The sequence below is a fragment of the Adiantum capillus-veneris genome, chromosome 18 (assembly GCF_014529385.1).
Source record: "Adiantum capillus-veneris isolate H3 chromosome 18, ASM1452938v2, whole genome shotgun sequence".
NCBI lineage: Eukaryota > Viridiplantae > Streptophyta > Polypodiopsida > Polypodiales > Pteridaceae > Adiantum > Adiantum capillus-veneris.
In genome coordinates, this window is record NC_140948.1 from 146,857,617 (window position 1) to 147,145,974 (window position 288,358).

General features: G+C 43.8%; 3 protein-coding genes and 3 pseudogenes across 8 annotated transcripts; 1 reads left to right on the forward strand and 5 right to left on the reverse strand.

Annotated features, from left to right (window-relative positions):
• Nucleotides 1–20,316: 20,316 nt before the first annotated feature.
• Nucleotides 20,317–21,250, reverse strand: LOC147436593 (uncharacterized; annotated as a pseudogene).
• Nucleotides 21,251–29,110: 7,860 nt separating this feature from the next.
• Nucleotides 29,111–31,343, reverse strand: LOC147436594 (uncharacterized). Its single transcript, XM_086488190.1, has 2 exons — nt 31,177–31,343; nt 29,111–30,750 (listed from the first exon to the last, which is right to left on the reverse strand). Exons 1-2 carry the CDS (start codon nt 31,276–31,278, stop codon nt 29,326–29,328), a joined length of 1,527 nt encoding a protein of 508 aa, XP_086344316.1. The 5' UTR covers nt 31,279–31,343; the 3' UTR covers nt 29,111–29,325.
• Nucleotides 31,344–32,260: 917 nt separating this feature from the next.
• On the reverse strand, nt 32,261–32,794 carry LOC147436595 (putative mitochondrial saccharopine dehydrogenase-like oxidoreductase At5g39410 pseudogene; annotated as a pseudogene).
• A 5,188-nt stretch (nt 32,795–37,982) lies between these two features.
• On the forward strand, nt 37,983–39,515 carry LOC147436596 (uncharacterized; annotated as a pseudogene).
• A 22,767-nt stretch (nt 39,516–62,282) lies between these two features.
• Nucleotides 62,283–209,909, reverse strand: LOC147436597 (Spc97 / Spc98 family of spindle pole body (SBP) component). Of its 5 annotated transcripts, none has more exons than XM_086489459.1 (14): nt 209,515–209,905; nt 208,245–209,072; nt 198,719–198,889; nt 198,227–198,598; nt 146,219–146,322; nt 144,897–146,138; nt 137,151–137,292; nt 136,850–137,036; nt 130,076–130,239; nt 67,652–67,725; nt 66,074–66,173; nt 62,882–62,943; nt 62,650–62,797; nt 62,283–62,573 (listed from the first exon to the last, which is right to left on the reverse strand). In XM_086489459.1, the coding sequence occupies exons 1-14, from the start codon at nt 209,782–209,784 to the stop codon at nt 62,424–62,426; spliced, it is 4,014 nt and encodes a 1,337-aa protein (XP_086345585.1). In that variant the 5' UTR covers nt 209,785–209,905; the 3' UTR covers nt 62,283–62,423. The 5 variants fall into 5 exon arrangements, 3 of the variants coding, with proteins under 3 accessions (XP_086345585.1, XP_086345586.1, XP_086345587.1); XM_086489460.1 differs by having other exon boundaries at nt 198,230–198,598; nt 209,515–209,904; XM_086489461.1 differs by lacking the exons at nt 62,283–62,573; nt 62,650–62,797; nt 62,882–62,943 and adding an exon at nt 62,965–65,771 and having other exon boundaries at nt 209,515–209,908.
• Nucleotides 209,910–250,381: 40,472 nt separating this feature from the next.
• LOC147436598 (E3 ubiquitin-protein ligase XB3-like) lies at nt 250,382–254,281 on the reverse strand. 2 transcript variants are annotated; one of them, XM_086489464.1, is made up of 9 exons: nt 253,694–254,281; nt 253,496–253,555; nt 253,326–253,397; nt 253,104–253,225; nt 252,867–253,016; nt 252,236–252,346; nt 251,879–252,134; nt 251,000–251,479; nt 250,382–250,911 (listed from the first exon to the last, which is right to left on the reverse strand). In XM_086489464.1, the coding sequence occupies exons 1-8, from the start codon at nt 253,871–253,873 to the stop codon at nt 251,018–251,020; spliced, it is 1,413 nt and encodes a 470-aa protein (XP_086345590.1). In that variant the 5' UTR covers nt 253,874–254,281; the 3' UTR covers nt 250,382–250,911; nt 251,000–251,017. The 2 variants fall into 2 exon arrangements, with proteins under 2 accessions (XP_086345590.1, XP_086345588.1); XM_086489462.1 differs by having other exon boundaries at nt 250,382–251,479; nt 253,694–254,280.
• Between the last annotated feature and the right edge of the window lie 34,077 nt (nt 254,282–288,358).

Consider the following 288,358-nt stretch of genomic DNA (forward strand, 5'->3'; position numbering starts at 1 on the left):
AATGCATTTCTGGCTAGTCGTGGGATAAAACACCAATGTACAGTGCCTTATACACCTTAGCAAAATGGTGTTGCTGAGAGGAAAAACAGGTCACTGATGGAAATGGCACGATGTATGGTCAAAAGTCAAGCTTTGCTGCATTCTTTTTGGCTTGAGGCCATCACGTGTGCCACTTATATACTTAACAGGTGTCCTACAAAAGCTTTGCAGTCGATTACTCCATATGAAGCATGGCATGATAGAAAGCCTTCTATTGAGCACATGTGTGTTTTTGGCTATTTGGCATATGCTTTGGTGCCACAAACACAAAAGAAAAAATTAGATGATATGGCTATCAAATGTATTTTTGTTGGTTATAGTGTTGAAAACAAAGATTACAGGTTATATCATCCGCAAACAAATTGTATTCTGGTTTCACGGGATGTGGTGTTTGTGGAAGATTCGGTTCAGCCCTTGATGTCATTTACTAGAGACAATAATGTAAGCTCACATGACATTTATGACACTTTGTTGCCTCTTGTGAGTGGTGGAAATACAAATGTAAGTTCCAATGAAGCAAATGTAAAGCCTATGGGGGTTTCTAAAAAAGTTACAGATCAGCCTATTACTGATGCAGATGTACATGATGTACTTGATGAGGAAAGGACTGAAATGAGAAGGTAGAGGTATGCCAAAATGGCTGGTGCACACTTTGTGTGACAGTAAATTGGATGCACCTTTGTCTACTCGTACTCATTCAGGCTCTCGCCACGCATCTTATGCATCAGATTGTTATGCTTTGGCTATGTCTAGCTTACATGATGTTGAGGAGCCTCTGCCTGTTGATGAAGCACAGAATTCAGAAAATTGGATGGCTACTATGCAATGAGAATATGATGTACTTATAGAAAATGACACATGGACTTTATGTGATTTGCCTCCTGGCAAGAAGTCCATTGGTACGAAGTGGGTTTACAAGTTGAAACGCAAGTCAGATGGTGGGAGCGATCGCCATAAGGCTCGACTTGTTGCAAAGGGTTATGCAGAGCAAAAGGGCATAGATTATGAAGAGAATTTTGCTCCCACTTCTTGTATGATTACTGTGCGTTTTCTATGTGCATTGGTAGCTCATTTTGGTTGGGATGTACATCAATCAGACATTGTTACTGCTTTCTTGAATGGTGACATATTTGAGGAAATTTATGTAACGCAGCCTCGCGGTTTTGTCATAAAAGGATGTAAGAAGGCGGATGTAAGAAGGCTTTGTATGCGGTTGAAGCAATCTCCTCGTGCTTGGTATGAGAAAGCTGGCACTCATTTGGTTAAACGAGGCTTTCGTAACAGTCAACAGAAAGAACATTGTATGTAAAGAGTGAGGGTGACATACTTATCATTGTCGTTTTTTATGTCGATGATTTGCTGATCACTGGACCAAATGAGAGACATATTGCTGAATTTAAGGCTGATTTGAATGCTACTTTCAAGATGAAAGATTTGGGGCTGTTGCGTCATTACTTGGGTATACAGTTTAAGCAGTGTGATGGAGGTATTGCCTTGTGTCAGAAAAGTTACATAGAGACATTGCAATGTAATTTTGAACTTGAGGATTGCAAACCTATTGCCACTCCCATGGAAACAAGTTTGAAGTTGAGTCTACATGATGCTCGCGATCCTGGTGATGTCACTCTTTACCAAACTGCTGTTGGCTGCCTCATTTATGTATGCAACCTACGAGGCCAGATATTCAGTTTGCAGTCTCACAGGTCAGCAGATTTATGCATAGCCCAGGGTTTAAGCATTGGCAGGCTATCAAGAGGATTTTCCGTTACGATAGTGGCACTTTACATCTTGGCTTGTTTTATCCCAAGGGGGGATCGTTGTCTCCAGACTTACATGCTTTTTTGGACTCAGATTGGGCTGGTTGTTTTGACATGCGAGTGTCCACAAGTGGTTTTTGTTTCATGCTTGGTAGTTCATGTATATCATGGTTGAGCAAGAAGCAACCTACTGTGGCCACTTCGAGTTGTGAGGATGAGTATAGGGCAGTCTTCGCAGCTACGGTTGAGTGTGTATTGGTCAGACGCCTTATGGCAGATTTGGGTGTTGGACAGGACAGTGCCAACACTATCTACACTGATAGTCAGAGGGCATTGGCATTTGCGAGGAACCTAATTTTTCATGCTCGCACAAAGCACATTGAGGTGCATTACCACTATGTTAGGGAGAGGCTCTCAATAGGAAAGATCAGCTTGGCTTATGTGCCAACACAGGACAACCTTGCAGATCTTTTCACAAAGGCATTGTCTCGTGAGAAGCTTGAAGCTTTCCGCAAAGGTTTGGGCTTACTCCCCTTTATGGACTGATCATGTCCTCAGGGCATGGCACTTCCCTTTACTCATGTGCCAGCTCTTGTTCACCACATCAGTCTAGGGGGGATTTGTTACCATATACATGTGGTAGTGATGTGTGTGAACACATCACTAGGACCGCCGGGGTATTTTTTCCCTCTTTAGAAGGTTTTTCCCGTCGAGCATTCTATATACGCCCATCACTTTAGGGCTATCTATCTTTCCATTGCATACTAAGTAACACACTCTCCATTGTGTGCCTTGAGCTTCCTTCGTCTTCTCCAAGCTGTGTGTGTTTCTTTGCAACCCTAATTGCAACAGTCGGTCCTCCACCCCATTGAAAGGAGGGGGGTTCACTGTCCAGATGCACAATCCATTTGCAGCACTGCAAGAAAAGAAATCCCCTGACTTCGAACCCCCGGATTCTCCTGAGACCAAGGAGAGGGGTGGGGTGGGGTGGGGGAATGATTTGGATGCTGAAGAATTAGTTCCTCTTTCGCAATGAACCCCTCATTAATGATGGAGTCTCTCACTATCCAATCTTGCACCATAAAGGGGTTGAAAACCCGTAAGAAGAGTACCCTATTCTGGGAGGAAATATAAAAGGAGAAGGCATTCAACTGCTGGGCCATCCAGGAATACCCCTTAGATTCCCATAGCAAGAGAAACCTGGTGCTAGGAAAGAAACTAGTATTCTATGGAGAAGGAAGTAACGGTTTCAGTGGCGTCCTCAGCATTGTGGACAGAGAATTGGAGCCGAAGTTGGTTTTAAACCACCCATCCAGTAGAATCCTGGGGATTAGAATTAGATGGGAAGGGCATCCCTTCACCATTGTGAATGTGTACGGCCCTTTCAATGCAAAAGACAGAGCTAAAATATGGATGCATCTTAGAGATACTCCTATTGAAGGTGAGTGGTTGTTGGTTGGCGACTTCAATATGGTAGAAAAGAGCAGGGATAGAACAGGATCCTCCAGTATGCTGGCTGGCTCGAAAAGGTCTAAATGGAGAATTTTGTGTGAAAAATGGACGATGATCGACTTATGGGAAGTCTGCCCATGGAACAGCACGCTTGGCTTCACCTACACAAGCCTCCAGTATGCCCGCACTGCCTCCAGGCTAGACATATGCTATTGCTCACACCAAGCTGTCTGGATACTATCGTTGATGGAGATGGAGGTAGTCCCTTCAAAAAGTCTTTCAGATCACATACCTCTACACATATATTTTAAGAAGAATATAGGGGAGGGGCGGACCCCAAGAGGTGGGAAAAAACTGTTAGTAACACGGGCACACCTATTCAAAGACCCTCTTTTCAAGAATCTAACTAAGAAAGCACTGGGAAAGCTCAAAAAAGATGTCGAACTCAACAAACACAATGCGTGGGACATCTTTGCTTGGAGCATTCAAAAAGAAATCAAAACCTCGGGCCCTCGAATCAAGAAAGCTTGGCTATTTGTACTGCCTTACTTCTAGGCTCTCTATCAAGCGTGTTACGCATATTCTCAACAATAGATCGACCGATAGCTTGAGCAAATGTTGCCAAGTCACCTAGGTGAGCAGGCACCGCGGGTGGAGGTGCTCCAGAGACTACATGTGGAGTAGGTATTGGCATTGGGCTTGACGCATAGGAAGCCCTTGGGTTCCACGTTGGGTACGATGTTGTGCCATGTGGTGGTCCAGAGATCATATGTGTGTCCCTAGGCATAGCAGACGTCGGATGTGACATGCTAATGCTAGCCGGTATAGTCCCATGGAAATAAGAACTTGGGTGTTGTGGTTGTGGAGCATAGGTAGTTGAAACAATGGGAGGGGTAGGGACTACATGAGTACGAGGACCCATGGGTGTATACGATTCCCACTTGTCATATGAGTACTGTGTGTTTTCTATGTGCATTGGTAGCTCATTTTGGTTGGGATGTACATTAATCAGACATTGTTACTGCTTTCTTGAATGGTGACATATTTGAGGAAATTTATATAACGCAGCTTCGCGGTTTTGTCATACAAGGACAAGAGGGAAAAGTGTGCAGATGTAAGAAGGCTTTGTATGGGTTGAAGCAATCTCCTCGTGCTTGGTATGAGAAAGCTGGCACTCATTTGGTTAAACCAGGCTTTCGTAACAGTCCAACACAAAGCACATTGTATGTAAAGCGTGAGGGTGATGTACTTCTCATTGAGGTTCTTTATGTCGATGATTCTCTGATCACTGGACCAAATGAGAGACATATTGCTGAATTTAAGGCTGATTTGAATGCTACTTTCAAGATGAAAGATTTGGGGCTGTTGCATCATTACTTGGGTATACAATTTAAGCAGTGTGATGGAGGTATTTCCTTGTGTCAGAAAAGTTACATAGAGGCATTGCAATGTAAGTTTGGACTTGAGGATTGCAAACCTATTGCCACTCCCATGGAAACAGGTTTGAAGTTGAGTCTACATGATGCTGGCGATCTTGGTGATGTCACTCTTTACCAAACTGCTGTTGGCTGCCTCATTTATGTATGCAACCTACGAGGCCAGATATTCAGTTTGCAGTCTCACAGCTCAGTAGATTTATGCATAGCCCAAGGTCTAAGCATTGGCAGGCTATCAAGAGGATTTTCCGTTACGATAGTGGCACTTTACATCTTGGCTTGTTTTATCCCAAGGGGGGATCGTTGTCTCCAGACTTACATGCTTTTTTGGACTCAGATTGGGCTGGTTGTTTTGACATGCGAGTGTCCACAAGTGGTTTTTGTTTCATGCTTGGTAGTTCATGTATATCATGGTTGAGCAAGAAGCAACCTACTGTGGCCACTTCGAGTTGTGAGGATGAGTATAGGGCAGTCTTCGCAGCTACGGTTGAGTGTGTATTGGTCAGACGCCTTATGGCAGATTTGGGTGTTGGACAGGACAGTGCCAACACTATCTACACTGACAGTCAGAGGGCATTGGCATTTGCGAGGAACCTAATTTTTCATGCTCCCACAAAGCACATTGAGGTGCATTACCACTATGTCAGGGAGAGGCTCTCAGCAGGAGAGATCAGCTTGGCTTATGTGCCAACACAGGACAACCTTGCAGATCTTTTCACAAAGGCATTGTGTCGTGAGAAGCTTGAAGCTTTCCGCAAAGCTTTGGGCTTACTCCCCTTTGTGGATAGATCATGTCCTCAGGGCATGGCACTTCGCTTTACTCATGTGCCAGCTCTTGTTCACCGCATCACTCCAGGGGGGATTTGTTACCATATACATGTGGTAGTGATGTGTGTGAACACACTAGGACCGCCGGGGCATTTTTTCCCTCTTTAGGAGGTTTTTCCCCCCGAGCATTGTATATACGCCCATCGCTCTAGGGCTATCTATCTTTCCATTGGATACTATGTAACACACTCTCTATTGTGTGCCTTGAGCTTCCTTCATCTTCTCCAAGGTGTGTGCGTTTCTCTGCAACCCTAATTCCAATAGTCCGTCCTCCACCCCGTTGAAAGGAGGGGGGTTCAGTGTCCGACTGCACAATCCATTTGCAGCACTGCAAGAAAAGAAATCCGCTGACTTCGAACCCCCGGATTCTCTTGAGACCAAGGAGAGGGGTGGGGGAAATGATTTGGATGCTGAAGAATTAGTTCCTCTTTTGCAATGAACCCCTCATTAATGATGGAGTCTCTCACTATCCAATCTTGGAACGTAAACGGGTTGAAAACCCGTAAGAAGAGTACCCTATCCTGGGAGGAAATATAAAAGGAGAAGGCAGTCAACTGTTGGGCCATCCACGAACACCACTTAGATGCCCATAGCAAGAGAAAGCTGGCGCTAGGAAAGAAACTAGTATTCTATGGAGAAGGAAGTTAACGGTTTCAGTGGCGTCCTTAGCATTGTGGACAGAGAATTGGAGCCGAAGTTGGTTCTAAACCACCCATCCAATAGAATTCTAGGGATTAGAATCAAATAGGAAGGGCATCCCTTCACCATTGTGAATGTGTACGGCCCTTGCAATGCAAAAGACAAAGCTAAACTATAGATGCATCTTACAGATACTCCTATTGAAGGTGAGTGGTTGTTGGTTGGCGAGTTCAATATGGTAGAAAAGAGCAAGGATAGAATAGGATCCTCCAGTATGCTGGCTGGCTCGAAAAGGTCCAAATGGAAAATTTTGTGTGAAAAATGGGCGATGATCGACTTATGGGAAGTCGGCCCATGGAACAGCACGCCTGGCTTCACCTACACAAGCCTCCAGTATGCTCGCACTGCCTCTAGGGTAGACAGATGCTATTGCTCACACCAAGCTGTCTGGATACTGTTGTTGATGGAGATGGAGGTAGTCCTTTCAAAAAGTCTTTCGGGTCACATACTTCTACACATATATTTTAAGAAGAATACAGAGGAGGAGCAGACCCGAAGAGGTGGGAAAAAACTGTTAGTAACAGGGGCACACCTATTCAAAGACCCTCTTTTCAGGAATCTAACGAAGAAAGCACTGGGAAAGCTCAAAAAATATGTCGACCTCAACAAACACAATGCGTGGGACCTCTTTGCTTGGAGCATCCAAAAAGCAATCAAAACCTCGGGCCCTCAAATCAAGAAAGTTAGGGAGGTACACCTTCTGCATATTACAATGGAGGTACAATTGCTTACCTCCAAAAAAGCCAATGGGCGTGCTACTAAGGATGAGCACAAACAATGGCTCGAAGGCAAATCTAACCTTGCTAATGAGCAGTTAGAAGATATCAGAAAGGCAAGGCTTCTCTCTAGGGAGACTTTCCTTCAACTTGAAGCCTCTGATCAAGCTCCGTTTTTTAGGGCTTTAAAAATCAAGAAGAGCCGAGGCCACGTCCGCTCGCTCTATGATGAGAAAGGGACAACAGTTCAAAACTAGGGTGAGATGGCTGGTCTGATGCTGAGCTATCTTAGTCAAATCATTGGACGACCAGAGATCCAGTCCCAAGAAGTGGAAGAAGCCAGAGGGACCTTACTTCAGAGTGTCAAGAAGAAGATTCCCCAGTCAGAAGCTAATTTCTTGGAAAGGGCATTTTCTGAAGACGAATGTTCACTAGCATTGCAAGCCCTTGGCAAGGAAAAGTCCCCTGGTTGGGATGGGATGACGATGGAATCCTATACATAATTTTGGGACGATCTCAAGGTCCCAATCACAAGGTTGGCCAATAAATCCATTGTCGAAGGGTTGTTGGAGATAAGTGTAAAGAGAGGGCTTATCAAACCCATCCCAAAACAGATCTGTTGTTCTCAACTGAAACATTGGTTCCCTATAACGATGATGTCGGTGGCCTATAAAATTTTTGCTAAAGCTGTAGCCCTCAGACTAGCCCCCTTACTAACCAAGATCATCTCTCCCCATCAACATGGGTCATCAAAGGAAGGTCCATTTACGATAACATCTTGGCAGTAATGGTGGGCATCGCGTACGCAATTGTCACAAAGCAAGAGTATATTGTGCTACAGTTAGACCTGGATAAGGCTTATGATGGAATAACATGGACATATATAGAAGCTGTCATGGAAGCTCTGGGCTTTGGGCCTCGCCTATGTCATCTGGTAAGTGTACTGGGAGCTAGAAGTCAGTCAGAGCTCCTATTCAACGATAGAATTGTGGGCTCTTTTGAGGTCAAAAGGTATATTAAGCAGGTATGCCCTCTGGCCCCCCTGCTTTTCACCATAGGATCACATCCTTTAATCATGACGCTCGAAGCTAGTGTGGAACGAGGAGAGTTGGAAGGCCTGGCTTTACCAGGAAATAGCCAAATCCTAGCAAAACGTTTTGCAGATGATTCTCTCCTCTTCTTGAAGGCGTGCCCCCAGGTCATCAGGAAAGCTCTGGAGATTGTACAAATATTCTCAGTAGCTTCGGGGTCCCATTGTAATATAGAGAATTCAAGGCTGATCTCCCTATCAAAAAATGACTCATTTGACACAAAATGGAATATCTGCAGACATATGGGAGCCCCCTTGGGGGTGGACGTAACTCACAAGCAAAGATTTGAGTGCGTGCTTGAAAAAATTAAAAAAAAATGAGTAGGTGGGAGTATGCTCTTCTCCCATTCCCAAGTCGGATAAAAGTGGTAAATGCCTTTATGATTCCTTATATTGCCTTCACTAGCCCACTTCTCAAGATGGCTAAGTGTCACTGGAAAAACAACACGAAATCCTTCAGGCCATGGCAATGGGCCCGTTGGGAATCAGTTGCTCGGCCGGGGAATCTAGGAGGCCTCAAAATTCTGAACCCTGTGGCCCGTGCAGAAGCTTGTTGCACCAAATTTTTTGTTTCCCTGGCTAAACAAGATCAAGTATGGGCTGTCAAGATCAAAGATATGATAGAAGCAGCTAAACTTGGCTCAAAAGGTGGCAAGTGGAGAGGGATGGAGGTTCATTGGTCCCCTTGGCTTTCCAAAGTGGTAGATTCACCACAAATTCCCTATTGGATAGAGACAGCCAGGAAGCTGAATAATAAGGTTTGAATCGACTGGGGCACTTCTAGGACAGTGACAACAAGAGTTGGAAAACCATTGACCTTCTGGTTACCCAGTACCAAATGAATAGCTTGGAGGTCTTGCTGGTCCACAAAGTGATGAAAGAGCTTGACAATATACTGATGCCTATCTGTGATTCGAAGTTTGACTGGAATGCTTGGAAATGGCCCGGAAGCAGTCTCTTATGGAAACCCCATCCTAAAGACATTTATCATACAATGATGCATAAGAAGAATTGGTCTAGCCCCCTTAACAAGATATGGAAAGAACAATGGCCGGAGGAAAGGTGGAATCAAGTAATGGATAACATCTAGAAGCCAAAGGTTCCGCAGCACATGAAGGTAATTTGGGGTGCTCTAGCGACGGGGGGTGAAGATTTAGGAAAGAGGGATTGGGTCAAATTGATGCTTGGGGTGCAGGTTGGCTAGTGAAGATCTGGCCCACCTCTTCATGGATTGCCCAACTATCAAAGGCCTTGTAGGGAAAATATGCAAGTGGGTCCAAAGAACATGGAAAATTGGTTTTTACAAGACTGATCTATTTCTTGGAGGGAAGAATTCAGGTGGTCCTGCCCTCCTCATCAACACTCAAATCGTCAGGTACTTCTTCTTACATAATGTATGGCAGACAAGGAACCTCCGTGTGTTTGAAAAGTAGGTCTTGAGGTGACAAGGTTTGCAGAAATTATACAAGAAAGCAAAGTGCTAATATGGACGCTCGGGTGCAAGCAACACTTGGAGGATTGGTCCAGGACTACTTGTGCATTGTTGTCAGCAGAGGGGATGCCTAGGACAGGGGAAAATCTTGGCCACCGGTAATCAAAAGATCTCATAAGAACATGATAATGGACCTTATGTATCAAGGATAAGGGGGCAAGTTGGTAGGGATTGGTGTCCTGATAGTCGATGTAATAATGGTCCCTGGATGATGTCATGGCTCAACATGAGCATGACAAGACCTTGTAATTATTTGGGTTGATTAATATAATTCACTCACAATTGTGAGTTTTGAAAAAAAAAAGAACACCTTCGTTGATTCTTCACAAAAACTTCGTTTTTGTGAAGACTTTTGTTCACTTATGAAGCTTCTTCCTTGAAGAAAAAAGAATTTTAGATGAAAACAGTGAAAAGAAAGGGTGAAACTACTTCCTTGAAGTTTGAAGCTTTCCTTTCCTTTTAGCTTTCTCTGTCAACTCAAGTATGATATCTCTCCTTGTTATATACAACAAGACTCAATAGCTTGGATAGAAGGGTGTTGGCCTCTTACCCTTCATGCAAGGGTTTAAAGAGCCTTCCTACGTGTGCATTCGATGGCGCCAACGGAGCCTCGATGCCGTAGAGTTGCCGATTGAGTTTGCCTTGGTTGTGCGCTGTGGAGGAAATGAGTGGAGCGGCTGTGGCTCGTTGTTTGTGTTCCCATGCTGCACACAAAAATCTGTGTCTGTCTTCTCTTTTGCTGCGATGTGGGCCGTCGTCTTCACCACTTGTTGCTTGCGGATCGTGGTAGAGGAGATGTGCGTCGCATGCATATGCAATCTACTTTTCCCCTTTCTCAAAATAGCTATGATACCACTGAAAGGATGAGAGTAATGTTGTGTGCTAGTCTCCACCCAACCATGCTATCGTATAGCCTCCCTCTATCGTACACAATGTCCGACCGTGTCGGTGGCCTTGCGTGTAGGATCCGTAATCTTACATACTTGAAGTTCGAACGATGGATGTTGGATCACGGATTCAAAACATGCCACTCAAATCACTGCGGCTACACAAAGAATTTGGGAGAGGAGAAGTTCATCATCCTAATGTTGTATGTTGATAACATGCTGATTGCAAGTGCTAACATGCAGGATATCAAAGACCTAAAAGAGGAGCTGTCTATCATGAAAGAGTTAGGTGGTGCAAAGCGGATACTTGGCATCAAGATATCAAGGGACATGACAAAGAAGGCACTAAAGTCATCTCAAGAGGATTACATCAAGAAGGTAATAGAAAGGTTTGCAATGCAAGATTAAAAATCAGTTTCTACACCTTTGGCTAGTCACTTTAAACTTACCAAGGATATGTGTCCAAAGACACAAGAGGAGATAGCCTATATGTCTAAAGTTCCATATGCTGCAGTGGTAGGTTTTCTAATGTATGCTATGGTCTGAACAAGGCCAAATATTGCACATGCAGTGGGAGTTGTGAGTATGTTCATGGGCAATCCAGATAAAGAGCAATGGCAAGCTGTGAAGTGGATACTTAGGTACCTAAAAGGGACAACAAAAAATGATTTGTATTTTGGAGGCATCGATATTTTCTTGTAAGATGCAAATATGGAAAGGGACAAAGATACTCGAAAGAGCACTACTAGCTAGTCTTCACAATTGGAGGCACATTAGTAAGTTGGGCTTGATTAAAGCTGTAGAAAGTGGTCTCACTTTCTACCACGGAAGCAAAATATGTAGCAATAACAGTGGCAAGCAAAGAGATTTTGTGGCTTCACAAATTCTTGGAGGAGCTTGGATACAAGCAAAACAATTGTGTCTTGTACAATGACAGTCAAAGCACCATTCATCTTGCAAAGAATTCATCCATTCACTCAAGGACAAAGCACATTGAGGTGAGATATCACTTCATACACACTCTTTTGGAAGAGGGACAACTAAAGCTAGGAAAGGTGCACATAAGTGAAAGTCCTTCACACATGTTTACAAAAGTGTTACCATATACATGTGGTAGTGATGTGTGTGAACACACTAGGACTGCTAGGGAATTTTTTTCCCTCTTTAGGAGGTTTTTTCCCCCGAGCATTGTATATACGCCCAACACTCTAGGGCTATCTATCTTTCCATTGCACACTAAGTAACACACTTTCTATTGTGTGCCTTGAGCTTCCTTCATCTTCTCCAATCCGTGTGCGTTTCTCTACAACCCTAATTCCAACAATTGGTATCAGAGCAGGTTACGTCCTCCCAGGCTTAGTCTTCAGCTGCTCCAGCAGACGCCTGCTCACTTTCCCCGATTACAGTGAGGTTTGGCAAGCGTTCGTAGGTCGAAAAATATTTCGGGTGAGCTCATAGAGCTCAGTCTACTCAGATTTTTGATTTGGGCTCATTTCAGGCTCCGTTTCCACTACAGGCAGTGCTACACATGCTATTTTGTCATTTTGTGTAGAGTTTCTGTGAGTGCTGTTTTCTGCATAACAGGTGCCTTATAGTCTTCTACGGTTTGTGCTATATAGCATGTGTTGTTCCCGCTCTGTTTCTCCTATTTCAGGGCAATTTTCACATCAGGTGCAACATTTACCATGGCTGACAACAACAACACAGATATGTTCAAGATGTTTGCTGCTGAGGACAAGTTGGATGGGGACAATTACCCTATGTGGGCTTCTATGATGCAACACGTTCTTGTGTCAAAGGGAATCTGGAATATTGTGTAGGGCATTGATGTATGTCCTGGTTCTGAGGGTGTAGGCGATGTTGAGGATGTTGCAGGTCTTGCTGCAAGGATTGCTACTATTAGAGTTGTTTTGCCTATGGCAGGACAAGCTTGTTGGGATGTAAAGGATGTGTAGGCTCATGCATTGATTGCATAGTCTGTAAAGTGCACCATTGTTCCTCACATCCGTTCAGCAAAATCTGCAAAACAGGCTTGGGATATTTTGGCTGGTGTTTATGCAAGTCTCAATGAGGCTAAAATTGCTTTGCTGCATAAAGAGCTAGAGTCGAAGATAATGCATGAGAAAGATGATATGGACACTTTTCTTGCTGGTGTCAAGGATATCAATGAGCAACTTATTTCTGCAGGTGAAGTCATTTCATACAGTTCCCTTGTGCAGACTGTTCTTGATGCCTTACCAGATTCCTACAAGACTTTTGCTAGTACTTGGAGACTGATGACCCAAGGAAATCCTGAAGTTGTCAAGTTTGATGCATTATGCACATTGCTGTTGCAAGACTCACTTTCCAGAAAAAACAGGACTAGGGAGCGTGCAGTTGAACATGCTTTTATTGCTTCTCAAAGAAAGGGTGGTAACACTAATGCAGCCACTTCTTATGGTTCTGCTGCGAGTGGAAAAACTTCTGTTCCTAATGCTTCTGCTGGCAGCAATTCGTCTGGAAATTCTGGTGATAAGGGCACAAAGAAGATGCGTTGCCATTATTGTAAAGCTAATGATCACTTGATCAACTCGTGTCCTAAGTTGAAGGCCAAAGAGGCTAAGAAGAAAGAGGGCGGTTCCATTGCGAATGCTGGTTCCACTACAAATGCAGCCATTGTTGAGTCTTCTGTGAAAGCAGGCTGTGTTGCTGATGTTGATAGAGAATGTGCTTACTGCTAGTTTGCTGCATTTGCAAAAATCTGATATGGTTGCTTCTTTGCCGCCTCTTGAAGCACCTGTCAAACATGCTTGTGAAGGCTGTATTGTGGGTAAGATGCAGCGTTCTAAGTTTCCAAAGGATGGTTCAGTTCGGGCCACATGCAAGTTGCAGCTTGTGCATAGTGATGTTTGTGGGCCCATGCAAACTCCGTCCTTGGGCAATTACCTGTACTTCGTGACTTTCATTGATGATTACTCCAGGCATGCATGGTATTTCCGCTTAAAGCGAAGTCCGAAGTTTTTATGTGCTTCAAGCAATTTTTGGCTATGGTTGAAAATGTATCAAAATGTACTGTGGGCACCCTCCGTTCCGATCGAGGGGGGGAGTATATGTCTCATGAATTCAATGCATTTTTGGCTAGTCGTGGGATAAAACACCAATGTACAGTGCCTTATACACCTCAGCAAAATGGTGTTACGGAGAGGAAAAATAGGTGACTTACGAAAATGGCACGATGTATGGTCAAAACTCAAGCTTTTCCGGATTCCTTTTGTCTTGAGGCCATCATGTGTGCCACTTATGTACTAAACAGGTGTCCTATGAAAGCTTTGCAGCCTATTACTCCATATGAAGCATGGCATGATAGAAAGCCTTCTATTGAGCACATGCTTGTTTTTGACTGTTTGGCATATGCTTTGGTGCCACAAACACAGCAAAGGTACAGGTTGTATCATCCGAAAATAAAATCTATTCTAGTTTCACAGGATGTAGTGTTTGTGGAAGATTCTGTTCAGCCCTTGCTGTCCTGTACTAGACAGTAATGTAAGCTCACAGGACATTTATGACATTTTGTTGCCTCTTTTCAGTGGTGGAAATACGAATGTAAGTTCCAATGAGGCAAATGTACAGCCTATGGGGGTTTCTGAAAATGTTACAGATTAGCCTATTACTAATGCAGATGTACATGATGTACTTGATGAGGAAAGGGCTGAAAATGAGCAGGCTAGAGGTATGCCAAAATGGCTGGTGCACACTTTGTCTGACAGTAAATTGGATGCACCTTTGTCTAGTCGTACTCGTTCAGGCTCTCGCCATGCATCTTATGCATCAGATTGTTATGCTTTGGCTGTGTCTAGCGTACATGATGTTGAGGAGCCTCTATCTTTTGATGAAGCACAGAATTCATAAAATTGGATGGCTGCCATGCAATCAGAATATGATGCACTTATAGAAAATGACACATGAACTTTATGTGATTTGCCTCTTAGAAAAAAGGCCATTGGTACGAAGTGGGTTTACAAGTTGAAATGCAAGCCGGAGGGTGAGATCGATCGCCATAAGGCTTGTCTTGTTGCAAAGGGTTATGCACAACAAAAAGGCATAGATTATGAAGAGATCTTTGCTCCCACTTGTCGTATGACTACTGTGCGTTGTCTATGTGCATTGGCATCTCATTTTGGTTGGGATGTACATCAATCAGACATTGTTATTGCTTTCTTGAACGGTGACATATTTCAAGAAGTTTATGAAACGCAGCGTCGCGGTTTTGTCATAAAAGGACATGAGGACAAAGTGTGCAGATGTAAGAAGGCTTTTCATGGGTTGAAGCAATCTCCTCGTTCTTGGTATGAGAAAGCTAACACTCATTTGGTCAAACAAGGCTTTCGTAACAGTCCAACAGAAAGCATTGTATGTAAAGCGTGAGGGTGATGTACTTCTCATGTGGTTCTTTATGTCGATGATTGCTGATCACTAGACCAAATGAGAGACATATTACTGAATTTAAGGCTGATTTGAATGCTACTTTCAAGATGAAATATTTGGGGCTGTTGCATCATTACTTGGGTATACAGTTTAAGCAGTGTGATGGTGGTATTGCCTTGTGTCAGAAAAGTTACATAGAGACCTTGCTATGTAAGTTTGGACTTGAGGATTGAAAACCTATTGCCACTCCCATGGAAACAGGTTTGAAGTTGATACATGATGCTGGCGATCCTGCTGATGTCACTCTTTACCAAACTGTTGTTGGCTGCCTCATTTATGTATGCAACACGATGCCGGATATTCAGTTTGCAGTCTCATAGGTCAACAGATTTATGCATAGCCCAGGGTCTAAGCATTGGCAGGCTGTCAAGAGGATTTTCCGCTACCTTAGTGACACTTTACATCTTGGCTTGTTTTATCCCAAGGGGGGATCATTGCCGCCACACTTACATGCTTTTTCAGACTCAGATTTGGCTGGTTGTTTTGACACACGAGTGTCCACAAGTGGTTTTTGTTTCATGCTTGGTAGTTCATGTATATCATGGTTGAGCAAGAAGCAACCTACTGTGGCCATTTTAAGTTGTGAGGTTGAGTACAGGGAAATCTTCACAGCTACGGTTGAGTGTGTATGGCTCAGATGCCTTATGGCTGATTTGGGTGTTGGACAGGACACTGCCAACACTATCTACACTGACAGTTAGAGCGCATTGGCAGTTACGAGGAACCCAGTTTTTCATGCTTGCACAAAGCATATTGAGGTGCATTACCACTATGTCACGGAGAGGCTCTCAGCAGGAGAGATCAGTTTGGCTTATGTGCCAACACAGGACAACCTTGCAGATCTTTTCACAAAGGCCTTGTCTCATGAGAAGCTTGAAGCTTTCCACAAAGCTTTGGGCTTACTCCCCTTTGTGGACTGATCATGTCCTCAGGGCATGGCACTTCCCTTTACTCATGTGCCAGCTCTCGTTCACCGCATCATTCCAGGGGGGATTTGTTACCATATACATGTGGTATTGATGTGTGTGAACACATTAGGACCGCCGGGGCATTTTTTCCCTCTTTAGGAGGTTTTTTTCTCCCGAGCATTGTATATACGCCCATCACTCTAGGGCTATCTATCTTTTCATTGCACACTAAGTAACACACTCTCTATTGTGTGCCTGGAGCTTCCTTCATCTTCTCCAAGCTGTGTGCGTTTCTCTGCAACCCTAATTCCAACAAAAAGCAGTCAAGAAGGAGAAGTCGAGGTTTTTCTCATTTTCAATCGACATTCAAGGATAAGAAACCAAGATGGAAAGCAGTCACACGTTCGGTGTGGAGATCACTCTGCAAGTGGGAGATTGTTAAATATGGAGCCTGGTTTACCCCTTATAATTTTTTGTATTAAAAAAGCAAATTTGTAAGAGCCCCGTTATGAGGAGAAGCCATCGAGTGTGAAGAAAAATCACCCACCAAAAAAAAAAAATCACGCCCAATTTGTCGGAATATTCCTTTTCTTCGGAATATTATGGTTGAACGACGATCGGAAAATAGTCGAAAAATGACCGGCCGGTTGGCCGGTGGCCGATTTCAAGGCGGATTCGTCTTCTCAAGGGCGGCCACATATGGGCGCATTGGAGAGTCCAAATTAAACTTGTTTACACAAGGGTGGCTACACATGTCTATCTCTCATGAGAGAGGGTAGCCCTTTTGGCCTATAAAAGGAGGTCTCTTCTACACACAAAAGGCATTGTGGTGCATTGTGAAGTTGATGTAACAAGGTGTGTATGAGGTGGTGAGAGTGAAGAAAAATGAGAGCAATGGTATAATCCCTTTGTAACCTACTTCTTATTTAAAGTACTAAAGCCATTGAGTGGCTGCTTTCCCGTGGATGTAGCCCACATTGGGTGAACCATGTATATCATGCTCTCTCTCTCTCTCTCTCTCTCTCTCTCTCTCTCTCTCTCTCTCTCTCTCTCTCTCTCTAATCTCTCATGTGTGAAAGTTATCTCTCTCCGTTAAGTAAACTACTCTAATATCTACTTGGCTACGTCCTATTTTCTAACACGACCCTAGTACCGGTTCCCTTCCTCTGCGGCAATTGCAAGGTATGGGAAGCTAGTAGTGAAGCGAATGACCTGCACTTAGGGCTCCGCATAGAGAGAGAGAGAGAGAGAGAGAGAGAGAGAGAGAGAGAGAGAGAGAGAGAGAGAGAGAGAGAGAGAGAAGGATGGTCTATGTAAGAGAAAGAGAGAGGAGCCATTTGTTACGACAAGCTTTGCATAGGGGCGATGGCGAGCGGCAGATCGGGGAGGCTTTGACAGAAGGGATGATGGCGGCAGCTCACATACATTTGCCTTTGAATTCACATATTCGTTGGGAATCTGGTGTGCAAATTAATAGGATTTTACAGAATGGACCCAGCAGTAGGTAGGATTTCAAATAGCAATGTGTTTAATTGTAACAAAGCTTTAACCATGATTTCAAGTGGGAAAGAGTGGTGGAGGTCATCTTTCATGAATTTGAGGGAAAAGGTTTGAACCTTGAGAGAAATTTATTTGATAATATGAGGAGAGCATAAGGAGAGCGAATTGAGCGTCCACCACCTTCCCTTGCCCACCTTTCCTTCCCTGCTTTTAAGCGAGATACATACTGGCAACGATGTAATAAAATTCATTAGGCGAGAACTTTTGAAGGGATCTTTTGCAACTCCCCGTGATTCCCCCACTTTCATTCCTCTGCACCTTGCACGCAGTCTGACCTTCCCTCTCTCCTCCCCTCACAAACTATTGCCATAGGCAGAGAGTCTCTCACCATCGCGACCCGTGGCTTGCCTCAGTCTTCTGGAGAGAGAGAGAGAGAGAGAGAGAGAGAGAGAGAGAGAGAGAGAGAGAGAGAGAGAGAGAGAGAGAGAGAGAGAATAGACTGTGCCCCCTCCTCCCTGCACATTGACAGCCACTGACCTCAATCTCATTGTGAATTCTCTCGACACATAGTCTGCATCGAAGCTTACCTTAAGCTGACTTTATGCGTGGAGATATCTACATGTGTGTGTGTGTGTGTGTGTGTGTGAGAGAGAGAGAGAGAGAGAGAGAGAGAGAGAGAGAGAGAGAGAGAGAGACGATGTGCATGGGAGTGTGTTCCTTGAGAAGCATCTCCTTGAATTAATTGTTTATTAACATTGTTTGGCTTTCTAAAAGAAGCCTTAGATGAGTGTTGGGTTAAGCATACTTTCAATGTTTTTAGTGATGATTGAGACTTACCTTAAAAGTTATTTCAAATTTAAAATAGTAAACAGATGTTCCCCTTCATTTTCACATCCTACCATGTATTTACTTTTCTTGCATTCTATTATTTTAGATATAACAGAATGTTATAGTGAAGCTTCACCTTGGATAATTTTAGTAGATTCTACACACAGACACATTGATGCATTCTTTTTGGTTTTCTAAAAGAAACCCCTTAGTGTTGTGTTGGGCTAGGAAGACTTTCATTGTTTTGAGTGCATTAATGGAGACTTACGTTTCATTTCACATCCTGACATGTCTTTACTTTTTTTGCATTCTATTGTTTTAGAATGCTAAAGTGAAGTCTCACCTTGCATAAGTTTTAGTAAATTTTTACACACACACACATACATGTGTTTTTTTTTTCATTTTATATTGTTTTAGAATGCTAAAGTGAAGCTTCACCTTGCATAATTCTAATAAATTATATACACACACATATATTAATTAGTTCTTTTGATTTCACCTTTCATTTCACAACTCACATATATAGATTAGTTCTTTTTATTTCACCTTTCATTTCACAACTCACATGGCTTTACATTTCTTACATTTTATAGCTTGATTCTAGTCAATGTTAACGTGCGAGAAAGTCTCTTTTATTAAGCGGTTGCTGATTGAGTTTTTTTCTCACAAAGAAGAAAACCGAAAATACTAGCAAAAATTTTGAGTTTTGCAAAATTTTTGGATGACTTTCTCATATATTTGATCGGTTTTTCTTCCGTTTACCATGGTTTGCAGCTAGCTAGTCTCAATTTTCAATCGGCTCAAGACTAAGCTGAGACAATCCTTTCCCAAACATCACGTGGCAGTAGGAGAATCCTTTGGCTACCTCCCGACCAGTGTGGTTTGCAACCAAGACACTCATTGCGCTGAGAGAGACTACGCATCGTGCACGCAGAGAGAGAGAGAGAGAGAGAGAGAGAGAGAGAGAGAGAGAAGAAATCAAAGGCTCCCGACTAAGCTAGGTTTTCTAATATGCCACCGTGAGTCTTGACCTTATTCACCTCATATGTTTCCTTCATTCACTAACCTTTCCATAGCGTTGCTTTCTTTTTGGAGCTAACTAAAATCCTCAAAACACATATTGCATTCTCCCTCCGATACGCTTACTTACTACTACATTTTTATTAGGTGGAATTGGTGGAATCTACATAGATTTTCCCTCATGTCCCCTCTTTTGCTAAGGAAAAGAGCAAGCCTCCCCCCACGGGATGAAGTGGCACGGGGTCTTAAATGACCCCAAGCGGTGGGATCTATGGAGAGGGTTGAGGGGGGGGGGGGGGGGATCTTGAGAACGATGGACGATGGACAAAAAGTCAACCCGAGGATGCCAGTGGGATTTGAACCTAGACAGCTAGGTTCAAATCCCACTGGACAACCAGAGGATGCCAGTGGGATTTGAAGCGGTGGGATCTATGGAGAGGGTTGAGGGGGGGGGGGGATCTTGAGAACGATGGACGATGGACAAAAAGTCAACCCGAGGATGCCAGTGGGATTTGAACCTAGAGAGAGGCTCACACCCTATCCACGTGCATGCGAGCGTTTGGTTGTCCAAGATGGGAAAACAAGAACATATAACTCAGCTCACATGGGATGTTCAGAGTGTGGCAGAGGTAGTAGCCGTACAACAACCATCATATGCTTTGGTTGAAAGTGAGGCTCAAGAGAAGATTACAGGTGATGGTGGATGAGGGTCTTAATGCCATGCCCTGCCCTTGTTGACATGCATGAGGCCCATCCTCCCCATTCCCTTGCAGTATGAGTGTGTGTGTGTGTGTGTGAGAGAGAGAGAGAGAGAGAGAGAGAGAGAGAGAGAGAGAGAGAGGGAGAGAGAGAGAGTTTGGGAACTCTCTCTCTCTCTCTGGTGCTCTTACACTTGAAGCTCATCCCCCTTTGTCGTCACAAAGTGTCCCCTCGCACGATCTGCTACGCAAGGCTTGGTATTGTAGATCATGTAAGAGAGAGACAACTTAGCACAACATCAGAAGCAGAGAGAGAGAGAGAGAGAGAGAGAGAGAGAGAGAGATTTTTCTCTTGAATGCAAACTTGAAAGCAAGCATCTTGCAAGATTGCTAGATTCTTACTAAATGAATGAGTTCAAGATTGAACCCCCCACATATTATAGTTGTACAAATTCTTCTATTGGTGGTTGGGAATATTTCCTAGGGAATCTCCAAGGATTTACTAAAGACTTTTCAAGGCTAAATCCTTGGAACTTGAAAGGATTGAAAGCAATGCATCATTCCTGGCTTTCTAAAAGAAGCATTAAAAGAGAAGAGAGTTAGGCATACATTTGAATTGGCTTTGTCTATGTTTTACATACATTTGTAATTTTATTGTTTTCTGGACCTATCAGCTACCTTTTTCACGTTGATAGGTCCAATGAAGGAAAGAAAGTAGTATGTGATGCGTGTGCAAGAAATATCCACTTTATTCTTATAAGTTACTAGTGTGGCTGCGGCCTTCGGCCGCCTCTCTCTCTCATGCGGGCGCTCTTCATGACCAACTCTCCCTGAGACCCCCAACCTCAAAGCAGTCCCATTTCTTTAGGTTGAAGGATAACACATACACAGTGGTAGGTGCAATCAGAAGCTGCTCTTTGGCTGGTTGCTTTTTCTTTTTAGTTGCTTCTACCTCCTTTGCCGGAATGCTTCTCAGCAACTCTGAGGATGGTTGTGCATTTCCCAATGGCCAATCATGATTCTCCTTTGCCAAGCTTACCAGATCTACCATTGTCCGCCCATCTGCACTTACCCTTCTTAAATGAAAGCATCCCTTAAAATCTCTTTCATAGAACCCCAAGGGACCCCCGGAAATGTATGAATCGAAAGTGCTCCTTCACAACATAATCATAGAAGAGTTGTCCTCTTTGTCGAAGACGTACTGCCAGGGCCTGCTGCTCTTGGCTTGAGAAGAGAGACCATGGACAAACAGAGTGATTTGAAGGGCACTTCACCATCAAACTCTTAGTTTTATACTTCGTGGTGCAGGAGTGGAAGCTCTCTCCATTGAAAAGCTCCAATGTACTCACGGGGGGAGAGCGTTGTAAGCACGATTGGAATGACTTTGGGCTACAGATAAAATATTGCCAATGCATGCTTGATGAAAAAGACGACATTGCCGAAATCGATATGTGATATGTCCAAGATGCAGCTCCTTGATGGTCAAACAACAAAGACATTCCGGCCCAGTTCAGCGGACTCAACATATCAGCAGCTCACGTCAACTGGCCTCTAGCATCGCTTGGTGTGAAATGGAGCATCTTTGCCTTTGTTTCTAACCTTCCGTCAAGCAACATCCAATAGTTGTGAGGCTTGGGACTGCCGGCTGGCTAATTGGGGTTTGGGAGAGAGAGAGAGAGAGAGAGAGAGAGAGAGAGAGAGAGAGAGAGAGAGAGAGAGAGAGAGAGAGAGAGAGAGATGGTATAGCTCATGCAGTACACCTGAGCAAGTACTGTAGCATCCATATGCACGATGAGAGCATCAATACAGGCATTATGGTGCTGGCAAGCCCAAGTTATCAAGAGTTTTTCGTTGATGAAAATTTCCTACATATCAGCAAGGTTGTGGAGGTGGCAGCTGCAAGGTGAGACTCGAGACTTGAGACTGTGGTTGTGCTAAGAGCCAACAGTGCCACGAACGAAGATGGTGGCAAAACTTGCAAAAAAGGGAGGCATTTCTGAGTGCGAGAGCAGGAAGGGCAGGTCTTTTCAGGGCTCAAGAGGTGTAGTCCAAGTGTGGGAGTTGCAGCTAGTGATCGCTACAACAGGGTGGATGCAGCAGAGAGGCGCGTGCCAGCTACATGAAGCAAAGGGCAAAGGGTAGTAATAGGCAGAGGGAGCAGGCACACCTCATGCAAGTGGCCAGGGCCACTTGAGGTAGTGCTCTCCCTCACTTCAAGGACGTCAACCCCTCTCTCTCTCTCTCTCTCTCTCTCTCTCTCTCTCTCTATTTGCGGACAAGCACTCACCAGGCAGCACTTTTCATGTCACTGCTCCTCACTATGGGCAAGCACTCCCCATATCACTGCTCCCAACTCTGCACTGGCTGCCCTTGCTGAGCGCTAAATCTGCACTCGCCCGCCTGTCAGGTGGAGCGTCAATCGAAATATTCCAAGGGAGCGAGCGGATTGCAAGAGAAGGTCGAAGGCCTCAAAATTGCAGGCACAGGCATTTGCAGCCACATGTAACCCAACCCTTGTCTTTTTAATATAGTATATAGATAGGGATATCTTTTTAGCTCTCTAAAATAAGCCTTGGAGGAGAGTTGAGTTAGGCATACTTTCAATGTTTTAAGTGATGATTGACTTAACTTAAATGTTATTTGAGTTTTAAAGTATTAAATAAATCGTTTTATTTCACTTTTTATTTTTTATCTTTACATGTTTTTACTTTTCTTGCATTTTATTGTTTTATAATACTAAAGTGAAGCTTCATCTTGCATAATTTTAGTAAATTCTATACATACATACACACATATATTTTTTATTTTTCTTTTTCTTTCACAACCTCACACGGGCTTGAGTTTTCTTGCATTTTGTAGCTTAATTCTAATCAAGTCTCTTTCATTAAGCGGTCACCGATTGAGTTCTCTCCTCGAAAAGAAGAAAACAAAAAATACGAGCATAAATTTTGAAATTTATAGTATTTCTTACATATTTCACCTATTTTTCTTTCCTTTACCACGGTTTGCATCTAACTAGTTTTGCATCTAACTAGTTTTGATTTTCAACCAGCTCAACGCTAGGCTAAGGCAATCCTTTTCCAAATGCTAAATCCAGTTACTTAACCAATGATTTTATCACTTTTTTATTATTTTAGAAAGCCACTGTGACCCTTTCACTTCTTATTTTACATTTCATTTCACACGCTTGACTCTTATGTATTCGAAAAAGTCATTTTTATTTAGCGATTGTCGATAAAATTTCCTCCTCATCACTAAGAACCGAACCGAAAATACTACCATATATTTGCAAGATTTTTGTACTATTTTCTCATATATTTCACCGGTTTCTTCCCTTTCCCATGGTTTGCAACCGACTAGTTTTGATTTTCAACCAGCTCAAAGCTAAGCTGAGGCAATCTTTTATCGAATACCCATTCGAATTAAGTGAACCTAATGACTTTATCACTTTCTTATTTTTTTAGAAAGCCATGATGACCCTTTCACTTGTTCATTTTATTCAAATCTTGGGCACATACTCCATTGAAAGAACTAAAAGAACTAAGGTATGTCCCTCAATCGAATTTTTCATTTCTTTTTACAGGAATCAGCGAAGATCCTTTTGCAAAAGTTTGATTGGAAGCTAAAGTAAGTGAAAAGGAGAGGGCGGGGAGGGGGCACGTGGATGAGGTAGAGAGGGAGAGAGAGGGAGATTAGGCGGCAATTATGCTTAAAGATAATGAAGCAATTCATATGATATAAAATTTTTCGGGTGTTTTGGGAATTTTGGAAAATTGGAAGGGCATTTTGGGCACGTGGTGAAGAGAAAGAGAGAGGAGGGGGCGAGGGGGGAGAGATTTTTACTGGATTGTGTTGGCTCAGCGGCAGCTGCATAGCAGCCATGAATGCGCATCGCCCTGTGTGCTCACTGGCAAGTCCCCGCATGGAGGCGCAATATATGGAGACAAGTGGAGCACTGTCCCAGTGGCCAAGCTCCGATCTGCCATTGTAGTGATGGAAACTTCATCTCTGTGTGTGTGTGTGTGTGTGTGTGTGTGTGTGTGTGTGTGTGTGTGTGTGTGTGTGTGTGTGTACAGACGAGCAGATTGAGGTAGTTGCAGGTGGTTTGTAGCCATGGATGCGGTGCTCGTCAGAATGATGACGAGAAGGTGCTCTCTGAGGGTGCTTTTGATGATTGTGCTAAAGCGAGAAGCGAAACGGGACAGAGTTTGTCGCTCGACAGGCCAAGCTTGAATGGGGTAGACGCGAGGCAGGGTGTGCAAGGGGCAAAAGAGTTCATGCGCGTGAACTAGGTTGCAATGCGTTTTCCTTGTCAGTTTTCAAGATTCGAGCGGAATCTTGATTGCTAATTAATTGTGTTTTGCATTTGGACCCAGGTATGTCCCAGTACAACTACCTAGATTACAGGCCTAGAAACGGGCCAAAAGTGAAGTACAACTACTTAGATTAAAAGCCTAGAAACGGGCCAGGTAGGTGGGCCCAATTTTGACACCATTTGTATTAGCTAGAATCTAAGTAGATCCGTGGGCCGATGGGAAAAAGCAAGCAAAAGATTTGACTTTTGCAAATGGTTAATTCGCTTTTGAGATTGTGAACTAATCTATTGATTTACACGAGGTGAAAAGACAAATGGATGCCATTTCCAATTGAATGGAAGGTATTGGGGGGGAGAGAGAGAGAGAGAGAGAGGTCAAATATTGTTTGACGTGCCTTGTTAAACAAAATTTTTGTAGGTGTCTTTGAAAAAAAAAAGGACGATACAGCAACTTGGGGGCGGGGGAGGAGGGAGGGAGGAGAGAGAGAGGGGTGTGGCGAAGATTTTTTGACGTCCTCTTTTAAACAAAATTTTTGTAAGTGTCTTTGAACGAAACAAGGTAGAGAGGCACGAATGCCTGCAAATTTAAAGGGGGAATGAGATTTTTTTGGAAAGTAAGTTTAAATGATTGTCTACAATCACATGAAATTTTTACCATTTTTTAAAATAAAATTATATTATCCATTAAAAATATATAATCACAAATGGTTTATATATTAAAAAATACCACATTTAAATAATAAGCTGAAAGATGCACATTGCACATTAAAATTTGAAAATAAAATAAAAATAAAAATAAAAATGTATATTATATTATTCATCATACATACACAAGTTAGATTCACAAGAGTCGACAACAAAAACCTATGACTCTTTCTTCCACCTCTCTCTTCTTTCACAAGGGACGGAGGTAGTTCTATAAAACTTCTTCTGTATGATTTTGAGGTCAATGAACTGTACTGTAGTGGTAGTGTTGTTCAATACGTAGATGCTAGATTCAATTCAATCACACCGAAGGGTTACTAATTTTTTTGTGGGTCCAAAGAAGTGTAATTTTTTTTTGTGCCAATGGACAACCATTCCTTTTTTAATGTCTTTCATCGGCTCTTGTGAACCCAACCATAATCTCGAATGGTTTATATATTAAAAAAGGGTCCACTTAAATACTAAGGTAACAGGTGCACATTACACATTATTTCTTGAAAACGAAATAAAATTTAAAAATTTAAAATAGAAGCAATAAAATCAAAACACACTAAAAACTAAAAAAAAAAGAATATACTAATGCTTTCGTTAAAAAAGATAGATTTAATAAGCCTAAAGAATAATAAATCAATCAAATAATTTAATAAAATGAATCTTTGTGGAGTCTTTAAATAAAAGGACTCTTTACAAGTGAGTGTATATAAAATTATTAAAACAATATTTCACATGATGGATCAAACTCTTATAAATACTCTTTAGTCCTTTGTTCTAAAACACACTAAGATAAAACGCCCAGTTTAAGAACCTCTAAGTCAATGTTGGGTGCGTTTTTTGATTGTGACAGAGTTTTGACTTCTCTCTAGTGCAGAATGTAGATGGCAAATTTGAGGAGCTATCATGTCTTTGGCAATGCGTGCGGCAGTTTAATAGTTTCCCTTTGTTTAAAAGAGGGCTTCCAACAACAAGATTGATAAGGATGATATCACGGACAAGAGCGCCACATAAGATCTAGCCCATGCATTAGCCAATGAGAAAGCGAAATGCAATCATGTAAACATCCCACCACACCCACTTGCTTGTACAATAATTGATGCTCTCTAAATCCATTATTTAGCCCACATCTGTTTCTCTTCATGGAGTCACCCCATTACTGGCCACTAGACTATGAGTCAAACTCCTATGAATACTCTTTCATCCTTTGTTCTTTAAAGTCTTTTTAAGGATGCCAAAAAAATTGAAAGCAACATTGGGAAATAGCATTTGGAATTGAAAGGAAATGCTTTTTTTCTTTTCAATTCTTAAAGGGACATATGGCTTTCAATGGGAAATAGCATTTGAAAGAAAATGCTTTCTTTCTCTAAATTTTTAAATGGACACATGCCAAGCAAACATGACTTTCACCCATATGGATACTAAGGCTTTTAGAAGGCCAAAAAAAGACAATATAGCACGTGTGGAGAGAGAGAGAGAGAGAGAGAGAGAGAGAGAGAGAGAGAGAGGGGTCAACATGAGCACCAAAACACACAGAGGGTCTCTCTCTCTCTCTCTCTCTCTCTCTCTCTCGCGTTTCTCTGCAAGAGATGCACACTAGGTGACTGCGGGGGGAGGGGATGGTTCATGTTGCGAGGCCTACAAGAAGCAATGGGGGTCTGCACGGATGTACGATGCTAGTGTGGTAGTTGAGTTTCCTCTATGATGCTTCTCGAGAATGAAGTTCCACTGCCATCTCTCTATTTCGTAGTGTCTATCTGCAGCCAGAGTAAGAAGGGACCTTCGGCTTTTGTTTTAGAGAGCATGCATGGAGAGACAACGAGACAAAGAATAAATTTTTTGCACGATGCCTGAGTGACAACCGACGAAGACGATGCATTTGTGAGAACCTCAAGGAGCATCTTGTCTGTGTCGTAGGCCGACCAAAAGACATTGCATGGCACAACCATGACACAACAATCTCCCTTGAGGTTGAGGCCGAATTGGGGACGAAATGCAAACCAAAGGGAAGTGGGGGCGGGAGGGGGGCGGGGGGAGCCTCAGCACTAAAGGGCACGGGAGCAAAGAGATGGGATCTACGGCTGAGGATGCGCGCACGAATCTCAAGGAGATTGGAGGGCTCAAACGTGGGGTGCTGCTCGCACGATTTGAACCCTGGTGGGTGCTGGGCAAGGCGCATGGCTTTTCCAACCCCCCGTGCGCATATGTTGACCATGGTGGGCAACAAACACATGATAAGTCAACGTGGACAGGTGTGCCCATGTCCAAGTTTACTTTTCGACGTCCTAGTTTACTTCTGTTGCATCCTACGGCCCTGCGCGCATCTGCTTTTGTGCCCGGGCTTCTCAGCCGTAGATCCCACCTCTGGGGCTTCATTTAATGCCCCATACCCTTTAGTGCTGGGGGGGGGGGGGGGGGGGGGGGGGGGGAGAGAGAGAGGGGCCTTACTACTTCAACATGATGGGTTCAAATGAGAGTAATGAAAATTGAAATTGAAAGTGGTTTGTTGTGGTCTTTTTTTTTTTCTTCAAAACTCACAATTGTGAGTGGTTGTTGTACTATAAAGTCAGAAAAAGTAAATCACAAAGCACCCTCAAGCTCATGCCGAGCCTTGAGGGACATAAGGTTACACATCAATCCCTTATATTGCTCAACTTGATAAGATGGTGAGAGTCCCCTAATCCAATCCTCTGAGTTATATCTTTTACTTACCACCCATATTACCTCCTTACTTTCTTGAACAATCTCGAAAAAGCTAGCCACAGAGAGGTCGCTATGGAATACGCAGCAATTCTTGGCCTTCCAAATATTGTTGAAAGAACAATATCTAACAATTTAGAATACAGATAAGCAATGCATAACGTTGAAACTATTTCCCACCTAAAACAAATCCTTCTTGAAAACCCTTATCTTCCACGTTCTTCGTATCCATTTACACACTTTTCCTGCAAAGGCCTCTACTGACCGGGCATTCTATGAACAGGTGGGTGAGGTCTTCACTAGCCAAACTACAACCTAAACATACGTCGGACCTGATACCGTGTGCTTGTATCTTACACCTGTCGGCAAGACCCCCCATAAAACCTTCCACATAAATATCTTCATAAAACTAGGTGGATTGGTTTTGTTGTGGTCTTTGAAATGGAGAGTGCGTGGTGATTCTAAAGCATCTTGTGAAGAATGAGATGGCACGATTTTGGAGTGGGTTGTTAGATGGAATCTAAAGTGGATTTCATCTCAATTAACAAAAATAAAAGAGGCTCACTTAGCTCAGAAGGGAAAACGAAGCGAGGTGGTGGGTGAAGCACTAGGTGGCAAGACACATGCCAATAGGAAGAAAAAAGAACAGAACTAGGTGGAATGGTGAGGTGTAGCTGGCTTGTGTGAGCCTCGACGATGTGGGTGAAAGTTGGGCCCAACTAGGTGGGTTAGCGACGTCTGAAGCAAGGGGCAACCAAGTCCGCAGCCCAAGGGGGAAGGAGGCGGGGGGGCTAGCCTCCCCTTTAAGTGCCACGGGGTCCCAAACCATGGGATTAATGGTCCCAATTGAAAGGCGGGATGACGATCGATCTAGACCATTTATAAATCTAAGCTCGGGATCCTAAGTTCAGATTTCACAAAATTAATCTCGGAAAGTCAGCCACATGGACCTATGAGTCCTCGCTTCCCCAATTGGGTTTCGAACCCTCACCATTAGCTCGAGGAGCACACGCCTTGACCAACATGCCCACGTGCGCCTCATTGAAATAGATGTGATTTCACATCTAATTGAAGGTAAACTCGAGATCTCGACATAAAAACTAAACTCGAGATCTCGAGTTTCGTTTTTGTAAACCTCACACTTAAAACTAAATCCGGGATCTCGAGATTAATTTTCACGCGTCAACGATGAAAATCAGCAAATGCCCTTGATTTCGCACAAGAGCCCTTGATCCCATGGTTTGGACTCCGTGGTACTTAAAGCTGAGGGGGAGCCAAGAAGAAGACATGTGTCCAACTAGTTGGATTGGCAGCATGCAAGGGAGGAGCCAACGATAAGAGTCATTTTTTTTTAATATGGAACTTCTCAGACGAAAGACAACAACCTGGAGTGGGAATGGAATCAACAGTCAAGAGAATCTACGGAGATTCCATCTAATAGAATTGGGAAAGAGCCTTGGCCTCAATCCAACAACATTTATTCCCTTGTTTTGTGGGTACCAGTTCCCCACAACGTCAAAATTTGAAACACAAGACAGAGCAAAAATTTCTCGTAATTAACCCCGTTTGAAAATATGCACGTCACTAGCCACATTACATTAGAATTCCATTACCACTAAGCAAACTACCAGCGACCAGTGTTACAAAAAATTAATATGCCGTGGCTACCTTTACAACTGAATTCAACCCATGTCAACAATAACAGAACCCATGGCTTCAATTTATGGCTATTGGCTATTGGCTCTTTATTTTGAAACATATGGGTCAGATCTCTGGCTGCACGCAGCATTGAAATTTAAATTAACAACCTGTACTGACAGCAGCATACTTTGGTTGAAGATACACCTGCGACTTGATGATTACTGAACCCTCGATCTTAAACCCCGGGAAGACGGTGAATTCAACAATGGGCTGAAAGTGCTCTCCTGATAAGGAGTCAAGAGTATCCATTGTGGCTTCATCGTACTTGGAGCCTGCCTCAGGCCGCAGAATCTCCACCTGATGCGCCATCATGAGGGCCACCACCATGCTTTGCAGATGCCAAACACCCTTGCACGCGTTCAAGAACTCTTTCTTCAGTTGTGCAGACCATTTCTCCTCCTCCCAATCCGCCATTGCCTCCAGGCTCTTTTGCCCCTTCCTGCAGAAACGCTTGAAGTGCGTCTCGTCGCTATCTTCTGTTGCGAACTTTGAGCCTGAACCCGTGCCCATTACACTTTGTGTCCGCGCTAAAATGTTTGATGTTCTGAACAGAACCGAGGCAACGCAGTGATCCAAGCCGTGCTTCATGTCCCATAAGTTCTGGAAAGCAGGCTTACTCAGATAAGGCTGCATCATCTTGAGTAGCATAGCTTGCCTGTCCTGAAAATCTCTGGCGAGCATCAGGTCAGCGTCTTTCTCAACAATCAGCATTCCCGTTAGAAGCCTGATGTCCTCTCTAGCCACCTCTGTAGCTTCTTCCAATGAGCTCAACCCATCTGCAGACCTCGCAAGCCGTGCGCCCCTCTTTCTCAAGCCACTATCTGGCGTCCCCACTTGATCAAGGCGATCTTTCATCTTCTTCCATCCTGAATTATATTCTTCCGCAAGGCTTGCCTGTAAACAATCAACCCTTTCATGCAATCCTTCAAACGCAGTCTGTAATTGCTTGCTTACACCGTCAATGGCACTCAGAAGGCGTTCAAACTGATCTTCCAGTTTTACATTTAACTCTTCTTGGAAACTTACTCTTCTGTCAATGACAAGAAGGGCTTCACCTTCGTCCGTCAAAAAGCGTCTCTGCCCAGATTTTGTTGCAATCTGTGGTCCCGACGAGTACAACCGTGGCCTAGCTGCTTGCTCTGCAGCAAGCCGTTCAAGTTTCTCGGTGAAGTTGGCGATTGGTGTACCTCTTGTAGTAAGATGGCACTCCGTACGCCTGGATTCAGCGTAAGGCAGGAGACGCCGGTCCAGAGACAAACGACTGACCAGACCTTTGGAATCTTGCGCTCGAAGCGCCCTGGGGCCACTATTGGGAAGAACAGTATACACGGGGTCCGAATGTTTGATGTTGCCCTTGCAGTAATCTTTGGCTATCGGCCATGTGTTGGTGGCATCGACATTCTTTGAAACTGCGCTGCGGCGCTGATGAGGTGTCGTGGAAGCACCTTTGTCGCAGCTATTGCCCAAAGATCCAGAAATGGAGAGCCTCCTCATGTTGATTGCCTCAGGTGCAGGCCGTTGATTCTGTATCAAGACAAAAGATACCATATGTAAGAAGGAAGCTTCCGTCAGTCCGCATGGAGTCTCGAAAGAGGGTGAAAGCTGGAGGTCCAGGATGATTACGATAAGGTTTTAAGAAGAAAAGTCCTTTCGCAGGCACAGACTCACAGAGACAAACAGATCCCTTCTGAAGCTCCTCAACATACGAAACGGTTGTGATAGCTGCAAACTGAAGCAAGCATGGCAGCACAGTACTGGCTCTCTCAAGAAACGCAAGAAACGCTAAGGGTGAACTGTGATTAAAATGAGACACTCGTACAAGATGATCCCCAGCTGAACAAGCACTCAAAATTGCAGAAAAAGGCACAGCAGCTAGAATACAAGACTTAAGTTACGGCGGGATCAAAGCATAGGAGCAAATGCGAAAAGAATTGAGCGATGAAGCTCTACCTGAGGCGTAGAAATCGCGATGGAGAGGGAGCGATGGCGGTTATGGCGATCTGCGGCTGGCGAGGAGGGCGCCTCCTGAGAAGAAGGGGAAGGCCTTTCCATGGAATCGGAGCAGCCGCAAGTGAAAACGCTCAGAGGCCAAATTTGAAGCGACCGAATGCCCCCATTGAATACATATATATTTATTCAATTTAAAGCGGCCAATTCAAGCTATCGGTGTTAAGAGCTTTATCTTTGGTTTTGGCATTATTACCGAATTATGGTAATAGTCTGTTAGCGATAATTAAGAGTTAGTGCACGTGGATGTCGAGTTACGAACTTGTTTGCAACTCACAACTCGCAACTGCTGAGTTCCTGAGTAAGGGACTATTGCAGGCTTACAACACTTGGTTCCGAGAATTGATTGGCTAGAAACCACAAAAATTGCGAGCACATACACTTTATTCATAACTCATTCTTTGCCCTATTTGTGGTTCCGATTCCGCTCTCTTCACGCACATGAAGCCGAGCAGCAATTAGTTGGCAACCAGTTTGCAAATTTTTTTTTGGAATTTACTCATGGGAACCAAACGGTTCGCAACTGGTTGGAATTCACTCATGTGAACTGGCTTTAACACTAACGGAAGTGATTGTATGTAGGGTACACGAGCCAATTTAGAGGCATCATAATTGTGTGGGCTTGTTTTTTGTGTAAAGTGCATCATTACTTGGTGAGCCTATTGTGCTCATGTGATTTCTAGAGCTTACAAGAGACCACGTGGCATGATCTGCATCCTTTATCTTGTCCCAAATTGAACGGTAATGAGAATCCAAATTGAATGGAATTGAGAATCCAAATTTTTTGACGTCAATTCTCCACAACAAGTGCTTTTTGATGCTTTTGGATGCGATTCTCAAGCGCAAGCAAACTCGGAGGCTTTTTGTTGGTGCTATATATAAACGATCACGCATAATCAACCCCCCCCCCCCCCCCCCCCCCCCCCCGACCCCCGATCTCAAGGTTCTTTGCATGCATATCCAACAGCGGCGGGAAGGTTTGGATCCTCTGCTTCAACTATAGAATGGGGAGCTCTCGAGCAGCAGTTCACATGGTCCGCCGCACCATAGCAGCAGAGTCTGCACTTGGTAGATACAACGCCCACAGGCTGACGTGCTTGTTCCAATAGAGAAGAGATGGCTTCTTTGCCAGAGCACTAGGAACATGCACCCGGGCCATGGAGTTCTTCGTCTTTGCACGCATCTCACGCAAATCACTTGCATTGCTCACACTTAGCACAACAAATTCCCATGTGCCAAGGTTGTCGACGCCCTTGGTAGATGAAGTGATCTGCAGAAAGCAATCCACAGAAGTGGGCAAACATGGGGCTACCCATTGTTTGAGGTGATGGAGGAGGCCAAACTCTGCCGGAATGGAGTCATATCCACAAGCAGAGACTATCAAAGATCCTCCATCAGAGGCAGCCTGGTGATAAAGAAGCTCCATTCTTTCCATGAACTTTGGCTCGCCTCTGATGTCGAGGTAATCTATGCCAGCTTCAATGCATGTTGCAACAACGGGTAGTTCGTAAAGACAAAAGAGGCCAACACAATTGAGCACAAGCCTTGTGTGTCTACACATGGCTAAAAGGGATTATGGGTCACCTACATCCGCTTCAAGCAGAGGGAATGTAGGTGGATTCTGTAATTGTCAATATTTACTTGGTAAGCCTAATGTGCTCGAGTAGTTTTTTTCCCATGTGAACTCGGTGGTGCTGAACTCAAAGCAATGCCTTCGAGGAGACAACAAGTACATATGGAGCCAAAAGCAACTTGACATTCAATTGCCTCCTCATGAGAATGAAAAAGAAGCAAGAGGTAAGATAAGTTCTTCAAAAGGACATCAAGCACATGAACTTTAGTTGTTCGATGTTTATTTGTTTACTTGGTAAGCCTAATGTGCTTCCCTAGTTTCTTGAGCCTAGACTTAGCTGCTAGGCATGATCTATGCCACTACCCTAGACTCAAATTGACCAGAGGAGCCCCACGTAAGAAAAACTTGCACTGCATTTAATATTAGCCTATCATTGCTTTTTTGTTGAACACGTCTGCATTGAAAAAGTGTTCTAGCTACTTCAAACTTTGTCTAAATTTTGTGCACCTATAGCATGTCTACTTGGATCTCACTCAAATATCCATTATCTCTTTTGCGACCCCTCATGTCAATTGTCACGCTCACTGTGAGTGCATGTTCAACATGAGAGTGAGGTCGGTGGAAAATGGCAGGTAAAAGCCCATTGCTGGTGCTAATGACGCAACGATAGCAGACAACATGAGTACTCGTTTCCTGCTACCTACAGAGTGTCGCGTAGTGTGAGTAGCATCGTAGATCTGGCAAAAGACAAAGGCGGTAGCAGCAAACCTTGGTGGCATGGGGGAAGTAGCTGAAGGAGAACCAAAGATTTACAAAATGAGCTTGACCATAAGGCTAACAAAAGTAAGCATTTAAAATCACTCTTCCTTGGGCTTTCTGAGGGAGAATCAAAGATTTGCAAAATAATCTTGAACATGAGCCTAGTTAAAAAAAGAGGAACAACATAGAAGTATTGGTGATGATAGACATGATAGCATAAGTGAAGGCAAAAATCGCTAAAAGTCGACATGATGAAAACCTATTGTAGCAGAGATAATGAAGCACTTGGAGTAACATGTTGTGCTTGGCAATTCTTTGTTTGATATGCATGCCAATTTTAATGGTGCCCTTCGAAAAGGACAAAGGTGTGTACCTTAGCATGCCCTTAGAATACAAAGTTAATATTGATTAAGCCATTCTACTATAGTGATGGCATTGGAGCTTATGAATTGAAAACTCATCACTACAATAAACCCTACACGTGTATGACGTAGAACATAAAGTCACCTCTGCTTCTTGTTAAGTTAAATCTATCTCCTGCATCTTTTGTATTAAATTTTGTCTGAACGCGTGCTTTGTGTCTGACAAAGAGGGCACATATTCACAACAGTGGACGTTTTGAGTGCACAAGCATGACTCCAGCTCGACAACACAAAACTACCAAAGTAGGTTAAGGACTAGGGTTTAAGCATAACGATTAAGCTACAACCCTTTGCTCGATTTAATTATCCTCTTTATTAGCCCTTTGTCGTATAGTGAGCCCTATGGGACATAAACTTGCTTCTTCCAATGGTGATCAAGTCCCAATCTAAGCCATTATTGTTGTCTATCAATTGGTTCTACTCATCCGCTCATGTTCCACAACAAAAGCCGAGGTGACAATAATCACAACCAACCAAGTAACCAATTGCGCTTCCAAATCTATCAGAACATCAAAGAGTAGTGCCTTGATCTCACTGCTCAAAAAATTGTAGAGAAAGCCGTGAACTTGGACCATTAGAGAAAAATATAGAGCTAATCAATCATCATATATATTCCATAAATGCACATTCAATTCTCTTTTAAAAATTTGCCAGTGCACTTTGTACTTGTTTACTTCAGTGTTAGAAGCTTGATGTCAATTTGCGTATAACTTGTTATGTTCTATAGAAATGTCCACTAAGAAAGACTAGTTTTGCATGAGGATGCACACATGAAATAGCTGAGGCAAAGCACTTTTTAACGGTGTTGGATCCATGTCATTGTGGCATTCACAGCTCGCATGATAGAGTTTGGTAATTTTCCATTAAACAAATATATGTACCGATAAAAGAGGATGGGCATGCATGAGATTTGAAATGTACATGACCTGGAGTTGAAACTCTGTTTTTGACCAATGGTGGGGAGGGGTATTTCTCAGTTGGGGTAAACATACACAGTGGCTGTCCCCTTATGACTAACCCCCTACACACACACACACACACTAATTTATTACTTCATCTCCTTCTCATATACAGTTAAGAACCCAAACGCACTTCCTTACTGTGGCTCCACCCAATCTCTTTGTCTCTCTTCTTCTCTTTGCACAAAGATGCATCGTGCACACAAATCTTTATAACATTTTGAGGAGAGCATTACGTCAAAAATGATGTGGTAGATGTTAACGAAACTAAAGTAGGGGAGCTTGCTAGAGTATGCCTCCTATGAATCAAAGTTTGAGGATTTATGAGATAGGTGGATCATTGAGAGATGGAGAAGAAGGATTGATTTCTGGCTGTTAGGGGGGCGTTGTAGCACGACCTAATCGCAACCCACACAAAATTATCAAATATGTGGATGGTAACCCGGCTAGGGCATGGAAGCAGGAGCATCGGATGAGTAGAAATAGAGGATTCAAGAGAATACCTCACCCATGCAAGTAGAGATTAGCCATGGCAAGATTAACTCTAAACATACTCTAATCACTAATCAATCTACTCCTACACACATCAAGTCCACCGAAGTCCGATTTACCATAGACTAGAAATCCGAAGCACAGTAATGATAAGCACACACTAATTACATTGGTGTTGGCCTCTCCAATCACCACATGCTAATCACGACACTTCATCAATAGCTACACACATGAGGTGAATGGTTCTAGAGTTTCATAAAACCTATCCACACACAAGAAAATAATAGGACACACACACTAATTACAAGATTCAGACCCAACTTAATCAACTTAATTAGTGATGCTAGATATCGCAAATCAAATGCTCGTAGAAGGATAAGAGTGGTGAATAGCAAGAAGTACATACCTCCCTCAAATCTAGAATAATGAGAGTGTAATACTACCTCATGACACAATGAAATGTAGAGAATAAGTAGACTAATGAGAAAATATGAATTAGATTAATCAAGCTTCTCTAACTATAATGGATTAGTCCTAGCCTCTTAAGCATGGGCATTAAGCTCGAGGCTAGGCCATCCATAGAATAAGCACTCAAGAGAGAGAGAGCTCTCAAAAGTGGATCCTCAAGAGTGGATACTCAAGAATGAAGCCTCCTTGCATAAAGGCTTGCTTTTAAAGGCTTTCACTAGACTCCCTTCTACTATAGGTTTAAGCTTGAGCCCTTTAGGCTAGCATATATAACTTTGGAACTCCAAGTGAGCCCAAGGCTTATACAAGGTGAGCTGGAAATATTATGCACAATCGTAGATATCTCTTGCTTGATGCATATTCGGTGTAGCCTGTGTTAGCCACTGGTAACATTCCCCCCTTCCTAATTTGGCGCATGTCCTCGTGTGCCGGTGAAGCAAAACACGGTGACATGGTAGAAAGTAAGTCCATGGAAGAAATGTTGAGCTGCAAAACATAAGAACCAGTAATGAGCATCAAACGCCACCAAGAATAAATAAAACATGAAGCACAATCAACAACCATGCAAAGAAATTTTTTTTGCTTCTAAAAGATGGGTGAATCATAGTCAAAACCTAGACAACATAAAGCAAAAAAGACACCTAAACTATCGTGAAGATTAAACCATTTGAAATTTTAATTTTATGCATGAAACACAAGCAATCAATTATGACCATAGGCTAATGCAAGTTCATAAACTTACTAGCCTAAAAACTATGTGACCAATATTAATAAATCCTTCAAGTCTATCATGTCTACGGGCTATAAAAAAGCTCCTAATCTATTAGTACCTTGTCAAAGCTTTTTGAAGCTCATGGAATTTTTTTTTTTAATCATTCATTGAAAAAAGTAAAACACATCACAAGGCTACCACCCCAAAGCAAGTCTAGGTACGACTCTCGGCTCCTTGAACCCTCAAGAAGGTGTTCCAAAAGCCTACTAGCCTACCAAGGTGACGGCTAATCCCTATCAGCCCAAGGCATCGGTTTAGGGCCTTGACCAAGCGAGCCAAGGTGATTCCCCGCGCGTGCCAAGTGCCAATAAGGCGCTACACCTCACAAAGACACAACATAACATAGAAATTTTCTTTTCATGTGTCTAGTAGCACTTTTGCTACTTTTTCTTGACATTTTTTTGCATCACTGATTCTTTTTTTTTAGCACTTTTTTATTGCTTCCATCATGAGATGCTTATGGCAATTGGACTAAAGGACTCAAGCTTAATCATAGCCCTAGGTTGTGTTTAAAAATGTAGGTGATTCAATTAACTTAAATGAAATTGAGAGTGGAATCAAAGGCGATGCTATTATTTTTAGTGAAAAGTGCCGCCCGTCGCCAGTTATGAACGTGAGTTCGCGCCGGCAGAAGCTGATTTCGCATGGGTTAGGTTGGCGACCTGCATGCGGTGATGCTTTTAATCCAGCGCGTGGCAGTCGCTAGTGACAGGCAGCTAGAGTCCCACAGGCAATAGCGACAGGGGTCGCACTGTTGCGCAGCAAGACGTACCATGGGCGTGGCAGTTGATAGTGGCGGGAGGTAGTATGTGTTTCGCCTGTGGTCACACAGTAGGTGATTATTTACCTGCACACACACAGGGTGACTGAATTTATGTAAAGGAAATTAGTAGAGTATCGTCGCAAGCAGGTAGGTTATTCAGTTCTGTTTCGCCTGTGGTCACACAGTAGGTGATTATTTACCTGCACACACACAGGGTGATTGAATTTATGTAAAGGAAATTAGTAGAGTATCGTCGCAAGCAGGAAGGCAGTCTTCGTGTACAATAGGTTTTCAAATTAAACGTTACTGTATTTGCCTGCAGTCACATCAAGGACAGTTGGAGGTGTTTCACGTAGAGTTACACGGAAACGAAAGACAACATGTGATTCAAACAGCGGGCAGAAATTAGTTGCGGCATCGAGAAAGTGGTCTGAAAGGTATAATTTCATGAAGTAGTAAAATTTCATGCTTGGTTTAATTTGTGAAGCGTGGTGTGGTTCGATTGGTTTGTGTTTATGAGGGTCCAATGTTGTAGGTTACCATGGTGAGGATGAAGAAAGCTGCACTTTCGGTTGGCGATAGCGGGGATGCATCTCCCTCTTTGGTTCGTAGGGGTAGACCTAGGAAGACCGAGGAGGAGCTACTCGCAGCTGAGAGTAGGCGTTCGAAGAGGCTTTTCGAGCTAAGTATCACTATCTCTGTTGGGGGGGCGGACATAGACACTGGCTTGCTTCCTGTGCTGAAAGAATTCCTAGAGAAAGAGACTATTGTTGGAATGTGTTCCATCGAGCGTGGCGGAATGGTATTCCACTTGCACTTCCAAATGGTTGTGCGTATTATTTCCACATCTATTATAGCGGTCAACAAAAAGGTGAAAGCATACTTGGGATGGGATAGAGAATCGCCTGTAGGGGCCATTGTTCTTTGCAGGGCACTAAAGCAAAAGAACATGCACACGTTTCAAGGAATGATTGGTTACTGCTTAAAAGACGTAGGTAAAGATCATTTTGAGAATGTTGGCCACAACATATCTCCTGATGACATCAATAAAGGGATTGAGCTTTACACGCTTCATGGGGCAGACGACCTAAAGAATAAAGTCTGCTTGACAAACACTAATGTGTTTGATAGGGCTTTCATGTATTGGAAATATAGTTTGAATCACCCTTTTGGTCATGACTTCCTCGGTACTTTGCACCGCATGATTAAGAGCGGTAAGTACTATCCGTCGTCTAGTTGGATTACACCTTACCAAGGGCGTGGAATGGAGCAATGTAAAATTGCTGCTGTATGGAAGTGCATGGCATTTCCAAGTACAATAACGTACAACGACATACTCGACATTTTTGTACTCCAAGGTGCCACTCACCCGCGTCTGGATTGGTTCCTGAACAGATGGCAAAACACTGAAAAGTATTCCATTAATTGCTATTATTTGGTGACGGCCTAATTATTTGGTGCTATTATTTCTCTTTATGAACCATAGGGAGCAAGGGGAAAATACGGCAACGAAGGAAGTGGTAAACATATCTGATAGCGACGACGGCGACATTGACGCTGTCATTGGAAGTGCTTCATTCCCCTGCTGAAGAGAACTAAAACTGACGTTATTGCATGCTAGGTATGTTGCTAGAATTTTCTTCTACTGCATTTCCTCTGTTTGTCGATGGCTTCTTATTTTATATGATGGCTCTCGTAGGTGCGCGACATGGAGTCAACAGAACTTGCTCTGGAAGCTGAGAGAACGCAAACGGATCATAGTGAACATGATAATTTAGACGAAGTATTATTCCAAAGACTAGAGGATGTACTTATGTAAATCTCGCGGCAGATCCGTGGTGCCAATGCAGACGACAATGACACTCTCCGTGCCTGCATAGTCAATTGCACACAGAGTGTCAAAGACATGCTACAGGATGTGCAACTTAGTGCTGGTGATGTCTAGGTTGCAGAAATACAACAGCAAATAAACGCTTTGTCGAGGGAAATAGTTTCTGTCAAGTCACAACTGAATAGGTTGAATGCAATAGTTGTCAGGCTAGGAAACATAGCATCTAGAAATTTCCATTTGTAACACATGCAATAGATTTTATAGCAATGGGACATTCGTAATTACCTTTTTTATCTATATTCTCACACTTATTAACACAAGAAGTTATTGTAATTTTTGTGGTTATGAATTTTAAACAAAAATACAGCGTTCATGTCGTTTTGTTTCGAGAAATTAAAATCGCCTCGCGAATCGTTCGTATGGGTTGTTTTCTACTCTTCCTTAAATTTTTCTATGGTCTGCTGCTTGGATTAATGATGAGAATCTTTGAAGATTTGAATTTCTTTTACGCGGAGCGAGTAGGAGAGTAAGTCGAGTATTAAGACTATCACTAAGAGTCTAAGACTAATGAGAAATGAACCTACATTAATCTAAGGTCAAGGCCAATTACCTATGATTAGCACACATAAAACCTAATCTTTTGATGAGTTCATTTTCACAAAGTAAAGTGTTGAAACTTTAGGATGCTGAGCTTTTGAACATGAAAGAACCATAGCATAAAAGCAAAATTTCACTTAAGTAAAGCATAGAGAATGAAGAGATAAACAAAAGAGCAAAATCATGGAAGGATTACACCTATTCATGCTCTTTTGAGCATCCTTGAGCAAGCATCCCCTTTGTAGAAAAGTCTCTTGATCTTTTTATTTACAAAAGAAGCTGATTTGAAGCTAAGTCTAAACACAAGCTACAAAAGCCAATTATTGAAAGCCAAAATGCACACAAAATAACGTTAATGAAAAACCTAAAGCTAGGGTCTTGCATACCCAAATTTGGAAAAGGGAAAAAACCCAAGGGAAAAAATGCCTTTAGTTATGCACATGATGCTCTTTCTAGCAAATTTATGTATACATAACAACCATGAGAGATAAAATGAGCTTCTACATAAGCAAATTTTGCAATTTTTACCATCTCTCATACATAATTCAAAAGTTGATTAGTTTCTAGCTCACTTGAAGTATGGAATTAACAACAAGCCAAGAGCTGAAAATAATGCAACTTTTGAAACGAAGTGGCTCTTCAAAGCTCTTGATCTTCAAAGCTCTTCAAATTTATGTATACATAACAACCATGAGAGATAAAATGAGCTTCTACATAAGCAAATTTTGCAATTTTTACCATCTCTCATACATAATTCAAAAGTTGATTAGTTTTTAGCTCACTTGAAGTATGGAATTAACAACAAGCCAAGAGCTGAAAATAATGCAACTTTTGAAACGAAGTGGCTCTTCAAAGCTGAATTTTACAATTTAAAATCTTTCCAAAAAGTTGGCTAACAACTAGCTCACATGAAATTTTCAATTTTAGAACAATCTATGAGCTAGAGATGACTGCAACTTGATGAACTGAAAATGAATGGCTCTTAATAGCCAAATTTTGTGCTTGAAAGCTCTCAAAAAAGTTGGGTAAAGACTAGCTCAAAATGAAAAAAATTAAATTTTGACTAAGCTCTAACTAGCAAGATTTTGCAATATTTTGCAATGATGACCCCTTCTTGGATCAATGAAAGTTCAACCTTGCCGCACCCTCCAAAACAACTCAAATCATTAGTGCTCTTAGGCATTTGAACATTTAATACAAGCACTAAAACTTTCCTGTTCAATGCTATCACATGGCCATTCAAGAAACCCAATTTAGTACTATGCAATTATTTTTTCATACATATTAAGCACTAAAAAAGTATCGAGCAATGCCAAGTTCACATTCTAGTGCATTCTTCATTCACAAACTCAAAAGGATACTGCTCTCCCATGTTCATCCAAGAAAGCTCGATTTTAGTGCTATGCAAGGTTTTTACATTTAATTCAAGCACTAAAATGTACAAGCAATGTCATTTTCAAGCATAAAGTCCCGACCAAGCAAGCACAACTCATAAATCAATGCGACTCTCGTGCTTGCATGCATATCACAAAGAAAATTTTTTCTTTTTACAACCAAGCTTCCAAATCGAGATGGCACAAAACCGATGCATAAGGCTCATGGTGCATTTAAAGTTCATTCATGTATTGAAGTTCTCAATCAAAGCACACCTGAAACCAATGCCCACTCCCTTGCTCTTAAACTAGCAGATAGGGCATACATAGGAAAGGAGAGAGAGAGTTTTTTGGATGAAGGAAATTTGAACTCTCTCAATTGGTTAATCACAACCGAATATGAACATTCAAAACTCTCAATTTTAGTGCTATGCGAGGTCGTTCGTAGTTAAATCAAGCACTAAAAATGTATAATTAATGCCAAGCCCTAAAATCGATGCTCAAGCACGAAAGCACAATGGCTATTACCACTTTGAAATAATGGTTGAATTCAGCGACCTCAAGATGTCAAAAATTTAAGACTTGAAGAAAGCCCATCCTTTGAGCTAATGCAAATTTTTAGTTGTTGATCGAAGGCTCAGGCTAGGTGACCTTTTTAGGGGCTACGAGTGTTGATTGGGTGGGAATGCCCGCCTAACACCTTTTTATCTTTTCATTTTTCATTTAGAACCTACGATACAAATTATCCCATGAAGACTAACACAGTAGGCGTGCATCAATCTTGTATTTCATCTTTGAATAAGCATTCAAGGGATCTGCACCCAGAGGAACAGAGACCTCATTATAGAACATGCAGCGTCAGTCACAGCAACATTGGCATCGGTGTGTGTTAATGGCAAGTGGACCTACAACAGCGCCGTAGCAAATCTGCAAAATATAGAGTTGTGTGCGTGTGTTGAACAACACCATTAGGTATCGTACGTAGCGGGTGTGAGTGTGTGGTTCCCACTGCAGTTCGGGAATCATTGTGTGTGTTTGAGTATACCATCTTGAGTAGCCAAGGCGGGATGTTAGGGAGCCAATCACAACCCAACCGAGTGCGAGTGGATGTCAGGGGTGCGAGGCGATTCTGGCGAGCAAGGCGGGCCGCGGCATGAGCATCTAGTGGACCACGAGACTAGGCGGCAGAGGTAGGGCAAATGGCTTGGGGATTCCCCATGTGTGTGTGTTTGTCTAACAAAGGCGAGTTGTGCCAAGGCGGGACCAGGGAGTCAGGGAATCCGAGAGAGGCTGGATGAGCAGGCATGAGGCGGGAGCTACGGGCCTGCGTATGTGTGCTTCTGTTGACTTATACTGGCCAGCGCTACAGGTGGTGTTGATTGGCAGCAGAGGTGGCGAGTCATGTGTGTGTCTGGTAGCGAGTCAAGTGGGCAAATAATGTGTGTGTGTGAGTGTGTGGGTCTCAAGCCAGGGAGGCCGCTCGGGGTCGACTGCTAGAGCCAATCCAAAATTGGCATTTGTGTGTGCGTCGTTTTGTTAGCAAGTGGCAAGATGCAACTGTAGTGTGTGCACTGTGTATGTGTGTATGAGAGTTTGGGAGCGCGAATACTGGCGAGCAAGGCGGCAGAAGGGCCAGTTTGTCCTCATTCAAAAAGAACCGAGTGAGAGTTTCCATTTTTTTATTTTTTATTTTTTCTTCCTTAGAGTATGCTCTCATGGACAAAGGCATACAAGGTCATTCAAGAGAAAAGAATTGAAATGAGTCTCAAATAATGCAATGATGGTGTCCTTTCTTGTGCGAATTAAACCCCTAATAAAAAATCCAATTAGTACACTTTCTTGGCATCCAAGTTTTCTTAATGCAATCGATAGTGCATACACGCAATCATTCTTTCAATCCGTAACAATCCTTGGAGAAGGTTGGTTAAGCCCACCTATTGGACATTGCAAATACCTCTATTGCACTGCATAGCATTGGCCATTTTGAACCTGCTTAACAATCATTGCAAAATAAATTTCTCATTTCCAGTTTTCCATATTATCCGAACTTAATTGGCATTGTCATTTAGGTTTGTACGGCTACCCATAATGGATTATAGCATTTGCAAAGGCATAATTCAATGAAATTTTTACCAATTCCCATCAAATTGGCCTACACATCAATGTAATAAAAACATCTTCAATTGTATACAATTGAGTCATACCAAGTCATTTGATAATAGACACCAATATTTTAGGCCTTTCAATCATCGTAATTGGTAATTGCTACCAATTATTCATCCACAAAATTGGATTGTACATGCCATTGATTAGCACACACATTAATGCATTTTTTCCATGTTCATTCAATTGATTCATCATTAGCATGGAAATAGACTAAAAATTTACACAATTGAATACCAATTGAGTGATCTATCCCAATTGCCAAAGCCAATTGTGACACACATATCCCTAAAATCATTGGGCAAGGGCTATTACTGAAACTTTGGTGAACGTAGGTGATTTGGAGGAGCTGGTTGTCGCATTAGTAGATCATGGTTCAGAAGTAAATGTTAGGAAATAAGACGTAGCTAAATAGATAATTGAGTAGATTACTTAATGGAGAGAGACAGATTTATATACACGAGATTATAGAGTAGAGAGAGAGAGAGAGAGTACACACGATATACGTGGTTCACCCAATGTGGGCTACGTCCATGGGAAAGCAGCCACTCAATGGCTTTAGTACTTCAAAACAAGAAGTAGTTTACAAAGGGATTATACCCTTAATGGAGCTCCCGCCTTGCTTCACTCTCACCACCTCACACTCACCTTGTTGCATCAACTTCACACTATGAAATGTGTGTAGAAATGGCCTCCTTTTATAGGCCAAAAGAGCTGCCCTCTCTTATGAGAGACAGCCATGTGTAGCCGCCCTTGTGCGAATAAGTCCAAATCGGACCCTCCAATCCGCCCATGTGTGGCCGCCCTTGAGAAGACAAGTCCACTTTTGAATTCGGCCACCGGCCATTGAATTCGGCCACCGGCCACCGGCCATTGACTTCCGACCACCGGCCACCGGCCATTGACTTCCGACCACCGGCCATCGGCCATTGACTACCGGCCACCGGCCAACCGACCGGTTGTTTTCCCACCACTTTCCGGCCGCCGTCCGGCCATAATATTCCGGCGAAAAAAAGTCTCGGGGGCCTCCGCCCCCGAGGCCTTTAAAGTTGCCCCTGATTCTTGTCCGTGAAAATTTTGGTTTCCGGTGAGTGATTTTCCTTCACGCACGATGGCTTCTCCTCATAATGGGGGCCTTACAAATGTGCGCTTTTACCACAGAAAATTACAAGGGTAAATCAGGCTCCATACTTAACAGTAAATCTTATGTCAAAGAGATTATATTTGAAAGGGAAGTGGCATGTTGATGTAGAATATGGGTGGCGTATCTGAGCCGCCAATGCACAATCAGGTGATTTGTATGGTGCATATCCTAATGTTAAAATAACTATAGGGGATGTACGTGATGAACAAAATTTCTTTGTGCAAAAGCACTCAACTTATCCAGCTATATTAGGACAACCTTACATTACTGCAATGCGAATGGAAAAAAAAGTTTTGGATGATGGATCTACATATGCTAGGATCCAAAGTCGTGATGGTAAGAAAGCGGTACAGTTTGTAACTATTTGTGTAGACCATGCCAGGAACAGGGACACCTTAAGGGATCATCCATTTCCAAAGTTGACAAAAGAATTTAAAGAGAATAGGGGTTTCCAAGATTTTTTTCAAGTGCCATCGTAAAGGGAGACTATGATGGTGCTTTGAGGTCATTGACAACGGACGTTTACAGAGAGGCTTTTTCTTCAATATTTTTTCGTTTGTCTTCAAAGGGTTCATTATCTTACAAGAAATTCAATTATTTATGCAAATGGGAGAAGCAACATGTTTGCAATGCCCAAGGTATGTTTCAAGAATGTGAGATATTAGATCCAAATGAAGTAATTTCAGGGATTTTTGAAGAATATGCATTTGTGGACACAATGGGGAAATTGGATGCAACCAAATGATCAAGCTAGGATTGATATTGTTAAGGTAAACTCTCTTGAAATGTATGAATTCCTTTTGCAATTCAAAGAAGAACTGGATGTAGAGGAGATACATGTAAATACAAAATACAAAATAGTGGCAAAGAAAGTCAGACCTGTGGCTATTCCATTGCCAAAAAGAGTGCGATACAGCCATGGAGAAAGCATCTCGACAACCTATTCTCCAAGATCTAAGTAAAATTGGGCATTCATTTAATTAGGAAAATCTGCAAGAATTGAAGATTGATGATGCAAATTTTCTAAATCAAGAAGAGATAGAATGTTTCCAAGAAATGTTAAAGAAGCACGGGAAGGCATTTGCTTTCCAACCATGTGAGATCGTTGTGTGGATCTTAGTGTTGTAGCTCCCATGGTAATATTCATTGCTCCACACCTAACCTGGAATGTGCAGCCTATTCTTGTTCTAAAAGCTCATCTTCCTAAGTTGGTTTATCTGTTGAATGAGAAGATTAAGATGGGAATTTTGGAGCCCTCTTGTGCCCCTTACTCTAACATGTGGTTTACGGCTCCCAAGAAGAATGGTACATTGAGGTTTATACATGATATGCAGCCATTGAACAACGTAACTATTAGAAATGTAGGGACGGGTCCAGTGGTTGATGATTTTGCAAAAGCTTTTGCAAGTAGAGCCATATATTCCATGGGAGATTTGTATTCAGGATATAATCAATTTCAACTGGCTACAGAAGGCACGGATCTGACAACCATGCGTACTCCTTTGGGATTAGTAAGAATGTGCACATTGCCACAGGGTGCAACTAATTCAATTGCTCACATGCCTTTTATTGATGATGTGCTGATAAAAGGGTGTGAAGAGGGTGAAAAAGATGAATTCAAAGATCAGAAGGGATGCAAAAAGTTTGTGGCTAACCATATTGTTAATTGTGGCAGGATATTATCAAGGCTTGAAGAGGTCAACCTTACACTCTCATGCCAAAATTCTGTTTAGGATCAGAGAAGTTTTAATTGTGGGACACTTATGTGGACCATCTAGTAGAAGACCAAGCCTTGTCAAAGTGGATGCTATTCAAAGGATGAAGCAAACATGAAATTCAATCACAAAAGTGCAAAGAATTTTAGGTGCATGTGTTGTTTACTTGATGTGGTTATCCCATTTTTCACATGTTGCAGAGGTTTTATACCAATTACTCAAGAAGGGGCAAAACTTTGTTTGGAAATAAGAACACTCCAAGCCTGTTCGTAAACTGAAGAAGATGTTACAAGAGGCTCCTACATTAAGAAAAGCAGACTACAAAAGCAAAAAGCCAATTATTCTGACGGTTGACACGAGTCCTACAAGTATTGGGTGGGCTATTGGACAAGATGACAATCAGGGGGAAAGTTATGCTATCAGATTTGGTGCTAAAGTATTAAGTGCTTGGTAGAGAGCATATCCAAAAGTAAAAAGGGAAATTTGTCGGGTGTAGCAACTACCCTAAGGTGCAACAAGGAGTACTTTATTGGTACTTTTGTAATAGTAGAGACAGATTGCTTTGGGACGATCACAAGTTGTTCTACACCAGACATAGCTATGCTACGCTGGATAGAATATATTAAGTCATTAAATCCCGAGTTTCATAATATTGTAGGTAAGGATAATCCAATAGTTGTCCAGGGCCCGATTTGAAGACGAAGAGACTATGATTTTTGAAGCTCAAGATGTGGGATTGAGATTCTTTACCTCTTCAAAATTGCATGTAGTATGTAAAAGCATGGTTTTTGCACATTCTTTTAAGAAAAATATGAAGATGAATGGTTGCTGATTGGAAAATATTTGCGTATACTAAAGAAGCAGGTGGATTGGACTAAACAAGAGTTTAAGAGTATCCAAAAAAAGGCTTATGGGTATTTCTTACATGATGGATTTTTATGGAAGCATCCAAAGAAGCGGAGCTCAAGCGGAGAGGAACCCCTCAGCAAGTTGTTTCTAATAAGGAAACACAACTCGTGCTCAAATAATTCCATGAGTCGCTATGGGCAGGACACAGGGGAGTTTGGGCCACTTTTGCTAAAATCAAAGATTGATATTAGTTATGGAAAGTGAGGTACATCGTGCTTGCCAAGGAAGATTTGACAAACAGGGTTGAAGGGAGTGCTCATTTGAAAAATAAGGAGGCTTTTGATAAACGGCATAGGCTAAGGCCATGTGCTATTTAAGAAGGGGATTGGGTTCTTGTTTATGATAGCAGTTTGGACAACCAGTATACAGCTATGCGGAAGATGGTTAAGCGGTGGTTTGGCTCATTTGTGGTTAAACATGCTTTTCTTAATGCTACCTAGAGGTTATGTGAAATGGACGGTACGGAGCTGAAGATCTCGGTTGTAGATAAGCGTGTCAAACTATATAAAAGGAGGAATGAAGAGTTCCAAATTGAAGCTACAGACTTCAATGTGGATGAGGGTAAAGATTTAGATGATGAAGATGTGACTTTTGAAGAAGATGTTGCCTTGGAGAACCTCTAAAAATTAGCATATACTAGAGGAAGTGCAGGTTCAGAGGGGGTGGATGTCGTGTCCCTTTACGACGGGCACTGAATGAAAGAAGAGGATCTCCCTGCATTTTCAAGGTTTTGCCAAACTTATGATTTAGGTCAAATTCTGCCATGACATCTGGAGATGATTGGAATGTATGCTAATTGTGAGTTTGAGGCCCTCAAATGAGGTTGCTGTTTGCAGACCGAGATGCAGTGATGATTATCAAAAAGTGGTTTCATAGGCCAACATTGCAGTGCTTGAAGTGAGTTACAAACAAATCTAGATGGCTCATCAAACAGAGCCCCCTTGAGAAAGTTATTGCAGTTTAATGTTGGGAGTGATTGTACGGACAGAGCAGATGACGATAGATGGTCAAAGGAGGTTGGAAGTGACAAATGTGTAAAAGCTTGAACTATGGAGCCTATCAGTCTTTTGAGATCGGCAATTGGACTCCTGGATGCCAAGTTATTGCCAATTCAAGTTTCACCGGGGGCCAATTTTGTGCCAGATTGGTTGCCTCCATTGATGTGCCATCCGAAATTTTTTGAAGCTTGACAAGATTCTCAGGGGTAGTGTGCACAATATGGATCTTGCAAAAAGAGACATCTCGCTCATCGAAGTTTGGAGTGTGAAGTTATGGCCTGTTCAAGTTGGTACCTGAGGACGACAGTGTAGTGCTCAATATTTTTTTGGCAGTTTTTGGGCAGTCGGTTTGAGGGCACGGCAAATCCAAAATGCAATGGGGTTTATACAATTTGAAGTCGAGAACCTGATCTATTAGTGAGATTCCATGGCTCGGCAGTTGCACAGCTCTGCACCAAATGACAATGATGTGAAGTTGGGGTTGAAAAAGGGTTTTTTTTTGTGGAATTTTTGAAGTGTTTTTGGAGGGTTGGAGCGCCAAGTTGATTTGGACATGTCACGTGGAAAAACTAAACCCACATGCAAAAATAGGAGCAAGCGGCACATGGTATATATAAAGAATCGTGCCCATTAGGTGGTATCCAAGGAGAGAGTGATGATCTTTTAAGTGTGTGGCTATGGTGTTGTTGATGTTGGCGCTGTGCAAGCTCACAAGCGGGCGACGATGGGTAGCTTTTGGCGAAGCTGACGACGTTGGCCAGTAGGTGGTGGAGGTCGGTAGCGTTGACGGCGGCTATGGCTAGCACTGGCGATCATCGATGTAGCGACAATGATGACATGGCATATTGAAAGTAGGGGACCGGTCCCGCTCCCTCAAAGGGAAAAAACTTTGAGATAGAAGTGCCCCCCCCCCCCCCCCCTCTCAAGATCAAAGCAAAGAGAGTAGTACCCCCCTCCCAAGTTCCAAAAAGGGAAAAAAAAACTCCATGCAAACCTTCTAATTAAGAAGTGGACAATTGTCCGGTGCTCCCTAGTTTACCATATAAGGATAAGGTCTTATAAATAGAAAAAGATAGACCATTTTGGGGTTCTTTTTTTTCGTTCAGTTTTGTTCTGCAGAGCAATTGGTGAGTATCTAGGGAGGTCTAAAGGAGCGTCGGGGCACGAAAGGACTCGACAATGGTTCAATTTCTAGGAGCTTTTTTATCAGAGGGTTGCAATTCAAAAGGTATACCGAAGCAAGCCTACGCAACAAAATTGTAAAAGAGAAATAAAAAATCTAAAGTTGTGTCACCTGTCAGTTGACAACATCTCTTGAGTCTCGATTCTATGTTTCTTACCGCCTTAACAATTAATAGCGTTCTTGATTGCAATCTTTTCTCTTGAACTCTTTTTAATCACCAGTATTACGTGTATTAAACCTTAATTAAGTCTATTTGTACTCATTTATCTTAGTTTGAACGCCTACTAAGCTTTTGTCTATAGCCAGAGGCCTGATGCTTTCCCGATCAACCTTGGAGAACCGCGCTCTCCGACAACATAGATATTGAAGCATACATGCAAAATACGCTCACATGGCTCTAAACAAGGCGCATGTAGGAAGCTCCTAGCTCTCAAAAGGATGTTAAGAAAGTTTCCCAAGTTCATAGATCTTACAACTGTTAACCAAGAAACTTTTAGAATAAGCTCAACCAATTTTCCCACACTGTTTCTCTTAAACATTAATTATCATGAGACGAGCTATCAAAAGAGGAGCAAGTGAGGGCTCAAAAAAATCATTTTCCTGGCCATGTTTTAAAAGGGCAAACCAGTCAGACAACCCGGATTTATTCCAAAAGCTAGGGTATTTTTTGGGGTCTATAACTAAAATGCCCAATTTTACTACCTTGAAAATCAAGCCTTGCAATGGAATTACAACCGGCTTTTTAAAAATTGAATTGAAAGTGTTCTTAGCTGGAGTATTCTTTCAATTTAAGAAGGGGATTGGGTTCTTCTTTATGATAGCAGTTTGGACAACCAGTATACAACTATCCGGAAGATGGTTAAGCGATGGTTTGGCCCATTTGTGGTTAAACATGCTTTTCTTAATGCTACCTAGAGGTTATGTGAAATGGATGGGACAGAGCTGAAGATCCCGATTGAAAAATTGAGGAGAAATTTTGCACTACATTCTTTTAAGACAAATATGAAGATGAATGGTTGTTGATTGGAAAATATTTGAGTACACTTAAGAAGCAGGTGGATTGGACTTAACAAGAGTTTAAACGTATCCAAAAAAAAGCTTATGGGTATTTCTTACATGATGGGTTTTTATGGAAGCATCCAAAGAAGCGGACAGGAACCCCTCAACAAGTTTTTTGTGATAAGGAAACACAACTCTAGTGCTCAAATAATTCCATGAGTCGCTATGGGTAGGACACAGAGGAGTTTGGGCCACTTTTACTAGATTGATATTGGTGGAAGGGTATGTATAAAGGTGTGGTGCACTTTGTTGAAACTTGTACTGTATGTCAAATGTACTCAAGCATAAAGCCTCGTGATGGATTACATTGAACGTATCCATTGTGCATTTCAAACGGGTAGTCAATTTGATTACAATGCCCACATGGTTATGGAAAATGAGGTACATTGTGCTTTCCAAGGAAGATTTGACAAACCGGATTGAAGGGAGGGCTTTGTGAACCAAAGCTACGAGCATGGTATGCAAGTTTTTTCTTGAAGATGTAATATGTAGATATGGTTGTGTTGGAAGAATTATTACAAATAGAGGAGAGCTGGATGCTTATGAAGCCAAAGAATTTTTTGCTCGTATGGGTGTCAAGTTAACACTCACTACTGCATATAATCAAGAAGGAAATGGAAAAAGTGAAAGAGGGCATCCTCCCATTTTCAAGGCATTGGCTAAAGCATGTAAGGGTCGTATTGGTGATTGGACTTGATTACTTCCTTATGCTTTATGGGCGGACTGTACTACACACAACACAATTATATGTTTCATGCCATCATAGCTTATGTATGGATAGAAGCCTATTATGCCCCTAGAAGAGGCAGTGACCACATGGAGTTTATTGCCTTTAGATATAGAAATGAGAAGAGAAGATTTTCTTACTTTAAGGATTCGACAACTAGAGAGGTTGAAGCTACAAAGAAGAACTTGAGGAGTGCTCGTTTGAAAAATAAGGAGACTTTTGATAAACGAAATAGGCTAAGACCATGTGCTATTCAAGAAGGGGATTGGGTTCTTGTTTATGATAGCAGTTTGGACAACCAGTATACAACTATGCGGAAGATGGTTAAGCGGTGGTTTAATCTGTATGTGGTTAAACATGCTACCTAGAGGTTATGTGAAATGGACGGTACGAAGCTGAAGAACCCGGTTGCAGATAAGCGTGTCAAACTATATAAAAGGAGGAATGAAGAGTTTCAAATTGAAGCTAAAGACTTCAATGTGGACGAGGGTAAAGATTTAGATGATGAAGATGTGACTTCTGAAGAAGATGTTGCCTTGGAGAACCTCTAAAAATTGGCACATACCAAAGGATGTGCAGGTTCAGAGGGGGTGGATGTCGTGCCACTTTACGGAGGGCACTCGATGAAAGAAGAGGATATCCCTGCATTTTCAAGGTTTTGCCAAACTTATGATTTAGGCCAGATTTTGCTATGACATCTGGAGATGATTGGAATGTATGCCAATTGTGGTTTTGAGGCCGTCGAATGAGGTTGTTGCTTGCAAACCGAGATGCAGTGATGATTATCAAAAAGTGGTTTCGTAGGCCAACACTGTAGTGCTTGGAGTGATTTACAAACAAGTCTAGACGACTCATCAAACAGAGCCATGGTGAGAAAGTTATTGCAGTTTAAAGTTGGGAGTGCTTCCAGATCTAAGACGGACAAAGCAGATGGTGACAGATGGTCAAAGGCGATTTAAAGTGACAAGTGCATAAAGCTTGAATTATGGAGCCTGTCAGTCTTTTGAGATCGGCAATTGGACTCCTGGATGCCAAGTTATTGCCAATTCAACTTTCATCAGGGGCCAGTTCTGTGCCAGATTGGTCGCCTCCGTTGATGCGCCATCAATTTTTTTTTGAAGCTCAATGAGATTTTCAAGGATAGTGTAGTGCCCGATATTTTTTTGGCGGTAGTGTAGTGCCACGATATTTTTTTGGCGGTTTTTGGGCAGTCGATTTGAGGGCACAACAAATCCAAAATGCAACGGGGTTTATACAATTTGAAGTCAAGAACCTGATCTCTTGGTGAGATTCCACGGCTCGACATTTGGACAATTGTGCACCAGATGGCAATGATGTGAAGTTGGGGTTGAAAAAGGGTTTTCTTTTGGAAATTTTGAAGTGTTTTTGGAGGGCTGGAGGACCAAGTTGATTTGAACACCCCACGTGGAAGACCTGAACCCACATGCAAAAATAGGAGCAAGCGGCGCATGATATATATAAAGAATCGTGGCCATTAGGTGGTATGCAAGGAGAGAGTGATGCTCTCTTAAGTGTGTGGCTATGGTGTTGTTGATGTTGGCGTTGTGTAGGCTCACTAGCGGGAGGCGATGGGTTGCTTTTAGCGGAGCAAACGACGACAGCCAACAGGCGGTCGTGGTTGGCCGCATCGACGACGGCTCTGGCTAGCACTCGCGATCCGTGGTGTAGCGAGAGCGACAATGTGGCATCCCGATGATAAGGGACTGGTCCCGCTCCCTCAAAGGGCAAAAACTTTATGAGGGAAGTGAGCCCCCCCCCCGCCCCCCCTCGTCCCAAATCTCGCTAGTGCTCGTGGCAGGGGAAGGTTCATGTAAGGGCATATGAAGAGAGAGAGAGACCGACGGCAAAGGCAAAGATAGAATCCAAAGTGGCTGGCCGGACAAGGTGATCAAAGGATGGCAAATTAAAGTGGGCAAATGGAGGCAATTAACAATGGACCAAACAGGTGGACGAGGCCACAAGGTGGAACTAAAAATGCAAAAGGGGCACTAGTGACATTGCTAGTGCAAACCCCCCCCCCCCCCCCCCCCCCCCCTTCCTCCTCTCTCGATCAAAGCAAAGAGAGTAGTACCCTCCTCCCAAGCTCCAAAAGGGGGGACAAAAAACTCCATGCAAACCTTCTAATTCAGAAGTGGACAAATGTCATGTGCTCCCTAGTTTACCAAATATTTCTTTCAGTTTTGTTCTTGAGAGCAATTGGTAAGTATCTAAGGAGGCCTAAAGGAGCGTTAGAGGCACGAAAGGACTCGACAATGGTTCAATTACCGGGAGCTTTCTCTTTTGCTACATATCGAAGCAGGCGTATGCAACAAAATTATTAAGAGAAATAAAAAATCTAAAGTTGTATCACCTGTCAGTTGACAGCATCTCTTGAGTCTCGATTCTATGTTTCTTACCGCCTTAACAGTTAATAGCGTTCTAGTCTTTTCTCTTAAACTCTTTCTAATCACCAGTACTACGTGTATTAAACCTTAATTAAATCTATCCGTACTCATTTATCTTAGTTTGAACGTTTGCTAAGCTCTTGTCTACAGCCACACACTCGATGCTTTCTCGACCGAGATTGGAGAACCGTGCTCTCCGACAACGTAGATATTGAAGCATACATACAGAATTTACGTTCACATGGCCCTAAACAAGGCCCATGTAGGAAGCTCCTGGCTCTGAAAAAAGGATGTCAAGAAAGTTTCCAAAAGTTTATAGATCTTACAGCTGTTACTCTAACTTTTAGAATAAACTCAACCAGAAAACATTTTCCCCCCATTGTTTCTCTTAGATATTGATTATCATGAGATGAGCTATCAAAAGAGGAGCAAGTGAGTGCTCAAGAAAATCATTTTCTTGGCCATGTTTTAAAAGGGCAAACCAGTCAGACAACCGGGATTTATGCCAAAGCTAGGGTATTTTTTGGGGTTTATAATTAAAATGCCCAATTTTACTACCTTGAAAATCAAGATGCAACGAAATTACAACCATGATTTTTCATTTTCAACTAAGAAATTTGCACTGCAAATCAGGATATGCAAGCACTAGAGCAAGCTATTGTTTTTTTTTTTTTGCCAAATTCACAATTGTTAGGAGTGAATGTATTAGAAGCCTTGAGGAATCTCTCAATATATCATGAAACTACAAAGCGATTGACAAAGGTGAACCATAACCCATATTCCCTTATACATCATTAAAAGTCATGACTGCGAGGATTACACGATTTCACTCGTCCGAGTTCTTTCTTTTCCCAATGGCCATAATCATTTCCATGCTTTCTGGGATAATCTCCGAGCAAATCATTGTTTTTAGAACTGTTAAGAGAAAGCTATTGTTTATAAAACCCTTTTATATTCCCAATGATGAAGATTTCTAGAACAAGGTTCACATCTTCAATTATCAAGGTATAACATCATTCCCTCCTTATATGTAGGAGGTTCTCTCCATGTGGCTCCACCATCCATGTGACTTGGCACATTCACGTTTCTACACTTTAAATTATGTGAAGTGTAGGCAACCGTGAGGGGCAGGGAAGATCTAGGATATCAAATCATTTGAACAAGCACTTTTTGTAATCACATATCCTTCAAGGTGTCACGATAGGCGAGATGGATAGGGTACTAGGCTCGGAGGAGAAGGACACGGGTTTGACATGGTCACCAAGTAGCTAAGGGACTATAATTTTACTTTTCATTCCATTGTCCCATGTGGCTACCTTGAGAGTCGTTGATCTCTTGATTGACACATGTCACTTATAGTCGAGGGGTCGCCACCTTGCCACAGCCATTCTAGGTATATGTGTCACAAGTCCCCTCAACTCCCTATATACCTACGCTCTTCCCCTTGTGCTTGTGAATTTTGTGTTTGCACCCTCAACCTCCTTGCACCGGCTTCTCTCTCTCTCCTTGCGCTTGGGCAACCTTGCGCAATGCTTTGATCTTCCATCAGCTCAAGCGTTTTATCCACCTTATCCACCTGACCTTGTAGTTCAAGGCTCTACCCCAATGTCCACCCGAGAAGCAACAGGCTGAATCCACTATCTACCCAAGTGCTTCCTCAAGATGGGTATCAACTCATTGAAGTTCAATGGATTTTTTTTGGTGGGGTATAGCTGACTCATGCATAATGTTTCCTATAAGAGCTTACTTAAGCCTTACAAAGGAGCTCCACCAAAATAAGCTTGTCATGCTTGATGAGAAAGGTGCTTGAGAAGCTTCCCATGCATGGAGAGGTAAGGTGCTTAAGGGGCTTAGAGTTAAAAAAAGACCCTACAAAGGAAGGGAAAATCTTCAAAGCTAAGGAAATCTTTGAATTAACCTCCCCTTTCTCAAGGGGACACATGTCAGGCTCTCCCGATGCTTAGCCACATGGAGTGCTTGAATCTTATTGACTGGGCTAAAAAGGGATCCAATGAGGTTTTAGTTCAATTCAACAAATATCTAGATATTTTCAAGCTCTCTTCCCTAAAGGGATAAGGAGGACACTTGTCCAAAGACTACCCATGTTGCTTGAAGTGCATTGTGCATGTGATTGGCTAAACTTAGAGAGGTCCAATGAGCTTCAAGCTTGAGCTACAAGGAGGGATCGACCAAAGCAAGAAAGGGACGTGCTTAGGAGTATACACTCTCTCACGCACTCATTTTTCACACATTCTCACTTGGTGGGAAGTGCAAGAACTCCATCTTCTTGTCCAAGCTTGTTGAGAAGTTGAGAGTCTATATCAACACTCTTGGCTATGGGATGCAAATCCAACCAAGAGCCATGCTTCAATGCTTAAGATTGCCATCTTCTCTATCTTCATTATTATACTATTATGCTATGCTAAACAAAAAGATTGATGACAAGTGAGAAACTAGTTCTTTCTACTATCAATGATTCTTCTTTCTCTTCTCTATCCTCATTTCCCACTAGCTCTCTCTACCTTTGAAGGTATTTAAAGCCTTGGAATTGAGGCCGGGAATGGTTAATGCTTTTTACAAAGTCTATGTTATGCTCGTGACGCATAAAGCTTTCCATCTTCATTGCATCACCTAGGTCACAAGGAACACAAACATTGTATTGTACCAAGGCTCTCTTGATGGAAGAATCTATAATACGAAAGGCTATTGAAGGGGAGACCGGCTCCACATAAATCCAATCCTCAACTTTTGTCACGTTCTCTAAACTCTCTCTTACAAAAGTATTGTTCATGCAAAGTTAATTAAGTATAATGGCTATGTTACTACCGCTAATTAAGTTCATCATCTATGTTCTCAAAGTAGTCTCATAAAAATGCTCACTCTAATTCTCTTAATTTTACTATTCTCGAAGTCCATAGGACAATTCCATTACACCCATAGACTATATATTTGCCTCATTGCAATTTATATTTAAGTTTACGTCAGCAAAAAGAATAAAGAGAGACAACAACTGTCATAAATATCTTGTGAGCTTATATTACTCTCTACTATATAACAATAAAGGTTGAACAGAATCTTTCACAAACACATCATCTCGAGAAACCAAGATACGTTTCGTTTACGGATGGTATAACCTATAACCTTCGCTTTTAATATTGTAACCAACAAAAATACATTTAACAACATTATCATCTTATTTTTTGTGATATGTTTGTGGCACCAAAGCATAAGTTAAACAACCAAAAACACGCATGTGATCAATAGATAGCCTCGTATCATGCATGTTTTTGGATTGTTTAACTTGTGAAACAACCAAAAGATTTGCAATCTATGATTCCTTATGAAACATGGCATGTGATCAATAGATGGCTTCTTATCATGCCATGTTTCATAAGGAATCAGACTGCAAATCTTTTGTAGAACATATGTTAAGTACACAAGTGGTACGCATGATGACCTCAACCAAAATGATTGTAGCAAAGCTTGACTCTAGACCGTACATCGTGACATCTCCGTAAGCAACCTGTTTTTCCTTCCAACACTATTTTGCTAAGGTGTATATGACATTGTACATTAGCGTTTTATCCCATGACTAGTCTGAAATGTACTTAACTCATGAGACATACTCCCCTCATCGATATGAACGAAAGGTGTCCATAGTACATTTAGAGACATTTTTAGTCATAGCAAAACATTGCTTGAAACACATAAACACTTCAAACTTAGCTTTAAGCAAATACACCCATGCATACTTGGAGAAATCATCAATGAAAGTCACAAAGTATAGGTAAGTATCTAAGAACAGAGTTTCTATAGCCCACAAACAACACTATCCACAGGTTACAATTTGAATATAGCCCTATCTGAACCATCATGGATACTCTGAATGCTGCATCTTACACAAAATACAACCTTCACAAACATGCTTCACAGGTACATCAAGAGACAGCAAAAAAGCAACCATATCAAATTTTTGAAAACACAACAAACTGCCAAAATTCAAATGTCCAAAACGTACATACCAAAGTTTTGCATGTGAAACAGCCTTTCAATCCTTAATTACATTTACAAAAACTAAGATCATGAATTGCACATCTATCATCCACAAACTTTAAAACTATATCAAGTATAGCAATTGCAGATACAAACAAAAGGTTCTTCTGCATCTCAGGTATATAAAGTGTATCAACAAGTGTGAAAGATCTGCTATTCGCAATAGTCAGCACAATCTTTGTAACTCTCTAAACCGGAGAAGAGGCATTGTTGACACAAGTGACTGTATTCCCATGGGGACGGACTCAAAAGAGATAAACAAATCACAATGAGAGGTAATGTGCTTTGTAGCACCATTATCGAAGTACCACATGTGAATCTGCAACAAATGACATACATGCATCATGGACAAAAGGATCATTAGTGCATTTTGTACTAAATGCAAACTTTGCATCTACATGAGCATCACAACTCCTTTCACTAAAGATTCTACAATAGCTACAGTTTGTAGTGGAATCAACCTCTTTCTTCTTAGTCTCTTTCACCTTCAACTTAGGACACTGCTTGATCAAGTGACCGTTAGCTTTGCAAAAAAGGCAACGCATCTTGTTCTTGCCTTTTTCACAAAAATTCCCACACGAGGTGCTGCCAATAGAAGCATTAAGAACATGCAATTTTAACCTCGCTAAGAACCATGAGAAGTGGCTACATTGTTGTTACCATCTTTTCTTTGAGCACCAATAAAAACCTGTTCAATTGCACATTGTTTAGCCTTGTTCTTTCTTGAAAGTGACTCTTGCAACAACAATGGGCATAATGCATCAACTTGACAACATCAAGATTTCCTTAGGTCAAGTCTCGCGAAAGACACAAGACCAAAATTTGCTCAAAGTTGTAAGCACACCTTACTGATTCCTTTAACCAAATAAGAGACATTGTTGACTCACATGACAATAGTGTCACTGGGGGCCACCTCAAGACTTCAGTTGAGCAATAACAAAAATCTTCAGTTTTTGAATCCCTTGAAATCCAATCACTAGATCTTATTTTGCCACACAAACAAAAGAGGAAATGCAAAAATAACTGAAATTTATTTCACCAAAACAGAACGATATTACTGTGGTCGCGCATGTTAGTTAGAGGAAATTTATTCTCACCAATTTTATCCTTTTTAGGGTAGATTTTATCCCGTGCGTGTACAATGTACATGTAAGTGGGCATGCAACTAAAATAAAAAAGGTAAGAGTGCAGTACCTTTGAATATTAATGACTCTACTGTACATAAATACTGCAAAGAGTATGGATCAGCTAGAACCCAAGCATGGGCGCAAGATGGCAGGCTATAAACTCAAAACATACATAGAGCAAGGACACCATGTAGCAGATCAAGGGTGTGGAACAAAGAATAGAGTGGAAGCACTTGCAATCCTCGGATTTTGCAAAGCTCAAGGGCTGCCAAGCCTATGAAACATTTTATGAAAGGCAGGCCACTAGTGCTTCCCTACCCATAACTCTCTTTTGCCTACAATTTCACCCTTTTTCACTAAAATTTTAGGCAAACATCCTTTTCCTTGAAAGCCATGAAAGGTACATCTTGGGAACCTTTGCAATTGTGGAACTCTGTTCTTACCAATTTGGGTCTCTAGAAGAGGACATTGAGATTGCCTGCACTCTCTATTGTGGGTGTGTTCTAATGATAAGCTTGGCATGACCAAGGAGCTCCAGAGCTGGTAGAAATAGCCTTTAGCTTAGGATGAAGCTCACTCCTGAGTCCTCACTCCTCACTATGGTTTATGGGCTGCTTCTGAGAACTGAGCCTAAGCCCAAGTCTTTGCACGAGCTATAGCTTGGTAACAATCAATTCTATTTTACTTAGCTTTGCAATCGCTGACTTGCACAATTATTAATGGCAACCATCAATGATGCTCTTGCTCCTTTGAGAAAGAATGTAGCAATTAATAGCCAGTGCCTTAATCACTATGGTAATTTGCTGTTTTGTCTTTTTGCCCTTCTAGGGTGTTCTGCAAAGGTTGTTATGATTCTGTCAAAGCACTCAAATTTGCCTTGTTGGGAGTTTTTTGTCCAATTTTTTTCTTAAGGGCTACACATTGATTGATTGATTAGGAGTGGGCCCATCATCATCCATGGAGGCATGCTAGTTTGCCACTATCATGCGAGGGGGGAGTAGGTCACCACCAAAAGCATGTGAAAATTTTGGGGGCTCCACAGAGAGAGAGAGAGAGAAATGAAATGAAATGTTATATTAACGTCTTCAAAAGGCCATAGTGACCTATGAGACCAGAAAGTTACAAGGTGGTGGATCTGATACAAAGTCAGAGTAACAAAATAACCTAATCAACGATACAAAACAAAGATATATATTATGGGATTCTAGATTGGTCGATGTGAGCTAAGCCAAAAACTAAGCAAAAATGGGCGGCTAGTTGGGATAGCTGAATCACAAAAGATCTAGCATCGGTCGTTGGCGAATCTCATCAATTTCCTCCATGGTTAGTAGTCTGACCGCGCGTCGTGCATGCCTGGCCAACGTGCTCTGAATCTTTTGACGTAGCCTCCGTCGATGCTGTGTAGTCCTGCGCAGTCATGGGCGCCTGAATTTCCCCAGTTCAATCGCTCGGTCAATCACAGAGAGAGAGAGAGAGAGAGAGAGAGAGAGAGAGAGAGAGAGAGAGAGAGAGAGAAGCCATTGTTTGTACAACTTGGCACTTGCCAACACACAGAGAAACTGCCTTGTAAGCTTGTGTGTGTGTGTGTGTGTGTGTGTGTGTGTGTGTGTGGGGGGGGGGGGGGGGGGGGGGGGGGGGGGGGGGGGGGGGGGGGGGGGGGGGGGGGGGGGGGGGGGGGGGGGGGGGGGGGGGGGAGAGAGAGAGCTAGCCGCGCTAGCGCGCTAGAGATGCTTTATTCTCTGCATTGTTTATCTATTGGAAGCAAAACGCAAAATTGTGCTGTGCAGTATTATAATAAGCAGAAAGGATACATTTGGTCAAAAGATGAATATCTATATCTGATGCCTTCCATTTCTTTCAAGTTACTCTATATTTGTTAATTCTCATGGCTTGTGAAGAAGGATTGTGATGGTGATGGTGTGCTCTACACTCATGCAGGCAACTACTCCTTGTCTACTACACCAATAACAAAGTACCCCGTTTCTCTGCTGCATACCTTCATGTATCCCACTATGCCATGAGCATGAATTGAGTCACCTCGTCCCATTGAGCACACACCCACACACTCACATGACACTCATCTCTCACACTCTCACGCACATTTGTTTCTCACACAACCGCCTGTTGCTGTGGAGTTGATTGTTTCAAAGAGCCAAAGAGTGATATCAGTACGTGAGCTACTCTTCAGAAATTGACAACACCTTTCTTTCTTATACTGCCATCTGACAATGGTATCACAAATTGATTTCACACTAATCCCTATAGCCCCCCCCCCCCCCCCCCCCCCCCCAAAAATAAAAAATAAAAAATCTCTCGACTTGAGGTTGTGTTTTGAAGCACTCTTCCCAGTCTTGGAACTATGGGCCTACCATTGCACACGGGACCGCATGCCTTGCACGACAAAAAAAAGCTAGCAATTGTGTACCCAGTGTTCCATGTGTGGGACACAGACAAGGAGGTAGAAAAGCAGTCCCAGAGATAAGTCTACAGCACTCCTTTTGTACGACGGAAGCAATGGTTGCATGGTCATGACTTGTAGCATATGGAAGCACCCACTTCCAATGATCCTTCACCTTCCCTACCGGCTTCTTCAATCACACCCCACACGGCAACACCTAGTCCCATGGATTCCATGATGCAGATGATGATGGACATGATGATGTGGCAAGAGAAGGCTCGACGACAAGAGAATGTGAGGCCGCGATGTGTGAGGAGCGGCAATTGACAGCCAAGGCCAAAGCTCGTAAAAGGGAGGGTGAGGATGAGGCAGAGGCTCTAAATCACAACATGAAACACGCACTTTATAGCAAGTTTTCTTGAAGACTGTCATTAAATGCATAGTTACCCGGAACGCGGAACGAGAACGGCGATGGGATCCCTGCGGAACGGGGGAACGGCTAGGGGTCTGGAACGGGAAAGGCACGGAACGGGAGGTATAAAAAACACCCAAATAGTGCATTTTTAGCTCCTCACAAGGAGTATTAGAGTGCTTTGACTCTAATACTCACAAAAAACTCGTTTTGAAGACCATTCAACCTTGCTATGACTAGATGATGATGTGAGAGAGAGAGAGAGAGAGAGAGAGAGAGAGAGAGAGGGAGAGGGAGAGATTTGAGAGAGTGGGAGGGAGAGGAAGAGAGCTTGAAGGCGTGAAGCCTTGAGCCTTGAGAGAGTGAGTCTTGAGAGGGAGAGATCTTGAGAGTGTGAGAGGGAGAGAGCTTGAGCCTTGAGGATTAGCTTGTGGAAAGAAAGGGGGAGGGGGGTGCATTTTATGAGTCCTTGAGGCCTTGCACACTTCAAAACAAAGCCCAAACATTTACTTCAATTTTTTCAATTTTTGCCAAATTTGTTTGTAGCCGTTGGCCGTTCCAGGGGCATTCCGGAACGGCCGTTCCGGTTTGCACTGGCCACCCGGAACGTCAAACGTTCCGGGACGTCTCGGAACGTTCGGGAAGGGAACTGCCCCCCGGAACGCCGGAACGGGGGCTAGGGGGCGTTCCCCGGTAACTCTGATTAAATGTCATGTTTGAAAAGATATTGATACCTGCTAAGAAAGATGCCCGTCAAACCTCCTCCGATGCTCCACTCAACGAGGCAACCATCATGTCACACTGCTTTTGCATTCAAATTTCCATATAATTGCACCCTTCCATTCAGGTGATCCGTGTTGATGGCAGATTACTACAATTTTTTTTTAGTCAAGAATATTTTGAGCACATGCTTCCAAAAAAACCATTAAAATCAAGGCGAGTCCACAACGGGCTCAAAGCAAAATGATTGTGCCTGTTAAGTGCAATCTGAAAAAGCTGTGATATGGATAACTCGAAAGAGTCCTTGGCTTGAAGAATCTGCACGAACATGAAACATTTAAAATCATAGATTACCAAAAAAACACAATGTGAACGAGCAAATTCGGCCACCCACCGCAGATTGCACTCTCTCACTCTCTAGAGTGGGCTTTCCATTTTGTTGTTTCCCCAGAATATTTAGGCATGCACTGAGCTCGAGCAGACATTGCAAGATATTATCAATATGTGTTTTTGCAGATTTGGTCTCCTCTGACAAAAAGCATCTGCAGAGCATAGGCATGTGAATGTGCATAAATAAAATAATTTCTCAACGTAGTTGGTACAGCAGAATTCTGCTGTTGACTTACACATGTAGAGCATCCTGCAGGTACAGCCCATGCAATGTCTCCAGATCCAAAAGGTCTTTCCCCTGGAAAATTTCAATAAATCCTTAAAAGGCATCTCAATAAAAATTAGAAAAATGACAGAGCAGGGCCCAGGCACTGAATAAGTACAGTCATGTGTTCTCCTAGAGTCACATTAAACCATTATTATAAATGTTGGCCCTCTTTACCATTACAGCGGCTTTTTCTCTTCTTGTACTTTACGTGAAAGAAGAAAAGAGTGCATAGAAGTGCTGGCCTTCTTTACCTTTAGAATGGCTTCTTCTCTTCTTGTACATTAAGGAGGAAATCGTGCATGCATCCACATTTGTGTCATATTTTCTTTTCATGAGAATCAAGTTGTATCATTATTCGCAAAACTCCTTTATGGAAATAGTAAACTGAAGGCACGTATTACACAAGCCTACTAAAAGGAACCATCAACATACACTATATCCATAGGGCTAAAGCACGAAACCACCAAAAATAAAATGCTGCAACCTTATGCATCATGCTCAAAAGGCAGGCCCCAGAATCCAAATACACAAAATCCTTTGAAACCTTAGTATTTTGTACTGTTTATGGGTTTTTCCAGATCTCTAGTTGCAATAGCGACTGATTAGGGGAGAGATAGCAAGCAAACATGATTCTAAAATCTACCCAAGGCATCAAAGTGGTGCTAAGCGCACAACTAACTACACTGAGTGATATGTGAGCCCCCAGTTACATAGCTACAGCCTACTGTCAGTGTTATCTACACCTCTGATGCAAAAAAAAGCTCTTTGCTCTTTCACTTTGACACACAGCAATTGATCTTTCGCCAGATCGTATTATAACATTACTCTAAAGTCCTACCAGTGATTCTAAGAGCTTTCACTTTGCTCTAATAACTACGTTTGATCAAAACAGTACCTTCAAACTTATGCAGTTGCTTTAAGGTGTAGACAATTTTGTGAAAATTCAGTGGCCCTGACATTATATACATCACTTCAATTGCTCTAGGTGGTTTCACTCCTCGACAGGCACAAAGTTCTCGTATGAGTTTGAAGGAACAAATGTTTTCATCGATGTGAAGGCCCAGGACCTGTGCTTTCGTGGGTGTCGGCACTATACCTTTCGGGTTTAGTAAAGCAGAGAGAGGGCTTGGCACTTCAACCAGTCCTTACTAAGTGGTGCAGTTGGATGTATTAAAGTGATGCTAATGTTCAGCTACAAATCCAAGTGCCTGCTTACAAGATGACTGATAGCCTGTCATGCACGTTGAGGGGAGGGTGGGATTTTTATGATAGTCTTCAAAACTTTGGCATTTCAAGGAAGCCTGGTTCACATGTTCAAATGTTAGCCAATAAGATTTTGCACCTGATCCCAAAAACTAGACTACGCAATCGTGAAGAAACAAGCAAAGTTCTCCCCAAATATGCAATGTTGAGGACATGCTGGGCCCTTCAAAAACATCTGGAACACTAACCCCAGGCCATGATAAGCGGATTTGAAATTTCAGCTAATTTAAAAACACCCTGCAGCCTGCGGAGGTTTCTCGGTCTTGGAAAAATCTCACTGCACCTGTAGATGGCTTCTGCTGCCGCCTGAAATACAGAAGCAAGCATGTCCTCTACCATCCATAACAAAATCTGGTGCAAGGGTCCAGCTCTTCGGGCTATGCAAAGCTAGCTATAGCTAACTGTCCATGTTTTCAATCCATTGCAGCTGGTATACGTAACTGCTCGTATGTTAAATAGCAGTCGACTCCTCCATAGTTACTGAAAATCCCTTTAGCCTCCACCCTTTTGTTTTCGTATATAGCAATCTACATATTCTATTTTCCATTTTCATGTATTCCCCACTTACTCTCTTCCATAACTATGCTCTCAATCTGCCCCTTCCCCCTTTCTTCGCCTTTCTGAAGGCACACCAACCAATTAGATTGAATAGATAAACAAACCATCATTTCATGCCTCCTCTCAACCCAAACCTATAATTAGTCTCCACTCACAATCCTAATGAGAGGATCAACCCCGAGTAATTTGTAAAGCAGGTCATGTATACACCCAAGAATAGTTGTTCTTGTAATGTTGTTCTCACAGCCATACACTCCCATCACAATATAGAACTGCTCTGAACAAAGAAGTATCACTCCAGGCAGACTGGCACTAACCCCTTAAGTTGCAGGCCCCAGCTTTCACACATATAGAGGTGTTGATTGCAGTCAGAGCCTGTGCAGCCCAAGAAGAGTGCTTCTTCTGTGAGGTGCAGGAGGAGGGTTGGCTTGCTTGCGTTCAGGCGAGTCAGCGTTGGTCTCAAAGTGCACCTTGGTCTCCCACATTTCTGAGCTCGCCTCTAGGCTATCAGGTTTCACAAATGTTTCCCAAGATTTTGTGTGGAAGAAACGGGTTTCTTGACAAGTCCTAAAGACAGCGTCTCTGGGTCTCCTAGGTGTACCTCCAAGGGAAATCAGGGGTTGTCCGTTATTATAGGCTAGCTAGACGTTCACTGTTGACTAGCCACTAAAAAGTAGTAATATCGTGGGACTGCTGCGTGTTTCTTTTCACTTCTGTTACTTCTTGGAAGTTCTTCATGAAACCTTTTGAATGGCGTTTCAAACATGGGCCAAAACCTCCAGAAACCTTTGAAACCTGTTTCCAAACGTTCCCTTTCAAAAATGGAAGGCTACTATGGATAGCATGCAGAGCAACTCCGACACAGATGACAAACGACACCACGCATTTATTCAAATGTGAAGGCCTGGATCCTTCTTCACGGTGGACCATGGCATCCACAGGCCACTTGTGTGGCTCTTCCGCCCTCACATTTTATGATTCAGCCATTGTGCACATGTTGATAATGAGAATCTCCCTTTTCCTTTGTAGAGTGTACCCTATTGAGAGGAAGATGTAGCCCACTTAGCATATTACAAAACTAGCGGAAAAAAAGAATATAATTAACTCTTAACACAACATAAATTCTTTGTACAAGATTTTGCTTCAGCTTTTGCATGACTGCAATATGACAACAATGTCAGCCTACAGCTCGCATGGATATCACTCTATCCTCTGCAAGTTTCTCATCTAGAAGACTTTGATTGAGCAACAATCAGTTATATCAAAGCTCGCAACCAGCTTTTGATTAAGCTAGCTTTTCACTAAAACACCAGCAGAAACAAATGAACTTGCTGCTCACCCTGTGATAAAGTGCTTGAAGTAATTTACGCCAAACATTGTGTAGAAGTTGTGTTTCTAAGTGCCCTTGCAGAGTTGTCACAAAATGATCAGCTTGTTGCCTGTTGAAGCAAACAAAGAAATTTCCTTATTTTCAGCCAATATGAAAAAGACACAAACACAAAAGCCATTCATACAAGTTACATCCTTCAGGCATGCATTATGCCTGTTGAGGTGATCAGCAAGAAAAAATCTTATCTACATCCATTTCCAATGCAGTCTCAATTTTCTCTCTCTTTTATGAGGAGCAATTGACCACAAATAGTATGCTTCCACCTATAAGATTTATTCATCTTTCAAAAAAAAAAACCAAATCCCATTGAATGCCTCTCTTCATTGAATCCCATTGAATGAGACAGAGCTACACTACATATGCCACTGCACGGCGCTTCCATTGCTTATTCAGGGAGGGTTTTGGACCCCTAGATAGAGTCATGAGGTATCAGGAACAGAGATGCCTTGGCTTATATCTACTTGAGCTACACCGACATAGAGATAGTCTGTTGAGGAGACATGGAGCACGACAGTCGCAGAGACAGATCACAGACTTCTTTGGATCGAGGGAGCCAAGAGACCAACCACCAGCACAGGGTTGTACCCGCATTCATACGAGAGGCACCCTCATTGACAAGGCGACTGAGCTCGGGAAATCGAGACGACCACGACCGAGACACAGGAGCACACTCCATCGACGGAGACTCCAACAGAGGATCAGAGGCATTCTAGCACAACACCCAGATTGTCATTGAGGGCCTATTCTACATTTTCACATTTCACATTTCACACTTCATTTTCAGTTTTCATTTTTACTTTCAGTACTTTTTGTACTTGTACTTCAGACATTGTATTAGATTCACCACTTTGTATCTGATGGTCTCATAGATCATTTTGGCCTTTTGAAGACGTTAATATATCATTTCTCATTTCTCATTTCTTCAAGAGGCCATCCCCAAGTAACATCATTCTTCCTTCCATGCGTGTTGCCACTGCAATGATCCAGTTGAAAAACTAGCCTGCATCTAGCACACAAATTCATACAGGACTAGCCGAAATATTGAAAACCTCTCTTCATCTCTGTCCTCTCCTTTGCCCAAGCTACATGCGCATTCATAAAAGCTTCAAGAACAATATGCCCAGCATAAAGTGGATGGGAATTCATAGTAGTGTATTCCTTATATAATAGGTGGATATCAATCACTCATACAAGCAAGTGAAGACCTTCCCAAGTGATACATCAAGTATCTAGAGTCCATCTCTCAAAGAATCTATGATTCCACTAAAACTCTCCTTCGCAGCCATGCCTATCCAAAACTAATACCATGATTTCTCTGGAAAAATGCATCTAAAGTACTATCAGGCATCCCCATATGTATTAGCTAACTGCCAACACATAAGCCATGATGAGCAATCTTCCACACAGCCATTACATATAGAACCTTATTTCAATCACACGGTCTCGTCTCAAATTTCTCAAGAATACCATCAGATTTTGCAAGTAAATTGACCTTTCCTCTGTCATATCTGTATACAATATAATTACCTGAAGAGTATCAGAGTGTTTATCCAATCTTGCTTCTGTGAGGTGCGACCCTGTCTACCAACATGCAGCAAATCCTGTATAGAAATTATACCTTATCAAATAAAAGAAAGAAAACTGCAGTGATGCGCACTCAAATTAAGTTTCATGAAATTTGCAGAGACTGTAGTCAACCAATAAGGGGGAGGGAAAGGTCGTTGACTGACCTTTCCCCGTAATCCATGCCACTCGTGGTGATCCGCAGAGGCCAGGAGCCACGGGGAGCATGGATTGCGGGGAAAGGTCAATCAACGACCTTTCCTAGCAGTCAAGGGTCGGGGGGAGGGGGGCCATGCAATGAGCTCTGAAATATTACGAGCACTGAGGTGTTCCACAATGATTGGAGGAGACAGGTGAGCGAGGAAGGATTACGTGTGCTGACTTGGTCTACAAGGATTGGAGGAAACGGTGAATTATTAGGAGCGCTGACTTGCCATACAATGATTGGCAATGATGATTGGAAATGATTGGAGGAGGCAGCACTTATTCCGGGTGCTGAGCTGGAGATCGTACACTGGTCTGCAGACTGTCAGCTGCACTTTTTAGATTCTAAACGTTGACTTGTCAATCATCCAGCCGACAATGCTGCAGGTTAATTCTGTCGAGTCTTGGGCGCACGATGGACGGCCAGGATGGCCCGCCACCCAACCGCCGACCTTGACGGTTAAAGAATGTGTATAGCAGATTGCTGTACAAAATCCCATCGGACCCTGTGAGCAACACATCTGTACATGGGCTTTAGAACAACGAATATAACCCCGACACACTATGGACCCTAGGGCCTATACAGTCTCACCATGCTGTCATATGGTCCCAGGTCCAGCCAAAATGAATCCATGGTCTCTTGAGAGGTGCTTGGAGGAAATTTGTCCCCTGGCCTTTGAATGGGTCCGCTGCTAGAACATGTAAAATTCCGTAGTAAAGCAACTCTATGCCTGAATAGCTCCAGCAAGAATAGCTGAAGGAATCTTTGATCAGCATAATCCATCCCCTTGGCCCAAATGCTATCATCCTCTTATCTCATAATGTACTAGGAAACATGTGTAATGTCAAGCGCAGACAGCTCAATGTGCCATGTGGAAATGGTACCGCTGCGTCTTCAAAGCCAAGATTTGTCTACAAAGTATAAGGGATTATGTGCCAGTAATATTGTGAGCTGGTTCAAAGCACTGGAAAGTCCATTAGATAGACTTTTCCGATTTTCGAACACTTCCATAAATGTTTATACACGATTGGGGAGCTGGCCGCTACAACACCTCAAACCACCCCAATGAAACGAGGATGAAGAGAATCGTTTACTCAAAAGGATATGGGCTGATTTCTTCTCACAAATTTTCTCACCTTACACACACAACCCCACCTAGACTCGACTAGCTTCCATCTTCTCCGCTACAACCCACTATACTCAATTGCACTCAAGGAAGCAAAGACGCCGATAAAATCATGGAAAAAACTTGAGAAAAAAACATGAAAATCTCTGCTCTTTTGATGACAAAAGCCAAGGGCGTTCACTCTATCTCAATGGCCTTCACATGTGCTAGAAGAGACTCCATATGCGCTCTCATATATACACATAATCTGATGAACGTCCATTTGAATCATAACTAATTCAAAAGCACACTAAGTTCAGGGAAAAAACAAAAAGCTTAGAGAAAGTGATGGAAAACATGGGGAAAACCTTTCCCATTCATATGCATAGCATAGGTCTTTCGCTGTGAAACCCTAGCCACAAGCAGAGCATAGAAGAGAGCTCTACTCCACACAACTTTCATCACCAAGTCAACCATGAAGAGGGGTAAAATTCAAGATCTAAATACCCACTTTCATCAGCCCATTGAGGAGAGACAAACTCTCAACTCACAACACAAGGCCCTCACATAGCAACAAACTCCACAGCAAAACGCCCACCCTTCATCGTAGGCTTCCAATGCATGGAGCTCCTTCCTTGTTGAAACTTCCACCGCACTCACGACCAAAGGATACAAAAAGTTCAGTTTTACTAATGTCTTTTAAGTACTTAGTCACTTTCTCAAGACTTCCATGTACAAAAACACTTGAAATGGGCTACTCGCACAACTATCATGCATGCATAGAGACAAACAGTTGGCACACACCGCTACACTTGACTTCAAGTGCAACACCACTTCCGGCAACAAATTGTTGCCCATCAACACATAAAACTTTTGCATGATGAGATACACCTTGAACTTCCTACAGGCAAAAACCAAGGCCATGACCCACTGCTCTCCTTCAGTGTAGGTCGCCTCTCCAGGACTTATTACCCTGCTTTCAAAATAGATAGGCTTATAGCTCCTTCCCATTTTTGCAGCAATACCGCCCCAATAGCCACCGTACCTACTGTCATGGCAATATAAAAGTCATCTTCTTGATTGGGTGGACACACTGTTGGCAGTTGACACAAGATTTTCTTCACCTTGTCGAAAGCTTCTTGAGCTTCCTTGTCCCATTCAAAACCATGCACCTGATGCGCCTTCTTCTGAAGGGGGTATACATACTGCAACAGCATCCAAAAAAACCTAGATAGATACTTCAACCTGTGCACGAATGACGCCAAACCCTGAGCACTGGAAGGAGGCTCCATCAAGACTAGAGCCTTGACCTTTTCCAGATCCGCGTCATGCATGCTTTATTCACATCTCAAAGTCTTTGAGGTGGCTTGCACCATTTTGAAAAAACACATCACGTCATGTTTGAGCAGTGTTGTTACACTTCAGTGGGCATACAGCAACACTCGCGTGTAGATTAGGACTGGAGATACATGTCGGTCCAGTTTGCATGTCCAATGCATCACCAGTTAGTGAGATACGACAATAAAGTTGTAAGAAACTCACACATAGGCACATAGAACTTCCGAGGTGGTAACCCACTTACTAGATGGCAGATAACCTCTCGTAATCTAGGCCACACTTCCCCTACATAGACGGCCCTTCCCTCTCCCATTTGACTAAGTGCCCAAGCAGGGAGCATCTCTAGCCTTTTTGCATCTGGTCGCTTCTCCCATCCTTGGCATTTTGTGGGATACCTTGGTACCACAAGCACCATGTTGTGGTTGACTATTGGCAAGAAAAGCTACATTGAAAAATGAGAAGGGTAAAGAGATCATCCTTGATGTAAAGTTAAAGGGCGAGTCTGTCCCACTTGTATCGGCTTCGGTGTCGTGTCGCTCCGCTTCCACTAAGGGAAGAAGGAGAACAAGATGAAGATCGGGTCTATTTTAAGGATATGTTTAGCAATGCTTTGTTCGGGAATGTTGTGCTCGACAATGCTAACCAACATAAATTCCAAATGTGGTGCATTACAAAAGCATAAAAGCAATCAAAGCTTTGGTCGATATGTATGTTACATGGTGCTCTCATTTTTTTAACATGAAGTTCATGGAGGACTTTCTATTCAAATGTCATCACTTGAAATGCGTGGATTGTGGTGTGTGTCCAACATGGCTAGGACAAGAAAGTTGAGTTGTCACCCGATGCTGAGAGTCGGCCTTTCTCCAAATGCTTTTCATCTATGCTTGGAAGGCCGCTCAACAAGGAATGCAAAAGATGATCGCCTAGATAACGTGGGAATGAAGACTTGAAGGAGTTTTTCTTTAAATTGTCAAAACTCAATCAAAATTATATAAGGCAATGGAAATATCAGCGTCGTTGGAGAGGGGGAATGGGGGAACACGCCCTGCACAACAACAAAGGCCTCTCTATAGCTCAGGGTATCCACAACACCCCTATCCTCTCAGAAAAAACACCTTCAAAACACACTTCTCACTAGCAGACCACCACCTGCTCTTTTCCCAATCTCTACACATTCCACAAGTCCACCACACAACGCACACCTATTGCCACGGTCGGTCTCCACCCTTGCACACACACACACAGCCGCTCAATCCCACTCTCACACAAAACACCGACGGTCCGGGGGGACACACACATCCACACTGCCGGCACCGCGGGGAAACACAAGAGCAGGAGAAAGAGGAGGGGGGAAGGAAAAACAACACCAAAAACGGGGCAACAGTGACTTGATTACGCTTCATAAGGCATGTACAAAGCTTGCAATGCCATCACCATGGCCATTTCCAAGGGAAATTACAAAAGGATTTGGTAGGCACACTCCTCTTCCAAAAGACTCCATTCTGTAGGCTTCAAACGGCACAAAAAAGTCCCTAATTTAATTAAAAAATGACTTTTACAGTGGGAGGTCTTCAACTTTAGAATATGCTCTCTCATTGGCCCATCTGGCATCCCGATTTGGAAATTTTGGAAAGGAGGAGCCGCCTTGTTTTCATCTGCTTTCTTTGGTTCTCTTTGGCTTGTGCTTGAGGGGGGGTGCACTAGCGATGTCACTAGTGCCCCTTGGCATCTTTCTTAATTTTTCTTTTTCCCTCTTAACCTTACCCTTTTTACCTTTGAATTTGGCCCTTTGGGCTTTTGACCCATTTGCACTCCATCTGCCCACCTTCGCTTGGCTTGGACCCAGCCCTTAGCTCCCCTTCAACTCTCTCGTGCTATACCACCTTTGGAATTCTCCATTTGATCTCCAATCACCCGCCTTGCACTGCCTTTGTTTGCCTGGCTTTGGAATGGACCCGCCTATCCTTTGCTCATATGGCGGCCCCCTTGGGCAAGCTTTGAACATTCTCTCTCTCTCTCCTTTGTGCTTACCAAACAAGCGGATAACACAAATGGAAAGGGAGATGAAAGAATGGAAAGCAAAGACGGAGGGATGGTGGAAAGAGAAGGCCAACCTCCTTCAAATGTTTCTCAATGAAGGCACGCAATGGAAGAAGGAGAAAGAGGATTTGCACGCACAGCTACAAGCATTTAAGGCGGATTCACAAGCACTTAGAGAAGAGGTCACAGCCCTTAAGCGAGAGCTTACAGATAGAGTAAGCAGTGGACGGGAAGAGGGGAATTTCAGCCCTCGGTGATAGACGAGATCAAGGTCATCAAGGAGCAAGGTACGTATGATCACAGAGGAGGAGAAACAGAAGGTGGTAAAGACGTCTTTGTGGATGGATGTGATCATGAAGACGCAGAAGAAGGCGGATGAGGCCGAGAAGTGGATAGAAGTCGCTAAGAAAGGGAAAGGGAAAGAAACCACATCCGTCCCCACTCCTACAATCGTCAACATGACTCTAGAAGAAGAGCAGCTAAGGAAAACTAGAGCCTTGCATATAAGAGTAACCGGTCTACAAGACCGAGATGATGTGGAAGGGGAAGTTGAAGAACTTCTCCGCATGATGGGTAGTGAGGCTACTCATACATAGGCGTGGAGGGTAGGGAAAAAGACACAAGGCAATGGGGAGACTTCAAAAGGGAGAGCTTTAATCATCCGTTTCCCATCCATGGAGGCAAAGAAGGACTTCTTGAAGAAGCGCCCTACACTAAAGAAAACGGGCATATTCCTTGGAGATGACCTCACTCTCACACAGCTTGCGCATATGAGAGAGGTAGTGCCAGAGATTCAAGCAGCAAGGGAGAAGGGAAAGACGGCCTTCTACAGAGATGGCCGGGTGGTGATTGTAGAGCGGCGCTCCACATGACGGTGCGAGACCGGGACCAGACTCAAAGTTGCCAATTGGAATTGTAATGGATCTATGTGCCTTGATATGGGTGCTTTTGAGGATAGTTTTACGGGAAGAGACATCGTCTTCTACTCTGAGACACATCAGGCCCCAGGGCAATCTATGCCTCACATTAGTGGATATAGATGGGAGACTACCTATAGACAGGAGACACGATCAGAGCACAGAGGGCGGGGCTTAGGAGGAGTGGCAATGTTAATCAGGGAGGAGTTGCAGCCATTGATACATATAGCCCGCAGGGATGAGCAAGCTAGGTACATGTGGGTGAGATTGAGAGCAGAGACATGCGTATATCTTTACATTGCTATTTGCTACTTTCCCCCGAGTACGTCAATTTATGCACCACCCAGAGGACAGTCCCCCTTCTCTATTTTGGATGATGACATATGGGAGTTCTCTAGAGATGGTGACATCATCATTCTAGGGGATTTCAATGCTAGGACTGCTCATCATCATGCATTATTTTATGATACTTCAGAGGAGATGCTAAGAGAGTTGGATGTTGCAGAGACGGGCCTATCTAGACTATCACAAGATGGAGAACACACCGAGTATGGACGACACTTGATAGACATGGGGATTGCACATGGATTGGCCATCTTGAATGGCCTACAGAGATTTCCCGCTACGGGGGGTTTTACATGCTTTCCACACAGACATGGAGCAAGCACAGTGGATTATGTTATGGCACACCCGAGCCTCATCTCTAGTATCCAGGCCTCACGGTTGGACCCAGACCTGTTGGTGTGGTAGTGGATCATGCTCCCTACACCTTCACGCGGGAGACGGACTCTGTATACATAGATGGGATCTACAGACGCCTGTGCACACACGAGCCAGGGCGACCTCAGGAGGAGCTTACTACTATACTGACACAGACACTACATGATGCTGCAGCAGAGGCATACCCACATACCCAGCCTGAGCAGAGACGCCGTTCGGGGAGCCCCAGAACAGTTGGTATGATGAGGAATGCCCGAACACTACAGCTAGACTTCAAAGGAGGTGCTTTTGGGGGACATCACTCACACGCAGTCACAGATTGACTTCCGACGCCTAGTGCGGCGGAAGAAGAGGGCATTTTTGGCTCGCCTAGAGCAGGATCTATACCAGCTATTCTTGAGTCAGGACTCACGTGAGGCGTGGAGGCTCTTTCACGAGCGCACACAAACACCCCCCCCCCCCCCCCCTCTGCCATCACTTCTACAGAGGATTGGGGCCAGTATGCATCATCTTTGTACACAGTTCCTGACCAGCCCCCCCTTCCCACCCCCCCACCCCCCATCCATGCCCACACACATGTGCTTTTTTCACCGTTGAGATGGTGAGGAGAGCATATGATCATGATGGCTTAGTGGCTGAGCATTTCACGCATGCCAGAGATTTACTAGCAAAACTTCTAGCAGTTATGTTTAACCGTGCCATGTGTGAGGGCTTGCCTGATACTTGGAGCCTATCTACTATTGTACCTATCTTCAAGTCGGGAGACCCTATGGAGCCTAGGAATTATCGCACTATCATGATTGGACACATGTTGGCACGGTTGTATTCATCTATTCTTGAGCAACAGCTGAGTAGATGGGCAAAGAGGGAGGGGATACGTGCAACCGGGCTGGCAGGTTTCAGGAGGGGTTTCTCTACTCTTGACCATATCTTGACACTCAGAGCCATCATTGAGGAGGGCAGATCGCGTGGGAGACGGATCTATTGTAGCTTTGTGGATTTCCGCAAAGCATTTGACACAGTGCCCAGAGCTAGATTGATACGCAGATTACAGCAGATGGGAGTACCCACAGAGCTCATTTGGGGGGTCATGGCATTATACAGGTCAGTAGTGGGGCATGTACGCACCCCAGAGGGTCTATCCACACCGGTTTACTCCACTATTGGTGTGAAGCACGGCTGCCCGCTCTCTCCTACTCTATTTGGTATGTATGTGCATGAGGTTTCTGACTACATTGAGAGAGATGGTGATACAGGTGCACAGCTGGAAGGGACATGGATTCCACTATTGTTATATGCTGATGATATTGTGTTGATCTACTCTCTCGAGGGGATGCAATGTCACTTGGATGCTTTGCATAGGTTTCCCCAGGAAAGTGGTTTGTCCGTCAACCTTGGTAAAACCAAGGTCATGGTATTTAATACCACCCCACAGTGGATCATGGAGAAGCCTCTGGTCTCTATGATCTCGCGGCTCATTAGAGCCAAGGCTTTAGTACCATGTGCTACTGTACGAGCAAAGCTAGCTGCCCCCCCACTGGTGGTTGAGGCACTCACCAGATCTATCTCCTTCATACACCGCATGTGGGAACTTCCCAAAGACAGATATGCACGCCTCGCACTTGAGTCCTCTCGACAGTTAGCCATGCAGGGAGATACAGCATGCTGGTATGGGGAGATGACATCATGGTTTCAGGCGCATGGGTTCAGCATAGACAGATTGCCTCCCTTCCAGTACTCACTGAATGCGCCCTCTTTGACTCTTAGACAGTCCGAGATCACCAGGCTCATTCACCAGGACTTGACTCAGGTAGACACCTGACTCAGGTAGACACCAAGAGGACATGGATACAGCCAGCACAGGAGCTGGGCACGAAGATGGCTTGCTACAGAGAGCATCTCCTCCAGCTTATGGAGGATAGTTTTGTGACGAGGCCCAGATACATGGACACCCACTTGTCTCATGGGATACGATGTGCTATTGGCCAGATACGCACATCTTCACACCAGCTGCCGATCGAGACTGGGAGATACAGCAGAGTACCAACAGAGGCCAGGACATGCCCCTTGTGTGACATCGAGCCTAAGACAGAGTTGCACTACACATGCCACTGCCCCGTCTACTACGAGATACGAGGCCGCTTCAATTGCTTGTTTAGAGAGGGCTTTGGACCATTCTCTAGAGTCATGCGGTACGAGGATTAGAGATGCCTGGGTTTGTTTTTGCTCGAGCTGCGCAGACACAAAGAGAGCCTGATGAGAGGAGAGACTAGTCAGTCTCAGAGACAGATCACAGACTTCTTTAGAGTTGCCACTGGACACCCGGAGGAGTTACTACCACAGCAGAGCTCGTCGCCTTACACGAGAGGCACACTGATCGACCGAGCGACTGAGCTGGGGAGATCCAGACGCCCACGACTGCGGAGGACTACACAGCATCGATGAAGGCTGCATCAGAGGATTTGAATCACTTTGGATCGACATGCATGACGCCCGGTCAGACTACTGACCATGGAGGAGATTGATGAGATCCGCCAGTGATCGATGCTGGATCTCCTGTGATCTAGCTATCCCAGCTAGCTGTTTAGCTGCTTAGTTCACACCTAGCAGTTTAGGATTCCATAGTATTTTATTTCGTCATTCTGTCATTTTGTCATCTTGTTACTCTTGTTACTCTAACTTTGTATCAGATCCACCACATTGTAACTTTCTGGTTTCATAGGTCACTTTGGCCTTTTGAAGACGTTAATATAACATTTCATTTCATCTCTCTCTCTCTCTCTCTCTCTCTCTCTCTCTCTCTCTCTGTCTCTCTGTGTGTGTGTGTGTGTGTGTGTGTGTGTCAGCAAGGGCGAGGGCGAGGCCAACCAAGGCAAGGGCGAGACCTCAGCAAGACAGATACTCTCGATGGGTCATGTCTCGATGCAGAGGCCATGTCCTGGTTTGGTAATGCGTCAGCCCATCTCCTCTCTCTAGAGAAGACCTGTGTTGGGTACTCTGAAAAAACTCCCTAACTCTCTCTCTCGCTCGCTCTGTTCTTCTCTCTCGGATGGACCAACCAGCCGAGGATGGTGATACAGGTAGCTTCATCACCCCACAAAAAATGAAAGTGACATTCAAACGGAGGAACAGAGATAGTGTACTCTCGCCAAGCTCTCTACGGGCAGGGAAAACCGTCAGAGTCCAGGATGATTTAATGATGGAGAAGATTCAAGTGATGATTAAATCAGAGCTAAGCTTTATGAGAGATGACATCAGGAAAGAGATGTACGCAAACACAGAGAGTTATAAGAATTCTATGTATGCAGATATGAGGAAAGAATTGGATAAAGCGATGCTTGGTAAGCATGATGAGATGTATCTATATTTGAAAGGGGAGGTGCAAGCTCTAATGCGGGCAGAAGTGAATGTAATGGAATGTATTATGTAGAAAAAGTTGGATGAGGCAATTGCAAGCTTTGAATCTTGGAAAACCAATGTGGAAAAGTACATGAAGGAAAAGGATGCAGTGATTGAAGAGCTTAAAGGGGAACTTGCAGCTTGCAGAATTATGCCCAAAATGGAGGGGGGAAATCAGCCCTTGATGTTAAAGGAGCTCGAAGAAATTAAGGAGCAGGTGAAAACTCTGCACGAAGGGGAAGAACAAAACTTGAAAGCGGCTTCCTCATGGGCAGAGCGCCTTTTTAAAACACAGGAGAAGGTTGACGAAGCAGAAAATGGATTGAGGGTGCAAAGAAAGGGAAGGCCTGGATGCCAAAAGCCACACAGACTTCAAGGCCCGGATGCCAAAAGCCGCACAGACTTCTACCATCATCAATATGACCATTGAGGAGGAACAGAAGAGGAGGAACAAAGCCCTCCATGTGCGTATTACAGGTATCAAAGACACCGAAAATGTAGAAGAAGAAGTGAAGGAACTCTTGCAGCGAATGGGCATCCCGGAACCTATGCACACAGGTGCTTGGAGAGTAGGAAAGAATGGAGCGGATGAGAAGGGAAACGTCAAAGAGAGAGCACTTATTTTGCATTTCCCGACTTTGGAAACAAGGAAGAAATTCCTGAAGAAGAGACCAGCACTTAAGAATATTTATGGGGGATGACCTTACTTTAGCACAAATAGCACATATGCAAGAGTTGATGCCAGAGATCAAGGCAGCAAGAAGAGGAGGGAAAAATTGCCTTTTATAGAGGAGGGAAAGAAGTGGTTTTCGAAAGACGCACAGCATGACGGTGCGAGACATATGGGACCACACTCCGGATGGCGGCATGGAATTGTAATGGATCATATAGGCTGGATGTGGGTGCCTTTGAGGATAGCTTCAGAGATAGAGACATTGTCTTTTACTTAGAGACACATCAGAAATCTGGTTAGTTGATGCCACATGTGATTGGTTATTCATGGGAGACAGCCTGTCAGCCAGACACTAGATCCCAGCATGGGAGTCGAGGTTCAGGAGGGGTAGCAGTCTTATTTAGGGAGGAGTTGCAGCTGCTTTTACAGATTGTCCGGAGAGATGACCAAGCGAGATACATGTGGGTGAGACTGAGAGCTGAGACGAGCAGATTCTTATACATTGCTATATGTTACTTTCCCCTAGCACATCAGTCCATACCTCACCTAGAGGGCAGTCCCCTTTCTCTATACTTGATGATGACATATGGGAGTTCTCTAGAGGCGGAGATATCATTCTCTTGGGAGATTTTATTGCCAGGACGGCCAACTCCCAAACGGTATTTTATGATACCTTGGAGGAGATGCTTAGAGAGATGGATATATCGAAGATGGGGCTTGACAGACACTCACAAGATAGAGAGCACACAAAGTATGGGAGATATCTCATGGAGATGACGACTACGCATGGTTTGGCCATGCTTAATGGTCTAGAGATTTTTCCTTCGTCTCGGGGATTCACATGCTTTCCACACAGACATGGGGCCAGCACAGTGGACTATGTCATGACTTCACCGAGCTTCATCCCTAGTATTCAAGATCTCAATGTGGGACCTAGACTTGTTGGAGTAGCAATGGACCATGCTCTCTTGATTTTTTCAGTCTCTTTCCAGTACAATGCCTCTCAGACACCACGGAGGTTTGCACACACTCGGTATACTTTTACACCAGAGACGGACTCAGTTTATGTGGAGGAGATTTACAGTCGGATGTGGGCAGCCGAGCCTGTATATACCGTGGAGGAGATCACCACTCTATTGACGGAGATCTTGCATGGGGCAACAGTAGAGGCATATCCACACACTCAACCAGATCAGAGAAGATGTTCTGGGAACATGCCTCATAATAGTTGGTATGATGAGGAGTGCAGAGAGATAGAGAGCTCAGATTCAGAGCGAGCTTATACTTGGAGTCATTACATATAGACAGTCTGGGATTGCCCTTCGGCGTTTAGTGCGACGGAAGAAGCGGGCCTTTTTAGCTAAGATGGAACGTGATTTGTATCAGCTCTTTTTAAGTCGAGATTGAGGTGAGGATTGGCGTCTCTTCCATGAGCACTCACCTCCTCCAATGATTACTTCTTGCAAGATTTGGGGTCAGTATGCAGCATCATTATATACAGTATCTGGGCAACCACCATTACCAACCTCTAGAGCCATGCCCAGCCACTAGTACCTTCTTTACCACTGAGATGGTGAAGAATGCCATTGATAGGATGAGGACTAGGAGAGCATATGATCATGATGGTTTGGTAGCGGAGCACTTGATACATGCTAGAGATTTACTGTCAGAGGTTCTTGCGCGGTTGTTTAACCGTGTCATGTGTGAGGGACTACCCGAGTCTTGGAGATTATCTCTATTGTACCTCTCTTCAAGGCAGGGGACCCCACGGTGCCAAGGAACTACCGTACTATTATGATAGGGCACACATTGGCACGGTTGTATGCATCCATTCTTGAACAGCAACCGAGTAAATGGACAGAAAATGAGGGCATACGAGCAGCAGGACAGGCTGGATTCAGGAGGGGTTTCTCCACTTTAGACCATATTCTTACACTCAGAGCCATTATTCAGGAGGGTCGGGCACATGGGAGACGGATGTATTGTTGCTTTGTGGACTTCCGCAAAGCATTTGAGACAGTGCCGAGGGCCAGATTGATGCGCAGGCTACAGAAGTTGGGAGTACCCACAGAGATCATATGGGGGATCATGGCTTTATACGGCTCAGTGACTGGCCATGTACGCACTCTTGAGGGGATTTCTGACATTGTTCATTCCACTATTGGAGTGAAACAGGGGTGTCCTTTGTCCCCTACACTATTTGGTATGTACGTAGATGAGGTTTCTGACTACATTGATAGAGAGGGCGACAGAGGCGCTCAGCTAGCAGGGACATGGATCCCTTTGTTATTATATGCTGATGATATTGTGTTGATATCAAAGTCACCAGAGGGCATGCAGAGACAGTTGGATGCTTTGCACAGCTTTGCAGAGGATAGTGGATTGTCTGTGAACCTTGGTAAAACCAAGGTTATGGTGTTTAACACCACACCACAGTGGGTCAAGAGATCGGCACCTACACTTGTATATGGTCAGGACACTGTGGAGTACACAGATGCATATACATATCTGGGGGTGGTATTCATGGGACCGAGGTTTACTCTGAAGAGAGCAGCAGCGACTAGATTGTGCAGAGCCTATGCGGCATTGGGAGGGCTAGAGAGGATGTGTACGCAGGTTCAGTTTCAAGAACCACGAGCAAAGCTATGGCTCTTTGATACTTTGGTTGCTTCAGCTATGCTTTATGGGGTCCAGGTTTGGGGACCATCTGTGAATCATGACAGTTGGAGGAGCATGGAGAGACCCTTGGTATTCATAATATCCCGGATGATTAGAGCCAAGGCCTCTGTACCACATGCAATTATTCGAGCGGAGGTAGCCACCCCTTCTATAGAGATTGAATCTCTTACCAGATCAGTGTCCTTTATGCACAGTCTATGGGATACACATAGAGGCAGATATACTAGATTGGCTCTTGAGTCCTCTAGACAGTTAGCGATGCAGGGAGACGCATCATGTTGGTATGCGCAAATGACCTCATGGTTTCAGAGGCATGGTTTCAGCATGGATAGACTGCCTGCTTTTCAGTATTCCCTGGATGCACCCTCACTACCAGTCACACGGACGGAGATCACTAGACTCATTCGTCAAGATCTTATACAGTTGGACACTAGGAGGACATGGGTAGAGCCGATGCAGGAGTTGGGCACGAAGATGGCTTTCTACAAAGAGCATCTTCTCCAACTTTCGAGAGATGGGTTTGTTATTCGTCCGAGCTACATAGACACTCATTTGTGCGATGTGCTATTGGTCAGATTCGCACATCCTCACATCAGCTGGAGATTGAGACGGGTAGATTCAGAGGGATACCACCGCGGAGTATAGGATATGCCAACTATACGATAGAGGGCCAGAGACAAAGCTACACTACATATGCCACTGCACTGTGTATTATGAGATACGAGGGCGCTTCCATTGCTTCTTCAGGGAGGGTTTTTGACCCCTAGATACAGTCATGAGGTATCAGGATCAAAGGCTTATATCTACTTGAGCTACATCGACATAGAGATAGTCTGCTGAGGAGACATGGAGTACGACAGTCCACAAAGACAGCAGATCACAGATTTCTTTGGATCGAGGGAGCCAGGAGACCAACCACCAACACAGAGTTGTACCCACATTCATACCAGAGGCACCCTCGTTGATAGGGCGACTGAGCTCGAGAGATCGAGACGACCACGATTGAGACACAGGAGCACACTCCATCGACGGAGACTCCAGCAGAGGATCAAAGGCATTCTAGCACGACACCCAGAGTGTCATTGAGGGCCTATTCTACATTTCACATTTCACATTTCACAATATACACTTCATTTTTCATTTTCACATTTTACATTCAGTACTTTTTGTACTTGTACTTCAAGCATTGTATTAGATTCACCACTTTGTATCTGATGGTCTCATAGGTCATTATGGCCTTTTGAAGACGTTAATATATCATTTCATCTCTCTCTCTCTCTCTCTCTCTCTCTCTCTCTCTCTCTCTCTCTCTCTCTCTCTCTCTCTCTCTCTTTGGCTTGACATGCACGACGCCCGGTCAGACTACTGACCATGGAGGAGATTGATGAGATCCGCCAGCGACCGATGCTGGATCTCTTGTGATCTAGCTATCCCAGCTAGCTGCTGTTCACACCTAGTAGTTTAGGATTCCATAGTATTTTATTGTGACATCTGTCATTTCATTTTTGTCATTGTTGTCATCTTGTTACTCTGACTCTGACTTTGTATCAGATCCACCACATTGTAACTTTCTGGTCTCATAGGTCACTTTGGCCTTTTGAAGACGTTAATATAACATTTCATTTCATTTCATTTCTCTACGGGAACCACCCCTTGCATTCGGCCAGCTCAGGCCCGATTTTCTCTGCCTAGCCACACTCTCTCTCCCTCTATCCTCCCGTGGGACTGCCCCTTACACACTCAAGACCACTAGCGATATCGCTAGTGATGCCGAGCCCTTTCCTTCAAAAAGCCTGGCGGCGTGTGAACCGGCCCGCAGCGGGCGCCACGCCACGTCACCATTGCGCGCGCATCACCTCCCCTCAGAGTTGCAGCACTGGCCGGCCACCGCCAAAACAACGCTATACACAACCCCTAGCGCCACCAACCACAGCCAACACAGCGCCGCCTTCGCATTCTCCATAACCGACGGGGCTCAAAGCTCCTTTATCCCCAACTAATACCCTTAGTGAATACGCCTTTAGGCTATATAGTCCACCTTCCTCTTCCCCCTGCATGCATGTGGGATCAATGCCGGGCCACATGGTGCCCTCCCCTTCAACTGCAGCCCATTGGGGTTTGAAGCCTTTACACAAAAATGGTTCAACAAGTTTTTTTTGTGACCCACTTTGGCAACACACCACACACTGGCCGGTCGGCCGATTGACCCCCTTCACAAAACCCACCAAAAGTGCACATTCCAAGATTCATTCTCCTCGGCTAGCTTTACATCCCAATCTAGCTTGATCTCGCTGGTCTTCGCCCTCGTCTAGCTAGTCCAGTCTCTTGCCTTGGTCTAGTAGACTCTGGTCGGATGGATCCAACAAGTTCAAGGGTCTTCTTGCCCACAGGTTGGGTGGGTCTGTTGCTATTGCATGAGAAGTCCTCCACCCTCGCTTTCACTACCCTCTCTAGTATCTACATTAACCAGCTCCTCACCATTTCTATCACCTTCCCCGGTACACTTTCCACCAACTGTGTTACAACAAGCTCCTGAGCAAGCCGCAATGGACGAGCTTACAAGCATTCTTGCCAAGGTGAACATAAAGTTTCCGACTTTCAAAAGACTCTCCACAGAGGATGCAGACGGCCACGCGAGGAGGTTTGTATCCCTCCAGTAGAGGTCGTGGTCTCAAGAGAGAAAATGCCTACCTAGTGCTCTTCCCATCAACCTTGGATGGCTTACCAAATAAATGGTAGAATCAGTTTGCTGAGAACCACTTTACAAATTGGGCGACACTAAGGCAATAGTTATGTGAAGCCTTCAAACAAGTGATCTTCAAGAGAAGATGTTGGATGAGTTGGGGAACTTGGTGCTCCAACCATATGTAAATTTTGTAGAACTCGTGACAAGAACAAAGTCTCTAATCGCCAAGCTTCCCTAGCAACCACGAGAACTCATAGTCAAGAAGAGGGTGGAGAAGGCTCTCCCCTAGACGAATCAATAGAAGCTACGGGAGGGGGAGACTCTCCAACCTGAAGCAACTCTGGAAGAGTTTGTCACTACTGCTACCAAGATAGAAGGGGCAAGGAGGCTATTCAAGGAACACCCCCCCCCCCCGGTAAGGACCACCTCAGTTCTCAAGGAAAGTGCATTTGACCCCTTGACTTCTTTACCCAAGGAAGTGGAAGCACTGAAATTACAACGAGCTCTTCAAGAGGAGAGGTCCTTCTCTCTTAGACAAGAGAAATCCCCACATCAAGAAGCTTTGGACCATATCAAGAAAGAGTTAGAGGAGCTCAAGGCTCCGCAACAGTCTTAGCCCGTGGTTTGGTGTAGCTCATGTCTCTCTCAGGGGTATCCTCACAAGAATGCTCGCTTCGGGCTTACTGCCACTTCCCTTAAGGCGAAGTGAACTTAGGCATCAAGGTGATGTTGGAATTAGGGTTGCAAGAAAACGCACACAACTTGGAGAAGACGAAGGAAGCTCAAGGCACACAACTGAGAGTGTATTACTTAGTGTGCAATGGAAAGATAGATAGCCCTAGAGTGATGGACGTATATACAATGCTCAGGAGAAAAAACATCCTAAAGAGGGAAAAAATGCCTCGGCGGTCCTAGTGTGTTCGCACACATCACTACCACATGTATATGGTAACAAATCCCCCCTGGAGTGATGCGGTGAACAAGAGTTGGCACATGAGTAAAAGGAAGTGCCATGCCCTGAGGACATGATTAGTCCACATAGGGGAGTAAGCCCAAAGCTTTGCGGAAAGCTTCAAGCTTCTCACGAGACAATGCCTTTGTGAAAAGATCTACAAGGTTATCCTGTGTTGGCACATAAGCCAAGCTGATCTCTCCTGCTGAGAGACTCTCCCTGACATAGTGATAATGCACCTCAATGTGCTTTGTGCGAGCATGAAAAACTGGGTTCCTCGCAACTGCCAATGCGCTTTGACTGTCAGTGAAGATAGTGTTGGTAGTGTCCTGTCTAACACCCGAATCAGCCATAAGGCGTCTGAGCCATACACACTCAACCGTAGCTGTGAAGACTGCCCTGTACTCAGCTTCACAACTCGAAGCGGCCACAGTAGGTTGCTTCTTGCTCAACCATGATATACATGAACTGCCAAGCATGAAACAGAAACCATTTGTGAACACTCACGTGTCAAAACAACCAACCCAATCTGAGTCCGAAAAAGCATGTAAGCCTGGCGGCAATGATACCCCTTGGGATAAAACAAGCCAAGATGTTAAGTGCCACTAAGGTAGCGAAAAATCTTCTTGACAGCCTGCCAATGCTTAGACCCTGGGCTATGCATAAATCTGCTGACCTGTGAGACTGCAAACTGAATATCTGGCCTCGTGTTGCATACATAAATGAGGCATCCAACAGCAGTCTGGTAAAGAGTGACATCTACAAGATCACCAACATCATGTAGACTCAATTAAAACCTGTTTCCATGGGAGTCGCAATAGGTTTACAATCCTCACGTCCAAACTTACATAGCAATGCCTCTATGTAACTTTTCTAACACAAGGAAATACCACCATCACACTGCTTAAACTCTATGCCCAAGTAATGATGCAACAGCCCCAAATCTTTCATCATGAAAGTAGCATTCAAATCAGCCTTAAATTCAATGATATGTCTCTCGTTTGGTCCAGTGATCAGCAAATCATCTACATAAAGAACCACAATGAGAAGTACATCAACCTCACGGTTTACATACAATGTGCTTTCTGTTGGACTGTTATGAAAGCCTTGTTTGACCAAATGAGTGTCAGCTTTCTCATACCAAGCACCAGGAAATTGCTTCAACCCATACAAAGCCTTGTTACATTTCCAAAACTTTGTCCTCTTGTCCTTTCTTGACAAAACCGCGAGGCTGCATTACATAAACTTCCTCAAATATGTCACCATTCAAGAAAGCAGTAACAATGTCTGATTGATGTACATCCCAACCAAAATGAGCTGCCAATGCACATAGAAAACGCACAATAGTCATACGACAAGTGGGAGCAAAGTCTCTTCATAATCTATGCCTTTTTGCTGTGCATAACCCTTTGCAACAAGTCGAGCCTTATGGCGATCAATCTTACCATCCGGCTTGCGTTTCAACTTGTAAACCCACTTCGTACCAATGGCCTTTTTGCCAGGAGGCAAATCACATAAAGTCCATGTATCATTTTCTATAAGTGCATAAAATTCTGATTGCATGGCAGCCATCCAATTTTTTGAATTTTGTGCTTCATCAAAAGACAGAGGTTCCTCAACATCATGTAAGCTAGACATAGCCAAAGCATAACAATCCGATGCATAAGATGCATGGCGAGAGCCTGAACGAGTACGACTAGACAAAGGTGCATCCAATTTACTCTCATGCAAAGTGTGCACCAACCATTTTGGCCTATCTCTAGCCTGCTCATTTTCAGCCTTTTCCTCATCAAGTACATCATGTACATTTGCATCAGTAATAGGCTGATCTATAACATTTTTTGAAACCCCCATAGGCTATACATTTGTCTCATTGGAATTTGCATTCAAACTTCCACCACTGAAAAGAGACAACAAAGTGTCATAAATGTCATGTGAGCTTACATTACTGTCTCTAGTACATGACAGCAAGGGCTGAACAGAATCTTCCACAAACACTACATCCCGTGAAACCAAAATACGCTTTGTTTGCGGATGATACAACCTGTAAGCTTTGCTTTCAGCTCTATAACCAACAAAAATACATTTGATAGCCTTATCATCCAATTTTCTGCGTTGCACTTGTGGTACTATACCATAAGCCAAACAGCCAAAAACACGCATGTGCTCAATAGATGGCTTTCTATCATGCCATGCTTCATATGGAGTCATAGACTGCAACGCTTTCGTAGGACACCTGTTGAGTACATAAGGGGCACACACGACAGCCTCGAGCCAAAACGAATGTGGTAAAGCTTGACTCTTGACCATGCATCTTGCCATTTCCGTAAGAGACCTGTTTTTCCTGTCAGCAACACCATTTTGTTGAGGTGTATATGGCACTGTACATTGGTGTTTTAGCCCACGACTAGCCAGAAATGCATTAAATTCATGAGACATATACTTCCCTCCTCGATGGGAACAGAGGGTGCCCATAGTACCTTTCGAGACATTTTCAGCCATAGCCAGAAATTGTTTGAAGCACATAAAAACTTCGGCCTTCGCTTTAAGCAGAAATATCCATACATGCCTGGAGTAATCATCAATGAAAGTCACGAAGTATAGGTAATTGCCCAAGGACGGAGTTTGCATGGGCCCACAAACATCACTATGCACAAGCTGCAACATGCATGTGGCTCTAACCGAACCATCCTTTGGAAACTTAGAACGCTGCATTTTACCCAGAATACAGCCTTCACAAACATGTTTACTCGATTCGGACTCATTTTGGCCTCCGTTTCCACTACAGGAAGTATTGCAAACGCTATTTCGTCATTTTGTGCAGAATTTTTGTCACTCCTGTTTTCTGCATAATAGGTGCCTTACACTCTTCTACGGTTTGTGCTATATAGCACGTGTTGTTCCCGCTTCGTCTCTCCTATTTTCGGGCAGTTTTCACATCAGGTGCAACATTTACCATAGCTGACAAAAGCACAGATGTGTTCAAGATGTTTGCTGTTGAGGACAGGTTGGATGGGGACAATTACCCTATGTGGGCTTATATGATGCAACATGTTCTTGTGTCAAAGGACGTCTGGAATATTGTGCAGGGCATTGATGTACGTCCTGGCTCTAAGGATGCAGGCCATGTTGAGGATGTTGCAGGTCTTGCTACAAGAATTGCTGCTATTAGAGTTGTTTTGCCTACATACACCCTCTCTTGTTGGGATGTAAAGTTTGCCTTATTCCAAAAAATTTGTCGACCTGCGAACGCTCGCCAAAGCTCACCAAAATCAGAGAAAGTGAGCAGGCGTGTGCTGGAGCTGCTGGCGACTGAGCCCGGGAGGACGCAACCTGCTCTGATACCTCCTGTCAATGGCTTTCTTTACCATCTCGGCGTTAAAGAAAGCACATGCGTGTGGGCATGGCTCTTGCGGATCTGGAAGAGGTGGCTGCCCCGAGACTGTGTAGAGAGATCATGCATATTGACCCCATACTTCCGTAGAAGTGATGACCGATGGGGGGGGGGTGCTCATGGAGGAGTCGCCATGCCTCGCCTAAATCCTGGCTCAAAAACAACTGACATAAATCCTTCTCTAGCCGAGCTAGAAACGCCCTCTTCTTCCATCGTACCAAACGCCAAGAAGCAATCCATGACTGCCTGTGAGTAATGACTCCTAGAAGTACCTCCCTCTCAAGTCGGGGGCTTTGGTCTCTCTACACTCCTCATCATACCAGCTATTTTGGGGTGTGCTCCCAGAACGTTGTCGCTGCCTAGGCTCAGTGTGTGGGAATGCCTCTCCTGCTGCATCTTGTAGTGTCTCTATCAATATATAAGTAAGTGCCTCTAAAGGTCTCCCCGGATCCTCTATGCATAAGCGTCTGTAGATACCATCTATGTAGACAGAATCAATCTCTTAAGTAAAAGTGTATCAGGTAAGCGTAGGTGTCTGTGCCAGTCGAGTAGTCGAGCTCTGCTGAACTCGAATGAGAAGGTAAACGTGAGGAGAGCATGATCTACTGCTACCCCAATAAGCCTGGGCCCAACTATAAAGTCCTGAATGTATGAAACTGGGCTGAGCCAAAACATAATCGAGTGTGGTGGCCCCATGTCTATGAGGAAAAAAAGTGAACCCACTCTACGCTAGAAATCTTTGGAGGCCATTCAAGATGGTCAGTCCATGTGCAGGCCCCAAATCTGTCAGATATCCCCCATATTTAGTATGCCCTTCATCTTGCAAACACTTGGCCAATCCCATATCACTGACATCCAATTCTCTCAACATTTCCTCTGAGGTATCGTAGAAAGTTTTCTAAGCCCTGGCATTGAAGTCTCCCAAAACAATGACATCTCCATCCCTAGAGAACTCCCATATGTCCTCATCCAATATCATGTAGGGTGACAACCCCTTGGCCGATGCATAATGAGATGTGCTGGGGGCAAAATAGCATATTGCAATGTAGAGTGGCCTCCCTGCCTCCACTCTCACTCAAACCCACATATATCTGGCCTGCTCATCCCTCCGAACAATACAAGTGAGGAGTTGCAGCTCCTCCTTGAATAGGACTATCACACCTCCTTACCCCCGTCCTCTATGCATTGATCTCACTTCTTGCCTACAAGTAGTCTCCCAATGGTATCCCGTCAATCTAGGTAATGTTCCACCACGAGTCTGATGCGTTTTGGAGTAAAAAATAATGTCTCTTCCCTTAAATCTATGCTCAAATGCACCTACATCTAGCTTCATTGATCCGTTACAATTCCATGATGCCATTTTAAGGTTGGTCCCATATGTCTCGCATCGTCATGCGGTGCGTTTTTCCAACACCACTACTCTCCTTCCCTTCTTGTAAAAAGCAATTTTCCCTTTCTCCCTCGCTGCCTTGATCTCTGGCATCAGCTCTTGCATGTGTGCTACCTGTGTTAAAGTGAGGTCATCACCCAAAAATATCCCAATTTGCTTGAGTGTTGGTCTCTTCTTCAGAAATTCCTTCCTAGCTTCCAGTGTAGGGAAACGTATAATGAGTGCTCTTTCCTTGGGCCTTCCTTTCTCATCACTTCCCTTCTTGCCAACTCTACAAGCACCTGTATGGGGGGGTTCAGAAGTACCCATGCTGTCACGTGACACATCCAACCATATGTGTCCGTGGACAAGCTATATCATGACAAGGGTTCAGTTCAGTCAAGTTAATCTAGAATAGGAAGTGATCTGGCACTTTTGTGAGTCTGTTCGCAGACCGTGCATGCTCAGGCTTAGATTAGATGCATATCCTCCGGTTGCACACAAATTGATCATCAGCATTACCATCAGAATCCATCAAGGGAATTTTCCAATGAATTAAACCTATTTTCCTATTTTTGACATTTTTCACTTATTCATTAAGTGACTTTTGTTGGGAACTAGGTAGGGCAATTTTGCTAATCAAATTTATAAGGAGCTAGCACTTTCTGGCAGAAGAGACAGCGGAAGCATTGCTCAACAGGCACCTTCTCAAGCAAGACCAACCAAGGACCTGGCGTTTTCTTTCATGATGAAAGCCAACGTTTTTCATGAACTAAACCCATCAGCGTTTTCAGCTTTAAGCCCTCAGCCTTCCAGCGTTTTAAGAACATCAGATCAGCGCTTTAAACCTCAGCAAATCCAGCGTTTTAAGAACATCATATCAGTGCTTTAAACCTCAGCAAATCCAGCCTTTTTAGTACTGCAAATCAGCATTTTTAGGGACAGCATTTCAGCGTTTTCATATCCAGCAGGTGCAACGTTTTTAAACCAGCCAAGATAGTGTTTTTGCACCTGCATCACATAGCGTTTTTGAGCAGCAAAGGCAGCATTTTGCATTGGCAAGGGCAGCGTTTGCAGTAGTAGAATTCAGCAAACAAGGAACAGTCCAGAAGATAGCAGATTCAACCGTTGTCGTCTACAAATTTAGATCGACATAGCATCACTTAGATTTGCATCAGCATATTGTACCAGATTGTGCAATCAATGGTAGACCACTCTCGCCATCGAGAGTGGGGCCTTTGGAGGAGGGTTTTGACAACATTCTCGTGTCGTATTCTCTTCTCTCTCTAACTCTCAGTCTCATGCACCTTCACGCACGTGTCTATTCACTTTGTTTGTGATCACTTGCACTCTCTCATTAAAGAACGGAAGGTTCTCCCTTCCCTAAGAAAAAGGAACCTTGAGCACAGTTCGGAGCACTCATTTTGAGCACAGTTCAACATTCACTTCCGCTGCACCTAACATTGGTATCAGAGCTTTGGCAATGTTCTGTATCAATCAAGGAAAGAACCACAAGAACCACATAATTTTTTTTGCTTGTTGCGGTCGCACATAACCCAAGACCTCTTGGGCGTGTCGATTCCTAATCGTGTTTTTGAAGAGTGACAAGAAACCCAAGAAAGAAGGGCTTGTCCAGCCTCCCCTTGTACCTCTTTTCACTCATTAAGAGCGGACCGTGCACTTACCGGCCGGCCAATCGACGTAAGGCGGGAAAAAGCAACCTTGGTGTGAGCGCAAGGCCGCCAAGGGGTGCGCCCGCGGAAAAGAGCACAACTCGGGTGAAGAGAAGATCCTTCTCTAACACAGATTGCAAGCGAAAGAAGAACCTCAAGAACCTCAAGAACCTCAAGACCCCCACGAACCCAAGAACCCAAGACTTCAGTGGATGGTCATCACTCGAAGCGGAATGGGTACTTCCCTTGGAGGTGATGAGCATGAGAGAGGCGACGAAGAATTTTCCCCACCGGGAGGTTTTTCCAACCCTCCCCCTTCCCCATCTACGCCATGAGTTGTACCGAATCCTATGGAGGCTTTGGTCAAGTCGATGATGGACATGATGGCACAACAAGAAGCGACTCGCATTGCCTTGGAATGCGAGTGCGATGCACGAAAAGAAAGAAAAGCACAAAGAAAGGAGGCAGCCAAAGAAAGACGAGCGGCCTTGGAGGCAGATCGTGAGGTTTAGAGAGACCTACGCACGCAAGAATTGGTTCGACAGGTTTTCGCCTCGAAGTCCGAGCCAATCAAAGATGTTCGTAGTTCCTCAAGTGGCACAAGCTGAGATTCGGACTCCAACAACCCAGTCACAGAGAAGATCCAGTTCAGTAAGTATGATGGTAAGATGGATGCTACGGTTATTCATTCTTGGTTGCATCAATTTAATGCTTATTTTGCGACAACTAAGAAGATAGGAAATAGCAAGGTTGACGGCAGCTATGTACCTTGCCGGTGATGCCATCAATTGGTACCACGCATGGCAAGAGGCACACTTAGCCGCGCACCTAGAGGAAGCCGATGAATTCACGCCCCTTTCCTTCAATTGGGATGATTTCCAAGACGAGTTCAAGGCGCGGTTTATGCCACCTCTGTATCTCGTACGATTGAAGGACGATTGGCGCGGTCTCAAGCAAAATGGTATACCAGTTATGTCTTTCTCTAATCGTGTTTTGCAGCTCGACACTCAATTACGCAAATCGGATGCAAAGCGCAAGGAGGCATTCCTTTATGGATTGAACGAGTACATCAAGTTTGATGTGGAGGTACTTGATCCAATCGATCTCAACAAGGCGGTAGCGATTGCTCTCGCACAGAAGATGAAGCACAACAAGGGAGAGCCGAAGAAAAACAAAACTTCCACAAGTACCTCTCAGACTTCTCAAAACCCTCAGAATGGTAAGAGCGGTAAGAATGGTAAGAACGGTAACTCTTCTAACCAATCTTCCAATAGTCTCTCAGAAAAGAACTTTCAAAGTGAACCTAAGGTTAAAGCTAACACAATTGCTAAACCTAAGCTCACTCCAGATGAAAAGGTAGCACAAGGAATTTTAGGAGGATACATCACGTCGAAAGAGCAAAGCACTTATTCTAAGGAGGGTCGTTGTATTCATTGTCACATTAAGGGTCACATAAAAAAAACATGCCCTAAGCTTGACTCTAATGAATCTAAAGAATCCACAGGACTCACTTCCTCTGTCAATGCAATGAATGACAACACGAGTGTGCCCCAAGTTTCTCATGACCCTCCCATTGATGAGTCTCTCATTAAATGTTATGGTCATATGACAGGACAGTGTTTTGTCATATTGTTTGACCCAGGCAGTATGCATGATGTGATTAGTCCCTCTTGTTGAGAGAGCCCGCCTAGAGGTTGATCAGAAATCTCCTCTTGAGGTCTCTGGCTTCGCTCTCGGTATGGACTCTCTCATCACGAAGGAGTGCCTTGATGTGTTGGTTTACAGTTCAACAAGCTGCTTTCCGTAGAAAATTTTTAGTCGCTCCTCTCTCAGAATGTGATATGATTTTGGACATTCGATGGTTTCGTGAGCATAACCCTCTCATTGATTGGGCGGAAAATACGTTCACTTTCAATGCCAAAAGTGACTCTTCCATTGTCATTCGTGGAGAGCAAGTTGTTCATTCTTCCTCTCTCATTTCTAATGTGCAGGCGAAGATTGCAAGGATTCAGGAGACGGAGACTCTCTCAGTCTCGTCTTATCCCAAGCATGACACACAGGATTTGCATGATGATAAGTATGATGATTTGAATGACAATGATAAGCATGATGACCAAGATGTGATTTCTCACAAGCATGATGATTTGCATGAAGATGATGTGATTGTTCACAAGGATAATGTGTTAGTTGATACTTTCTCTAGTGAAGCTAACCTCATTGCAGAGACGATCAATCACAAAGCACCGATCTTGGCTCTCCAGTCGAGGTCCAAAGAACGCCCTCAAGAAGAACCGATCTTGGCTCTCAAGCCTAGGTCCAAAGCACCCTCACAGGAAGTATTATGTGTTCGCATGATTAGTCAGCACGCATTGTTCGAATGTTTCATTCCTGATCGTTTCCTATATTTTAGTCAGCGTCCTTATGTGATCCCTTTTCACAGGCATGACATATTGTATGTTGAGCACGTTTCAATCATGGATGAGCACGGATGTATGCGGATTTCTCATGAAAAGATGAATTGTTTGCATTCAAGGAAGTCACATTCCATGTCTCTTCCTTGGCATGACACCTTAGTAGAAAGAGCACAAGAAGAATTGAGCACAAGAAGAATTGAGCACCAAGCATGGGCATTTCCGTTGTGAATTGCCACAGTTGATTGCTTTAGATCAGAAAGACGCTATTCGATCTCATTGTTGGCATGTGTGTGGTGAACGGTTTGGCACTCCGTCTATTTGTTCATCTACATTGCATGCAGAGTCTTTGAGGAAGACGAGATTTTCTCCATTCACTTTACATGGAATGGGTATGTTCATGTTTTTGTGTTGGAAGTGGTTTCAGGAATTTTCAGCCATCGAGATTCTTGAAGAAGGTAGACGCATGACTAAAGACGAAGTTGAAGCATCAAAGGATCCACAGAAGACTTTGTGTCGCTTTCGGCGCGGCCCAAAGAAGCAAGCATTGCAGACCTTTATGAAGTTCAAGTATCGTACGACCCACACGTCAGAGTGGACCGGCGCAGAGTCCTTTCCAAGATTCCAGACCCTGTTGGCAATCTCCCTCGAAGCCATACAGTTTGGTACCAGTACCTCACTTTGAAAAGGAGGGGATGTCACGTGACACATCCAACTTTATGTGTCCGTGGACAAGCTACAGCATGACAAGGATTCAGTTCAGTCAAGACAGTCTAGAATAGGTAGTTCTGACACTTTTGTGAGTCTGTTCGCAGACCGTGGATGCCCAGGCACTTAAGTTAGATGCATATCCTCCGGTTGTACAAAGCACGATCATCAGCATTACCATCAGAATCCATCAAGGGAATTTTCCAGTGCATTAAACGCATTTTCCCTATTTTTGACATTTTTCACTTATTTATTAAGTGACTTTTGTTGGGAACTAGATAGGGCAATTTTGCTAATGAAATATATAAGGAAGACAGAGCTAGCACTTTCTGGCAGAAGAGGTAGCAGGAGCGTTGCTCAACAGGCACCTTCTCAAGCAAGACCAACCAAGGACCTGGCGTTTTCTTTCATGAGCAAAGCCAGCGTTTTTCATGACCTAAACCCATCAGCGTTTTCAGCTTTAAGCCCTCAGCCTTCCAGCGTTTTAAGAACATCAGATCAGCGCTTTAAACCTCAGAAAATCCAGCGTTTTTAGTACTACAGATCAACGCTTTTAGGGACAGCATTTTAGCATTTTCATATCCAGCAGGTGCAGCATTTTTGCACCTGCATCACATCCCGTTTTTGAGCAGCAAAGGCAGCGTTTTGCATTGGCAAGGGCAGCGTTTTTGCAGCAGTAAAATTCAGCAGACAAGGAACAGTCCAGAAGATAGCAGATTCAACCGTTGTCGTCTACAGATTTAAATCGACATAGCATCACTTAGATTTGCATCAGCATATTGTACCAGATTGTGCAATCAATAGTAGACCACTCTCGCCATCGAGAGTAGGGCCTTCGGAGGAGGGTTTTGACAACATATTGGTGTCGTATTCTCTTCTCTCTCTATCTCTCAGTCTCAGGCACCTTCACGCACAGTGTCTATTCACTTTGTTTGTGATCACTTGCACTCTCTCATTAAAGAACGGAAGGCTCTCCCTTCCCTAAGAAAAAGGAACCTTGAGCACACTTCGGAGCACTCATCTTGCGCAAAGTTCAACATTCACTTCCGCTGCACCTAACACATGCGCTTCAAGAGATCTTGCACTTCTTCTTCTACTTTTCTAGTGTCTTTGAGACCGGTAACACGCACATGAAAGGCTCTAGTCTTTCTCTTTTGCTACTCCTCAATTGTCATATTGATGATAGTCGATGTCGGTGTGGCTTCAGGCATCTTATCTTTTCCATTCTTTGCGTCCTCGATCCATTTTTCAGCTTTATCAACCTTCTCTTGTGTTTTGAATAAGTGCTCCACCCATGAAGAGGTTGTTCGTGCCTTTTACTCTTCCTCTTCAAGTAGAGTTTTCACCTACTCCTTAATGCTTTCGAGCTCCTTGATCATTGAGGACTGATTTTCTACCTCCTTTGTGGGGGTATTTTTGCAAGCTGCAAGGTCCCCCTTAGGTACTTCAATCTCTACATCCTTTTCATTCATGCGTTCTTCCATTTTTTATTGCCAGGATTCAAACATAGCAAGTGCATCCTCTAATCTTTTTTCCATCATACATTTCATTACATTCACTTCTACCCTCACAACCGTTTGCATTTCGGCCTTCAAGGATGTGTACATCTCATCTTCGCTTACTAAGCATCTCTTTGTCCAATTCTTTTCTCATATTCTGCATACATAGCTTTTTTGTAAGTTTTCGCATTTGCATACATCTCTTTTTCAATGTCACCCCTCAAGAGGCTCAGCTCCGCCTTAATCATCACCTGTACCTTCTCATACCTTAAGTCATCTTTGACTCTAGACAGTTTCCTTGCTCTCACAGAACCTGACGATAGTGTGCTCTCTCGAAACCTCCGCCTAATTGTCGCTTTTGATTTAGGCGGGGTTTCATAAACGTTGTCATCCCCGACATCGACTAGTTGGTCCATCCTCAAGCACCCGAACAATTCCTTGCGATGCCATCGCCTTGGCCTATGAAGATGTGCTATAGGTGCTAAGGTATTGTTGTCCTGAATGTCCTGAGGTTCAAACTGAAGCTTTTGCTGGCTGAATACTACTGGGGACAGAGACTAGAATCCTGCTGGCTGAAAAGGCTTGAGTACTGCAAGTTGAATGGCTGAGTGCTGAATACTGAGGCTGGGCACTTGCGATCGCAGTTGTCTGTTGGCTGGCTGCAAAACACAAGCGTAGGACTGTTGTTCTAAAGTCTTATTTGCAAAACGCACACTGGTGTGGGTTAGTGCTGGCTGTTTTGCTCCAGCTCCCTGTATGTACGACCTGCTTCCCTACTGCCCTACCTTCAGCCTGCCCTTGCATCGCGAAACCACATCATTTCCACATTTCTGTTGACGTGGATTTAAATCACCTGCATGCTAAGTAAATTACGCATGCTGCACTCTTTCTCTGTTGTACGCAAAATCATTGAGCGTGCATGCTATCGCTATCGCTTGAGAGAGAGAGAGAGAGAGAGAGAGAGAGAGAGAGAGAGAGAGAGAGAGATGATGATGATGATGTATTTACATCCTCGGGGGGCCAAAATGACCCATGGGACCCAAAATCTCATGTATGAGACTCCCCCCTTCCCATGTGAAGAAGGGGACGCGTCATGATTCTGTGGTGATTTTGTTTGTGAGTGTGGTGTGATGTTCTAGCACTTTGGCAAGATAGATGCCTAGTGCTACTGGAGAGGGATGTGTTCTTGAGAGAAGCTCCTCAAATGTAGTACATCCTCGAATAAGTTGGGGAAAGTCAACCCGAATGTGCGCATATGCCGGACATTCAAGGGTTACATGTGCCTCATTTTCCAATGAATTCAAGTTGCATTGAGTGCATCTCCTCATGTTTGCATCAATATTCAGCCATCCTCCCGTTTCACTTTTGAGTATGTGTGATCTTGTCGCATCAAGGTGATGGCCCGTCTCGCACGGTAGGACATGGGTGTCCTGATATGTATTTGGGTTTCCCCGGTTTTGTATTCTTCCCAGTATCGCGTGTTTATGTGCTTGCAATAGGATTCAAACTTGGACCTGTGCATTGCATTCTTCCATTTGCTGTGAAGGGCCTCAAGTAATTGTAGTTCAAAATTCAGCTCGTGCTCATGCTCGGTACCTTCCCCTACATGCATGTCCACATATGCTCCCACATTCCATTTAGAGAACCATTTCCTGATGTCCTCAACAAGGCTAGAGGTGAGAAACTTGCTTTTGTGGTTCTTTTGTGGCTTACATCCTACCTCCCATGCTATGTGAGGCAAACGGTTATTAGGCATCAACTTCACCTTCAAGAGATATCTATGCATTCTTTGCAAAGCAAGCATTTCCAATGGTCTTTGTATAGTCTCCAATAGCATCACTGAGTATGGTGTTTTGGTTTTTATCCCCATATGTCTACATAAGAACTTTTTCTGAATTTTCTCAATGTCATTCCATGTGCTAGCCGGAATACTTGGTCCCCATACCTCTACCCCATACAATAGTGTTTGGACCACACACGCATTGAAAGCCATGGACTTTATTTCCCACCTTCTAGTGACGCTTTGTTTGCACATGTTTTCAAACTCGTAATACCTTGCTTGTCCTGCCTCAATTCTTGTTTTTGCACATTGCCCCCATCTATGATTCGAAGGTATAATGATGCCCAAGTATTTAAAGCTGTCCACTGCTTGAATCTCTTGTCCATCATACATAAGGGCGGGCTGATCCTTTGATTTGTGTGTACAAGTCGCCATACATTTTGTTTTTGTGACATTCACTAAGAGTCATGTAGCTTCGCAGAAAGTATGTACCGCATCCAAAATTTTTTGCAAAAGAGACATGCTATGTGCTAAAAGAACCACATAGTCAGCATAAATGAGGAGTAGCAAAGTAATGAGGCCTATGTTTGGTGCATCTCCATTATCTTGCGTCGTTTGGCATATAAAGTCCTCAAGCTCATCTATGCATAGCCCAAATAATGTCGGGGACAAAGGACACCCTTGTTTGACTCCTATTGTGCTAAAGAACTCTTTGGAGAAGCCTGTTTGCATTTTCAGTTTACATTGAACCGCATGGTATAGGCGTGCCACTGCAACCCTCAAATGTATGGGAACCCCAATGGTCTCCATGCGGGACCATAACCCATGACGAGATACCGTATCAAACGCTTTCTTAAAGTCCACAAAACAGCAGTACATAGTTTCCCCTTTGAGTCGCGCCTCTTCCATCATAATCCGGATTGTAATCAAGTGGTCTATGATACTATGTTTTGCTCTAAAACCTGCTTGACCGATAGCCCTCTTTCCACTATTTTCAGCCCATGTGCTAATATCTTTTTCTATCAGACTCCCAAAAAGTTTTGCCATGCAAGAGCCCACCATGATGGTGCGGTAATTTGTGAGTAGGTTACGGTCTCCTCCTTTAAACAAGCTTTGACCCAATTCTCTTGCCAATCTTCAGGCATACCTTGGTGGATAGCTTGATTCATCATGCAGTGTATCCAGAGAGAGAGAAATGAAATGAAATGAAATGATATATTGACGTCTTCAAAAGGCCAAAATGACCTATGAGACCATCAGATACAAAGTGGTGAATCTAATACAATGCCTGAAGTACAAGTACAAAAAAGTACTGAATGTAAAATGTGAAAATGAAAATGAAGTGTGAAATGTGAAATGTGAAATGTAGAATAGGCCCTCAATGACACTCTGGTGTCGTGCTTGAATGCCTCTGATCCTCTGCTGGAGTCTCCGTCGATGGAGTGTGCTCCTGTGTCTCGATCGTGGTCGTCTCAATCTCCCGAGCTCAGTCGCCCTGTCAATGAGGGTGCCTCTGGTATGATTGTGGGTATAACTCTGTGCTGGTGGTTGGTCTCCTGACTCCCTCGATCCAAAGAAATCTGTGATTTGTCTCTGTGACTGTCATACTCCATGTCTCCTCAGCACACTATCTGTATGTCGATGTAGCTCAAGTAGATATAAGCCAAGGCATCTCTGGTCTTGATACCTCATGACTCTATCTAGGGGTCCAAAACCCTCCCTGAATAAGCAATGGAATATTAAACGTCTTCAAAAGGCCAAAATGACCTATGAGACCAAACTGATACAATCTTAGTGGATCTAATCCAATGTCTGGGTACACAAATAAAATGAAGTAAAGTGAAAAACTAAAACTAAAATACTAAAATCATCAAACTGAAAATCATCATCATCATCATCATCCATGCCTGAGGATGCCCGGCATCGGGCGTTGTCCGAGAAAGTATTGCATCGGTCGCTGAAGAGCTTCGTCAATGTCCGCCTTTGTAAATAGTCGTACTTTGCGTCTCCCATGCCGTGCTAGAATAGTCCTGATTCTCTGGTGGAGCCTCTATCGACGTCGTGGTGGCCCTTGTAGTCGTGGGCGTCTAGCTCTCCCGGGCTCAGTGGCTCTGTCCACTAATATACCTCTGGTAGAAGTGGGCTCTGAAGTCTGCTATGAAGCATGCTCATCCGGCTGCTGAGTCCCTGCTCTAAAGAAGTCAGTGATCTCCCTCTATCAATGTCTCCCACTACCTGGTCTCCTCAAGAGACTTTCCTTGTGTCTGCGCAGCTCTAGCAAAAACAACCCAAGGCATCTCTGATCCTGATATCTCATAACTCTAGCCAAGAATAGACAGTGGAAGCGGCCTCATTTCTCAGAGAGAGAGAGAGAGAAATGAAATGAAATGAAATGTTATATTAACGTCTTCAAAAGGCCAAAATGACCTATGAGACTAATCTTTACAAAATGGTGAATCTAATACCATGTTTGGGTACAAAAGAACTAGAACAAAGATACTACTACTAGAATCCATTCTCATCTACACTTTGGATGTCGAGAGAGTATGGCTCAAATCCTCTGTTGCAGTCTCCATCGATGTTGTGTAGCCCCTCTTCTCAATCGTGGCCGTCTAGATCTTGGTAGCTCCAATGCTCGGTCGATGAGAGTGTCGGTAGTGGTCGAATGAGTGTGGGCCGAGCTCTGCAATGATGGCTTTAACAGACTTGGACACACCAAGTCAAGAATCAATCACGACAGTACCAAATAACCACTTCACAACAGTTCACAGTTCACAATAGATTTGCACTAGCCAGGCGGAGTTCTGTGCCTAGAGATATTGGCCCCAAAGACTGGCGCCCCTTCAGTATTTCTTTATGTATTAATCAGTTCAAAATTACAACAGTGATTCAGGTCTCACTCTCAGACTCTACGTCCAGATGCTCTGCAGAGTGAGAGCCCAAACCACATATTTTAATGTTTACAAGGGATGCCAAAAGCAGAGCCCCAAAAAGCTTCAAATCAAAAGCCTAAAAATAAAAGCAAAAGCTCTTTCCTCTCTCAAGCTCTCTTGAGCGCTTTAGAAAATAAAGCAAAGGTATTCTCTCTCTCTCTCTCTCTCTCTCTCTCTCTCTCTCTCTCTCTCTCTCTCTCTCTCTCTCTCTCTCTCTCTCTCTCTCTCTCTCTCTCTCTCTCTCTCTCTCTCTCTCTCTCTCTCTATCTCCAATTGCGTAGAGCAAAAGCTAAAAAGCAGCCATGCAAATTCAGCCGCTTTTTCCGGGCCTTGCAAGTTGGGGTTTCTGGTAGGTTTTAGGGTTTGCAGGTTAGGGTTTTTGGCAGATTTTAGGGTTTGCAGGTTTTAGGGTTAGGGTTTCCAGCAGCAGTTAGGGTTTCAGTTCTGGGCAGCCACATCATCACTTTGTGACATGCTTTCGTCACTCTTGAAAGCATTGTAATCACCCTCGATTGCGCCTGCAAAACAGAGAGAGGCCATAAACCGTCTTAACAGACACTGACTGTTAGTACCTACGTACTAGGAACACACATCTAGCACATGTACCAATCGACAGTCACATCATACGACATCACAGGACATCACATGACATTCAACATTCATTCGGATCTTAGACCATGATTTATCGGCAATGTAGCTAGCAATCGCATCTAGATCCAATCGGGACCTCATCGATGTCCGATTGACTAACCCCTATTGCAACCATGTCTATTCGAGATCAATCAGCCCAAAATGCTGCAGTCATTTCGTCTATCAGTTCCTGCACTTAAAAAGAAGTCAAGAACAAATCAGTATCATAATCAGAAATTCAATTTCATAAAGTCATACAGCAGAATACTATCAGCTTTCAGTATCCCTGAAGCTCAAAGAGACATCAATGACTCTAGTATCAAAATCAAGGCATCGTTGACAAAGGAGCGGAGTAACTCCCCTCTTTAAAAGGTTTCAAGAGACTCACATGAAATGCATTGCGAATCCTCCAAGTATCAAGCAGTTTCAGTCGGAAGGAGACATCATTTATCTTTTTAGAGATCTGGAAAGGTCCGTAGTATCGCATACTAAGCTTTAGAAAAAGCCTCTCATTTCCCTTTTTCTTTCTCAAGCGTGCCTTCTCAAAACGTAAGAGCACCCAATCATCCTCCTTTAATTTCAAGTCGCGACGATGGCAATCCGCTGCCTTTTTCTGTCGTTCTTGAGATTTCTGCAAAGTCTCGCGAACCTTGGCAAAAGCCGAATCTAAGTTTCGCATATATTCATCCGCTTCAAAAATCTTATCTTTCGTGCTTAGGAAGGGTGGAACCTTCGCAGCTTCAACAATCTCAAATGGCGCCTTCCCCATCAAAGAGTGTATCATGTTATTGTAGGCAAATTCCACCAAAGGTAGGTACTTTTGCCATTGAGTCTTCTGATCCAAGATATAAGACTTCAATAAATCTAGAACCACTGAATTGGCAATCTCAGATTGCCGATTAGTCTGCGGGTGGAACGATGACGAGAACTGCAACCGTGTGCCAATGTTCTCCCAAATTGCCTTCCAAAACAAACTCGTAAATCTGGGGTCTCTGTCAGAGACAATCGTCTCAGGTATGCCATGTAATCTGAAAATCTGGGCCACAAACAGTCTCGCTAAGTGATCCGGCTTTACTGTTTTCTTCACTGGAATGAAATGAGCCTGTTTGTTAAATCTGCCAATAACAATCCAGATACCATCGTGACCACTCAAAAATGAAATCCATTGCAATACTTTCCCACGGGCGGGTGGGTATGCGTAAAGGCTGTAACAATCCCTCTGCTTTATGCCTGTCAAACTTGACCTTTTGGCATACTAAGCAACTGCGCACAAACTCTTCCACATCCTTTTTGAGTCTCGGCCAAAAGAAGTATCTCTCTACCCCTCTCATGGTGGTAGCAATGCCGCGGTGACCCATAAAAGGTGGACAATGGCATTCAATCATAACCTTTTCCCTCAACGGCTATGTAAAGCACAACATAGTTTTTCTCATCAAGTAGCCATCCCGAATGGAATATCCCGCTACTGTCTCCCCATCCCGTATCCGTGTGAAAACTCTGCGAAATCTGTATCTGTGGCATACTGGTCGACCATATCCTCGAAGCTTGTTACCATATACATGTGGTAGTGATGTGTGTGAACACACTAGGACCGCCGGGGCATTTTTTCCCTCTTTAGGAGGTGTTTTCCCCCGAGCATTGTATATACGCCCATCACTCTAGGGCTATCTATCTTTCCATTGCACACTAAGTTATACACTCTCTATTGTGTGCCTTGAGCTTCCTTCGTCTTCTCCAAGCTGTGTGTTTCTCTGCAACCCTACTTCCAACAATTGGTATCAGAGCAGGTTGCGTCCTCCCGGGCTTAGTCGCCAGCTGCTCCAGTACACGCCTACTCACTTTCTCCGATTTAAGTGAGCTTTGGCGAGCGTTCGCAGGTCGACAAATATTTCGCTCATTTCGACCTCCGTTTCCACTACAGGCAATGCTGCACAAGCTATTTCGTCATTTTGTGCAGAATTTCTGTCAGTGCCGTTTTCTGCATAACAAGTGCCTTATAGTCTTCTACGGTTTGTGCTATATAGCACGTATTGTTCCCGCTCCATTTCCCCTATTTTCGGGCAGTTTTCACATCAGGTGCAGCATTTACCATGGCTGACGACAACAACACAGATGTGTTCAAGATGTCTGCTGCTGAGGACAGGTTGGATGGGGACCACTACCCTATGTGGGCTTATATGATGCAACATGTTCTTGTGTCAAAGGGCGTCTGGAACATTGCGTAGGGCATTGATGTACGTCTTGGTTCTCAGGATGTAGGCGATGTTGAGGATGTTGCAGGTCTCGCTGCAAGGATTGCTGCTATTAGAGTTGTTTTGGCTATGGCAGAACAAGCTCGTTGGGATGTTAAGGATGCGCATGCTCATGCATTGATTGCGTTGTCTGTGAAGTGCACCATTGTTCATCACATCCGCTCAGCGAAATCTGCAAAACAGGCTTGGAATGTTTTGGCTGGTCTTTATGCAAGTCGCAATGAGACTAAAATTGCTTTGCTGCGTAAAGATCTGGAGTTGAAGATTATGCATGAGGAAGATGATATGGAAACTTTCCTTGCTAGTGTCAAGGATATCAATGAGCAACTTATTTCTGCAGGTGAAGTCATTTCAGACAGTTCCCTTGTGCAGACTGTTCTTGATGCCTTACAAGATTCCTACCAGACTTTTGCTAGTACTTGGAGACTGATGACCCAAGGAAATCCTGAAGTTGTCAAGTTTGATGCATTATGCACATTGCTGTTGCAAGAGTCACTTTCCAGAAAAAACAGGACTAGGCAGCGTGCAGTTGAACACGCTTTTCTTGCTTCTCAAAGAAAAGGTGGTAACAGTAATGCAGCCACTTCTTATTGTTCTGCTGCGAGTGACAAAAATTATGTTCCTAATGCTTCTGCTAGCAACACTTCGTCTGGCAATTCTGGTGATAAGAGCAAAAAGAAGATGCGTTGCCATTATTGTAAAGCTAATGATCACTTGATAAAGTCGTGTCCTAAGTTGAAGGCCAAAGAGGCTAAGAAGAAAGAGGGTGGTTCCACTGCAAATGCTGGTTCCACTACAAATGCAGCCATTGTTGAGTCTTCTGTGAAAGGAGACTGTGATGTTGATGTTGATGCATAATGGGCTTTTAGCGCACAGTGCACTTACAATCCTACTGTCCATGATGCATGCTTGTCAGTTGTTGTAGATTCACATGTGTGGTATTTCGACAGTGGTGCTACAAAGCACATTACCTCACATCGTGAATTGTTTACCTCTCTCGAGTCTGTCCCTCATGGGAATTCAGTCACTTGTGCCAACAATGCCTCTTATCCAGTTCAGGGAGTTGGAAAGATTGTGCTTACTGTTGTAAATGGCAGTTCTTTCACACTTGTTGATGCACTTTATGTACCTCGGATCAAGAAGAATCTCTTGTCTCTATCTGCACTTGCTACACTTGGACTTCTAGTCAAACTTATGGATGATAGATGTACACTTCATGATCTCAGTTTTGGTGATTAAATTGTTGCATCTGGCCTTTTGTGTCGTGGGTTGTATAAGCTCACTTTGTATGACAAGTATGGACAAAATTTTGCAAATTCTATTGCAGATTCAAGGGCTATTTCAGACGCAAAACTTTGGCATGCATGTTTTGGTCATCTGAATTTTGCTAGTTTGCTGCGTTTGCAGAAATCTGATATGGTTGCTTCTTTGCCGTCTCTTGAAGCACCTGCCAAACATGTTTGTGAAGGCTGTATTTTGCGTAAGATACAGTGTTCTAAGTTTACAAAGAATGGTTGAGTTCGTGCTACATGTAGGTTGCAGCTTGTGCATAGTGATGTTTGTGGGCCCATGCAAACTCCATCCTTGGGCAATTACCTGTACTTCGTGACTTTCATTGATGATTACTCCAGGCATGCATGGGTATTTCCGCTAATAGCTAAGTCCGAAGTTTTATGTGCTTCAAACAATTTCAAGCTATCGCTGAATATGTCTCGAAATGTACTATGGGCACCCTCCGTTCCGATCGAGGAGGGGAGTATATGTCTCATGAATTTAATGCATTTCTGGCTAGTAGTGGGATAAAACACCAATGCACAGTGCCTTATACACCTCAGCAAAATGGTATTGCTGAGAGGAAAAACAGGTCACTAACGGAAATGGCACGATGTATGGTCAAAGTCAAGCTTTGACGCATTCTTTTTGGCTTGAGGCCATCATGTGTGCCACTTATGTACTTAACAGGTGTCCTACGAAAGCTTCGCAGTCTATTACTCCATATGAAGCATGGCATGATAGAAATCCTTCTATTGAGCACATGCGTGTTTTTGGCTGTATGGCATATGCTTTGGTGCCACAAGTGCAGCGCAGAAAATTGGATGATAAGGCTGTCAAATGTATATTTGTTGGTTATAGTATTGAAAGCAAAGGTTACAGGTTGTATCATCCGCAAACAAAAGGTATTCTGGTTTCTCGAGATGTAGTGTTTGTGGAAGATTCTGTTCAGCCCTTGCTCTTATGTACTAGAGCCATTAATGTAAGCTCAAAAGACATTTTTGACACTTTGTTGCCTCTTATCAGTGGTGGAAATACGAATGTAAGTTCCAATGAGGCAAATGTACAACCTATGGGGTCTGAAAGTATTTTAGATCAGGCTATTACTAATGCAGATGTACATAATGTACTTGATGAGGAAAGGGCTGAAAATGAGCAGGCTAGAGGTATGCCAAAATGGCTGGTACACACTTTGCGTCACAGTAAATTGGATGCACCTTTGTCTAGTCGTACTCGTTCAGGCTCTCGCCATGCATCTTATGCATCAGATTGTTATGCTTTGGTTGTGTCTAGTTTACATGATGTTGAGGAGCCTCTGTCTTTTGATGAAGCACAGAATTCAGAAAATTGGATGGCTGCCATGCAATCAGAATATGATGCACTTATAGAAAATGACACATGGACTTTATGTGATTTGCCTCCTAGCAAACAGGCCATTGGTACGAAGTGGCTTTACAAGTTGAAATGCAAGCCGGATGGTGAGATTGATCGCCATAACGCTCGACTTGTTGCAAAGGGTTATGCACAGCAAAAAGGCATAGATTATGAAGAGACCTTTGCTCCCACTTGTCGTATGACTACTGTGCGTTTTCTATGCGCATTGGCAACTCATTTTGGTTGGGATGTACATCAATCAAACATTGTTACTGCTTTCTTGAATGGTGACATATTTGAGGAAGTTTATGTAACGCAGCCTCGCGGTTTTGTCATAAAAGGACAAGAGGACAAAGTGTGCAAATGTAACAAGGCTTTGTATGTGTTGAAGCAATCTCCTCGTGCTTGGTATGAGAAAGCTGACACTCATTTGGTCAAACAAGGCTTTCGTAACAGTCCAACAGAAAGCACATTGTATGTAAAGCGTGAGGGTGATGTACTTCTCATTGTTGTTCTTTATGTTGATGATTTGCTGATCATTGGACCAAATGAGAGACATATTGCTGAATTTCAGGCTGATTTGAATGCTACTTTCAAGATGAAAGATTTGGGGCTGTTGCATCATTACTTGGGTATACAGTTTAACCAGTGTGATGGTGGTATTGCCTTGTGTCAGAAAAGTTACATAGAGACATTCCTATGTAAGTTTGGACTTGAGGATTGCACACCTATTGCCGCTCCCATGGAAACAGGTTTGAAGTTGAGTCTACATGATGCTGGCGATCCTGCTGATGTCACTCTTTATCAAACTGCTGTTGGCTGCCTCATTTATGTATGCAACATGAGGCCGGAAATTCAGTTTGCAATCTCACAGGTCAGCAGATTTATGCATAGCCCAAGGTCTTAGCATTGGCAGGCTGTCAAGAGGATTTTCCGCTACCTTAGTGGCACTTTACATCTTGGCTTGTTTTATCCCAAGGGGGGATCATTGCTGCCAGACTTACATGCTTTTTAGGACTCAGATTGGGCTGGTTGTTTTGACACAAGAGTGTCCACAAGTGGTTTTTGTTTCATGCTTGGCAGTTCATGTATATCATGGTTGAGCAAGAAGCAACCTACTGTGGCCACTTCGAGTTGTGAGGCTGAGTACAGGGCAGTCTTCACAGCTACGGTTGAGTGTGTATGGCTCAGACGCCTTTTGGCTGATTTGGATGTTGGACATGACACTGCCAACACTATCTACACTGACAGTCAGAGTGCATTGGCAATTGCGAGGAACCCAGTTTTTCATGCTCGCACAAAGCACATTGAGGTGCATTACCACTATGTCAGGGAGAGGCTCTCAGCAGGAGAGATCAGCTTGGCTTATGTGCCAACACAGGACAACCTTGCATATCTTTTCACAAAAGCATTGTCTCGTGAGAAGCTTGAAGCTTTCCGCAAGGCTTTGGGCTTACTCCCCTTTGTGGACTGATCATATGCTTACGGCATGGCACTTCCCTTTACTCATGTGCTAGCTCTCGTTCACAAAAGCATTGTCTCGTGATCTTTTCACAAAAGCATTGTCTCGTGAGAAGCTTGAAGCTTTCCGCAAAGCTTTGGGCTTACTCCCCTTTGTGGACTGATCATGTCCTTACGGCATGGCACTTCCCTTTACTTATGTGCTAGCTCTCGTTCACCGCATCACTCCAGGAGGGATTTGTTACCATATACATTTAGTAGTGATGTGTGTGAACACACTAGGACCGCTAGGGCATTTTTTCCCTTTTTAGGAGGTTTTTTCCCCCGAGCATTGTATATACGCCCATCACTCTAGGGCTATCTATCTTTCCATTGCACACTAAGTTATACACTCTCTATTCTATGCCTTGAGCTTCCTTCGTCTTCTCCAAGCTGTGTGTGTTTCTCTGCAACCCTACTTCCAACAAAGCTCTTATGATGTATCGCGGAAATAGCCAGAACCAACGGCTTCCAACACAAAGCATCTGCCATCACATTCTTCTGTCCCTACACATGGACAATCTGGAAGTGAAACTGTGACAAGATGTTCGCCCACCGCATCTGCTTTTCCGAAAGCTGCTTCTGTGACAAGTGACAAGATGTAGCGCAAACTATGATGGTCTGTAAAGACAGTAAAATCCGCTCCAAGTAGGTAATGCCGCCACTGAGTAAGAGCTTGGATAACCGCCAATAGCTCTTTCTCATAAATCTGTGCTGTCATCTCCGGCCTTGAGAACAATCAGCTTTAGTAAGCAATGACATGGCCTTCTTGCATTAAGAGCGCACCCAGACTACGACCACAAGCATCACAATATACTTCAAATGACTTATGCAAGTCCGGCAAAGTCAAAACTGGTCCCATAGTCAATTTCTCTTTCAAAAGCCTAAAAATAAAAGCAAAAGCTCTTTCCTCTCTCAAGCTCTCTTGAGCGCTTTAGAAAATAAAGCAAAGGTATTTTCTCTCTCTCTATCTCCAATTGCGTAGAGCAAAAGCTAAAAAGCAGCCACGCAAATTCAATCGCTTTTTCCGGGCCTTGCCGTACAATGCCACGTCAACATGCCTCCGTAAATTCCGGGATTTCAGCCCTGCTGCCCTACGATTAGCGTTAGAGTTTCTGGCTGGTTTTAGGGTTTGCAGGTTAGGGTTTCTGGCAGATTTCAGGGTTTGCAGGTTTTAGCGATAGAATTTCCAGCAGCAGTTAGGGTTTCAGTTCTGAGCAGCCAAGTCATCACTTTGTGACAATGGCTACTCCTCTGGCTGTCACATATCTAGTGAAAAGAAATTTGTAATCTGTCTCTCGGATTGTCTCTCTCTATCTCTCCTCAGTAAAGTGTCTCTATATCTGTGTAACTCAAGTAGATATAGCCAAACACATCTCTGATCCTCATAACACATGACCCTAGAGAAAGGACCAAAACTCTCTCTGAATAAGCAATGGAAACGGCCCCGTATCTCATAGTACACTGTGCAATGACATATGTAATGTAGCTCTGTCTCTGGCTCTAACTGACATAAGTGGCATATCCTATTGTTTGTTGGTATCCCTCTGAATCTATCAGTCTCAATCTCCAGCTGATGTGAGGATGTGCATGAGAGAGGAATCATCATGCTACATAAGACAGAAAAGAAGGCAAGCTTTCTATTAAAGCTGTAAACTTCCACCCACTACTCACACACATCCTGTAGTCACTTAATGAACTCAAATCCGCTCCTCCCTTGCCTCCACTCGATTTTGGGTGCCCCCTCAGCTGAGGTGTTATGTATGCTCTCTGGAGCCGCCAAGTGTCCCTTATTCCCATTTGCTTTAGATTCCTAGTAGCCACCAACTCATGAAGTCTCAGCCAGGGGCCTAAACGACTTTAACTGAGCCTAGCCACCCTTTTACTACTCAAATTTCAGTGTCGATCAGCCCAACCAACTTGTGCCTGCCTGGCCTTCACTGTTGCGGATGAAACTCTCAGCAACACTAGCCATAGAATGTCTAGCCATTTGTGACTTCAAAAAGACGATCCCTAAAAATTAAATAAAATCAAGGGAAGGAAACCAACAAAATAAAGTTAGTGTTTGTCACTGTCTTATGAATACCCTCCTCTTGAAATCATGAACGTCCTCGATTGCATGCCGAATATACATGCCATAGATAATTTAGTGTGATTAGCACCATTCTATTATCACATGTATCCGCAAGAAAGGCCGTGCAACATAGATAAAAATGACTTAATGAAACCTTCATACTTTTGTCATTTGTGTCTATCATAGAAGTGAACATTGTACCTTTAATACTTTTCGAGCAATGTACACCTCTATTGCACTGAATCCGTATGTACATATGATGTGCTAGCTCCGGGTTCACCCCTTTTTGATGTCAGGTGCAACGGAAGAGTTTACGGATTTAGCTCAAATCTAGTACTCTGCACAAACACAAGGTTACTTTGCTTTACTTGAAAGAACTGAACTGAATTGAATGAGAGAGGGAGAGAGAGAGAGAGAGAGATGACGCGGCATATCAAGTCCGACCACCCTTAACATATAAGCCCAAGAAGCTTCGAACTTCATGGACATTCTTCAAATCGGGCCAATCACGGATAGTCTCTATCTTGGCCGGGTCCATGTTACCATATACATATGGTAGTGATGTGTGTCAACACACCAGGACCGCCGGGGCATTTTTTCCCTCTTTAAGAGGTTTTTTTTATGTGCTTCAAACAATTTCTGGCTATGGCTGAAAATGTCTCGAAATGTACTATGGGCACCCTCCGTTCCGATCGAGGGGGGGAGTATATGTCTCATGAACTTAATGCATTTCTGGCTAGTCCTGGAATAAAACACCAATGTACAGTGCCTTATACACCTCAGCAAAATGGTGTTGCTGAGAGAAAAAACAGGTCACTGACGGAAATGGCACGATGTATGGTCAAAAGTCAAGCTTTGACGCATTCTTTTTGGCTTGAGGCCATCATGTGTGCCACTTATGTACTTAACAGGTGTCCTACGAAAGCTTTGCAATCTATTACTCCATATGAAGCATGGCATGATAGAAAGCCTTCTATTGAGCACATGCATGTTTTTGGCTGTTTAGTATATGCTTTGGTGCCACAAGTGCAACGCAGAAAATTGGATGATAAGGCTGTCAAATGTATTTTTGTTGGTTATAGTGCTGAAAGCAACGGTTACAGGTTGTATCATCCGCAAACAAAACGTATTCTGGTTTCACGAGATGTAGTGTTTGTGGAAGATTCTATTCAGCCCTTGCTGTCATGTACTAGAGACAGTAATGTAAGCTCACAGGACATTTTTGACACTTTGTTGCCTCTTTTCAGTGGTGGAAATACGAATGTAAGTTCCAATGAGGCAAATGTACAGCCTATGGGGGTTTCTGAAAATTTTACAGATCAACCTATTACTGATGCAGATGTACATGATGTACTTGATGAGGCAAGGGCTGAAAATGAGCAGGCTAGAGGTATGCCAAAATGGCTGGTGCACACTTTGCGTGACAGTAAATTGGATGCACCTTTGTCTAGTCGTACTCGTTCAGGCTCTCGCCATGCATCTTATGCATCAGATTGTTATGCTTTGGCTGTGTCTAGTTTACATGATGTTGAGGAGCCTCTGTCTTTTGATGAAGCACAGAATTCAGAAAATTGGATGACTGCCATGCAATCAGAATATGATGCACTTATAGAGAATGACACATGGACTTTATGTGATTTGCCTCCTGGCAAAAAGGCCATTGGTACGAAGTGGGTTTACAAGTTGAAACGCAAACCGGATGGTGATATCAATCGCCATAAGGCTCGACATGTTGCAAAGGGTTATGCACAGCAAAAAGGCATAGATTATGAAGAGACTTTTGCTCCCACTTGTCATATGACTACTGTACGTTTTCTATGTGCATTGGCAGCTCATTTTGGTTGGGATGTACATCAATCAGACATTGTTACTGCTTTCTTGAATGGTGTCATATTTGAGGAAGTTTATGTAATGCAGCCTCGCGGTTGGTCATAAAAGGACAAGAGGACAACGTGTGCAGATGTAAGAAGGCTTTGTATGGGTTGAAGCAATCTCCTCGTGCTTGGTATGAGAAAGCTTTCGTAACAGTCCAACAGAAAGCACATTGTATGTAAAGCGTGAGGGTGATGTACTTCTCATTGTGGTTCTTTATGTTGATGATTTGTTGATCACTGGACCAAATGAGAGACATATTGCTGAATTTAAGGCTGATTTGAATGCTACTTTCAAGATGAAAGATTTGGGACTGTTGCATCATTACTTGGGTATACAGTTTAACCAGTGTGATGGTGGTATTGCCTTGTGTCAGAAAAGTTACATAGAGACATTCCTATGTAAGTTTGGACTTGAGGATTGCAAACCTATTGCCACTCCCATGGAAACAGGTTTGAAGTTGAGTCTACATGATGCTGGCGATCCTGCTGATGTCACTCTTTATCAAACTGTTGTTGGCTGCCTCATTTATGTATGCAACACGAGGCCGGATATTCAATTTGTAGTCTCACAGGTCAACAGATTTATGCATAGCCCAAGGTCTAAGCATTGGCAGGCTGTCAAGAGGATTTTCCGCTACCTTAGTGGCACTTTATATCTTGGCTTGTTTTATCCCAAGGGGGGATCATTGCTGCCAGACTTACATGCTTTTTCGGACTCAGATTGGGCTGGTTGTTTTGACACGCGAGTGTCCACAAGTGGCTTTTGTTTCATGCTTGGCAGTTCATGTATATCATGGTTGAGCAAGAAGCAACCTACTGTGGCCACTTCGAGTTGTGAGGCTGAGTACAGGGCAGTCTTCACAGCTACGGTTGAGTGTGTATGGCTCAGACGGCTTATGGCTGATTTGGGTGTTGGACAGGACATTGCCAACACTATCTACACTGACAATCAAAGCGCACTGACAGTTGCGAGGAACCCAGTTTTTCATGCTCGCACAAAGCACATTGAGATGCATTACCATTATGTCAGGGCGAGGCTCTCAGCAGGAGAGATCAGCTTGGCTTATGTGCCAACACAGGACAACCTTGCAGATCTTTTCACAAAGGCATTGTCTCGTGAGAAGCTTGAAGCTTTCCGCAAAGCTTTGGGCTTACTCCCCTTTGTGGACTGATCATGTCCTTACGGCATGGCACTTCCCTTTACTCATGTGCCAGCTCTCGTTCACTGCATCACTCCAGGGGGGATTTGTTACCATATACAGGTGTGTGAACACACTAGGACCGCCGGGGCATTTTTTCCCTCTTTAGGAGGTTTTTTCCCCAGTGCATTGTATATACGCCCATCACTCTAGGACTATCTATCTTTCCATTGCACACTAGGTAACACACTCTCTATTGTGTGCCTTGAGCTTCCTTCGTCTTCTCCAAGCTGTGTGTTTCTCTGCAACCCTAATTCCAACAGTCCATCTGCACTCCTGCTGCTGAGACAATGTTTCCCAAAAAATGTATCTCTGGGTTCGGCTCACACGATAAGGTGGCCGTTTTGGTGGTGTGGTTCCAGGTATCAGATCAAGGGTATGATCCTCAGGACGATCTAGTGGCAACTCGCCTGGCACGCCCTTTGAAAAGCAATCGGCATGAGTGTGGAGAAAATCTTGGCATTCTTTTTCGAGGTCAAAACATATTCGACCTTCAATCATCATTCAGTCCTTTCCGAAAAGTAAAGAAACTGAATTTTATCAAGTACAATGTCTGTGCCTTGCATTTGTCAAAGTCGATTTCTCGGGCAGGCAAGGTAGGATCCGTACGTTTGTACGGTACCGTACGGATCCATACTGTACAAAAAAAACAAACAAAAAAAAAAAACGAATTTCTCCTTCGCGTTTTCGGATTTAATTTCGCCTCTGTTTTGGGGGTTTGGCCGCTTGGTTATTGAGACAGAGTGAGTTTTAAAAGATTAATGTTACTTGGTTAGTAGACTCTCAACTTGTGAGTTGACGCTTGGCTACTTGTACTTATGAGCAGGTAGATCCGACTGAAATCAAGATGGTTCCAGACCCTATTGCGGAGGAGATGCAGTGCCGGATCAGAGATGAGCAGGAGGAGATCCTACGAGAGCTCCATAGAGAGCTTGAGAGTGTGGATCGGCGGGTCACTCGGTCCCGAGCACGATCTCACAACATCCCTCTTCGCTTGGAGACTGGAGATCCAGAGAGAGCACGACGGGAGAGCATTCGGCGAGGGAAGTTGCCTGTGCGTAGTAGCCGTGTTCGAGCAAATGAGGCAGTGCGTCTCATTCAGACTTCAGAGGAGGACGACCCACTTGAGCTGGAGCCGGGTGCTTCAGGAGATGCCACCACTACTGAGCCAGAGTTTGATGAGGAGGGCAATGTCTTGACATATGGAAACATGGACTCCTCATCTTCAGAGTCTGATGTGGATTTTTGATTCTCATTCAGTTAGTAGTATGTACTTTGCAACAGTGCAACTGCTAGCATGCATCGTAGTTTTGTTGAGTCGGGACTTGTGGCTTTCTTTGTGGATTATGGTTTATAGATGTCATTTTTTTTGTATGGATTCTATCATGATTCATCTTGGTATTTTGATGAGATTACGGTCTACCATCTATGATTCTGTGTCATTTCAGTACTTTACGAATTGTATTGCCTCTCAAGTTTCAAGTCTCGTTTGTCGAATACTATACAGTGTGCAAATCATGATGAATATGAAGTTCTCTGTAGTTTGAAGTTTGAAGTTTGTTGAAGTATATTTGAGAGAGAACTAAAGCTTTGAATTGTATTTGTTTGTGAATATTGAATGTCGAGAAAGTGGTCATGACTCGCCTTGGATTGTCTATTTATGACAGCCTTGGATAGTAGAATAGTGAGCTAATATCCTAGAAGTGATACTTATGAATTTATTGTCAAGTACGGACCGTATTGTAGGTTTTTGACGTTTTCGAAAAAAACCTTACGAATTTTACGTACCTTACCACTCAATCCATTCGGTACTACGTACAATACGTACCGAACACGTACCGTACCTTACGTACCTTTCCACCTTGCGGGCAGGTAGTCAACCACGGTGTTGTTCTTGTGGTACCAAGGGATTTCGAGTAGGACGTCACAACCTCTCCTCAAGGGAATTACGTAGAAATCCTCGTGCCCTAAACACTCCTGTCATTGCAAACGAAGTTTGCGAATGATCGGTGTAATGGCAACATCCCGCCCATGTGCCGCTAGAACTACCTTCGCCTGTGGCCTCAGCCTGTCAGGCGTAATTCCAAATCGAGCCACCAATTCAAGTGAAAATAAGTTGGCCTTGCCTCCTTCATCCAAGAAAAAGAGGGCTTCCTGATCTTTCACTTTGCCCTAAAAGCGGCAAAGTTTTGTACTTTCATTCATTTGATTCGGTTCGGGCCCCACGCAATGTGGTACCAGTTCTGCTTTTATCTGCCTTTTCTGCCACGTTCCTCAGCTGCTTTTGAACTCTATAGCCTTTCTTCGTCCTTTCTTTCGGTGCCTTTTTAGGGCACTTCGCAGAGATATGCCCAGTTTCCGCGCATTCAAAACACTTCCCCTCTTTGATGTAGCTGATCCTCTCTCGAAGAGTGAGCTGGGGTCGTGCATCCTTTTCTTTCTTTTCTGGGGTGCTCTTCTTCTTTCTACTTTCATTGTTCGGAGTCTGTTCGGTCCTCTTTTCTGGGGTGCATCCTTTTCTTTCTTTTCTGGGGTGCTCGTTTTGCATGACTCATGAGTTCCTGGATGGAATCTGACTTTTGCTCTAAGCAATGATCTCGGATCTCTGTAGAAAGACCCAAGGTAAACTGCTCAATCTGTTCTTTGAACGAGATCTTCTTAAATGAAGAAGCTGGTAGAAAAGAGCTCCAGAATCTCTCGCAATATGCGTCCAATGTATTCTTCTTTGTCATCCGAAGATGGTTCCAAGCAGTTCGTATGTCGCGTTCGTACTCCAGAGTCAACGAGGAAGAAATTAAAAGCCTCTTAAATTTCAGCCATTTAATTGGCGCTTTCTTGTTCAATAGAAGAGTGGACCACCAAGTTCGAGCATTTCCCTTGAAGTAAAAGGTAGCCCTCCAAATCTTGGAGTGCTCTGAGTTATGTCCTCCAGAGAAAGCTATGTCAAACTGTTGTATGAAGGCCAAAGCCTTCGAAACATCTTGAAATCCAGAAAACATGTCAAATTTAATTGACTGTCCACCTTCTTTAAACTCTCGGACTTTCTTGCTTTCTTCCAGAAAGTCATATTGGTTGGCTTTATAAAAATTCTTAAAATCTGTTGACGTCCGAGTCCGAACTATCCAAAGATGAGTCCTCTGTAGAACTGTCCGAAACTGGGCGAGATTTAGACTTCTTTGCCTTTTCTTGCCCTTTCCGAAGCATTGCTTTTTGCTTCGCTTTTTCCCTTTCTTTGTCTTCGTCGCTCGAGTCGGAAGAGCTACAAGAATTGTCAGAAGAAGAAGAAGAAGAAGAAGAACTGGGTACTCCTTCAAATCGCGCACGCTTCTTCCGCTTTCTTGCCAAGGCAAAAGTAGATTGACGACCCAAATAACCCGAGAACTCAGTGCCTTTCTTCTGCTTTTTGTCGTGCTTTTCGGCTTTGTTCTGCGCGTCAAAAAACTTGCTAATTTGTGCATCAACCACCTTTTCTAATTCTTGCTCTGTAAACATCCTTGGAGTAGGAGGTTTCTTGAGTGCTAGTTTGAGGGGTGGCTCCATGGTTTGCCGCCACTGTGAGTGCACCTCGTCGAAGGAGGTCTGGGTGAAAAATTTTGCAAGTTTAGGGTCCTTCGCAAAATTCATCATCAGCTTTGTCGCATCATCAACCAATCTCCGATGTTCCATCTCTTCAAGCTCCGCCTGAGTAGGCCGAGGCGGGCCGTACTCCTCGCGTGAATCTTCTTGGTGATCTCTTCCGCATCTTCGGATGCAGAGGAAGTCGACTGTCCTTTGCCTGAATCCATAAGTGCCGTGTAAAAAGGATCGAATTTCCCGGTAGAAGAGAAATCGGCCGTGCTCTGGTACCACTGTAACAAACTTGGACACTCCAAGTCAAGAATCTACTGCGACACGACAGGAATTCACTTCAAAAGAGTTCACAATTTGATTCGACACCGGCCGGCGGAGTTCCGTGCCAAGAGGTATTGGCCCCAAAGACTGGCGCCCCTTTCGGTATTTCTTTTTATATTAATCTTTGAGCAAAGTACAACTTCCATGGGTGCTCTCTCTCAGACTCTGCGTACAGATGCTCTGCAGAGGGAGCCCCCCTTGGGTTCTTTATAAAGGTTACAAGGGATGCTAAAAGCAAAGCCCCAAAAGCTTCAAAAATCAAAAGCTTCATAAAGCAATGCCTCTAAACTAGGCTTAAAATAAAACAAGTTTCCCCCAAAAGCTCCTAAGCAATTGCGTAGGTTTTTTAGCTGCTTTTCCCAAACGCCAAACACGGAATTCCATATAGCATGCCACGTCAGTCAACTTACGCAAATTACGCTGCGATTTCAAGAAATAGCCATACTGCCACGTCAGCATTTTCAGTGTGAAATCCGGGACTACTGCAACGTCAACCGATGTGTGTGTGTGTGTGTGTGTGTGTGTGTGTGTGTGTGTGTGTGTGTGTGTGTGTGTGTGTGTGTGTGTGTGTGTGTGTGTGTGGTTTCTCCTGTCCAAATGGCTATGCCACGTCACCGATTTGTGACAAAGACATCATGGGTTGGTGTCTGATCGATGTGAAAAGCAGCATAATCTTCTTGTAACCATCTTGGTGGAAGCTCTTCGAAGGGTAAGTCCTCAGACGCGGCAGAGTGTTTTTGTGTGGGAGGGGAGTCGGACACAGAGGAGGCTAAGGGGAGAGGTGAGACACTGGTGAACTCATGCAAAGGAGATTTCTTGCTCCTTCTATGATGTGTTATAGGTTCAGCGAAGGCCGATGGCTTCCATCAAGGGGCAACAGAAGTATGGTCCTCAATGACAGTCACACTTGCTTCTGGATGATGTGGCTCACTGGTCTCAGTTGGAGGAGCAAGAGAAGAGGGTGGATCCTCAGGCAAGGGTTGAATAGAGACCACATAGCATGGTAGCGAGGTGGTAGCCTCCAACCACTACAGTAGATCTCGTCAAACCCGTCAGGTGGGATAGGCTGCTCTAGGTCGGGGTGGACTCCACTGACAGAGAGCTATGATGAACTATTGGATCCATGCCTCTTTCGAGTCGAATTAGTTGAATTAGGGAGCCAAGAGTATGTATCCACATGGTGTCGTTTCCCCAATCATGAAGTGCTTTAGTGTGCCGTAGCCATGGTCTATCGATGAGCAGAGGAAATCTCCCTCAACCTGAGGAAGACAAACCACAACAAAATCCAAGGTAAAGGTGAAGTCTTGTACCTGGAGAGGCACCTTGTCCACTATGCCCACTGGATAGACTTTCCTATGGTCGGCCAATATAACTTGAAGGGAGCAGGGAGGTAGACTGTAGACCTAAAGCCAACATAGTGAACTCCGGCATCAGATTGATGCTAGATCCACCATCGATGATGACACCGAAAAATTGGTGCCCAAGAATAGATACGGTGAGACGAGGACTCTTGTAGTCAGTGAGGGGAGCGGCGGGATAGGAAATCATGTAGGACTCTGAGGGCTACACGGGGAGGTGCCTGCCACTAGGCCCTACACCCGGGTACAGAGACTGAATGACTGTAAGAATGTCACTTTCGAGATTTGCCTCGAGCCGGAGCATGTCATAAAGTGACACTTGCTGAAAGGTGTTCTTCAAGATGGCTTTTGTTGTAGGCTTGGCTCCTTCCATCTGGGCTTCCTCTGGTACTTTGATATGTTGCAAGTCAACCACTGCTTCTAATAAAGCCCCATCAATATCCAATAGCATGAGGTTCGTCGGCTCTTAGCACCAGTGTATTGCTCATCAGTTGGGCCAGGCATACTAGGTTGTGGGAGTGGAGATGGACGAGATGGACGTTTTGGAAGGCCGAGACCAAGAGCTGCTCTTTGTGCCCGAGTGAGTACGCCAATAGGCTCCCACTTAATGAGACCCATCCTTAGAAAAATGTGTTGAACGGGCTTGGGAAGGCAATGAGTGTTGGTGATTCGACTCGAGATTAGGCCAACTGATCATTGATTAGGGGTAACCACATGAGTAGCAGGTGATGGTTGAGGAATGGTGCTTACCGCAATCAGGTTGATCTTCGGAAATGTAAACTCTTGTTGGTTTGGACTGGGGGTTGAAGACGTGGAGACCTGTTGCTTGGGACAATCTTTACTGTAATGATCTTTAGCCTCGCGGCAATGGCGGCAAGGCGGAGATCCTTTAGGGAGGGGACACTCGCTCTGGTAATGTCCATACTCTCCACACCTGTAGCATAGAATGGGGAGATTGGACGGGCGAGGTGGGAGACGAGGTGGTCTCTGCTCTTGCCACATGGGGTTGGTAATTGAGGTGTAGAAGCTCTGAGGACCTGAGGGGGCACTAGCATGATAAAAACTTTGAGATAGAAAGTTGCTTTGCATACCTTGCATAACTTGCATAGACGGAGGGTTGTCAGCAAGGGTGGCATATGGTTTGGTTGACCATATGGAGAAACCATATGGGATGCTGGAGCCAAGCCTTGTTGAAGTGTCGGGGTGAGGCTTTGTTGTAATTGTCACAGTCCCTTCAAATAGTAGCATTCCTTGTCATCATGGCCGGACTTCTCGCAGAAGTGGCAATAAACCTGAAGGAGGCATTCATGTGGAGGGTGCCCTGGAGAGCAGCATGAGCTACACCAAACCATAGACTTAGTCTCCTGATGAGACTGACCTCGCGCTTGATCTGTTCCAAAGCCTCATGATGTGGAGGCTTCTCATGTCTAAGAGAGAAGGACCTCTCCTCTTGAAGAGCTCGCTGTAACTTTAGGGCTTCTAGTTCCCTTCATAAAGAAGTCAAGGGGTTAGATGGATTGTCCAAGAGTACAGAGGTAGTCTCTACCTAAGGAGAGTCGGTAAACAGCTTCCTTGCCTCCTGTATCCTAGTAGAAGCAGCAATAAACTCCTCCAGAGTGGTTTCAGGTCGAAGACTCTCTGAGTTTTTGTTGAAAAGTCTTAGAGAGGAAGCTTGGCGACCAAAGACTTTGTTCTGGTCATGAGTTCTACAAAAGTCTCTTTGGGCTGGAGCATTAGGTTGGCCAACTCGTCCAAAACCTTCTCCCCTGCTCTGAAAGCTTCACAGAACTGTTGTCTTAATGTGGCCCAAGTCGTAAAGTGGTTTTCTGCAAACTGACTATACCATTTATCTGCTAAGCCATCCAAGGTTGATGGGAAGAGTACCAGGTAGGCATCTTCTCTGTTGAGACCACGACTGCAGAGGGATACAAATCTCCTAGCATGGTCGTCTGCATCTTCTGTGAAAAGACCTCTGAAAGTTGGAAACTTAATGTTTACCTTAGCCAGAACACTTGTCAGCTCCTCCATAGCTATCTCCTCTTGAGTCTGTTGTTCAAGAGGTTGTTGTAACCCAATGGGTGAGAACTGTACTAGGGAAGGTGACTTGGGAGGGAAAGAACTAGTGAAGGGAGTAGAGGTAGCCGCGAGGGAAGGTAGGGGTAACGGGCACAAAGGGTTGGCGTTTTCGATGATAGTACTTCAGAGGACTCAGTAGTGGACTTTGTCGCTCTTTTGACTGCCTGGTATGTGTCATGAAGTAAGCAGAAGCCACACAAACTTTGGGTACCAAACCTTTAACTCACTCGAAACTGGTCCAAACTCCACTAGACCATGCCAGTGACTAGACCACCTAACTAGACCTGGACGAGAGAGAGCTAGACCTGGATGAAAGAGAACTAGACCAGGACTTGCCCACCTGGCTAGACCTGGACGAGAAAGAGTTAGACCAAGACGAGGAACTAGACAAGCTAGTCTAGGACTAAGTTGGTCGAGGGGAAGCTGGACGAGACCAGCAGACTAGCACACATGAGAGCTTAAAAGCAGCTAGCTTCTTGACATCACTCTCAACACGTGAGACTTCAGTTGAGGTCCCACTGGGCGTGCCAAAAATGAGCACTTGTAGCGGGGATAATGTGTCGTGCTCTCACAGTGGGTGCTCCTCAATGCAATGTGCGTGAGATCTCACTCCAGCAAAATGAAAACAAAGGAAACAATAAATAGCATAGTAAAGAACACCACGACTCAACAGTGGAGCCTGAATAGAATGGACCTCGACTAACTCAAAGAAACCAGTACAAACTCTGGATGGCAGAGCCCAGAACTCACGGTTACAATGGGGGTGTCGAGGCTCAATTGTGCAGAGATGGTGCAGACGTGTTGTGCATGAACTCAAGATGCTAGACTCAAGACGAATGACCATACAAAGTAGATGACGATCCCAATAACTCCAAACAGCTACGGATATATACAATCATAAAGAGCCACCAACGGCTCACAAATATCCAATCCAAATAAGTCTATCCCCAAACTGTGGTCGTGGTGATCTGGCTCCACATCAGCTAGACTATGACCCGTATGTCTGCCACGTGTCACTATTCATGCGAAAGTTCGTCCAGTGTGAATGCCAGCCCAACTATAACTAATTGCCTGTCCTGTGCCTGTGACACTGTAGCCCTGCTACACGAATGCTCCCTGCCCTGCTCGGATGCATAAGGGACCTGCCTTTGAGCCTCAACGGGATCTAGTGGATTGAAGGTTGCCTTGCCTGTGCGACACGGATGGAGATTGCAGAAAATCCATAAACTTGGGATTTTGCATCAACCGAGTAAACACATTCACAACAGCAACCAACTGTGTCCTGAACGCATCCTCATCTAATTGCCTAGTCATTATCCCTTGAGCTTGTGGCGCATTCACATCAATGAGGTGTACACACAGTGATGTCCATGAACTCTTGCCAACCTCATACACTAGACGAACAGCCTGTCTGTCCTGTGAAGAGGAACCCTCTTGTCTCATGTCATTCGTTCTGTCAACCATAATGGAATTCCAAGTTCTTGTGCTTTGTGTCTTCGCCCAAAACCGACCAAGGCTCACTTCTTAAGGAAAAAGTGATGCCAACGGAACCATGAAATCGGCCTCTAGCCTTATTAGAGGGCGGTAGACCTTGGCTTTCACCAGATCTATACGATGTTTACTTACTGTACTTTATGACACAAAGTAACTTCACGATTAAACATGTGACTGGAATTCACCGCTTTAAACAATTTACGACTTGGTAGCTAGTGTGCCCCCAAGTAGACAGTGACACCATGTTGGCCCCAAAGGTTGGCGCCCCTTTCGGTATTTCTTTAACCAATTAAACTTGGAGAAAACTATAAACTTCTATTGGGCTGAAAATTCCCTGCTCTAGCCCAATTTTAGCAGCATAACAATAGTAGAAGGCTTCACAGACAAAATCCACAGTTGCAGCACTTCGCAAACCTGGAGGAAATGCAGCATGCCAAATTATCTATTTTCAACCTCCAAAACGCTCTAGAACACCTGTTTAGCAATTCCCTAGCTTCCTCGAAGCTCCTGGTGAAGTGCGCGAGAGGGAGCGTGTGTGAGTGTGTGTAGCAATGGAGAAAGAGGAGAAGAGAAGACCTTGTGTTTGCAAGGGCTAAAACTCACTCTCTACATGTGAGCCCCCTTATTCTATTATGTACATAATGAATAAGTATAGTGGGCGGGCACCTGGCCTAACCGGCCACATGGGGCTTTACCCCAACAACCTCCCACGTAAAGGCCAATGTGGCCGTGAGAGAGAAAAGAAAACCGTACAAAACCTGTACAAGGCCATCACAAGTATGACCTCAGCCAACGCCCACTGGCTCACTCAATGTGTGTGCATCCAGCTCTAATTGAGAGGAAGCATAGAGTGATCGACACCATACTCCTCACTAAAGCCGCACACATCCTGCAGGTATCTCACCATACGCTGCAAAGTACCCCTATGCTCAAGGCCAACGTCAGCGTCAAGGTTTATGCTTTTCCATGGTGATAACCTGTGATGAGACCAAGCACAAGTCGATCAATTGACAATAGCCAAAGCCCGGCTAACTCATACACCAAGTACTGTCAAAATACAACATAAGCTGGCATAAGCTGTCTAAGAGAAGTATCAACGAATATGGCGATCAATGTAATGAAACAAAATGAGCAAAACCGCTCAATGATGCCAAAACACCCGCTCTAATCCAAGAGCGCTATGTGGTAATCAATGAAACTATCATCAACAATTTCCCTCCTGAAGAGATTACCACATACATGTCAAAAAATAAGCTGTCTAAGAGAAGTATCAACAAATATGGCGATCAATGTAATGAAACAAAATGAGCAAAACCGCTCAAACGATGCCAAAACACCCGCTCTAATCCAAGAGCGCTATGTGGTAATCGATGAAACTATCATCAACAATTTCCCTCCTGAAGAGATTACCACATACATGTCATTATGTGGTAATCTCTCCAGGAGGGAAATTGTTGATGATAGTTTCATCGATTACCGCATAGCGCTCTTGGATTAGAGCGGGTGTTTTGGCATCATTTGAGCGGTTTTGCTCATTTTGTTTCATTACATTGATCACCATATTTGCTGATACTTCTCTTAGACAACTTATGCCAGCTAATGTTGTATTTTGACAGTACTTGGTGTATGAGTTAGCCGGGCTTTGGCTATTGTCAATTGATCGACTTGTGCTTGGTCTCATCACAGGTTATCACCATGGAAAAGCATAAACCCTGACAATGATGTACATGCCAAATCCTTGGTGATAACCTGTGATGAGACCAAGCACAAGTCGATCAATTGACAATAGCCAAAGCCCGGCTAACTCATGCACCAAGTACTATCAAAATACAACATAAGCTGGCATAAGCTGTCCAAGAGAAGTATCAACAAATATGGCGATCAATGTAATGAAACAAAATGAGCAAAACCGCTCAAATGATGCCAAAACACCCGCTCTAATCCAAGAGCACTATGTGGTAATCGATGAAACTATCATCAATAATCTCCCTCCTGAAGAGATTACCACATGTCAAATGACATAATTCGGTGAGCAAACACTCTCACAATGCGATGCCAAAACAATATGGCAAAGCAACCACTGAGTGCTAAATGCAATCAAAACACGATTGCAAACCATGCGCATAAACAAATAAACTCGCACGAAAAATCCGGTAGAGTTTTGACAATATTTGGCTATCAAACCATAATAACCATACATGCCATAACAATCCTCAAAACCATGAGCAAATCATGTGCAAAATCCGCACTCAAGCATACATGAGCTGCCCCAGAGTCTCAACTCCTTGAGCATCAAACCACATAAGGCATACATCGTATCCTTTCACTTGTGAGCAAACTTGCAGCCATTACCACTCTCACATCCGAGAGCAAACCATGTGTGGAATCCTCGACACACAATAAACAAATGCTGCTGCAGAAAATTCAGAGGTCAAAATCAGTCAAATGGACATCATCATTGCGTCCGGAACGTGCCAAAACCCCAGGTTATACCCTAACCTTGCATAAATCGCATTCCATACGCAAAAGTTATGCAAAAAACACTGTTTTGGAGTCCAGAAAATGACCTGCGGAAATGAGAATCTGCATTCTTCCTGCAAGTATGGCTACAAAAAAGCATACACACTTGCAATACACCCTTCTCTCAAGCTTAGGAATTTCCCTCAAGCTTCCGTGAGCACAGATCTGGTGGTTGCTCACCGATCTCAAGCTTCCACCGAAAGCGAGCTCACCGTAGCCGAAAGCTCACTTCTCTGCAGCACTCCATCTGTCGCGAAGCCAAAGCTCTGATACCAGTTGAAGTGCGCGAGTGGGAGCGTGTGTGAGTGTGTGCAGCGATGGAGAAGAGAGGAGAAGAGGAGACCTTAAATTTGCAAGGGCTAAAACTCACTCTCTACATGTGAGCCCCCTTATTCTATTATGTACATAATGAGTAAGTATAGTGGGCGAGCACTTGGCCTAACCGGCCACATGGGGCTTTACCCCAACACCTGGGACCTTCAGGCATCAAAAGGGGGTCAAAACCCTAAACCTGCAAAAAATTACATCAAGCTGTAATTCTTTGTTTTGGGCTCTGTTTTGAATGCCGAACGCATCCGTAGCAAGCCCTCAAGTTCCGCACCAATAGGGCTACTTGTCCTTTGATTTAGACAATTTATCGCAAGAAATCTCTCTAAATCATCCCGTACCTGCTTGGGATTAGCAGTTAGCTAATCCGGTACCTGTACAAGAGGCTCTTGCCTCGATAATCGTGCATAAACCCACAAAACTGTACATACAAATGAATAGCCCTTGAGCTAAGCATCGCGATTTTGTAATCAAAAGGGGAGAGAGGTGCACGAGAGCGGAATCATCGTGCTACATGAGACAGAGGAGAAGGCAAGCTTTCCATTAAAGCTGTAAACTTGTACCCACTACTCACACACACTCTGTGGTCACTTCATGAACTCAAATCAGCTCCTCCCTTGCCTCTACTCGATTTTGGGCGCCCCCTCAGCTGAGATGTCATGCAGAAAGGCTCTGAAGCCGCCAAGTGTCCCTTGTGCCCATTTGGTCTAGATTCCTAGAGTACCCACCAACTTGAGAAATCTCGGCAAGGAGCCTAAATGACTTTAACTAAGCCTAGCAACCCTTTTACTACTCAAATTTCATTGCCGATCCACCTAACCAATTTGTGGTTGCCTGGCCTTCACTGTTGCAGGTGAAACTCTCGATCATCGGCCATTTCACCCTGGCAATACAATGTCCGATCATTTGTGACTTCAAAAAGAGGGTCCCAAAAATAAAATAAAAATCAAGAAAAGGAAACCAACAAATAAAGTTAGTGTTTGTCGTCATCTCGAGACATTATAGGGCATTCAACAAGATGACAATCAAGAACAAGGCCTTGCATTGAGTATATCCTAGATAGGCTCAATGGGGCTAAGGTCTTCAACAAAATCGATCTCAAGAGTGGGTACCATCAGGTAAGGGTATTCAAGGGTTCAAGGGCGACATCTACAAGACTACCTTCAAGACCAAGCGAGGGCAAAGGGAGTATGTGGTTATGCCTTTGGATTGACACATGTCGTGGGTACTTTCAATCGTCCATGGTAGGTCCTCGTGACAAGATCGACGTATGTGTGTTTATTTTTCTAGATGACAATCTCATATTTTTTGCATCATGGGAACGGCATGAACGGGATGTAGAGAAGTTGCAGCTAAGTCGGAATTTTTTTTGACTGAGGTTACTTATGTAGGCTATATCATCTTAGCAGATGGTGTCAAGCTGGACTCCGCAAAAATAGAAGAGATTCGTAATTGGGATTTGCCCAATACGGCATATGATGTGCTTTCCTTTTTACGTCTATGTAAGACATATAGTTCGCACATAGAGACTTTTGCATGCATTGCCACACCAATGATTGATGTTTTAAAAGGGCTTAAGACTCGCCGTCAGCGCGTTGTCTTGCCCGAGGCATAGTTGAGGATTCGAAGCTCTCAAGGTTGTGGTGACTGAGGCTCCCTGTCTCATCCTTGCCTCATGGGATGAACTCTTTGAGGTATGAACAGATGCAAGGAACGTAGCCATAGCAACAATGCTTCAACAGCATGGCCATCGAGTTGCATTTCTCAATAGAAAGTTAGACAGTGCAAAAAAGAATTACTCAATGTATGGTAAGGAACTCTCTCTGTCACTCATTCACTAAAGCATTGGAAGCATTTTTTGTATGGTAGAGATTTTATTATTCGTATTGATCATCAAGTCCTCAAGTGGCTCCAATCTATACCTAGTGCACATTGGAAAGGCTGCCAGTTTTTTGAACAATTTGGTGATTCGATTCAATATCTTCCTCGTAAAGCTAGCCCCGTTGTAGATGCGTTAAGTCACAAAGGCCAGATCTTGGCTCTTGAGTCAAGATCCACAGTCTCCATTCAGGGGATATCTTTTGATAGCATGAAAATTCAATATACAGATTCCGAATTTGGTAAGCAATGGTTGCACGCTCTTGCCGTCCAAGGGTCCATCAACTCTCTTATTCATGTGGGTCTCTAGTATTTGTCACCGTGTATGTGTGTTACCAAGTCATATTGCACGATGCACATGACGCACTCACGGGTGGGTACACAAGCATGAAAACCACTCAAGAAAAAGTAGAAAGATTCTTTTATTGGTCTAAAATGTGAAAAGAAGAGTTTAAGCATGTCAAACGTTGTTCCATTTGTCAAAAAGTAAAAGCTCCTAAGGGTAAGCAGCAAGATCTTTGATGTCGTTGCCTATTCTTGAAGACCCATTTCCATGGATTTTGTGACTAATCTTCCACCTAGTTTGCATTCAGAGAATACACAATGTTCAAAAATCGTTGATCGTTTCAACAAGTTTTGCATGTTAATTCCTTGTAAGGCCACAATTTTAGTACAAGATCTAGCACATTTGTTTAATAAGCATTGGTATCCCCTTCGTGGTTTGCCAAAGTCGATAGTGTCAGATAGAGATGTCAAGTTTACATCACATTTTTAGCAAGCACTCTTTGAAAAATTTGGCACTAAATTGAATTTTGCATCCACAATCCAATGGTCAATTTGAGATTTACAATCAATTAGTCTTCAATGTGTTAGTCATATGTGCACGATCGACAGTCTTATTGGGAGTATTATCTCCCGTTACTACAAGCAATTTTAAAAGACTCCTATTCCAGTACCATTGGTAGAACTCCGTATGCTGCAATATTTGGCCATCCGTTCCAATCTTTGTTGACTAGATCGGTCAGTCAATTACCTGATGTCAATGTTGAGAGCCAATCCTTAGACGAGATTACTGACATTGTGAAGCTTCGGCTAAGCAAGGCTCAAGAATCTTATTCACACATGCTAACACGCATCGTCAAAATGTTATTATCAAAGAGATAGGGTGTATCTTGGAATCATGAAGCGACGTCTTAAGCAGCTAGAAAAGAAGTGTCCAAAGTTGTCTTTTAGGATGTATAGTCAATAAAAAACAAAAGATGTGTTTATGAAATTGAGGTTGCCTAACTCATGGTCAATGCAGAACGTTTTCCATGTTTCTTGTTTGAAGTTGTTTCTGGGAGATCCCCCAAAAGAGATTTCTGAAGAGCACAAACAAAGAGATTTCTGAAGAGCACAAACCTGAGATTGTAGACGAAGCTGAAGTCATGGAGCCGGAGCGAATTTTGCTACATCATTTTCGCCATGGCTCAAAGAAACAAGCATGACAATACTTTTTGAAGTTCAAGGATCAAAGAACCCACGAGGCAGTGTGGGTTGACAAAGATTTCTTCACAGATTACTCTGAGTTGTTGGCAAACTACAAGGAGGCCATGCACCTCGGCACCAATACCTCACCATAAAAAGGGGGGCATGTCACATGCACATCTAAACCTATGTGCATGTAGACAAGCAATAACTCCTATTTCTAGGGTTTAGGACAACCTAAGAAGTGTTTTGGCACCATAGTGAGCCTGTACACAGGACGTGCATGTCAAAGCAGTTTAGCATAGTTACATACCCTCCGATAGCACATGAGCACCACTTGTGTCCAAGCACTTCCCACAAGATCCCATCGCCATTGCAACATCTAGGACCATTGTATCATCATTTGTGCAATCTAAAGCAAATACCACTCTAGTGATAGAGAGGGGGGCCCTTGGAGGGGGGTTTGGGACCCCATGCGCTGTTAGTCTTCTTTCTCTCTCTATCACTCACAGAACCTTCACTCACAGTATTCCATTCTCTTCTATCTCTAGTCTATTGCACATCTCTCACACGAAGTAAAAGGAACCCTCTCATGCAGTAAAAGGAACCTTGAGTACACACTAAGCACTCTCTAGCCTATGTGTGTTTCCAAATGCCAATAGGCATGTCCCATAAGAGCTCATTTCGGTATCTTGGGCTGTCCTACACAAGCCCAACTCTACTATGTCGATCTCTTTGTACACGGCATCTTCATGTGTGTCGAAATCATCGTGTTTATCGCTTGTACATGCATTTAAGTCTCAAACCAATAATACATCCCCAATGCCACTATATCTTGTAAATTTGCAATGTCCTCATATAAAACGTCAAAGTGGAGCCCTCCCGTATGGCATAGCCTGAGTATGCAGGTGGGGAATAGCATATCGCAATGAAGATGTCTCGTGGTCTGCCTGTATGTATCTTGACCCACATGAAACGTGCCCCCTCTCTCTATGCATCACTTGTATTATTTTTCTCAGTCCATCTCCTCATGAACCTCTAGTGCTTCCTCACTTTCTAGCTTGTGGACGGAACATGCTTTCCCACCTATATCCCGTACATCTGGCAGTCGCCTTCCTTTGCACTGATGAGTCTTTGTATGCATGGCAATGTCCATATGTTTGAGGCTGTCCTCAAAGTACTCAGCGTCTAGGCAGAGTGCTCCATTACAGTTCCACATTGGCATCCGGAGGGTCGCATAGGTCAAGCGCTGTCATTTTGATTGTGACCGAAACTCTGCTATCATTACTCTCCCGTCTCTGTATACTGCATATTTCACTTTCTCTTGTGCTTCCAGTACTTTGGGCATGCAAACCTTCCTATGCGCCAACTGTGCAAGTGTAAGGTCCTCATCAAGGTATATCTTCTCTCCTTTGGTTTGGATAGGAAAACCCTTTTCCTATCCATGTCCCCAAATCTAAGCATCAGGATACGTTTGTTCTTATCATTAGTGTCTCCTACTCTCCATGCATCCAAAACGAGTGTCACATCTGCTCCCATCTTGCACTTAGAGCTACAGTAACTTCCTGTAGGGTGCCCCGTTTCAGCCCATCACAATGGAAACACCACACGGGGTGGACCACAGGATCTACACCTCCAAAGCTGGTCCGAATACAGAATTGCAAAAGTATCCTAAAGTGGGTCGCCCCCAAGAGGGTGCCCTCAGCACTACAAAAGTGGAAGGGTAGGACGAGAGGGATCGCCCTCAACATGCCATAGAGAGGAGGAGCTCTAGCTATGACCAAACGCAAACAAGACTGAGAAAGATGTAGAAAAATGCTAGAGAGAGATGTGAGCAAAAACGTTGCTGGCACAGCCCAAAATCATGTTAACTTGCACTAAGTTGAATTTCGCCTGACACTAAATTCACTAATTAGCATCTGCTTTTACATGATTATTTGCATATGTGATGCATCTCGATGTCAATGTTTGATGATTTAGGACACTAATCCTCAATGATTTCTATGTTTTATGCTGTAACTGAAGGTTAGTCAGGGTTTCAGAAATTGTGTATTGGCAATTACACAAGCAATACCCAAATGGTGACACCTACACACATTGGAAAAAGAGGAAGGAGATCCCAGCACATGCAGGTTGTGTCACTCTGCCGTAAAAACGGTGAAATCAACTGTATCATAGTTAATTGTATTCTTTGAGCGAGCAAAGAACAACACAATATAATGTTGCTTCGAAATTAGAGAAGACGGGAGCCAAGGATGCTTTTATTACTCAAAATGTGAGCCATTTAATCATCAAACAAGGAGAAACCCTCTGATTAACACAATATTTGTAGGTTTATGTAATGTTCTATGTCTGCTGGCATTGAACTAAGGTAGGTGTAATATAGATGTTTCTGATACCTGTCCTGCAGATTGTCATGAGGAACAGAGTTCATAAAGCAATTCAAACTGTGTTCTTAGATCCCAGCAATGAGATCAGTTTACATGAAGTCATTTAGAACAAATTGAAGATGAAATCTGACAGTTATGCATGTAGTGATACAAGACTAAAACATGAACACCAGCTGATGCTCAGGAAGTCTATCTACAGTAGTGAACTGATTAATTTGACAAAAACTTCATGTGTTACAACCAGTCAAAGCAATCAAAACCTTTAAAGATCTCCATATGTCACTGACAGCAAAAACACTTAAAAGATTAAAAGAATCAAAGTAGTGGAAACCTTCAAAAATCTCCAAATGTCACTGACTGCATGGGCAGCCAGCTTTGTACGAATCAGGAAACTAAATGTTGAATTATACAGCTTCAAGGATTCTGCAGTGATTATCAAGCTGACAGGCCACTCCAAACGATATCCAAGAGTGATGAAGTCAAATGCAGACAGTGCTGCAAGATAGAAACAGTTCCTGAGAAAGACCTCAGCAAGCAAATACATTTGCTTGAAAACACACACATACATTTCATATTTGTACGAAGAACCAAGATGAAGTCGATTACTGGTTTACAGTAAGGAGATGTTTGAAGTCACAAAAATGCAGCTTTACAAAAATATTAAGTGAATGCGGCGCTTCCTTGTCATGTTCAAATGTACACCTAATTTGGGTGAAGATTTAGCGACTCGACATAGGAGGTGAAGTACGAATTTTTGCACATGAAAAACACTTCCATTACCTGAAGAAATGACCCTTGTTACCCTGAGCTACTATTAAATATCCCCATTCTCATGTACACGGGACGTCTATGTTTCGTGTTAGAAACTTTTGTGAGCCTCCCCACACGCTTCAAACATATCAGATGTGGCAGTGCAGCAGAGGGCTCAGCAGGCTACAATATGCGCGCCACCCACCTGCTGTCTCTGAAACTGCTCGCGCTGCTGCTGCTGCACGCGCTGCTGCTGCCTGCATTGCGCGCGCCCCCCCCCCCCCCCCCCCCCCCCCCCCCCCCTCCCCCCCCACAGCCAGAAAATCAGAGTGGGGGGGGGGAAAAACAGGGAAAAAGAAAAATTTTCAGTTGGAGATTTTTTGAAAGAAAGTGCAACAACCTGCAAGTTTACAAAAGGCAAAACAACTTTGACAAAAACTCTGCAGAAAATCAGAAAAGCAAACATCAAGAATGTATGATTGATTTGGGGAAACCCTATGTATACATTATGCGGGACAGGGATGTATGTGTGATGTCCACATAGTGGGTTGACTTGGCAGAAGTGCAGATTGTATTTTTGATGGAGGTCATGACTGCTTAGCCGGTGTGTAAGCCCCATCCGAAGGCAACCTTTGTGCTTACAAACAAACGGATTACACAAATGGAGATGGAGATGAAAGACTGGAAAGCAGATATGGAGGGATGGTGGAAAGAGAAGGCCAACCTTCTTCAAATGTTTCTCAACGAAGGCGCGCAGTGGAAGAAAGAGAAAGAGGACCTGCACGCAGAGCTACAAGCACTTAAGGCGGAATCCAAAGCACTTAAAGAAGAGGTCTCAGCTCTCAAGCGAGAACTTGCGGATAGAGCGAGCAGTGGACTAGAGGAGGGGCAATTCCAGCCTTCGGTAGTAGAGGAAATCAAGGTCATCAAAGAGCAGGTACGGATGATCAAAGAGGAGGAGAAACAAAAGATGGTAAAGACGTCTTCGTGGATGGACCTGCACGTAGAGCTACAAGCACTTAAGGCGGAATCCAAAGCACTTAAAGAAGACTCAAGAGGTCTCAGCTCTCAAGCGAGAACTTGCGGATAGAGCGAGCAGTGGACTAGAGGAGGGGGAATTCCAGCCTTCGGTAGTAGAGGAAATCAAGGTCATCAAAGAGCAGGTACGGATGATCAAAGAGGAGGAGAAACAAAAGATGGTAAAGACGTCTTCATGGATGGATGTGATCACGAAGACACAAAAGAAGGCGGATGAGGCCGAGAAGTGGATAGAAGTCGCAAAGAAAGGAAAAGGGAAAGAAACCACATATGTCCCCACTCCTACAATCATCAACATGACTCTAGAAGAAGAACAGCGAAGGAAAACTAGAGTTTTGCATATAAGAGTAACCGGTCTAAAAGACCAAGATGATGTGGAAGGGGAAGTTGAAGAACTTCTCCGCATGATGGGTAGTGAGGCTACTCATACAAAGGCATGGAGGCTGCGGAAGAAGACACAAGGCAATGGGGAGACTTCAAAAGGGAGAGCTTTCATTATCCGTTTCCCATCCATGGAGGCAAAGAAGGACTTCTTGAAGAAGCGCCCTACACTAAAGAAAACGGGCATATTCCTTGGAGATGACCTCACTCTCACACAGCTTGCGCATATGAGAGAGGTAGTGCCAGAGATTCAAGCAGCAAGGGAGAAGGGAAAGACGGCCTTCTACAGAGATGGCCGGGTGGTGATTGTAGAGCGGCGCTCCACATGACGGTGCGAGACCTACGGGACCAGACTCAAAGTTGCCAATTGGAATTGTAATGGATCTATGCGCCTTGATATGGGTGCTTTTGAGGATAGTTTTACGGGAAGAGACATCGTCTTCTACTCTGAGACACATCAGGCCCCTGGGCAGTCTATGCCTCACATGAGTGGATATAGATGGGAGATTGCCTATAGACAGGAGACACGATCAAAGCACAGAGAGCAGGGATCAGGAGGAGTGGCAGTGTTATTCAGGGAGGAGTTGCAGCCATTGATACATATAGCCCGCAGAGATGAGCAAGCTAGGTACATGTGGGTGAGACTGAGAGCAGAGACAGACAGATATCTTTACATTGCTATTTGCTACTTTCCCCCGAGCACGTCAGTGTATGCACCACCCAGAGGACAATCCCCTTTCTCTATTTTGGATGATGACATATGGGAGTTCTCTAGAGATGGTGACATCATCATTCTAGGGGATTTCAATGCTAGGACTGCCCATCATCAGACAGTATTTTATGATACTTCAGAGGAGATGCTGAGAGAGCTGGATGCTGCAGAGACAGGCCTATCCAGACTATCACAAGATGGAGAACACACTGAGTATGGACAACACTTGATAGACATGGGGACTGCACATGGATTGGCCATCTTGAATGGCCTACAGAGATGTCCCGCTTCAGGGGGTTTTACATGCTTTCCACACAGACATGGAGCTAGCACAGTGGATTATGTCATGGCAAAGCCGAGCCTCATCTCTAGTATCCAGGATCTCACGGTTGGACCCAAACCTGTTGGTGTGGCAGTGGATCATGCTCTTGTGTCAATGACCATCTCTTTTCAGTTTAGTGTAGCACACAGGCTACAGACAGCAGCCCCTACTCGCTACACCTTCACGCGGGAGACAAACTCTGTATACATAGATGGGATCTACAGACGCCTATGCACAGAGGAGCCAAGGCGACCTCTGGAGGAGCTTACTACTATATTGACACAAACACTACATGATGCAGCAGCAGAGGCATACCCACATACCCAGCCTGAGCAGAGACGCCATTCGGGGAGCATGCCCCAGAACAGTTGGTATGATGAGGAATGCCGCGACACTTGAGCTAGACTTCAGAGGGAGGTGCTTTTGGGGGACATCACTCACAGACAGTCACAGATTGACTTCCGACACCTAGTGCGGCGGAAGAAGAGGGCATTTTTGGCTCGGCTAGAGCAGGATCTATCTCAGCTATTCTCGAGTCAGGACTCACGTGAGGCATGGCGGCTCTTTCAAGAGCACTCTCTCCCCCCCCCCCCCCCCCCCCCCCCCCCGCCATCACTTCTACAAGGGACTCGGGCCAGTATGCATCATATATGTACACAGTTCCTGAGCAACCCCCCCTTCCCGACCCTCCCGATCCATGCCCACACACATGTGCATTTTTTAACGCGGAGATGGTGAGGAAGGCCATTGACAGGATGAGGACTTGGAGAGCATACGATCATGATGGTTTAGTGGCTGAGCATTTCACGCATGCCAGAGATCTACTAGCAGAGCTTCTAGCAGTTATGTTTAACCGTGCCATGTGTGAGGGCTTGCCTAATACTTGGAGCCTATATACTATTGTACCTATCTTCAAGTCGGGAGACCCTATGGAGCCTGGGAATTATCGCACTATCATGATTGGACACACATTGGCACGGTTGTACGCATCTATTCTTGAGCAGCAGCTGAGTAGATGGGCAGAGAGGGAGGGGATACGCGCAGCCGGGCAGGGAGGGTTCAGGAGGGGTTTTTCTACTCTTGACCATATCTTGACACTCAGAGCCATCATTGAGGAGGGTAGATCGCGTGGGAGACGGATCTATTGTAGCTTTGTGGATTTCCGCAAAGCATTTGACACAGTGCCTAGAGCTAGATTGATGCACAGATTACAGCAGATGGGAGTACCCACAAAGCTCATTTGGGGGGTCATGGCATTATACAGGTCAGTAGTGGGGCAGGTACGCACCTCAGAGGGTCTATCTACACCGATTCACTCCACTATCGAGGTGAAGCAAGGCTGCCCACTCTCTCCTACTCTGTTTGGTATGTATGTGGATGAGGTTTCTGACAACATTGAGAGAGATGGTGATAGAGGTGCACAGCTGGCAGGGACATGGATTCCATTATTGTTATATGCTGATGATATTCTGTTGATCTCCGACTCTCCGGAGGGGATGCAACGTCACTTGGATGCTTTGAATAGGTTTGCCCAGGAAAGTGGTTTGTCCGTCAACCTTGGTAAAACCAAGTCATGGTATTTAATACCACCCCACAGTGGATCAGGAGGTCAGCCCCAGCATTCACATACGGCCAGGAGACTGTGCAGTATATAGATGTGTACACTTACCTCGGAGTGGTTTTTAGTGGGCCAGCATTCTCATTGAGGAGGGGAGCAGAGACTAGACTGACCAGAGCCCATGCAGCATTGGGTAGATTGGAAAGGATGTGTTCACAGGTTCAGTTTCAGGAGCCTCGGACGAAGCTCTGGCTCTTTGACACTCTGGTGGCTTCTGCATTGCTTTATGAAGCTGAGATTTGGGGACCTTCATTGGATCATCACGGGAGGACAGGCCGCAGTGATGGATTGGGGGACATGGAGAAGCCTCTGGTCTCTATGATCTCGCGGCTCATTAGAGCCAAGGCCTCAGTACCACATGCTATTGTTCGAGCAGCGCTAGCAACCCCCCCACTAGTGGTTGAGGCGCTCACCAGATCTGTCTCTTCATACACCGCATGTGGGAACTTCCCAGAGACAGATATTCCCGCCTTGCACTTGAGTCCTCTCGACAGTTATCCATGCAGGGAGATACAGCATGCTGGTATGGGGAGATGACATCATGGTTTCAGGCGCATGGGTTCAGCATAGACAGATTGCCTCCCTTCCAGTACTCACTGGATGCACCCTCTCTGTCTCTTACACAGTCCGAGATCACCAAGCTCATCCGCCAGGACTTGACTCAGCTAGACACCAGGAGGACATGGATACAGCCAGCACAGGAGCTGGGCACGAAGATGGCTTTCTACAGAGAGCATCTCCTCCAGCTTACGGTTGATGGTTTTGTGACGAGGCCCAGATACATGGACACCCAGTTGTCTCATGGGATACGATGTGCTATCGGCCAGATACGCACATCTTCACACCAGCTACGGATCGAGACTGGGAGATACAACGGAGTACCAGCAGAGGCCAGGACATGCCCCCTGTGTGACATCGAGCCTTAGACAGAGTTGCACTACACATGCTACTGCCCCGTCCACTACGAGATACGAGGCCGCTTCCATTGCTTGTTCAGAGAGGGCTTTGGACCATTCTCCAGAGTCATGCAGTACGAGGATCAGAGATGCTTGGGTTTGTTTTTGCTCGAGCTATGCACACACAGAGAGAGCCTGATGAGAGGAGAGGCTAGCCAGTCTCAGAGACAGATCACAGATTTCTTTAGAGCTGCCACTGGACACCCGGAGGAGTTACTACCACAGCAGAGCTCGTCGTCTCACACTAGAGGCACACTGATCGACCGAGCGACTGAGCTGGGGAGATCCAGACGCCCACGACTGCGGAGGACTACACAGCATCGGCGGAGGCTGCATCAGAGGATTCGGATCACTTTGGCTCGACATGCAGGACGCCCGGTCAGACCACTGACCATGGAGGAGATTGATGAGATCCGCCAGCAACCGATGCTAGATCTCTTGTGATCTAGCTATCCCAGCTAGCTGCCTAGTTCACACCTAGTAATTTAGGATTCCATAGTATTTTATTGTGACATTTGTCATTTCATTTTTGTCATCTTGTTACTTTGATTTTGTATCAGATCCACCACATTGTAACTTTCTGGTCTCATAGGTCACTTTGGCCCTTTGAAGACGTTAATATAACATTTCATTTCATTTCTCAGAGGCATGTATGCCAAGATGGAGGGCCTCCGCACATCTAGACGTGCAAGTTTCAGGTGTAGCGTCTCCACAGTGGACCACATTTCCAATAGAATCTGTTTGATAGAGCAGAGTGGGGATAGAGGTAGAAGACTACATTGCTACTTTTTGGAGTTCCGGAAAGTCATTGGACAAATTCCCTCGCAAGTTTGTGTCAAAGGCTTATGTCACTGGCAGCACCATCAGAGATGCTACGGGGGATCATGCTTTGTATGGGCTGGCCGCTGGAACAGACACTAGTAAGGTGATCTATCCAAACAGCAACAGTACAGAGAAGATAAGATATGTCATAAACTGCATGGTGGTTTGAAATATAGTGATCTAATCCATTGGGCTTGATGCATTGTTCCATGATGACAATTAAGCTGGTCTTGCTGCCATCAGGCTTTGGTGAGAAAATGCAATGAGAAGTGCCAATATATGAACCTAGGAAACAAGAGGAGATCTTTGTGAGGCATTGCCATTCAAAGACACTTGAGAAACTGGTGGGGATTATTATCAAGTTTGAGCATGCCATTAAAACTTATTTCCATTCACAGACTAATTCAGACTTGAGTAAACCTCTCCACTAAAAACGCATCTCCATAAAACATCCTCACAACTTCTAAAAACATGGTTGCCACCACAAGAGATCAAGATAGACTCACATGTTTTGCTTATGTAGACGTGACCAAGGTTATCTGTATCTGACTGGAAAGCTTCTCCCCCTCCCTCAACACCCACATGCAATCGTTCTGCATAGTCATCCTCTTGACAAGAAGAATTCTGAACCGATGCCTCCAGTAACATCTGGACTTCTAGCTGTCTTTGCAAAGGTCCTGTAGGATACCATGCCTAAGACAAACAAGCAGGTGTTAAAGCCTCAGCTCCTCTTTCTGAAAGCAAAACAATGTTCATGCTAGCATGTAACTGCAATAAGTTGGAAAGATTTGGGTCTAATCTGCTCACATTACGGAATAACACAGAAGTGAAAATTTCTGCCCAATCTCCTCTTTCCATGAAAAAGTACCGCCTCAAAGCAGCAAGATGGTCCTGCAGACCAAAGACCTCATGGAGCAATCGGACACTGAAATGGCTTATGCATTGATACCTGTTGCAGCTTAAGGTAAACAATCACAAGAGGCAAGCTGCACAACGAAACAATACAAAATAGGATTTTAAAATGAATATCACAAAGCCATCATTTGATTACAATACAAGCGCCAATTAAGTGATTTGGACGGACAATGGAAGGTGAGAAGAGACGTCAAGATGGATGCTCAACCAAGAGTGCCCCCGGTCAAGGAGGCAATGCTGACAACATGAACTTGAAGCAAATAAGCTAGGAACCACCACCAGGAAGCACCATTTCCACTAGTAGTTCTCTTCGGATTGAAAAGGATACCTCTTAAGATTCTAAGCACAACATTAAAAAGCACAAAAAGAACACATAAAACATATAATTTGCAAGCTTCACCTGAATGAAATTACTTTTTGCAGATACCAGGCCGCTGATTATGTAAGAGTAGCAGAGCAGAATACTATGTAAAGCGAAAGAGTCCAAAACATTAACAGCCAAGACAGGGTAGCACACTCACCCCTTTGTTCAAACAAAATATTGCACTCACCTCTGCTATACACTGAAAACATGCTATGATGAGTCGACCTAGGCTATCAATGTGTAAAGTCAAGATGAAGCTCCAAGGAATTTCGAAATGATAGGCATATACAAAGACCATTCAAAAAGCTCATGGCACGGGTAGCAGATGACTACATAAACCTTAACAACACATTGAGGACTTGAGGTGAAGACTCCAGGGAGATACCTCTACAGGTAAACAAAAGAGTTGGATTGAAGAGACTACTTGAGCTCGCTGCTGCTCGCGCTCTTTTCTCGCCGTCGCTACCCCCCCCCCCCCGCCCGTCAGCTCGCGCTGCCCTAGCCCCTTTGTCCTCGCTGCCCCCTGCCCTCGCGCTCCCGCTACCCCAGCCCATTCGCCCTCGCTGTCCCATTCGCCGCAGCCAGTCCCCTGCGCCACGGCCCGCCCTATTGGCAGCTACTGCCAGCCGCCCAGCCTTCGCTCCACACCTTCCCCCTTCCTCCCCAAACCCCCCCGCCTCACTCCATTTCTGTCATGCCCCTCCTTTTGCTTGTGGGCTAATTTTTCAGCCTATTGGTAATCGCCGTGTTGCCTTCGCCCCTTTCTCTACAATAGCAGACACAAAATGGCAGTCTCTGCTCCACCTCAGAGGGACTCCACAGAAGACCCCTCGCCCGACACCGCCGAGCCGACCCTTCGACTTGCTCTCTCGCCAGAAGAGCAAGCGAGATTGATTACCGAGGTGAAACGCTTGCAAGCAACCTCAGTCATCTGCAAGATCATTGGTACTCGACCCAATCGAGGTGAGGTTCGGGATTTGCTTCAGGCCTGTCTCCTCTCTGATGTGGGCAAGATCACCAACGTCCAGATCCTCGGAGAGGGCACTACCAGATAGAGTTCGAGCCTCCAGAGATGACGGCCAAGGTGATATCGATGAGCCCGCTCGGTATCCGAGAAGCTTGAGCTTACTTCAGACGATGGCATCATGGTTTTGACCCTTCTACAGATGTGCTTAAGGATGATACTGCTGCCTCGTGGGAGTGGGGGTTGGATCAAATAGAGTGTGGAGTATTCGGGTCTCCCGAACCACTGTTTCATTTGTAGACAGATGGGCCATCTAGCAAAGGCCTATACTCGCAAGAGATCTCGACCCATAGCCCATGAGCAGCCTTCCAAGGTTGAGCATGCCCAGCAGCCAGATACTCAAGACACGCAGGCTAGTACCTCGACATAGGCCAGCAATCAGACAGCTGACGGTTGGCAGCAGGCGCCTGGCCGCCATCGACATGGACGGGCTCGTCATACTGCTCCCCTTGGTGGCCGACCTCCTGTAGCTCAGCACCATTGGGTTCCGACAAGGAGCCGTTTTGACCCCCTTCAGCAGGACCCCTATGAGGAGGCTCCATCCACTTCTGCTCCGCCGCCTCCGCTGCCTCCCTCAGACGCCGCCGCTCCGCCTCCTCCACCTTCTCCCCCACCTCCCGCTCCTCCTCTCTCCCCAATGAGACTGTTTGGCAGCACTCAGGCTTTGTGAGATCCCCAAACAGCTTGTCTTTCTCTTGCTCTTATCGTAGAGTAGGAGTGAATCTATCTAGGATAGATCATTTCTACGCAAGTGACCACATTTGTGACATGGGGGGGGTCTATTTGCATGGACTACTTTTTCCGACCATGCGCCAGTGATTCTCACAGTGACAGACAGACATAGGAGGGGGGGTGTGATGCTACGCATCCCCGAGTAGATCTCGTTGGATCTAGAGCTTAGAGAGCGAGTGGAGGCACTTTGGTCGGAGAGTCTGGACTCGCAGGACACCCCTGCTAGTAGAGTGGCCTCTCGATTGGCGGAGCTTAGTCACTTCTTCCTTCAGGAGTCCGCACCTGTTTGGCATGAGGATATGCGTGCAGTTGCTACTGACTTCTACCGCGATTTGTTGTCAGTTGAGCCTCAGTCAGAGGGCAAGGATGCATGCAAGGAGCAGGTTTGGGCACATATGCCTTGCCTTGTTACCGAGGATATCCGACAGAGACTCGAGCTTCCTCTCCAGCTAGAGGAGTTCCATGAGGCCCTCTGAGCACTCCCCCGTGGTAGTTGTTCAAGGGAGGATGGTTTGACCCCCAGCTTTTTCTTGGAGTAACGGGACTTGCTTGGTTCAGATCTTTGCAGCGCATTTCAGTACGTTTTGCACACTGGCGAGATGCCTGACAACATGAGTGAGGATTTGATCTACCGGATTCCAAAGGAGGGAGGCTCCTTGGATGAGATTCGGCAGTGGCAACCCATCACCATCCTCAACTTATCCTACAAAGTTCTAGCAAAGGCTCTGAGTTTGAGGATCCAACCACTACTAGAGAGTATTATACATGGGACTCATGCAGGTTTTGTCATGGAGCGCAGTATCCTTGACAACATCTTCACTTTTTGGGAGGCATTTGTCCTTGTGCATCTCCAAGGAGAGGATTTGGTGATACTCCTTCTCGACTTTGAGAAGGCCTATGACAGAGTTGACTAGGACATCCTGGAGGACACTTTGCGCAGGATGGGTTTCACAGATGCTTGAATGTGTCAGCTCTCTACAGGCGTGCGCACGGTCCGGTGCTCTTGGCAGGGGGCCGAGGGACGCGCTTCTTACTCACGCATTCAATCAGGCAGGGTTGTCCTCTTGCCCCCTTCCTCTTCCTGTTCTATGCTGAGGCGATGAGCAGATTCTTGACTTCTCAGCAGGTTGGCTTGCATGGCCTTGAGCTCCCTATTGGGGCAGATGAGCTTCTTGATGTTGAGTTTGCCGACACTCAGCCTTGTACTTGGGGGGCCAAGAGGCCAGTTTGCACAGGCGTCAGCAGGCTCTTGAGGTGTTCTGCTGGGCGTCAGGTGCGCTGATCAACTGAAGAAAGACAGTCGCTTTCTGGGTTGGCAGTGCTCCGACACCTGAGTGGTCGCCAGGTGAGTGTTTCAGATGGATTCCCCCAAGGACTCCAGTTCACTACTTGGGCTGTCAGGTTGGCCTGGACTTGTCTCCTGAGCAGCAGACTGTTCCTCTCCTCTTGTCCATCAAGAGGAAGTTAAAACATTGGAGTTCGGTATGGCTCTCTTTGGCAGGCAGAGTTGTAGTGGCCAACCAAGTGTTGTTGGCTACTATGCGGTACATTACATCTTGCTGGATCTTCTTTGGTCACAACGTGACACTCAGTCAGCCCGGGCCAAAGTAGCATGGCAGGTCATCACTCTACCATGTTCTCAGGGGGGGTTTGGGGATCATAGACCCAACACCGCAGAGCAAAGCCCTTCTTGGGAAGTTTGTTGTCAGAGGACTGCTTCCAGGCGAGGAGCCCTGGAAGGAGTTGTTGCTTCAGCGGCTGAGAGCTCGAGTGCCTCATGCAGGAGGCCCTTGGAGTCTCTCCACCAAGTGAATCTTTACAGAGATGCACAGAGTTGGTCTGAGAAGGAGACTGGAGGATCGATTTGCTGCGAGCCTGCTTCGCTCTTGGGAGCAGCTGCGGAGTGGCCTGGAGCAGCACCAGCCCACGTGCACGGAGGTCTTGCGACAACCGCTTGTTTGGAACCCCATGGTTAGCACTCAGAGAGGCCACTTGGTTGGTAGTAGGCCTCATGTTTCTTGGGGTCCCATGGCCATGGGTCCAACACGCACTCTAGGTGACTAGCTTCAGTTTTCAGGTTTGCCAGAGGAGGTACATAGCATCCAGCTACAAGGCATGAGAGGGGTGCAGAGCATGTGCCAGGACATCACAGAGGCCATACCAGCTAAGTGGCTCACTCCTCTAGAGACAGCATCTCCCAGATGGATGGGGGCCTTCACACCACTGGAGGTCCTCGTTGCAGTTCGCGCTTGCTTAGAGTTTGTACCCTCCATGTTCTTCAAGATCTAAGGGGAGGGTCGACTACACAGAGTCTCAGTAGAAGCTCCATAGGTTGCAGAGTGTTGTTTTCAGAGGATACAAATAGTGGGCATCTGTGGGAGGACTTGTGTCATAGATCCTGACCCAGCAGGTCTTGACACGGGCCACTGGAGGCTTTGGACTTGGGAGAGCTGCCCTCTAGCATGAGTGCAGTGGGACCCTAGAGAGTGGTTTTGGAGAGACCCCTTCTCTTCAGCCGACCACCCTCGGATCCCTTTCGACAAGGGCGTCACATACTGGCAGCACGGAGAGAGGCTCGTCTTGCTGCAGCACTTCATTGGCAGGAGAACGGTCTTATAGCTGAGTTCTTGTCAGGCTTTTGGGCACGGTTGTGGGACTCCAGACAGCTGAGGCACCACTTTGTTCCAATGGCTAGTTGCACACAGAGCTACAGTAGTTGGGAGTTGGCTGGTGTACAGTGGCTTTTCGGCAGCTTGTGGAGCTTGTGGTCACCCTTTGGAGAGTCAGCGACACTGTCTGTGGGACTGCCCCATGGCACAGCAGGTTTGGCTTCAGGTTCTTCGGCTGATGCCGGCTCTTTCCACAGCCCAGCAGTACACTTGTGGTGTTGCAGCTTGGTCCACACTTACGGGCCCTGCACTCCAGTTTGAGTTGGCTTCCACCAGTAGGATGATAGTGATCCATGGGGGTCGACCTACACTTCAGCTTGCCACAGAGATTGCCCCCCAGGAGTGGTGTAGTGAGAGAAATGAAATGAAATGATATATTAACGTCTACAAGAGGCCAAAATGACCTATGAGACCAACTGATTACAATGATGAGTCTAGTACCAAGTCTGGGTACAAACAAACAAAGAACTGATAGGAGTTCTACCGACTCCTATGGGTGGCTGGTAGGCTGAGCAATGGTATCATGCCATAAAGGTACAAAGTGGGGATCAGTGTCACCATGATACAATATAGCAGTAGCATGAAGCCTATCCCGATCGACATTCTGGGTGTCGTGCTAGAATCCTGTGGATCCTCTGCCGCAATCTCCGCCGGTGCTGCATGGCTCCCCTCCTCAGTCGCGGTCGTCTCGATCTCCCTAACTCTATAGCTCGATCAATGAGAGTACCGCTGATGTGTGTATGGGTGGGAACTGAGCTCTCTGGTGGTGGTGTCCCCTCTGACTCTGTGGTACTCAGACTGAAGAAATCTGAGATGCGTCTCTGGGACTGTCTCTGTCTTTGCCCATTCAATAGAGCGTCTCTATGTCTCTGAATCTCAAGTAGGAATAATCCGAGACATCTTTGATCCTGGTATCTCATGACTCTGTCTAACGAGTCAAAACCATCTCTGAATAGACAATGAAAGCGTCCCCGTATCTCATAGTAGACTGTGCATCGACATATGTAGTGAAACTCTGTCTCTGGCTCTGCATGGCATAACTGACATATCCTACTGTCTGCTGGTATGCCTCTGAATCTACCTGTCTCAATCCCAAGCTGGTGTGAAGATGTGCGAATCTCGCCAATAGCACATCGTAACCTATGAGATAGATGTGTGTCCATGTAACTGGGCCGTGTGACAAATCCGTCTGTCGTGAGTTGAAGAAGATGTTCTCTATAGAAAACCCTCTTCGTACCCAACTCCCGTGATGGTTCTATCCATGTCCTCTTGCTATCAAGCTGGATAAGATCCTGCCGAATGAGTCTAGTAGTCTCCATCCGTGTAAGAGCCAAGGATGGTGCATCAAGAGAATACTGGAAAGGGGGCAGCCTGTCCATGCTGAAACCATGCCTCTGAAACCATGTGCTCATCTGTGCATACCAACATGATGTATCTCCCTGTAATGCCAGCTGTCTGGATGACTCGAGAGCAAGCCTGGCATACCTGTCCCTGGTGGTGTCCCATAAGCTGTGTACAAATGATACTGACCTGGTGAGTGCCTCAACCTCCATAGGTGGGGCAGCCAGCTCCACTCGTATGATGTCATGTGGGACTGAGGCCTTGGCTCTAATCAGCCTAGAAATCATAGATATCAGGGGTCTCTCCATATTAGTCCATCCAGCACTGTCAATAGACGGTCCCCAAACCTGAACCGCGTAGTGCATAACTGAAGCGACCAAAGTATCGAAAAGCCAGAGCTTTGTTCGAGGTTCCTGGAACTGAACTTGCGAACAAATCCTCTCTAAACCACCTAGGGCTGCATAGGCACGAGTCAATCTAGTGTCTGCTGCCACTTTCAGTGTGAACCTCGGTCCACTAAAGACCACCCCAAGATATGTGTATGCATCAGTGTACTCCATACTGTCCTGTCCATATGTGAAAGTAGGTGCTGATCTCATTTGCGGCCTAACACACTGTTGTTCATTTGGCGGGCCCGCTGCTTTCGCATCTTGGAGGCTCGCCCTGTCCCCCCTGGAAGAGACTGTTCGTGATTTTGGTTGGAGCTGATTCACACTCTCACGGGCCAGTTCAAGAGACTCCACCGTATGCGGGAGCGCAGAGAGGCTTTCCTACGACTTTGGTGCCCAGGGCCTTTTTTCACCATGGTCCAAGGCTTTTTCATTGGGAGAGTCTCCCCTTGTTGTTGTTGTAGCCCTCTCTAGCAGAGGTGGTTGTAGCCCTATGGGCAGTTTTATTAACTAATGGAAGGATCTCTTTCTCGGGAAAAAAACAAGATAAACAAAAGAGTTTCCTTCAGATGAAGCTATTCCATGAGATCACTAAGCGAGAGGCAAGTCACATATCAACAAGAAGAGCACAGCATGCTTGGAGATGATAGAATCACTTCTTTATAAATCAATGCTTCACCTGCTACTTATAAAAGGGCAGGAAATGCTTTTGCACCTACTTCTATCAGAACAAAATTCTACAGTATTGATAAAATTCATCCAAATAGGGGAAATAAAAGCTATCGTGAAGATAGAAACAATGCATTTCTCCCAGTACAGCTGCCTTTATCTAATGAAAAATGCCAGTCTCACTCGCCCAGTAGTGGAAGCTTTTGGTAGCACAAACCACAGAACAAGAGATAAAAATTCAAGAATTCCCAGGACTTCTCGCTCAACATCAGAACCCAGAATTTGAGGAACATCCTAAAGTTTGACCATCTGCAAAAGAGATACGTCACAAATAGATCATCTGAATACAGCAACAGAGTTAACACTCAGCTACCACAATATTTACCAAGCACTCCCAGCCACTCAAAACAGTAAACTGAAAGTATCTGATGATCATTTGATAAAGGATACTGTGAAAGCACTTCTTGAACTATACACTTCTCAATTATTACTTCCAGAGGAACTTCAGATGATTCTAGGGCTGTCTTTAGAATGGCAGCCGATCCCTTATCTTCATGGCCCCTGAGTCCAAGATACGACTGCCATGTTGCCCCACCACAGGGGACACCTTGCCTTCCTTGAGAGTTCTTCGAGAGAAGGTCCAGCCTCTTGTCCTCCTCGAGCTTTTCAAGGGGTGTTTCAGCTCGAAACTTTATTAAAGGCTCAACCTTGCTGCTTCTTAAAGAAGGATCGCTACACAAAGCAGGTGTTCCAAAGACATTTGGGAGACTCCTGCTACCTAAAAACCACTGAGCCTCTCTTTTTGGTTTCCCCGCTTCATTTTGAGCTTCACTGAGCGGCAAGCAAACACTTTTTCTGTCAAGGCTCAGTGTCTCAACTGCACTCGAAGCACTTGTAAACAAAATCGAAGGAAAAATGTTCATATAAGAGCTTCCATCACAAATGCAATCTTCAAAGTTCCAAAGCTTTTGAGAGACTGCATTAAAGTCGGCCGTGATCTTCTTGTAACCATCATTCTGAGGCAGGCTAAAATTCTTATAACTTTGAGCTAATTTATGGATATAAGAGCGTCCAAAAATTTCAGGACCAAGCTCGTCGAGGCAGATGTTTGAAAAGAAAAAGGATGGACTACCACTATATTGGCTTCTTGCCAATGTCAGCAACTGCAAAGAAGGGCCACCAACATGGCACTTTAAATCCACTTCTGACTGCAAATTTGCTTCTGGAAATTTGTATTGATGAGCTTTTACACGGTCCGAAATGGAAAGTTCACGATAATCACCCTCCATACGTTTATCACAAAGTGTGGCTGACTCAGCCTCGTGATCAGATACATAATGCATACTGTCACAAACATTGAAGATTTCTTCAGCTGGCAGAAACCCCAGGCTAGCTTCTTCCTCTGCTTGTCCATGCAAGATAACCACTTCAGTGGGTTCAATCCATCTTTTTCTTTGCTTGCTTCCCCTGTTGGACTTTGAAGAGAATGGTTGCTCTGCTGATTCAATACGTCCAGTGTGCTCTACTTCAATGATCTCTCTTGTTTTTTTGAAGTCTATATTGTCTAGCTCATGCTGTTGTGTCACCTTATTTCCTTCCCTAAGCCCGTAAGCTTGCTCAGGTAACACTGAATGTGATAAACACCCTGAAATTACATGAGGCGCTTGCAATTCTTCAAATTCCTGTGGGTTCCTGAAGGAATGTACTCCTCATATGAGATTCTCCTTATAAAAAATTCATAGATCTCTAACACATTTGTCAACCTTACTTACTCAGTTAGAATGGAGCTACTAAAATCCTTAACCAGGTTCTTGTCAATATATGGTTCTGAAGTTGATGCATCTGTGCCAGCTGTCACACTTCCAGCATCCACTTGCTTTCAAAAACACAACACAAACACATAATCAGACATGAACTGAGAGTGTGATCACGTCAAACCCACATTTATACCTTCATACAGTCAGAAAATTCTGAATTTACAAACTATGAGAAGGCTAAAACATTTGCACAAAACACACAATCAAGACAACAATTACCTCAAAAGGAAAAGATAACGAAGCAAGACTCATCTGGAACTGAAAACACACAATCAAGACACACAAAAGCAAGACTGAGCTGGAACTAATGCATTTGTTTATGAGTAAAGCTTTAAATAGAAACGACGACTACTTTAGAATTACATAAACGAAAACATGGGCAAATAAATGAGAGAAGCTTACTTAGAATAAACTTTGTACAAAAAGTTAAAACTCAATTTTAAAATCATTCACGTCAAGGACAGGACAATGCAGAGACTTAATTCTTAACCTCTAACTCGTATAGCAACATCTATATTGGATCAAAAAAAAAATCAACAGTTTTCAACAAAGTTGTAGATCAAATGAGATTCTACAAGGTTTAGAATAGGAATGAAGCAATACGCAACATACTGTTCTTGATTTAGCCCCATTGTACATATGCTGGTTTTTTCATTGGGAGAGTCTCCCACCATGGTTGTTGTAGCCCTCTCTTGAAGAGGTGATTGTAGCCCTATGGGCAGTTTCACTAACTAATAGAAGGATCTTTTTCTCGGAAAAAAAAAATACGCAACATACTGAACACAGAATTGAGAACTTGGGTAATATGAAACCTTAACTTCATTGCTTGTGACTTGTCCCAAGAAGAAGTAGAATTGGACAACTGCAACAACGTGCCTACTCAACATGCAACCTTAAGTTGTTATGGCCGAATGCTGGTGCTGAGTGGCTGGTCCTGCTGAGGGTACTCCTGCCCATCTGCTAGGTACTGAACTTCTTCAAGTGGTGACCCCTTTACATCTAATAAATGCAAGCTTGGACGAGGCTTATTAAAAACCCCACGATTTGGTAATTGCTGGCTAAAATGTCACTATTAGTAAGTTAAACTCACTTATAAGAGGTGCTTCACGTGCACGTAAACTACCTAGACCGGGTACTATAAACTTAAATTGGAACACTCCCCAATGCCTACACCTAGCAAACACTGGTGGCTCTCATGTGCAATCACAAGGTATTCAACTACTCTAAAGTGCCTGGGAATGCAAGTCCTGCGTACAAGCTCAAAAGGGTGCCAAAACACTTCCTAGGTTGTCCTTAACCCTAGAAGTAGCCGTTAACTTGTCCACATGCGCATAGGGTTAGATGTGCACGTGACATCCCCCCTTTTCAAGGTGAGGTATTGGTACCAAGCTCCATGGCTTCCGTGTAGTCTTCCAACAACTCCAGGGAATCTGCAAAGAAATCTTCGTCAGCCCGCTCTACTACATGGGTTCAGCAATACTTGAACTTCAAAAAGGATTGCAATGCTTGCTTCTTTGAGCCACACCGAAAGCGATGCAAGAAAAACTGCTCTGGCTTCATGTCTTCTACTTCGTCTACGATCCCAGGTTCATCCTCTTCAAGCATCTCCTTTGGGGAATCTCCTTAAAACAACATCAAGCAAAACACACGGAAAATGGTGTGTATTGACCATGAGTTAGGCAATCGCAAATTCATAGACACATCTTCCTAAAAAACTGTAGATGAAGTGTTGGAAATGTAACGGAGTGCCGTAATTTCCAAAGAATGTTTGATGGACAATCGTGCTAATGCTTGTGTTGTGATTGTGTCCTGCCAAGGAATGAGCATGCAAAACTTGTTGACATGACAAATAACGCTGAAACATTGTATATTCCTTGATTGCAAACTTTCTACCTTTTCCAAAGTAATCTTCATGTGCATCGTGCAATATGGCTTTCCTATGAGAAGATAATACACAAAGACGGTGATGAAAATACAAGAGACCGTCACAAATGAAATTCTCGAAAAATGCATACCGACTTTTCATGCTTTCAAGATATACTTCATGAATGAATATTGTGGACCTCGAGTCAACAGCCAAGATCTGTATTGCGTGACTAATCGTTTCTGCAACTGGGTTAGCTTTACTAGGAACATAATCAATCAAACCACCAAATTGCTAGACAGACTTGAACCATCTGGCTTGAAAGTCTCTCTAAAATGCATTAGGCATGGGCTAGAGCCACTTGAGGGGTTGATGATCAATACTAGCACTGAAATCTCTATGATACACAAAATTCTTTTCATGCTTTAGAGCATGAATGACAGAGAGAGGTTCCTTTTCATGCACTGACTGATTCTTTGTAGAACTGTGTGGCTCTATACTGAGAGATGCTACTGGGCTATGTGTTTTCTCCCCTTTCAAAACATGAGAGAGAGAGAGAGAGAGAGAGAGAGAGAGAGAGATTCATAACAAAGAAGGAATACTCTGCTCACAGCGAATGACCACGGGAGAGGCACCTTCGCTAGAGAGAGTGAGAATGTCTTCTTCCCAATCAACTTGGGACTTAAGCTCATGAAACCAATCAATGCCAAAAATCATATCACATCTAGAGAGAGGTGAAACAACAAATTGACGACGAAAGCCTATGTCTTGAACGAAGATTGTTACTTTGGGACACTTATGCGTGAGGACTACATGCCATGAGCAAATCCAGAAACCACAATGAATCTGTAGGTTCTAAGCGTGCCCTCTTCACCAGAGAATCACTAATCACATCATAAATACTGCCATAATCAAACAAGATTACAACGCGCTGACCATCACATGACCATAACACTTAATGAGAGACACATCTGGATGATAATTAGAAACTGGCACACATTACTTGGCTCATTTACGACACTAAGAGAAGATGTGGGTTCTCTGGGTGACGTGGGTTCTTTCTTAGGACAATATCTTTTCATGTGACCTTTAGTTTGATACTTAAAACGTCTTCCTTCTTTTCCATACTCGATTCATTCTTCAAGACTTAACCAACCTCCTACAATTCCTTAAGCAGATTTTTCATCAAGTCTCCTAAGTTTTTAGCGTTTCCTTTATTATCACTAATCTGAAGGTGGCTAGTTGGCACAATTACACAAGGTAGTTCTTTTATAACATGGCATTTATCAGGGCGCCTCCATATTTATGGGCCGTGGGGTATCTGGGAGTGAGTCGGGCAAGAGGAGGGTATCCCTATATAAGGACTCCTGCCCCCCAGTCCTTGGTCATTGTATCCTTTGCCGTGTTTGCAAATTGCCAGCGTTTTTGAGTGCACTCTCTCTCCTCTAGTGTTTTCTCACCAACATTTCCAAAATGTGCGCACCCTCTCTATAGCAGTTCCAATGTTCTTTTGTAGGAGCAGGTGCTCATTAGCGTCCCTAGCCCGTGCGGTGGGCTGCCCTTGATCGGAGGCCAATTCGGTGGAGTTTCATCCCGGTAGATCGGAGATCCAGTGGCTGCCCATGTTTGTGAGAAGTTTTTCTCACAATTGCAGACTTGATCGTTTTTCGATTCACCTTTGTTGCTACACCTTGGAAGCACAATCCCTAAAATATGGTGGCTAGCAAAAATGAAAATGACCAAGCCGAACACCATGTAGGCACTACCCAAAACCAATGCATAGTGGAGAAACCTCACAGGGCCAAGCATAGCCACAAACAAGCTCTCTCACTAGATCTAGGCAAAAAACTTCAAGAGATGACCCCTTAAATTCGGGGTGCACAACAAGTCAAGGGATCTGGGGGTCACAAAGCACGATGAAGGTGTTAAAGTTATGCATCTAAAGAGAATGCCTAATGTGATCCTATTTATTTATTTTGTCATTTTTAGGCTATTTTTTACTTATTTCACATGAGACTAGGTGTTCAAACTTCAAATGAGGGGTATATAAGAACCTCCAAGCATCGTAACATGAGACGGAGAATGAGGTCGGGATTAGAGTCGAGACGGCAAAAGTTAGTAAATGGGGTCGGTGCAAGGAATCGCAAAAATAAACAATTTTTTCCAATTTTTTCAAACTAGACGCATATCTCATATAGCTAACAACACTTTAAGCATAGAATTGAGCAAAATCAAACGAAAAACATGGTTGATATCTTTAAAAAATAGGTAGAGAGCTTTGATCGGCAAGGGAGACTCGGCTCGTAGAGGAAGGAACACAGATATAAAGTTTGAATTGGAGTATGGTGGATAAAGAGCTTTGAGAGGGAGCTTGAGCCTTGACTCTTGAAAGTTGAGAGAGTGGAGAGGGAGCTTGAGTCTTGGATTAAGGTTTTTATTGAGTAGATAAACTTTGAATTGGAGGATAGTGGATAGAAAGATTAGAGAGGGAGCTTCATCCTTAACTCTTGAAAGTTGAGGGAGCTTGAGTCTTGGCCCTTGAAGCAGTGAGGCAATAAGAGAGGGAGCATTAAGAGATTAGAGAGGAAGCAAGTGAGCGTTGAGCAACTTGCAAGGTAGCTATGAGTCATGACATAAAACATTATGAGCTTCAAGCTTGAGCTCGTGGCCTAGGCTTTAGCCTCTTGGAGGAGTCACAAACCCACTCAAGATCGGCATGACAATGCATTATGGCTGATGGCCCTAAAGGCTAAACCCTCCAAACAAAGAGGGTCATAGACTGTCAAAATTGAATTTTTAAAATCATTTTTCCATCCCCCATAACCATCCCCACAGCCGTCGCCACCATTCCCCAAGACACGTCCCATTGTGATGACTGGCCGAGCGGAGACGCCCATCTGTTCCCATGTCACAAAGTGATGACATGGCATGACCAACTGGAAAAGAAACAACGGCCGAGTGGACAAGAGAGACTGGACTGACCAACTTGAAGAACTTACGAAACATAGGGCGTTGGGCCTTAAACCCTAAAAACCCAAAGCTGAACCCTAAAGCTGATTTTCATAAAACGCACTGACATGCTGACGTGGCAGATTGTACAAGTGCTGACATGGCAGGCTGTACGGATTTTTGTAAATTGCGTTGAACACTAAGTTTTGGGAGCAGATGCTTTTGGGGTTTAGTGCTTTTGAACTAATTGCTTTTGGGGCTCTGCTTTTAAGCATCCCTTATACTGTTTATAAGGACCCCTGGGGCCTCACTCTACAAGCACCTCGGCATAGAGTCTGAGAGCATAGGACCCTCAGGAGTTATCCTTTGCAATGAGCAATAATAAAGAAATACCGAAAGGGGCGCCAATGTAAGGTGCAGCAGAAGTGAATGTTGACGTTGCTCAAGATGAGTGCTCCGAACTGTGCTCAAGGGTTCCTTTTACTTACGGAAGGGAGAGCCTTCCATTCCTTTAGTGAGAGATTGCAATGATCACAAACAAAGTGAATGCTATTGTAAATGAAGGTGTTGAGACTGTGTGGGAGAGAGAGAGAGAGAGAACAATACGACACAAGACGATTCTCAAAACCTCCTCCAAGGGCCCCCCTCTCTATGGCGAGAGAGGTCTATGCTATTGATTGCACAATCTGGTACAATGGTCTAGATGCAATGGACTTGCCGACGATGTCGACGACAATGATGACGACGACAAGGACGGGCGAGCTGAAATTGAAAACGCTAGGGCTGAAATCTGCAAATGCTGACTTTCTGCTGAATACTGACATTGTGTTGGCGAGGACGGCGATGGCGACGGCGATGCGCTGAAAACGCAGATGCTGAATCTGCGAGGCTAGGGGTTGGATCTGCTGTGTCTAAGTGCTGAAAACTGAAATCGCTAGATGCACTGCTGGGGATCCGATACTGCGGCGATATTGCAGCCTTGATCTGCAACCGCTTCCCCAGGGTACGACTAAAATGCAAAAACGCTGGCTGATCTGTCTGAAATCTAAAAACACTGGTTGATCTGTTGAAAACAAAAAACACCAGGCTGATCTACTGCTTGTTAGTCAATACGACGAGGAACTGCAACGAAAAGTTGCGGTCCGACGAAGCTAAGGGCTGAAAACGCTGATCTTCTTCTTCTTGAGAAAACGCTAGGGCTCCTGCTGAGGTGTTGCCTGACTGTTGGGTGCCTGCCTCCTTGTGTCCCTGCTTCTTCTGCTTCTACTGAGTGCCCAATGGGTTTCTTTTAAAGATCTTTAGCAATTTGCCCTACCTACTTTTCCAACAAACTTACAAAAAGAATTCCAAAAGTCATTTTAAAAAAAAGGGCCTATAACAGGTGGTTCACGCGGTAGAAAATGCTCATGCTGAAATGACTGTACTATGCAAGGGAGGGTATGCAAGTGTGACCGTCTGGGCATGCAAGTCCTGCTAGAGGCTCAAAAACTGTCAGGCTCAGTCCTACGCTAAGACTGACGCTAGACTATTGCAGAACCGTGTCCAAGTGGCGCAAGTGAATTGCGCAAATGACAGCCAATCTTTGCCGCCAATGCTTCTGGGTGCAGAACTTCGCCGTGTCGTGTCCTCTCTCTCTCTTTATTGACGGAGATCTTGCATGGGGCTGCAGCAGAGGCATACCCACACACTCAACTAGATCAGAGAAGACATTCTGGGAACATGCCTCAGAATAGTTGGTATGATGAGGAATGCAGAGAGATGAGTGTTCAGATTCAAAGCGAGCTTATACTTGGAGTCATTACATATAGACAGTCTCGGATTGCCCTTCGGCGCTTAGTGCGACAGAAGAAGCGGGCCTTTTTAGCCCAGATGGAATGTGATTTGTATCAGCTCTTTTTGAGTCGAGATTCAGGTGAGGACTGGCGTCTCTTCCATGAGCACTGACCTCCTCCAGTGATTACCTCTCCCGAGATTTGGGGTCAGTACGCAGCATCATTATATATAGTACCTGGGCAACCACCATTACCAGACCCTCTAGAACCATGTCCACCCACTAGTACCTGCTTTACCACTGAGATGGTGAAGAACGCCATTGACAGGATGAGGACTAGGAGAGCATATGATCATGATGGTTTGGTGGCAGAGCACTTGATACATGCTAGAGATTTACTGTCAGAGGTTCTTGCGCGGTTGTTTAACCGTGTCATGTGTGAGGAACTACCCGAGTCCTGGAGATTATCTACTATTGTACCTCTCTTCAAGGCAGGGGACCCCATTGTGCCAGGGAACTACCGTACTATTATGATAGGGCACACATTGGCACGGTTGTATGCATCCATTCTTGAACAACAACTGAGTAAATGGGCAGAAAATGAGGGCATACGAGCAGCAGGACAAGCTGGATTCAGGAGGGGTTTCTCCACTTTGGACCATATTCTTACACTCAGAGCCATTATTGAGGAGGGTCGGGCACATGGGAGACGGATGTATTGTTGCTTTGTGGACTTCCGCAAAGCATTTGACACAGTGCCGAGAGCCAGATTGATGCACAGGATACTGAAGTTGGGAGTACCCACAGAGATCATATGGGGGATCATGGCTTTATACGGCTCAGTGACTGGCCAGGTACGCACTCTTGAGGGGATTTCTGACATTGTTCATTCCACTATTGGAGTGAAGCAGGGGTGTCCTTTGTCCCCTACACTTTTTGGTATGTATGTAGATGAGGTCTCTGACTACATTGACAGAGAGGGTGACAGAGGCGCTCAGCTAGCAAGGACATGGATCCCTTTATTATTATATGCTGATGATATTGTGTTGATATCGGAGTCGCCAAAGGGCATGCAGAGACAGTTAGATGCATTGCACAACTTTGCAGAGGATAGTGGACTGTCTATGAACCTTGGTAAAACCAAGGTTATGGTGTTTAACACCACACCACAGTGGGTCAAGAGATCAGCAACTGCACTCGTATTTGGTCAGGACACTGTGGAGTACATAAATGAATATACATATCTGGGGGTGGTATTCACGGGACCGAGGTTTACTTTGAGGAGAGCAGCAGATACTGTTGGGGTATAGGCGTTTGTGCCTTGCCCGGCCGCCCAGAGTCTGGGAGCCCACTGACTTCTATACCTTATACATAGCATAAGTGTATAGGGGGCTGCTCACTCTTTGGAGTCTGCCCACCCATATCTGTGTGTCGTGTGTCTCCTTGTCTCTCTCATTCTCCGTCTGTGGTGTGCTCCCCGATCCCCTTCAATTGGTATCAGAGCTTGGTGTGGTCAAGCTTGGTCGAGGAGGCGGTTGCGGCTTCCTTGGTGAGAGGAGCTTTTGAGCTCGGTGGAGCTCGTTAGAGAAGTGCTCGGCGGAGGAGAGCTTGACATTCAAGTGCTTGGATGCTGTTGTGGCAGAGCTCTTGCGTTGGAGCTTGCATTGAGAGGACATTACATCACGCAGAGTGGAGCAGGAGCAGGTTCAAGACTGTGTGCAGCTCGTTTTTGCCATTTTGGGGCTCTAAAACGCCGTTTTTTGCGTAACTCCGTCGTACAAAGTCAGATCTACATAATCCAAGAGTCTAGGTCAGGGTTTTGGCACGCTCCGGACGCGATGGTGATGTCTATTTGCTGAAATTATGCTTTGAATTACAGCAGGTACAGCAGCAGATTTATTTGTGCACTTTCGGGTCCCAAAAACACTGTTTTTGGTATATCTCACACACACGGAGTATTTTCTGCAGCAACCAGCAAATTCATAGGTACACACAGGTTTTTGGATATGCATTTGTCCAGAGAGCCACTCATGCGAGAGTGAGCTATGTTGCCATGGTCTTGGCGGTTTATGTATTCCATATATGGATTAGTGTATTTGTTTGTGGCTGAGATTATTTGAGATTTGGCTCAATTTATAGAAGAAATCTGTTGGATTTTATCCACGTTCTCGCCATAGCTTCTACGTATCCGTAGGTTGCTCTTTGACATTTTAGTGATTGAGTTTACTCCCACTTTGACAGGTGATTTTCAGTCATCATTTGGTTAGAGTTTGGAGTCACTTGTGTATGCCCTTGTGTGCCGTATTTCGTATTACGCATAGCGACAGATCTTGCAAGGTTTTGCGAAATGTTGCTATAGTTATCTGGCAGACATTTGGTCATCGATTGAAAGGTATTTTGGCAGCAATCATCACTCACATGTATGTCATTTGAGGTGCCGTTGAGTGGTACTCCGGCAAGAGCGGGTATGCTCATATGTATGACTTTGTGAGGTGATTCCGGTCGAGTTTATTCCCGGATTGGCCATTGTGGCATATATTATTGTCTCTTTGAGGTTTACTGTTGAGATTTTGCTCCAGTTACAAAGGAGACTCTGCCAAAATTTTGTCAGATATTTATGCGCGATTGAGTCATATTGACTTGTGATTTTGTGCAAGGTTTTGCACGGTTATTGGTGCAACTTTGCATCAGGTTTTGAGCCATATTTGCACACTTTTGTTGATGCGATTCGAGCCAGTTTAGGGCTGATTTGGTTGACATTGCGGGAGCTCTATTTTGGAGTGTGTCTCACAGGTTTTACATTGTGTTTCTGGCCATATTGGTAGACAGTTTCCAGGTGTTTTTGGTGAGGTGGTTTTGCTATCTAGCTTGCTACTTGTGCTCATGGCAAAGACAGGTGATCGATCAGATTGTGACCTCTCACAGATGCGCGTGTTTGATGGGTCAGACTTTGCGGCATGGAGAGAGTGTATGCTTGACGCATTGACACAACGAGGGTTGCATCGACCATTGAGTGGTGATGCAGGTAGACCTTCAAACATGTCTGACGATCAGTGGCAGGAGCTAGAGGAGATGGCACTATCTACGCTCTCTTTGCACCTTGCAGAATCTGTATATGCTCTTGTTATGTATGAGACTACTTCGAGAGCACTTTGGCGCAGATTACATGATATGTATGATAGATCTGAGTCATCACGGACACGTGTGAGACATGTACATTCACGAGCACGCCGACAGGTGACATGTTGGTATTGTGGTCATTCTGGACACGTTAGACGGCGCTGTTTTCGTCGTATGCGACATCGTAGGAGACATGGCAGTCTCAGAGATGTATGTAGTGATGCCATGGACTCAGTTGCGTTGACAGTTGAGGCACATGTAGTGTCGGAGTATACTAGTAACGGGGATGTCACTTTTACCTCGAGCTATGCACGAGATGCTATACATGTGGATAGTGCACTCCCTTCGCAGTGGTTGCTAGACGCAGATGCTATGTTTCATGTCACACCGCATCATGCATGGTTTTGTAGCTATTCTAGCGGGATGCTTGGCAGTGTACGTTTGACCGATGGATCGGTGCATGCGATAGCAAGTGCAAGAGATGTGAGACTGTCATTACCAAGTGGTGCATCTTACTTGTTACGACATGTGCGCTATGTACCAGATTTGACAGTGAGTTTGATCTCGATTGGTCAGCTTAGAGATTGTGGATGTCAGATTTCGCTACGAGAGCGAGATTTTGTGATGCATTTGGGTTCGCTAGTGATTGCGAGAGGTGCCAGGAGTGGTACAGGTTACCCATTGCATGTGGATCACGCGAGAGACGGTGTTGTCTCTGTGATCATGCAGCCAGGTAGACAACGAGAGAGCAGGCGAGTCTCTTTTGCTTGTGGGTTGCAGGATGCTTTGCATGGAGTGCAGAGTAGTGAGCTCGTTGTGCACACAGTTGGGGCACGACTTGAGCAGTCACACAGAGAGGTGACAGAGTCATACATGCATGCTTTGCTAGTGATTGAGCAAAGCAGAGAGTCAGTTGTGCGAGATACTTCTATGCAGGATAGACAGGTAGAGCGGTCTTGCTCTAGTGAGTCACGACATGAGTACGTTGTGCAAGAGTCTATGCATACGGAGTTAGAGCATGAGAGCTCTAGCAAGTCACAACAGATTGAGTGGTCATGTTTGCAGTGGATGATTGCAGAGGAGACTGAGATGTCAGCGATTATGCAGTCATTCCTTTCTATGCTCGACAGTGAGCATGGGGATATAGTTGTGCAGGATATGTCTTCCAGCAGACACCTAGAGCAGCTGGTTTGCTCTGAGGTTGCACGACAGGTTGATGCGTCTTTTGCGGGCAGTCAGGAGATGCATGTGGCTGACACGCCTTGTCAGTCAAAGATGCCTATTGCCAGGGATATATATGTTGATGCATGCTCCGTAGAGCTAGCAGGGCCCGCTAGCATTGCATCGGCATTCGGTGGTCTCATGTATGAGATGTTGATCTTGAGACCGGATATCGCAGCTACAGTGGGAGCATTTGCAGTTGGGGTTGTCAGTCGTTTGTTGACTGATGATGGCATAGTGCACGAGGGAGATATACAAGTATTGCGTACATACTTGCAGTACGTTGTGGTACGTCTGGTGGTGTATGGACTTACACGGGAGCAGGACAGCCGGATGCACACGATCACAGCCAGCCAGTGGGAATCGGTTGAGAGCGGTTTTCTCTCACCTTTTGTAGTCTTTAGACTAGGTTCCCTTGCTTAAAGGCACAGTCGCCTTTAAGTGGGAGGTTGTTGGGGTATAGGCGTTTGTACCTTGCCCGACCGCCCAGAGTCTGGGCGCCCACTGACTTCTATACCTTATACATAACATAAGTGTATAGGGGGCTGCTCACTCTTTGGAATCTCCCCACCCATATCTGTGTGTCGTGTGTCTCCTTGTCTCTCTCATTCTCCGTCTGTGGTGTGCTCCCCGATCCCCTTCAGATACTAGACTGTCCAGAGCCTATGTGGCATTGGGAGGGCTAGAGAGGATGTGTTCGCAGGTTCAGTTTCAAGAACCACGAACAAAGCTATGGCTCTTTGATACTTTGGTTGCTTCAGCTATGCTTTATGGGGTCCAAGTTTGGGGACCATCTGTGAATCATGACAGTTGGAGGAACATGGAGAGACCCTTGGTATTTATGATATCCCGGATGATTAGAGCCAAGGCCTCCGTACCACATGCGATTATTCGAGCGGAGGTAGCCGCCCCTCCTATTGAGATTGAGGCTCTTACTAGATCAGTGTCCTTTATGCACAGTCTATGGGATACACATAGAGGCAAATATACTAGATTGGCTCTTGAGTCTTCTAGACAGTTAGCGATGCAATGAGATGCATCATGTTGCTATGCGTAGATGACCTCATGGTTTCAGAGGCATGGTCTCAACATGGATAGATTGCCTCCTTTTCAGTATTCCCTAGATGCACCCTCCCTGCCAGTCACACGGACGAAGATCACTAGACTCATTCGGCAGGATCTAATACAGTTGGACACCAGGAGGACATGGGTAGAGCCGATGCAAGAGTTGGGCACGAAGATGGCTTTTTACAAAGAGCACCTTCTCCAACTTTCGGGAGATGGGTTTGTGACTCGTCCGAGCTACATGGACACTCATTTGTCTCATGGTCTGCGATGTGCTATTGGTCAAATTCGCAACATCCTCACACCAGCTAGAGACTGAGACGGGTAGATTCAAAGGGATACCGCCGGAGTCTAGGATATGTCAACTATGCGGTAGAGAGCCAGAGACAGAGCTACACTACATATGCCACTGCACTGTATATTATGAGATACGAGGGCGCTTCCATTTCTTATTCAGGGAGGGTTTTGGACCCCTAGATAGAGTCATGAGGTATCAGGATCAGAGATGCCTTGGCTTATATCTACTTGAGCTACACCGACATAGAGATAGTCTGTTGAGGAGACATGGAGCACGACAGTTGCAGAGACAGATCACAGACTTCTTTGAATCGAGGGAGCCAAGAGACCAACCACCAGCACAGGGTTGTACCCGCATTCATACGAGAGGCACCCTCATTGACAGGGCGACTGAGCTCGGGAGATCGAGACGACCACGACCGAGACACAGGAACACACTCCATCGACGGAGACTCCAACAGAGGATCAGAGGCATTCTAGCACGACACCCAAATTGTCATTGAGGGCCTATTCTACATTTTCACATTTCACATTTCACACTCATTTTCAGTTTTCATTTTTACTTTCAGTACTTTTTGTACTTGTACTTCAGACGTTGTATTAGATTCACCACTTTGTATCTGATGGTCTCATAGGTCATTTTGGCCTTTTGAAGACGTTATATATCATTTCATTTCTCTCTCTCTCTCTCTCTCTCTCTCTCTCTCTCTCTCTCTCTCTCTCTCTCTCTCTCTCTCTCTCTCTCTCTCAGCCAGAGACAGAGCTACATTATATATGTCACTGCCCAGCATACTATGAAATACGAGGCCGCTTTCACTGTCTATTCAGAGAGGGTTTTGGGCCACTTTCTAGACTCATGAGATACCAGGATTAGAGATGCCTCGGATTATACTTACTGGAGATTCGCAAACACAGAGAAGACCTCTTGAAGAGAGGCACAACGAGAGAGATCCAACAACAGCGGAAAATTACAGATTTCTTTCAGTCAGAGACATAGGAGTCCGAGCAACACCAACAGCATAACAACACCAGAGGCACCAGTCATACTGCTTGATCGGGCGATAGAGTTGGGGCGGTCCCGTCGCCCACGGATGAGGGGGCCCTCTGGACATCGACACAGATTGCGACAGAGGATCCATACCATACTGGCGCGACATAGGAGCCGTCCCGACAGAGTGCCTACCTTGGAGGATATCGAATCTCTATAGTATATGTATATGATGCCTCGACTGTCAAAGAGCTCCATTGTATCAACTCACCCTTTGTATTCCCTTTGTATCAGCTTTCACCCCACCCCTACCCACTATTTCCTTTTCAGTTCTTTGTACTTTTTGTACCCAGACTTGGTATTAGATTCATCACATGTAACCGTTTGGTCTCATAGGTCATTTTGGCCTTTTGAAGACGTTGATATTACATTTCATTTCTCTCTCTCTCTCTCTCTCTCTCTCTCTCTCTCTCTCTCTCTCTCTCTCTCTCTCTCTCTCTCTCTCTCTCTCTCTCTCTCTCTCTCTCTCTCTCATGCCCCTTGGGCGCGCGTGAAGGACTGCTGATGCCTCTTGGGCGATGGCGGGCAGGTACGAACTGCTGTATGGCTGCAATTCAGTAGAATAAGGCAGCGCGCCACTGTTCCCAGCAATTTCAGGCGGCTACGGCAGGGGTGGCTGAAGTGGCTGTGAGAGAGAGACTGCGTCCTGCTGCAGAGGGAGAGAGAGCAGTGTCGTGTAGGACAGCAGCGCGTAGGACAGCTCGCCCTCTCCTTCTACGCGTAGAAGGACTTCCTACGCGTAGCAAGTCCCCGGCACCCCTCCATCTACCGGTAGAGAGACCCCCATCTCCTACGTTAATGTTTAAAGGTTTTTAAGCTTTGAAATAAACTTCTAAAGTTTAAAGGTTTTTAAGCTTTCAAATAAACTTTTAAGTTTGCCTTATTCTCAGTCCCTCACCCTAGTACCCTACCCCACATTTGTGGCTCGGGTTCGATGGATCCGCCTACCGAAGGGGGAGGGCCGGGTGTAGATAGCTACACCACCCCAAAAGAACGACGGCTACTTTCAAACGGAGAAACAGAGATACTGTACTATCACCAGGATCCTTACGAGTTGGGAAAACCTCCAGGATACATGATGAGCTACTGATGGAGAAGGTCCAGGTCATGCTCAAATCAGAGCTAAACTATATGAGGGATGACATCAGGAAGGAAATGCACGCCAATGCTGAGAGCTACAGGAACTCCATGTATGGAGACATGATGAGAGAACTAAAGAGAGAGATCTGAGGGATACAGAATGAGGAAATTCAGATCGTAAACACGGAATTACGAAACCTAATCAAGGCCGAAGTAAATGTAACAGAATGCGTTATGCAAAAGAAACTCGATGAGGCAGTAGCAAGTTTTGAAGCATGGAGAACAAATATGGAAAAGCACATGGGGGAAAAAGATGCAATAATCGAGGAGCTAAAAGGAGAACTTGCGGCTTGCAAATCTGCAACTAAGGAGAAGGGAGACGACCAACCTTCGGTGTTGAAGGAGCTCGAGGACATGAAGAATCATATGAAAGCTCTACGGGAAGGAGATGAACAGAAATCGAAAACGGCATCTTCATGGGCGGAACGTCTTGTTAAGACACAAGAAAAGGTTGATGAAGCAGAGAAATGGATCGAGGATACGAAGAAAGGGAAGGCCCAGATGCCTGAGACCACACCTATCTCCACCATTATTAATATGACCATTGAGGAAGAGCAGAAAAGGAAGAATCGGGCTCTGCATGTGCGGGTCACAGGAGTCAAAGACAAAGAGAATGTAGATGAAGAAGTGAGGGAACTGCTACAACGCATGGGCATCAAAGAGCCTACTCACACAAGTGCATGGAGAGTGGGCAAGAAAGGAATCGACGAGAAGGGAAACGTAAAGGATAGGGCACTTGTTCTCCGCTTCCCGAATATAGAAATAAGGAAAGAATTTCTAAAGAAGAGGCCAACTCTTAAGAAAACCGGTATTTTCCTGGGAGATGACCTTACATTGGCACAAGTGGGATATGCAGCGTTGGCCACCTTGGAGCACAGATGCCATCAGGCCCACTTCCGGGAGCCCCGCACCGAGGGGTGGCTTTTTGACACTCTAGTCACACCTGCCATGATGTATGCAACCGCAATATGGACACCAGGGCTATCAGCATCTCTATGGTCACAGATAGAGCGCCCACAGATCATCGTGATCTCTTGTTTGCTCCACAGCAAACCCTCAATACCACATGACATCATCAGAGCAGAGCTAGCTACACCACCGATGCTAGTAGAGGCCCTCTTTCAAACAGCCTGTTTCATCCAGCGCATGCAAGAGCTCCCACCAGACAGACTCACCCATAAAGCTTTTGAGGCATCAATATAGTTGCATCAAGAGGGGGACACGAGGGCATGGTACTCATAGGTCATAAAGTGGTTTACATCCCATGGCTTGGACATCACGGATCTGCCTCCTTTTCAGTATGAACTTGACTCCCCCCACATACGCCTCTCACACACCGAGAGGAATCGAGTTCTCCGACAAGATCTCTGGCAGCTATACATCAAGGAGACATGGATCACACCCAAAGAGTCTCTTCCCACGAAGAGACACTACTACAAAGACCACTTCCTGACCATTCTAGCAGATGGGTTCATCCAGAGACCGAGATACATGGATGTCTACATGCCACATAGAGCACGGATCGCCATTGGACAGCTGAGAGTATCATCACACCAGCTAGAGATTGATGCAGGGAGGTCTGCACATGTCCCTAGAGCAGAGAGGATATGCAGACTTTGCACAACAGAGGTTGAGAGCAAGGAGCATTATGTATGCAAATGTAGAGCATATGAGGAGATTAGAGGCAGATATCCGACCTTGTTTGCAGATCAGCCCACTCTACATCAGATTTTTGAGTCCAAAGACCAGCGGCAGTTCTCGGCCGCTTCCTCATAGAGGCACAGTAGCATCGGGAATCCCTCCTTCAGGCGACATCAGGTGTGAGAGATGAGCGCCAGACACAGCTCACGGCATTTTTTCAGAGGCCCACAGCAGCACCATCACCTCCGACCATCAAAAGAGGAGTGACTCTACAACAGGCTGAGGAGGTCCGAGCTCGCAGACGCCCATGTACCCATGGACGTAGGGCACCTCGCCTCCACCAGAGAGAGATTTAGGAGATCGAGGAGCACTACTATAGATCTTTGGAGGAGCGACGCATTTGAGCTTTTGCAGACCCAGTAGCCATCTTACATGGATTGTTCACACCCTATCCGCCCATGCATCATGTACTACATCCTGACTATGGGACTAGATGGAGCTAGAGATAGGATAGCATCTCATGTTTGTATTTATCCCAGCATATAGGTTTGCTGTTAGGTGCAGCGGAATGAATGTTTGCGCTTTGCTCAATGAGTGCTCCAAATTGTGCTCAAGGTTACTTTTTGTTCTTATGGAAGGTAGAGCCGTCCGTTCTTAATGAGAGAATGCTATGATCACAAACAAAGTGAATGGACACTGTGCGTGCAAGTGTATGAGACTGAGAGATAGAGAGAGAAGAGAGATACGACACCAGAGACATTGTAAAACCCTCCTCCGAAGGCCCCACTCTCGTCGGCGAGAGTGGTCTACTTTTGATTGCACAAAGTGGTACAATGCGTATGCAATGGACTGATGCAACTTGGGACTATGCCGATGACTACGACGGTGATGACGAGGTCGACCTAAAGGCTGAAATCTGCAATCTTTCTACTGTTGTCTAAAAACGCTATGGGCTGAAATCTCTAATCTTCTATTTGCTGAATTCTCACTCTATGTCGGTGACGATGTTGATGACGACAATGTGACGACGACCCGCTGAAAACGCAGATGCTGAAATCTGCGTTTTCCGGGCTGAAACTGTAAACCTTGCGGAAACTGACCGTGCGGCGAGGAACTGCTGCGGGAAGGTGAGATCTGCGAGGTTCGGAACTTGATCTGCGATGTCTAACTGCTGAAAACTGAAAACGCTGGTCCTAGGGTTGATTCTGTCGCGATAGATCTACAAAACGCTGAGGTTGCTGGCAGATGCAAAAACTAGGGCTGAAAATGGAGTTTCTGTCGCCGGGATTCTGCAGATGCAAAAACGCTAGGCTGATCTGCTGTGGTCTTGTCGCCGTGGCTCTGCAAATGCAAAACGCTCGCTGATCTGCGGTGTCTTGTCGCCATGGCTCTGCAAATGCAAAACGCTGGCTGATTTGCGGTGTCCTGTCCAAAAACGCTAGAAGCCTTTGGGGTCCTGCTGAGAAGGTGCCTGTTGAGCGGTGCTCCTGCTGCCTCTTCTACCATTTAGTGCTAACTTGGGTTTGCTTATATACAAACTTAGCAAAATTGCCCTACCTACTTTTGTTGGGAAGTCACTTAAAAATAATAAGTGAAAAATGTCAAAAATAAAATTTCCCTAATGGATTCTAATGGATTTTGATGGGAATACTCGTGATCATGCTGTGTGCAACCAGAGGATATATATCTACACTAAGTGACTGGGCATACACGGTCTACGAATAGACTCACAAAAGTGCCAGATCACTTCTAATCTAGACTGACTGGACTGACTGAACCCTTGTCATGCTGTAGCTTGTCCACGGACACATAGGGTTGGATGTGTCAGGTGACATCCCCTCCTTTTCACAGTGAGGTACTGGTACCGAACTGTATGGCGTCGAGGGAGATCGTCAATAGCATCCGGAATCCTGGAAGGGACTCTTCGCCAGCCCACTCTGATGTGTGGGTCGTGCGGTACTTGAACTTCATAAAGGTCTGCAACGCTTGCTTCTTTGGGCCGCGCCGAAAGCGACACAAACTCTTCTGTGGCTCCTTAAATGCTTCAACTTCGTCTAGAGTCATGCTTCTTTCTTCTTCAAGAATCTCCGTGGCTAAAAATTCCTGAAACCATTTCCAACACAAAACCATGAACATACCTATTCCATGTAAAGTGCTTGGTGCTCATAGTTTCATGTGCTTGTTCTACGAATGTGTCATGCCAAGGAAGAGACATGGAATGTGACTTCCTGAAATGCATACTTTTCAGCTTTTCATGGAAAATCCACATACATTCGTGCTCATCCATGAGAGAAACGTGCTCAACGTACAATATGTCATGCCTAGGAAAAGGGATCACATAAAGACGCTGACTAAAATACAGGAAACGATCACGAATGAAACACTCGAACAATGCGTGCGTATCAATCGTGCGAACACATAATACTTCCTGTGAAGGTTCCTTGGACCTAGGCTCGAGAGACAAGATCGCTTCTTCCTGAAGGGGTTCTTTGGACTTCGACTTGAAAGTCAAGATCGATCCTTCGTGATTGATCGAATCTGCAAGGAGGTTAGCTTCGCTAGAAAAAGCATCCACTAACACATCATCCTTGTGAACAATCACATCATCTTCATGCAACTCATCATGCTTGTGAGAAATCACATCTTGATCATGCAAATCATCATGCTTGTGAGAAATCACATCTGGATTATGCAAATCATCATGCTTGTCATTGGCATCCAAATCATCATGCTCATCATTTTCAATCAAATCATCATCATGCAAATCATTGTCATTCAAATCATCATGCTCATCTTTGTCATCCAAATCATCATGCTTGTCATTCAAATCATCATGCAAATCATTGTCATTCAATTCATCATGCTTGTCAGGCAAATCATCATGCTTCTCAGAATCATGTAAATCTTGTGTGTCATGCTTTGGAGAAGAAGAGATTGAGAGAGTCTCCTTTCCCCAAATCTCTTGCATATGTGACTGAACTTGAGAATAGAGTCGCCAGAACTCTTTGTTTTGTCGGTCGCTCTGTTCATGTATTGCTTCTCTTTCTACTTTGTCTTCTGCGTGCCTGCGATCCATTTCTACTTTTCTTTCTACGTGTCTACGTTCCATTTCTGCTTTTCTTTCTTTGCATTCACGATCAAATTCTGCCATTCTTTCTGCATTTCTTGCTTCGCGTTGTAACTTCTTTTCCATAAACATCTGGTTCAAAGCCTCCATAGGAGTTAGTGCAATCCTTGACGTAGATGGGGAAGGGTCAGAAAAACCTCCTGGTGGGAAAAATTCTTCTTCGCCTCTCTCATGCTCATCACCTCCAAGCGAAGTATCCATTCCGCTTCGAGTGATGACCATTCTGCAATCGTGGGTTCTTGTGGGTTCTTAAGTTCACGAGCAACTTGGGTTCTTGGGGGTCTTGGGTTCTTAAGTTCACGAGGAACTTGGGTTCTTGGGTTCTTGGGTTCTTGAGGGTCTTGAGGTTCTTGAGGGTCTTGAGGTTTTCTGCTTGCAAACCGCATTTGAAAAGGATCTTCTCTTCACCCGAGTTCTACTCTTTTCCGCGGGCGCACCCTTTAGAGGCCTTGCGCTCACACCAAGGCTGCTTTTTCCCACCTCACGTCGATTGGCCGGCCGCTAAGTGCACGGTCCGCTCTCAATGAGTGAAAAGAGACGCAAGGGGAGGCTGGACAACCCCTTCTTTCTTGGGATTCCTGTCACTCTTCAAAAACACGATTAGGAATCGACACGCCCAAGCGAACTTGGGTTCGTGCGACCGCAACAAGCAAAAAAAAAATCTTGTGATTCTTGTGGTTCTTTCCTTGAATCATACAGAACACTGCCAAAGCTCTAATACCAATGTTTGGTGCAGCGGAGTGAATGTTTACGCTTTGCTCAAGATGAGTGCTCCGAACTGTGCTCAAGGTTCCTTTTGTTCTTATGGAAGGTAGAGCCTTCCGTTCTTAATGAGAGAATGCTATGATCACAAACAAAGTGAATGGACACTGTGCGTGCCAGTGTATGAGACTGAGAGATAGAGAGAGAAGAGAGATACGACACCAGAGACGTTGTAAAACCCTCCTCCAAAGGCCCCACTCTCGTCGACAAGTGGTCTACTTTTGATTGCACAAAGTGGTACAATGCGTATGCAACGGACTGATGCAACTTGGGACTATGCCGATGACGACGACGGTGATGACGAAGTCGACCTAAGGGCTGAAATCTGCAATCTTTCTACTGCTGTCCAAAAATGCTATGGGCTGAAATCTGCTAATCTTCTATTTGCTGAATTCTGACTCTATGACGGTGACGATGTCGATGACGACGATGCGACGACGACGTGCTGAAAACGCAGATGCTGAAATCTGCGTTTTCCGGGCTGAAACTGTAAACCTTGCGGAAACCGACCGTGCGGCGAGGAACTGCTGCGGGAAGGTGAGATTTGCGAGGTTCGGGACTTGATCTGCGATGTCTAACTGCTGAAAACTGAAAACGCTGGTCCTAGGGCTGATTCTGTCGCGATAGATCTGCAAAACGCTGAGGTTGCCGGCAGATGTAAAAACGCTAGGCTGATCTGTTGTGGTCTTGTCGCCGTGGCTCTGCAAATGCAAAACGCTGGCTAATCTGCGGTGTCTTGTCGCCGTGGCTCTGCAAATGCAAAACGCTGGCTGATTTGCGGTGTCTTGTCCAAAAATGCTAGCCAAGATGCTGTGTAGCAAAAAACGCTAGAAGCTTTTGGAATCCTGCTGAGAAGGTGCCTGTTGAGCGGTGCGTGGGTCAGAAGAAGACTGATGCTCATAGGGCAATTGTATGCACAATGTTGGATGCTCGCAAAAGGACCATAATTTTGGAAACTGCATGCTTCTACTTGAAAGGCACTCAATACTATGTAAGTGAAGATAGAACACCGACACAACAGGCAGCAAGAAGGAAAGCATATGAGGAACGTCTCAAGAAAAAACCAGCATCACTGCCTAAAAATGCATAGGGGCACGCGACCCATGGGATCACGACCATACAGGTTACAAGTTGGAATTGTAGAGGTTTTCCATGGCATAAGGGAGAAGGACTGGTGGATATTCTACCACAAGCTGACATACTCTTCCTATTGGAAACATGGGAACAAAACACATGCAGGCTGCCGGACATTAGTGGATATATCAAGCACTCCGTATGGTGGAATGGTACCAAAATGCGAGGACAAGGAGGTGTAGCTGTAATGTATAAGGAAGAGTTTCATAAGATGGTTGAGGTATGCAAGATTGATGACCACAAGCGCTGTATATGGGTTAAGGTTTGCTCATCAAAAGGATTGATCTTTGTTGCAGGATGCTATATCCCGCATCGAGAGTCACCTTTTTATGACACAAACCAGCTATCCAAAAATGACCCCTTTGCTGACCTATGTACAAACATTGCGTATGCACAAGAGGGAGCAATTGTCCTTCTTGGGGATTTGAATGCCCGGATTGGAAACACACAGGTACAATTGACAGACCATTCACTGCACCCTGCGGATAAGAATGGGGAACTTATACTTGGTTCTATGTGGGATAGATGTTCAAGTCATGGTTACCCGGAACGCGGAACAGGAACGGCGACGGGATCCCTGCGGAACAGGGGAACGGCTAGGGGTCAGGAACGGGAACGGCGCGGAACGAGAGGTATAAAAAACACCCAAATAGTGCATTTTTAGCTCCTTGTGTTTAAATACAAGGAGTATTAGAGTGCTTTGACTCTAATACTCACAAAAAACTCGTTTTGAAGACCATTCAACCTTGCTATGACTAGATGATGATGTGAGAGAGAGAGAGAGAGAGAGAGAGAGAGAGGGAGAGAGAGAGAGAGAGAGTGAGAGGGAGAGGGAGAGATTTGAGAGAGTGGGAGGGAGAGGAAGAGAGCTTGAAGGCGTGAAGCCTTGAGCCTTGAGAGAGTGAGTCTTGAGAGGGAGAGATCTTGAGAGTGTGAGAGGGAGAGAGCTTGAGCCTTGAGGATTAGCTTGTGGAGAGAAAGGGGGAGGGGGGTGCATTTTATGAGTCCTTGAGGCCTTGCACACTTCAAAACAAAGCCCAAACATTTACTTCAATTTTTGCCAAATTTGTTTGTAGCCGTTGGCCGTTCTAGGGGCATTCCGGAACGTTCCGGGGGCGTTCCGGAACGTTACGGAACGGCCGTTCCGGTTTGCACTGGCCACCCGGAACGTCAAACGTTCCGGGATGTCTCGGAACGTTCGGGAAGGGAACTGCCCCCCGGAACGCCGGAACGGGGGCTAGGGGGCGTTCCCCGGTAACTCTGGTTCAAGTGATAACATCCTGAATGCACAGGGGTCAGCCATGATAAGTATGATGAACTCAATGCAGCTTGTAGCCATGAATGGTACGGATAAGTTCGTACACTCTGGATCATACACTTGCTACACGGCAAATCATGGGAGGAGTGGAAATGATTATGCCTCGGTGAGATACAACGCATTGGACTTGGTCCATAGTTTTGAAGTGTGTAGCAGGCTACCAACCTCAGACCATACACCAATCCATATATGCCTACACATGCCCAGTATGCCTATTGTCAACACAATGAATACACGGAATTGGTCATACAAAATGTAACTCACGAAGAAAGAGGACTATGCTAGTCTCTTAGATAGCTTACTGTTTGACCGGAACATGCCTTGTGACGTTGAAGAGACGTGGAAGATCTTCCGACATGCAATGGAGGAAGCGGCAAAAATTATTATGGGCAAGTATCAAAGTGGTAAACAGACTAGGAAGGGTTTACCTCATAATCCTTGGTTTGATGCACAATGCAAGGAGGCCAAACGTAAGATGAGAGGCTTAGCACAACACTCAAATGAATGGGAATGGGCTGCTAGAGAATACAATACACTCAAGAGGAAAAAGAGACGCATGTATGAACTCTCAAAAGAACAACTAGACTTGAGCAGGTTCAAGAAAGAGCCAAAGAAGGCTTGGCGTAACATGAAGGGGAAGAAAGGGGATGTGATTGGAGATTTCAGCCTAAACGAAATGTATGCTTATGTACAAACTTTGTATGCCCCGTCGGGGACTCAAGAGGCGGTATACACAAGGGCTCAGGCCGAACATCCAAAGCCCATCACCTTCCAGGCAGTCATTAAAGGCCTCAAAAGCCTGGCGAATGGGAAAGCAGCTGACACATTACATCTTACCTCTGAAATGCTGAAATGGTCAAGCATTGAGGCTAAGAAATGGATACACCATATGTGAATCAAGCAATCAACCAATACTTACCCCAAGATTGGCAAGAAAACTGGGTGAAAGCGCTCTTTAAAGGAGGTGACCGCAATTTGCTCACTAATTATCGCACCATCATGGTGAGCTCATGTATGGCAAAACTTTTTGGAAGCATTATTGAGAAAGATCTTAGCACATGGGCTGAAAATTACAGGAAACGTGCCATTGGACAAGCAAGATTTAGAGCCCGTCACAGCACGATAGACCACCTTATCACACTCCGGGTCTTGATGGATGAAGCCAGGGTAAAAGGCAAAACCTTGTATTGTTGTTTTGTGGACTTCAAGAAAGCGTTTGACACAGTACCCCGTCAAGGGCTATGGTCACATATGGAAACTTTGGGAGTTCCTATGCATCTCAGGGCAGCAGTGGGACGCCTCTACCAAGAGGTCAGATGTAAACTCAAGACAAACACAGGTTTCTCACAAGAGTTCAGAAACACTATGGGAGTTAAACAAGGATGGCCTTTGTCACCTACACTTTTTAGACTATGCATAGATGAGCTTGATGATTTCATTAACAAGGCTATGGGAGAGGGGGGAGATCACCCTAGCATTGGTACTTTCACGCTTCTTCTCCTCATATATGTCGATGATGTGGTTCTCTTTGCCTACAAGGCCCTCCTTCTACAGAAACTTTTGGATGCAGTACATGCATTTTGCAATGCAACGGGCTTGTCAGTCAATGTAGCCAAAACAAAGGTTATGTCAGTCCACACATGTAGAAATGAGAATCAGCCCATCATCACGTATGACGGGCAAACACTCCAAGCGGTTGAGAGGTTCAAGTACTTGGGCATCTATGTACCTTCAAACCATGCATTGGGAAGTTGCGACGCAAAACAAAATTGATGCAGGACAAGCGAAATACTATGAATTTGAGAACATATGCAAGCAAAGTGTCACAAAGCGATTTGAAATCAAGTCTCTGGCATTTGATGTATGCGTGGTCCAAACAATACTTTACGGTGTAGAGGTATGGGGGGGGGGGGGGGGGGGGGGGGGGTATCCCCGCTAGCACTTAGAATGACATTGAAAAGATACATAAAAAATTCCTATGTAGACACATGGGGATCAAAACTACCACCCCATACTCAGTGATGCTTTTGGAGACAGGCAAGAGACCCTTGGAAATGCAAGCCTTACAAAGGGTACACAGATACCTCATGAAAGTTAAGATGATGCCGGAGAGCCGTCTACCCCACATGGCATGGCAAGCCGATGTAAACCGCAAAAGAATTACAAGAGTAAATTTCTCACATCCAGCCTCGTAGAAGACATACGGAAATGGTTCTCTAGATGGAATGTGGGAGACCATGTGGACATGCACATAGAGGGAGGCACTGAACATGAGCATGGGCTGAATTTTGACAAAAGCATACTTAAAGCCCTACACACTAGATGGAGTACAGCAGTACACAGGTCCAAATTTGAATACTATGGCAAACACATCAATACACGATATTGGGAGACCTGCAAGACTGGGGACACCCAGATGCATATCAGGACACCTATGTCCCACCGGGCAAGACGGACCATTACTTTGATGCGGACGCGGTCACACATGCTCAAGATTGAAACGGGAGGGTGGCTGAATATTAAGGAAAATAGAAGGACATGCACACAATGCAATTTAAACAAAGTGGAAAGTGAGGCCCATGTCACCATCGAGTGCCCAGCATACGCACACATCCGTGCCGATTTCCCACTGCTATTGCAAGGGGATGTCACCTTTGAGGAGCTTCTCTCTCGGACACACCCCTCCCCAGTACCTTTAGGCATCTAATTTGCCAAACTATTGGATCATCACACAACACTAACACACAAGAAAGCTACTAGCCCACTACCCCCTCTACACACATGAGGGGAGCCTCTTGTAGATTTTTTTGTGGTCCCATGGGTCATTTTGGCCCCCCGAGGACGTAAATACAACATCATCATCATCTCGGTAGATTCAGAGGCATACCAGCGGACAGTAGGATATGTCAGTTATGCCATGCAGAGCAAGAGACAGAGTTTCACTACATATGTCACTGCACAGTCTACTATGAGATACGGGGACGCTTTCATTGTCTATTCAAAGATGGTTTTGACTCGTTAGATAGAGTCATGAGATATCAGGATCAAAGATGTCTCGGATTATTCCTACTTGAGATTCAGAGACATAGAGATGCTCCATTGAATGGGCAAAGACAGAGACAGTCCCAGAGACGCATCTCAGATTTCTTCAGTCTGAGTACCACAGAGGCAGAGGGGACACCACCACCACAGAGCTCGGTTCCCACCCATACACACACCAGCAGTACTCTCATTGATCGAGCTATAGAGTCAGGGAGGTCGAGACGACCGCGACTGAGGGGAGCCACGCAGCACCGGCGGAGATTGCGGCAGAGAATCCACAGGATTCTAGCACGACACCCAGAGTGTCAATCAGGATAGGCTTCATGCTACTACTATATTGTATCATGGTGACACTTATCCCCACTTTGTACCTTTATGGCATGATACTATTGCTCAGCCTACCAGCCACCCATAGGAGTCGGTAGCACTCCTATCAGTTCTTTGTTTGTAGTTTTCTTTGTTTGTACCCAGACTTGGTACTAGACTCATCATTGTAATCAGTTGGTCTCATAGGTCATTTTGGCCTTTTGTAGATGTTAATATATCATTTCATTTCATTTCTCTCTCTCTCTCTCTCTCTCTCTCTCTCTCTCTCTCTCTCTCTCTCTCTCTCTCTCTCTCTCTCTCTCTCTCTCTATCTCTTAAAGTTCAGTAATTTTGACGTTTTTGTTCGTGTGTTATTATTAATTTCTCGCTTAGAGTGTCCAAGCATGTAACACCCCAGCCATCCCCGTCCCCCGAACCACCTAAGGGTCCATTTGCCTCTGGCAATTTTTGTGCCTCCAGAGGGGTATATAAGAACCCTTTGCCCCAACTATAATGATCATATTCATTGCCAAGGTTGGTTTGAGCAATCTCTCTCTCTCTCTCTCTCTCTCTCAACTATTGGGGTGAAGCAAGGTTGCCCGCTCTCTCCTACTCTATTTGGTATATATATGGATGAGGTTTCTGACTACATTGAGAGGGATGGTAATAGAGGTGCACAGCTGGCAGGGACATGGATTCCACTATTGTTATATACTGATGATCTTGTGTTGATCTCTGAGTGCTTGTGAATCCGCCTTAAGTGCTTGTAGCTCTGCTTGCAGGTCTCCTTTCTCCTTCTTCCATTGCGCGCCCTCGTTGAGGAACATTTGAAGAAGGTTGGCCTTCTCTTTCCACCATCCTTCCGTATCTGCTTTCCATTCTTTCATCTCCCTTTCCATTTGTGTTATCCACTTGTTTGTACGCAAAAGATTGCCTTTGTATGGGGCTTGCAAGCTGGTGAAGCGCTCATGACCTTCATTTGTATTCGAGTTATGTATATAGAGTTGTCCTCTGATTACGCATACGTAGATGTCCTCAGTTATGCATACATGGACATCTTCAGTTATGCATACATGGACACCCTCATATGTGCATACATACCACAAAAAACCAGAGAAAGATATCGAGACTTCTGCAATTCTGCCAAATTTTGCAATTTCAAATTCTTTCTGCAATCTGTAATTTGCTTGCTGTTTTCCTGGATTTTCTCCCTCTGATTCCTGCAGGTCTAGGTCTGAGTTTTCTGGGGGGGGAGAGAGAGAGAGAGAGAGAGAGAGAGAGAGAGAGAGAGAGAGAGAGAGAGAGAGAGAGAGAGATGAACATCGGATCAAGACCCAACCAGCCTCGTACGGTCCTCCCACTTTCTAACCACATGTGAATTTGATTTATTGATTGCAAAAAAGACAGAATTAGGTCTCAATACCCAAAGCTCAATGCAATGCACATCTTCCCTCACAAAAGACGCCAATAACTCCTCTGAAGGATGAACCTATGGGGCTGATTTGAATGGTTGAAAATGGATTTGATGGGCTAATCTTCAGAGAGACAGCCTGTAGACAAGAGACACGATCAGAGCACAGAGGGCGGGGCTCAGGAAGAGTGGCACTGTTATTCAGGGAGGAGTCGCAGCCATTGATACATATAGCCCGCACGGATGAGCAAGCTAGGTACATGTGGGTGAGACTGAGAGCAGAGACAGGCAGATATCTTTACATTGCTATTTGCTACTTTCCCCCAAGTACGTTAGTTTATGCACCACCCAGAGGACAGTCACCCTTTTTCTATTTTGGATGATGACATATGGAAGTTCTCTAAAGATGGTGACATCATCATTCTAGGGGATTTCAATGCTAGGATTGCCCTCTCCGGAGGGGAGGCAACGTCACTTGGATGCTTTGCATAGGTTTGCCTAGGAAAGTGGTTTGTCCGTCAACCTTGTCACGGCCGGTTTTCGGAACCGCGACCGCGAGAACCACACCCCTAAGAAGGGGAGAGCATATCACCAAAGAAAAAAAAAAAACAAAAAAGGGAAGTTCTTTACCATTTACCACCCCTCTAGGCTTAACCACTAGCGGGGCACCACCAATTTGGCCACACCTCTCCATTATCGCCAGAAGATGGACTCTCTCTCTCCTACTGCTCGGCTTCGCCAATTCTCTCTCACCTACTCTGCCGCTGCATCACCTGGCCGGGTGGGCGCATAAGATGAGATACCTCTGTCACACCCTCCGACGGGCCGCCACAGATATTGTATATTCCCTCTCTCTCTCTTTCAAATATTCTCTCTCTCTCTCTCTCTCTCTCTCTCTCTCTCTCTCTCTCTCTCTCTCTTTACCGGGTACCTATTGTATCAGCTGCTACACCCACGTAGTTTTAGATTGTAGTAGTAGTAGTAGTATTTTGTTCCACTTCTAGTTCTTTTCTAGTTCTTTTGTACCCAGACATGGTATTAGATTCACTATTTTGTAACTGATTGGTCTCATAGGTCATTTTGGCCTTTTGAAGACGTTAATATAACATTTCATTTCATTTCATTTCTCTCTCTCTCTCTCTCTTTGCTCGTCCACATCCCAACCCTAGCGGGCCGCCATATTATACCCATCTCCCCCTCTCGTCCACACCCCCTTCGGCCTTATACCCCCCCTGTTTTCTTCCCCAACCCTTGCGAACAACCAGCCTAACACACACACACCCCCCCTATCTTCACCTCCCACTAGCTCTCTCTCTCTCTCTCTCTCTCTCTCTCTCTCTCTCTCTATTTTGTTCCACTTCTAGTTCTTTTCTAGTTCTTTTGTACCCAGACATGGTATTAGATTCACTATTTTGTAACTGATTGGTCTCATAGGTCATTTTGGCCTTTTGAAGACGTTAATATAACATTTCATTTCATTTCATTTCTCTCTCTCTCTCTCTCTCTCTCTCTCTCTTGAGAGCGGTCCCTCAAGCCATGGAGGGAATCCACTAGCTCTATCTCTCTCTCTCTCTCTCAATTCCCTTCCCCACACACCACCACACACCCTATCTATCCCCTCTCACCCTCCCTCACCACCTCACACCCTCTCTCACTCTCTTTTTCCCCCATGGTGGGAACCCGCCGTTAGGACCAATTCTCTCTCTCTCTCTATAACCTACTCCCCCTTCCCCCGTTTGCGCCCTCTGTCGAACCTGCCTACGCCCACACACGCCCTCGCTCCCGGACCCAGCCCATGCAGACGCTCTTGAAGCAACACCACACACACACCCTATCCTCCCATCCCCTCCTCACCACCTCACCCACCCTCTCTCTCACTCGCGCTGTGCGCACTCACCCGCAGCCCGCCTCTCCGCTCCTCGTGCTCTCTCTCTCTTCTCAACCCGAGCAGGCGCCGCACCATAATCACACACTCATATACACCCACACACACACGCTCGCGCACACACTCTCTCTCTCTCTCACTCCATCTCTCTTCCCGTCTCTGCGTCGCCAGAACCACCGAAAATTGTTTTTTTTTTAAAATATATATATATATATACTTATATACAATACTTCCCCCCCGTTCCCACGCACACTCGCGCACACACACATATATACACATACGCACACGCACCCACACATACACACACACACGCATAAACGCACACACCAATGGTAAATACAAAAAAACGGAGGATTCACCAGCAACGACGACATCAACAAGGAGGAGGACAACCCAAATTATGCGACACCGACACCAAAAAGAGCAAAGACGCCGAAGGAATGCCCCGGCCAACCCCGAAGAGACAAACGCGCTACACCGACGCACTGGCAAAGCTACCATTTACCGGCATCACGCGACCACGACGCCCTCTTCAGTAAACCGTAGATTATTATCATCATTTTTTCAGTTTTCACCCAAGCCTTGTAAAAAGATCCGAACTTGTAAATTCTTATCTCTAGGTGATGGTCACAAAGGCCCACCTAGAGGTTTTCCTTATAATAACTCCCAAAGACAAAGCAAGGGTCAACCACCTAGGGCCAACCGCCTTGCTTTGTCTCCCCTGATTAGATTACCCTAATCAAGCCAAATTACCCTAATCTAAAGCAGCCAACACCTATAAAAAGACATTGAGAGGTCACTATCGGGGGGGAGGGGCAAGTTCATGAGAGATCAGCACTTGGTAGAGTTTTAGTGGGAGGAATTGGTAACATTCGCATCACAAGAGAGGGGACTTAACGTAGTGATTTGCTTTGGGAATTGTACTATGTAAAGGAAGCTATGTCCACACCTCGACTCCAAAGGTCGATGCACACACACTCATGTTAGCAAGGTTTCATGACATTGAGTCATCTCTAGAGAACGCACCAAGTAGGTTCACTATCTCTCTCTAAATCTCTCTATCACCATGAGGTGCCACCTCGCCGGAATTAAGGTTGCTGTAAATATGACAAGAGAATAATTCTCCCTCACACCCCCTAGGGCTTTCATCACTTGTCTATTCTCTCTATTCTCTCTCTCTCTCTCTCTCTCTCTCTCTCTCTCTCTCTCCGTAGAATTCGTGATATTTCAAATCACCGTTGTCTGCGTCCTAGCCGCTCAAAGCTAGGTGGTGCCCCTTGTTCGCTTTACCGTGACCGGCTTGTGACATGCATCAGCTCCCGGCGTTTTAGAGGCCGTTGGGGTTCGTGTCTCGCTTTGCTCCCGTCATTTGGTGCCCCCACGGAGGAGGGCTTCTCAGAAACCTTCAGTTTATAATGTTGAAAGTAACGCATACCATCAATCATGGACGAATGGCTGAAGGAATTCTCTAATTGGAGGACAAAAGAGGAGACTAAGGAGGCACTAGCCGCCTTCATTGAAGTACTACTGCCAGGCTATAGTGTCGTCAGTATTCAAGAGGTAAGCTCCCCATCTCGTGTTGCTCGTTCTAACCACAAATTGAGAGCATCGGGTAGAAGGTCTATGAAGTGCTATCACTGCTGTCAACCAAAACACACTATGAATGAGTGCCAGCAACGAAGGCAGCGAAGGGGCTTAAATCGTCTACATCGGCATTCAAAGCGAGGAAGTCATCCACATCAAAGGAGGAAAGAAAATAGTAAGGCCTCTCTTTCCTAAGGAAACTGCAATCAAAGGTATAACCTCTACTCCAAAATGGCCTAAAGGGGCTTCTCGAGCCAAAGGTAAGGAATAGCTAAGCCAGTCTGAAAACACATGACCCCAAAGGAAGAAGCGTTTGGCCAAGCGAGTGCTTCAAGTTCGGAAAGCCGGGTCGTACCCAGTTTGCAAAGAGAAGGTCATCCGAGGCTAAGCGGCGGAAGGTCGCCTACCGTTTCGCACGACGCATGCGAGTACTGCCAGTCCACTTCGACAATCCTGAAGTAGAAGTGGTAAAAAGGTTCCCATGCCCTAAGGAAGAGTGGTTCGGCTACTGCTCTCGCTGTTTTGGAAGACGGTAAAGGGTCTTCCTCCTCTCCCCAAACAGCGCATCCTGAAGAAGCTCTTTACCACGGGTGAGACCCAGTGGGCTGGAGACGAATAACAGCTAAATAAAGTGGAATTCATGCAACACGCCGACTAAGGTAATTATCTGCAGTTGCTGCTAGCCAAAAGACTGGGAGTAGTCAGACGCATCGCCATCACCCCGTACGTGCTGAGCGACGAAGGAAAGGTAGAGCCCATGAAAGGCGATGACCTCCTGTGGATGAGCCGACTCATCAACACTGGCACGGTAAGAGTATAAGTAAGTTCTCCACCCTTTGTGCATGATGGAAAACGGGCCAACAACGTTCCCGTTTAGATTTCTGCAGCATATGCATGTGAATATCTATGTAAATAGGAAGATCTTCTACAAACAGAAGATTGTGTATTTGTTCGGCGCTGCGGTGCTAGGAGAAATCCTTAGCTCCCCAAACCCTATCATTCTCCCCATACTGGACTACCACCACTCCTTCAATGTTTCCATCTTCATTTTGTTTTAATATATCCACCCAACTCTGTAAAAAACCGCTATGAGCCGCTACTTTCATTAATATAAAAGGAAAAAAAAAAAGGTTTGTAATTTCTTGAGTCACTACCATGACAAGTGTTTCTTTCCCCATGAAAGAAGGGAGAAGATCTCACCACCGACTTTCTGGATGATTTCGACATCGCTTGTGTGGTTTCCAACAAGGATGACGACGCCTGACGGCTTCGAATTTTTTCTCTACCGATGAAAGTAGAGGCCAAATCCTGGTACAATACTTTGCCCCAAGCTACCAAAAATGCATGGGATGTGTTACGTGCTGCCTTTGTGAAGAGGTTTGGTGGAGCCACAACCTCGGAGAAGCTATGGCAGTTACTGACGGAATTGAAGCAAGGAAGTCTGCTAGAGTATGCCACCTACAAGTCCAAGTTTGTGGATTTGTGGGAGAGATGGGTTGCCTCAGTGGAGGAAGGTGAAGGAGCGCCTAATTTCCTAAAGAAGGACCGTTTCATTGCTGGCCTGTGGTCGCCGCTTAAGGAGAAGGTGAAGGGAAGGTTTCTTATAACATATGAGTTGGCAGTAGAAGTAGCCCGCCTTAAAGACAAGAAGTTGCGCATGCAAGCAAGAGTCAACGAGTCAGAGAAATCAAGCTCAGTCCGACTAACCCCAGTGACTACAACAGCCGCTCATAGAGCCCAACCACAAGAGGCATCAGAAGAGCAACAAAACCACAAGAGGCATCAGAAGAGCAACAAGACCGGCTGAGTCGCATCACCACCCAACTCGAGAGTTTATCCGTGCATCTGGTGCAGTAAGGGCATACACCTGTCAGAAATCCAGAACAAGGAAGAGGACAACAAAGGCAAAACCAAGAGTACTACTGCTATAATTGCGGGGAAGACGGCCATGGTATGTACTACTGCCCACATTCAAGGAGACAGAATTTCAATAGAGGAGGGAGATAGAATCAGATCTCTCCGCCAAGGGCAAGACCACCACCACCCAGGCAACCAGGGCCGATTCCACCGGTCCAGATCCTTCGACAACCTGCACAACAACAACCACCACCGCAACCTCTTATTCCACCACTACCCCCACCACCTGCTGTAAACCAAGCGGTGAGTGTTATTAGCTTGGAAGCTAAAGGGAAGGAAAAGAAGGTAGAAGAACCAGTTCGAGAGAAGCACAAAGGGAAAGCAAAAGTAGAAGAAGTAGATGTTATGGAAGTGAAGTGTGCCAGGCACGAAGAAGCCTCTCAAAGAGAAGAGAAAATGAAAGGGAAAGCCGAGTCTAGCAAGCAAGCAGCTAAACCGCGACGGAAGATAGACGTCGTGGATTTTTCACTACGTGAGTATGCTAAACCCTATGACTTAGTTCAGGATGTGTTGATGCAAGGCCCGAAGATAACTTGGCCCCAATTACTCCACCTTGCACCAAGGATGAGGAGGCAATGGACAAAGATGATGAGTACTAGGAAATCAAGACCAAGGATAGCTGGGGCTATCTCTGGGAGGGATCTCGACGACATCCTACCAACTATGGATGCCCACATCAAGGGGCAACGAATCTCAAACGTCTACATAGATGGTGGCGCGCAAATATGCGTCATGAGTAAAAAAAAATGATGCACCATCTAGGTCTAGAGGTGAGTAGGCCAGCACCCTGCCGAGCCAAAATGGCAAATAACATAAGAGTGAAATGCGTAGGCATTGTGAATGAGGTCAAGGTGAAGGCATTCAATACAGAAGTGCAGGTAGATATCTTTGTCATGCCACACAAAGGGAAGGGCTACCCTATCATTCTTGGGAGACCCTAGCTCATGGCTATGGAAGCTAAGCAAGACTGGAGCACCTGAATAATTCAGATGGAGGACGCTAAAGGGAAGTCCATATTCTACGACATGAGGACTGGGAAGCAACGCAACATGATCTTTGAGACTTCAAAAGATGAGTCCACCAGCGACTATTCGTCTACCTCAAGAGAAAAGACAACAACAACTGACGAGAGTGACAGTAGCATCGAAGTGATGAGGATCATCCTTAAAGACCCAAAAAGATTGACACAATATGAAGCACCCCCGACAAACCAAGAGGAACCATCAAGTACGCAATCCTTAGAGGATGCAAGTAAGTTACATCAGATGCTCTCAAATGAGTTAACCGATGAAGAAAGGAAGGAATATGTCTCCATGCTAGGTAACTTCATTACATTGTTCATCGATGGCTATGATAAGATCACAGGAATCACAGTAGTACAACACCACATAAAACTCAAGGAAGGAAGTAAACCCATAGTGCAAAAGCTTAGAAGACTTGGGGTAATCCAACAAGAGGCACTACTCAAAGAAGTGAGGAATTTGCTACAGGCAAGTTTCATCTACCCCGTCGAAGACTCAGAATGGGTCTCTCAAGTAGTAGTCACACCAAAGAAGGATGGCAAGTGGAGAGTCTGTGTGGACTGTAAACCTCTCAATGCAGCCACAAAGAGGGATCACTTTCCCCTCCCATTCCAGGATGAAATTCTCAATGAAGTGGCAGGTCATGAGCGCTACACAGTATGTGATGGCTACTCAGGATACTTTCAGATTAGCATTGCGGAAGATGACAAGAAGAAGACAACCTTCATCACGCCTTGGGAATGCTTTGCTTACAGAGTGATGCCTTTTGGCCTCACCAACGCTCCGGCCACATTTCAGCGCTATGTGACTTTTGTCTTCCAACCCTACTTTGGAACGTCAATACAAGTTTTCATAGATGATTTTTGCATCTATAGTTCACTCTCCCTCCATTTAAGCAAAGTCTATGATGGCCCGACCAGGCTACAAACCTTCAGTGGCCAGCTCAACGTGGATAAGTATCACATTGGTGAAAGCAAAGTCACTCTCCTTGGCCAAAAGGGATTGAGGCTGACCCTAGCAAGATCCAAGCTTTGGTATCTTTGTCATCACCCACCACAGCTAAGCAGTTGGTTTCTTTCCTTCAAAAGGTAAGATACTTAAGCAAGTTTATTCACTTGCTATCTCAAGTGGTGCTCCCTCTACAACAAGTCACCCAAAGGGATGTCTTCTCATGGAGTGAAGAAAATGAGCAGCAATTTACCGAGGTGAAGCAAATCCTAGCTACGCTTCCCACCATTTCACCCCCCAAGTGGGACGAGCCATTTTATGTGAACCCCAGTGTAGGAAGTGATACACTCGGAGCCGTACTAATGCAAAAGGACCCCCAAACTTCTTTCATGCGTCCTATTTACTTCTCTAGTCGTGTCATGACCCCATCAGAAAAGGGATTCACCGAAGTAGAACACATGGTTCTCGCACTAATGTTTGCTACCACAAAGTTCCACTCCTATCTTCTGCCTAGAATCTTTGTAATTCTGACAATGGAGGAGGTTTTTCCGTATGTAATGCGACACATGGATGTCTCATCTAGGATCTCTAAATGGTTGGTTAGATTACAAGAGTTTGACTACACCATGCAAGTAGAAAACTCCACCAGGGCTAGTTTAGCGTGAATATTTACCCATCGCCACTATGAGAAGAAGCTGAAGGTCACCACGGAAGCAAAAGAAGAGACACCAATGGTAGAAAGTCCTAAGCTAGAAAGAGCTCACTCTCTTTTCTTTGACAGAGCATACAAAAGAACAGTGGACCAGTCTACAGCTGGCATAGTCATTTTCAATGAGCAAAAGGAAAGGGTGTTCTCCATCGGGCAGCTATTACACTCCCACTCCAACAACGAAGCAGAGTATGCAGCTTTAGTTCTTGGGTTAGAACACTGTATTTCACAAGGAATTCAGTGCCTAAATGTGTTTGACGATGCTTTGCTTTGGATAAAGCAAATAAACGGCATTTGGGTTTGTAAAAATCAGGTTTTACTTGGTCAACTACGCCAAGTTAAGGATCTTTTAAGGAAGTTTGAAGCAGTGCAATTATTTCATGTCCGCAGGACAGAAAATCAGGAGGCAGATGCTCTAGCCAAGGAAAGAATACAAGACGTTCACGTAGGAGCAATCAAACTGAAACTACCCCTCTTTCAAGGTAGTGATGCTATGCCAGATATCATTAGCTTTCTAAATACAATAGAATGTCCGGAAGGGTACACTAAAGGCGAGAAACACTGGCTAGTAAAGAAGGCTACCAGATACCGCCTTGTAAACAACCACTTGTATTGTAAGGGCAAGGATCAAATTCACAAGCGAGTGCCAACCTCCATTGAGATCACAGAGGTAATTTTAAGTTGCCACGATGGCGTCTGCGGCGGTCAATTTGCTCTAGATATCACCAGTAGGAAGATTCTACAAGCAGGATACTCTTGGCCTAGTCTAAACAGGGATGTACATCATTGGTGTAAAACATGCAAGGCCTGTCAAGTGGCCAGTGATCGCACACTAACCTATGAGCCACAGACTCCTATCATCTCATATGGTCCATTTGAGAAATGGGGAATAGATGCAATCGGTCCTCTACCAAGGGCCCAATCAGGTAAACTGTACATTATAGTGGGTGTAGATTACATGACCCGATGGGCGAAGCAACAGCCACCACCCGCATCACAGCCCAAGAGGTAGCAAAGTTTATATTTGAGCACATCTGTTGTCGTTTTCGCACTCCTCTTGAGATGATATCAGATAGGGAACCAAGTTTCAGAGGCGATCTAGTGGGAGAACTGATGAAAAAGTTAGGCATCACACGCCGACATTCCACACCATACTATCCACAGTGTAATGACCTAGTAGAAAAGGTAAACGGAATGATCTGCAAAATCATCACAAAGCAGGTGAACAATCACACAGAAGACTAGGATAAACATCTCATGGCCGCTCTATGGGCCTACCGAACGACGTTCCGAACATCATTAGGTTTCACCCCTTTCCATCTAGTTTATGGAAAGGAGGCAATTCTACCCATTGAGGTACAGATAGCCAGCTTACGAGTCATGGCTAGCCAAATACAGCGCCCGATTGTAAATCTCCGCAACCACATCCTGGATCTGGAAAGGCTCCAACTAGATAGGGAAGAAGCAATCAATCACTATGCAGCGCAGGCAGAGCGACGCCGGCTCACCTTCAATCAAGGGCTTAAGGAAAAGGGCCTGGAGAAAGGCATGCTAGTGTTGAGATACGATAACAAATTTGACACCAGGAAGGACAAAAAATTTCAACCCTGACGGAAAGGACCATTCATTGTCAAAAAACTGATGGGAGAATTCACAAGACTAGAGTCAATGGATAGAGGCTAAAAAGGTATTTCCTTAGGTTTGATCCAGAGTTTATGTTAGATATTCCAGAAGAGGGAGAACCCTCCAACTCCACAACTAAAGATTCAGAGGTAGGGCTAGAAGCATGAATGCCTCTAGCCAAATGGGAGGGCTAATGACGGCCGGTTTTCGAAACCGCGACTACGAGAACCACACCCCTAAGAAGGGGAAAGCATATCACCAAAGAAAAAAAAAAAAACAAAAAAGGGAAGTTCTTTACCATTTACCACCCCTCTAGGCTTAACCACCAGAGGGGCGCCACCAATTTCGCCACACCTCTCCATTATCGCAAGAAGACGGACTCTCTCTCTCCTACTGCTGGGCTCCGCCAATTCTCTCTCTGACCTACTCTGCCGCTGCATCACCTGGCCCAGTGGGCGCATAAGATGAGATACCTCTGTCACACCCTCTTGCGGGCCGCCACAGATATTGTATATTCCCTCTCTCTCTCTTTCAAATATTCTCTCTCTCTCTCTCTCTCTCTCTCTCTCTCTCTCTCTCTCTCTCTCTCTCTCTCTCTCTCTCTCTCTTTGCTCGTCCACATCCAAGCCCTAGCGGGCCGCCATATTATACCCATCTCCCCCTCTCGTCCACACCTCCTTCAGCCTTATACCCCCGCTTGTTTTCTTCCCCAACCCTGGCGGACCACCAACCTCTTTACCTCCCACTTGCTCTCTCTCAATACCACCCCACAATGGATCAGGAGGTCAACGCCCGCATTCACATACGGCCAGGAGACGGTGGAGTATACAGATGCCTACACTAACCTTGGAGTGGTTTTTAGTGGGCCAGCATTTTCATTGAGGAGGGCGGCAAAGACTAGATTGACTCGAGCCCATGCAGCATTGGGTAGATTGGAAAGGATGTGTTCACAGGTTCAGTTTCAAAAGCCTCGAACGAAGCTCTGGCTCTTTAACACTTTGGTGGCTTCTGCATTGCTTTATGGAGCTGAGATTTGGGGACCTTCATTGGTTCAGTACCACGTGCTATTGTCCGGGCAGAGCTAGCTGCCCCCCCACTAGTGGTTGAGGCGCTCACCAAATCTGTCTCCTTCGTACGCCGCATGTGGGAACTTCTTAGAGATAGATATGCCCGCCTTGCACTTGAGTCCTCTCGACAGTTAGCCATGCAGGGAGATACAGCATGCTGGTATGGGGAGATGACATCATGGTTCCAGGCGCATAAGTTCAGCATAGACAGATTACCTCCCTTCTAGTACTCGCTGGATGCACCCTCTGACTCTTACACAGTCCGAGATCACAAGGCTCATTCGCCAGGACCTGACTAAGCTAGACACAGGAGGACATGGATACAGCCAACACAAGAGCTGGGCACGAAGATGGCTTTCTACAGAGAGCATCTTCTCCAGCTTAGGGAGGACGGTTTTGTGATGAGGCCCAGATACATGGACACCCACTTGTCTCATGGGATACGATGTACTATTGGCCAGATACGCACATCTTCACACCAGCTGCGGATTGAGACTGGGAGATACAGCGGAGTACCAACAGAGGCCAGGATATGCCCCCTGTGCGACACTGAGCCTGAGACAGAGTTGCACTACACATGCCATTGCCACGTCTACTACGAGATACGAGGCCGCTTCCATTGCTTGTTCAGAGACGGCTTTGGACCACTCTCCAGAGTCATGCGGTACGAGGATCAGAGATGCCTAGGTCTGTTTTTGCTCAAGCTACGCAGACACAGAGAGAGCTTGATGAGAGGAGAGGCTAACCAGTCTCAGAGACAGATCACAGACTTCTTCAGAGCTGCCACCGGACACCCGGAGGAGCTATTACCACAGTAGAGCTCGTCGCCTCACACCATAGGCACACTGATCGACCGAGCGACCGAGCTGGGGAGATCGAGACGCCCACAATTGTGGAGGACTACATAGCATCAACGGAGGCTGCATCAGAGGATTCCGATCACTTTGGCCCGACACGCACGACGCTCGGTCAAACTACTGACCATGGAGGAGATTGATGAGATCCGCCAGCGACCGATGCTGGATCTCTTGTGATCTAGCTATCCCAGCTAGCTACTTAGTTCACACCTGGCAGTTTAGGATTCCATAGTATTTTATTTTGTCATCTTGTTACTCTGACTTTGTATCAAATCCACCACATTGTAACTTTCTGGTCTCGTAGGTCACTTTGGCCTTTTGAAGACGTCATAACATTTCATTTCATCTCTCTCTCTCTCTCTCTCTCTCTCTCTCTCTCTCTCTCTCTCTCTCTCTCTCTCTCTCTCTCTCTCTCTCTCTCTCTCTTTTTTTTTTTGGGGAAAAATCAGGGCTTTATATTACTGAGTACAACATAATCCCCAGCGGATGCTAAAAATAGCCTGTCACGTGGGGTGTACAAGCTGAATGTAAGGGTGAGAGCCACTATAGTGACAACTCGACTAGAACAATCTCATGGTGGTCTGTGTGATGAGTGGAGGAGAAACCACCGAGGGGGGGCATAATGCCATGTAATCTGGCCACCTGTAAGTGTAAAGAAGAGTGGAGATCGGGCCCAACGCCGAAGGAAGGCAAATCGACGAGCCTCGGCTGCTCTAGATGTACCTGAGGAAGAATCCCACTGCCAAATCAGGGTGTGAATGATGTCCAGCCAAATGGCAGTGAGGGTATCCTGAAGGAGCTGTGGAGCCGCACTGAGAATGTGAAGACAACGAGCTCTCCAAACATTCCATAGTGTAATGCTAGTGATGACTGAAAAAACTTCATCACATGTCTGAGGATCCCCCTGCCAAGCGATCTGTGGTAACATAGCCAAAGTCCCTCGCTGATAACCAGTCGAGGTAAGCATAAGAGCTGGATCTGTGTCTGAGCCCTCGTAGAAAAGATGCGGTCCGGGCATCGGCATCAACCATGAAACAAATCCCCAAGTGAGAAATCCATGCTGAACACCGGCTCTGCTAAGTAAAAAGCAAACTGCTAGCCACACTATATGAGAAGAGGAGCATGACCAAAGACAGTGTGCACGTGACTTATGTAGTCGCAAAGGACATCGAGTACATAACGGATCATGACCCATAGTAGCTAGCCAAGTCCCAACTGGAAGTCCTGCATGTGCAATCATCCACATGAAAAAAGAAATACGACGAGCCGTATGTAAATCCCAGATGGCTGACCAAAACTGTTGTAGATAGGCATGGGAGAGACCTGAATGTAACCAGAAACGCATACGAGTGGGCTACTTTGGGTGTTGTCTCATCAATGCTAATCTTCCAATTCTGACAGTGTACTCAAAGAATGATACAGGTGCACTGGTGGGGTTAGAGTGAGGCCAATGCCACTCTCCTGGGTCCCAATAAAGCTGAGATAGGGCACGACCCTCCCACACCCAAAGCCTCCAAAGGGCAGCATCAGCGGAAGCGAAACGGGGGTCAACACAATGACGCTTCCCGCGGGAGCCAACTACTCGTATGGCCTCCCATCGAGCGCCGGGGTAGACAAGGTGCGGAGAGGTGGTATCATATGTCAATCTAGCATGAATCCCCTGAGAGTAGTCTGTATCAACTGTGAACAGCATGGTGTCTAAACGAACTAATAAGAGAGCGCTCTGAGCAAAGAGACCTTCCCAGCCACTATGTGGAGGCATCTGAACCGTGCCTCGCATGACTACGTCCCACTGTGAAGGAACGGCGGAGTCAATCTCAAGCAGTCTGTCTGTCACCACGCGACCAATGTCATAATGTTCTGCCACAAAATCTGCATCCAGCATACCTGTCTCATGAAACAACCGCATAGAGGCAGCAGGGCCAGTGTCCCAAGCAGCCCAATCAATGTGAGTCCTCTCTCCAAGCTGACGGGGTGGATTAACCGAAGAATCAAGAACTGCATCATTCCAAATGAGAGACTGGCGCTCAATCTCCTCACGACACGAGGGAGGTGAGCGTATGATAGCCCGTCGCATGGAAACCCAAATCTGAAGGAGTGATCGGATGAAGGGTGAGAGAGTACTGGTGAACAAGGGGGCATCCGTAAAGAGAAAACGATACCCTGTATGCCAAGTATGACCATCTCTAGTGCCGAGGCGTGGAGTTGCTGTGCAAAGAGCGGCCTGAAGAAGCATCTTCCAAGGTTCTTGGCCGGGAAAAAGACCCCGAACAATAAGCTTGATAAGAAGGGCGCGGCTCTGTAATTCTGGATCAATAATGCCAAGGCCTCCCTCTGACCTAGGACGAATAATCGTGGACCAGCGAACTCGAGCACGAGTATCAGTAGTCCCATCTGTGCCACTCCATAAAAAGTTCCGCACTAGTCTACGGAGCTGAGCTATCACACCAGAATGTAGCATCCAACAAGAGGCCATATACCATACTGTAGCCAGAATGACCTGGTTGGCGACCAATGCACGGTTAGCCAACGACAGATGACGTGAAGACCAATGACATAGTTTCCTGCGAATAGACTGTAGTACGGGTGCAAACTGCTGCTGTGAGGAAACGTCAAATCCAACCTAAAAGCCCAGATATCTGCATGCCTGACCCGGCTGCAGCCATGTGAAACCATCAGCTACCCCCCAAGTAGGTATGTCATTACTACCAACCAGTAACCCATAGGATTTATGCCAGTTAATGCGTGCACCACTGGCAATGCAAAAAACCTCCAGGGCCTCCCGCATGGCATCAAGAGCTGCTAGCAAATAGCGCAACATCAGCATAGTGTAATCAGCAAACTCATGATCGATGAGGTCCGGAATTGAAGGTACTGGCATGGTCAAGCCACGAAATGCATGACTCTGAGCACGAAGAGAGTCGGACATAGTCTCTCCAACAAACAGATACAGATATGTTGCTAAAGGACATCCCTGACGGACAGATCAAGAAAGCTCAAAACTGCGACTGACACGACCACCAATAGTAATAGCACTGCTGGCAGTCCTAAAGAGAGCGGAAATGCCTGCGATCCATCTCGAAGGGAAACCCATCCTGGCTAATGATCCTTCGAGAAAGTCCCACTCAACACGATCGTATGCTTTCTCGAAGTCAAGGATGAAAAAAGCGAGAGGTTCAGAAGATGATCTGGCCCACTCTACTGCCTCATAAAAAGTGAAGATATTATCCAGTATGCATCGATCCATGACAAAGCCTGTCTCCGAAGTATGAATAATATTTGGTAAGAACGGTCGCAAGCGATGGCTGATCAATAACGCTAATATCTTATAGACCGAAGGGAGTAGGGTAATAGGTCTCCATTGGCGGAGCTGAGTGGTGTCACCCCCTTTCGGAATAAAAGATATGAGACCTGAGCAAAGATCCGGATGCATATATCCTGATGCAAAGATGTCCTAACAACCGCGAAGCAGTGGTATATGCAATACATCCCAATAAGTCAAAAAGAAAGCTCTAGTGAGGCCATCCTCTCCTGAACAGGAGGATGGATCTAGACTCTCGATAGCAGCATGAATCTCTGCAAGTGTGAAGGGTGCCAACAAGATCTCGGCCATAGTGTCTGTACAACAACGTCGAGTGTGATGCCAGATCTGCTCACGGGCAAGTAAAACCTCAGTAGTGCATACATCAGCTGTGAACAATGCCTCAAAATAATCTGCAGACATATCAAGAATAACATCAGGATGCATATGTAGTGTCCCCTGAGCATCACACAAAGTCCGAAGGGTGGTGCCAGGAGGGCGCTCTTTATGCGCAGCGAAGAAGGCTTTATTCATTCGATCAGCTTTAGCTGTCCAATGAGATACTGAAGCATGATGAGTGAACTCAGACCTAGCCTCCTGTACGCGACGAATTTCCTCTGTGAGCTCTGTCTGTCTAGCAGCGAGATAAGCATCCTGAGGCCACTCCTCAAGCAAGCGCTGTGTGGAACCAAGAGGAATGTGAAGATCAGACTCGCGTACTCTCAACTGACGATGAATAATAGCAATCTGATCACGGCAGTAAATACTAGACTGAGTAATGCAATGAGCAAGGAACTCTCCAGGGGGACCACAATAAGAAGCACCCGTGGACCATAAGTCACGAATCTGCTGCTACAAAACTTCAGTGGTGAGAACACTGTCAGGGATGCGGCAGCCTCGTCTCTGTGCAGAGGATCTAGTGAAGGAGATAAACAATGAGATGGGTAAATGATCTGAGAGGTTGGTCCCTCTCCAAATAGTAGTAAATCCACCTAGAGCTGCTGCCCAAGGGCCAATGTAAAAACGATCAAGTCGCTCTAATAATCTCCCCTGCTGTCTCTGAAACCCCCACAAGTAATGAAGTGTAGCAGGGTGGTGACCAAAAGAGGGTATGTGACAGGCGTCAACACCTTGAATAGCTAGAAGAAATCGATCCCAAGCTGGCTGCTCATCGGGAGAAATGGATGATAGAACTGGAGGTGTGATGGATCGCCAATCAGAGTCGCTCTCGACGTTGTTGAAGTCGCCTCCAACAACCCAAAACTGCTACTGCTACAATTTCCATCTGCTCCTGCACATGAGACCTCTGACTCGGCCTCAACATAGGCTACAACCCCAAGCATTCTATGAGAACAACATGCGCCTCCTCCTGGCTTCTAGAATCTAGACAGATCAAAGCGAGAGGGAGGGACAAACACATCAAGGCTCCCATGAAGTGCTAGCAGCCTTCAAGATGACATGAAGTCCCTCTACTATTTATGGACTGCCCACCGCCAGGTGACTGCCCTCCACAAGAGAGATGGCCAAGCTAGAGGAGCCCCGAGGAAAAACGCTAGGGGTAGGATGCCCAAGAAATGCTCCGATGGGCTGCTCCCAAAGTTACATGGAATGGGAATGGGGGGCTCCGGAACGTTTCCAAAATGGGGGGCCCCGGGGCGGCGGAACGGAAACGGGGGCCGAAACGATAAACCTAAAATATGCTTAAATTAAGCTGGATTCAACCTATATGTTAGTAGAGAGCCACACACACACCCATTAGTCCAAGTAGAATCCTATTTAGACATGCTTTTCGATAATGCTCAAGGCTTACACAAGGGAGGGATGCCAGATGGAGCTTAAGAGGTGTCTGCAAGATGCAAACGCCAAGGAATCTATGACAAAAATGCTGGTCCTGATTTGTTGTAGAAACGCTATGCTGATCTGCAATCTGCTAACGCCAGGGCTGATCTGGTTTTGCTGAAAACGCTAGGCTGAAACTGTAGCCAAAACACTGATCTTGATTTGTTGTTGGCTGGAAATGCTAGGCCTCCTGCCGGTCTTGCTGAGAAGGTGCACTGTAAGTTGGTGGACTTCTGTTGCCTCTTCTGCTAGAAAGTGCTAACGCTAGGTTTTTTATATACTAACTTAGCAAAATTGCCCCACCTAGTTTTCCAACAAAAGTCACTTATTAAATAATAAGTGAAAAAAGGATAAATAAGGAAAATGGGTTTTGTGCACTGTAAAATGCTCTTGATGGGTACTGACTGTCATGCTGATGATCATGTTGTGTGCAACCAGAGAATATGCAGCTACTCTAAGTGCCTGGACATGCACGACCTGCGCACAGGCTCACAAAGGTACGAGAACACTTCCTAAGCTTACCTGAACCCTAAACCTGAAATAGCTTGTCCACATGCACATAGGGTTAGATGTGCACGTGACATTGGACCAGTCTTTGAGGCATATGGACGCAAAGCTTGAAGAGATGGATCCATCAGGAGTTGTACCATCTTGAAGCAAATAATAAAGAAATGACAAAAAAGGATGCAAGTCTTTGGGGCCAACGTATCTTGGCTCGGAAATCCGCCAAGTTGTGTCGTCTCTATCGATTATTCAAGTGTTTTGAAGTATTAAGAATTGCCTAGTGTGAAGTTTGCAATTATCTTTGTGTTTCCGTCTGATCACTCGCCGAAAGTGATTACATAGGGTACTACAATCTTAATTGAATCGCCATCATCAAGGAGGACATGTTGGTGAAGCTCCAAGAGTATCTCCATATTCTCATGCTGCACTCCAAGCTCTTTAGCTTGGCACTCCAAGCTCTTCAGCTAGTTGCCATGAAATGAAATTTTTATTGGCTGCTGGATCAATCAAGAAGAGAGATTGTTTCCGTTCAACGAAGCCGAGGTTTATCTTCATCCTCAAAGTCATCTAGTGCCTTCTCAGATGGATCGTCAAGGAACACGGAGTCATTTTTCCGTCATAGAAGATCTCATCATAGGCAAAGGCATCGATATTGTTCACCGTCTTCTTCAACTTCAATGACTAGTGCATCTTCTTTAAGTTCAAGGTTTAAGCATCGACAAAAACATAAGCAAAAGAAGACAAGGTCTCTCTCGTAGCTCGAAAAGAAGACTGAGTTCAAATGTATGATTGTTCACGTAATGCTGATCTTCTGCTTGAGTTTGTTCGTCAATTTCAAATATTTGTATGGTCATGATAAGTATAAAGAAAAAGAAAAGATTAAGTTTGGAACTCTTTTGTAACTTCAAAAAACGTCCCCCAAAAAAAGCGATGTCAAACTGCTGTATGAATGCAAGAGCTCAATGGGCATCTTTGAACTCTGCAAAAATGTCAAACTTTATTGCTTGACCCCCATCCTTGAACTCTTAAGTCTTCTTTTTCTTCTTCCCACTTTCTGAATTACCAAAAGAGGATGAGATCTCCTCCTCCAAATTGTTAAAGTGCTTTATATGCTTTCTATACTTTTTTCTTAGATCTGCTTTTCTTAGTCTTTCTCCTCTTCTTCTGCTTTTTCTCGTCCTCACTGGAACTAAAGGAAGAGGAATTGTAGGAACCCTCTGAAGACGAAGAAAATCCGTGGTCATCCTAGAAACAAACATGCTTCTTGGATCTACTAGCGACCTCGAAAGATTTCCGATCCACATAACCAAGGTGATCCTCGGATTTGCTTTCCTTTCGAGAGTGCTTTGTGGTTGTCATCAACTGGCTAAACTTTTGCTCAAGAGCTTCATCAAACTCTTCTTAAGAGTACACTTTCTGCTTTTCTACACTCGTTTGCTTTTATCTTTATGGCCGACCTGAGAGGTGAGTAGACGGCTTCTCGCCATCTAGAGATTCTTCGGGTACTTACACATATTTCCGGTCCTTGGAGTACTTGATCATTCTTTTCATGCACATGTCAACCTGAAGTTGGCGCTTGTACTCCACTCTGTCGAGATCCCCTGTCGAAAATTTGCCATGGTCTCTTGAATCCTCAGAAGGAGGCATGCTCCCGCTGGAATCTCCTTTGGGATTAGGGTTTTCTTCATCTCCCGGCAGAAGAGTAGTTAAAGGGGCTTCGTCTCTATTGGCAGATTCACTGCTAGAATCCATGTTGCTGCAAAAAAGCAAGAGATCCTCCGTAGAAGTAGAATCGTCTGAGCTTTGATACCACGTAACAAGCTTGGACACTCAAGCGAGAAATCAATAACACCACATGAACAGAAACTGCAAATAACTAAATTGAAGTTGAATAGAGAGAGAGAGAGAGAGAGAGAGAGAAGAGAATAGTCAGCACGAAGCGGCAGAGTTCCGCTTCCAAATGCATTGGCCCCAAAGACTGGCACCCCTTTTCGTATTTCTTTCTCGATTGCCGATCACAAAGGTACAACTCCCGAGGGTGCAACTCTCCGCGACTCTGCGTCCAGATGCTCTGCAGAGAGTGGCCCCAAGGGTTCTTATAAACTTACATTGGGTGCTAAAAGTCCGTGTTTTGAGCTTTTCTAGCGAGCCAGTCATGTCAGCAAGCTTACACAATTTTTGGGGGCTCTCTGGGTCTTTGGCGTTTTAGGCCTCTTGGCCATGCTCTTCACGTTAGGCGGGGTTAGTTTTTAAAAATAAAAACCCTAATCCCCTTACAATGCCACATCACAAACTTGTGACAACACAACCATTCATAGAGATCTACTTGTACTCGGTATACAACTATCTTGCCCCCCCCTCCGCCCCAAAACAAAAAAGAAGGGAGACTCTATAGAGAGGAAGTCAATGCGCCGCTAGGAGAATTCTTACCATGACTCAGAGATTGGCATGGACCACGTAGTTCAATAATCCATAAATAAATATCCAACTGAAGGCATCTCTTGTTCAATTCATTTGAGCTAAATTGATTCCAAGTGTTGGGAGAGTAAAATAATAAACTGATAAATTTCCAAACCTCTAGTCTAAAGTGTTGGGTTCATGCCCGGTTTGGTCTATCTCGTGGGAAATAAGCCCTATCAGTTAACAGATACGCACCACTCTTTGGTATGTGGAGTTTGCATGGAGAAAATCATTGGCTAAAGATAGTTCCCCAATTTCAAGTTATATGTAAGAATTATCAATCAATCATATCGCGTTATTCTTGCTCGTCAAAACCTTCTGCACTCTCTCATTGGTTTCTTCTGCATGCTCTCCAACTCCATGCCTCACCCAAGATATCACCCTCCATAGCTGCTACATCTAATTTTTGGGTTTCTTTGTTGGTCAAACCCCCAAGTTTTGATTGATTATGCTAGCAATGTACAGTGAGTAGTTTCATGGTGATATCAGAGCTCCTAGGCAGTGCTGGGGGTAGCATATTAAAATGCCGCTCAAGCGGTGGTAGCAATAGGCGCAGGCTGTGCAGCGGAGCTGCCACATCGTCATCTTCCTAGGCGGCAAGTCGCTCTACGCACAACATTTAAAAAGCTGTCCTGCAAAATCAAATTTTGCAAGCATTGGTGGTGGTTGGTGGCCGGCGTAGAGGCAATCCTGCACTGTGTTTTGAAATGCCGTTTAGGCAAAGTAAGCAAGTTTTGCGAGTCTGCAGCATATCAAAACGTGCTACAAGTTTGGTGGCCATCAAAGGCGCATGTTGAAGCGCTGTTTGCAGCTAGTTGACAAGGCAAGCAACTTTTTTTTTGGTGAGCTTGTTGGCAACTTTCGCAACATCTCAAAACACTACCAAAAACCGCTTTCTGGTCTTGTCGACGACAAGGAGATAGGCAAAGAAATTCAAGGTTGCAGCTCGCAATCCCAGTAGAGGCGGTGCATAGGCGTCTTCAAAACGCCAAGGAAGATTTGCGACAACCACAAGAACAGAAAAGATTTGTTTCAAGAACCTGGTCAATCAACATATGCACAGTTCAAGATTGTTTTTTACCTCTTCCGTGTCATAGGTTTATTATGGTTTCGTCTGTTGTCAACACCGTCATCTATTTTCTGTCAAAGCCTCGTTTCAGTTTATCAATTGTCGGTTTTTGTCCAATAAATATTCTATGGGTATAGACATTGCCACACAGAAAAGTGGTAGGACCTCTCATATTTGTCTATTTGGTTGAGTTCTTGTTGTCCCCATTCTGATTATTGTCCAAGTACACACACCCCGATGTTGCTGTCAAGGGGGGGGGCTTCTACTCATTGTTTTAGAAGGTCTGTTGAACTCTTCCATGGTTTGTTCTCAAACCATTGTCAATGTCTGGGCATGAGGGGGGGGATTGTTGGGTTCAAGCCCGGTTTAGTCTATCCCGTGGGAAATAAGCCTTGTCACTTAGAAGATATGCACCACTCTTTGGTATGTGGAGTTTGCATGAAGAAAAACATTGGCTAAAGATAGTTCCCCAATTTCTATTATATGTAAAAATTATCAATCAATCATACAACGTTATTCTTGCTGATCAAAACACTCTCTCTCTCTCTCTCTCTCTCTCTCTCTCTCTCTCTCTCTCTCTCTCTCTCTCTTGACTAATCAGAGCCAAGGCCTCCGTACTCCACGCTATCATTCGAGCAGAGGAGATTCTATGGGGCTGCAGTTGCAAAGTATTTTGCGTGAGTCAAAAATAACACAATACGTTACGCAACTAGCTGCCCCTCCTATGGAGATTGAGGCACTTAGCAAATCAGTCTCCTTTGTGCACAGCTTGTGGGATACTAGTAGAGACAGATATGCTAGACTGGCCCTTGAGTCTTCCAAACAGCTAGCTCTTCAAGGGGACACTTCATGCTGGTATGCACACATGACATCATGGTTCCAAACGCATGGCTTCACCATGGACAGGCTGCCCCCTTTCCAGTATACTCTTCAGGCATCCTCGATGTCTCTTACGCGGGTGGAGAATACTAGACTCATTCGTCAGGAACTAATCCGGCTGGATACCATGAGGATATGGATAGAGCCGCCACACGAGTTGGGCACGAAGATAGCTTTCTATAGAGAGCATCTTCTCCACCTCACAGGAGATGGGTTTGTGATTCGACCCAGCTACATGGACACACATATGTCTCATGGTTTGCGGGGTGCCAATGGTCAGATGCGCACATCCTCACGTCAGCTGGAGATTGAGACTGGTAGATTCAAAATACCAACAAACAGCAGGATATGCCGCTTATGCCAGCTGGAGCCAAAGATAGAGCTACATTACATATGTCATTGCACAGTGTACTATGAGATACGGGGCCGTTTCCACTACTTATTCAGAGAGGGTTCAGTCCTTTCTCTAGGGTCATGAGTTATGAGGATCAGAGATGTCTTGGGCTATATCTACTTGAGTTACCAAGATATAGAGACACTTAATTGGGGAGAGCTAGAGAGAGACAGTCCCAGAGACAGATTACAAATTTCTTTTCACTAGATATGGGACAGCCAGAGGAGCAGCCATCACTGCAGATATCGGCTTCGACCACTACCGGCACTCTCATCGACCGAGCACTGGAGTTACGGAGATCCAGACGGCCACGATTGAGAAGAGGGGCTACATAGCATCGACGGAGACTACAACAAAGGATTCGAGCCATACTCTCTCAACAACCAAAGAGCAGATGAGGATGGATTCTAGTAGTAGTATCTTTGTTCTAGTTCTTTTGTACCCAGACATGGTATAAGATTCACTATTTTGTAACAGATTGGTCTCATAGGTCATTTTGGCCTTTTGAAGACGTTAATATAACATTTCATTTCATTTCATTTCTCTCACAAGGACAAAGATCACTAGCCTCATCTATCAGGACTTGATTCAGCTGAATACCAGCAAGACACAACTGATGCAGAAGTTGGGCATGAAGATGGCTTTCTATAGAGAGCATCTTCTCCAACTCACGAAGGCTTCTCCAACTCACGAAGGATGGCTTTGTGACTAGGTTCAGATACATGGACACACACTTTATTCATGGGATACGATGTGCTATTGGTCACATACGCACATCGTCGGATCAGCTTCACGTTGAGATTGCTAGATTTGGAGGGGGAGTATCACCAAAGGCCAAGATATGTCACTTATGCCATTTGGAGCTAGAGACTGAGCTGCACTACATATGTCATTGCCGGGTATACTATGAGATACGTGGCCGCTTCCATTGCCTGTTCAAAGAGGGTTTTGGACCACTTTCTAGAGTCATGAGATACAGGGACCATAGATGTCTTGGACTGTTTTTACTAGACTTGCGCAAACACAAAGAAATCCTATTGAAAAGATCACGGGACAGCCAATCTCAGAGGCAGATTTCTTTAGACTGGCCATTAGGCAGCCTGAGGAGCAGCTCTCACAACAGCAGAGCTCATATCTCACCCGCACCAGAGGCACATTGATCGATCAATCGACTAAGCTAGGGAAATTCAGACGCCCACGATTATGACAACATTGACAAAGGGTGCAATAGAGGATCCACACCAATCTAGCTCAATCAGAATACTGACCATGAAGGATATTGATGAGATCCGCCAGCGATCGATGACCTATGACTTGATGGTCACACATTATCCACTCACCTCAGTTGAGATTGTATCACTCACTGTATCAACCCTTCACTCACTGTATCAGCTATTACTCATACCCTACACAGTTTCCGTTCGTTGCTTAGCTCACTTGTAGAAGTTTAGGATGTTACAGTATCTTTTTCAATACCATTTAGTCTTTTCTTTTCGGTACTCAGACACTATCACATTCACCACTTTGTAACTTTTTGGTCTCATAGGTCACTTTGGCCTCTTGAAGACGCTAATTATCATGCTATCCCGTCTGATACGCGGGAAATCCTCAATGCACCACGACATCATCAGAGCAGAGCTAGCTGCACCACCTATGTTGGTTGAGGCCCTTTTCCAGACAGTATGCTTCATCCAGAGAGTGCGGCAGCTTCCATCGGACAGATTATCATACAAAGCACTTGAAAGTTGAGGCATCCCGCCAGCTAGCTGCGACTAGAGAGAGTGGATCATGGTATGCACAGATGACACAGTGGTTTAGCACACATGGCTTGGATATCAAGCAGCTACCACCATTTCAGTACAACCCCCACTCACCATTCATTCACCTCTCTCATGCGGAGAGAAATCGGGTCAGCAGACAAGATCTCTGGTATGCATGGAGTTGCATGGACGAAGACTTCTTTGGTGGTTATCCCAATTTGCTTGCTACTTACAAGGAGGCCCTGCACTCAGCACCAGTGCTTCACCTTAAGTAGAGGATGTCACGTGCACACTAGCTCTGTAGCCAAACATGTCTATACAAGATAGGAGACCTTAGAACTTTCCTGGTGCACGTGCAATAGCTCTTGGCCTGTGTCTATCATCCCCCAACACAGCATTCAACACAAACTGTTGCATTGACCGCTGAATAGATCCCAAGCCAGCATGTATACCCTGCTCCTGTCTCTGCAAATCAAATCTTTACATATTATCATGCCATGGCATGCAGAACTAGAGGCAATAGTATTAGTGGCAAGCAAGTGTGCTAGATCTTGTGCCAACCATCCAGCATGGCACAAAATGTCACCGATCTGTGCTCGCAAGTTACATTAGATAGAATGTAGTGACCGTAGGCCTCCTCTGCATTGTGCCATATGGCGTTGGAAAAGAATGCGCCTGGGAAAAGGAGCATGGTCCGAAGATTTTGCCAGCCACTCACTTGCAAGACCTTCTTAATTTCTTAAGGGGCCAAAAATCTCACAAAGAGAAACAGCCATTCGCAAAAGTCACTGAGACTTCGTTATAATAGCATGTAGCAATATTATTATGAAATGTGGGCAAGATTACTCCAACATATTGCTTCAAAGCCAGTTATTTATCACTTTTCAATCAGTAACAACCTAAACCAACTTGACCCAAAAAATACTCACTACCTGGAAGGTTGACCCTGATTCAAATTGGGGACCACCACTGTGGGAATGGAGGTTAGAAAAGAGCAAGTCAAACTCCTGCATTAAAACATGGCGTTTCTGCTTGCGCTGCTCTTCTAGCTCATTTAGCTTTTCTTTATTGAAGATGAGAGAGAGAGAAAACACAGAACTATCATCTGCAAGTTCAGTCCAAGCCTTCAAAGCACTTTCCAAAATTCTAAATCCGTTTGAAATACAGCTGGTAGTATTATTAGCAGCATCTGCAGCACCAGCTTCCACAAGCTTTGATAAAACTTGCAGCTGCTGACCAGACCGGATGAGAGGAGTACACACATCCTCCAGAAAACAGGGCGCAGAAACTGAAGTTTTGACCTGCAGAAGGCCCCAAAAAAAGGTTAAGGATTAAAGCCGCCGGACTCTCGACTCTCAAGCACCAACGATCATAGAAAGCACAACTAGAAGTAAAACCAAACCTTCAACTAAGACAAACACCTGAGATCCTGAACCAACTCTGGGCATAAAATTTGCTTCTTGCACAACAAACTCCTCATAGGGATCCTTTAAGGTGGCACGGTAGAGCCAGGAATGAACAAAGGCCAGATATGGTTGGCAAGCACAAGCAAAAAGATATCGCAAAAGCTCAACATGGACGTTATCAGCCTCCTGTCGACAAAAGATTATTAGGAAAAACGACATTTGAAATATCTACGGTTCTAAAAACATGAAGGAAACAACAAAGGCTTGTTTAAAAACCTGTTTTTGGGGTAGGTACAAGAAGACCCAAGGCAAATGAGTTAGAGAGAGAGAGAGAGAGAGAGAGAGGATGAAATGAAATGAAATGTTATATTAAACGTCTTCAAAAGGCCAAAATGACCTAAGAGACCAAACTGATACAATCTTGGTGGATCTAATACAATGTCTGGGTACAAAATAAAAAATGAAGTAAAGTGAAAAACTAAAATCATCATCATCATCATCAATGTCCGAGGATGCCCGGCATCGGGCGTTGTCCAAGAAAGTATTGCATCGATCGCTGAAGAGCATCGTCAATGTCCACCTCTGTAAATAGTCGTACTGGACGGCTCTAGAATAGTCTTGATCCTCTAATAGAGCCTCCGTCAATGTCTTTTGGTCGCCCTCATAGACGTGGGCGTCTAGCTCTCCCGAGCTCAATGGCTCTGTCAACTAATATACCTCTGGTATAGGTGGGCTCTAAAGTCTATTGTGAAGCTTGCTCATCTGACTACCGAGTCCCTGCTCTACAGACGTCAATGATCTCTCTCCGTGAATGTCCATCACTGCCTTATCTCCTCAAGAGAAACTACTTGTGTCTGCGAAGCTCTAACAAAAAAAACCCAAGGCAACTCTGATCCTGATATCTCATGACTCTAGCCAGTGGTCCAAAGCCCTCTCTGAATAGACAATGAAAGCGGCCTCGTATCTCGAAGTATACCAAAAAATGACATATGTGGTGTAACTCTGTCTCTAGCTCTATATGACACAACTGGCAAATCCTGGCCTCTGCTGGTACTCTCCTAAATCTGGCAGTCTCAATCTTTAATTGATGCGATGATGTGCGCATCTGACCGATAGCACATCGTATCCCATGGGATAAATGAGTGTCCATATAGGCCGGTCTGATCACATATCCATCCTCTGTTAGTTGGAGAAGATGCTCTCTATAAAAAGCCATCTTCGTGCCCAACTCCTGTGCCAGCTCTATCCATGTGCTCTTGGTATCTAGCTCAATCAGATCCTGACGTATGAGCCTAGTGATCTCTGTCCACGTGAGAGATAGGGAGGGTGCATCCAAGGAGTACTAGAACGGAGGCAGTCTATCCATGCTGAAACCTTGATGTCATCTGCCCATACCAGCATGTTGGATCCCCCTGTAGCGCCAGCTGTCGGGATGACTCGAGGGCTAGCCAAGAGGTCCCATAAACTATTCATGAAGGATATTGATCTAGTAAGTGCCTCGACCACAAAAGGGGGGGCAGCTAGCTCGGCTCGAATAATCTCATGTGGCACTAAGGCATTAGCCCGAAACATCCAAGAGATCATAGAGATTAAAGGCCTCTCCATACATCTCCATCCATCAATGCTATCAGATCTGCCATGGTGGTCCACTAAGGGTCCCCATATCTTGGGGGGGGGGGGGGGGGGGGGGGGGGGGGGGGGGGGGGGGGGGGAGAGAGAGAGAGAGAGAGAGAGAGAGAGAGAGAGAGAAGAAGAAGAAGAAGAAGAGAATTTTAACGTCGTAGGAAACTATCCCAAGAGACCTTGAAGATCTATCCAACGAGGAGAGTTGAACTCAAGACCTATTATGCAAGAGGGAAATGGCATAACCAATCTACCACACTTGGGTGATAGAGAGAGAGAGAGAGAGAGAGAGAGAGAGAGAGAGAGAGAGAGAGAAATGAAATGTTATATTAACGTCTTCAAGCGGCCAAAGTGACCTATGAGACCCAAAAGTTACAATTGGTGAATCTGATACAATGTTTGAATACAAAAAGTACAAAGAACTGAAAAATTGAAACTAAATCGAAATTGGGGGGGGGGGGGGTGAGGGCCGATATAATGGGTTAGCTGATACAAAACTAATACAAAGATGGATACAAATCACTAGTGATACAAATGAGATACAAATCATTAGAGGTAGAGGCAGGTCAAGCTCAGATGAGATCCCTCATCGATCGCTGCCGAATCTCATCAATATCCTCCATGGTCAATACTCTTGATTGATTGTCTCGCATGTCGAGCTCACCTCCGTCGATGATGTGAGGCCCCCATGGTCGTGGGTGCCTGGCTCAATGGCTCGATCAAACAGCGTACCTCTGGTGTGGGTGGAATTTGATATCTGCTCTAATGACTGCTCCTCTGGCTGTCCCATGGCTGGTCTAAAGAAGTTTGTGATCTGTCGCTGAGACTGGCTTTCTCGTGATGTCCTCAGCAAGCTCTCTATGTCTGAGCAGCTCTAGTAGAAACAGTCCAAGACATCTTTGATCCTCGTATCTCATGACTCTGGAAAATGGTCCAAAACCCTCTCTGAACAGACAGTGGAAGCGGCCTCGTATCTCATAGTACACCGGGCAGTGACGTGTAGTGCAACTCTTTCTATGGCTCTAGGGGACATAGATGACATATCGTAGCCTCTGCTGGTACCCCACGAAATCGGACAGTCTCAATCTGAAGCTGATGTGAGGATGTGCGTATCTGCCCAATAGCACACCGTATCCCGTGAGATAGGTGTGCATCCATGTATGCAAGCCTAGTCACAAAACCGTCCTCCGTGAGTTGGAGAAGATGCTCTCTATAGAAAGCCATCTTCGTGCCCAACTCCTATGCTGGTTGTATCCATGTGCTCCTGGTATCTAGCTGAATCAGATCCTGACATATGAGTCTGGTGATCTCTGTCCATGTGAGAGATAGGGAGGGTGCATCCAAGGAGTACTAGAACGGAGGCACAATCTATCCATGCTGAAGCCATGTGACTGAAACCATGATGTCATCTTCCCATACCAATATGCTGTGTCACCCTGAAGTGCTAGCAGTCGGGATGACTCCAAAGCTAGCCGAGCATATTAGTCTCTAGGAAGGTCCTATACATTGTGTATAAAGGATACCGATCTAGTCAATGCCTCGACTACAAGGGGTGGGCGGCTAGCTCGGCTCGGATAATCTCATGTGGCGTTGAGACCTTAGCCCGAATCATCCAAGAAATCATAGAGACCAGAGGCCTCTCCATACATCTCCATCCATCCGTGCTGCCAAATCTGCCATGGTGGTCTACAGAGGGTCCTTATATCTGAACTCCGTAAAGCATATCTGAAGACACTAGTGTGTCAAAAAGCCAGAGCTTTGTTCGCGGTTCCTGAAACTGAATCTACAAACACATCCTCTCGAATCCTCCCAAGACTGCATAGGCTCTCGTCAGTCTAATCTCTGTTGCTCTCCTCAATGAAAACATCGGTCCACTGAAGACTACCCCAAGATAGGTATATGCTTCTGTGTACTCCACTGTCTCCTGGCCATACGTAAATGTGGGTGTTGACCTCCTGACCCACTGTGATGTGGTGTTGAACACAATAACCTTGGTTTTTCCAAGGTAGACAGAGAATCCACTATCATGAGCAAATGTGTGCAAAGCAAATGACATTGCATCCCCTCTGAAAAGTTAGAAATCAACACAATATCATTAGCTTATAACAGCATCTGAATCCATGTCCCTACTAGCTGAACACCTCTATATCCCTCTCGCTCTACATAGTCTAAAAACTCATCCACATACATCCCAAAAAGAGTCGAAGATAGGGGGCATCCCTGCTTCACCCCAATAGTGGAGTGGACCATGGCATGCATACCCCCGGTAGTGCATACCCACCCTACCACTGTCCTGTATAAAGCCAAGATCCCGCAAATCATCTTTGTGGGCACACCAATGTCCTGTAGTCTGCGTATAAGTCTGGCTCTCGGCATTGTGTCAAAAGCTTTGCGGAAATCCACAAAACTACACTAGATCCTCCTGCCATGGTGTCTACCCTTCTCAATCATAGCTCTGAGTGTCAGAATTTGGTCAAGGGTGGAGAAACCTCTCCTGAATCCTGCCTGCCCTACTGCTCGTATGCCCTTTCTCTCTGCCCATTTACTAAGCTCCTTCTCAAGAATAGATGCATATAGCCTAGCCAACGTGTGACCAACCATGATGGTGCGATAATTTCTGGGAATCATGGGATCTCCCTACTTGAAAATAGGCACAATCGTGGACATACTTCCAAGTCTCAGGAAAACCCTCATACATGGCTCGATTAAACAGCATAGCAAGAAGCTCTGCAAGCATATCTCTGGCATGGATGAAGTGCTTTGCTACCAGACCATTATGATCATGTGCTCTCCCTGTCTTCATCCTGCCAATGGCTTTCCTTACCCTCTCAGCAATAAAGAATGTACATGTCTCAAGGCATGTCTCTAGTGGGTCCGGCAAAGGTGGTTGCCCTGCTGTTGTGTAGAGAGATGTGGCATATTCCCCCCATGTCTCTGTGGAGGTGATGGCTGGTGGTGGTGAATGCTCATGGAATAGTCTCCATGCCTCGCCTCAATCCTGACTCATAAACACAGATCCCACTCTAGCTTGGGATCTAGCTGAAATATATAAGCCCTCTTCTTTCGTTGCACTAGCCGGCGAAAGACAATCCGGGACTGTCTATGTGTGGAAATACCCATGATCACCTCCCTCTACAATCTGAGAGAGAGAGAGAGAGAGAGAGAGAGAGAGAAATGAAATGAAATGATATATTAACATTTTCAAAAAACCAAAGTGACCTATGAGATAAAAGAGTTTACAAATGGTGAATCTGATACAATGTCCGTGTAAAAGACTGAAAACTGAATACTGAAAAACTGAAACTGAACTGACTAAAGTGAAATGGAATGAATCAGATGGGATGAAATGAAAGGCTGAGATGTTGGAATCAAGATTCTATCCTATGATATCCAACATCGGTCTTTGGCGGAGCTCATCAATGTCCTCCTTAGTGAGTACTCTGACTGGGCGACTCCCATGTCGTGAGAAATGAAATGAAATGTTATATTAACGTCTTCAAAAGGCCAAAATGACCTATGAGACCAGAAAGTTACAATGCGGTGTATCTGTGAGAGAGAGAGAGAGAGAGAGAGAGAGAGAGAGAGAGAGAGAGAGAGAAAGAGAGAGAGAGAGAGAGAGAGAAATGAAATGAAATGAAATGTAATATTAACGTCTTCAAAAGGCCAAAATGATCTATAAGACCAAAAGGTTACATGTGGTGAATCTAATACCACTTCTGGGTACAAAAAGTACAAAGAAGTGAAAAGAGAATAGTGGGTACAGGTGGGGTGAAAGCTGATACAAAGGGAATACAAAGGGTGAGCCGATACAATGGAGCTCTCTGACAGCCGAGGCATCATATACATATACATCAGTATCCGGGACGGCTCCTATGTAGCACCAGTATGGTATGGATCCTCTGTCGCAATCTGCGTCGATATCGAAAGGGCCCTCCCATCCGTGGGGACGGGACCGCCCCAACTCTATCGCCCGATCAAGCAGTATGCCTCTCGTGTTGTTATGCTGTGGGGGTTGCTCGAACTCCTCTGTCTATGACTGAAAGAAATTTGTAATCTTCCGTTGTCGCTGGATCTCTCTAATTGTGCCCCTCTCCAAGAGGTCCTCTCTGTGTTTGCGAATCTCTAGTAAGTATAATCCGAGGCATCTCTGATCCTGGTATCTCATGACTCTAGAACGTGGCCCAAAACCCTCTTTGAATAGACAATGAAAGCGGCCTCGTATCTCATAGTATACTGGGTAGTGACATGTAATGTAGCTCTGTCTCTCGCTCTATTTGGCACACCTGACCAATCCTGGACTCAGCGGGTACTCCTCTAAATCTGTCTGTCTCGATGTCTAGCTGAATGTGAGGATGTGCATATCTGACCAATAGCACATCGTTACCCGTGGGATAGATGAGTATCCATGTATCCTGGTCTGATCACAAAACCATCCTCCGTGAGTTGGAGAAGTTGCTCTCTATAGAAATTCATCTTCGTACCTAGCTCATGTGTAGGTTGTATCCATGGTAGATGGCGTTCACTTGGCTGGGATGGTCTCACAGTTCACTTCTTCATCTCGTTCTGGGATTCTCTCAAGGAGCCTCTGCTTCTCATGATGAATGCTGCATGGGACACTCAGCATCTGCCAGAATCTTGGAAAGAGGGTCTTCTTGTATTGTTATCTAAACGCAAACTCTGCGAGCATTTTTCCCACTAGCGGCCTATTACCCTTATGCCCGTCATTTATAAGATTTTGGCCAAAATGATAGTACTTCGCATCAAAGATTATCTTTTTACAGGTCTTCATCAGGCACAGTACGGATTTATCCCTCGTCGCCAAATAATGAACAATTTGGCCAATATCCTGGTGGATATGGAATTTGCTAAGTATACACAAAAGGATGTGCTTGTGATGCAAGTTGACATAGATAAGGCTTTTGACACTCCATTGGGATTATATTGCGGATGTCATGCAGTGCCTCGGATTTGGCCTAAAGTTAGCGCATATTGTGTATTTTTAATACGCTCGCAGTACAACCTCCGGGATCCTTGCAGGCGAAGGGACAGATTTTTGGTCTCTTGGATGCTCGGTTCGACAAGGCTGCCCGCTTTGTACCTTGTTATTTGCCATTGCTACCCACCCCCTGCTTTTACACTTGGATCACTTGATCTCCCAAGGCCGCCTTCATGGATTACGTTTGCCTTCACGCCCGAATTTCATTGGGCAAGCCTATGCGGATGACTCCTTGTTCACGCCCAAGAATACTCTAGAGGACATACGCGAAATTATGCATGCGTTGGACTTGTTTGGTCTTGCTGCTGGCCTTAAAGTTAACTTCTACAAGTCAAATCTCTTGCCTCTTCACGCATAAGCTTGGCATCAGCTTTTGTGGCCTAGAAAGATTGTGCCTCCGCATGAAATTACCCGACATTTGGGATATCCTATTGGCTGGCATGTTACTGGCACTCAACAGATTGAATGGGTTATGCATAGTCTCAATATCAAACTCTTGTCTACTTGGCCACTACATGTCAGGCTCCGCATTGTACAAAGCATCATGATGGCATATGTTCAATTCTATTTGCCCTTGTTGCCTTGGCCGCAACACCGCCTTACCTCTCTTTAGTCGTCTATATTGTCGCATTTATGGCATACAAAGGCTAACAAAGATGGTTTGCACTTGATGTCCATGGGCAAGATTTGCAGTCCAAAGTGCTTTGGTGGCCTTAACATCTTGGATTTGCGCAGACATGCTCTTGCTCGAAAAGCATCGCTTTTGCCCACGCTTGTCGAGCAGCGACAACCATGGACAGTGATGGTTGCTTTCTTATGTGAGCATGTGGTTACCTCCTCATTTGGCCACTGGCATTCATCTCTTTGGGAGTTTGTGTTTGGGAAACTTGGACATATTCCTGGCTGTCCTCTCATCTCTGCTTTGATATCGGATTGGAAAAAGGTCACCTTACATTTGACTGGGCTGGTCGCACCAAGCGTGAAGGTAACTCTTTGAGGTTGGAAAGTATTCATTGGAGCAGGGCATTCCCGGTGGACAACTTCCCACGCCGGGCTTACTTTCTTTCTCGTCGTGGGCTGCGTATGGTTGTTGATGTCGTGAATTCGGAAGGGAATGTGCTTCATTTTGACGAGATGGCACGCAATTTCGGTTTAGGCATGCATTATCGACCTCTCTGGCCGCAATTGCACCTCATGCTGGCTGACCTACTCCCCATTCCACCTCTGGCTGTTGGAGGCCGTATCATGGATTGGCGACTACATCAATTCAACTTCACTACAGTTTCTGCTCGCCACGTTTATAACATTTTGTTGCTCGACTCGTGGCTTGCGGACCACTGCAATGCCCTATGGTCACTACAGCGTTCCACCCGGTGGTGGCAGAAACCCCTTACTGCCATTTGGAAGAGCCATTTTCCTCTTAAGGAACGTCTATTTCTGTGGCGTTGCTTGATGGGTGTGTGCCGGTTGGTTCTTTTTTGCAAAAGCGTCGGATCAGCTCATCACGCTGCGTTCGTTGCTCTGCTTCCGAAGAATCTGTTCAACACTTGTTGTGGGATTGTCGCTATACTAGAGTCTTTATTGCTCGGGTTTCTACACTCATGCGTCTCAGTTTTCCCACAACGATATTTCATAAGAAATTCTGGCTTTTTGGATTCATATCGCTGGCGTTAAAGCCTTTTGCTACTTTCTTCACATGGGTCGGATATTGGACCTTCTGGAGTATTTGGTGCCAACGCAACTCCCGCATGTTTGACCACATTGATCTGGACCCTTTTCCCTACTTCAAGATGTCTCTCTCTCTTTCTCTCTTCGGCAATCCTTTCGCTTTGCCCTCGCTGCTGAAGATATATCGCCTGACCTTTATCAGCTTTCTTATGTTCTCTTTTAGAGCCTTTTCATACTTGAACACATTGGTGTTCGCCCTGATGTATCGACTTCTTGTTGTGGGTTTTCCCTCTTTGGAGGTTTCCCACTTGTAAATTAATCAAATGCACTTACTATAAAAAAAAAGTAGGTTGTATCCATGTCCTCTTCGTATCCAACTGAATCAAGTCCTGTTTGATGAGCCCGGTAATCTCTGCCCTAGTGAGGGGGATGCAGCTTATGCAATCACAATGAATTTTGATAGATTTGCACCAATGTTGTCTTTATGAAATAAACTCTTTGGTCAAGCGGTTCCTGTTTATCACAAAACATTACTTTGTGAAGTTTTGTACAGATAAATTGTTGGGGGAATCTTCGGTCATGCGCACCAATTATCCAAAAGAAAACGACAAAAGTTTATTTTGCACTTGTCTGATCATCATCTTAGCATGGAAATTCAATACGACGGAGAGGTCAAAACAAGAAACACTAGTAAAAGTAACTAAGCCAAAAGCACCAACAAGCAGCTATTTCACAATGGACTGCAGGAAGGCACTGTTTTTATATTGTATGATAGCATCAATGTGATGCTCAAAAAACATCTACATTCTTCAGGCCGCATGCACAAAGTTTACAGCATTCACTCGCTGTGATGTAGCCTTTGTCTTGCAATCCAAGCAATTAGTCGATGACCACATGTTGAACTTGGAGGATAAAACTCTTGAACTCACATATATATAATCACCCAAGACTCTAGGTGAGGCTAAAAACACTCGCAACCAATCCATCCGAACAAATTTCCCCTTAGCTGCTGTGTAGATAAAAAATTGGAGCTTCTGAGTATACCTGAGTACACCCAAGGGCAAAATTCACCCAAGTCATGTCTCAGAAAACTTTAAAAATTCATTGTTTCCCTCATTTGTAAAGACGCCCTTCATATAGTGTAAGAAAAAGTCATCTTAGAACCAAACGAATAGCCTGAGATGCCAAAATCATGACTTCACATGCAAAAGAGCGGAAGAAGACAGTACTTTAAAAAGGTAAGGACAACCTCACTTGTAATTGCCTGTAAAGAAAGCTCAACAAATTTGCCCCCCGTGGGAAAGAGGTAAAATCCATGATTACGCTGCCAGAAGACTTTTCAAAATCAACAAAATCTCTTCCTGTTGACCAACCTCCATGTTCATCCCACTCTTGAGATCCTGCAGCTTTTGCAGTTCCCTTGTACAAACATACTGAGGCCAGTGCTTGGAGCTGTACTCTCAAAATATGTGTGTGTAAGTGTAACTCTAGAAGAGTCATATCACAGACAGGAAGACCAATAACTGCTCCTGGATGCTCATCTGAGCATGGAAACATGAATAAATGAGAGCCATCACTTGATCTTCTGTGTATCACAGAGTCTGTTAGAGTATTCAAAGCCGCCAAATGACCCTGAAGGATAGATTTCACAGCTTTTGCAAAGGCCTGATTGACAAGACTGTATGGAGGTGATAGTCCAAGATCTCGTTCACCTGTATTGTTTACCTTTTGCCTAATCTTGTTCTTCTTTTTGCCTTTCTTCCCCTGTCTTGAATCTGATGAACCTGTTTGTGAGTGCAAATCCCTGTGCAATTGACTGATGGAAGCTCCTTGACTTTTTGAATCCAAGAAGAAATGAACAAATTCATCAAGCTGACAACGCACCCAGCCTGCTTGGACGATCACAAAGAGCAATTTTCCCAGAGCCTTTGTGCTCAGTGATCTCTGCCATAAGGACGGTAACCGATGCAAGCTTCTGTCAGCTACTTGTCCATAGAAAAATTTTGCTAAAAGTTGTAATTCCTTGACTGCGACTGGTATCCCTTGAAGCGCATATAAACACCGGCTTACAAGGTCAGCTTCCTGTAGAGAAATTACAAAGCGTCTCAAAGCAGACATTTGCAACTTGTCCTTGATAGAAACATCTATAGTTTATTCAGAGTTTGCTGCCAAATACTCGCCTAGCGCAGGGATGAGCGACCAGAATAATACATCTTTGGGAGACAACAACTAGTACCATGGAAGGTAGCGCATAGCTGATTCACTTGTAGCAACTTTTAAAAAAACCAAAAGGAGAGACTAGGAGACAAGGTACTTGTGCAATTGAGCTATGCCCAGATTGCCTGTCCCACAGATTTTGCCTACATTATCTATTGATCGCCGCATAAGCATGCATGAAATGATACACCAACAATGTAATTGAGCGCCCAAAACTAGCATCCAAGAAATGCAATTGCAAAGAAACAAAAAGGAGATCCTGCACCGTGCATTGTACAAATTGCAATAAGTCAAACTTGCATCGTACCCGAATAGAAGTAAGTTGAAATGCCGATTCCTGAGCTTGGGGCAGACTAGAATTCCAGGTTTGTGAGTTGACCCCGATAAAATTGTTGTCGTTTTCATTGACTGGATGCTGTCTGTTAGTAGTGTATGTGGAATATAGGGCTTCTCTGAGGGAGAGTTCCTGGCGATGGCGATGCTCCCAAGAAGCAACAGGAAAAGAAGAAGGTGCAGGAAGATGAGCCACAGAGAGCCAAAGGTTATCGTGTTGCTGGTACTGATGCTGCAGATCCATCGCCTATCACTATACCACTCTTAACTTCGGCGGGAACATCACCCGCGTAAGCTGCCCACGGACACTTCAAAAGTAATAAGCAACCTATCAGTTTTGAATGATAATTTTCTTCATTTGCAAAGCTATAGCCTATCCAAACGAACCCACGCAGCCTCACTGGGCTAGGCCTAAAATTGGCACCCATTTATCCTCTCAAGGGCTATTTCGCCTGTCAAAACAGGTGCTCCAGAAAAACCTCCTGTCGTTTGATATCTCTAATTGTCCACCTTGAAATTTATGTTATTTACGTCAAATTATGTAGACTAGTATGTAGGTGTCACCTCCGGCAGCAGCACCTCTCCTTGATGTCACGTTGTTCCGCGCAGACCCTCAGAGACACTGCCTATCAAAAGAAATTTCTACTATGTCTATCAATTTAAGCCCCCCCCCCCCCCCCCGCGGGTCGGGCCCCTCAACACTATATACAACGAGGTCTTGAATGAAGTGTAAGCAATGGGATCGATGATGTTGAAGTGAGGCACATTTTTCGTGAAATCCGTGCACCATTTGATTTGTCCATGTTTACTTTTCCCCTGCCTTTCCTATCCAAGTTTACTTAAAGCACGATTGGAGCGGCTTGGAGGGCAAGGAATCCCACACGGGCACGTGGTTCGAGCATTGGCCTCCCAACCGCGACAACCTAGATTTCAACATGCACGTCAAGTCGTTGACTTTTTTTCAACCATCCCCCTTCCTCGAGATCCCACAAAACTTTGGGCGTCATTCATCCCACCATTGTGGGGTCATCAAGACCTCATGGTATATAGTGTTGAGGCTATGCCTCGCCCTGTCTCTCTCCCCCCCCCCCCCAAATTTTAATTGTTTGCTAATAGGAATCTAAGACCTCTTTAAATTGCTCCTAACTTTTAGGCACTTTTGGTACTTTACCACCCAATTGCTTGGTATTCACTGTAGACTCTTCCCACGATTCTCTTGGAATAGCTTCCTATGACGTTAAAATTATCTTCTTCTTCTTCTTCTTCCTCTCCCTCTCTCTCTCTCTCTCTCTCTCTCTCTCTCTCTCTCGCTCTCGCTCGTGGCAGGGTGTGCCAATTTTCAACAACAAACTATTTTTAGGGAAGGAGTCTTTTTATTTCTAAAAGTAGAGACTCTCAAGTCATGAAAAGCGAAGGAGTCATGTTGGCTCTGCACAAATCGGCGAGCATCTTGAGGGGAAGGGCAGAGAGCTCTACCTGTCATAAAATCTAATATCTAACCAACCCAAATGATTTTCTCATATTAAACTGATTATTTAATGTGGGCGAATAAACGAGAACAAGAGTAGGATATAGACATGTGCTTATGAATCTATCTCAACACGGGGCCAAGGTTAAAGGGTCCAAATGAGAGATGGTCTGTCAAAGAGCAATGCTAGCGAATGGAGCTTAAAGACCTTAGGGTTAGCTTCATTAAAGACCTCCAAAGGTTAGTGTTCAAAGTCCTTAGACCGTCGGCAAGCTAGGGTTGTGCTTGAGGTGGGAACCTGGCCCAAGCTCAGGTGCTTGTCGTGCTTGCTAACTAAGGTGGTTGAGGTGCTTAATGACTAAGGTGCTTGAGGGGCTTTAAGGTTCCCAATGTCAACCACAATCCCTACTCATGGGGGGGCGAGCCCTTATTGTAAGGGCATGAGAGAGAACACACACACCCTCACACAAGTCAAGCCTTGTCTAAAGAAGCAACAAGGACACGTGTCAAGTTCTCTCTATTTTTCCCTCATAAGGTGCCTAAAGCCCATTGGTTGGCCTCTCAAGGGGTCCAATGATAATTTAGCTAATTTAATTAATTGTTTATGCATCAAGTCCTCTCTCTCAAAGGGGAAAGGGGGACACTTGTCCCAAGGCTAGCATGGTTGCTTGATATACACTATGCATGTGATTGGCTAGGTTTGTAGGGGTCCAATCAACTTCCAGCATGAGCTACAAGGGGGGGTCGACCAAATCAAGCTGGGGGTGTTCTTGGGGGGTATAGTCTCTCACACACACACTCTCACATGCTCATTCTTGCTTGGCAAAGTGCAAGAGCTCCATCTCCTTCTCCAAGCTTGTTGACAAGTTGAGAGCCTACACCAACACTCTTGGCTATGGAATGCAAATCTAACCAAGAGCCATGCTTCAATGCTTAAGCTTGCCATCTTCTTCATCTTCATCACTATGCTATTATGTTGTGCTAAGCAAGAAGAGTGATGATAAGTGAGGAACTATTTCTTTCTCATATGAATGTTTCTTCTTCCTCTTCCCTAACCTCATTCCCCGCTAGCTCTCTCCACCTTCGAAGATGTTTGAGGCCTTGGGACTGAGGCCAGGGATGGTTAATGCTTTTACAAAGTTTATGTTATGCTCGTGATGCATGAAGCTTTTCATCTTCATTGCATCACCTACGTCAGAAGGAACACAAAGATTGTATTGTACCAAGACTCTCTTCATGGGAGAATCTATAATGAAAAATGCTATTGGAGGGGGGACCGGATCCACATAAATCCTGTCCTCAACTGTTGTCAAGTTCTTTAACTCTCTCTCTTGCAAAAGTATCGTTCATGCCAAGTTAATTAAGTATAATGGTTATGTTGCTATCGCAAATTAAGTTCACCCTCTATGTTCTAAAAGTAGTCTCATGAAAATGCTCACTCTAATTCTCTTAATTCCGCTATTCTCAAAGTTCATAGGCCATTTCCATTACATTGGTAGTAGAGCTATTGGTTTCTCTTTTCTTGCTTAAGAAGAGAGGTCCGTAAGTTGTTCATGAAAGATTGGACCTGCTCATTGCAATAGGGTAAGTGGGATAAGGATCTATTATCTTGGTTGAAAAGGACTTAGTTCGAGGTACACCGTTGGGAACTATAGTCTTAATAGTGGAGTCTCTTGGGGCTTGCCTTTGGCTAAACCATTATTGAGCTAGTAGCAAGCTCAACAGGAACCATAATCAACCGAGCAATGTTAAATCCTCTCCACTAGTCTTTGCAATCAACAAAGTCTAATCCACGGGTGTGGCTGCTTGAGAACTAATTTTCAAAGGTAAAGAAGAGTAGCGACTAAGGTTTTTGAGGGTACCAAAGCACAAAGTAATTTATACCTAAGTTTAATTAGCATGGCTGACAATAACTAAAAGAGTAGAATGAATATTGACAACTTTGATTTTGCACACGAAGGTGCTAATGATGATGCCCCCATGTTTGTCAATTATCTTGTTACTAGGTTACAACAAGCTATGGGCAACACTGCTTTGCAAGCTGAAGTTATTCAATAACTTCGTGCTTTATGGGATTTCCCTTCCTCTCCAAGAGGAGAGAGAGCTTAGGAGGCCTCTTGATGAGACTCCAAGAAGAAGACTCTCTCCCATAAGAGAGGAGGAATCCAAAGAACGAGAAAGAAGCAAATCCCTAAGTTCCTCTGAAGATGTAGCTCCACGAAGACGGCGGTCTAGACAATCGCCAACTCCCTCCAAGAGGAAACGGTCAACTCATAGTCCTTCTCCTCGTCACTTCAAAAGGGAAGAGAGGAAACAAAGGAAGAAAAATGCAAGAAACAGGTCATCCTCTTCTCTTTCTTCTTCACCTTCGTCCTCTTCGACGAAAGCAACATCTATTCTCCTAGAGAATACAAGAGGGGAGGACATCGCAAATCTTACCCTGCATGGCGAAGGTCTCAAAAGCTCAAGAAATTCAAAGAGGGAGGAAAGAGTATCTCTTTTCTTACCTATGATGGCACCTTTGGTGCTACCGATAAAGTATTGTCCTTCACCCAGCAATTTGATGCGGCCTTTGGAGACGACGGCTTCACAGAGTCCTCCAAGCTACGTTATGTAGCTATGCACTTCCAGAAATCTGCTCATCAATGGTGGGTTAGCTTTCGTAGCAAGGACGAAGCCCCAAAGACATGGAAAACTTTACGAGTTTCCATCATGAAGCAATTCCTTGCACAAGCGATGCAAAGGACAAAGGGCTTACCGAATGGCGGAGTTTGAAGGTACTCGCCAACGAGTCTATCCACAAATATGTAGACAATTTTTGGGATTTACATCTCAAGGCTACTGTCTTTTAAAAGATAGACTTCATCAAGCAAATGCAACAATTTTGTGCGGGATTACCTGAAGAAATGGCTGAGTATGTGAACTCTTAACGGCTGGTTCTATCACCGAAGTAATCCACCACACTATGGTTGCTTCGTGCATCAATTTCCAACAAGGGGCTAAAGGGAATGCCAAGCCCATGGAAAACAAAGATTGAAATGATACAAAGGGGAAGAAAAATGCTCAAAACTCTTCCCAAGGCAATTCCAACAACAACAATAACAACAATCGGTCCAAGGAGAAGGGAGTTTACAAAGGTAAAAATAAACTCTCTCCTCAAGAGGTAGAAGCTTTTTGTAAGGACCACAAATGTTTAAGTGTGGGGAGCAAGGACATGGCTATCGTTCTTGCCCCAAAAGAAATGCCTGCAATGAAACTCGTAGAGCTTCCACGACCGAAGCTCGAAAAGAGGATTATCATTGCAAAGGATCACCTCTCTCTTATGCTTGGGGAAAGGTAAGGGAGCATGATGCCTTCATCTTTTTTGACCCTGGATCTACTCACAACTTCATATCAACGGAGTTGGCCACTAAGTTGGGCATTCAAGCTCTCGAGATGGGAGATATTGTAATTGCCGATAGAGCTTTCAAGGGACAGCAAGACTCCGTTACTCCCTTGATTGGAAAGTTGAGGCTTCATGTCCAAAGCTACGTCGACAAAGAAGACTTTTTTATCCCTCCTCTCCAGCATGAAGATGTTATCCTAGGGGCACCATGGTTCAACCACATAGCTGCCAACATGAAGTTCCTTGAAAGGAGAATCTACTTCACCTACAGGGAAAAGAGCATGTATATAGATGCTAGTGAGTCTGCGGTCGTACCACTTGTAAATTCACCTGATTTTGATAAGTCAATGAAAAGCTCAACTTCTACGTACATGATTTTTGTCAAAGAGTCTCTAAAAGGGACGCTAATGTTTCATCAAATGAAGATGGTAGGAATCAAGAAGAGTTAGACTTGTCTAATTTTATAAATGGACTCCAAGATGTTTTTATCGATGATATTTCTTTGGACTTGCCTCCAAAACGAGGGGATGACGATCATCAAATTGAGCTCCTACCAAGACGCTCACCGCCTAACAAGCCTCCTTATGGAGTTTCCCAAGCTCAATAAGAGGAGATCATGAGGCAAGTTTAATGGACAAAGGGATGGTGAGGCGTAGCTCCTCTCCCTTTTGTTCTCGCGTCCTTTTAGTGCAAAAGAAAGATGGTACATACCGCATGTGTGTGGACTATTGAGCATTAAACCATATCCCTATCAAAAATAGATTACCCATACCGTGGGTCGAAAATTTGTTTGATAAGCTACAAGGTTAGACCTACTTCAGTAGGATTGACCTTAAACGTGGCTATCATCAAATAGGGATGGTGAATGAAGATATCGTAACGACCATGTTCCGTACAACGTTTGGTCTTTATGAATATCTTGTCATTCCTTTTGGTTTGACAAATGCTCTAGCCATGTTTAATCATTTGATGGAGAAAATATTTAGACCCTACCGCAAGTTCACTGGAGTGTTTTTTGATGATATCATCATCTACTCCAAGCCCTTGGAGGAGCACAAGCAACATCTCCATGTAATTTTTCAAGCTTTGAGGGAGAACAAGCTTTTTATCAATCAAAAGAAGAGCAAATTTTTCCTTCAAGAGATTCAATACTTAGGTCATATTATCTCTAAGGATGGTATCCGTATGGATCCATCTAAGTTAGAGGTAATAAAAGCATGGCCTAATCCAAGGTATCTACATGAGCTACGAAGCTTTATTGGTATGTGTGCATACTATAGACGCTTCATAGCAAAATTCTCTCAAATAGCAGGACGATTACATGACTTAACAAAGAAGAACATTAAGTATCCATGGACTGCTAAAGAGCCAAATACTTTTGACAAGCTCAAAGAGAAGCTTACCTCTCAAACAATCCTTATGCTTCTAGATCTCTCAAAGCCATTTGAGGTCCAATGTGATGCTTGTGGTGATTGCCTTGGAGCAGTCTTACTTCAAGAAGGGCATGCCGTAGCATATGAAAGCCGAAGGCTCATTGCCAATGAACGGGTCTTGGGCATATATGAAAAAGAACTTCTAGCTGTTCTACATGCCCTAGACACTTGGAAGCACTATCTATTGGGGACTCCATTTACTTTGCGAACGGACCACCAAAGTCTCAAGTACTTGATGACGCAAACCAAACTTTTCGACAAACAAATGAGGTGGACAAATTTTCTTTTGCAATTTTATTTCATATTGCTCGCACTGTTGGAAAGCACAAACAAGTTGCTGATGCACTTTCACAACGACCAAGAGTCAATGCGGTGTCTATAGCAACTCACAATGATCTATCTTCTATGATAGATGAGTATGCTATTGACCCTGACTTTAAAGACATAATGTCAGCCCTTGCATTGGGGAAGAAAGAACCATTCACCTTGTAGGATGGTTATCTTCTCCATGGCAATAGGCTATGTGTTATCCATTCCCTTCGTGAGAAATTCATGTATGAATCCCATGCTCCTCCCTATGTAGGGCATAGAGGTATTCAACCTACTCTTTGAGGAGTAGAGACGTACTTCTAGTGGACTACCATGAAAGTAGACATACAAGAGTATGTTTCAAAATGCGTGGTATGTCAAAAGACAAAGTATGATAGAGGGAAGCAACCTGGATTACTCTAGCCATTGCCAATCCCTAATTCACCATGGGAGAATATATCCATGGATTTTATCTTTGGGTTACCTAAGTCTATCCATGGGAATACGGGAATATGGACAATAGTCAACAGGTTTAGCAAGCAAGCACACGTTATTCCTATCAAAAAGACTATTAAGGCGCACCAAATAACAATTCTCTTCATATCTCAAATTTTCAAACACCATGGATTGCCAACATCCATTGTGTCAGATAGAGATCCTAGAATGACCAATATTTCTGGAAAGGTCTCTTTGAAAATCTAGGTGTAAGATTGAATTTCTCTTCAGCCTATCACCCACACAAACAGATGGCCAAAGTGAGATAACCAATCTTACGATACTCGATCTACTAAAGACTTATGTTACAGAAGTAGATCAACGCTCACAACGGGAAAAGTACTTACCCCTTGTAGAGGATGCGTACAATAATATTGTCCATACTACTACGAGGAAGGCACCTTTTGAGATCATAGAGGGAAGACCTAAAAGTCTCTTGCTATTTAAAGGACATGGGAAGATATTCGTTGCTGATGAGTATAGTCGTGACCTACAAGAATCTTTCCAATAGATTAAGGAGGCTATATTCATCTCTCAACAAAGGCAAAAAGCTATTGCTGATAAGCACACAAGGGCCTTAACATTCAAAAAAAATGATGGGGTCTTACTCAAGTTTCCCAAGGCTCAATTACGACAAACGCCGGGCAAAAATCCTACGGGCCATCAAAAGTATTATGCTAAACTAGCAAAAAGATACTATGGTCCTTTTCAAATCCAGAAGCGAATCAATGAGATGGCTTATCAACTCAAGTTGCCCAACCATTGGCTCATACACAATGCTTTCCATGTGAGCACCCCCCAGAAATCGAAGACCAAGAAGAGGTGCTACAACCCGAAGCTATCCTTCATCATGAAGATAAGGTGCTACGGCATGGTAATATTATCCAATGATATCTTATTAAGTTCAAAAATTATCCTTTTGAAGATGCTAGATGGATGCAAGGAATACAGCTTAAGGATAGTATGAACCTTGTCAATGCTTACAATGCTACATTAGAGTAAGCAAATGTACATGTTTCTTTTAAATGATCAATGTTCTTGTCTTATAAAACTAATTTTCTTTTTCTTGTGCACAAATTTAAGTAGTATGCATGCTTAGAATCATGTTTGTGTTGACAACGTAGTAGAAATTGTCACTGTACTTTGGAATTATGATATGGACTAAAGAACAGACATGCTTAGGGTAGCTAAGTCTCCCAAGCCCCAAATGGATTAGTCATCCATCTTGGAATGATGTCGTGGGGTAAAAAGGGATCCTCTACTCGCTAAGAAACATCAACTAATAACAAAGGCTTTGTCTCTTCTACCTCATAGTCGAGGACGACTATGATTTCAAGAGAGAGGTAATGTCATAAAATCTAATATCTAACATACCTAGATGATTTTCTCATATTAAACTGATCATTTAATGTGGGAGAATAAACGGGAACAACGGTTAGGATATAGACATGTGCTTATGGATCTATCTCAACAAGGGGCCAAGGTTAAAGGGTACAAATGAGAGATGGTATGTCAAAGAGCAATGCTAGCTAATGGAGCTTAAAGACCTTAAGGTTAGCTTCATTAAAGACCTCCAAAGATTAGTGTTGGGAACTTGGCCCAAGCTTGAGGTGCTTGTTGTCGTTGTTGACTAAGGTGCTTGAGGTGCTTAATGACTAAGGTGCTAAAGTGCTCCATGACTAAGGTGCTTGAGGGGCTTATGGTGCTCCCAAAGTCAACCACAATCCCTACTCATGGGGGGGTGAACCCTTATTGTAGGGGCATGAGAGATTACAAACACACCCTCACACAAGTCAAGCCTTGTCTAAAGAAGCAACAAGGACACATGTCAAATTCCTCTCCATGTTGCCCTCATAAGGTGTCTAAAACCCATTGGTTGGCCTCTCAAGGGGTCCAATGATAATTTAGCTTATTTAATTAATTGTTTATGCATTTATAAAGTCCTCTCTCTCAAAGGGGAAAGGGGGACACTTGTCCCAAGGCTACCATGGTTGCTTGATATACACTATGCATGTGCTTGGATAGGTTTGTAGGGGTCCAATCAACTTTCTATTGGAAATAGGGTTGCAGAGAAAACCACATAGCTTGGAGAAGACGAAGGAAGCTCAAGGCACACAATAGAGAGTGTGTTACTTAGTGTGCAATGGAAAGATAGATAGCCCTAGAGTGATGGGCGTATATACAATGCACGGGGAAAAAAACCTCCTAAAGAGGGAAAAAATGCCTCGGCGGTCCTAGTGTGTTCACACACATCACTACCACATGTATATGGTAACAAATCCCCCCTGGAGTGATGCGGTGAACGAGAGCTGGCACATGAGTAAAGGGAAGTGCCATGCCCTAAGGACATGATCAATCCACAAAGGGGAGTAAGCCCAAAGCTTTGCGGAAAGCTTCAAGCTTCTCATGAGACAATGCCTTTGTGAAAAGATCTACAAGGTTGTCCTGTGTTGGCACATAAGCCAAGCTGATCTCTCCTGCTGAGAGCCTCTCCCTGACATAGCGGTAATGCACCTCAATGTGATTTGTGCGAGCATGAAAAACTGGGTTCCTCGCAACTGCCAATGCGCTCTGACTGTCAGTGTAGATAGTGTTGGCAGTGTCCTCTCCAACACCCAAATTAGCCATAAGGCGTCTGAGCCATACACACTCAACCGTAGCTGTGAAGACTGCCCTATACTCAGCCTCACAACTCGAAGTGGCCACAGTAGGTTTCTTCTTGCTCAACCATGATATACATGAACTTCCAAGCATGAAACAAAAACCTGATGTGGACACTCGCGTGTCAAAACAACCAGCCCAATCTGAGTCTGAAAAAGCATGTAAGTCTGGCGGCAATGATCCCCCCTTGGGATAAAACAAGCCAAGATGTAAACTGCCACTAAGGTAGCGAAAAATCCTCTTGAGAGCCTGCCAATGCTTAGACCCTGGGCTATGCATAAATCCGTCGACCTGTGAGACTGCAAACTGAATATATGGCCTCGTGTTGCATACATAAATGAGGCATCCAATAGCAGTTTGGTAAAGAGTGACATCAGCAGGATTGCCAGCATCATGTAGACTCAACTTCAAACCTGTTTCCATGGGAGTGGCAATAGGTTTGCAATCCTCAAGTCCAAACTTACATAGCAATGTCTCTATGTAACTTTTCTGACACAAGGCAATACCACCATCACACTGCTTAAACTGTATACCCAAGTAATGATGCAACAGTCCCAAATCTTTCATCTTGAAAGTAGCATTCAAATCAGCCTTAAATTCAGCAATATGTCTCTCATTTGGTCCAATGATCAGCAAATCATCAACATAAAGAACCATAAAGAAACACAAATCATCAACCCATACAAAGCCTTGTTACATTTCCAAAACTTTGTCCTCTTGTCCTTTCTTGACAAAACCGCGAGGCTGCATTACATAAACTTCCTCAAATATGTCACCATTCAAGAAAGCAGTAACAATGTCTGATTGATGTACATCCCAACCAAAATGAGCTGCCAATGCACATAGAAAACGCACAATAGTCATACGACAAGTGGGAGCAAAGTCTCTTCATAATCTATGCCTTTTTGTTGTGCATAACCCTTTGCAACAAGTCGAGCCTTATGGCGATCAATCTCACCATCCGGCTTGCGTTTCAACTTGTAAAGCCACTTCGTACCAATGGCCTTTTTGCCAGGAGTCAAATCACATAAAGTCCATGTGTCATTTTCTATAAGTGCATAAAATTCTGATTGCATGGCAGCCATCCAATTTTTTGAATTTTGTGCTTCATCAAAAGACAGAGGTTCCTCAACATCATGTAAGCTAGACATAGCCAAAGCATAACAATCTGATGCATAAGATGCATGGCGAGAGCCTGAACGAGTACGACTAGACAAAGGTGCATCCAATTTACTCTCATGCAAAGTGTGCACCAACCATTTTGGCCTATCTCTAGCCTGCTCATTTTCAGCCTTTTCCTCATCAAGTACATCATGTACATTTGCATCAGTAATAGGCTGATCTATAACATTTTTTGAAACCCCCATAGGCTATACATTTGTCTCATTGGAATTTGCATTCAAACTTCCACCACTGAAAAGAGACAACAAAGTGTCATAAATGTCCTGTGAGCTTACATTATTGTCTCTAGTACATGACAGCAAGGGCTGAACAGAATCTTCCACAAACACTACATCCCGTGAAACCAAAATACGCTTTGTTTGCGGATGATACAACCTATAAGCTTTGCTTTCAGCTCTATAACCAACAAAAATACATTTGATAGCCTTATCATCCAATTTTCTGCGCTGCACTTGTGGCACCAAAGCATATGCCAAACAACCAAAAACACGCATGTGCTCAATAGAAGGCTTTCTATCATGCCATGCCTTATATGGAGTAATAGACTGCAAAGCTTTCGTAGGACACCTGTTAAGTACATAAGTGGCATACATGATGGCCTCAAGCCAAAAAGAATGCGGCAAAGCTTGACTTTTGACCATACATCGTGCCATTTCCGTCAGTGACCCGTTTTTCCTCTCAGCAACACCATTTTGCTAAGGTGTATAAGGCACTGTACATTGGTGTTTTAGCCCACGACTAGCCAGAAATGCATTAAATTCATGAGACATATACTCCCCCCCTCGATCGGAACGGAGGGTGCCCATAGTACATTTCGAGACATTTTCAGCCATAGCCAGAAATTGTTTGAAGCACATAAAAACTTCGGACTTCGCTTTAAGCGGAAATACCCATGCATGCCTGGAGTAATCATCAATGAAATTCACGAAGTACAGGTAATTGCCCAAGGACGGAGTTTGCATGGGCCCGAACTGAACCATTCTTTGGAAACTTAGAACGCTCCATCTTACCCAAAATACATCCTTCACAAACATGTTTGATAGGTGCTTCAAGAGGCAGCAAAGAAGCAACCATATCAGATTTTTGCAAACGCAACAAACTGGCAAAATTCAATGACCAAAACGTGCATGCCAAAGTTTTGCATCTGAAATAGCCCTTGAATCTGCAACAGCATTTGCCAAAATTTTGTCCACACTTGTCATACAAAGTGAGCTTATTCAGCCCACGGCACAAAAGCCCAGATGCAACAATTTCATCACCAAAACTGAGATCATGAACTGTACATTTGTCATCCACAAATTTGACTACAAGTCCAAGTCTAGCAAGTGCGGATACAGACAAGAGATTCTTCTTGATCCCAGGTACATAAAGTGCATCAACAAGTGTGAAGGAACTGCCATTAGCAGCAGTGAGCACAATCTTTCCAACTCCCTGAACCGGATAAGAGTCGTTGTTGGCACAAGTGACTGAATTCCCATGAGGGACAGACTCGAGAGAGGTAAACAATTCACGATGTGAGGTAATGTGCTTTGTAGCACCACTGTCGAAATACCACACATGTGAATCTGCAACAACTGACAAGCATGCATGATGGACAGCAGGATTGTAAGTGCACTCTGCGCTAAAAGCCCATTCTGCATCAACATTAGCATTACAGTCTCCTTTCACAAAAGACTCAGCAATGGCTGCATTTGAAGTGGAACCATCATTTGCAGTGGAACCACCCTCTTTCTTCTTAGCCTCTTTGGCCTTCAACTTAGGACACGACTTCATCAAGTGATCATTGGCTTTACAATAATGGCAGCGCATCTTCTTTTTGCCCTTATCACCAGAATTTCTAGACGAATTGTTGTAAGCAGAAGCATTAGGAACAGAATTTTTTCCACTCGCAGGAGAACCATAAGAGGTGGCTGCATTGTTGTTACCACCCTTTCTTTGAGAAGCAATAAAAGCCTATTCAACTGCAAGCTGCCTAGTCCTGTTTTTTTTGGAAAGTGACTCTTGCAACAGCAATGTGCATAATGCATCAAACTTGACAACTTATGGATTTCCTTGGGTCATAAGTCTCCAAGTACTAGCAAAAGTCTGGTAAGAATCTAGTAAGGCATCAAGAACAGTTTGCACAAGGGAACTGTCTAAAATGACTTCACCTGCAGTGCTCATTGATATCCTTGACACTAGCAAGGAAAGTGTCCATATCATCTTCCTCATGCATAATCTTCGACTCCAGCTCTTTACGCAACAAAGCAATTTTAGCCTCATTGCGGCTTGCATAAAGACCTGCTAGAATATCCCAAGCTTGTTTTGCAGATTTTGTTGAACGGATGTGAGGAACAATGGTGCGCTTCACAGACAACGCAATCAATGCATGAGCCTGCGCATCCTTAACATCCCAACGAGCTTGTTCTGCCGTAGGCAAAACAACTCTAACAGCTGCAATCCTTGCAGCAAGACCTGCAACATCCTCAACATCGCCTACATCCTCATAACCAGGACGTACATCAATGCCCTGCACAATGTTCCAGACACCCTTTGACACAAGAACATGTTGCATCATATAAGCCCACATAGGGTAGTTGTCCCCATCTAGCCTGTCCTCAGCAGCAAACATCTTGAACACATCTGGGTTGTTGTTGTCAGCCATGGTAAATGCTGCACCTGATGTGAAAACTGCCCGAAAATAGGAGAAACGGAGCAGGAACAACCTGTGCTATATAGCACAAACCGTAGAAGACTATAAGGCACCTGTTATGCAGAAAACAGCACTGACAGAAATTCTGCACAAAATGACGAAATAGCCTGTGCAGTACTGCTTGTAGTGGAAACGGAGGCCGAAATGAGCCCAAATCAAAATTCTAAGCAGACCCAGCTCTATGAGCTGTCCCGAAGTATTTGTCGACCTGCGAACGCTTGCCAAAGCTCACTGAAATCGGAGAAAGTGAGCAGGCGTGTCTGGAGCAGCTGGCGACTAAGCCCGGGAGGACACAACCTGCTCTGATACCAATTGTTGGAAATAGGGTTGCAGAGAAAACCACACAGCTTGGAGAAGACAAAGGAAGCTCAAGGCACACAATAAAGAGTGTTTTACTTAGTGTGCAATGGAAAGATAGATAGCCCTAGAGTGATGGGCGTATATACAATGCACGGGGGAAAAAACCTCCTAAAGAGGGAAAAAATGCCCCGACGGTCCTAGTGTGTTCACACACATCACTACCACATGTATATGGTAACACTTTCAGCATGAGATACAAGAGGGGGTCGACCAAAGCAAGCTGGGGGTGTGCTTTGGGGGTATACTCTCTCTCACACACACTCACATGCTCATTCTTGCTTGGAAAAGTGAAAGAGCTCCATCTCCTTCTCCAAGCTTGTTGAGAAGTTGAGACCCTACACCAACACTCTTGGCTATAGAATGCAAATCCAACCAAGAGCCATGCTTCAATGCTTAAGCTTTCCATCTTCTTCATCTTCATTACTATGCTATTATGCTAAGCTAGGCAAGAAGAGTGATGCGAGATATTTTGACTAGCAAACGCATTGAGTTAGTCAAAGTTTCACACGGATGAAAACCCAGTGGATGCTCTAACAAAGAGCTTAGCCTTAGAGCGGTTCGCACATTGCATAAAGATGATGGATGTAGGGTGAAGTTACAGTCATGCTTCACGTTTTGTACAGCTGTACATAATAGCCCCTACATTCTTTAGCCACTTGGGCCACGTTGGCCTTCAAGTGGGAGATTGTTGGGTTTCAGGCCCCGTGGATGGGTTGTGGTTGGGGCGCTCGCCGATTACATTCTTGCTTATATAGAAAATAAGGAGAGTGAGAAGGGTTCTTCTCACAAGCCCCACCACATCCTGTGTATGCTCCTCATCCCCTTCCCCTTCTTTTCTTTCCTCTCTTGCACTCCATAGCCATTTCCTACGATCCCTTGTTCATCGAGAATGTTGCTGACCTAGTGCATATGTTGGAGTTGGCTTTAAATAGTTGGAGAGATATCCTTATATCTCCAATATCACTTCTTTTATGATCGTCCATGGATGAGGATTAGAGGTGGAACATGTGGTGCCCAATGCTTAGCCAACTATGACAACAATTTGAGGAGGTTTTGTTGGAGTGTGGAGGACTACCCCTATCTCCATGTTCTCTCTTCACCTACGGACCTATTGCTAAATTGACTATTTTCTTAGTTTTAAAGTATTTCTATATGATGAAATTAGGACTATTTAAATTTGTGCACTTGAGAACTGTTAAGTTAGGAACTATATATCTACAAGATTGAGAAATCCATTAGGAATGGACATCTTTGATGCGTGAGATGATGGGTGACATAAAGCATCGTGAAGGACTTGTTTTGTAAGTTTGGTGGGAGAGATTGTGCTATGGATATTTTTAATGCCTCGCAGGATGGGTGATGGGAGCATTGGTTAGGGAATATTCCATGGTCTAAGGAGGAAATTCAAACTAAGTAAGAGTCAAGCTTAAGATTCAAGAACATGAATGAAGATGCGTTTTGACAAGCTTTGAAGAAATGCATATGCTTTCTGAAAAGCAGGTTGCAGTTTGAGTGCTTTTTGGGAAAGCATCTGGAATCTTTGCATCGCATCTGTACATGAGATTGCATCAAGAGACGCCTAAGGTGTGTTTGTGTAAGCATTATTTTCAGCTCATAAGTTTTTATTGAGTTTTGAACAAGTTTAGACCTAGCTATTTATGGCAGCCAAGCAACCCCTTTGCTCCTTTCTTAGCATGGACTCGAAAGCGCCCATATGTTGCTATTCCTACCGTCCTCTAGTGCCTATAGAAGCAACCCTGGCACCCCTAGTTTAAATATCTTGTGGTCCCATATATCAAGGCACCCTTGCTATGAGAAGAGACCAAGGGAGAATCTACCATGACTACACCACAAGTTTACACAATGATATTGTATTTGGAGTTTGCTTTTTGTGCCGCAATAGATGATGATAAGTATATGATTTCTACCAATGTTTGCCACTATGTTTGTGTTTTTGCAAGTACTCTACCACTGAGAATGGAGCAAGGAGGCTTATGCCTATGCTCAAGGGATTTTGAAAAGGGAATCCAAGATGGCTTGCATAGCCCTTGTGCTTTGAGATCAAACTAGAGAATTACTAAGCAGAGTGCTAGTCTCTTGAGTTCTCGAACAAAAAGGAAACTACCATCAAGTCTAAGATTTAGAAGGGAGAGGTTTACTCTGGTCCTTGTGCTTGTAAAGGATTCTCCCCATTAATAAAGATTCTCTTTAAGGGGGAGGACCAAGTCATCTTCTGGTCCCCAAAACTCTATCAATGATCTTCTGTTTACTCTCTCTCTCTTTCTCTCTCTCCCCCTGAATGATAGTCAAGTCCTCTCTCTCTTCTCCATCCTATTCTTCTGAATATACTACTTCTACTTCTCACACAGTATCTTAAACCTCTTCTAAGAAGAAAGCACCAATTAATTCTTTACATACCCTAAAGAGAAGACCAAGTTCAAGAAGGGCAGCCGCAAGCATCATCAAGATGGCTCTCATTCTAAACTAAAATCTTCAATAAGGAGATATGAAACCCAAGTGACTTGAATGTAAAAACCTTTGAAGATCGTGGAGCTAGACACGAGAGAGTATACCTTTCGTCTTTTAGGTAGCATGCATTTCTTAAGCTTGGATTAAGTAGAGCTCAAACCTTGAAGCTATGTGACTTCCTCTCCCTCTCTCAAGTCATGCATCAACATAGCCGCTAGACCTCTCCTCAAACACCACTATCGGAGGTGTTAGAGAGCATCACTTTTGCTTATGTGAACCTTTTAACTCCATCTCACAAATTCACAAAAAAAAGAGTCAAGTACACCTCTCTAAACCCCCACAAATAGTGTGATAATGGTGAACAAGCCAAAGCTAACAAAATAATAATGCTTCAAAAAATGTCTAATAATACATATTGGCTCTGTAATTATCAAATTACATTATTACTAAGACCCCCCTCCTCAGGACAATTTCCAACAACAACCCCATCTAGCAATTCCTGTGTGAATTCTCTGGCCATTAGCCATTGATAGCATCAAATTTCTTATACTTGAACCCAGTACAAGGGTTCCAAAGCAAACTTGTTTACAATACAGCTGTTAGTGACAAAAAAAGGTTTTGATGTCAAAAAGTATCACTCATGCCTTAGGTGACGTGCTAGTTGCATGTCCTTGGCCATAATTGTTACATGCTTGGCATGGACAACACATAAGAATGTTCCTCAAAGAGACTGACCAAATAAGCCTCTACATCCTCCTAAATTGATTCAAGGGAAACTGCAGACATCCGAATCTGTTTGTTGTAGCTTTGTAGCACCTCCTTACATGTCTGTGAAAATGGTGCTTTCTTGATAAGCAAGTGTGCTGTCTTTTGGTAATGCTAGATTTCAACAAACACTCTACAAAAGAGTTGTGCTCTTTGAGGTCGGCGTTGTGGGGGCCTCTGAGCTCCTTCTAGCCATGCTCTTTGTGGCTTCTTGTAAAATTTTGACTTGCGATGGCGCTTGGGAGGTGGCTTGGGGCCATCTTCATCCGGATCATAATCTTCATCATGATTGCTTTGCTGATCATTAATGGGTTGATCAGAAGGCATGGCACCCACTCCCCTAGGCAGTCACTTGCCAGCCACATTTTGGCGACCTGGGCTAGATGGCATCGCGTCCAATCCTCCTGGCAACGTCTCTCCACCCACCCTATGATTCACTGGGACGTCCTCCCCTTCCCACAGCGGGCGAATGTGTCCATCTCTGTGCATTTGGGGTCAGCTAGCTCTTCTGGTTGCCGATTTGCATCTTCTACCTCACATCATGATTCATGGAGTGTTTATGTCTGTGAGAAGGTGGAGATTGTTAGAGTTCCTTAGATTTTTGAGGGGTCATCTCTTGGGTAATTTGCCTAGATCTTGGGAGAGAGGGCCTTTTTGTGATTGTGGTTTGGTCTTGGGCAGTAACTGGTGGGTTGGTTAAGTCAGTTTTTTGGCCAGTTTATGCGGGTGCCTTAGGTTTTGGAATATGACCCTCTCATTGATTGACTTTCAATGATATTTGGGAAGTCGGGTAGCCCGTGTCCCCCCCTCTATGTACAGGAGGGGTAGCCCCCTTGGTGGCATCACTTGTAGGCAATGTATCCTCTTGAGCACAGTTTGCCTACCACTGCAGGATTTGTTGTAGTCACTCTCTCTTCTCTCTCTCCTTCCCACCTCTCCTCCAAGTGTGCTTGTGTGTCTTCATCCATTCTGCTGCATTTTGACATAATATCAGTGCGTAGACTTGTCAATGCCCAATGCATGTTAACACTAGTCTTGTTAGAAACCAGCCACTTTGTGGCTTTTTCAGACTTTTGTAAAAAACTTCTCAACACTATGTTAGTTATTCAAATAGAAAATGGTTACAGGGAATTATGACCAACACTCAATATGAGTTGATAAAAAATAGTACAGAGCTAAATGAAGGTCTAAAGATGTCTTTCCATTGCCATCTTCTACAATTAATTTGTGGGGATGAAAAAAACATTTCTATTTTCTTTTGAAAGTAAATCAAATCATTGTTAAGCAGACCCAAACTTCTTTGAAAAATCCCTCAATAGGTATGTAATAGATGTACCAAGATTTTTTAACCCATATATAAAGACTGCCGACATATTTCAAAAAGTAATTTTTTAAAAAAGATTTTCATGTAAATTGTGTATTTAGAAACTTTTTCATATCTTGAACCTGAGATTAAGAAGTTTCATGAAATTTTGATGTCATATACAAAATTTATGTTTCATGTACTAGAATCTTGATGTGAGCCATTTTTGTGGCTTCAGCTAGTTTTGTGGCTCATTACAAGTTTAGTGTTAAAGAGCTTATCGAAGGGATTGATCAAGGTAAGTTGGTTTGCACCTCATTATTCTTTGGATTCTTCTTTGCAGTTTGTTTCGTCCTTGCCCTCGAGAAAGTGCATTTGGGGGGCTTCTTAGAGTTTGTGGTATTCGGTGAGGGAGGGAGTGTTTTGTGTTTGTGATGGGGGATTTTTCCCTCTTTATATAGGGTGGCCATATAAGGGTTGTTTCACATGGTGGAAAAGAGCCGCTAAAAGCACGATAAAATAATCTTTTGAATTACAAAAAACACATGAAAGTAGAGAACTATTCAAACACATAGAGCAAAATGTCTACTTGAAAAATTGTGTAAACAATCAAGCAATGAAAACACTCGATCCAAAAAAAGAGAGGATTGTGACACAAAAAAATATGTTGTAATGCTCAAATTACGAGGATAACATGTGCATCCAAATGCAATGGATTTTCCATTATCATGAGATTCTAAGTACATCTACTGCCTCTTGGCCCAGACTTTTCCCATCCTAGTCCTTGATGCTCGCCACAATGCATGTTGTACTGGACCTTGTGAGGATCTTCAACACTCTAAGGAACGAACATGGGCCAGTCAACGGGCTTCTTTTGCCAAGCACGATGACCTTGCACGTTCAATCAACATTTTGCATCCAAAGGTGGTATGATAAAACCAATCGAACATTTTTTGAAGATAGCATGAGTGCACTAAACCCCCTCCATGTCTTGTATTCTTGAAGTAGACACCCCTAGCACGATAGTGTGACTTCTCCATACCTTGCATGCTCCAAATATCCAATGAACCATACATGTTCATAAAGTATGCACCATGGGCAGAGAGGATTTTCTGCCCATAAAGCCACAACACATCGATGATCAAAACTAAAGCATAGTACAAACCAAGTCAGAATAGCAAGCACTCACCATATAGTGTGTAATGTTTGTTTCACCCCATGCAGTGACGACCACCTTTGTGAACTCCACCACCAAATTTTGGAATTCTTGTCGTTGCTCATTGGTTGTGCTTGCAAGCCGTAGTATCTTCATTATCTTGTTGAATACCGCCTAAACATGTTGTCGGCTAAGCACAACACTTGCATTGCTATCATTGTCCGCTGTATACTTGCAAAGATCCTTCCACAACTCTCATCCACCTTCAGATGTTGATGTTCCGACAGCAACACTACTTTCCTTGGACCGAACCCTCTTCAAAAAGTGCCTTGCCTTTAGTCCACTCATGGACACTGATTGGGCCACTTCCTGAGCGCTTGCATTGTTCTTTTGCGCAACAATGGAGGTGTTGGTCCCATGAAAACCTATTGAATTTAAGAGCCCTTCCACTTTTGAGATAGTAGCATCAAGCGAATTCTCCGCACGCTTCATTGTAAAGGCATAATCAATATGAAGATTTAATAAACGATCAAAGATGTGCATAAAAGCATGAAGTGTGTAAAAATGCACATTTTTTAGAGGGAAGTTAATTATAGGGTTCCATTCACTGTCTTTTGTGGCACGATTTGTCTCCTCCAGCAGATGACATCGTAGCATCGAATGCTCTCCCACACACTATAATTTGTGAATTGTCTTCTTCCTCTGTTTCCTCGACTATTGCAATTTTGCGTGCATTTTCCTTATAGCTCTTAATGCAGAATGGACAAGGATACAGAGCTCCAACCCCTTGTTTGCACCCTAGAATGCACTTGTTGATTGTTTTCAAATTGCCACCTAAGTGCTAGTCAACTTCAAACTCCCCTATGCCATCTACTTGTGAGTTTTCCCCCAGCTAGATGTGCCTTAATGACATTCGTTATCCACAGAACGCATTCAGAAATCCAAGCAACCACTCCATGGGTCTCCTTGGGAACCTCAATAGCACCAAGCCACCAAATTTCTTTCTCCGACTGCACAATGGAAGATGGTGTACAATCCTCGTTCATAGCTGTACGTTTTGCATGAAATAATGCTTCGTTCATCAGAGTAATGCTCATCCTTTATAGTCTTCGTTTCTTCACAATCTGACACTTGACTAGCTTGAGCACAAACACAAACTTTGAACCTAGCACTACAAAATGTCCAAAATAACATATGGAAAACCATATTTGAAAAAGAAAGACTATGCATTACTGTAGCCTCACCATTAGGTGGTACACCATAAAAATGTATCATTGCCATTTGAAGCCTTAACAAAAATATTATTTGACATTAAGGAAATCCCTTGCCCACCCTGTTTGCACTTACACTTGCATTGGTACGTTTCCACACTCCTTTTGATTGTTTGGTAAAGATGGATGAAGGCATTATCTCCTCTATGTGCAAATAGCCTCCTATTTGAAAGTACACGTCCTTGTTCGAGGCATTCTTATCAAGATTGACCTTAAATGGTATAGGAAAAACATTCTCGTTAATTTCTCTTTCCCTTAAAGCATCCTTAAGGAGACCATATAAGGCAATGTAGCCCTTAGTACTAATTCCCACTTCATCAAAAGCCTTCTGTAAACATCAACATCGCTCACAAGATTTGAAAACTTTCGCATCACCTCCTTTGTGACAACATTGTTTAAATGTTCTGCATTTAGTGCTTGCAAAAGGGCTATGACATCCAATTTCTTGAGGCACAAACTTAACAAATAGATGCGATCCTCCTGGCTATGGCCACCACACAGCCCTTGGATAAAATTCCTATAAGAATGGACAAAAAAAAAACCACAAAAGCAGCTTAAAGCACAAATTGGAGCGTAGCAAAATGCACCTTGTAGTTGTAACCCTTCTTGCACCGCCTTCGGGGGTTGAATTATCAATGGCATTGAAGCTCCTCTTACGTTCCCTTGCACTTAAGGGTGTCTTTTTAAGATGCGGGATCTTATCTTCAAGCTTCACAATCTTAGCATCCTTCTCTTCCACTTATAGCTTAAGAGTTTCCACTTCCTCGTCTGCATGAACGATCCTTTCGTGCAATCCACTAGTGGTATGGGAAAGAAGTTGACATTGATGCAAAGACCATTGTGTGTTATCAACTCCAATAGTTGACAAGCGCTTGCAGTATCCAAGAAGACCTTGCTCCCCTCTACCTGATTATTGTAAGAATGAAGCAAGGCTATTGAATGTTGGATACACATTGATCGTCGGATCATTAGGGTAGAGGCAACCATGCACTCAAAGGTCCACATTGGTGTGACTTGCACCACAGTGTTGTTGTGTAGTTTGCAAGTAATGACACTTTGAGGGTGCGAAGTCCTTTGGCAGCCAAACATGTAGAGAAACCGTTTTTGAACTTGACGATCTTGCTGTGGATGGGAGGTTTGTAATGTCATTTAGCTCCATGGCAAGGGGAATAAAGCTAACCTCAAGCAAGAGTGAAGAGCTGCAGCAGAGACACGAAGTGGAGAGGTGAGCTATGGAGTGAAAAGCTATGGGATGGAGAGCTGCAATAGAGCTACGGAGTGGAAAGGAGATATATGGAGTGGAGAGCTATGGGGGGGAGAGTTGCAACAAAGCTATGGAGTGGACCTGCCAACAAGGACAGGGAAGGAGGAAGAGTGTGTGCTGAAAAGTAGGAGAGAGAAGAAAGAGGGAGAGGAGTGAGAGAGGGAAGGAGGAAGAGTGTGTGCTAAAAAGTAGGAGAGAGAAGAGAGAGGGAGAGGAGTGAGAGAGAGGGGAGTGATTTTGGAGGAAAATAGAAAAAGGTGAGAAGTTTGATATTTTGTAGGTTTAGAAGTGAGATTTTGAGAGAGAAAATTGATTTTTAGTTATACATATAGGTTGGGGAGAAATTTTGAGTAAAAGTGAGGTTTGTTTGATTTATTTTGGAAAAAGGGAGTTTTTGGATTGAGGCTATGGACGCCCTTGATGATGTGGCAAAAGGAAGGGGGGGGGGGGGGGGGTAGTTATTGTCATAAGGACCACCACTCTTTTGGGTAGAGAGAAAATGCACCTATCCTCCCTCCCTCGCCTCTATTTCAACCTTAAAAAATGCCTATAAGAGCTAAAAAAGCCTATGAGAATACCCTCATTCAATGGCCTTGTCTTTTAAATCACACACATTTTCAACCTTAATCCCTTACAATTAGGGATTCTTACAAGGCCTTTTTGGGGTTCATATTTTTCTTAATGGAGAGGAAGTTGGAGAAGGTTTTAAGTCCTTTTAACATCTTCTCTTTTCCAATGCTAATCCTATGCTAAAGTAATTGTGTGAAAAATGGAAGTATGAGAAGGAAGACAAGCAAGCATAATGAATGTATGGTCTAGCAAATGGTGGTATCATTCCCAAACAAAGGCACCAAAAGTGTTGTGCATACTAGCAGAAGCATGGAGATTACAATTCCTAAAACACCTTTATCTTTGATGATACTCTCTTCATTGTGATGTGGACTATGTATGTCACATACTTGATTTTCAATAGAGAGCTTATTAACTTTTTATTGAGCATAGTCACCGCATGTTTACTCGGATATATTTACTTGGATGGAAACACAAAATTTAAATGATCAATCCCCTTGGTCATGTCTTCAAGGAAACAATTTATATTTAGGGTCTTAATGTAAATGGATCTAAATTGTGAATTTTCATTTTGAAAATTCTCATTCTTCTCTCAATCATTATAGTTTATTTATATTAGCTTTCTCATTTTGTACACATTTGGTTCGATTCTTTATATAAAGTTTCATACTACCATTAAGAGATATTTGTTTGGTTGCTCTAGGAAATAGTAAGGATGTTCCTCTCTCTCTCTCTCTCTCTCTCTCTCTCTCTCTCTCTCTCTCTCTCCCCCCCCCCCCCCCCCCAAATAGTAATCCTAGTCACTTGTCGAATCATATGGAGCAAGAGAGGTTCGTTTGTTTTACGAAACAATAGGATCAATTATCTCCCTCTCAATGTTGAGTCATGTGAGGCAAGATGAGCTCAAACTTACATCTCCCTCTTCATCTTTTGTCTTTCACTACCTCTCTCTCTCTCTATCTTTTCCTCTATCACAATCCATGTATTTGTGTGTGTGTGTGTGTGTGTGTGTGTGTGTGTGTGTCCAATAGTATCCCTACTCCTACTTGATGTTTCTATAAAAACATCAGTGTGGAAAAGATGTTGAAGTAACAAGTGAAGACAGAGAATTGAGAGAGAGACAAACACACACACAAAGAGAGAGAGAGAGAGAGAGAGAGAGAGAGAGAGAGAGAGAGAGAGAAATGGCCTCTTATATAGAGAATAATGTGGCCTTTCATTTTGACTTCAAACCCTATACCTTTTAAACCCTTGACCCTCAATCTTCTAAACTCTTGACCCTCTATTGTTCAACCTTAGCATCTTCTTCTTTTCATAGAATTTTTCATTTGAAATGAATAGGGGGTGCTTTCTTGCTTTTTAATTGCATGGAGCAAGATGGGCTCAAAACTATGTTTGATTGCTATAGGACACAATAGAGATAGTTTGGATGAAAGAAAGTTCATATCTCTCTCCCTTAGAATCTCTCTCTCTCTCTCTCTCTCTCTCTCTCTCTCTCTCTCTCATTTCTAACTGAATGCATGTGAAAAATTTGACTCTCAACTCATCTTTTGCATACAATGTCTTTTCACACTTGCAAGGGTCCTTCTTCTTCAACAAGGTCCACAACCATTGTAGAAACTGATCCAAAATTCCATAAGAATGGAGATAGCAACACAACTATTAGCAACATGTAGTGAAATGACCTTCAACGATGCTATTTTTAGCATACAATGCTTATTTTTTGACAATAATATCATTTGTATATGCTTTTTTGATGTATTTATGGGCTCTACATGAGTTCCAGATTGTATATTTGATGCTACCATGATGCCTAGGAGCTATAGAGATGCACACAATTTTATGCATCTCACGGGTGGCCGGAAATATTTTTTATGCCCTAGTTATAAAAGTGAAAATAAAGTCATTTTCTACTTACCCTCTTGAGAGTAGAGCTTTCATGGCAATCTTGTGAAGAAGGTGGAGATGGTGATGCATGTAGTAGAGCTTCCTCTTATGCTGCCACTCGTTCTATGACATGCAATGGAGAGTTAAGTGCTCTTACTTTTCTATCTCCTTGTCATTTGCGTTAATGGTGTCTGGTTAAGTGTTAATTAGTCTCTAATTATTGTTCCCACTCTCATTTCTCTTCTCCTTCGCTTGATTTATGAGTTCTTTGACCTTTTGAACTATGTGTGTGAGTGATTGATGAGAGTGTGCACCAATGTCCAATTGATTTGTGAGATTAGAGTAGACTAGAGAGTAGGCATTGAGTAGCACTCTATTAGCATTGCATTCCCTTCTTCTTCTCTCTCCTGATTAGGATTTGCATCTTGCACATTCTTTGACTCCATGCCTCCATGCACTAGCCGGGTTTTGATCCAACGATTTGAAATTATGTTGGTGGATTGAGCTATGCTGCGACCCGCCAACATTGGCGCCGTTGTTGGGAATCGATAGCCTATGCTAGCAGAGTCATTAGTGTATAGAAATGTCATCAATCATCAATTAAAGTAGTTTAAGTTTTAGATTAGGTGTTGGTGATGGTGAATGGTTGATTTGTGATGAGATTTTACTAAGAAATTGTGTGTACTTTTCGTGTTTTCCCCTCTTTTTCACTAATTGATCCACTACTTTGTTACTAATTTACTAACAATTTGTGTCATAAATATATATATGTATGCCTAACTAGAGGCTTGGTTATCACTCTTTTGAAAGAAAATTGCAAAAATTATATATGGATTTGAGCTATTTTTAGTGTGTATTCAATAATTTTTTAATACTAGTTATCGTCTTTAATTACTCAATAATTGGACAAATCAAGCGTTGAATATGTGCTCATTGATAAAGTGTTTAATTTCCATGGATTTGATGCTACTCATAAGTTTTTGGTGATTGGATATTCGTAAATGAATTGCGGTGAAGCAATTGCTATATGCATCATTGGAAAATTCAACGTCACTCAAATCCACATGAAATTTTTGCAATTTTCTTTCAAAAGAATGATGACCAAACCTCTAATTAGGCATATGCACATGTTTAGCACATAAACTGCTGGTAGCAAAATAGTCACAAATTAGTGGATCAATTAATAAAAAAGAGAGGAAGACACAAGAAATACACACAATTTCTTAGCAAAATCTCATCACAAATCAACCATTCACCATCACCAACACCTAATCTAAAACCTAAACTACTTTAATTGATGATTGATGATACTTCTACACACTAATGACTCCTCTAGCGTAGGCAATTGATCCTCGACAATGGCGCCAATGTTGGCAGGTTGTAGCATAGCTCAATCCACCGACATAATGTCAAACCGATGGATCAAAACTTGACTAGTGAATGAAGGCACGGAGTCAAAGCATGTGCAAGAAGTGGACCCTAATCAAGAGAGAGAAGAAGAAGGGAATGCAATGGTAATAGAGTGCTACTCAATGCCTACTCTCTAGTATACTCTAATCTCACAAATCCCTTGTCCTTAGTTGCGACTTGCATCATGTATGGAGTAAAAATTTTGTGATCTTATCTTATATCAAGAACAATAATTAGAGATTAGTTAACACTTAACCACAAACCATTAATGAAAATGTCAAAGAGATAGAGAAAGTAAGAGCACTTAACTTTCCATTGCAAGCCATGGAAAGAGTGGAAGCACAAGAGGAAGCTCCATTACACGCATCACCATCACCATCTCCACCTCCTTCACAATATTTTCATAAAAGCTCTACTCTCAAGAGGTTAAGTGAAAAATGATCTAATTTTCACTTTTATACCTAGGTCATAAAAAATATGTTTGACCGTCCATGAGATGCATAAAACTGTGTGCATCTCTATAGCTCCTAGGCATCGAGGAAGAATGTACCTGCAAAAGAAAGAGAATGATGACGTACCAAGCTGAATCATATGGAAGTGAAGCATAAGGGGAAGGTAGCAAAGCACATGTGGTAATGAGAAAATGAAAACAATTATGAATTGTTACATTGCCTTTAAGGAAAAATAAATTGCACATGCTGAAATTAATTAATCAAGCGTTTTGGGCTTATGGATGAGTTTATCAATTAGGTAGCTACGACTAAGGGTTAAAGCAGTCACTCTAGTATTAGCTAAGTTATGAAAATGATCTAAATGCAAGATTCCCTAATTGTGTCTATGAACATGAATTAGCTAACTAACTCTCACAATTCCAAACAAAATCTTGAATTTTTTTCACTTGAAGCTCAACAGAAGTCTTTTTCATTTCTTTTTTTTTTCTTTTTTTCACATTGATTCAAAATCGTTTGACGTGTGTGCTTGTTTTGTATGCCCGGGCCTTTTTGCTTCTCAAAGAAAAGTGCCCATACTGGGAATCTCTAGGGCTCTAGTACCATAGGCAATACATGTGAGTGAAGTACCAAATTTTAGCCGGGATTTCTCTTCCAGCTTAAGATTTTACATTTGTGGCACGTTTGTATTTTGCTTTCATTTCCTTTGTATTCTCACTTTTTTTCTTTGTTGTTTAAGTGAGCAAGAATCTCTATGCCTAAAACACTCCTAAGGTCTCAAACACTCAAATAATTTTACCAACTAGGACTAGCAGTCAAGTAAATGAGTTAACCAAAAGTCACAACCTCCTAACTTCAAGGCTCATCCATAAGACTAAACTCTATGTCAATTAACCAAAGCAAAGACAAATTTATACATCTATAATGGCAAATAACAAAACATAACTAAATGTACTCAATTAAACCATGAAGAAGCACAATCAATAAATATAAATATGCACAAACATGAATCATGGATAGTAGTACACATGAAGGTATTTGATGTGTCTCCTTGATAGCTATGGAAGTAAACATGCGATGTTGGAGCTTGATCTATCCATGCTATGTGAAAGCTAAAGTCCATCTATGCTGCAAAATTATAAACAAAGTACTACCACCTAGAAAGGTGTGTCAGCATAGAAATGACAATTTTATTACCTAACTACAAATAGAAAGAAATCCTGTACTAAGGTCTCATACTTGGATGCCTAGAGGGAAAAAATCCAAAGGGAAAAAAGTGCCTCTAGTATATGTGCATGTGTCTAGTGCAACATAGTCAATTTTCACAAGTCAAGGGTCTAGTGCAACTAGGAGGATAAGAGAACTCTTTCCAAACAATAAAATCTGCAATCTCCTCGCTCTCTGTCTAATAGTCATTGACGACTGACTAGCACCTAGCTCCATAGGATAGTAGAATTTGTAGCAAAAATAATGGGTCTAGGGATGCCATCAACTTGTGACGCTGTGGTCAATGTACTCTGTGTTTCAAGATCCCTCAATGGCTGAATATTGTCTAGCTCTAAGTCAATTGAATGGTAAACAAAAATCTTTGGTGAGCTATGGCTAATGTCAACTTGTGGTGTGATAGTGGGTGGTCAGTTCTTCGGTAGCTAGATCTTTAATGTTTGTGGTGTCTCAATGAATGTATTTTGAGCTCTCCTCACATGTGGTCGTGAATGCCTAGGTCATCAAATGCTAGGTCTAGACTGTTTCTTAGTAGATGACCATGTTTCTTAGTAGATGACCATTGTCGTCATTGTGAATGTCTCGTATACTATTGTGGTTGTCTATTGGACATGTCTTCTACCAATGTATTTGCTCTAAGAAGCCTAAAAGGACTATGAGCACTCATCATGGGGTTTGCTTCTATGTGACCTCTAAGAACCCAAACTTGTCTATGTCCTTCATAAAATCCCTGTGCCTCTAGTGATCGTCTGGAAGCTAGCCATCCCTGTGACACACCATCATGTGCTCTATGAATTGCTATCCACACAAGTGTGTCTTCACTAGACAAACATCTATCATGAAGCTCTTTGTGAGGAACATAAACATATCTAGTCCTAAGGTAAGGTCTATGAGTCAAGCTATGGCTAGAATCCCTTGTGCCCCCTGCTAAAGTAGCACTACACTAGGGTGTAGAGGCCAAACTAGGATCCAATGTCTCTGATATCTGCTATGCGGCCTTTGTTGTGGTTTGTCGAGATGGTGTACAGGAACTCGATGTGACAATGTCTCACAAGTCGTATCTGCCCAATCTATGATCGGGAAATGTGGTCATGTGTCCACAAGAATAGATGGCTCAATGGGAACATCTGTTTGACGTGGTTGCTCAATAGGTGAATCTCTTAACAATGTGTCACTCTGCTATGTATCAAGATGGTAAGCAACACATGTCGGCTCTATGTTGTCAATCACATGCCGATCCAAGCTATGAAGCTCTCTCTATGGTAGGCTAAGCTTTGGAGCTACATATGGGGGGTGGGGGTGGCATAGTCCTAGGAATCTCTCATGGAGGATCACAATCACTCATGGGTCTAGGAGGTGATCTATGACTTCTCTGGACTGGAGCTATCGTAGGTAGTTTAGCTCTATAACATGCTTGATTGATCAGTGGTCTAGGTGTGTATTTCAATCCGGCAGTCAACAAATAGAAGGCACGATCAATGCCTCTATATACTCGCTCTCGAGGATCTCTATCATGATGGGAATGGGATCGTCCTAGCTAGAGTGGATGAAAGAGAAACATCATACACACAATTAAGTGTGTGTTGGCTAGATTATTACTCAAGAAAATTAGGTTCCAAGATGAATTAACTTGGACTCATAAACACGATCTTGAGTATTTGCTAAGCCATCACAAGCTCACCATAAACAAAAGAGATGTAATGCAAAAGAGACTTTGTGTATATTCATTCATGAAATGAGCTTTAAGTAGCTCTACAGCCTTGCACCACTGCATGTGGGATAAATCCACTCTTCTCTCCTTGGCTCACACTTTAAGACGAAGCTCACACCTTCCAATCCTCCCCTTGAGGTTTGGACTAGGAAGAAACGTAAGAAATTGACATCTTTGGCACACTCCAATCTAGGAGAAAAAATAACATCTCCAATCCGGGAGACCATCCCCAATCCAGGAGATAAATTATCTTTAATCCAAGAGACATTCAACACCTCCCCTCAAACAGATGTATAAAACTAAGACCAAGCTAGTCCAAGCTATCTCCAAACAAATACAATTGAAGAGAATGTTGTCGTAGACTAGAAGGCTATTGCTGCCTTCTTCTTCATCTTCATCTTTGTCTTCTTCTGTCAAATACACTTTGGGCCTTGGATTTTTGCTGGTGTTGCCTCTATCCCTTTTGAAACACTTGGAATGAAGGTGACCCTTCTTCCCGCAAATGCTGCAAGTCTTCGATGATAGATAGTCCTTTGCTATGTGCCCTTCTTTGCCACACTTGAAACAAGTTTTGTTAATAGAGCCAATTGCAAAAGCTCCTCCCCATGAAGTAGCATTCATCCCTTGCTTCTTCTCCTTTGACATTAAAGAGTTGATGACATCTTGAAAATCTGGTGTTGGATCTTTCTCTTCAATGATGGTCATGATGTGGTCAAAACTAGGTGGTAAGGCTGCTAGAAGAACTGCGATTTTGTCCTCCTCTGGTACTACACTGTTTACATAAGCTAGTTGTGTGGTCACGCTTTTGAGGAGATTGACCAAGCTTGCAATATCTCGTTATGTTCCATTTGTTATTTGTATAGATCTTTCTTTAAAATTACTTTGCTCTTCTTTTTCCTAGCTGCAAAGTTCTTTTCTAGTGCTTCCCATGCATTGGTCAATCGTCAAATAATTGTCATGTAGTGCAGTGATTACGATTCCTAATGCCTGATCATCCTTGACTTGATTTTTGTGCACTCATAGCTCATGTCAGTACTTGTGCACCAGTAGTGGATGTCGGATCAATGAGCATTGGTTTGACTATTCCCCACAATTTCTTTTTCATTAAGTGTATAGATCTTTCTTTATTACTTTGCTCTTCTTTTTCCTAGCTACAAAGTTCTTTTCTAGTGCTTCCCATGCATTGGTCAATCATCAAATAATTGTCATGTAGTGCAGTGATTACGATTCCTAATGCCTGATCATCCTTGACTTGATTTTTGTGCACTCATAGCTCATGTCAGTACTTGTGCACCAGTAGTGGATGTCGGATCAATGAGCATTGGTTTGACTATTCCCCAGAATTTCTTTTTCATTAAGTAGCCTTTCAACTTGGTTTGCCAAGTATGAAAACCCTCCCCGTTAAATTTCCCAAGCCCCCTTCTCTTCCATTGCACTAATAGAGGGGTCTTAGCTTAGGAGATTCTCCTAGCCAGTGTCTACTTCTTTACACGAGCACAAATACTCCTTAGGAGATTATATGAAATTTATTTTTGCAAGTTATTGTGCTTGCCTACAAGATTTTGAAGTTTTTAATGAGAGAGAGAGAGAGAGAGAGAGAGAGAGAGAGAGAGAGAGAGAGAGAGAGAGAGATATTTCCTTTGAACTTTGTGAAGCTCCTCTTCACAAAGTGCCCTCTACTTTGGATGCTTCTTTTTTTTTGGATGTGGCGAAGGCATTTTGAAAACTCTTTGAATGCTTGAAGTGAAAGCTTTCTTTGAATGCTTGTTGAAGCCCTTGAAGTTCAAAAGTTTGAAGCCTTGAATCTTTGAGTGTCACCTTTGAATGCTTGCTTGATGAAGGCTTTTAGATGCTTATGTGTGCTCCCTCTTTGAAGCCTTGCTAGCTTTGATAATATGCCTTGGTAGCCTCGGGCTCTTCTGCAGCGGGAATGCACCTTTTTTTAATAAAAAAGTGAGTTGGAGGCTTGCGAGAATGAGGCCTTGGGTTGGCCTTTAAGTAGCTAAGCCACCCATGGGAAGGGGGTTTATGTTGATTTTAATCGATTGGGCCACAAAATTGATGACGAGGGCGACTCGCTGACGAGGCAGTGTGAGGCGGGGCCCGGGCAACATATACAAAGCACTATAGGCGAGCATCAAGCAAGATGATGATGCGAGCAGTAGCGCATCGAGCTTGTTGGCCGTCATTTTGCAGGCAGCACTGAGAGGAGCAACGCTAAGGCTAGGGCTGATCGTCGGGCAGGTGCAAATGGTGCCGAGAGTTGTAGGTTGCCAATGAGTTTTTGAAGAAGCCAGCAAAGCGAAAGGAGGATGACTTTGGATGCTCTGAGGTGATCAAGAACTTCCAAGTGGAAACCTCAAGGGCCAGGGAGGAAGTTGAGTCTACTGTTGCGAGTCTAATACTCGAAAAATTTCCCCAACAATGGGCAACCACATGTAACAAATGACCGCAAGCAGACTCTTGATTTCCTCAATTTGGAAGACTTCCTGCATGCATCAGATCTGGAGGTTCATGGGCTCGATCGACTGAAGCATGAACTGCAATTGCCAGGATTGCAGTGCGATGGTAGTTGGGGCTTGAGCAAGGCTCGACAAGATGAGCAAGGTAATATGCGGTGACGACCGTTTGTAGAGTAGATGGACCCGAAAAAGGTTTGTTCAATCCAGTTTAGCTTTTGTTTGAAAATCCACCAAGCCTGACTCGTGAGCCCTTTTGTCAAAAGTCGACGAAATGTGGTTCCCACCACACACAGACACAAGCACATATGCACCTATAATTAGAAAAATAAAAAATAAATGGCTCTAATCTTCTCCATGTGTAGCAGCTAGATAGTCCAGTGAAGGCTGAAAACAATGAGATTTGAGACGCTTAATAGAACATTCAAATGATATGCAAATTTGGAGCTTGAAGGCTCTATGAGATGGTGGCAAGAAACACTTCATGTACACACAAGTTGCGCTAGCTAATGGTGCTTGCAATGAGAGTAATTATGTCATAAAGAAAGCCAAAAAAAAAAAAGAACACAAAAGTGGATACTAATTTCTTCTCCCTAATCAAGCCAACCTAGCCGTGGAGGGTAGTGGCCTCTTGGGTGTGCCAAGGACATGCCCACACATAGCTAGATTATGGTTTAATTAGCGAGAGGTGCAACCAGCTATGTACCATAACCTAACGCTCTGGTACCACTTGATGGGAATGGGATCGTGCTAGCTAGGGTGGATGAAAGAGAAACATTGTGCACACAAGTGAGTGTGTGTTGGTTAGATTATCACTAAGTGAATTAGGTTCCAAGATCAATTAACTTGGACTCATAAACACGATCTTGAGTATTTGCTAAGCCATCACAAGCTCACCATAAACAAGGGAGATGTAATGCGAAATAGACTTGTGTATATTCATTCATGAAATGATCTTTAAGTAGCTCTATAGCCTTGCACCACTGGATGTGGGATAAATCCAATCTTCTCTCCTTGACTCACACTTTAGGACAAAGATCACACCTTACAGATCAAACATAAGCATGGCACTCACACTTGGAGGTAACTCACCAGATGTGCTAGACTCTTGTGTGAACCTATGTCCACAGTCATCAACATTTAAATCTGTATCTGCTCAAGTCTATACAACTCTACCAATGTTGGATGAGTATGTGTATCTAGGGACTTGTTGTAAGATAAAGGATCTATGGTTCATAAGTCAATCTCAAACATCAACAAGGCTCAAAACGTCATGTGGTATGCTCTTGTCTATATCTACGTTTACAATCATCAAGTTAGGTCAATGTGTGCTCTAGTCTATGTAACTTCACTATCCTAGGATGTACCTGGGTGTCTAAACAATCATTGGGATGTGCTCTATCCACAACATTGTTTGGGCTAGTCGGTAGGGACGTATGTGTGCCCTTGAGCTCATCAGTGAAGAACTCAATCAAACCAAGGCGACGTCTCTAAACTCTGACTACCTACCATATCAAAGGGTCAATGTCATCTGAGAAGGTGCCTCTAGTCTATGAATGTTCATCAAGATCAACAAACCAAGGCATGACTCCTATAGAGCCTAAGAAATGTAGCACAAGCTCGGTATGATGCTCTCTATTAGTCGTGGCAACTCTATCCTCATGTGGTGCCTATGTGGTGTCTTTGGGTGGTGATATATGTCTCGCCAATACATCTGTGCATGTAATCTAGTAAGCTCAATGGTTGGTGTGCTTGTGATCAGCAATGCGGTCTGTGGTGCCCACTCTACAGTCTCTCTAGCATGTGTACTAGTCATGGTCAAGGAATGTGATGTGGCTATCACTGTACATTGTAACTCTAGCAATGCACTAGTAAGGCTCTGGATCCTGTGCTCTATATCTTCCGTGGCCTCTACCACGATCTCATTAGATGTCTGTCCCCTAGATGTTCTAGACAAGGTAAATCCTAGAGGTGATCTAAGTTGTGTTGGCTGTGTAAACGGTGTGGTCATCGGATCTATTGTAGGCTCAGCTACATGGAGTACATAGATAGAGTCTTCCACATAAGACCCTATATGTAGCCCCATCGTAAACATTCCTATATGTACCTTGTAAAGAATCGGGTGGGATAGCACTAAATGTATCGTAGGGAGTGTACTCTCTAACTCTAGCTCTACAATATAGTTTGTGGTAGCTCAAGGGTGTCTGGGCAATCCTCACAAAGAGCTAGCATGAAACATGCTAGAATATCCTCCATCATAGGTCTATATGATGTACCAAAACCATCAAGAATGTGATCTAGCAAGGTTGGGTGTACTCAAGCTCTAAGCACTTGGAAAGTAGGTGTCTGACGATTTGTGGGCTGAATCTGGATATACCTCCGGTGGGTGTCTACATCTGTGTATATAGGCAATCCATCTACCTCATCATAAACCACAACCTATCAAACATTACCTCATGATCCATGATTGCTATAATCTAGTAATCTAGGTAAAATTTGGTGTCAATAAGCACATGCGTTAGCTAGAGTGGGTAATTTGGCAATCAAAGGCTAGCCAAGTGCCAATTTGGGGTCTCTACGTGTCAACAATCTCTAAAAATCATCTCGAGGCTCAAGTCTTGTTCAAGAATCGATCAATGGATCAAATCAGGCTCTAATCATGTGCAAGTGTGTGACCAATGTTGGGTTCAAGCCCTCGGTCAGTTATCTTGAGTGTCTAGCCTATGGGAAATTCCCTTTATGGAGCATGCAGGTGACTTCACTTGGACTCCAAGTTATGCATGGCAAGGTTACCTTTTATATTGTAAGGCTTTCAATACAATACAACATGGTTTTTGTTTACTGGTGTCAAGTCTCTCTCCTCTCTCTCTCTTTCTCGCTTCTGCTGCTGTTCATCATCTCGCCATGGCCCTCAGGCGGCATCCCCCATAGCTCCAACCCCAACAACTGGTATCAGAGCCCAAGCGGGTCCTCTGCAACATCGCAAGACGCAGTGAAATCAGCAGAGACTACAGGCGCCTGCGGGCATATCAACACGCTGTGGACTTGGTCGCTAGGTTGGTGCATATCAAAATGCTGACTACAGTAGGTGACAGGGAGCGCAATCCACTATGCATATCAAAACGTTGTCTTTAGGTGAGCAGGTAAATAGGGGAAGCATCTCAAAATGCTCTATTGGCGGCCTTTGTAGGCAGTTTTACATTAGGCATCTCAAAACGCCCTCAAACTCCCATAGGCCGTTGCCAACACCTCGGCAGCATCTCAAAAGGCAGTGAAGGTTCATGGGCAGTTTTTTGAGCATATCAAAATGCTGTTGCCTGCAGCAAGTAGGTGAGCAATCGGTGGGCATATCAAAATGCCCTTGGCAACAAAGTTATGTCACTAGCATCTCAAAAGGCAAGCAGTATAGCAGTACTTCTAAGGCAGTTTTTGCAGCATCTCAAACCAATCAATAGCAGGCATAGCTCTTGCTTATGTAATTGATCGTGAATACACACAAGTGCTTGCCAATAGTGTTTCTCATCAAGGAGAGCAAAAGGGCGACTCTAAAATCAAAGTAGCATAAAGAAAGCCAATGATGACTCTTACGATGGTTTGCTTCGAGCACTCGGTACATCAACAGAAAGTACAAAAAATTGTTTTTCCCTCTTAGTGTCATAGATTTGTTATGTTTTGTCCTTTGTCAGCACAATTATGTTTTTTGATCAAAGCCTCTTTTACCTATTTGTTGTCAGTCATTCTCATGCTTGTCAGTTGCCATCATTGTAGGTTATAGACACTGCCACCACATATGTGTGGTAAGACCTCCCCATTTTTCTCAATTCTCAGCCTATTTTTATCACTTCTCATGAGGTTACTCGGTACACCATAAACCCAAGGTTTGGAAGTGAACCAAAAACTCCATTTTTGGTAGCTAACTTTTTTGACCTACACCCTATCTATTCAAGGGGGGGTTCTACTGACATAGCACCAGGTTATGGATACACCAGAAATCCTTGGTTGTGAGAAAACCTAAAACTCACGGTTGACGAGTACACCAAAAACTCGAGGTATCATGAGAGGTTTTGTCTAGTTCAGGCTTGAGGGGGGGATTGTTGGGTTCAAGCCCTCGGTCAGTTATCTTGGGTGTCTAGCCTATGGGAAATTCCCTTTATGGAGCATGCAGGTGACTTCACTTGGACTCCAAGTTATGCATGGCAAGGTTACCTTTTATACCTTTTATATTGTAAGGCTTTCAATACAATACAACATGGTTTTTGTTTATTGGTGTCGAGTCTCTCCTCTCTCTCTCTTTCTCGCTTTTACTGCTGTTCATCATCTCGCCATGGCCCTCAGACGGCATCCCCCATAGCTCCAACCCCAACAACCAACGACCAAAATCAAGCCATGTCAAGATCTCGCGTATGAATGGGCTCTAACTACCGTAATTTGGAACTATCAAGAGCACAAACAAATCTCTATAGCAAATCGGGGTCAAATGTGGTCAAGTGTGGAATATGCTGACAGATCAAGTCAAAATAAAATAATGCGGGTGAATAGGCTCTAAATAAAATAATGCGAGTGAATAGGCTCTAAAGCTGGTCAAATGATCGAATGTAGACCAAAATCAGAATCGTGTGCAAGTGTGTGACCAACCGCCAAAATCAAGCCAAATCGAGATCTCGCGTATGAATGGGCTCTAACTACCGTAATTTGGGCACTATCAAGGACACAAATAAATCTCTACAGCAAATCGGGGTCAAATGTGGTCAACTGTGGAATATGCAGTTAGATCAAGTCAAAATGAAATAATGCACGTGAACAAGCTCTAAAGCTGGTCAAATGATCGAATGTAGACCAAAATCGAAATCCATGTACAAATAGGGTCTATGCGCGCGATCTAGCTCAAATCTGGCGTAATCGGACAAAATTTGACAAAATCTCACACTCCGGACGTACCTAATCTCAATGTGCCTAACCGTGAGTAAATGCGCATGGGATGCATATCGGAAGCAAGGAGAAGAATGCGAGAAAGAAATGCATAATTTTTTTGGATTTTGATTTTCTAAAGAAAAATATATAAAATATTAAATAAATATTAAAAAATGAATAAAACAAAAAGTAGAAAAAACTCAAAAGAAAAAAGAAAAACAGATGTATTATTATTTTTTCTATAAGTTTTTAATGCTTTATGCAAAAATTTTAAAGTTTTTATGATTTATTGGATTTTTTTTTGTCGAGTTTTGTGAGTTATTTGTTTTTAATTTTTTTTTGTTTTTTTAGAGTTTTAATGATTTTTTAAAAAAAATGGAGCTATTTTTTAAATTTTTATATTCCTTTTTTGAGTTTTTGGTAGTTTTTATATTTTTCTTGTTTTTTGTTTTAAATAAATAAAAACAAAAAAATTAAAACAAATAAGTATGAAATAAAATATAAAAAGGAAATGAAAATAAAATATAAAATAAAATTGAAATAAATAATATGAAATGAAATAAAATAAGAATGAAATTCAAATCAAACGAAAATAAAAAATAAAATTGAATAATAAAATGAGATTTAATTAAAAAGCTAATTCAAAAGTCAACGCAATGAGACAAAAAGAAGAAATCTGAAGAATTTGGCTGTGGCATGGCGAGAAAAAGAAGGAGAGAAATCTGTGCGTGGAGAGGGGTGGGGTCTGGACGTGCTTAGAAGAGGACATGGAAGGAGGCAGAGGGGAGTGACACCATGCCACTAGCACAAATGGATAAGAAAGAGAGAGAAAAAGATTCCACTAGAGAGAGAGAGAGAGAGAGAGAGAGAGAGAGAGAGAGAGAGAGAGAGCGCTTTTTTTTGTTTTTTGTTTTTGTCTTTTTGTGTTAATGAGTGTGCGAGTGTGGATGCGCGAACATGTGAGTGTGTGTGACTGCTTACTAAAACAAAAGAGTGTATGTGACTGCATGTGGATATTTAGGGTTTTATTATTGGTTTGTTTTGTGTGTGTGTGTGTGTGTTTTTCTTAAATTTCAAATTTTCTTGGAATTGTTTTGCTTTTTTCTCTTTTTTCATGGTTTATTGTTTTTTCTTTCAATTTTTTTTAAAATTTTGTATTTTTTTAAAACTTTTATTTGAAAATGCTTTTTGAAGGGGAGTTTGGGATGCTCTTTTATTTGGGGGTAGCAAAAGAAAATAAAAAAAATAAAAAAATCAAAAGAAAAATACACAAAAATGAAAATAAAATAAAAAAGTAGAAAAAATTAGTAAAACTTGAAATTTTTTAGAAAAATGAGAGAAAAATTTACCAAAAACAAGAGAAAGAGAAGGGATGAAATGGGAGTGCTGTGGTGGGTGTATGTGTGGAGTGTGGGTTATTTTTTTAAAAAATATTTTTTAAAAATCACAAACAATACGAAAATTATTTACCCAGGATTAAAAAAAGCATAAAAAATACCCCAAAAAGCCAAAAATAGCCAATAAACTTATAAAAATTCACGAGTTTGCAACACACATTTTGGATGGATATTTCACATCAAATTTTCTCATTTTTATCTTTTTTTAATAATAAAAGTTTCAATCAATCATTCATCAATCTACTAATCAAATTTGAACTGTTTTGGATTGTTTTTTTACCAGTTTTGACTTAAGTTTGACCCAAAAATTTGTCTAATTAGTGGTTTAATTAGAAAATTTCCGCACATAGACCCTATGGCAGATGAGATACATAGTGCTTTCACAAGAAGACTTAACTAACTAGGTTGAACGTCATGTTCTAAGAACAAAATTAAAGCACGGAAGGAATATGTAAGTTCCTCTTGGATAGGGATTTAATAATCACGTAATCATGTAAATTTTTTTGTGATTACCATGTGTTATTATTATATTCATATAATTACACTTTACATGATCACATTTAAGTTGATAAATGGTGACTTGATACCTACCAAAAGCCCGTCGGGCTATTATTGTTTTGTGGTGGGCCCACTTGGATATGGCAAAAATCCACTAGTAGGCCTGCCAGGATATGGAAAAGCGCGGTTGGACTACTAGTTTGGGTGGTTTTTGCATGTTGATAGGAAGGTCACGTGAACATTCAACGTGATCACGTGTTCTAAAAAATGATCACTTAATGTTATTAACATATTCACATGTTTGTGATCATGTTAGTGAAATCCCTACTCTTGAAAGGTGTGATTAACCATTATGGTTGTGTTGGTAAAATAATAGCAGACATGGGCGAATTGCATATGAACAATGCTATATATTTTTTCCCTAGATTGGGTATTAAATTTGTTCTCACTACTGCTGCTTATTACAATCCTAAAGGAAATGGTAAATCAGAACGTGAGCATCCTCCAATCAGTAAAGGTTTGGCTAAGGCTTACAAAGATAAACTAGAAGAGTGGCCTAGGTTATTGCCTTATGCTTTATGGACTGATCTTAACACTCATAGCTCAATCACTGGTTATATGCTTTTCGAGATGATGTATGGTCAGAAACTTGTAATGCCAATCGAGGATGTAATTCTCCCACGAAATCTATTGCCTTGGGATGATGGTTTGCACATACAACAATTAGAAAGAAGGCCTCAAGACATTGAACTTGCAATAGCACAATTGAAAGATACAAGATTAAAGAATAAAGACATGTTTGACAAAAGATATAGGCTTAGACCTAGAGCTATTAAGGAAGGTGATTGGGTGTTGGTGTATGATAGTAGTCTTGACAACCTACACTCAACTATAAGAAAGCTTTCAAAAACATGGTTTGATCCTTATATGGTTAAGCATGTACAATGCAACTTACACTGTGCATGAATTGGATGGGACAAAAATGAAGATTCCCATCGTAGAAAAAAGCATCAAGTTGTTCAAAAGAAAAGGTGACAAATTTCTTTGACTGACAAGAAAGTCAAAATGAGGATCATGATGAAAATCCTATGGATGGGGATGAAGGAAGAGAGGATGATGTGCAAACTTCATTGAAGATGAAAATGAGATTGACATGTATATTGCTACAAGAGATATGTGTGGCACATGTTGAAGATGTGCAAGTTTAGAGAGGGTGGATATCGGGCCATGGCATGTTTATAATGTGAAATATAAATTGTTACCTCACTTCTTATGCATTTTGTTATGTGGGCCCAAATGTTATAATATACATAGTGTGATGAGTGTGAAAACGGATGCCACGGTCATAATTATGTACATACCTTACTGAAGAGATGAGATTCTAGATGTAGCACTATGACATATTTTCTCTCAATAAAATATGCCAAATTTGCTTTAAAATATACAAATGTCAAGTGTTTTGAAGTGGCAAGCTCGTTTTTAGTAGAAATTTCAATGCGGACAATCTCGGCCAAAGAGCAAGTTTCATGCGTGGCCGTAAATAATGCGTCTAAAGTGCTTGCCAAAATGGAGGCTCAACATGAAATTTGACCCCGACCAGATTTTTTCACAAATTTAGGGATTTGTCCTAGCTCGTTTGGGCATTTTACAAACTGAAAAAGGCATATTTGGATTAAAAATGGCTAAAAATAGCTTAAAATTAACATAAAATAGCTCAAAGTGCCACATCGACAATGTTGCCATCCTTGCTCAACCCGACAGTGAGTTTATAGAGCCAAAATGGAGCTCTTTTGGACATCTAAGAAAGGAGATACTACAGTTCCAAGTCAGGTTGCGCACACCCGCAACCACATGTCGGAAGAAATGCTTTAACTGCTAGGCCAACTCCCCACATATTACTTAATTTTGTATGCGACATGGCACAAGCTTTGGTAGGCCAATTGGGCTCAACGCATTTGCCATCCTCACATTGTCAAAATAATGGTACTATAAAGATTTGATAATAAAGGTGAGCTACGACGACTTATCGTTGATTCTTTGTAAGGTCAAGTGTGTGTTGTCTTCACCATTTAACACCAACTCAATGTGCGCATTGACATGTTCAATCAAGAGTTCCATAATGGTTTTTTAGCCTGATTCTTCTTTAGATCTTTACTTTTCCATATCAAGCTGAAGCAAACAAAGATTTTCTTCATTTTTCATCTTTTTGACTTCTTGCTCTAAGCATTGACTGATGATGATTGTCACAAATGCTAAAGTAACAAGGAAATGAGACCAGGATTTAGAGGAATGAAAGTTCGAACCAGAGGTTCATAAGGAAGTCGATAGGCAAGTGCAAATGTTGTATTTATATCTTCCTTTTTTATGGCAATCTGATACTTTGCATCAGCCAGTTTCGTGGGATTATGCCCACACTCACCCCCACACCCACATGTTGCAAGGGTTGAACCATAGCTAGCGCATTAAAAGCCCCTTGCCTTCAGGGCTAGGCTTAGTGAGCGCATCAGACAGAAAGAAACTTCTCTATACAACATGGCACGAGCTTTGGTAGGCCAATTGGGCACCACGCATATCGCCAAAATTATGTTATTATACATTTGAGTAGGCTCATTCCCATTGTCAACCACAATTGAGTAAGCCTCCTGCATTCCGGTAAACAACTTGCACCTTCAGAACCGCAGCAAACAAGAACGATCCCAAAGCTCAATTATCGAAAGCGCAATCCCAAACCTCAATTATGGAAAGCATTCATTGCTGACCAATCATTTCATGATCTGAGCAGCTTTCCTTTGACAAGTCTATGTCCGCTACTCGTCCCGAGCCTCTTGCAGATGTGAGCAATCTAAAAGAGCCCTTGCTCACCAATCCAATGAGGTTGCCACTGCCACTGCTGCATCCACTCTCAACAGGATTGTTCAACTGGTTTATGTAGGCACAGGACTTGCTCAAGTTCTTGTCCTCATCCTCGACTACTGTTCCTTTAGGCTCCAGTATTTTGAGCGGGGCACGTTCAAGCCGCTCGATATTACCTCGACAAAAAGGGCATGCTGGGGCAAGAGTACTGGCCGTGGCCATGCCTGTGTTTGCCTTCTTATGGGAACACAGCGACAATATACACCCCGCGCACATTTGATGCCCACAATCTTGGATTTCGATTGAGCATTCATGCTCAAAACAAATGCAGCACAACTCATTCTCATCTTCATTATCCTGGACGTCACAAAGTGGAAACATGTCAGTGAGCAGGAGGGGTCATGAACATTCCTTTTACATTCAAAAAGACCAACCTCTCTATTAAAATTTGAGATTTCTAAATCACAAAGTCCTCTGATCAATCAGGAAGTTTGAATTGCTCTCAAACAAACTTTAGTAGGATATAAACAAGCTTACTTCAAACAAAGTGCCCGTAAATAGCTTACAGGCTTGAATCCACAAAACTCATCAACATCTAATCAACAGGGCATGCATCCTCAAAGTCTCGATTTTTAATTCACGAAGTCTGATCAATCAGGACGTTTTTAAAGTGCCCCCAATCAAAATTTTGTATCAAATAAACAAGTTTATATAAAAAACAAGACTGCAAAAATAGCCCTACAAGCTTGACCTCACCTCCATTGGATTGCCTGGTTGTGCTGGTTTTTCCTCCTCATTGTACTGAAAATGATTGCCTCCAGCAAAAATCCTATTCTCCCAAGCATCGTTCGCCTTTGCTAAAGCTTCCTCCAAAAGAAGCTTGGCCTCTGGATCAAGATTGCTCATAAATTTCCATGGCGACGGCCATACCAGGGGCTCCGCAGTCGAAGGGTTGAGAAGGGCCGCACATCTCTTGTTATGGAACTTCATAGCTATGAAGAAAGGGGTGTGCCTGCAAACCGTTCATAAAGCATGCATGCTTAGCAAACAGAAACACGGCACATTTTTACAAGGAAAGGTCCTTGAAACCACTATAATGCAGAGTCATCTTACCCATGTGAATTTTTGTGCAACCTGTTTGCACCCCATGCCAAAAGTTCCTTCACACATTCTGACGATCCACCTCTGGCAGCAAAATGCAAGGGTGTGCTCCCAAGCCCAAGGCTGAAAATGATCAATCAACATAATCAATGATCTCAAAACTCCTACAATTTCTCAAGCTTGATCTTCCTCCACGTTTTTGAGAGAGCACCACCTAGAATGATTTGCATGAGAACTGCATTCGAATGATACTTTTTGATCAAGTAAGTACGTCAGTAAACATGTTCTCAAAGCAGTTGTGTCATGCTCTGTGTATGCAAGAATGGAGCGCAAGGATATGGACTTCATCATAGTATTGATGTCCCATTATCATAGCCTTGATATCCCACTATCTAACGTTACCGGTTCACACGTCAGAATATCATAGACAATACACAATGCATATGAAGAGCTCTTTTACATCTTTAAAAAGCCACAAGAGTTTCCTGCATCTGGCATGTTAATTGAAATCACTAAAACTCTCAATTTAGAATGTGAGAATGTAGGGGTAGCTCTAAGATCTGTATGCTTGCATCTGAACACACAAGAATTTCTCAGAATATGAAAAGGATCGAGACATTTTTACTACAGAAGCAAAATCCACCTGCTTCTACCAGACTTTGTGGTTGTTGCACCAACAAGGGCCGCGTTAGAAAGAAGCAACCGAACTGCCTCTGAGTGCTGAGCCCTTGCTGCAAGGTGTAAAGGAGTGGCCCCACTACCATCCCTCACATTAATGAACCGTGCAAAGCCCCTGTGAGCACAAACATATTTGACTGATGCAGATAAAGCTAAAAAGGTCTGTAGCCAATTGTTCCTAAAATGAACAATCATGCCTTACCAGGTTTCTGATACAGTAGGACCTTGGGCAGCATTTGCAATCCTTTGAAGGCAGTGGAGGTGCCCACTCTTGGCAGCATAGTGCAAACAAGTCCTTTCATAATATGCATCAAACATCAAAACCTGCACAAAGTAACAGAATTCAGGTGGTTCCAGAGTAAAAAGGTGAATGCAGAATATAACTCATTGAGGGGAATCGCATTTGCAATATTCTGATGCGCACATTCGCTCCCCATTCCAGCAATCTCTCAAGGCAAGCCAGTCGTCCATTCTTGCAAGCAAGCATCAATGGAGTCTGGTAACACAGAAAAAACGTACAGCATACCACAAATTCAATAATCTTTCACACTGGATGCTTACAATAAACCTAAGACTTTATGTTTCCTGCCGTACCTGCTTGAAGCTATTCGATGCATCCACCATAGCTCCATTTTCTAAAAGCAGCAAGAGTACCTGTAGTGATGCATCTAATTTATGTCAGCCGACATGCACGGCACTTATACCACACATGACTTCGATAACACTGACCTAAATGTCGTTCTTTAACGTTTATATACAAAAAAATCAGTGTGAATGAACACAAGGACCTACATCAGGCTGCCCATGTGACGCTGCATAATGGAGAGGGGAAAGCGCACTGTGGAAGACACCACCTTTTGCAAGCTCCGGCTTGTGGTTGAGAAGAAGCTTCACCTGCTGCAGATCACCTTCTCCAATGGCCAAAATGAGATCCCTCTTTGCATCTTTCCGACAGCTTGCAGCAGTTCCCATTTGCCTGTCCTCTCTCCTTCCTCTCAAATCACACCCATGTGTAATTCGTCCTGCAAAGCTTGCAGGTGCATCAATACATTCATCTTCACAAAAAACCTGCTTGCATATGTACGTGCGTGTGACAGACTGTGTTTGCGCGCGCGTGTGCGTGCATAAGCTGGGACGTGCTAGCTACATTCCTTTCAGAAAATATCCGCTTCTCTTGTTGGATGCACTTTTCGGACATGCTGCTGAGATGCATGCAGCAGCTATGGAGGAGCAAGAGTGTATAAAAAATGTGAGGCAGGAGTAAACTTGCCGGATGCTCGACAAGGGTACTCAAGAGCAGGCAGCTGCAATCGAAAGAGCAGGTGGAGTGGTTGCGATTAAGTGAAGGAAAAGCAACAACGTTGCAAGCAAGGATGGTACTAGGTGGCCTGCGTGCGAGAGAGGCTAAATTATGGCAATGGTGGCAAAATTATAAGCGTTCCAGATGGCAACCCTATGGAGGCAAAAACGAATCTTGCTTCAACGAGTGCAAGCTCACATGAATCTCAGGGCTAGAAAAATATATTTTTCCTAACCGATCAAAATAAGGGAAAACTTGAAATTCTTCTGGTTTTTAGGTCAAAATTTGAAGCTTTTGCCGGTAATTACACTAAAACTTGTGTAAATTTGCCGGTTTTCTTAAGGGTAAGCTCAAAATCTAACCGGGATTTTATAATTTCAGTCGGTTAAAATACACTAGACCCCGGTTTTTATTTAACACTGCACTTGATATAGAGCAAGAGCCTCTTGTCGTCTTGAAAGCTCATGTGACATGTAGCCCTTAGGGGCGGGTTGGTCAACCTTATCCGATTGTTGGGACGCTCCACGACGCTCCACCTCGTGGAGCATCCCAACAACCCAACTCCACCTCGTGAGTTGGGCGTGTGAGTTGTAATTTCAAGTTGTAGGTAGCTCTCAAAAGAAAAAACTAGCCACGAGTGACAACACCATTAAGTTAGACAATACATGTGTGTGAGCTATAATTTCAGATATCTCTAAAACAAAAACTAGCACATTTGACGACACCATTAGACTAAACAATACAGACGATATTAAGTGTGGCAATACACATTTAATATCTAACCTTTATCATCTATATTGTCTAATGGTTAGATTAAACAATACATACGATATTAAGTGTGACTATACATACTTAATATTTAACCTTAGATTAAACAGTACAAATGATATTAAGTGTGACAATACACATTTAATATCTAACCTTTATCGTCTATATTGTCTAATGGTGTTGTAGCAGTGTGGGTCGTGGCTTTTTTTCTTGAAAATTTAGTAGACGAAAGGTTGGAGATTGAATGTGCCACACTTTTAAAAGAAAAGCCAATAACGTGACGTTTCTTTTACTGTGTGCCATCGAGCGCCGCCATGAGCGCGAGAAGAGAGAGAGAGAATGGAGACTGCAGAGCAAGGGCACGTGCCGCTTGTCACATTGGGGAGAGAGAGAGAGAGAGAGAGAGAGAGAGAGAGAGAGAGAGAGAGAGAGAGAGAGAGAGAGAGAGAGTTGTCTACCTCTCACTACACACACGTCCCGAGAGCGGCCTGGACTCTCTTGATCGTGCAATCTAAGCAGAAGGGAGAAAAGCAATGAGCTTACCTTGTCCACTAGCTCCTTCGCCCGATCAAGGAGACGCTTGGTAGTGTAACATTTAATGGCCTAATAACTTATGTGTAGCGGAAATCAGCATGAACATAGTGGGCATTTCATTAGAGTAGATTCCTAATGAGAATTACAAGAGTGCTTGGGTGTAGAGAGCAACAAAAAGCATAACACCTAGTTAGATAGCATCGACAATACTTTCAAAAGAGAGAGCAATTAAGCTATTGACAACAGTTGAGGACCGGATTTTCATGGAGCCGGTCCCCCCCTCCAAAAGGCTTTGTATTATGGTTTCTCCCATCAAGAGAGACATTGTACAATACAATTCTTTGTGTTCCTTCAAGACTAGCTAGTGCAATGAAGATGGAAACTTCATGCACTAAGCAAAACACTTAACAAACACAACTTGAATTATCCCCGTTCTCAGACCCAAGACCTCACACACCTTCGAAGATGGTGAGAGCTAGCAGGGTATGAGAGTAGATTGAGAGGAAGAAGGAGTATCTTACGAGAAAGATGTACATCTCCTCACATAATCACTCATATGTAGCATAGCTTAGCTTAGTAATTAGCTTGGTAGAGGAGATGAGCATGCATTGAAGCTTGGCTCTTGGTTGGATTTGCATCCACATGCCAAGAGAGTGTTGATGTAGGCTTCTATCTCACAAGCTTGGAGTAGGTGATGAGTTCTCCATTAAAGCTTGGGAAGAGATAGTCTTCTCTTTCTTCACACATGAGCTTGTGTGAGTGTGTGTGTGATAATGCCTTGCAAAAATCAGCCCCCTCTCTCTCTCGGGCGAGCCCTCTTGCTAAATGCTCTTCCTGAAGCCTCATTGGCCCTCCCCAAGTCAAGCCAATTACAATTAAGCAGCATAAGTGATAGCCTTCTGACATGTGTCCCCTTTCCCCTTTTGTGAGAGATTTAGGTAATTAAATAATTAAACTAAACTCTCATTGGACCCCTTTGCCTCCTGGCCAATAGGAATCAGGTAAGCCATGGGGCTCCTGAATGCTCATTGGACCCCTTGGGAGACTGCCCAATAGTCTTCTAGGAGACTTAATTCTCATTGGTTTCTTTTATTAAATGTTTTTAAGTTAATTAAACTAGATTTACTCTAGCTTAATTTTCATTGGTCCACTTCAAGGGTCATCCACCTTGTGGGCATCTGGCCTCGGGAGCTGACATGTGTCCCTCATTCCCTTTGTGTAAAGGGAGCCTGTGTGTGTGTGTGTGTGTGTGGCTTTCTCTCTCATCCCCTACCTTTAGGGCTCGCCCCCTCCCATGTAGGGATGTGCAAAGACTTTTAGGGCACACACAAAGCATCCAATTTTCCCTAGGGTTGATCTTTGGACACAACCTTTGAATTTTGGAACCTTAGCATTTTGGAAGTCTTAATGGGCTGAACCTTAGGGTCTTTTTAGCCCATTGTTGCACATGGCTCTTTTGCAGATGGCCCCCCCTTTGGATCCCTATTTTCCCTCCTTTGGATCCCTACTAGCTTAACCAATATTCTAGCTTTTTCTCCCCTGGCCTTCCCCACATTAAATGATCAGTTTAATATGAGAAAATCATTTAGGAGAATTAGATATTTATTATTATGACAGGTAGTGCTCTTATTCGGCTGTCTCAAGAGCTGTTCCAGATTGGCTCCTGGTACTATGAGCTCTTGAGCTCTATAAGATGCTTACCATCTAGAGTTCCAAGAGATACAAGAGTCAAAATCCCAAAATGGGATCAATGGGTTCTATTTATAGATGTATGCAATGGGGTATGATTGGTCGCTCAATCATGCAACATTGGGTAATTGACGATAACTCCACCAGGTAACTCGTCCAAGTAAACCCCTATACAAGGCATGCTTAGAAGTCGGTTTCCACTTTCTACAGCCTCCTCCTATTTCTTGAAAATTTTCATGTACAAAATTTACTAGATTACTTCTTTTGCTTGCTCTTTGGTTTGTTTGGGACCTTCTTCACTTTACGTCTCTCGATCCTGTGAACTATTCGTTCATAGTCTTTGATCATTAGCTGCCATAATAACTAATATCTAATTCTCCTAAATGATTTTCTCATGTTAAACTGATTATTTAATATGGGGAAGTACAAGGGGAGAAAAAGCTAGAATATTGGTTAAGTTGGTAGACCGACCACAATGGAGATCCAAAGAAGGGAAAATAGGGATCCAAAGGGGGGGCCATTTGCAAAAGAGAAATGTGAAACAATGGGCTTCAAAGACCCTAAGGTTCAGCCCATTAAGGCTTCCAAAATGCTAAGGTTCCAAAATTCAAAGGTTATGTCCAATGGTCCAACCCTAGGGAAAATTGGATGCTTTGTAGTGTGCCAAAAAGTCTTTGCAAGCTCCTACACAGAAGGGGGCGAGCCCTTTTAATAGGGGATGAGAGAGAAACACACAAACACACACACACACACGGTCACAACATCTGACCTGGATAGCATCTATGGGGGTCGGATAATTCCTGAATCACTATTTTTGGCTACAAAATACGACATCCAACCTGTTGCACTCAAACTATTTTTGAGTTGTGGCCTTAGGGGAGTTTTACTGTAATGGAATTGGCCTATTTAACTTGAGAATAGCGGAAATTAATGAGAGTACTTTTGAGAAATAAATTTGTGAGCATAACGGGTGAACATAATTGAAGATAGCAACATAATAATAGCAATTAGTTAACTTGGCATGAACAATACTTTTGCAAGAGAGAGAATTTAGAGAACACGACAACAGTTGAGGACCGGATTTATGTGGAGCCGGTCCCCCCTCCAATAGGCATTTGTATTATGATTTCTCCCATTAAGAGAGACTTGTTACAATACAGTCTTTGTGTTCCTTGTGACCTAGGTGCTGCAATGAAGATGGAAAGCTTCATGCATCACAAACATAACTTAAACTTGAAGAAAGCTTTAACTATCCCAAGCCTCAGTCCCAAGACCTCAAACACCTTCGAAGGTGGAGAGAGCTAGTAGGGAATGAGGGTAGGGAAGAGGAAGAAGAAACATTTCGTAGGAGAAAGAATTAGTTCCTCACTTATCATACTCTTGTTGCTAGCATACATAATAGCATAGTAATGAAGAAGAAGGAGATGGCAAGCTTAAGCATTGAAGCATGGCTCTTGGTTGCATTTGCACTCCATAGCCAAGAGTGTTGGTGTAGGCTCTGAACCTCTACTTACTTGGAGAAGGAGAGGGAGCTCTTGCACTTTGCATAGCACACAATGAGAGTGTTTGTGAGTGTGTGTGGGTGAGTATACCCCCTAAGCATCCCCCTAGCTTGCTTGGGCCGACCCCCCCTTGTAGCTCATGCTTGAAGCTCATTGGACCCCTCCAGGCCTAGCCAATCATGAGCAGGAGGCATTACAAGCAGTAGGGGTAGCCTTGAGACAAGTGTCCCCCTTTCCCCTTTGAGAGAGAGGGCTAGATAAATGCTAAATCAATTAATCAAATCTCCTAAATTACTATTGGACCCCTTGGGTGGCCAACCAATAGGCTTCAGGCATCTCATGAAGGTAACATAGGTAGGGGCCTGACATGTGTCCTTGCTGCCTCTTCAAGCTTGGGCCTTCCTTGTGTGTGTGAGTGGGTGTTCTCTCTCTAGCCCCTAGGAAAAGGGCTCGCCCCCCCGTCTTGTAGGGATGCTTTTGACTTTTGGTGCTCAAGCACCTTAGTCATCAAGCATGACTAAGCACTTGGACTAGGGGGTATTCCCACAAACATCTCAGGCAAGCTTGTCAAAGCACCTCAAGTACCTTAATCATGTAGCAAGTCAAGCACCTCAAGCATGCAGCAGATCAAGCACCTCAAGCACCTTAATCAAGCACCTCAAGCAGGACAAGCACCTCAAGCACGACAAGCACCTCGAGCTTGGGCCGGGTTCCCACCTCAAGCTCAGCCCTAGCTTACCGAAGGTCAAAGGACTTTTACACACATTATTGGAGGTCTTCAATGAAGCTAACCCTAAGGTCTTATGCTCCATTGGTTAGCCTTACTCTTGATAGACCATCTCCCATTTGGGCCCCTTTACCATTGGCCCCGTGTTGAGATAGATCTATAAGCACATATCTATATCTTAACACTTGTTCCCGTTTATTCTCCCACATTAAGTGATCAATTTAATATGAGAAAATCATTTGGGTTGGTTAGATATTAGATTTTATGACATTTACCATATGCTTTACATATTAAAATACTACCTTAGGGCTGTGGTTTCTCTAGCACCTCATCTGGAGGGAGTTGTTGACTATACTCTGAATCATTGTAACATCCAACTTCATGAGCTCGAGTGGAAAAGTTGAGTTGCTGCCTTATAGGAGATTACCTTGTGCTCTACAGCTGCTGGTTTTTTAAAATATATGGATCACATTAGGTTGAATGAGAGCTATTTTCCATAAATATAATATATATTATCCAAAACCCTTGCAGCTCTTTTTGGGTTACCTTATGGGTACAACCCCTGAACTTTTCTCTTACCTATTTTTTTATAAAAACCCATTCCTTGGCCTCTTACCTGGGCGGCTTTCGAGTTGATTGATTTTAACTAGGTCTTCATCACTCTGTCGCGGCACTCATGCTGCATCACGACCCCGCTCTGATAAACTCGCATAATGAAGGGCTGCTCGCCACTGATTCGGTGCCTCCCTCCCATTGAAGGAATCTGTAATGTAATTGGCCTATTTAACTTGAGAGTAGCCGAAATTAATGAGAGTACTTTTGAGAAATAACTTTGTGAGCATAACTGGTGAACATAATTGAAGATAGCTAGCAACATAATCATAGCAATTAGTTAACTTGGCATGAACAATACTTTTGCAAGAGAGAGAATTTAGAGAACACGACAATAGTTGAGGACCGGATTTATGTGGAGCCGGTCCCCCCTCCAATAGGCATTTGTATTATGATTTCTCCCATAAAGAGAGACTTGTTACAATACAGTCTTTGTGTTCCTTGTGACCTAGGTGATGCAATGAAGATGGAAAGCTTCATGCATCACAAACATAACATAAACTTGAAGAAAGCTTTAGCTATCCCAAGCCTCAGTCCCAAGACCTCAAACACCTTCGAAGGTGGAGAGAGCTAGCAGGGAATGAGGGTAGGGAAGAGGAAGAAGAAACATTTCGTAGGAGAAAGAATTAGTTCCTCACTTATCATACTCTTGTTGCTAGCATACATAATAGCATAGTAATGAAGAAGAAGGAGATGGCAAGCTTAAGCATTGAAGCATGGCTCTTGGTTGCATTTGCACTCCATAGCCAAGAGTGTTGGTGTAGGCTCTGAACCTCTACTTACTTGGAGAAGGAGAGGGAGCTCTTGCACTTTGCATAGCACACAATGAGAGTGTTTGTGAGTGTGTGTGGGTGAGTATACCCCCTAAGCATCCCCCTAGCTTGCTTGGGTCGACCCCCCCTTGTAGCTCATGCTTGAAGCTCATTGGACCCCTCCAGGCCTAGCCAATCATGAGCAGGAGGCATTACAAGCAGTAGGGGTAGCCTTGAGACAAGTGTCCCCCTTTCCCCTTTGAGAGAGAGGGCTAGATAAATGCTAAATCAATTAATTAAATCTCCTAAATTACTATTGGACCCCTTGGGTGGCCAACCAATAGGCTTCAGGCATCTCATGAAGGTAACATAGGTAGGGGCCTGACATGTGTCCTTGCTGCCTCTTCAAGCTTGGGACTTCCTTGTGTGTGTGAGTGTGTGTTCTCTCTCTATCCCCTAGGAAAAGGGCTCACCCCCCCTCTTGTAGGGATACTTTTGACTTTTGGTGCTCAAGCACCTTAGTCATCAAGCATGACAATGAACTTGAACTAGGGGTGTTCCCACAAGCATCTCAGGCAAGCATGTCAAAGCACCTCGAGCACCTTAATCAAGTAGCAAGTCAAGCACGTCAAGCATGTAGCAGGTCAAGCACCTCAAGCACCTTAATCAAGCACCTCAAGCATGACAAGCACCTCAAGCACGACAAGCACCTCGAGCTTGGGTCGGGTTCCCGCCTCAAGCTCAACCCTAGCTTACCTAAGGTCAAAGGACTTTTACACACATTATTGGAGGTCTTCAATGAAGCTAACCCTAAGGTCTTATGCTCCATTGGTTAGCCTTGCTCTTTGATAGACCATCTCTCATTTGGGCCCCTTTACCATTGGCCCCATGTTGAGATAGATCTATAAGCACATATCTATATCTTAACACTTGTTCCCGTTTATTCTCCCACATTAAGTGATCAATTTAATATGAGAAAATCATGTGGGTTGGTTAGATATTAGATTTTATGACATTGGTAATCTCTCTTAAAATCATAGTCGTCCTCAACTATGAGGTAGAAGAGATAAAGCCTTAGTCATTAGTCAATCTTACTTAGCGAGTAGGGGATCCCTTTTTACCCTACGACATCTTTCCAAGATGGATGACTAATCCAGTTGGTGCTTGGGAGACATAGCTGCCGCAAGCATGTCTGCTCTTTAGTCCATTTCATTCTCCCAAAGTAGAGTGACAAATTCTACTTGGTGTTTGAGAGACGTCGTCATCACAAACATGGTTCTAAGCATGCATACTAGTTAAATTTGTGCACAATTAAAAAGAGGACTAGTCTTATAAGACAAAAACATGAGTCATTTAAAATAAATTTGTACATTTTCTTACTCTAATGTAGCATTGTAAGCATTGACAAGGTTCATACTATCCTTAAGCTGTACTCCTTGCATTCATCTAGCATCTTCAAAAGGATAATTTTTGAACTTAATAAGATACCGTCAGATAATCTTACCATGTCGTAGTACCTTGTCTTCATGCCGAAGGACAGCTTCGGGTTGTAGCACCTCTTCTTGGTCTTCAACTTCAGGAGGGTCTTCAATGATTGGTTCAGTTGGTGGCTCTCCTTTGTAGGGCTTAAGTAGGCTTACATGAAAGGCATTGTGTATGAGACAATGGTTGGGCAACTTGAGTTGGTAAGCCGTCTCATTGATGGGCTTCAAGATTTGGAAAGGACCATAGTATCTTTTTGCTAGTTTAGCATAATACTTTTGATGGCCCGTAGGATTTTTGCCCGTCGTTTGACTTAATCGAGCCTTAGGAAACTTGAGTAAGACCCAATCATTTTCTTTGAACATTAAGGCTCTTCTGTGCTTATCAGCACCAGCTTTTTGCCTTTGTTGAGAGATGGATATAGCCTCCCTAATCTTTTGAAAAGATTCTTGTAAGTCACGGATATATCCAAAGATGAAATCCATGGATATACTCTCCCATGGTGAATTTGGAATAGGCAATGGCTGGAGTAATCCAGGTGGCTTCCCTCTATCATACTTGGTCTTTTGGCATACTACACATTTTGATACATACTCTTGTATGTCCACTTTCATGGTAGGCCAATAGAAGTACGTCTCTACTCCTCGGAGAGTAGGTTGAATACCTCTATGCCCCGCATATGGAGGAGCATGGAATTCATACATAACTTTCTCACGAAGGGAATGGGTAGCACATAGCCTATTGCCGTGGAGAAGATAACCATCCTGCAAGGTGAATGGTTCCTCTTTCTTCCCCAGAGCAAGGGCTGACATTATGTCTCTAAAGTCAGGGTCAGTAGCATACTCATCTATCATAGAGGATAGATCATTGTGAGTAGCTATAGACACCGCATTAACTTTTTGTCGTCGTGAAAGTGCATCGGCAACTTGATTGTGCTTACCAGCTATGTGAGCAATATGGAAATTAAATTGCGAAAGAAAATTTGCCCACCTCATTTGTTTGTCGGAAAGCTTGGTTTGCGTCATGAAATACTTGAGACTTTGGTGGTCGGTTCGTAGGATAAATGGAGTCCCCAATAGGTAGTGCTTCCATGTGTCTAGGGCATGTAGAACATCTAAAACCTCTTTCTCATAAATGCCCAAGACTCGTTCATCAATATTGAGCCTTCGGCTCTCATATGCTATGGCATGCCCTTCTTGAAGCAAAACTGCTCCAAGGCAATCACCACAAGCATCACATTGGACATGAAGCGTCTATAGTATGCGCACATACCAACAAAGCTTCTTAGCTCATGTAGATTTCTTGGGTTAGGCCATGCTTTTACTACCTCTAACTTTGATGGATCCATTTGGATACCATCTTTAGAGATAATATGACCTAGGTATTGAATCTCTTGAAGGAAGAATTCACTTTTCTTTTGGTTGAGATAAAGCTTGTTCTCCCTCAATGCTTGAAAAATCACTTGGAGATGTTGCTTATGTTCCTCCAAAGACTTGGAGTAGATGATGATATCATCAAAGAACACTCCAGTGAATTTACGATATGGTATAAAAATTTTCTCCATCAAACGATTGAACGTAGCTGGTGCATTAGTCAAGCCAAAAGGCATGACTAGATATTCATAAAGACCAAACGTTGTTCGAAACGCGGTCTTTAAGATATCTTCATCCACTATCCTTATTTGATGATAGCCACTCTTAAGGTCAATCCTACTGAAGTAGGTAGAGTCTTGTAGCTTATCAAACAGATCTTCTACCCGAGGTACGGGAAATCTGTTTTTGATATTGATATGGTTTAGTGCTCGATAGTCCACACACATACGGTATGTACCATCTTTCTTTTGCACTAAAAGGACAGGAGAACAAAAGGGAGAGGAACTAGGCCTCACCATCCCTTTGTCTAGCAGTTCTTGTACTTGCCTCATGATCTCTTCTTGTTGAGCTTGTGAGACTCGATAAGGAGGCTTTTTAGGTGGTGAGCTTCCAAGAAGGAGCTCAATGCGATGGTCATCATCCCCTCGTTTTGGAGGTAAGTCCATAGGGATATCATCGATGAACACATCTTGGAATCCTTTTAGAAAATTAGACAAGTCTAACTCTTCTTGATTCCCATTATTTACATTTGATGAAACATTAGTATCTTTTAGAGACTCTTTGACAAAAATCATGTACGCAGAAACTGAGCTCTTCATTGACTTATCAAAAGCAAGAGGATTTACAAGTGGAATAGTGCGACCACGCTCACTAGCATCTATATACATGTTCTTTCCCCTGTAGGTGAAGTAGATTTTCCTTTCAGGGAACTTCATGTTGGCAGCCATGCGATCAAACCATGGTGCCCCTAGGATAACATCCTCATGTTGGAGAGGAGAGATGAAGAAGTCTTCTTTGTCGACATAGCTTTGGACATGAAGCCTCAACTTCCCAATCAAGGGAGTAACAGAGGCTTGTTGTCCCTTGAAAGCTGCATCAGCCACTACTATATCTCCCATCTCAAAAGCTTGACTGCCCAACTTGGTGGCCAACTCTATTGATATGAAGTTGAGAGTAGAGCCAGGGTCAAACAAGATAAAGGCATCATGCTCTCTTACCTTTCCCCAAGCATAGGAAAGTGATGATCCTTTGCAATGAGCATCCTCTTTTGGAGCTTCGATGGTAGAAGCCCTAGGAGTCTCATTGTGAGCATTCTTCTTGGGGCAAGAACGATAGCCATGTCCTTGCTCCCCACACTTGAAACACTTATGGTCCTTGCAAAAAGCTTCAAGCTCTCGAGGAGAGAGTTTGTTTTTACCTTTGTAAACTCCCTTCTCCTTGGACCGACTGTTGTTGTTGTTGGAATTGGCTTGGGAAGTATTTTGAACATTGGTTTTTCCCTTTGCATCATTTTTATCTTTGTTTTCCATGGGCTTGAGATTACGTCTAGCCCCTTGATGGAAATTGATGCGTGAAGCAACCATGGTGTGATGGATTACTTCCCTAATAGTAACAGGCCGTTGAGAGTTGATGTATTTGGCCATCTCTTCAGGTAATCCTGCACAGAATTGTTGCCTTTGCTCGGCAAAGTCTATCTTTTGAAAGACAGTAGCCTTGAGATGTAAATCCCAAAACTTGTCTACATATTTGTGGATAGACTCATGGGAGAGGAGCTTCAAGCTGCGCCATTCGGTAAGCACTTTGTCCTTTGCATCGCTTGCAAGGAATTGCTTCATGATGGAAACTCGTAGAGTTTTCCATGTCTTTGGGGCTTCACCATTTCCACGAAGGCTAGCCCACCATTGACGAGCTGATTTTTGGAAGTGCATAGCTACATGGCGTAGCTTGGAGGACTCTGTGAAGCCCTCATCTCCAAAGGCCGCATCAAATTGCTGGATGAAGGCCAACACTTTGTTGGTAGCACCGAAGGTGCCATCATAGGTGAGAAAAGAGATACTCTTTCCTCCCTCCTTGAACTTCTTTAGCTTTTGTGACCTTCGCCATGCAGGAAATGATTTGCGATGTCCTCCCCTCTTGTATTCTCTAGGAGAATAGCCATAACTTTCATCGGAAGAGGAGGAAGGTGAAGAAGAAGGAGAAGAGGGTGACCTCTTCCTAGCCCTTTTCTTCCTTTGTTTCCTCTCTTCCCTTTCAGAGTGATGAGGAGAAGGACTATGAGTTGATCTTTTCATCTTGGGAGGAGTAGACGATCTTCTAGACCGCCGTCTTCGTGGAGCCACATCTTCAGAGGAACTTAAACTTTCGTTGCTTTCTTGCTCTTTGGATTCCTCCTCTCGAATGGGAGAGAGTCTTCTTTTGGGGGTCTCTTCAAGAGGCCTCCTAAGCTCTCTCTCCTCTTGAAAAGGAAGGGAAATTCCATAAGCACGAAGTTGTTGAGTAACTTCGGCTTGCAAAACAGGGTTGCCCATAGCTTGCTGCAACCTAGTGACGAGATAATTCACAAACATGGGAGCATCATCATTAGCACCTTCATGTGCAAAATCAAAGCTATCAATGTTCATTCTACTCTCTTGATTATTGTCAGCCATGTTAACAAAATTTATGTATGTACTTAGTATATGCTTTGGCAATTCAAAACCTTAGTTGCCACTCCTCTTAGCCTTTGAAAATCGGCTCTTAAGTATCTACACCCACGGCTCGAAGTGGTTAATTATAGAGAGAAGAGGAGTAGGTCTAACATAGCAGAGTTGCCAAGGGCTAGCTCCTTTCGGACTTCTTATGGCTCAATAATGGTAAAGCCGTAGGCAAGTCTAAAAAGACTCCATTATTAAGTCCAAAGCTCCCGAGGTGTGCACCATCCCCCACATAGTGGGCTCAACAAAACCGATAATAGATCCCAGTTCCACTTACCCTATTATAATTAACAACATCAACCATTTATAGGCTACTTAAGGACCTCTCTTCTTAAGAATGAAAAGAGAAACCAAATGCTTTGATACCAATGTAATGTAATTGGCCTATTTAACTTGAGAGTAGCGGAAATTAATGAGAGTACTTTTCAGAAATAACTTAGTGAGCATAACGGGTGAACATAATTGAAGATAGCAACATAATCATAGCAATTAGTTAACTTGGCATGAACAATACTTTTGCAAGAGAGAGAATTTAGAGAACACGACAACAGTTGAGGACCGGATTTATGTGGAGCCGGTCCCCCCTCCAATAGGCATTTGTATTATGATTTCTCCCATAAAGAGAGACTTGTTACAATACAGTCTTTGTGTTCCTTGTGACCTAGGTGCTGCAATGAAGATGGAAAGCTTCATGCATCACAAACATAACATAAACTTGAAGAAAGCTTTAGCTATCCCAAGCCTCAGTCCCAAGACCTCAAACACCTTCGAAGGTGGAGAGAGCTAGCAAGGAATGAGGGTAGGGAAGAGGAAGAAGAAACATTTCGTAGGAGAAAGAATTAGTTCCTCACTTATCATAACTCTTGTTGCTAGCATACATAATAGCATAGTACTGAAGAAGAAGGAGATGGCAAGCTTAAGCATTGAAGCATGGCTCTTGGTTGGATTTGCACTCCATAGCCAAGAGTGTTGGTGTAGGCTCTGAACCTCTACTTACTTGGAGAAGGAGAGGGAGCTCTTGCACTTTGCATAGCACACAATGAGAGTGTTTGTGAGTGTGTGTGGGTGAGTATACCCCCTAAGCATCCCCCTAGCTTGCTTGGGTCGACCCCCCCTTGTAGCTCATGCTTGAAGCTCATTGGACCCCTCCAGGCCTAGCCAATCATGAGCAGGAGGCATTACAAGCAGTAGGGGTAGCCTTGAGACAAGTGTCCCCCTTTCCCCTTTGAGAGAGAGGGCTAGATAAATGCTAAATCAATTAATTAAATCTCCTAAATTACTATTGGACCCCTTGGGTGGCCAACCAATAGGCTTCAGGCATCTCATGAAGGTAACATAGGTAGGGGCCTGACATGTGTCCTTGCTGCCTCTTCAAGCTTGGGACTTCCTTGTGTGTGTGAGTGTGTGTTCTCTCTCTATCCCCTAGGAAAAGGGCTCGCCCCCCCTCTTGTAGGGATACTTTTGACTTTTGGTGCTCAAGCACCTTAGTCATCAAGCATGACAATGAACTTGAACTACGGGTGTTCCCACAAGCATCTCAAGCAAGCATGTCAAAGCACCTCGAGCACCTTAATCAAGTAGCAAGTCAAGTACGTCAAGCATGTAGCAGGTCAAGCACCTCAAGCACCTTAATCAAGCACCTCAAGCATGACAAGTACCTCAAGCACCTTAATCAAGCACCTCAAGCATGACAAGCACCTCAAGCACGACAAGCACCTTAAGCACGACAAGCACCTCGAGCTTGGGTCGGGTTCCCCCCTCAAGCTCAACCCTAGCTTACCTAAGGTTAAAGGACTTTTACACACATTATTGGAGGTCTTCAATGAAGCTAACCCTAAGGTCTTATGCTCCATTGGTTAGCCTTGCTCTTTGATAGACCATCTCTCATTTGGGCCCCTTTACCATTGGCCCCGTGTTGAGATAGATCTATAAGCACATATCTATATCTTAACACTTGTTCCCGTTTATTCTCCCACATTAAGTGATCAATTTAATATGAGAAAATCATTTGGGTTGGTTAGATATTAGATTTTATGACAGAATCTTACCTGGGAAATCTCTTACACTCATGAGAATGATCAATGCTCGGCTGCCGCTGTTGTGCAGCTCCGCTTCCATGATAAGAAAAAGAGCAGAGAAATGAAAGCTAAGATTCTTTGAAGCCTACTTATTTAATGGTCAGTGATGAGGGCTTGTTAACAGGCCAAGTTTAATGATTAATGTATGCCAGATGCGGCTTAAAAGGGCGAACAAATGCCTTAATGATACAAAAAATGATTAAGCTTGAAGTGAGCACAGATAGAGAGCCAAGAAAGAGAAAGAAAAACTAAAGCAGAAAGGGATTTAAAGGGCAGACCTGCATCTCTACCAGCCAGCCCTAAGCCCAGCCCACAGCCATCACCACCGCCCTCACCACCTCCTAGCAGCCCTCCACCAGAAGATAAGGAGGCTGAAGACAAAGCAAAAGAACGGCAAGGAGGAGAGCAGGAGCAGGGACAAGAGCCAGAGCCAAAAGAAGAGGCTAAGCCTCGAAGTGAGCAAAAAGAATTAGACGATTCTTATTATGCATATTTGGACCTGCTAGCTGCAGGATATAGGAAGGAGTTTATGATCTAGAACTGTAGTGCTTGAAGTGCTCTACCGTCCTGTCTTTACGGCTCGTCGATTGGAGCTACGATGAAGAAGTTATGGCAGTTTGAAGTTTGAGTTAATGCAGATCCGTACCGGATTGGGCAACTGCAATTGAGGTGACAGAGATGAAATGAATGCACGGGTCTGAAGTGCTCACTTTGTGGAGTGCGTCGGTCTTTTCAGATCAGTGATCGGAGTCTCGGTCACCAAGAAATTAGCCGTTAAAGTTTTATCGGGGGTCGGTTCCGTACCAGTTTGGTCTGCTCGATCGGTGTGCCATATGGGAATTTTGCAGCCTCAGCAGGGTTTGTATACATTCTATATAGTTTGAGAGGTCTACAGGGATTTATGACTCGTTAGATAGAGTTTGGCTTGATCAGATAATAGGGCTTGAGGCCGATGACAATTGCCGGCACTGCTGAGCTAGGTAATCTTGGCATTATTCGGGATGCTGATATGGGCAGAAAAATTCGCGATGGTATTGTCAATTTAGGGCCTTGACGAGGATGGCCGGGGTTTATGTCTAATATGTTGCCGTTACGAAAGCACAAAAAGTTGATGAGCTCTTTGTCCGAAATGCCGTCTCCTAGAGCGTGTTGATTGCGGGAATTACTCTAGTACTGTTGATAAAAATGTTGTGCTTCACAATGTTTTGCCGGTATGTATACCAAGTGTGGCCACCCAAGGGCTATGGCTGGCTTGTATGCCCAAATGTGATGCCCTTAGAAAGGCCGCCTGCCCACAGGAGGTTCAAGGGCTGCCCATTGGAAACAAAAAAGGGCAAAGGTGTGGAAGAGGAAAGGAAAGGAAAAGAAGGTGGATGGCGTGAGCAGACGGGTAGAGGGCGCGGAGGAAAGAATGAGCTCGTGCTGGCCACAGTGATGCTCCGACGGCAGCGCACAAGAAACGAACTTTGATCAGCTTGCAGGGGTGCTCCGTTTTGGTGCCACTCGCGGTGCTGGTCGAAAACCCACTGCCACGTCAGCAAGAGGTGGGTTTTACGCCTCCCTAGCAACGACGGTGCCGTTGTTGCTAAGGGAGGAAGGGGCTTAAAATAGAGTGCTTTCTGCATTAAGGGATTCGAGGAGGGAAGTGTGAGCTAGGTTGGAGAGCTCGGGGGGGCAAGAGAGCTTGAGAAGCGAGGAAGGAAAGGAAGCGAAGCTCCATCTCTCTCGCTCTCATCCTTAGCTACTAACAAACAAGAAAAGCCGCTCTCTCTCTCGGCCAATGATCAAGAGAGGGCATGCAGGATCTTGAGAAGCAAGGAAGGAAGAGAAAGAGGTCGGAAGGCAATCTCTCTCTCTCTCTCTTGCTTGAAGAACTTGGAGATGCGGCGTACTCTCTCTCTCTCTCTCTCTCTATCGGGCTTGCACAAAAAGCCTACCTCTCTCCGAGCTAGAGAGGAGGGCAAGGAGAAGAAAACGAAGCAAGGCAGGAAGGCAACGAGAGCTCAAGGGGGAAGCTCGCTCTGGTCCTTTGCTAACGAAGGAACAACTTTCTCTCTCCCTCTCGAGCTTGAAGAGGAGGCAAGCAAGCAGTGTTCCTTCTCTTTCGCTCTCATGCTCGGCAAGACAAAGGAGGCAAAGCTCTCTCAAACTCTCTTTCGATCTCGTTCTTGAAGCTAAGCAAGGGAGAGCTTGGACGACTACAAACCCCTAAGCTGTCGGGGCGAGTTTTGCAGATCCCCTAAGGGAAAGTGAAGGAGTAAAACTGAGGAATCTGTGAAGGAGGTGAAGACCGAGAAAGACGGGGGAATGTTGAAAGATCTCTCTCAATCTTTCTCTCAATTAAGCATAAAAAGGACGACAGAGGCGATCAGAGGATGCTACATAGAGATAGCTTGCAGAGAATTTGGCAATAATTGAAGCATAAAGATTAAGGCAATGAGCAGAATTAGGTTAATGAGGCAGATAAAGCGACAGAAGGGAATCTCATCACCGACAACAGTCTCAAGGTTGATTAAGCATTTTTTTAAGTCCGGTGTCGTTAACGACCCGGTTAATCCTGTAAACGGGAGCTTAAACTCCTAGTTAGCAGATGATCCAAGTGACGGTGCTGTTAACAGCCCGCTTTGGCTAAGAATTAAGTTGTACTCAAACATATTAATCGATTTAATTGATGATTGTGGTGGTTGCCAGAGCTGTCAGTGTCTCTTGTTCTCTCTCTTTCACACCTCCCACAGCCAGAGGCCCGACACATGTTATGAAGAAGGTTTTATTGCATGTTATGAAGCTGAGATGAAGAGCCAAAATGTTCCAAAAGATCGGATGATTGCAGCTTTTGAAGAGGCTGTAAACTCGGATTTTAAAAAGCAGGTTCAAGAACTGGCAGAAGAATATCCCACACGGCGGGTGTATTTTGCAGAGGAATTTATTTAGGAAAGCTCAAGGATTCTAGATCGGGAAATAAAGGAGATTATTGAATGAAATAAGGTTGTCTTCAGTAAAGGTGAAGGGGATCAGATGCAGATCCTCAACTATGATGAATTCTGGGAGCATATTTCTGCAAGAAGTAAAGCCAAAGAGAATGCTAAGCTGGAAGTAGCAGATTCAGTTTCAGAGGAGCTTAATTTGAGCAACGAAGAAAAGGTAAACAATGAATTTAATGCTGAAACAGATTTGTATGATTTTTTTTTCAAAGATTGCTCGAATGGATGCTACCTCCAATAATGGTTCCGGTGAAGACATAGACTGTACAACAAGTGGTTCACAAACCATTGACCTTGATGGGTTATTCTGCAGGAGTTCATCAAGCAGATGCGCCTCGACAGGATTTTTCTAAAACTATCAGCACTATAGGCGAGTAGGACAACATGTTTGCTACAGATGATTGCATAAATAAAGCTATTATATACACAATAGCTGATGACGTGACTAAGATTGTGGACCCAGCACAGGATGAGCCTGAGGATGTCAATGAACCTATGTTTGCTACTAACAATGTGCTTGCAGATGATGCTATCACAGAAGAGGATGCTATAATCGGCGAATTTCTATCTAGATCTGAAGGAGATGTTTATGGCAGTATAGAAGAGCTTTCTAATGTGTATAGCTCTTCAGAGCGGGTGCCAGATGAGCCTTTACATCTCTATAATGTATTGCTAAGTGCAGATGAGGAAGCAGAGGATGATATCAAGGAGTATGAAGATTGTTTAGATCATGTTGATTGTGAACAGGTTATCGACAGGGATTTTACATCTATGGTTGTACATGGGCTGCATGAGGAGATAACTCCTACAATTTTGATTAATGTTGAGACTTCCAAGGGTGATTTTCCCAAGGATGTTATGGATGAAGATCTACATGATAAAGCTGTTTTTCATGATCAAGCTGAAATCCCAACATGTGAAAACTCGTCTGATGAAGCTAGAGGGGGTGATGGCTATGAAGCTAGAGGGGGTGATGATGCTAAATCATCCTTGATACTGCATAAAATGCACAGGTTTTTTCACTTGCTTGGAGAATGTGCCACATGTGGCTGGATTTGGATGTCTTGGCTGCCAGTAAAAGGGAGTCAGATTTCTTTAATGCTTTCTGGTAACAAGCTTAAGTTGCCAACAGTTTACGGGATGTGGGTGTTGCACTATGCTTTAGGTGAAGTTCTAGTATATTGTGGAGCCCATCAATGCTATGTGATCTCGATGGTGTTTGATCCAGGAGATTCTAAGGATGTTTGTAAGCAGATTCAATATGGATGGGTATTGATCAGTATGCATAGTAATTGCGTGCTATTTGAACTAGGGGTAGCATATTTGCACCAGAAATGCTTGATGTTAATTAATACAGGAAATGTATGCTCATGTGGATATTATGATGCCCCAATGTGTGGGCAATTTCTTATTACCCCATTTGATCTGGGGGTTACTAAAATGCAAGTTGCAAATGCAGAGGATACCACATGCTTGATGTAGTAGGCTACATGATGTAAGGTTTTGTTTTCTAGATTATGTTAAGTCAGAAGAGTGTTTGGTTATGCGTTCAATAAGATTATATGGTTGGCTTCCAGTTGATTTCTTTGAATAATTGATAAAGTATCTTCACATCTTTTGAGTTGGTTCTGCTACCAGAACTTGAGGTAAAGGACTTGACGGCCATTCCGTGTGCAGACAGAGTAAGGCATACTTGAGCTTGACGGGGTTCCTTAAAGAGAGCTTAATGGTCAAGCCGTGTGCATCATTAACTGGAGCACTTGAGTCTGGCGGGGTTCACTAAACAAGTTATCCATGATTGAATGCTCTGAAGATACGACAGATATAGTTCAGGGAATTTTGATGGGCAGCTACCTAATGATTAAGCTAGAAAATTGATGATAGGGTATAAGCCTTATTTCATTTTTCATAATGTGAGTCTGATGATGGTAAGGAGCTTAAGGTACCTAAAGCAGATGTAGATTAAAGTGCACTTGGCACAGACCAGAGGCTGTGTAGGTTCAGAGGGGGTGGATGTCGTGCAGCTCCGTTGCCATGAAGAGAAAAAGAGCAGAGAAATGCAAGCTAAGCTTTTTGAAGCCTACACATTTATTGAGTAGTGATCAGGGCTTGTTAACAGGCCGAGTTTAATGATTAATGTATGCCAGATGCCGCTTAAAAGGGCCAACCGATGCCTTAATGATGCACAAAATGATAATTCTTGAAGTGAGCACAAATGGAAGATTATGATCTAGAACTGCAGCGCTTGAAGTGCTCTACCGGTTTGTCTTTACAGGTCGTCGATTGGAGCTACGATGCAAAAGTTATGGCAGTTTGAAGTTTAAGTCGATTGCAGATCCCTACCGGATTGGGCAACTACAACTGAGGTGACAAAAATGAAATGAATGCACTGGCTTGAAGTGCTCTTTTTCTGGAGCGCATCGGTCTTTTCAGATCAGTGATTGGATTTACGGTTGCCAAGTTATTGGCCGTTAAAGATTCACTGGGGCCGGTTCCATGCCAATTTGGTCGGCTTGTACGGAGTGCCATCTGGGCTTCAGTCAGGTTTTGGGAACTGGAATCTTGTTTGGTATTTCATCTCTTGCAGTGCACTGTTAACTTGTGCTTCAATTAAATTGTATTTCATGACCAGCTAATGAAGATACGACTGATGTGCTTAACAGTACCTTGGATGATAAATATGCTAAGTGGATTGAGCTCGAGAAGCATTAAAATGTCGTGCTTAGCAATGCTTTGCTAGATTATGCATGCTAAAAGTGGTGCCATTACGAAAGCACTTGATGAGCTCATAGTCCTAAATGTCATCTCATGGAGCGTACTCATCGTGGGATAGTCCTAGCTCGACGGGGGCCACTCGAGGAAGGTGTTGTCCTTGGCAATGCTCGGCCGATATGTGTACAAAATGTGGTGCCCACCATGAAGTCGCCTGCCCAAGCCAATGAATGGCCGCCGGGAAGGACCTCCCATGATAAAAAAAGGGCCAATGGCCGCCCAAGACAATCAAATGGCCACCCAAGCCAATTAAGGGCCGCCCACCTTGTAAACTAAAGGGGCTTAAGTGTGTAAGCAAGGAAAAAAAGAGAAGGCCATGGCGTTTAGAAAACGGGACTAGCGCAGCCAGGAGAAAACCAGCTCGTGTCGGATTTGACGAGCATCGGATGAGCGTGGCCAAGGAACAAAAGTTGCTAAACACGGCGGCGCGACGCTGTTCGACAGTGTTGTCGATGAATTTCATGCTGGTCATCGCCTGGGCTTGCCACGTCATCAAAGAGATTCATGCGCTCATTAGTCACAGCGCCGTGACTGATGGGCTTAGGCAAATATAGCGAGGCATCAACGAAGGAAGAGCGGGGAGAATCAAAGGAAATCTCTCTCTTCCTCTCTCTCGTCCTCGGCTTGGAGAAGCAAGGAAAGGAGCCAATCTCTCTTTCTCTCTATCGTCCTTGGCTAGGCACTTCCTCTCGCTCTCGTGTTGGAGAAACGAAGCAAGGGAAAAGTGATAACGGAGGGTTTTTAGGGCTCAAGAAGGAGGAAGATCGGAGAGCTTAGAGGGAGAAGGTTGAAGAAAATCTCTCTCTTTCTATCTCTTGTTCCCGGCTAGCAAAACAAGAAGAGGATACAAAGAAGCAAGGCAGAGCAAGGGTTACCAAGGATAGTAAGAAGCAAAAGGGGAGGGCCTTCTCCCTCTCTCTCTTGCTCTCGTCTCGCTCTATCTCTCTCAAGCCACGACAAAAGCGGGATATTATGTTCTTGCCTACAAAAGCGATGTATCAATACTCTTGGTCGGATTTGTGAAGATTAAGCTCCATAAGCTGGAGATTTGCCCTAGTAGTGCTGCTAGTGCCAGGAATTGTGATCTGGAAGTACGCAAAGGAGTAGTAAGGTACAAATACTTACGTCTTAATCTGCTTATAAAGGCTCTAATGATAGACGTAAGTGAAGATTTTACAGTCTTGGTCTAATTCGAGAGCATTAAACTCTCTTAACTCCATCAGTGCCGTTAACGGCAAACATTTGTAATCGAATTCCACTTCGGCTAATCGTTAGCAGCTTAAACCATTCTTGTTGTCAAGTTTTAAGCGTTTAAGGTGTTTTCAGAGTCTTTTCCTTTGTGTTTAGCATCTAGTCTCTCGCACCTGCCACCACAGCCAAAGGCCCGACGCCTGCCCGGCTCACGTTTCGACCACATATCCCCCGACACCGCGGCACCGCCACAAGTGGCTATTTTCTGGAGGTCTTCCCTGCCTCTTCCACTATAAAAGGTGAGGGGTTCTTCCCTTCACTTAGGCTTGGTCTCCCTTGGCTAGTTGGAGAACTACTTGGGATTACGTCTGGTCACAGGTTTTTTTATCTCAAAATGCTAAAATTAAAAACCATACTATGTGGTCTGATTATAAACATGATTTTTTTAGCTTTTAGACTATTAGAAGAACTGTTCATTTGGTTTTTTGTTTAACAAAGGATTAGGAAATGAGAAATTGGGTATACACAACAGTAAAAGGGTTTTTTTGGGCTTCTTGCCTGGTACTGACTGCATACCTACTTAATCTTCTAGCTTATTACTTCTACTAGGATGGATTAGCTGCTGAACACTGGTTTTTTGGAGGGTTTCTGTCCTGCTCATTTTGACTCTCTGAAATCATAGCTTACCATAGAAACTTATGAAAAATTGGGGCTTTGTGCATTTACTTGCTACTTGGCAAGTATGATATGGAATGCCGGTTACATAATGCCCCATGCAATCAACTTGACATATGCAACATTGGTCTTACTAATAATGGGAGAACAAGCTGTCATTGGATTTTTAACTGTCTTAACCTTGGCTCCTGGGAGATTATTGTGAGTGTACTTCTGCTCACTAGCTCCATCTTCCTTCAAAATTTCAGGTGGTCTAAAATTCTATTGGTCTATTGAGAATGATGACAGGTTTTTGACTTTGGCATAGTGAACGAAAATGATGATTTAAACTGGCTTCCAAAACTGTTCATTGAATTTAAAAATCTGGTAAAATTCTGTGCAAACCGACTGTCCACTGTCTGGGAAATTTTTCTACCTCGTTACTGGCCATGAGCTGGTTTTTTGGTCTTGGATTTTTGGCAGGATCCTGGTTTTTTTCTTAACTAGATCTTACACTCTTGATCTTGGGTATGGTTGGAATTAGCCGAATCTGGCTCAGGTGCTGACTTACAATCTTACTTGGATATCTGGATTAAAACTGGTTTTCTATAATACATCTAGTGAGGATACTACCATATATTAAATTCTGGTGTCTTACTATTTGCCTTGACTTACAATATTTAAAAAAAAGCTTCTGCTTATTACCTGGTTGCCTGGCTTAGTTCTGGTCTTTTTTTGTTGATGTTACTGCCTTTAAAACCTGACTTGAATTTTGGCATAAAATGTGATTCTGACCAGTATGGGTATAATGTTATTGAGGCTGTCGTTGATACGTCTCTGGACTAATGGTTCAACTCTTACTGTAGTTTCAAAGGAAACTCATTATAGGAATGTAATGGAAAAAAAATGCTTTACCTGCTGCATATTATTGATTAACTTACTAACGCCAGGTTTAAGTTGGGTTGAATGATAAGCCTAGTTAATCTCATGTTGAAAGCGTGGTGGCATTACTGGTTTTGCTACTGAAGTGTTATGGGTCACATTCTGGTGGATTATTTTCTTAAAATCAACACTGAGTTAACCGAGTTACTTTGGGACATGACTCAAGATATCAATTATATAGCTGCTCTCAACTGGTAATGATAGTTGTTTGGTCCTAGCTTGTGTTGCTTTGATATATTACTTCTCAGGATAACATTATATTAAAATATGATAATACTGGGAAAACTTGGAGAATTAACCCAACTGCTACTGATGATTTTTTTCGTTTTTGATACTTAAGTATATGTTGTTGGATAAACATGCCTATTACGGATTCTTCTAAGATCTGGCGGGATAAGTGATCTACAGTACACTCTTTTGGTTTTTACCTTATCTCTGGATAGGGCTAGCTTGGTCAAAAGATAATCCTTTCTGGCTTTGAAGGGCTCGACATCAGAACATATTTTAAGGATAAAACTACTTAACTAAGCTTTGCTTGCAAGCTTTTTACATACAATGATATGGATTAGTCGACATTTTTCACATTAATAGATATTATATAAAGAGAAGCTAAATATACGTGTAAACTGTTGCAAAAATATGATGATAAAGAATCCTCGAGACTTTAAATATGCAAGACAATATCTAGTCTAAATTGTTTTAAGTTTGACATGGATAACAACTGATAGATTGTTTGAAGCCTGCCATACGTAGCCAAGTCTAACATATCTGTTGTCTTGACTATATGGATGCAGGTGAGAATTCTATCTTGGCTTAAAGAGGTTTAGCTTGCTCTAGTCCAACTTTGGAAACAATCAATGATTCAATTGTGACAGTTTTGATACCTTTGTACAAATTCATTTGGAATGATACTTCATTCTTAATATGCTGTACAATTTTGATTCAAAGACTGAGTTGTTTCTGTACTTATCTTTACCTTGACATCTTTAGACAGTCGTCGTTTTGAACTTCTTATTCATTGGTGTGTTAATTATTTAAGATAAACAGCTACACACACCCCTAAACACCCGGCCCTTCCAAGCAACTAGGAGGACCAGGACGTTGGATTTATATATGTTTTGGTCTGTAGGCTTGGAGTGACCCACTGTCTATAAATCCTTTACTGGTCGGCAGGTGTTAGGTGGTCTTGCCTTGACTATAGACTGGATTCGTACTCACGACTATTGTAGTCTTTATGGCTCAGTCGATTTTAAGTAGCAGGTTAATCCGATTCTACTTACCTATGCTTTTGATAATTATTTTTGAAAATTACAGGTACATACTACTCAGATGTTGACTTTTTGGAACAAGATGACTTGCTTTACGTTTTTCTTCCAACGACTACTCAATGACAACCATACTTATTTCAAACTGACTGACAAAGCCTTAAAACTCCTACAGGAGTAATGTCTTCCTTGAAGACTTTATCTGTTATTATACACACATTTCTGTCCTTTTTCAGGGTCACTCCTATTTAGCTCTTCTATGCTAATGAAATTAAACAACTCATCTTTCTGATGAGGCAGTAGGCCCATACACAATGGGCCTACTGCATTCTGTATGGTGCCTGGGAGAGGGCGGGTACACACACACACACACACACACACACACACACACACACACACACACACACACACACACACACACACACACACACACACACACACACACACACACACACACACACACACTTGGCACAGTATTTGACCTGGATAGCATCTATGGGGCTCGGATAATATCTTGAATCACTATTTCTGATTACAAGATACGACATCCAACCTGTTGCACTCAAACTATTTTTGAGTTGTGGCCTTAGGGGAGTTTTACCCTATGCTTACATATTAAAATACTACCTTAGGGCTGTGGTTGCTCTAGCACCTCACCTGGAGGGAGTTGTTGACTATACTCTGAATCACTATAACATCCAATTTCATGAGCGCGAGTGGAAAAATTGAGTTGCTGCCTTATAGGAGATTACCTTGTGCTCTACAGCTACTGTTTTTTTTTAATATATGGATCACATTAGGTTGAATCAGAGATATTTTCCATAAATATAAATATATATTATCCAAAAACCTCCGAGCTATTTTTGGGTTACCTTATGGGTACAACCCCGAATTTTTCTCTTACCTATTTTTTTTATAAAAACCCATTCCTTGGCCTGTTACATGGGCGGCTGTCGAGTTGATTGATTTTAACTAGGTCTTCATCACTCTGTCGCGCGGCACTCACGCTGTATCATGACCCCTCTCTGATAAACTCGCGTAAGGAAGGGTTGCTCGCCACTGATTCAATGCCTCCCTCCCATTGAATGAATCTTACCTGGAAAATCTCATACACTCATGAGAATGATCAATGCTCGGCTGCCGCAGCACCGCCACAAGTGGCTATTTTCTGGAGGTCTTCCCTACCTCTTCCACTATAAAAGATGAGGGGTTTTGCCCTTCACTTAGGCTTGGTCTCCCTTGGCTACTTGGAGAACTACTTGGGATTGCGTCTCCTCACAGGTTTTATTATCTCAAATGCTAAAATTAAAAACCATACTCTGTGGTGTGATTATAAACAGGATTTTTTAGCTTTTAGACTATTAGAAGAACTGTTCATTTGGTTTTTTGTTTAACAAAGGATTATGAAATGAGAAATTGGGTATAATTTTTTTACACAGCAGTAAAACGTTTTTTTTGGGCTTCTTGCCTGTGATACTAACTGCATACCTACTTAATCTTCTGGCTTATTACTTCTACTGGGATGGATTAACTGCAAAACACTGGTTTTTTGGACGGCTTCTGTCCTGCTCATTTTGACTTTCTGAAATTATAGCTTACCATGGAAACTTATGAAAAATTGGGGCTTTGTGCATTTACTTGCTACTTGGTAGGTATGATATGGAATGTCGGTTACATAATGCCCCGTGCAATCAACTTGACATAGGCAACATTGGTCTTACTAATAATGGGAGAACAAGTTGTCATTGGATTTTTAATTGTCTTACCCTTGGCTCCTGGGAGATTATTGTGAGTGTACTTCTGCTCACTAGCTCCATATTCCTTCAAAATTTCAGGTGGTCTAAAATTCTATTGGTCTATTGAGAATGATGACAGGTTTATTACTTTGGCATAGTGAAAGAAAATGATGAGTTGAGTTGGCTTCTAGTCCTGCTCACTGAATTTATAAACTTGGTAAAATTTTGTGCAAACGGACTGTCCAGCTGTCTGGTAAATTTTGCTACCTGGTTACTTACCACCAAATGGTTTTTTGGTCTTGGATTTCTGGCAGGATCCTGGTTTTTTTTCTTAACTAGATCTTACTCTCTTCATCTTGGGTATGGTTGGAATTTGCTGAATCTGGCTCAGGTGCTGACTTACAATCTTACTTGGATACCTGGCTTAAAACTGGTTTTCTATAATACATCTAGTGAGGATACTACCATATAATAAATTTTGGTGTCTTACTATTTGCCTTGACTTACAATATTTTTAAAAAAGCTTCTGATTATTGCCTGGTTGCCTAGCTTAGTTCTGGTCTTTTTTTGTTGATGTTACTGCCTTTAAAACCTCACTTGAATTTTTGCATAAAATATGATTCTGACTTATATGGGTATAATGTTACTGAGGCTCTGGCTGATACGTCTCTGGACTAATGGTTCAGCTCTTACTGTAGTTTCAAAGGAAACTCATTATGAATGTAATGGAAAAAAAATGCATTACCTGTTGCATATTATTGATTAACTTACTAACGTCAGATTTAAGCTGGGTTGAATGATAAACTTAGTTAATCTGATGTTGAAAGCTTGGTGGCACTACTGGATTTGCTACCAGAATGTTATGGGTCACATTCTGGTGGATTATTTTCTTAAAATCGACACTGAGTTATCCGAGTTACTTTGTGAAATGACTCAAGATAACAATTATATAGCTTCTCTCAACTGGTAATGATAGTTGTTTGGTCCCAGCTTGTGTTGCTTTGATATATTATTTCTCAGGATAGCATCATATTAAAATATGATAGTACTGGGAAAACTTGGAGAATTAACCCAACTGCTACTAATGTTTTTATTGTTTTTGATACTTAAGTATATGTTGTTGGATAAACATGCCTATTACGGATTCTGCTAAGATCTGGCGGGATAAGTGATCTACAGTACACTCTTTTGGTTTTTACCTAGTCTCTGGATAGGGCTAGCTTGGTCAAAAGATAATCCTAGTTGTTTCTGGCTTTGAAGGCCTAGACATAGGAACATATTTTAAGGATAAAATTACTTAACTAAGCTTTGCTTGCAAGATTTTTACATACAATGATATCGATTAGTCAACATTCTTCACATTAATAGATATTATATAAAGAGAAGCTAAATTTACGTGTAAAATCTAGCAAAAATACGATGACAAAGAATCCTTGAGACTTTAAATATGCAGGACAATAGCTAGTCTAATTTTTTTAAAGTTTGACATGGATAACAACTGATAGATTCTTTGAAGCCTTCCATACGTAGCGAAGTCTAACAAATCTGTTGTCTTGACTATATGCATGCAGGTGAGAATTCTATCTTGGCTTAAAGAGGTTTAGCTTGCTACAGTCTGACTTCGAAAACATTTAATGATTCAATTGTGACAGTTTTGATACCTTTGTACAAATTCATTTGGAATGATACTTCATTCTTACTATGTTGTACAATTTTGATTCAAAGACTGAGTTGTTTTTGTACTTATCTTTACCTTGATATCTTTAGCCAATGTCGTTTTGAACTTCTTGTTCATTGGTGTGTTAATTATTTAAGTTAAACAGCTACACACACCCCTAAACACCAGGCCCTTCCAGGCAACTGGGAGGACCAGGACCCTGGCTTTAGATAAGTTTTTGTTTGTAGGCTTGGAGTGACCCACTGTCTATAAATCCTTTACTGGTCGACAGGTGTTAGGTAGTGTCGCCTTGACTATAGACTGGATTCCTACTCACGACTATTGTAGTCTTTATAACTCAGTCGGTTTTAAGTAGCAGGTTAATCCAATTATAGTTACCTATGCCTTTGCTAATTATTTTTGACAATTACAGGTACATACTACTCAAATGTTGACTTTTTGGAACAAGATGAGTTGCTTTACTTATTTCTTCCAACAATTACTCAATGACAACCATACTTATTTCAAACTGGCTGACAAAGCCTTAAAACTCCTACAGGAGTAATGCCTTCCTTGAAGACTTTATATGTTATTATATAGACATTTCTTCCCTTTTTCAGGGTCACTCTTATTTAGCTCTTCTATCATAATGAAATTTAAAAAATCTTTCTGATGAGGCAGTAGGCCCATACACAATGGGCCTACTGCCGAATCCCAATGTGTATGGCGCTTGGGAGAGGGCGGGTACACACACACGTGCGCGCGTGCACACACACACACACACACACACACACACACACACACACACACACACACACACACACACACACACACACACACACACACACACACACACACACACACACACACACACACACAAAAGTACTGGTCTATGCTTGCTTTAGTTCAACTATCTCCCCCCATTTCGGTTTTCCACCCCCTATTGAGACTATAGAGCTTTTTCTGCTCTGCCATATTTTCCTTGTAATGGGGCTAGGCCCTTTTATAATCGAAGCGTGAAAAATTTGGTATGATTATAAGGGATAGGCGGCCCTATCTACTCTCTTCTACTCTCTTAGTATGGACTTCCCAGGCAATGGAAATCGCGGGTCAAACGTGGGATTTGCACAGTAAGCGGCGGCCAGGCGCATTCATCCACCTCTCTGGAAATGTGCACACCTATTTAAACAGAGGTGAGGGCACACCTTGGCCCTCACTTGGCCTTGGATTAGGTTTTTTCTCTCTGCTCTATATTGTTACTGTCTGAACTTGTTAAGCGATGGAGCTTGCTGCTCAAACATCTCAGGTGCCTTGTTTTACCTGCTTTAGCTTTTTTCAGTTATGGTATTATGCATGGTTGGCTCCGAGTGAGAGCTGGTTGGTGTAAATACTGTTAATTGACCATTGAAATACTGTGCCAGACATGTTCAGCTTGTACCTTGAGACCTCTTATGCATAAAAAAAAGGGGAGGCTGAGTGGTTGTAGAGAACGTGGGCGGATTGTGGTTAAAACTAGTTGTTGTACTAGCTCTATTTCAAGCCATGGCAGGTTTATAGCTACTGATTGTTATGGCTCTATTTTCAGCCGCTGCAGGTTGAGCACTACTAGTTGTAAAATTGGCACTTGTAAATAATCGGTTGTAATATTGGGGCTAATCATAAGTCTGTTGCAGGTAGTTTTACTTAAACCACTAAGGGTTTGCTTGTTACATTTATTTAAAAAATGATCTTCTTTAAAACAAACTACTGTGTATGACTAACTGGGGTCTTGAGAGCTCGTGTTGCTAGCTGTTTCTGTTAAAACACTGGCATGGACTGGGGTTCTTCTTGCAAATAGGTATGGGCTCTGTGCTTGCAGCTAAGGGTTGTTGATTTCACTAATTAACCACATGGAAGTTTTCCTCTACAGGGGCTGCTCTGAACTGACCGATAAGGGCTATGTGTGTTTTCAAAAAAACTATGTTGAGCCATTGCATAGTTGGGTTGGGTCCTGACCTTGCTTTGCATGTGGTAAAAGACCTCTGTCGAACACTGGCAAGGATTGAAAGTTTCTAGCAGGCTTTGTGCTAGCAGCTAAGGGTTATTTTTTCAATAAGCAGGTTATCTTACTTAGCTAGTAAAATGTCGATACTAATGTGGTAGCTTATGGGTTGTCCTGGTCGTAACCTTTCTCTTGGATATTCAATTTTCAAGGGGGGAGGGAGCTTGACTGGCAGGATTTGGAAACTGTTGGCTGTCCTCTGGCGCTGAGCTGTCTAATTACTTAGAAAATTATGTGGGATTAACCCCTCGTTTGTCTGCACACAAAATACCCCCTCCATCCCTCAAACTGGGGGCATCTTCTGTAGAGATAGTGCAACACTGGAAGCATGATGTTAACCTCCTTGAGATGGTACCAATAATCTCTAAAGTTTTTCCTGTCTTACCAGTAAGACAAATCAAAATTGAGTCCCTCGGAGTTGACCATCAACTGTGGCTTCTGCCAAACAAGTTCTTAGTGAAACCTGGGTTTACCTTGCTAACCTTCCTACCTCAATAGTGGAAGACTACAAACTCAAGATTCTTAAAGGTGGACAATTCCTGGACAAAGGGGATCTGATTAAATCACCTTTCAACCTTCATCTCATCAACCACTCCAAATGCCCTTCAAATGCAAGATTATATATACACACTAAGGGGAACATGGTACCCGGATTTCTAAACTGATTCCATCTGGAATATCTTCCGTCCATACATGAAATGTGCTTGTAGATTTCTTGTTCCCAAAGCTTCTTGTGATTCAAGCATAATGTGGTTTGATCATACAATATGGTACATCCTCAACCATCTAGATCTACTATTCCCAGAGAAACCAGTCGACTTTCATCTGTCCCTCATCTGCTCCTGGCTAGGAGGACAAGCTAAGTAGATAGTGATTGCACAAATTGCCTTTAATATATTCCGTAGTCTCATGCATGATATTCTGAAAGAGCTTAAAGCAGATGAACCCGGTCTATACCTCACCACTTATGCTAACTTTAAAGGGGTCAAGCTCATTACTACTCTTCTTAAACCTTGTATTGAAGATGATGATTCTCCTGCTCTAAAAAGAGCTAACTCCCTGACTACTCCCAACTCTTTCACCTCTTTTTTAACACCAAGCTCCTTGTCTAATCGAGGAAAAACTCGTAGCTTTACAAGAGGGAGAGGCAAGTTTCCTGCAATCAAAAACTTCCTTGAAGTCTAACCCAGAAATATATTGCAGGTCTCAACAAACCCAAGTGGAAGAAGAATTCTTTGCAGAGAAGATCCAAAATGTGGTGCTATCTACATACACTATCTCTTTTACAATGTACTTCTCGACTGGATTCACCCTAAATTTCTTTTTTGTGAGTGCTTTGACTTACTTTTTGGGAATCATAAACTGCTTGACAATATTCTCATAGGATGGAAATATCATCATCCAATAAAAGGATTAGTATTAAATAATGACTTTCTTCGGCAAGAAGCAATCCCTTATTGTACATGCATATAGTTTGCCACATTCTGCAGGAATTTTGAAGGTATTGGTAACCATGTCTGCACACTGGATCTCAGTATTATTGATAATGCCACAATTCACAAGCTATTGGCTAAAGGCCTCAATTATATACCTAAATTTCCAAAAAACCCTTACCTTGCCCTATCAGCTTTACTTAGTTGCCTCACTGACCTTGTTAGTGCTCTCCGACTGGAGATGACAGTCCTATTGGATTTAAAGGAATTAGTGAAGGAATGCTTCCTTTATAAAATTTCTCAACCGCCTAGGAAGTGGCTCTCGTTTGATAGCTCTTGGCCTACATCTCAACTAGCTCTTGATTTTCAACTAATCTCGGATAAATGGTTTGTGGTCGGGCTTGACAAAAGCTCCATCTGTCCCACTATTATGTGCAAATACTTGGCCTGGAAAGCCGCTCGGGATCGTGTATCGGGTAAAGAATTCGGTCATACTGACAATACACCTCAAAACATCTCTAACAAAATTTCTAAACACTTAGGACAGCTTGGGTACTCGGTAAGTAACACTAAATTACTAGTACTATTTCCTACATATATATTCCACAAGCATAAGTTCAGATGGATATCTGATGCCTCCAACTGTATCTTCTCTAATATCACCAAAGATATTACTCTTTGCCTTGACCTTATCCTCACAGAATTTGAGCTCATTTGTGCAGATAAGCAGAGAATCTGCAAGGATTTCCTAAATATCCAATATAATCCCTTCTGGTTAACGAAAAATGCTACAAAAGTCACACTTAACCTGACTCAACATATCTTCCACATCTGCTGATATTACACAATGCTATAAAAACATTCCACTTAATGGGGATCTTGGCCTTAAGATTGTTTTAGCCAAGGTTATTAATTTAGGCTTTACCAATGCTAAAAAGAGAAAATATCATTTATTTCCCTATCCAAGAAGCCTAGATGGATTCAAGCATCTCGCTCCTTGAACCCTCTATACTTCAATGAAGCTAAACTTTGCTCCTATATTTTTTGGATGTTGAATAACTGTACTATTATTTCAAGCGACTGCTGCTTTAACCAATGCCTTGGTATCCCTATGGGCTTCTCTTGCTCACCAGTTATGTGCAATATCTACCTTGCTTTCTTTGAATACAGATGGTGTCTTAAAAACATGAAAATTGACCACAAAAAGCTTCCAAATCATACTTTTAGATGCATGTATGACTTGCTTAGTATTAACAACAGGGAGTTCTCTAATGAGATTAGTCTAATTTACCCCCACTACCTAAAAATTGAGCCAACTTCCCTCCCAGATAACTCGTCATTGTTTCGGGATTTTTGTAAATCTGTCCAATTCCTTAATCTTTCAATATCCCTTCACTCCCCATCTACCGGTGGATATGACCTTAGGTTTATCTGGAGAAAGGATCTTCTTAAGCTAGACCAAGGGGATTTCATTAAAAGAAATAGCAATAGGCTGTACAAATCTTCTATTGCTCCTGTGTTGGTCTTATTTACTTAATCTGCTACTCTTCATCTACACCTTCCTTGGCTTGGGAAGAGATATCTGTACTAATTAAAAAATACTGCTATAACGGATTTAATCAGAATCAAATCCAAAACACTATTATACAAGCTCTCATTAGGCATAACTGGCCTAGACTATTGTTTCAGAAAGAGAATCTCATATCTCTTATAAGGTACTAGTCCCATACACAATGGGCCTACTACTGACCCATTGTGTGTGGTGCCTGGGTTAGCGCGGGTACACACACACACACACACACACACACACACACACACACACACACACACACACACACACACACACACACACACACACACACACACACACACACACACACACACACACACACACACACACACACTAAAGTACTGTGTCTATGCTTGCTTTAGTTCAACTACCTTCCCCCACTTCGGTTTTTTCACCCCCTATTGAGACTATAGAGCTTTTTTTGCTCTGCCATACTTTCCTTGTAATGAGGCTAGGCCCTTGCATAATCGAAGCGTGAAAAATTTGGTATGATTATAAGGGATAGGTGGCCCTGTCTACTCTCTTCTACTCTCTGAGTATGGACTTCCCAGGCAATGGCAATCTCTGTGAAAAATTTGGTATGATTATAAGGGATAGGCGGCCCTGTCTACTCTCTTCTACTCTCTGAGTATGGACTTCCCAGGCAATGGCAATCGCGGGCCGAACGTGGGATTTGCACAATAAGGGGCGGCCAGGCGCATTCATCCCCACCTCTCTGGAAACGTGCACACCTACGTATTTAAATAGAGGTGAGGGCACACCTTGGCCCTCACTTAGCCTTGGATTAGGTTTTTTCTCTCTTCTCTGTATCGTTACTGTCTGAACTTGTTAAGCGATGGAGCTTGCTGCTCAAACATCTCAGGTGCCTTGTTTTACCTGCTTTAGCTTTTTTCAGTTATGGTATTATGCATGGTTGGCTCCGAGTGAGAGCTAGTTGGTGTAAATACTGTTAATTGACCATTGAAATACTGTGCCGGACATGTTCAGCTTGTACCTTGAGACCTCTTATGCATAAAAAAAAGGGGAGGCTGAGTTGCTGTAGAGAACGTGGGCAGATTGTGGTTAAAACTGGTTGTTGTACTAGCTCTATTTCAAGCCATGGCAGGTTGTTATGGCTCTATTTTCAACTGCTGCAGGTTGAGCACTATTATTTGTAAATTAGCACTTGTAAATAACCGGTTGTAATATTGGGGCTAAGCATAAGTCTGTTGCAGGTAGTCGTACTTAAACCACTAAGGGTTTGCTTGTTACATTTATTTAAAAAATGATCTTCTTTAAAACAAACTATTGTGCATGACTGGCTGGGGTCTTGAGACCTCGTGTTGGTAGTTGTTTCTATTAAAACACTCGCATGGACTGAGGTTCTTCTTGCAAATAGGTATGGGCTCTGTGCTTGCAGCTAAGGGTTGTTGATTTCACTAATTAACCACCTGGTAGTTTTCCGCTACAGGGGATGCTCTGAACTGGCCGATAAGGGCTGTGTGTGTTTTCAAGAAAACTGTGTTGAGCCATTGCATAGTTGGGTTGGGTCCTGACCTTGCTTTGCATGTGGTAAAAGACCTCTGTCGAACACTGGCAAGGATTGAAAGTTTCTAGCAGGCTCTGTGCTAGCAGCTAAGGGTTATTTTTTCAATAAACAGGTTATCTTACTTAGCTAGTAAAATGTCAATACTAATGTGGTAGCTTATGGGTTGCCCTGGTCGTA

Bases quoted from the DNA above. Each gene is read 5' to 3' on its own strand.
- LOC147436594 (XM_086488190.1), bottom strand. From the start codon at position 31,278: ATGGAAAGGCCTTCCCCTTCTTCTCAGGAGGCGCCCTCCTCGCCAGCC. The intron at 30,751-31,176 runs GTAGAGCTTCAT...GTCTTGATACAG, and splicing joins TCGCGATTTCTACGCCTCAG to AATCAACGGCCTGCACCTGA.
- LOC147436597 (XM_086489459.1), bottom strand. From the start codon at position 209,784: ATGGATCTGCAGCATCAGTACCAGCAACACGATAACCTTTGGCTCTCT. The intron at 146,139-146,218 runs GTAAGTAAGGTT...ACATTCCTTCAG, and splicing joins AGTAGCTCCATTCTAACTGA to GAACCCACAGGAATTTGAAG. The intron at 130,240-136,849 runs GTGAGTCTATCT...TCTATCTTGCAG, and splicing joins CGTCTACATAAGCAAAACAT to CACTGTCTGCATTTGACTTC.
- LOC147436598 (XM_086489464.1), bottom strand. From the start codon at position 253,873: ATGGGAACTGCTGCAAGCTGTCGGAAAGATGCAAAGAGGGATCTCATT. The intron at 253,017-253,103 runs GTAAGGCATGAT...TTGTGCTCACAG, and splicing joins CCTACTGTATCAGAAACCTG to GGGCTTTGCACGGTTCATTA. The intron at 251,480-251,878 runs GTGAGGTCAAGC...TGTGACGTCCAG, and splicing joins AACCAGGCAATCCAATGGAG to GATAATGAAGATGAGAATGA.